This window comes from Tachypleus tridentatus, chromosome 13, assembly GCF_004210375.1.
Source record: "Tachypleus tridentatus isolate NWPU-2018 chromosome 13, ASM421037v1, whole genome shotgun sequence".
NCBI classification, from domain to species: Eukaryota; Metazoa; Arthropoda; class Merostomata; order Xiphosura; family Limulidae; genus Tachypleus; species Tachypleus tridentatus.
In genome coordinates, this window is record NC_134837.1 from 221922323 (window position 1) to 222161429 (window position 239107).

General features: G+C 33.3%; 3 protein-coding genes and 1 long non-coding RNA gene across 14 annotated transcripts; 2 read left to right on the forward strand and 2 right to left on the reverse strand.

Moving 5' to 3' along the window:
• Window positions 1-78207: 78207 nt before the first annotated feature.
• On the reverse strand, window positions 78208-153176 carry LOC143238212 (uncharacterized). Of its 5 annotated transcripts, XR_013020459.1 has the most exons (8): window positions 153039-153175; window positions 145888-148265; window positions 133283-133629; window positions 113583-113749; window positions 108326-108536; window positions 105994-106137; window positions 98780-98893; window positions 85492-85606 (listed from the first exon to the last, which is right to left on the reverse strand). XR_013020459.1 is itself a non-coding variant. In XM_076478243.1 (7 exons), the coding sequence occupies exons 2-7, from the start codon at window positions 148160-148162 to the stop codon at window positions 85445-85447; spliced, it is 3306 nt and encodes a 1101-aa protein (XP_076334358.1). In that variant the 5' UTR covers window positions 148163-148265; window positions 153039-153174; the 3' UTR covers window positions 78208-85444. The 5 variants fall into 5 exon arrangements, 4 of the variants coding, with proteins under 4 accessions (XP_076334358.1, XP_076334359.1, XP_076334360.1 ...); XM_076478243.1 differs by lacking the exon at window positions 98780-98893 and having other exon boundaries at window positions 78208-85606; window positions 153039-153174; XM_076478244.1 differs by lacking the exons at window positions 98780-98893; window positions 153039-153175 and adding an exon at window positions 149742-152799 and having other exon boundaries at window positions 78208-85606.
• On the forward strand, window positions 88134-101625 carry LOC143238214 (U-scoloptoxin(11)-Sm2a-like). 3 transcript variants are annotated; one of them, XM_076478252.1, is made up of 4 exons: window positions 88134-88317; window positions 90225-90413; window positions 92337-92549; window positions 101080-101625. In XM_076478252.1, the coding sequence occupies exons 1-4, from the start codon at window positions 88237-88239 to the stop codon at window positions 101263-101265; spliced, it is 669 nt and encodes a 222-aa protein (XP_076334367.1). In that variant the 5' UTR covers window positions 88134-88236; the 3' UTR covers window positions 101266-101625. The 3 variants fall into 3 exon arrangements, with proteins under 3 accessions (XP_076334367.1, XP_076334366.1, XP_076334368.1); XM_076478251.1 differs by having other exon boundaries at window positions 88140-88335; XM_076478253.1 differs by having other exon boundaries at window positions 88144-88335; window positions 99217-101625.
• LOC143238213 (enoyl-CoA delta isomerase 2-like) lies at window positions 153111-197740 on the forward strand. Of its 4 annotated transcripts, none has more exons than XM_076478247.1 (9): window positions 153111-153236; window positions 154797-154914; window positions 163046-163226; window positions 171774-171846; window positions 173463-173565; window positions 187883-188003; window positions 194192-194281; window positions 194831-194974; window positions 197545-197740. In XM_076478247.1, the coding sequence occupies exons 3-9, from the start codon at window positions 163077-163079 to the stop codon at window positions 197698-197700; spliced, it is 837 nt and encodes a 278-aa protein (XP_076334362.1). In that variant the 5' UTR covers window positions 153111-153236; window positions 154797-154914; window positions 163046-163076; the 3' UTR covers window positions 197701-197740. The 4 variants fall into 4 exon arrangements, with proteins under 4 accessions (XP_076334362.1, XP_076334363.1, XP_076334364.1 ...); XM_076478248.1 differs by lacking the exon at window positions 153111-153236 and adding an exon at window positions 153390-153569; XM_076478249.1 differs by lacking the exon at window positions 153111-153236 and adding an exon at window positions 153727-153874.
• A 5059-nt stretch (window positions 197741-202799) lies between these two features.
• On the reverse strand, window positions 202800-211017 carry LOC143238584 (uncharacterized). Of its 2 annotated transcripts, none has more exons than XR_013020655.1 (4): window positions 210909-211017; window positions 206788-206834; window positions 205118-205176; window positions 202800-203111 (listed from the first exon to the last, which is right to left on the reverse strand). It is a non-coding gene; the product is annotated as an uncharacterized LOC143238584 (long non-coding RNA). The 2 variants fall into 2 exon arrangements; XR_013020656.1 differs by having other exon boundaries at window positions 202800-203312.
• Between the last annotated feature and the right edge of the window lie 28090 nt (window positions 211018-239107).

Genomic DNA, 239107 nt, shown 5'->3' on the forward strand with positions numbered 1-239107 from the left:
TGGCTTACAAGGGATTTCCATATCACCATTGACATTGCTTCTTGCATACAGTTACCACAGCAACAACCTTAATAAAACTTTTGCAATGACTTAAAACTAATTTTCCTAAAATAGACTGAAGCCAGTCTTGAATCGATTCGAGACTGGTCTCGAACGACTTTCAACCAATCAGAATACAGCAAATTAATAAAGATATTTATGAATTCATGTTCATGTGCTGATGGATTTAAACTTTCTGACAATCTTTGTCTAAATGTAGACCTAGAGTTAGGTATGTTTGACTATCTTATGATCGTTTTTCTTTATAACTACATATGATCCATGTTTTTTGTTTTTGTTTCTGTATTTTTCAGACTGCAAGATGAAACTTATTCATTTAAGTGGTGCACAAAAGAGAAAATTGGCAAAAAGAACCAATAAAAGGCTTTGGATTTAGTGGTCAAGACTGGAAATCTGACTAATTTTTTTTTAACTCAACTTACACAGCATGATGTTCCAAATCAAAACCTATCTCTACCATCAGAAGTCACTTATACTGCATCTGACTCTGACAAGATTCAAATTGAACCAAGCTCCACACCTATAAGTACCACTTTGTTCACTTCAAGGTAAGAACATCATGATGACGTTGAGGTGCCATAGGTTGGCTCCACTAGCACAACTCTCACAAACGATCTCACCTTGCCTTCCGATATCTCTAGTGTTAATGTTGATGCAAGTTGCTTCAGAAGACAGTCTGAAGTTGAAATAATTGCTGAAAATGAAAATCCACTGGACAATGGTAAAATGCTTCAGTGTATAAAAGATGAAGAAACTAAAGCAAAACATCCAGGGTTGTGGCTCGATTTCTCTGCTGAGGATGTGGCTTATTGGATTGTTTGTGGACCCACTGATTGTCAACACAACAATGGGCCATTTGGGAAATCTTGTCGGACTTTCAAGAGTGGTAAACCAACGAGATACTATTCGCAAAAACTTTTCTTTGGGGTAAAAGCCAATGGTGAGCAATATAAGAGAGTGGTTGTTGCATTCACCATCAGCAGGGTCAATTTACTGCTTTGTTTGTAAACTTTTTGCCCCTAAATTTTCCTCACGTTTTGTTGAAAGAGAAGGGTTCAGTGACTGATGAAATACTATTGTAATTGATGGTAATGAAAGAAGCACTACTCACCCAGACTATGCTAACATACTTAACACGCAGACAAGGCTTACTTAGGCTTGCGACAAGAATTGGAAAAACAAATTAAAGAAGAGTGCAATTACCGGGAACATGTCTTGGAGCGTGTAATAGTTGTTATTCATACGTTAACTGAACTTGGCCTGGCTTTCCGAGAAACAGATGAAAAATTTGATTCACTGCAGAATGGGAATTTTTTAGGGCTGCTTGAGCTCATAAGTCATTTTGAACCGTTTTTAGTAGAGCACATTTCGAAATATGGAAATTCTGGAAAAGGAAATCCTTTCTACTTTTCCAAAATCACCTGTGAAGAACTCATTGAACCATAGGTTCAGAAGGTCCATGTGTTCATTGTTGATGAAGTAAATTCTTCTGTTTATTTTAGCTTGTCAGTTGACTCGACGCCAGATTTATCACATATAGATCAATTAAGTGTTGTACATCGATACTTAAAATATTGGCAGCTTATTGAATCCTTTTTAACCTTTCTGGAACTAAAAAGCTATACCAGCGAGGAAATGGCAAACCAGGTATTACAGTACTTACGTGAAGTTCGCAAACTTAATTTTTCAAAATGTAGGGGTCAGTCTTACGACGACGCTGTTAACATGTCTGGGCGTTATAAGGGGATGCAGCAAAATATTTTAGAAGAAAATAAGTTTGCCATATATGTCCTGTGCAGTTTATTCACTAAATCTGGTTGGCCGAAGTGCTGTTGACTGCTGTCAAGTGACAGTTTGTTCTCTACAATACATTTGTTCTTTACATTTTCTTCAGCCTTAACCAGCCGGTGGAAATATTATTAAAGCTTATCTTGGAAATGAAAGTGTGTTAAAATCCCTCTCAGATACCAGATGGAAGGCAAATGCTATGACAACAACAGCAATTTTGAAGTCTTTCTTTAAGATTTTGGAAGCTTTAGAATGTATAGTTGAAGACCAGTCACAAAAGGGAAACACTAGAAGAGAAGAAGACAATATTACAATTAAGATGCAAGAACTATAATTTGTTTTTACTTTAATCATGTGGGATGAAATTTTGCAAAAGTTTCATAAAGCAAGTCAAGTTCTGCAAAATGTGAATGTGAACTTAAAAGCACATGCAGATCTGTACGGGTCATTAGCTGACCAACTATGCACTTTAAGGGATGACTAAAAGATTTGAAGCAGTTGCAAAGGGAATACTACCAGATGTTGATTACAATGCAGCTCAAACTCGCAAACGTGTCAGATAGAAGGTACTCAATTATGCAGACGCACAAGAAGTAGATCTGATACCAGAGATAAAGTTCGTATCACCACCTTCTACATAATTGTTGACAAACTAGAAACACAGATGAGAAGAAGAGGATAGGTATATAAAGAAACAGCAAACAGATTTTCTTTCCGATTCTTAGCAGGACCTGAGCTAGCCACCGAGCAAGTCAGACGTGCCAATATGCTATTCAGAACGAAACGTTCATCCTCGCCAGTCAGGCCGTTAGTGCCGCCTGTAATCGTCGACGGCTTACCGCCGAACCTCACGCCGTACCAAGTCGCCACGTTGATCGCCCGAGCCAAGCCTGGGGCAACCATCGAACCGTCCAGGACCCGTATTTTACGCCGGGGAGGAATCCTTATCCAACCAGCCACTACTGCAGACCAAACCTATCTGTGCCAGCCATGGAACACTGAATTTAAAGTAAGTTGTTCCCCTACGAAAAGTCCAGTCAATCTTTATTCTGTATTCCTCAGGGGCGTCGACCCATCAATTCAACCAGAAGAAATTAGACAAACCATAGAACCCCAAATACAAGCCAAGGTATACGCAGTTCATCGAATTTATTCTAAGAACAGTAATCATCCCACACACTTCATGAAGATAGTGACAACATCGAAGTACAGTGCCGACTGTATTTTACGAGATGGTTGCTATTATCATATATTTCATTTTAGAGCCGAACGCCCACATCGTCGACCACTCAAGAATGGTTCAAACCAAGCACCCAGATATCGCAAACAACCAACGGAAATCTTCCAACAGGAAAATACCAAAATACCGCCGAGTCCAGACCGTATTAGAAGAAACATGAAGACGGATTCAGACAACCCGACTCAGAAGAAGACAACACCCATTGTTAGCAACACGCCAAATTCCAGTAGTTCAAGAAAGAAAAAGGACAGTTCCTGCCAGACTTCAATCCTAGTTCCACAGAATTCAACAACCAGCCAGACTCAAACCATTACGAAGATAACCATCGACGCGACAGCACAAACTGAAAAACAATCTACCTCCACGCAGAAAACTCAAACCAAAATCTCGAGAAGAAACAAAGCATCACAGACCAGCGAAGAAAAACTCACCGAAGAACAGCCAGTAGTTCCACCACCAAGACCACGTTTTTCAGTTGCACCAATGGGCTTCAAGTGTGGAAACAAGTTCATGATGAAGTTACCACCCGATCTACAAGACTGCAGCTAACAGTTTCCACGTACACCATCAACGTGGTTCATCAGTTTTTTTTTTTCCCAGCTACTTCCGGGCACGGTCTGGGTAGATTATTCGGCGCCCAGGCCGTGAAAGTGGGTTTTCTCGGGGCACTCCCGTTTCCCCCCACAGCAAAATCTCTGGCATCGGACCTGTAGGTCCCAGCCTCATTCTGAAAAGGGCCGTTTTCCCAGTCAAGGGTATCTAATCAATTACAGTAAATTTTAAAAACCAATTCGCCAGCCGCCAGTGTACTCCATCCTCGAGCCAAGGTCTGGCTCACTTCACTTTCGCTGCTTTCGTCCAGTTCTCCCGTCCTTCCTCTCACTCACAAATACACAACTCCATTTTTTGAAATGTTAAAAACAAAGTAAAAATTCCACGGATATCTTAAAACATTTCTCATGTAAGGGGACGAAGAGGAACTACAAAGTTCCTGAACACCCCAGTTGGGGAGAGAACTCTTCTGATTTCTCTCTCTCTAAACTGAACCCCTGCCACGTTAGTTTAGTTTTAGTTTTTTATTTTCTTTCCGGAGTTTCAAGGTCGCCGTCAAGCAGAGCAGACGTGCAAGTCAAGAACTGCGAGACAAGTACATTGAAGACTAGGTATTCGTTGAAGTGCATAAAGTTTTACTCAAAAAGGTTAGCCCTTAGTCCTTATCAGGACTAGTAAAACAAGATGAAGCGAAGGAAGATAGCAACACGATCCAACGGAAAAGCCCTTTCGAACGAGGAGATAATGGAAAACAACACAAGCATTCAACCCCACAGATTTCACCACAAACTTGCTAGCAATGCTGATAGAATTGAGTGATCTCCCCTCATTCGAATCGAGGCACGAGTCACTCAAGGCTGTTTGCAGCTTTGCAAGTCATTATTTTAACCTTCCTCACCTCAAACCACACCATCTTTCACTCAAAATTCACGCAAGGGAAATAAAACAACACAATGATACAACACATTAAAATCTTACACATCAACTGCCAAGGAAATCTCAAAGACAAAAGGATAGAAATATACAACATAAACAAACATATAAACGCCAACATAATCATCGTTTCAGAAACACTTTGCACAGAGAAACAAAACACCACAATCCCCGGATTCATCACACACAGCATACCTCACTCAGATAACAACAGAGGTATAATAACTTACTTTAGTACGAAAATATCGCATTTAATCTCGATAGAAGATTCCTTTAAATCTGACATTAATGAGACCATTTTTTGTAATATACACTTTAACAACCGGCTAACTATTCCGATTCTAGCCATATATTGCTCACCAACCAAAGATATCGACATTAACTTCCTTTAAAAATGTGTTAATCGTAAACCCAAACCAATTATTATTGGAGATTTTAATTCACCGCACACAGAATTAAGGGGTAACAGAAACACACGCAGAGGATCGTGCATAAAAATTTTTATCTCTAGCAATAAAATGCATTTAATTAATGACAATACACCTACACACTTCTCAGCCGCTAACGGCTCATACGATGTACTCGATTTCATCATCGCACCCAAGGACATGGTTAACAGAATATCTAACTTTAAAGTGCATGATGAAATCACCAGTGACCACTTCCCCATGTCATGTATGATTCACTCGCGCCACCCTGCTGTGGCGTACGTGACTCCTTCCGCATACACCTACACTGAAACAGACTGGCTCACTTTTAAAGCCTCTCTGGACTCATACCTACCCCATCCAATCGAACATGTAAATAACAAAACAGAACTAGACAACTATGTTGATCAAAATTACAGAAGCCATAAAGAAAGCCATTAAAAACACAATTCCTAAATCAAAAAGAAAACAATCACTTATTCAATGGACTCTAATACCAGAAATTCACGCATTAATAATCAAACGCAGACAATTAAGACGAACACACTACATCACACGCGATCCACACATTAAAACAGAAATCAATAGAACAAATACAAAAAATTAAACAAGAAATTAAAAAAGTCAGAGAAAACAATTGGCATAACTTCTGTAAAAACTTAGAAAAAACCAAGAACAATCCAAAAGAATTCTGGAAAAAATTCAAGAGTATTGCTTCTGACAAAAACACAAATCACATGCTACAACATATCACACACAACAATAAAATCGCAAGGACCGACGAAGAGAAAGCTGACTTATTAGCTGACTATTACAAATCCTCTTTTAGCGATTTAAACTCAGTAGATTTCGACACACAACACCAACACCATGTCAACAACTACATAAATACAAACAAAGCTTCATTCTCACCAGGATTCCCCGGCGAGACACTAGAAGCATACTCAAATTCAATCAATAGAAAAATAACCATAACCGAACTAAAGATTAATATCAAAAACTTGAAGAACACTTCCCCCGGACATGACCAAATACCAAATATTATTCTGAAAAAAAGTTCCACTCTCCTACTACAACACCTCACAAACATCATGAACATTTCACTAGCGACCGGGTATTACCCTGACACGTGGAAAAAAGCCATCATAACAACGATCCCCAAGAAACAAACTAACAGAACAAATCCAGATAATTACCGCCCCATCAGTCTGTTAAGCTGCCTTGGCAAACTGATGGAGAGAATTATCTCCAACCATCTCCTCCATTTTTTGCGAATCAAACAACATCTTTCCAGAATCTCAAAATGCCTCCAGAAAAAATAGACAAACAACAGATCACCTCACACGACTCACCGAATCAATCTACAAAGCTTACAACAACAATCAAGTAACCATCGGGGTATTCCTAGATGTCAAAAAAGCATTCGACAGCGTTTGGCACAACGCCATCATATACAAACTAAATCACCTACAAATAAATCGCACGATAGTCAAATGGATTTCAAATTTCTTAACCAATAGAACAGCACAAGTAAAAGTCAATAAAACTATTTCCAAATTATTTAATATAACGGCAGGAGTGCCCCAAGGATCAGTCCTCTCTCCACTTCTATACATAATTTTCGTCAGTGACATACCTTTTCCAAATCTAACATACACACACAATTCACAATACGCAGACGACATCGCAATCTGGAGCACCTCCAGAAACCCAGTAATGGCCATGTCTCGCGTACAAGAATCACTAAACAACGTCTCAACATGGAGCAACAAGTGGAGGGTCGTGTTAAATCCAACAAAAACACAAGCAATCACCTTCTATAGAAAACTAAAGAAGCAAAGAAAAAATCTAAACAAAATAAAACTATCACTTGGAAACACAACCATTAACATGAGCAAAAACATCACATTCCTTGGCGTCACTTTCGACACAAAACTAACATGGAAAAAACACATAAACAATATACACTCATCAATCAGAAAAGGATTTCATATCTAAAGACTATAACTGGTAAACAATCGAAATGCGCACCGAACACCATTATACAAATATACAAGGCTTACATCCGTCCACTAATAGAGTACGGATGTCAAGTAACATACAATATGTCAAACAACACACTCCAGAAAATCCAAGTGCAACAAAATAGAATATTAAAATCCGCATTCAGCCTACCATCATTTACGCCAACAAATTATCTACACCAAATTAGTAATTTACCAACTATAAGAGATAGAATAACAGAACTTTCTCTCAAATATTATCTAAAAGCAGAAAATAGAAACAAACTAACGGCATCACTACACAAATTATCATGTGCACCAACAAAATACATATCACCTTACAACATATTTCAAGAATCACAATCCACTCAACAAAGAATCTAAATAAATAAAATCCATGTTATTAACATGAATTCCTTTTTTCAGGTACAGGGCACACGACAGGCAAAACTTTCGCCGCCTGTCGTGTGAAAGTGGGTTTTCTCGGGGCACTCCCGTTTCCCCCCACATCAAAATCTTTAGGCATTGGATTCCTAGATCCCAGCCCAGGCAACTCTTTTGCCAGACCCTGAATCGTGCCGTTTGATTTGATCTGGATTTGAATGAATTATATTCATGTTCACATCTGCCCAACTTCTTCCTTTCGGGACATGTCCCGGCCTTTCTTTCCACTGCTGCCTTTGCCTCCACCCAAAACAACATTTAGAGAGACATCCTCCACCCAAAAAGTCAAGAATAATAACAATAATTTATTAAATAAAATAATAATAAAAAAATACTACCACTTAATCTTAATAACAATCCACGAAAGGAGACGAAGAGGAACCACAACGTTCCTGAACACCCCGGTTGGAGAGAGAACTCTTCTGATTTCTCTCTCTCTAAACTGAACCCCTGCCACGTTAGTTTAGTTAGTTTATTTTCTTTCCCAAGTGATGAGCCAAATGATATCACTTCATCTGCTGAAACTGAAAGGTACTTTAAGTGTTCCCAAAAGCTAACTGATGCTTACCCAGAGGACTTGGAAACTAACCTCTTTGCCGAGCTTCAGTAGTTTCACTCATGTGCACCATAAGTTTAGTGCAACAAAAACTGTAAAAAACATTTTCAGTTATTCTGAATTGTATAAAACAATTTCGGAAGACAAAATTGAGCGTCAGTTTCCAAACATAGACATTGCATTGCGTATATTTTTATCATTAATGGTCAACAATTGCACAGATGAGCGTTCATTTCCTCAACTTAAGGATATTAAAAGTCCTAACAAAACAACTATGCGACAAGACAGGCTGTATGCCTTCCTTGTTTTTGCTAAATATAGAAACAGATTTGTTACGCCAAATTAGTTTTCAGAACTTAATCAAAGACTATGAAATTAAAAAATCTAAAAGAAACCTATTTAAAATTTAAATAAATATTAAGGTATTAGTAAAAACTTTGTTTACAAGGTTTCACGTTCAGAGTGAGAAATTGTCAATTCAAAGTGAAACAAATATACAGTAAAAATAATTCTTTTTAATTATCATTAATCAAAGAAATGAATTCCCTCATCATTTCTAAATAAAAGACCTCAGTCATTGCTTGATTTTGATCCATACCCAATCTGTTAAATAAATAAATCATTTCAACTGATTGTTTCACACTATTAGCCTTCAATTTCACTGACTGTTTCAACACCGCTGATCTTCACTTTCATTAACTATTTTGACACTGTTGGTCTTCACTTTCATTTCTCTTTAAACACTATTGTTCTTCTGTTTCACTGTGTGTTTCAATACTAATGGTTTTCAATTTCACTCTGTTTCAACAGTGTAGTCTTAATTTTCAGTCTGCTTCAACAATGTTTATCTTCACTTTCACTATAATTTAACACTACTGATCTTCAATTTCACGGTATGTGTCAACAGTATTGGTCTTCACTAGCACTGTATGTTTCAACAGTGTACGTCTTCAACTATACTAACATTATCAACACTAATGGTCTTCGATTTCACTGACGGTTTACACAATATTGGTGTTCAGACTCAATGAGTTTCAACAGTGTTGGTCTTCACTTTCAATGATTATTTCAGTAGTATCGGTCTTCAATTTCACGGTCTGTTTCAACAATATTGGTCTTCACCTTCATTGACTGTTACAGAAGTGTCGATCTTCAATTTCACGGTCAGTTTCAGTAATACTGGTTTTCAGTTACAATGTCTGTTTTGAAACAGTGTTGGTCTTTAATTTGACTGTCTGTTTCAACAGTGTGCCTTCACTTTTACTCTCTTTTAAAATGGTCATCACTTTTCATACTTCATTGGAGTAAGTCATTAATTTCACGGACTGTTTCAGTAGTGTTGGTTTTGACTGAATGTTTGAACAGAGTAGGCCTTCAAGTTTACTCTCTGTTTCAACACTATTGGGCTTGAATTTCATTGACTGTTTTCACATTTTGGTCTTAACTTTAGCTTCTTTTTCAACACAATTGGTCTTGAATTCAACTGATTTTTCTCTCAATGTTAATCTTAACTTTCACTGACTGTTTCAACACTGCTGGTCTTCAAGTTCACTGTCTCTTTCAACACTATTTGTCATAAACTTCACTGTCTTTTTAAACACTATTGTTTTTCTGCTTCAACAGTGTTGATCTTTACTTTCACTATAATTTAACACTACTGGTCTTCAATTTCATTATATCTGTAAACAGTGTTGCTCTTCACTTGCAGTGCATGTTTCAAGAGTGTATGTCTTCCATTTTACTAACTTATTCAACACAATTGATCTTTGGTTGCACTGACGGTTTGCACAGTGTTGGTGTTCAATCGCAATGTGTTTCAACAGTGATGGTCTTCACTTTCAATGGTTGTTTCAGTAGTGTCGATCTTCAATTTAACGGTCTCTTTCAAACCTGTTCTTCACTTTCACTGAATGTTTCAATAGTGGAGATCGTCAATTTTACAGTCGATTTCAGCAGAGCTGGTTTTCAGTTTCAGTGTCTGCTTTTGAACAGTGTTGGTCTTTAACTTTACAGTGTTTTTCAAAAGTGTCTCTTTTAACACAACTGGTTTTCACTTTCAATGACTGTTTCAATAGAGTCAGTCATAAATTTCACGGTCCATTTGAACAGTGTTGTTCTTCACTTTCACTGAATATTTCAAGTGTAGGTTTTCAATTTCACTGTCCATTTCACAGGAATGGATCTTCACTTTCATTAACTGTTTTCACACTACTAGTATTCAATTTCGCTGGCTTTTTAACACTAATGTACTTAAATTTATCTCCCTGTTTCAACACTACTAGTCCACTTTCACTGACTGTTTAAACACTTGATGTTCAATTTCACTGTTTGCAAACTGTTGGTCTTCAACATTACTGTCTGTTTTAACACTATTGGTCTGCAGTGTGAATGGCTGTTTCAACATTGTTGGTCATGAAGTTTACTGTCTGTTTCAATATTGCCGATCTACAGTTTTACTTTTCGTTTGTACACAGTTGGTCTTTGACGTTCACTTCTATTTCAACATTGTTGGTCTTCAGTTTCGCTGACTCTTTAACACTTTTGGTCTTCACCTTCACTGTTTCAACACTGTTGGTCTTAACCTTCGCTGTTTTAACACCACTGGTTTGTAGTTTCACTGGCTATTTCAATGCGTTTGGTCTTAAGCTCTTGATCTTCACTTTCATTTCTGTTTAAACACTATTACCACTTTAGATTCACTGTTTTCACACTGTCGGTCATACCTTTCACTGTCTATTTCAACACTACTGGTTTTCACTTCCACAGTCTGTTTAAACACTGTAGGTATTCAATTTAGCTGACGTTCTAAATCTAGTGGACTTGAATTTTACTGACTGTTTCAACATTATTGGTCTAGAAATTCACTGTCTGTTGCCACAATCTTGGTTTTCACTTTAAGTTCCATTTGAAGACTGTTGGTGTTAACTTCCACTGTCTATTTCACACTACTGAACTTCACGTTCACAGGCTGTTTCAGCACTTTTGGCCTTTAAGTTTCCTGTCTGTTTCAACACTATTGATATTCACTTTCACTGACTGTTTTAACACAGTTGGTCTTCAACTTCACGGTCTGTTTTAACACTACTGGTCTGAGTTTCAATGGCTGTTTCAACACTGTTGGGTTTCACTTTCACATCTGTTTCAACGTTATTGGTCTTCAGTTTCACAAACTGTGTAAACACTGTCTTGAATTACACTTTCTGCTTCAACAATATGTGTCTTCAATTTCAATGTCTCTTTTAACACTTCGTGTTCAGTTTCACTGTCTGTTTTCATACTGTTGGTCATCACTTTCACTTCTGTTTCGACACTATTTTTCTCAAATTCCACTGACTCTGATCACATTGTTGGTCTTCACTTTCACTCTATGTTTACACTCTACTTGTCTTCACTTTCACTTGTGTTTCAACACTACTGGTCTAGAATTTCACTGACTCTTTTTACACTGTTGGTCTTCAGTTTCACAAACTGTTTCAACACTGTTGGTCTTCAATTTCACTGTCTCTTTCAACACTATTGGTGTTCAGTATCACTGACTGTTTTCACACTGTATGTCTTCATTTTTTCGGTCTGTTTCAACAATATTACTCTTCACTTTCATGGATTCTTCCAACACTGATGGTCTTCAATTTCACTGTGTGTTTCACTACTACTGGTTTTCAGTTATACAGTGTGTCTGCACTCTCTTGGTCCTATCTTTCATCCCTCTTTAAACATCATTGGTGTTCAGTTTCACTGATTGTTTCAACACTGTTGGCCTTCAAGTTTACTCTCCGATTCAACACTGTTGGCCTTCACGTTTTCTCTCTGTTTCAACACTATTGGTCGTCACTAACACTTCCATTTCAACGCTATTGGTGTTGACTTCCACTGACTATTTCCACACTGTTGGTCTTCACATTCATTGGCTGTTCAACACTGTTGGTTATCAAGGATATTGTCTTTTTAAACACGATTGGTCTTCACTTTCACTGACTGTTTCAACACTATTGGTCTTCACCTTCACTAACTGTTTCAACACTGTTGGTTTTCAACTTCACTGTTTTAACATTATTTGTCTTCACCTTCACTGACTGTTTCAACACTGTTTTAACACTAATTGTCTGGTGTTTCATTGGCTGTTTTAACACTCTTAGTATTCAATATCACTGTCTGTTTTAATAGTACTGGTTTTCAGTTTTACTGTCTGTTTAAACACTGTTGGTCTTCACTGTCACATCTGTTTCGACACTGTTGTACTTCAGTTTCACTGACTTTCTAAACACTATTGGTTTCCAAGTTCATTGTCTGTTCTAACACTTGATGTTTTTACTATAATTTAACACTACTGGTCTTCACTTTCACGGTACATGCCAACAGTTTTGGTATTCACTTGCACTGCATGTTTCAACAGTGTACGTCTTCCATTTTACTAACTTTATCAACACTACTGGTCTTCAGTTTCACTGACGGTTTGCACACTGTTGGTGTTCAGTCTCACTGTGTTTCAACAGTGTCGGTCTCCACTTTCAATGATTGTTGCACTAGTTTCGCTTTTCCATTTAACGGTCTGGTTCAAAACTGTTGGTCTTTCACTTTCAATGACAGTTTCAACAGTGTTGGTCTTCACTTTCAATTGTTGTTTCAGTCGTGTCGGTCTTTAATTTCACAGTTTGTTTTAAAATTTTTCTTCACTTTCACTGAATGTTCCAACAGTGGAGATCTTCAATTTCACAGTCAATGCTGGTTTTCAGTTTAGTGTCTCTTTTTGAACAGTGTTGGTTTTTAACTTCACTTTATTTTTCAACAGTGTCTTCTTTAACACAACTGGTTTTCCCTTTCAGTTACTTTACAATAGAGTAATTCATCAATTTCTAGGTCCATTTCAACAGTGTAGGTTTTCACTTTCACTGAATATTTCAACAGTGTAAGTCTTCAATTTTACTGTCTGTTTCGACGGTGTTAATCTTCACTTTCACTGACTACTTCAACACTGTAGGTCTTTTAATTTCACTCTCTGTTTCAACACTGTTGGTCTTCACTTTCACGTAATATTTCAAGAGTGTACGTCTTCAATTTCAATGTCTGTTTCTCAGGAGTGGACCTTCACATTCATTTATTGTTTCATCAGTGCTGACCTTCATTATAACTGATCGTTTTCACACTATTAGTCTTCAATTCAACTGTCTCTTTCAACACTGTGGATCTACACTTTCATTAACTGTTTTGACACTTGTTATTCACTTTAACTTCTGTTCAAACACTATCAGTCTTCGATTTTACTGTTTTCAAAGTGTTGGTCGTACCTTTCACTGTCTGTTTTAATACTACTGGTCTTCAGTTCAACTGTCTGTTTTAAAATTGTTAGTATTCAATTTTGTTGATTTTTTAACACTAATGGACTTAAATTTCACTCTCTGTTTCAGCAGTGTTTGTCTTCACTTTCACTCTCTATTTTCACAATACTGGTATTCAATTTCGCTGACTTTTTTAACACTAATGTACTTAAATTTAACTAACTGTTTCAAGACTACTAGTCTTCACTTTCACTGACTGTTGAAACACTTGATGTTCAATTTCACTGTTTTCAAACTGTTGGTCTTCAACATTACTGTCTGTTTTAACACTACTGGTCTGCAGTGTGAATGGCTGTTTCAACATTGTTGGTCATGAAATTTACTGTCTGTTTCAATATTGCTGGTCTAGAGTTTTACTTTTCGTTTGTACACTGTTGGTCTGCACATTCACTTCTGTTTCAACATTGTTGGTCTTCAGTTTCACTGACTCTAACACTTTTAGTCTTCATCTTCACTGTTTCAACACTGTTGGTCTTAAACTTCGCTGTTTTAACACCACTGGTTTGTAGTTTCACTGGCTGTTTCAATGCGTTTGGTCTTAAACTCTTGATCTTCAGTATCATTTCTGTTTATACACTATTAACACTTTAGATTCACTGTTTTCACACTGTCCGTCATACCTTTCACTGTCTATTTCAACACTACTGGTTTTCACTTCCACAGTCTGTTTAAATACTGTAGGTATTTAATTTAGCTGACGTTTTAAATCTAATGAACTTGAATTTCACTGACTATTTCAACATTATTGGTCTAGACATTCACTGTCTGTTGCCACAATCTTGGTTTTCACTTTAAGTTCCATTTGGAGACTGTTGATGTTAACTTCCACTGTCTGTTTTCACACTACTGGATTTCACGTTCACAGGCTGTTTCAGCACTTTTGGCCTTCAAGTTTCCTGTCTGTTTCAACACTATTGGTCTTCACTTTCCCTGACTGTTTTAACACTGTTGGTCTTCAACTTCACGGTCTGACTTAACACTACTGGTATGAGTTTCAATGGCTGTTTCAACACTGTTGGTTTTCAGTTTCACATCTGTTTCAACGTTATTGGTCTTAAGTTTCACTGACTGTGTAAACACTGTCTTGAATTACACTGTCTGCTTCAACAATATGTGTCTTCAATTTCAATGTCTCTTTTAACACTTCGTGTTCAGTTTCACTGTCTGTTTTCACACTGTTGGTCATCACTTTCACTTCTGTTTCGACACTATTTTTCTCAAATTCCACTGACTCTGATCACATTGTTGGTCTTCACTTTCACTCTATGTTTACACTCTACTTGTCTTCACTTTCACTTGTGTTTCAACACTACTGGTCTAGAATTTCACTGACTCTTTTTACACTGTTGGTCTTCAGTTTCACAAACTGTTTCAACACTGTTGGTCTTCAATTTCACTGTCTCTTTCAACACTATTGGTGTTCAGTATCACTGACTGTTTTCACACTGTATGTCTTCATTTTTTCGGTCTGTTTCAACAATATTACTCTTCACTTTCATGGATTCTTCCAACACTGATGGTCTTCAATTTCACTGTGTGTTTCACTACTACTGGTTTTCAGTTATACAGTGTGTCTGCACTCTCTTGGTCCTATCTTTCATCCCTCTTTAAACATCATTGGTGTTCAGTTTCACTGATTGTTTCAACACTGTTGGCCTTCAAGTTTACTCTCCGATTCAACACTGTTGGCCTTCACGTTTTCTCTCTGTTTCAACACTATTGGTCGTCACTAACACTTCCATTTCAACGCTATTGGTGTTGACTTCCACTGACTATTTCCACACTGTTGGTCTTCACATTCATTGGCTGTTCAACACTGTTGGTTATCAAGGATATTGTCTTTTTAAACACGATTGGTCTTCACTTTCACTGACTGTTTCAACACTATTGGTCTTCACCTTCACTAACTGTTTCAACACTGTTGGTTTTCAACTTCACTGTTTTAACATTATTTGTCTTCACCTTCACTGACTGTTTCAACACTGTTTTAACACTAATTGTCTGGTGTTTCACTGGCTGTTTTAACACTCTTAGTATTCAATATCACTGTCTGTTTTAATAGTACTGGTTTTCAGTTTTACTGTCTGTTTAAACACTGTTGGTCTTCACTGTCACATCTGTTTCGACACTGTTGTACTTCAGTTTCACTGACTTTCTAAACACTATTGGTTTCCAAGTTCATTGTCTGTTCTAACACTTGATGTTTTTACTATAATTTAACACTACTGGTCTTCACTTTCACGGTACATGCCAACAGTTTTGGTATTCACTTGCACTGCATGTTTCAACAGTGTACGTCTTCCATTTTACTAACTTTATCAACACTACTGGTCTTCAGTTTCACTGACGGTTTGCACACTGTTGGTGTTCAGTCTCACTGTGTTTCAACAGTGTCGGTCTCCACTTTCAATGATTGTTGCACTAGTTTCGCTTTTCCATTTAACGGTCTGGTTCAAAACTGTTGGTCTTTCACTTTCAATGACAGTTTCAACAGTGTTGGTCTTCACTTTCAATTGTTGTTTCAGTCGTGTCGGTCTTTAATTTCACAGTTTGTTTTAAAATTTTTCTTCACTTTCACTGAATGTTCCAACAGTGGAGATCTTCAATTTCACAGTCAATGCTGGTTTTCAGTTTAGTGTCTCTTTTTGAACAGTGTTGGTTTTTAACTTCACTTTATTTTTCAACAGTGTCTTCTTTAACACAACTGGTTTTCCCTTTCAGTTACTTTACAATAGAGTAATTCATCAATTTCTAGGTCCATTTCAACAGTGTAGGTTTTCACTTTCACTGAATATTTCAACAGTGTAAGTCTTCAATTTTACTGTCTGTTTCGACGGTGTTAATCTTCACTTTCACTGACTACTTCAACACTGTAGGTCTTTTAATTTCACTCTCTGTTTCAACACTGTTGGTCTTCACTTTCACGTAATATTTCAAGAGTGTACGTCTTCAATTTCAATGTCTGTTTCTCAGGAGTGGACCTTCACATTCATTTATTGTTTCATCAGTGCTGACCTTCATTATAACTGATCGTTTTCACACTATTAGTCTTCAATTCAACTGTCTCTTTCAACACTGTGGATCTACACTTTCATTAACTGTTTTGACACTTGTTATTCACTTTAACTTCTGTTCAAACACTATCAGTCTTCGATTTTACTGTTTTCAAAGTGTTGGTCGTACCTTTCACTGTCTGTTTTAATACTACTGGTCTTCAGTTCAACTGTCTGTTTTAAAATTGTTAGTATTCAATTTTGTTGATTTTTTAACACTAATGGACTTAAATTTCACTCTCTGTTTCAGCAGTGTTTGTCTTCACTTTCACTCTCTATTTTCACAATACTGGTATTCAATTTCGCTGACTTTTTAACACTAATGTACTTAAATTTAACTAACTGTTTCAAGACTACTAGTCTTCACTTTCACTGACTGTTGAAACACTTGATGTTCAATTTCACTGTTTTCAAACTGTTGGTCTTCAACATTACTGTCTGTTTTAACACTACTGGTCTGCAGTGTGAATGGCTGTTTCAACATTGTTGGTCATGAAATTTACTGTCTGTTTCAATATTGCTGGTCTAGAGTTTTACTTTTCGTTTGTACACTGTTGGTCTGCACATTCACTTCTGTTTCAACATTGTTGGTCTTCAGTTTCACTGACTCTAACACTTTTAGTCTTCATCTTCACTGTTTCAACACTGTTGGTCTTAAACTTCGCTGTTTTAACACCACTGGTTTGTAGTTTCACTGGCTGTTTCAATGCGTTTGGTCTTAAACTCTTGATCTTCAGTATCATTTCTGTTTATACACTATTAACACTTTAGATTCACTGTTTTCACACTGTCCGTCATACCTTTCACTGTCTATTTCAACACTACTGGTTTTCACTTCCACAGTCTGTTTAAATACTGTAGGTATTTAATTTAGCTGACGTTTTAAATCTAATGAACTTGAATTTCACTGACTATTTCAACATTATTGGTCTAGACATTCACTGTCTGTTGCCACAATCTTGGTTTTCACTTTAAGTTCCATTTGGAGACTGTTGATGTTAACTTCCACTGTCTGTTTTCACACTACTGGATTTCACGTTCACAGGCTGTTTCAGCACTTTTGGCCTTCAAGTTTCCTGTCTGTTTCAACACTATTGGTCTTCACTTTCCCTGACTGTTTTAACACTGTTGGTCTTCAACTTCACGGTCTGACTTAACACTACTGGTATGAGTTTCAATGGCTGTTTCAACACTGTTGGTTTTCAGTTTCACATCTGTTTCAACGTTATTGGTCTTAAGTTTCACTGACTGTGTAAACACTGTCTTGAATTACACTGTCTGCTTCAACAATATGTGTCTTCAATTTCAATGTCTCTTTTAACACTTCGTGTTCAGTTTCACTGTCTGTTTTCACACTGTTGGTCATCACTTTCACTTCTGTTTCGACACTATTTTTCTCAAATTCCACTGACTCGTATCACACTGTTGGTCTTCACTTTCACTCTATTTTGGTACTACTGGTTTTCAATTTTGCTGACTATTTAACACTAATGTACTTAAATTTCACCCCCTGTTTGAAATCTATTGGTCTTCACTTTCACTGACTGTTTCAACACTTGATGTTCAATTTTACTGTCTTTTTTCACACTATTGGTCTTCAACATCACTGTCTGTTTTAACACTACTGGTCTGCAGTTTCAATGGCTGTTTTAACACTGTTGGTCGTCAAGATTATTGTCTGTTTCAATAGTGCTGGTCTACAGTTCTACTGTTCGTTTGTACACTGTTGGTCTTCACTTTCACTTCTGTTTCAACAGTTTTAGTCTTTTGTTTCACGGACTCTTTAACACTGTTGCTCTTCACCTTCACTGTTTCAACACTTGGTCTTAAACTTCACTATTTTAACACTATTGGTCTGCAGTTTCACTCGCTGTTTAAACACTTTTGGTCTTAAATTCTTGATCTTCACTTTATCTTCTGTTTAAACACTATCAGTTTTCAGTTTCACTGTTTTCACACTGTCGGTCACACCTTTTGCTGTCTATTTCAATACTACTGGTCTTCATTTCCACTGTCTATTCAAACACTAGTTGTATCCAATTTCGCTGTCTTTTTTAACATTAATGAACCTAAATTTAAATCTGTGTTTCAACTACTGGTCTTCAGTTTCACTGACTCTTTCACCACTATTGGTGTGCGGTTTCACTGTCTGTTTTCACAATCTTGGTTTTCACTTTCAGTGACTGTTTAAACACTGTTCGTCTTCAACTTCACTCAAGACCAATAGTGTTTATTGGTCTGCAGTTTCAATGACTGTTTCAACGCTGTTGGTTTTCACTTTCTCTTCTGTTTCAACATTGTTGGTCTTCAGTTTCACTGACTCTAACACTGTTGGTCTTCAGTTTCTCTGATTCTTTAACACTGTCGGTCTTCAGTTTCATTGACTGTGTAAACACTGTTTGTCTTGAATTTCACTGTCGGCTTCAACACTATTGGTCTTCAATTTTAATGTCTCTTTTAACACTTGGTGAACAATTTTACTGTTTGTTTTCACACTGTTGGTCATCTCTTTCACTTCTGTTTGAACACTATTGGTCTCATATTCCACTGACTCTTCCCACACTGTTGGTTTTCAGTTTCACTTTCTATTGAAACACTGCTATTCCTCTGTTTCACTGTGTGTTTCAAATTTTATTGAACTTTGCAATAAAACTTTCAACTTGTTCTTCAATTTCAATCTGTTTCAACAGTGTAGTCTTAATTTTCAGTCTATTTCAACAGAGTTGATTTTCACTTTCATTATATTTTTACTCTACTGGTCTTCAATTTCAATGACTGTTTCAATAGTGTTGGTATTCTATTTCATGGTCTGTGTCAACAGTGTTGGTCTTCTTCACGCTCACTGAATGTTTCAAAACTGTACGTCTTCAATTTTACTGGCTTTATAAACACTATTGGTCTTGAGTTTCACTGACGGTTTGCACAGTGTTGGTGTTCAAAAATCACTGTTTCAATAGTGCTGGCTTTCACTTTCAGTTATTTTCAAAGCCGGTCTTTATCTGTTGTTGTGCAGATCCATTCTGTAATATCATTTAAGAGTAAAATAAAAAGATTGTAATAAGTAAAACAATAAGAAAATTGTACAAAAAACGATACGAGTAATTAGTATGTGAAAAATGAAAATTAGTTAACAAATACAATAATGAGATTTGGGATTAGTAGTTAAAATAATCAATAGATTGATTGTCTACTGGAGAAACTCGTCAGAGTTTACATGTTAACAAACATGAAAATCTAGATTGATTTTAATTCTTCTTTATGACATGCACTGAATGAACGTTACAAAACTAAAGAGTCTAAAATATTTCTAAGTAAAACTGTTACGATACATTTGGTATTATGTTTCACTTCAAGTTTAAAACTTGATACGTAGGTTGTGCACCCAACATCTGAAAGGTGCTCCCAAATCGGGGTAGGATTTTAAAAAAAGCGGTTAGAAAGATAGATTCAAAAACCAAAAGCACAGAGCAATACAGTGATAAGTAATTGCTTTTTTATAACTTCTAAGTTATGTTATAGTTCCAGATTAGTTTTAACAGCATATCATACGCATGGGATTTTTTCTGACTAACAACATCCGAATTTATCTTTATTCACGGCTTGTCCATATTTCACCAGTGAAGACGGTAAAGTCTGCTATATTCTAAAAGCGAACGCCATCTAGTAGTACGAATTAAAAATATTGGATTGTTCATGAAAATACTCAGAAAATTTGAGTAATTCATGGTTTTCGTTTATAAAAAAAAATAGTGAAGAAACAGGCCACGAAATTTAAAATATAAATATTCTTTGTAGGGATAACACTGATCTTGAGTTAGTACTTAAAGAAACCACACATATCAAACAACTTTAACCAACACCAAATATCATGTAGTCTTTATTAAAATAGACATTTTAAAATATGTACAGCATTTTTTATTGTCAGTAATTTATTTTATATGTATTTTAGTTTTGTTTCAACTATCGTTATTTCAGCAATATATTTTAGTTAGTTAGTTAGAAATTATGTACTTTTTTATTTTGCTTTGAATACTGAAGATGGAATCTGTAAAATATTGAAAACTTTATATCTGTCTCCTTCTGTTATATCAAAGTATTTCTTCATCTTTAACACAGCTATGCTATTAATCGTCAAACATCGTTTTCCTTCGATACACTGATTGCTAATGCCTTGATATGATCATATGTAAATTAATTGTTGCCTGTATGCTGTGACCCTGAAAAAATGGGGCATTAAAGTAAAAAAAAAGTCAACCTTGAAATTTGCTTTCTTTCAGAATGCAAACTCCGATAGATCATTCCAAAGTTTCTCCATTTTAGTGAACGAAACCAAACTTTGAAAAATTCGTTAACTTATCAGAGATGTCTAAAGAGACTGTTTGAATTTGGCTAAATGCTACACGAGGGTTATCTGCTATAGCCATCGGCAATTTAGCAGTGAAAGAAAAGAGGAAAGGAACCTAGTGATCACCACTTACCAACCACTGTTTTACAAGGAAATGATTGGATTGACCGCAACAGTATACCGCCCAGTCACGCGTCATAAAGGGAAAACATATTTGGTGGAGCAAACATTGGAAACAAAATTTCGAACGAAACATCGACAGAACAGACAAGTTACTGAAACAGTTCAATGTGTACTGTACTAAACTTAGAATAATTGTTAACAGCGTTGATTACACCGATGTACTAAACAAGTAGAATCAATGGAACGAAGACAAATTGCTCGACGTGAACATGTCCAAAATTTGAGACTGAATTGACTGACTAACAGCATTCAATCCTAGTTTCATCCTAGTGACCAGATTGTTAACCTACATAATTATAACATAAATAATCAGTGTAAATTAGTCCTACCTAAAATTATTTTAACTAAAATGACCACTTGATCAAAATATTGCTTATTCTTGTAAACTCTACCACATTACCAATGTTCCTTAATTGTCACCCAACATGAAAAAATGTTCCAAACACAGCTGAGATAACTCAGAAATAGGATGATGATACGACACCGAGTGAACCATCACAATATATTAAGTTGCTGTTGTGGGTTATATTATTATAATTAAGAAACTTTACTAAAATCACGAACAAAAAGCAAAGTTAATTAATAATACACCAACATAGTATAGGCTATGTATTAACAACTGTAGCATGATATAACATTGAAGATATATATTTTTGGTAAATCCAATATATAGAATTACGTCATATTTTTTAATCTTACGATAATATGGAGTTTATATCTATATCTATCTACCGAAACAATAAATACATTATGGCATATCTATCAAATGGCACCACAAACAGAAATATATCTAAAAATTTCCACTTTTGGTATTCTAGATTCAGACAATTATAAAATTAAATACGATACGTATAACATTCCTTTCTTTATCATAGGCCTGGCATGGCCAAGCGCGTAAGGCGTGCGACTCGTAATCTGAGGGTTGCGGGTTCGCGCTAAACATGCTCGCTCTCCCAGCCGTGGGGGCGTATAATGTGACGGTCAATCCTACTATTCGTTGGTAAAAGAGTAGCCCAAGAGTTGGCGGTGGGTGGTGATGACTAGCTGCCTTCCCTCTAGTCTTACACTGCAAAATTAGGGATGGCTAGCACAGATAGCCCTCGAGTAGCTTTGTGCGAAATTCCAAAACAAACAAACAAATTGTTTATCATAGATAGAATGTTAAGTACTCTCCTTGTGACAAGAACCCAGTTTTCACTAGGACTAAACCTGAAGGTTTGATTGTATCTTTAATGATGTAATTTATAATTTTAAGAAATGGAGTTTAAATGAAAAAAAAATGTTTTTTTCAATAAATGGTAGCACGTTTAACAGATAGAAAATGACCGTTTCTATCAACATGATCAGAACATTTTTACCATGCTGTACTTGCCGTAAAAAGCATTTTTTTTTCTTCGAAAATGTTCACTTTTTCTAAAATTTCCAACACGGCGCTATCTAAAACAGCCCAATGTTTGCTAACCCTAATTACTAAACCCCTCACAGGTTGTAGAGTAACGTGAATGTTTCATACATTTTGTTTAACTTTTGTTTTTCATTTCAGTAATTTAATTCAGGTTTATAGAATGATCTTATATTAATACATATTTAAATTATTTATACAAAACTTTATACCTATAAACTGTACTGGCCGAAATACCCATGAAATGCTAAGTGAGTTCGACTACAAAATTCTTTTTCTTCACGCAATTCGGTTCCTACTTTAATATCTTGTCTCCTTAGTTACCATACGCAAATATTCAATAATATTATGGTTCCATTTTATTGTTGTCTTTAAGAGTTTGTATTGGTTAAAGCGTAGCAATACTTGTCAATCAATTGTTGTAAATATGTGACGTAAGCGAAAGAGGGAAAATGAACACAGAAATACAAAACAGGTAAGTGTTGGATAGCAGTGGGAAAAGACAAAAGTTGAGTTACAAAAGACAATTTCTCCTTTAAACTTATTTAACATCTTGTACCTGGAGTATGAATAAAGGGTGGTTATTCGCGATTACGTGTATAACAGTTTGTTGGTATATATCTCAGAGCAAAAACGTTTGAGATGTGACAAGTCATACATGTCTGTAGATTTATATATGTGTGGTTATATATATATATGTATTATACAGTCGTATTATGTGAAATAGAAAAAACCACAAAATGTTTTATGGTTACATTAAAGTACACAAATATATGCTACTAAGAAACAAACACAAAGGACACACAATTTCCTACCAGTTTTAAAAACAAATTGTGAGATTTTGTGATACTCTAGAGTAAGTGTATCAAAAATATTTGTTTTCTGTTTGACGTTCCATGATTGTATAGGAAGTATTCTGTAAAAATCCACTCAACAATAACATACTGTTACGTCACATTTTAAAATGTAAATGGTAGTTATTAATTCCTAATAAGTTAGTGTTGAATATTCTGTTTGTTGTCTACATTATTCGTTCCTGTTCTTTCGTTATTTAAATAATGTTGAACTTTCACTTCGTCCGGAAGAAAAGGATACCATAAACAGTAGACAGAGATGAACGGACGGACAGACACCACTGTTCACGATGTATTTAAAACAAGTACTAAATAATGTTCTCTGTCCAATCACATTCAAATATTGTCTACAGCTGATTTCACAGATGGCCTTCATTGATTGTTGTTGAAATCGAATTCTGTAATGTTATAAAAAGGGTAAGATAAAAAGCCTGTAGAAAGTAAAACACTAAGAAAATTGTACGAAAAACGAAGCTTAAGTATTTAGTATGTCAAGAAATAATAATTAGTTAACAAATACAATAATAGGATTTGGGATTAGGAGTTATAAAACAATATGTAAATTGTCTGTTGTTAAAACACGTCCATAGGCTCTGGGATTAAGGGTTAAAAACAACAGGTAAATTTTATACTTGGGAATCTCGTCAGACTTCACATGTAAACAAACATGAAAGTCTGGATTGGTTTCTCACTTCTTTGTGACTTACACTGAATACATCTCACAAAATTATAAGGTTGTTGTTGTTTTTGGAATTTCGCACAAAGCTACTCGAGGGCTATCTGTGCTAGCCGTCCCTAATTTAGCAGTGTAAGACTAAAGGGAAGGCAGCTAGTCATCACCACCCACCGCCAACTCTTGGGCTACTCTTTTACCAACGAATAGTGGGATTGACCATAACATTATAACGCCCCCCACGGCTGGGAGGGCGAGCATGTTTGGCGCGAACCCGCGACCCTCAGATTACGAAGCGCATGCCTTAACGCGCTAGGTCATGCCGGGGTCAAATTATAAGGTCTAAATTATATCCGAGTAAAACTGTTCTTACAGATTTATAATTTTAATTTTATTTAAAGTTGTATGTTGTTTAGATGTATCAGTAAAGTAGTCAACCAGGAATGTACGTTGTTCAGATGTATCAGCAAAGTAATTTGTTTACTTTAATTTTGCGCAAAGCTCCTCGAGGGCTATTGCGCTAGCCGTCCCTAATTTTCCAGTGTAAGACTAGAGGGAAGGCAGCTAGTCATCACCATCCACCGCCAACTCCTGGGTTACCATTTTACCAACAAATAGTGGGATTGACCGTCACATTATAACTCCACCACGGCTAAAAGGGCGAGCATGTATGGCGCAACGAGTTTGCGAACCCGCGACCCTCAGAGTATGAGTCGCACGCCTTAACCCACCTGGCCATGCCGAGCCAATAGCAAAGTAGTATATCAGGCACGGGCGTAGATCCTGGGGGATGGGGGGATAAACCCCCTTCATTTTAGGTGGTGGGTATGGTCTCTTGAATTGTTTTATTGCATCACAGACCTACAAATTGTGTTTGTTCTTGTGATTCTCGTGTTATTACCAATTGAATTACATAATTAGGCCTAGATGTATGCTTTTTCAGTAGCCGAAATGTACATCTTTAATATAGGCGTGCTTTTACGCTTTTCGATTTAAGCGATAGTTCGTAAGTATGAGACAGTAGGCCTAAGTATGCATCCAAGGCTTGCAAGCGCTACCACAGAATCTACCTACGTTTTGTACGTAGTGTAAGATTAAGTAAAATTTTCATCACAACAGATTAAACAGAGCATGAAATTCGAAAATATTACTCCCAAGCGTAAACTCCTGTGATCTAGATCTGGCAGGCCATTTGTAGCTTGTAGCTGCATCAATCTTATGTGTATATTGTGCGGTTTTCCTACGCCATTTGTTCTTATGCATTAGGTCTAGCCGGTTTTATTGTCGAATGCCTTACTCTCCTTAACTGCTGACCATAGTGTACGTTTAGTGTATAATTAACGACAGACGCTCGGATCCAGACACTCCCTACATCACCCCCTCCGCTCCCTTTAGTCTGAGCCTCGATTTTACAACAGGGATCATTAGACCTGTGTTTGTGGCCCTCATTAATCCATGAAATTTCAGATTATCACCGCTCTCTAATAAAGTGCTGGTGCTTTATGATAAAATAACAATATATTCTCTTACCATAGATAGTAAAAATATTGTATTTTCTTGTATAATTAGAACACAAAAGGAGCGATTTCAACGGCCTGAAGCCTCTACTCGAATTGTATTGCTAGTTTTTGTTTAGGTGTTTTTATTTAACAGACGTGCTTATAGACATTATATCACAACGTTTTTGTCTTTTGATGAGCTTTAACAAGAATATAATATATTTGTGATTGTTTAAGTATTTTTCGAGAAACTTACAATTACTTGTGTTGTAATTAGCACACAGTATTGTCCCAAGGATGCCCAGGCGGTCAGTCGGCTCGGTAGTCACTGTGAGGTTCGCGCGTTCGATTTAAATACATTGTACAGTTCAGTCCTACTTCCATTCTGTTCTATTTTCTTTCGTTGTACGTTAGTGTTTTTCAATAAAGCTGTATTTTAGCCTGTTGAGTCATTTGGGAAACAGATTCCAATTATGACAAGCAAGCGTCTGAAACTTTCCGATATTAGACAGTTCTGCAAGCCAGTTACTAGTACCACAAGCGACAATGCAGATGCAGATAATCCAACAACCTCAAGCAAAGGAATAGAAACTTGCCATACAGAGGAAATACCATGTTCATCAGAGGACGAGTCTGAAAATGCTTGTGCAACTATTGCACATCATGAACCACCAGATAGTTGTGAAACAAGTTTGTGCAGCAATGAAAAATCTGATACTCCACAGATACAGTGTGGAAAGCCATATCATCCAGACGCACAACTAATACCACGACAGAAAGCAAAATCTCAAAATATCAACTTCCAGGGCAAGTGGTTTGATGAGTTCCCATGGCTGCACTTCGACAATCAGACTCAAAAAGTCATATGCTTTCATTGTGCCAAGGCGGAAAATAGAGGCCTGTAAAAAACAGGGAAATTGGAGAGGCCAGTGGAGTATACCTTCATATCCACCGTTTTTGCAACTGGAAAAAGGCAAAACAGAAATTCAACGAACATCAATCCTCCTCTAAGCACAGATTCGCTATATCTCCAGAAGGTTCACTTGATGTAACTCCAGCTACATGATGGAAAAAAGAAGCAGCAGGAAGAATGCAAAAGAAGTCTAGCTAAAATATTCAGGAGTTTACGTTTCTTACTGCGTTAAGGTTTAGCATTACGTGGACATACTCATACGGAGGGGAACTTCCTGCAGTTAATGAAGCTCCTGTAAGAGGATGATCCTGAGTTGACGGTCTAATACTGAGGAACATAGCACACGAAGTGCAGCAAAGTAAAATCTTTGCATTAATGGTTGATGACACTCAAGATGTTACAGGTACCGAACAGGAAGTAATATGTGTACGATATGTAGATAAGAAAACCTTAACGTCCATGAGACATTTCTTGGTTTGTACAGTGTTTCCAATACAACTGGTGAAACAATATCCTCCACTATATTTGATGTCTGACTATACTCAATTTACCACTGTCAGGATTAAAAGCACAAACTTATGATGGAGCCGCTAACATGAGTAGTGCGTACAGTGGATGCCAGGCAAAAATAAAAAAGAAGCAACCATCAGCTTTGTTTTTTCAATGCGGAGCACACAAGGCTAATTTAATAATGCAACATGCAATTGAAGCTTGTGAATGTGTTCGAGATTCTATCCAGTGGGTACATGAACTTGGTGTCTTGCTTCATAGGTCAGGCAAATACAAGACAACCTTTGAAAATATTGTATCGTCAGACAGCCACAATGGCCCAGTTAAATACATCCGCCCACTGTGTCCAACACGTTGGTTGTGCCACCTATCTGCAATTACATGTGCTAATGATAACTACAGTGACATTGTTGATTCTTTGTCTGAATTAGCAAATGAAAAATCAGATGTAGCAGTGAAAGCACGAGGTCTGCTGGATAGATTTGACAAAAGAAAGATAGTTTTAAGATTGTTGATGGCTCAGCATCCATTAGCTGCATTAGAGGAACTAAACTGTGCATTCCAAGCAAAATCAGCAACAGTACCTGGCATGATTGAAGCATCTGCAATGACAGTTGAGCAACTGCGGGTATTGCGAACAGAGGAAAATTACAACAATATATTTGATGAAGCTGAGAAAAAGGTAACTTCCCTAGATCTGGTGCCTATGGAACTACCACGCATTCGCAGACCCCCCAGAAGGATCACAGGTGATGGCTCAGCACACCATTCTGCAACAGCTAGAGATTACTACAGAAGCCAATATTTTGAATTTGTAGACACAGCCATAGAACATCTGGCCACTAGATTCAAAGCAGACAACAATGACTTGAGAACATGATCACATCTGGCAAGATTGACAACTCGGTTATAAACTTCTATCCAGAAATCTATGCACAACGGCTCGAGTTTCAGTTGCCCATGTTCAAAGGAACAACAAAAGCAGTATCTCTGAAAGGTGCGAAGGATGCTTACTGTAAAATGCATGAAACAAGCCAGCAGATGTTTAGTGAAGTGTTTCTTCTCATGAAAATTTTGCTTGTATGTCCACTATCCAGCTGCGAATGTGAACGCAGCTTTTCTGCATTAAGGTCAACTACGTCTCAGTACTGCCTCAACCATGTGGCAGTTTGTCACACTCACAAAGATGAGGTCGACAAGATAAATATAGAAGAGCTTATGAAAGAATTCATAAACAGGTCATCAGAAAGGAGGTCTACGTTTGGGTTTTGTTTGTTTGTTTGTTTTAGAATTTCGCACAAAGCTACTCGAGGGCTATCTGTGCTAGCCGTCCCTAATTTAGCAGTGTAAGACTAGAGGGAAGGCAGCTAGTCATCACCACCCACCGCCAACTCTTGGGCTACTCTTTTACCAACGAATAGTAGGATTGACCGTAACATTATAACGTCCTCACGGCTGAAAAGGCAAGCATGTTGGCGCGACCGGGATGCGAACTCGCGACCCTCAGATTATGAGTCGCACGCCTTAACACGCTTGGCCATGCCGGGCCCTACGTTTGGGAGCATGTAGACTAGAGGACTAAATAAATCTTACTTCAATGAAAAGTATGAATAATTATATGCTACATTGTATTGATGTGTAATTTTCAAGAGTTCGCAAAGACATTTTAATTATTTTTATCAAACCACATGAACAGTTTCTCAGTAGATGTAAACTTATCAAGGGTAATTACTAATTTTATTAATATTTGAAAACGTAATTCATGCAATGAAAATTATTAGTAACCTTGTCAAGTATAATGGCCATCGTTGATAGTGTGCAGGAATAAATTCATGTGGCAGTTAATTTGTGACACATTTGTCTTTATTCTATTAACATTTTGAAAACTGTTCACACTTCACTTATACAAACCTACATGGAAACCTTGAAGTATTGTGGCAACAAGATTACTCTGTGACTGCATGTTTACAGCTTTCAGGTTCACGTAATCAGAATTTATCAATTTCCAAATTGAATAGTGGTTGGAAAAATCATCCCCCCCCCAACGAGTGTAAAAAATCTACGCCCCTGATACCAGGCATCTTTGTTGTTCAGATGGCCAAGTAAAACAAAAAACTAGGCATGCACGTTGTACAGATCTAACAGTAAAGTAATCAAACAGACATGTATGTATTACAGATGTACCAGTATGCCTGGTCGCATGGTTTTGTGCCTCAAGTGGAAATTACGGTTTGCCCGCGAAAGCAGTTCAGGGTGTAAATTCAGCCCTTCTCCTAGGTATAGGTTAGCTAAAACTGGGGGATAAGGCTTTCTCGTTGTTTATGACGCTCCCATATACGGCACTGGAGACAGCAGTTTGCTCTTGTTTTGACAGTAAAATAAGCATGTTTTATTTCATCAATGGTTGAATAACTTTCCTTGTCTGTTTCTATATTTAATTAATTTAAACACTAAATATTAAAAGTGTGTCGACAAAAGAGTAACATGCGAGTACTTACCGTGAAGAACTTATACGTCAAAGAACTGCACGCGAGACCCTGCCCTAGAGTCTAGACTCTAGAGTAAGTGTATTAGATGGGTTTTGGTTTTCTATGTTTCATATTTCTATCGGAAATGTTCTGCTAAGAGCCACTCAACAATAATGTGTCACAGTTTCACATATGAATGACAGTGTTATTAATTTATAACAAGTTAGTGTACAATATCCTGTTTGTTATCAACATTATTCATACCTGTCCTACTGTTATCTATATAGTTAATGTTGAACATTGCCTTCGTCCGTAGATTTTCACACTCAACACAAGAAGTGACCGTCAAACAAAAGACAGATGAACGGATGGACAGACACCATGTAAAACAAGTAGTGCATAATGTTCTCTGTCCAGTCACATTCAAATATTGTCTACAGCTACTTTCAAAGTCGGTCTTCTTTTGTTCAGATCGAATTCTGCAGTATCATAAAATAGTAAGATAAAAAGTCTGTTGTAACTGAAGCACTAAGAAAAGTGTACGAAAAACAAGACATGAGTAAATTGTATGTTAAGTAATAAATAGTTAACAAATGCAACCATATGCTTTGGGACTTGGGAGTTAAAAATTAACAGGTAAATTGTGTACTGTTAGCAAACACATCCACAGGCTTTGGAATTAGGAATTAAAAACAATAGGTAAATTGTTCACTTTCAACAAACACATCCACAGGCTTTGGAATCAGGAGTTAAAAAACAATAGGCAAATTGTCTACTGGAGAAACTCGTCACGTTTACATGTTAACAAACATGAAAATCTGGATTGGTTTCATACTTCTTTGTGAGTTAAACTCACTAAATGTTACAAAATTATAAAGTATATCTGAGTAAAACTGTTCGTACATATTTTAATTATTTTTTACTTAAAGTTTAAAATTTGATATGCGTATGTGCATTCAAAGTTAGGAAGATGCTCACAAGTTGTGGACGATTAAAAAACAGGTGTGTTAAAAGATCAAAAGGTTAAAAAAGGTACAGAGCAATAGGTGATTGGTAAAGACTTTTTATAACTCACATATTATGTGTTAACTCCAGATTAGTTTTAACCCCATATCATACACACAAGATTTCTCCTGACTAAACACATTTGAATTTTTCTTTGTTCACGGCTTGTATATATGTTTATGCCTATGAAGACCATATGATCTGATATACTGACAAAACCAAACTCCATCTACTAGTAAGAGCTAATGAACATTTGGAACTTTCAAAGAAAATACAAAAAAGTTGTGTAACTCCTGTTCTTTCTTTTCTGCCTTTACTACTTTTTATAAATTCAAGTCTGAGATTCATCCTAACCCTTTGAGCCCTACAGAAATATTTGATAAGAACAACCACTGATGTAAATATTCAGGTTATATAGTCTGACAACACCATTGCTATTCTTAACTGAAATGACCACTTAATCGAAATGTTGGTTATTCTTGTCAACTCTATCAAGTTTAAAATTCTTATCAATGCGTCTTAATTGGTTACTATCCCACGTGAGGAAACATTCCAAAGATAACTGGTCCGGCATCGTCAGATGGTTAAGGCACTTGACTCATAATCTGAGGGATACAGATTCGAATTCCATCACACCAATCATACTCGTCCTTTCAGCCGTGGATTCGTCATAACGTGTCAGTCAATCCCACTATTCCTTTGTAAAAGAGTAGCCCAAGAGTTGGCAGCGAGTGGTAATTACTTATCTTACACTGCTAAATTAGGAATGGCTAGTGCAGATAGCCATCGTGTACCTTTGCAGGAATTCCAAAAAGAAACTAACAAAGATACATGAGAGAACTTAGAAACAAAACTGTCATAGACATTTGACTGATGACAACGGATAAACCAACAGAGTATATTAAGTTGTTACTGTAGTTATTATAAATATAATTATCAAATATTCACTCAAATCACGAACTAAAATATTTCACTTTTGGTATTCCAGATTCAGACAATTATTAAAATAAATGCGATACGTATAGCATTCCTTTGTTTATCACAGAACAGAATTTAAAGTACTCTTGTTATAACAAGAACCCATTTTTCACTGGGACTGAACTTGAGGGTTTGATTATATCTTTCATGATGTAATTTATAAATATAGTTTTAACAAATGTAATTTAAAAAACTCTTTTTCTCAGTAAACGGTACCACATTAGATAAAAATACAGTTTGTATCAGCACAATCCGAACACTTTTCCACTGTGGTACTTGATGTAAAAAGAATATTTTTTTCTTATAAGATATTCACATTTTCTAAATTTTCCAATTCGACGCTATCTACAACAGTCCAGTGTTTGCTAACCCCAATTACTAAGCTTCTCACAGGTTGTAAACTAAAGAGGAGCCCGGCATTGCCAGGTGGGTTAAGGAATTCGACTCGTAATCTGAGGGTAGCGGGTTCAAATCCCCGTCGCACCAAACATGTTCGTCCTTTGAGCTGTGGGGGCGTTATAATGTGACAGTCAAGCTCAGTATTCGTTGGTAAAATAGTAGCCCAAGAGTTGGCGGTGGGTGGTGATGACTAGCTGCCTTCCTTCTAGTCTTACACTGCTAAATTAAGAACAGCTAGCCCAAATAGCTATAGTGTAGCTTAGCGCGAAATTCAAAAAACAAACCTCCTCATGCAGACACTGTAAGTCATAAAGAAGACAGAAGTGTAGTGAGCTATGGGGAAGTTGATACATGTTTGGCACTGTGCCAAGGACGTTCAAAACTGTAGACAAACGGTTGTCGATAACAGAAAAAGAACTAAACTGGGCTGCTTTTATGTGGCGCAGTGGCAATCCCACACATAATACTACATAACGTATATATCTATAGCAAGCGTTTTTAGTATTGGTTTATAATATTGTTGTATTTAATATTTATTTGATATATATTCGGTTTAATTTCATATTGCTTTAGAAGGCTTATTAGTTTATTTTCATGTGAAAAGTTAGTTTAGAATTACTGTTAAATGTTTTATTAAGTTCCTGGGCTGGATGATTCTAACAGAAGCTTTTGTTGGTTAACACATTTCAACTGATAATACAATATATTCATATGAGCTAGTTAGCTTACACTTCATGTCAGATAATTAGTAAAGAAAATCCCAGACATAAGATTACTTCAAAAGGTAGAGAACCAAGCTTGTTTCACTCACCAACATAAGCTTACTTCAAAAGGTATAGAACCAAGCTTGTTTCACTCACCAACTTTTAAATCTCTCTTCATTTCCTTCATTATACTTATTCCATGCTCCATGCTCACATTCAAAAATGGCAGAGTAATCTTAAGACCACATGATTTTTTAACGTCGGTGCAATACCTTAATAAGATTGGAGTTTCGTAGGGCACATAATGACAAAAGGAAGAACTTGTAAGCTGTCATCAGAAAAAGTAATACACTCTCAAAGAAATTAGATTAATGTCGTAGTTGTATGACCAATGTGATTTTTACTCTTTCGATGTCTAGGCCACGCATTATCAAGTGGTTAAGGCGCTAGACTCACAGTTTGCGGGCAGTTGATTCAAATCCTTTTCCCACCAAACATGCTAGCCCTTTCAGCCTTGTGGGCATAAAAGTAGCGATCAGTCCCACTCTCCGTTGGCAAAAAAAACAAAAACTGTTCCCTATTAGTTAGAGGTGGGTGGTGACGACTACCTGCTTCCCCTCTAGTCTTACGCTGCTAAATTATGGACGGCTAGCGAAAATAGCTCTCGAGTAACTTTGCGTGAAATTCAAAAATTAAAACAAGCAGGATCATCTTGTGGTCCTATCGTAGAGATTTCAACTTCTATAGTAATATATGAGTGTAATTAAAATATTTTCAGTTATTAGGTTTTTCGTACTTTCATTGTGGCAACATATGGCCCACTAAGAGTTAAGTTTATAGTATTGAATTATCTCTTCTTTCTCTCTGTTTTAGTATCACCTGCCCGTGGGGTATTACAATAGGACACACTCCAACATCATCCTGAGGAAACTTTCTGAGGGATGCTCATCTAGGTTCCTCCACCAAGTCAATGTGAGATTCTCAATGAGATTCCTGTTATTATGTGTTTTTGGGTAAGATATCGTATCAAAGTTGATGTTTTCTTACACTGAAAATATATTTCCGATAGATACTTTAATCTACTCACACTTCCCATTTCTGGTGCTTCTTTTCTGTCAACTTTAAAGATTGTGTTGTACAGTAAATAGGAAGCCAGCTGCCAACTTTGACAGTAGAGTATGTTTCAGTGAAACGTTGTGCTTCCTTATTTACATGCTACAACGCAGATGAACCAAGTTGAAACGTAGCGTAAGTGAGAGTTTCAAGGCGAGTAGAACCAAAGATATTTTCGCAGACTGAAGGCTGCACTGAACAAGAATAGCTGTTATGTGAGAACAAAAAGATATTCTATCGAAAATACTATGAAACTAGATATTTTAGACTATGTACAATAATCTGGTATAATTTTCTATGTGAGAATAGTTTTAAATATTTTTCAAAACGATGCCTAACAAAACATTTTGCGAATCTTATTACACTGTCTTTCCAAAATAAAGTTTGTGCCAGCCAAGCAAATCTTTTCCAATATTTTGAATTCATCCAATTAATGTGACAGACAAACAGAAATCTCTTTTCTCCTTCGTCTCTTCTTATAGTTTCCATTAACACTTGAGCCAATAATTTCAAGTTATCTCAGCTAATTATGCTGAAGTATATTTGGTAGAAATCAATATTTAAATAACATCAGGACTAGTAACTTTATATCAAGTACAAAATATCTGAATAAAAATATTAATACCCAATTTGTTGAAAAATATATTGTGAAATAAGACATTTTTGTAAGTATAACATCAAATAAAATTAAATGATATTATATGTGTGTTATTTCTATAGTAAAGACATATCTGGCTATCTGTTGTATCCACTGAAAATAATTTAAAAACCCTGATTTTAACGTTGTAACTCTATACAATAAGTGCTGTATTATGTGGGGACTAAATTATATTAAAAGATAAAAATCATGGTACTTGTTATACGATGGTAACCAAATGCTAGGATTAAATGTGTTCAAATTATCTGTATGTAACTGGAACCTAATGTTGGTAAACATTTCTGATAGAATACCAAACAGAATTTTTCAAACAATCCGTATTAAAGTTCTCTATATCTCTGTGTGTAGTGTTCTAACAAATGATTTTAATGTCCTTAAACATAAAATTAATTGTTCATTAGACAAAATTCAATATGAATTTGAATGACTAGTATATTTTGCTGTTATTAATCAAACTTTCTAAATCTATATTCCTTACATAATTTCTTATCATAGAGAAACATTCATATCTCATAACGTAAAAACTTTAAGTTAAAGTAACAATTTAAATTACTTATATTATTAATTGTTTCTCTCAGACACAAACCTACTTATACCAACAACTAAAATAAGTAATGATTGAGTATTTCAGTCATGTTAATAACCACTCAACAATAACATACCGTTACGTCACATGTTGATATGTGAATGATAGTGTTATTAATTCATAACAAGTTAGTGTAGAATACCCTGTTTATTGTCAACATTATACGTACCTGTTCTACCATTATTTAAATAGTTCATGTTGAACTTTACCTTCATCCGTAGCTTTCCACACTCAACACGAGAAGTGGCCGTCATAAACAGGAGACAGATGAGCGGATGGACAGACGCCAAGATTCACAGTATATATTATACAAATAGTAAATAATGTTCTCTGTGCAATCTGGATTGGATTTCCTTTTTTCTTTGTGACTTAACACTAAATGGATGTCATAAAATTATAAATTACAAAGTATTTCTGAGTAAAAATGTACGTACAGATTTAGCATTATTTCTTGTTTGAAGTTTAATATTTAAAATAAATGTGTGCACTCTACATCTGAAAGTTACTCAGAAGTCGTGGTAATTGTTCAGATCAAATTCTGTAAATTCATGAAAAGATTATAGTAAGTAAACCACTAAGAAAATTGTACGAAATACGAGACATGAGTATTTAGTATGTGAAGAAATGATAATTAGTTAAGAAATATAATCATAGGATCTGAGATTGTTTGTTTTGAATTTCGCACAAAGCTATTCGAGGGCTATCTGTGCTAGCCGTCCCTAATTTAGCAGTGTAAGACTAGAGGGAAGGCAGCTAGTCATCACCACCCACCGCCAACTCTTGGGCTACTCTTTTACCATCGAATAGTGGGATTGCCCGTCACATTATAACGCCCCCCAGGTCTGAAAGGGCGAGCATGTTTGGCGCGACGGGGATGCGAACCCACGACCTTCAGATTATGAGGCGCACGCCTTAACAAGCTTGGCCATACCGGGCCTCTAGGATCTGACTGAAACTGATTGTATACATTTAGAATTATGTTTTACATAAAGTTTAAAATATGGTATGTGGGTGTGCACTCAACATGTGAAAGGTGCTCGCAAGTTGTGGTAGGATAAAATAAAAAAAGGTAAGTTAAAAAGACAGGTTAAAAAACAAAAAGCACAGAGCAATATGGTGATAGGTAGTTCCTTTTTAATAACTTACATGTTATGTTTCAGTTCCAGGTTAGTTTTAACCTCATATCATACACTTGGGATTTCTTCTGACTAAAGACATCCGAATTATCTTTGTTCATGGCTTGTCCATATTTTCACCCAAGAAGACTGCAGAGCCTGATGTATTGATAAAAGACGAACGCCATCTAGTAGTAAAAGCTAATAAAATATGGAATTGTTCATGAAAATACACATAAAGTTGAGTAACTCATGGTTTTCGTTTACACACCAACATAATGAAGAAATAGGACACGAACTATAAAATATCAATATTCTTTGTCGGGATAGCACTGATCTGGAATTAGTACTTAAAGAAACCATCCACATAAAACAACTTTAATCAACAACGAATATCATAATACCTTCATTAAAATTGTTACATTTAAAATATGTACAGCATGTTTTACTGTCAGTAATTTACTTTCTATGTATATTAGTTTTTATTAAATGATTGTTATTTCAGCAATGCATTTTAGTTATTTAGTTGGAAATAATGTATTAGTGTTTTTGTTTTTTTTTGCTTTAAACACTGAAGATGGAATCTATTTGCCATAAAATGTTGTTCTTTCTTCGCACCGTTAGGTTTCTATTTTAATATCTCGTTCCCTTAGTTACTGTATGCAAAAATTCGCTAATATTGTTGTCCCGTTTTATTGTTGTCTTTCACAGTTGGTATTGGTTGGAGGTGTAACTATACTGGTGAATCAATTTTGTAAAGAAATGACGTAAGCGAAATAGAATGAAAATGACAGAAATATAAAACTGACAAGTGAGGGATAACAGTAGGAAAAGTTAAAAGATGTTAAAAACAGTTATAAAAAATGAAAATTTATCCTTTAACCTTAGTCAAGAAGTTGTACATAGAGTGTAAATAAAGGGTCGTTCTCCACGCTCACGTGTATAACAGTTTGTTGGTGTAGATCTCAGAGCAACGAGTTTGAGATGTGAAAAGTTATACTGGTCATCTGAAGATTTATATATATATTTATATTACATGAAATATAAAAATAGAAAGAACCACAAAATGTTTTATGATTAGGTTAAAGTACACAATTAGATGCTGCTAAGAAACAAACATTTAAAGTTGAAAGGATACATAATTTACTAGCAGTCATAAAAAACAAACTGTAAAATTGTGTGATACTCTAGAGTAAGTGTGTTAAATGGGTTTTGGTTTTCTGTTTGATGTTTCACATTTGTACAAGAAGTGTTCTATTAAGAACCACTCATCGATAACAAACCGTTACGTCACATGTTGATAAGTGAATGATAGTGTTATTAATTCCTAACAAGTTAGTGTAGAATATCCTATTTGTTGTCAACATTATACATACCTGTTCTACCATTATTTAAATAGTTAACGTTGAACTTTACCTTAATCCGTAACTTTTCACATTCAACATGAGAAGTGGCCGTCATAAACAGGAGACTGATGAACGGATGCACAGACACCACGATTCACAGTATGTATAAAACAAGAATTACATAATGTCCTCTGTCCAATCACATTCAGATATTGACTATAGCTACTTTGAAAATCGGTCTTCATTGGTGATTGTTCAGTCTGTCAAGTAATAAAGATTTGTTAAGAAACACATCCATAGGCTTTAAGAGTCGGAATTAAAAATAAATACGCAAATTGTCTACTGTAAAAAACACATCCATATGCTTTGGGATTAGGGGTTAAAAATCAATAGGTTAATTGTCTACTGTTAACAAACACATCCATATGCTTTGTGATTAGACGTTAAAAATCAATAGGTTAATTGTCTACTGCTAACAAATACATCTATATTCTTTGGAATTAGGGGTTACAAATGAACAGGTAAATTGTCTACTGTTAACAAACACATCCATATGCTTTGGGATTAAGGGTGAAAAATCATTAGGTTAATTGTCTACTGCTGACAAACACATCCATAGGATTTGGGATTAGAAGTTAAAAATCAAGAGTAAATTGTCTACTGTGAAGAAACACATCCATATTCTTTGAGATTAGGGGGTAAAATTCAATAGGTTAATTGTCTACTGTTTACAAACATATCCATATTCTTTGGGGATTAGAGGTTAAAAATCAATAGTAAAGTGTCTAATGTTAACAAACACATCCATATTCTTTGGGATTACTGGTTAAAAATCAATAGGGTAATTGTCTACTGTTTACAAACATATCCATATTCTTTGAAATTATAGGTTAAAAATAAATAGGTTAATTGTCTACTGTTAACAAACACGTCCATATGCTTTGGGATTAGGGGTTAAAAATTAATAATAAGTTCTCTAGTGTTAATAAACACATCCATATGCTTTGGGATTAGGGGTTAAAAATCAACAGTAAGCTGTCTACTGTTAACAAACACATCCATATGGTTTGGGATTAAATGTTAAAAATGAATAAGTAAATTGTCTACTGTAGAATCTGGTCAAAGTTCACATGTAAACAAACATGAAAGTCAGGATGGATTTCATACTTCTTTGTGACTTACATTAAATACATGTTACAGAATTATAAATTTTGAGTAAAACTGTTCGTACAAATTTATAATTATTTTTACATAAAGTTTAAAATATGGTATGTGGGTGTGCACTCAACATCTGATAGATGCTCATAAGTCATGGTAGGATAAAAAAACTGAAGTAAAACGATAGGTTAAAAAAACGAAGAGCACAGAGAAATATGATGATAGGTAGTTGCTTCTTTATAACTCACAAATTATGTTTTAGTTCCAGTTGAGTTTTAACTCCATATCATGTACATGGGAATTCTTCTGACTAAAAAGACATCTGTATCCATCTTCGTTCATCGCTTCTCCATAATTTCACGTGTGAAGACTGTAATTGCTGTTGCACTGACAAAACCTATCACCATCTAGTAGTAAGATTTAATAGAATATGGTATTGTTCATGAAGATGCACGTAAAGTTGAGTAACTCATGGTTTTCGTTTACACACCAACATAGTGAAGAAACAGGACACGAACTACAAAATATCAATATTCTTTAATGGGATAACACTGATCTGGAATTAGTACTTAAAGAAACCATCCACCTGTAACAGCTTTAACCAACACCGAATATCATGTAGCCTTCATTAAAATTGTTCCATTTAAAATATGTGCAGCATGTTTTAGTCTTAGCAATTTACTTTCTAGGTATTTTAGTTTTGATTGAATTATCGTTGTTTAAGTAATGTATTTTAGTTATTCAGTTAGAAATAACCTTTTTCTTTTTTAATTTGCTTTAAAATAATGAAGATGGAATCTGTAGAATTCCGAAAACTTTATCTCTGTCCCTGCTGTTACATAAAACTGTTTCATCTCCAATTCTCCAATATAGTTATTCTATTAATCGTCATACATCGTTTTCCTTCGAGCATACCGATTGCTAATGCCCTAATATGACCATAGATAAATGAACTGTTACCTGTAAGTCGTGCCTCTGAAAAATGGTACTTAAAAAGTAGACCTTGACATTTGCTTTCTTTCAGAATGGAAGCTTCTACACGTTATTCCAAATTTTCTCCAGTTTAAAGAACCAAAAAAATTTTTTTTGTTAGCTTATCAAATTTATCTAAAGAGACTATTGATTTGTTTTAAATTTGGCACTAAGCTACCCTAGACGTCCGTAATTTAGCAGTGAAAGAATAGAGGCACCTAAAGATCACTACACACCAACCACTCATTCAGAAAAAAAAAAAAAAAGAATAGTGGGCGAGCATGATTGGTGGAACAAACGTTGGATCAAGTATTTCGAACGAAACATCGACAGAACAGACAACTTACTAAAAAAAGTTCAATGTGTACTGTACTTACCTTAAGATCGTTGTTAACATCGTTGATTACACAGATGTACTAAACAAGAGGAACCAATGGACTGCAGGCAAATTCCTCGCCGTGAACATGTCCAGATTTGAGGCTGAATTAATTGACTGATGGCGTTCATTCCTTGTATAATCCTAGCGACCTGATTGTTAACCTAAGTAATTGTTACATATATAATCAGTGTAAATCAGTTCTAGATAAAGGTCTTCATTTCTCTTTTTCACCACTTAAATTCAGAATATATAGTTTTAAGAAATTAAGTTTAACAGGAAAAACTTATTTCAATAAACCGAACCACATTTAATTGATAAAAAAATTACTGTTTGTATCAGCACAATCCGAACACTTTTCCTCTTCAGTACTTGATGTAAAAAGAATCTTTTTTTTTCTTAGAAAACCTTCACTTTTTCTAAAAGTTTTAAGAATGACGCTATCTAAAAACAGCTGTGTTCGCTAACACTAATCACTAAGCCTCTCGCAGGGTTAAGAGTAACGGAAATGATAGTTACTAATTGTCCAACTTTTGTTTCTCATTTCAAGAATTTAATTCTCGCCCTCCCAGCCGTGGGGCGTTATAATGTTACGATCAATCCCACTATTCGTTGGTAAAAGAGTAGCCCAAGAGTTGGAGGTGGGTGGTGATGACTAGCTGCCTTCCCTCTAGTCTTACACTGCTAAATTAGGGACGGCTAGCACAGATAGCCCTCGAGTAGCTTTGTGTGAAATTAAAAAAAAACAACAAACAAACAGAATTTAATTCGGATTTGTCGAATGACCTCATATGAATTTACAATTAAAATATTTATACAAAACTTTATACCTACAAATTGTACTGGTCGAAGTACCCGTGGAATATAAGGTGAGAAACTTTCGATCATAACTTTTTGGTTTTTCTTCCCACAGTTCGGTTTCCACTTTAATAACTTGTCGCCTTAGTTACTATAAGCAAATTTTCAATAATATTGTAATTCTGGTTTAATCTCGCTTTTCACAGTTTTTATTGGTTGGAGGTGTAACAATATTGGTGAATCAGTTGTAATGAAATGACAAAAGCGAGAGAGAGAAGGAAAATGGCAGAAATATAAAACTTATAAGTGAGGGTTAACAGTGGGGAAAGTCAGATGTTAAAAGTAATGTAATAAAAAAGAAAATTTATCTTTCAACTTTGTTAAGAAATTGTGTGTAAATAAAGGGTCGTTCTTCGCGATCACTTGTATAATAGTTTGTTGGTGAAGATCTCAGAGTAACAAGTTTCAGACGTGACAAGTCATATTTCTCATTTGTTGATTTATATATTTATATACATATATATATACAGGGTGGCCCGTAAGTCCCTTCCCATCCATATGTTATTATGTTATATTCAATTACGCATGTATTATAAATTGGAGGTAGCTGTTACCGCGGCATTTGGAACAATAACCGCTGCTATGTTGAGGAAAATGTCTCACAGAACATGGCGTCACATAATATTATGCAGCGAGAATGAGGGCCAGCACACAGATACACTGGATACATAAGATATATGGATGGGCAGGGACGTATGGGCTATCCTGTATATATATATATAATCTCTTTGTATTATACGAAATATCAAAATAGAGTGGACCACAAAATATTTTATGAGTAGATTGTTTTTAGCAGTATCTATTTATGTATTTTAAAGTTGAAAGGATACACAATTTACTATCCCTGATAAAAACAAATTGTAAGATTGTGTGTTACTCTAGAGAAGGGATGGGCAATTTATTTTTCATAGTGGCCACAACAACTGTGGCTAATGAAAACAACGTTTGCCACACTATTTAAAAAAAGATATTAGTTTAATCAAAATCATTGCATTTCAACTAACCTTCATTGTGAAAATTGATGGGGTTTCATCAACAAGTTTCGTGAAATGTGGCTTAATGTCTATGCTCAGTGAGTATCTTAGCTCTGCCTCTAAATTTATGTCAGTAAGCCGAGATCTGTATCCAGACTTGACAAAATCTAGCGTAGAAAATGTTGACTTACATACCCATGTCGATCCAAATGTGGAAAATATTTTTGAAATTGCTATCTTTAAATTTTCAAGACTCTCATTTGTCAGAATAGTAAGGCACATCTCTTTGATATAACATTTTTGTTCACCTTATGTGTTCTACACTTTGCAGGGTAAGCATCTCGTCTTGAAATCCACACTTATCCAAAGACAAAAAAAGATGAAATTTCCTAAGTCAAATTGAAATTGATCATGCAAAAATTCATATATCAATTCCAAATTTTTATGTGCGGAGAAACGTGATTCAAATTTTTGAGATAGAATTTTGATCTACTTCACACAGAGATCACCTTTAACATCAGAGAAATCGTAGCCCATACTATATTCTAGAAATCTATTCAAATTTGCAAAATGTGTCAAATCATTCTTTTGTAATTGTTCCGAAAGGAGGTTTAGCTTTAATAAAATTCATCAATAGACTGTGGTTGCTCGCTTATTATTTTACATCTTCCCTGAAGATTCGTATTCAAACTATTCAAGTTAACCACCATGTTGCACATAAAGTGCAAATCACACTGCCAGGACAAAGTTTCAATTTCAGAGAAATTTTCAATCTTACCTTTTCCAACAAGATGCTCTTTTGTTTGAGGAAATGAGGAAGTAAATCATTCCAAAACTTTTCTTCTACTTAACCATCTTACATTTGCTTTTCTTCAGAGACTCAACAAACTGTCGATGGATGAGAGAGCTTCCACTTCTAACATAATTCATAATTTTTACAACAATGTCCATCAAATTTTTCAATTCATCACTTTTAGACATCTGAGCACAAATTTTTGATGCAAAATGCAATGGAATGATGGCAGCGTGGACTTCACATTATTTTCAATTAAATGCTGCTTCAGAAGATAAATAGATCCTAATTTCGCCCCAATCATTGAGGGAGCAATGTCTGTTGTGACAGAAACCAATTTTTTATATCCAGATTGAATTTTTTTGATATTTCAAGAAATTTTTAAAGACGTTTTTTGTACATCTTCGATCACGTAATCTACAAAGGTCAAGCATTTCTTCCCTCACTTGAAGATCTGAAGTTATATATCGAACCCAAATATCAACTGTGCAGTGTTGTTAACATCTGTTGACTCATCTAGTGCTAAAGAAAAATAGGGAAAATGTAAACACTATGAATATTAGCCTAAATACTAGCTGGTCAAAATTTTAAGACCATACTGAAATGAAGCGTTAATCAGTAAACAGGTAACGAAATTTAGTCATTTGTGATCTCCTGTGTTACATTGGGAAAAAACATGGCAAAGGCTAAAAAGTTGACTGAGTTTGAACGTGGCAGAATTGTCATGCTGCAAAAGCAAAATCTCTCTCAATGTACCATCACTGGTGACATTGGGCGTAGTAAAATTGCTGTTGGAAATTTCTTTAAAACCTGAGGGGTACGGAACGAGAATTTCAAGTAGTCGGCCCAAGAAAATTTCGCCGTCGTTGAGCAGGAGGATTCGACTGGTTGTCCAGCAAGAAAATAGCCGATCGTCGAACCAGATTAAGGCCTTTACAGATGCAGAAATCAGCTCAAAAACAATAAGACGGCACCTACGAGAGAAAGGCTTTAAAAACCATAAACGTCTTCAAAGGCCACGCCTCCTTCCACACCATGAAACAGCTTGGTTAAACTTTGCTGAAAAGTGCCAAACATGGGACGTAGAAAAGTGGGCGAAGGTTTTGTTCTCTGATGAGAAAAAATTTAACCTGGATGGTCCAGATAGCTTCCAACATTACTGGCATGACAAGGATATCCCACCAAAGACATTTTCTACATGACACAGGGGAGGAGGTTCCATCATGATCTGGGGTGCTTTCTCCTTCCATGGAACAATGGAACTTCAGGTTATACTAGGGCGTTAAACAGCAGCTGGCTACATTGGCATGTTGGAGAGAGCATCCCTATTGACTGAAGGCCTTCACTTGTGTGAAAATGACTGGATCTTTCAACAGGACAACGCTGCAATCCACAATGCACAGGACAAAGGACTTTTTCATAGCTAATAACGTGATTCTTTTGGACCATCCAGCATGTTTGCCCAAACTGAACCCCATTGAAAATGTTTGGAAGTGGATGGCAAGAGAACTCTATAGAAATGGATGTCAATTCCAAACAGTGCATGATCTTCGTAAAGCCATCTTCACCACCTAGAATAACATTCCAGCCAGCCTTCTGCTAACTTTTATATCGACCATGCCAAAGCGAATGTTTGAATTATTCGCAATGACGACCATGCAACTCACTACTAAGACCTCTTGTTGGGCATTTCCTACCCTGTTTAGGACTTCTTTTTTGGTATCGTCTTAAACTTTTGACCAGCTAGTATTTAGGTTAATTTCATAGTGTTCACATTTTCCCTGTTAAATTCTAAAACAGGTTTTTAGTTTTATTTTCCCTTTTCTTATTTTCATCTTTCGAAGCTCTACTCAAATAAGTAGTTGAGTTTAACAATGCAAAATGCATATTTTTTTATGTTCATTGGCCTTAAGATTTTGGCCAGCAGTGTACATGTAATTCAAAAACATTCATTACAGAGGTTTACATATGTTGCCATGGCTCTACTATTCATTGTCGTTTTGTTTCCATGTTCTGATTGCTGGAAAAAGAGTAGTCGCGCTAAACATGCTCGCCCTCCCAGCCGTGGGGGCGTATAATGTGACGGTCAATCCCACTATTCGTTGGTAAAAGAGTAGCCCAAGAGTTGGCGGTGGGTGGTGATGACTAGCTGCCTTCCCTCTAGTCTTACACTGCTAAATTAGGGACGGCTAGCACAGATAGCCCTCGAGTAGCTTTGTGCGAAATTCCAAAAAACAAACAAACAAACAAACAAGCAAAAATACAACACACATCACAGTGTTAAGTCGCAATGAAAGCTTCCTAATTACTTAAACCAACAAGTTCCATTGTACATACTAAACACAAATTATCAGCTCATACTAACCCCTAATCTTGAGTATGTCTTGCATTACAGGTATTGACAACACAAACAATCAAACAAGCCTGAATAAAATATTGTATAATTAGTGAAATTTTATAATCTAGCCTCTATTACTGAGTCACAGAAACTGAAATGAGTATCATGATATTTAGGTCACTCAGTAGACATGTGGTATCTGAAGATGTAATTTCAACATCTTAGTGTTTGAAATTTCCTTTTTTAACTACTGTTTCAGTAAATAATATTCAAATCAACATAAGTCATTGATAAGTCAATGTGACAAACCTCATAATATAGTTTAACTTATTATAATTGCCAATTTCCAACCAAGTTAAACATGCAAAGTATAATAATACAATTACAACAATTGTTAATACACAAATCAATGAGTCACATGCAACCACAGCTGATATAAAATATTATAAAACTGGCCTTTAATAAGTGAAACTGTTTTCCTTTGTTCTAGAGCAGTGGTGCACAAAGTCCGGATCGCGACGAGTCGCCGAGTGGCCCACGATGTCCAACGGGAAAGTCAAACACAGAGAGTTCGCGCCTGCGCGAAGATTAAGTGCTATTGAAGAATATGCATTAAATTAGATACTGGATGGTTCCATATTTGTGTCGAGCAATAAAGAAAATTTAATAAGCAAATCTCGTTAATACATAGGCATTTAATCATTGGCGCAATGACGTAATATTTCCGTAATTACGAAATCTTACGTGTTCCAATTGTTTTTCGAGATTTACTTACAAGCTCTATTTTGATATTATTTCGTAACAAAAATGGCAGCTAATCGTAAAAGAAAAGTTGACAACGAAAACCGGCAGTTTCATGATGATTGGACTGCGCAATACTGTTTTGTTCAACAACAGAATAACGTGATTTGTCTGCTGTATCATTCAACAGTAGCAGTGGTGAAGGTATCCAATATAAAGCGTCATTATGAGTCGAAGTATAAAGATTTTCACAACGTTGTCAGTGAAGAACAAACAGCTCGAATTGAATCTCTGCGGCGATCGCTGAATCACCAACAGAACGTTTTCTCAAAGCAGTCAGCAGATTTAGGTGCAGCATGTGAGGTCAGTTACGATATTTTGTTGATGATAGCGAAATCTGGCCGACCGTTCACTGATGGTGATTTTGTCAAGCAATGTATGATTACTGCATCGGAAAAGTTGTGTCCGGAAGCAGTTCAAGCAGTTCGCAAGCTACAGACGGTGGCTTTGAATTGTATGACAGTTCAACGAAGAATTTCACACCTCTCAGCAAACGTGACAAGGCAGCTTACAAATAAAGCAGCCAACTTTGTCTACTTCTCTTTGGCAGCAGACGAGTCAACTGACATCAGTTCAACAGCGCAGCTACTAGTTTTTATTCGTGGTGTGTCGTAATCGTTTGATATCACAGAGGAACTAAACGGCATGGATTCCATAAAGGGTCAGACAACTGGGTCTGCTCTATTCGAGGAGACAGTGCGACTGTGTAGTAGTGTTTCATTGGATTTCACGAAACTAGTGAGTGTAACAACTGATGAAGCACGAGCCATGACAGGAGAAAGTAGCGGGCTGGTAGCATTGTTGATGGAGCATCGAGGAAAGCAGAACAAACAGTTGGTGAAGTTGCACTGTATTATACACCAAGAAAATCTGTGCAGTAAATAACTTGGTTTTCAGGCACTAATGGCATTAGTGACGAAAACCATTAATTTCATCAAATCACGAGAGCTCAATCACCGTCAGTATCGAAGTCTTCTTAAAGAAATTGATTCAGACTATGGTGACCTTGTGTATCACTGTGAAGTATGCTGGCTGAGTCAAGGGAAGATGCTCAGAAGATTCTGGGAGTTGATTGATGAGGTGACAGAATTCCTCAGAAGCAAGAACAAAGACACAGAAGAAATTTCCATGACTGATCCACCATGGCAAGCTGATTTGACTTTTCTGGTCGACATGACACAACACTTGAATGATCTGAATTTGAAGTTGCAAGGCAAAAAATCAGCTTGTCTGTCAGCTTGCAAATCACATCTCAGCTTTTAAGACAAAGTTGCAGTGGTTCCGGCAACAAGCAGCATCAGGTAACTTCGTGCACTTTCCCACTTTTCAGTCACAGCTACAGAAGAATCAGAACATTGACACACAAGTTTATGTTGGGAAGCTAGATCCCTTGATTCAATCCTTCAACTCATAGTTTCATGACTTTGACCAATGCAGATTGTTGATGAAACCTTTTTACTGATCTGTTCAGTGTGTCAGTGGATGACCTGTCAGCAGAATATCAGCTTGAACTTACTGATCTCCAGGCATCTGATGATCTGCATGCTATTTATTGAGAAAACAGTTTGCTTGACTTCTACAAAACGTTGCCTAATACATTTGCTAATCTGAAAGAGAATGCACTTGTCCACACAAGTATGTTTGGCAGCATGTACTGCTGTGAACAGGCTTTCTCACATATGAAACTGAACAAAAAACAACACTTGCAATCAGCTGACTGATGATCATCTGGAAGCAGTTTTGCATCTTTCAACACCAAACATCAAGCAGGACATTTCTACGCTCGTACATGACATACAGCACTATCCATCGCACTGACTTTGTGACATTTGACATATCATAACATTTCTTACAATAATGTGCAAACTCTTTGATGTAATCGTTATTTGTGTGTTCTTAAATGTGATGTCCATCTTGAGTGAAACAACTGTGGGATGATTTTAATCTTCACTTTTTTGTGGTTATGAGAAGTCTGTTTGTGGCCCCTGACTCAAAACGTTTGTGCACCACTGTTCTACAGGACTAGTATTTTGTAGAAAAGAATCACATTTCAGTTGTAATACATTACACATGTATGTATTATTATTAGTATTTACAAATATATCTTAAAATTTCAGCTACTTCTCTTAGAACACTGAACAGTAAAGAAATACAGAAAACAATGATCCCTCCTACTTACAAAATGTGTGCTCACTTGCCACAATTTCCTAAGCCTTGCCAAATCTTACAAGTGGAGTATGTAAACAAAATTTTATATACACATTTTGAAGTAAAGAATATTATAAGTTACTATATCAGTACCACTGTAAATAACTGTTCTTATTACTTAAACTGTATGTGTATCTTTAAAAAAATATTTTTCAAACACCATTCATCTTACCTTTCTCTGAATGTCTACAACAACAAAAATGGACTTACTCATGAAAACACTTTTCAAAAACCAAAAATCATGCAGGAGAAATTCTGAGCTTTCAATTGGTTATAAACACATCATAGAGTGAAGTAAGTAAATGTAAACAAGCATTCCCAAAGACAGAAAAAATGAACATACCTGCCTTGTTTGATTTTCCTGTAGAGCTAATGTACTTTTTTATAGATACTTAACTACTCTAATATAGACATTTCTCAATTATTATTACCCTCTATATACTCAAATACTCCCATCTACCCCTACATGTTTAATGTGAATCAGCTGTGCTGTAGTATGTAAACAATCATATAAATACCCTCTACCAACAGGAGTGTGGCATACCCTTCTCAGGCAACTACCTTTCCCTGGAGATTAGGTACCAACAACAAAAAACACTAAGTGGGAATGAAGGGTGGGAAGTGTAAAGAGAGGTAACTATTTATCGGAAACACATTTACTGCACAAGGAAATTATAATTTCCACATGATACCTTACCTCCACTAACATAAAGCTAGAATCAGATCCTGATCTGGTGTAACTTTGCCAAGATTAGTTCTTTTCAGATTCCATTTAAAGAAATCTCATAAACTGTATAAACATCTCTGTTCCAGGAGAATGATATGAAACTTGGACTTGATCTTGGACAACTGACCAGATAATATTTAAGCATCCAGATCAACCCCTCCAACCTGACCTGTAAAAAGGTGTAAACCTGGTATAGGAGGTGGAAGAGGTACTCCAACTGTGGTGTTGTCTATTTAGCCATCAAGTTCTATTTGAAGAAGGAAGAAAAGGGAAATAGGAGAATCCAGAGGCTCTCTGGCAAGTTCCTATTAATTATGTTTAATTCATAAAAAATGTCATGTTGGCCAGACCTTGGGGAATAATAGCTTCCAAAGACAAGTCCCCAAATGTGATGCAATCTTTCAAGCAGAATTGTTCTTTTTAAACTGATGGCTCTATGGATTGAAGATGAACTGGAAACAATTAAGGTAGGAGCTTAAAAAAACCTCACTATTAACCAAACATTGAGTTGAAGTCAAAGGAAGCATATCTTCTGTCAACAAACAGTTGAGTGTGCCAGGAGGCTACTGTCCATGATGGAGCAAGAGAATGTAATTTGTCCTTGTAATAATGTAACTGTACTTCCTGGGAGTGGAGCATCTATCAAAAACTCTGTCCACCCAACAGAAAAATGGACCTGACCCAGAAAATGAAAAACAAAATATCTTGTAATTGATACAGACTGAAGAAAAAAAGTGTGTAAATCTATAGTAAATTCATACACATCAAGAGGGTGTATCTACCCAACAAATCCAAACAACATAGGAGCTAAACAAAACTAATGGGCTACCATAAAAAACAAAAGAGAATGACCAACCTTTCAAAAACCCCTCAGAGAAATGATAGATCACATCAGACAAAATGAATATGTGAAGTAATATAGCTGGGTAATTAAAGATAGACAAAGATGGAAATACTCTGCATATGAAATATCTATGTCTGAAACCAAACTTGGATTAAAGAACCCAACTGTAAAGAATCTACAGAATTTGAATCTCAATGACAGACCAAAGTATGGGCATGTAAGATTACATGCATGGGAGAGGACATACAGTATTCAGGAAAAGGATGTATGTCATATAAAAATGAAAGTACAAAACGTAACAAACCTGTCATGTCTTCATCCTCTCATCTAACATTCCTTGATTAAGGAAGAAAAACTGATAGCCAGGAGAGCCCCCACACTGCAGGAATGACTATTTCACTGAGTACTAAATGTCCTTCTGTCAATAAAGGTCACCTGTGGATACAAAAAAGTGGTACCAGTATCAATATTAGTACCAGTTGAAGAAGTCATAAAATGCAAATTTATAACTGAATATGAAATGAGCATATAATATAAGATGAAAAATCTTGGTAAACAAAATAATTTCATGAAATAAATTCAACTCACATAACTGCTTTCAGACTTTGAAAGGTGGAAGTTAAATACCAAACACTAAGTTCAAAACTGTGAACAAAGTTAAGCAAAATTTAAAAACTCAAATAAGTCTGAACACTTGAGTGACAAATTAATGAGAAATTAGACTATAATTCAGGAAGTGCTACCTACATAAGTGGGTGTCACAGTCCTATCACTAGAAGGTTGTTGCATGATTCTTTACATGATACAGCACAGCACAACTATGTTGAGCACATGAACATAAGTGAGAGTATGGAGGATAGTGGAAAACAAAAAAGTTGAGCATATACAGATCAGTAATAATAAAGAAAAGTTTTTATGTGAGTAGAAGTATTGTACCGAAAGTTTTCATCACCATCATACTTCTCTATTTCTTAATATAAAAATAATGTGATTTTATGAACAAATACATGGTAAAGATAAACATGTTGTATATGTGAAGAATAAGTATTTACCCTTGTAACTAATTATTTATCAACAAATATAACATGAACTTTAATTAAACATTGACACAGTAAATTTTCAAAGCTTGGTTTTTTTTTCAGCCACTAACATTTTGTCTAGACTTTGATATTTTGTTTTTCATTAGTTAATATTGTGTGCAAAACCTGCAGCTTTTATAACATTGTTACAGAATCAATTTTTCATAGTTTTGGAGTTAGATTACTTATTAGATGATTTTTTATTTTGATGTTCAAGATGAGCAAAAATGCAAGTGCTACATCAGTATAAGTGAAGGCATTAATAATTGAAAACATGTAGTGTAGAGTTTATCATTTTTTTTTGTAAATATAAATTTTAAATGTGTATCATTAACTGTCATTTTCATGTAAATTACCATATTATAAACATAAATAAGGACAAAGCATTTGAAACCACTCATCACTACTCAAATAAGCTACAAGAAGTCTTTTATTATTGAAATTACTAGTGGTGTAGCAAAAGGTAAATTAAACCATGAAAATAATATAAATTTATCACCAATGCTAGTAAAGATATACTTGTAACCTTACAACATCTTGAATCTGTCTCTGTCCTGAGTAACAATTTCTCAGAGTTTGGATCTATAACTTTTAACAAAATTTGAAATATTCATGTGTTTACAAATGTTTAATGTAATCACTCCAGTAACATGTTTCAAGGGTAAATAATAAATGTAAAACATTACAAGATAATATTATATTCTCACAACAGATACAAATACCTGCAATATGCAATTAAAGAAGACAGTTGTCAGCTAGTGTTAATTAATAAACACATTAGTATCTTACTGGGTCCCATTCTTTAATATTGAAATCAATGTATCTTAAATATTCAGGATGGTGTGATAATTATCATGATAGTTTTAAATGAGTAAAAAATATCCTGTGAAAAATAAGAAAGCTCAATTGTACTTTATAAGAAATACAAGAAAATTTGTCACAACTACTTTATATAAAGGTAGAAATCTTAAATCATGATACAACCACTCCTTTTATTCATTTATCACCTTCAATATTTCTCTGTAAGACAATAAAAATATCAAATGTACCTCAAACCTCATAATGTGGTTTAACTTATTATAACTGCCATTTTCCAACTAAGTTAAACACCCATTTCCTTGAAAGATGTTTAATTATAACTTATGGATGTAATGATCACAAACTGTTGATGAAAGAAAGTTTACATATTATAAATGAAAGTTCAACTCTCAATATAAATTCAAACTCATTCCTCTTACATTTCCTTCTTTCTATATTGAAAGATTTTTGACACGGTTTATTGTATGTTTATATTGATATTTATAACACTGTTTATTGTATATTTATATTAATATTTATAACATTGTTTATTGTATTATTATATTAATATTTATACTAAAGATTGTTTAATTTATTAATTTTATTGATTTATTGAAGATGAAATATGTGTAATTCAAAACATTCATTACAGATGTTTACATATGTTGCCATGGCTCTACTATTCATTATCAGTTTTGTTGCCATGTTTTAAAAAATCAAGTTCTGATTGCTGGAGACAATATTTTTACACAAGATGAAAATGAACAAAAATACAACATACATCACAGTTTTAAGTCACAAGAAAAGCTTTCCAATTGTTCCACCAGCAAGTTCCACTGTACATACTAAACACAAATTATCAGCTCATAATAACCCCTCAACTTGAGTATATCTTGTACTGATGACACAAACACAGTCAAATAAGCCTTAATATAATATTGTGTAATAGGTAAACTTTTCTAATCTAACTTCTATTATCGAGTCACAGAAACTGAAATGAGTATCATGATATTTAGGTCACTCAGTAGACATGTAGTATCTGAAGATATAATTTCAAACACTTATTGTTTAAATTTCCTATTTTACTGACTGTTTTAGTAAACAATATTTAAATCAACATAAGCCATTGAAGTTTATAAAAAAAATGATAAGTCAATGTGACAAATCTCATAATATAGTTTAACTTATCATAATTATAAGTTTCCAATTAATTTAAACATCCAAAGTATAATAATACAAAGTGTTTAGTAGTTAATAACTAAGTTTCCACCTGAGTTAAACATCCAAAGTACAATAATACAAAGTGTTGAGTGGTTTACATTACAACAATTTTAAATACACAAATCAGTGAGTCACATGTAACCATAGTTGATATCAAATATTATAAAACTGACCTTTAATAAGTGCAACTGTTTTTCCTTTGTTCTAGAGGACAATCACATTTGAGTTCTAATACATTGCACATGTATATATATTATTACTATTTACAAATAAACCTTTAAATTTCAATTTCAGTTACTTGTCTTAAAACATAGAACAATAAATAAATAAATGTTGAAAACAATGATATTCTCAATTTACATAATTAGTACTCACATGTCACAATCTGCTAAGCCTTTTGAGTTGTGAAAGTGTAATATGTAAAACAAATTATTTCATGTCTATAATAGAAAATTGAGTTTACTGATGAAGATACTTTATAAAGACAGAAAAATCATGTTAGGGAAATTCTGAAGTTTTGATTGGTTATAAACATTTCATACAGTAAAGTAAGTACATGTAAACAAACATATTGAAAGACAGAAGAGATGGGCAGGACCAACTTATTTGATTTTTTAAATATATCTTGGAAAATATATAAAATAGGAGGTTCTTGTTTTATATTATACCTTTTTAATATTGGTAATTTGAAATTCTATTTCTTAAGGAACTATGGATTTTGCCTTTTAATATCACAAACATATAATTTAAGCCAAATAATCATTCAGTATGCTACACAACACACAAAAATCAATTTTTAGAAATCTGTTTTAATATTAACATTTAAAATATGTAAAGTTTTCAGTGTTCATGACAGTATAAGCCTGAAACATGTTTAGTTTATTTTGAAAATCTGATTTCAAGTACAACAAATAACTGTTTACAAGAAGATTTTCAAATGTATTTTATACAAATATCTTTAGTAGTATGTATCAATGTAAAGCTAAATTAAAATAATGTTACTTACAAATATAAATACTGTACCAAAAACAGTTCTAGAATACATTACATTTTATTTTATAATACTTGTACCAATGTACACACGCATGGTGAAGGATGTAACTGTACACACTAATTCAGTGTCAACTTTATAAGTCCTATCCATAGAAATAGTTATTTTTCTACAGCTTTTATGAACTATTATGAAAAAATAATTGTGTTTGTGGAATGAGTAACAAAAATATTTAGTTTAAGAAGTGTTACAGATTTTATAATAAATGTTTAGCATACTTAACTGATGATTCTCAACATACAGAACAGATACTGAAATAACAAACGCAAAGTTCTATAAGGTCAAAAACACCCTATAGCCCAAGCACTTTCAAAAGGTGAATATTCTCTCTTCAGGAGCAAACTGGGAATCAAAATTAGCTTTAGCATTGAGTCTGTGTTGTTATGATTCAAAGTTCTATAATAATAGTTTTAATGGTTGTTCAGTATTTTGCTAAAATTGTTACAGTTTATCCATATTTCTCTTGAAACCACATTAGTATGTAGAACTGTAAGTATCTGTTGCTTCTCTTTAATAAATGGTGTGCATATCAACCAAACAAAGAATTAACACTCCTAGATTCAACAATCAGACAACTACAGTAATAAGTAGAACTGTAAGTGTCTACTGTTTCTTTTAGGTGACATTTGTTCACATCATCTGAACAAAAAATTATCATACCTAGATTTATTAAACAAACAATAATACCAGTATGTAGAACTATAGGAATCTATTGGTTCTTCTTAATAAATTGTGTGTTTATCATCTGAACAAAGAATTAACATAACTAGATCCAACAATCAGAATTTTGTGAAAGAAAACTTCAAAGTTATTACTACTTCAGTTTCATAGCACTTGAATAATGTTATGTTATCAATTAGTTTATTTTGTACATTCTGTTATTAAACTAAAGTATTGTGTTTCCTATGATTAACCTTATTTTACATTATTTTTAAGATGCATGTATAAATTATCATGAAGATACTGAACCAACCTGACCTAACATGTGAACCTGACTAAATAGTACAGCTGTGATATATTTACTTCTGTGGTAGTGACAGTGATTTATTATAACATTTTGTTCTAATTTCACTGTAAAAACTGGTACTATCCATTTCTTTTAACTTTTCCTGTATACAAAACTATGTAATCAGTGTTAGCTGTAAATTAGTAATACGTGTGTTGCATTGATGAATCTAAAATGTATTGTTGAATGAATTCAATAAAGTTCTTTTTTGATGTCTTTTTATGATGTATTCAGTGTATTTTACAATAAGATTCTGATAACAAGCATATCAAACTGTAACAATGGAATAAAACCTTCTCAACTTAAAACCTCTGATTACATTTCTCAGAAATATAAAGTGTTAGTTAAACTTAAAATAGTAAACTGACTCTGGTTCCAAGTCTCGTTCTCAGATTTTACTCATTATTCATATCACATTGCAGTTAGTAGTGAGTATAAATATCAACTGACAATACTGTTCACAAAAAGTTATCATTTGACAACCCTACAGATCCAACTGTAGTATAGAGATGTTGGGATGCTTGAATACTAGTTTATATAATTGTTAACAGTACATAATAAATTACTTTTCATTTTATGATGTTAATAAAGACTACACACACACATGTGGGATCATTGCAAAACTATAAAGCTTACCTAACAATAAAAATTAGAGTGAATAATTTCAAATATGAAAGAAACTAAAGAATATCCAAAAAGTAGCATAAATGGACATAAACATTTACAAGAACATGTTTACAACTAGAGAAATTAACATTATCAGAAGTTAACATATATTGCAAAGTTGGGTATAGAATTCAGAAGTAATCATTATAAATCTCTACCTGAACAAGGTATGGCAATGTTAACCCAATGTGAACTTGTTTTTGTTACCATCCTGGACAGCTTTCTAGCATTTAAGCAAACAATAATGGATGCATAAACTCTTTATAATACTAGAGCTCTCAAGAAATATATTTTGTCCATAAAGTTTATACACTTACTTGTATACTCTCTGTATGCTTCACAGATGATATCACCTTGGGTAACTTGGAGGCCTCAGCCCTAACTTCAAATGTATCCTTCATTATGGCTAAAATAATTACTATTTCTGTTATCTTAATATTTAAGATACAGTAACACCCCTCATAAGCATTACCTTTCATAGCTAGATAATTTCTAAAATGCACACATATATACTTATTTACATGTATCTGTATTTTATAAACTATATCAGATATACACAACTGTTAATCATATCATTTACAGTAACAAATATTAAAAGTTGCTCACAAAATTCAAATAATGATGGTGATTTAGTTTGAAACTGCAAATTTTTCATAAATAAAACATATAATGTCAAATTTTCCAAAAGTATACATCTTTATCAAATGTTAAATATTTACAGTTAAATTATGTCAAACATGGATCATGTAGCATAACAGAAATAATGTTTTCTGCTCATTGTAACAATACTAATTGCACAGTTCCTTTATCCAGCTACATTCACCTATCAACATGTAAGATTTCCAGTGTCTACATGTACTAAAATCATGCTGATAAATTCATTTATTTGTTCAAACAAGTTTCTGTGTACTTCGCAAAACTAAAAATATTTATATCAAAGGATGTCGCATCAGCTCAAACAAACTGGAAACTGTAATTGGAAGTACAGTATATAAAAACTTATACACTTAACATTATCATAGTCTATCCTTCTCCATAAATAATCAAGAGTAAGACACAACTATCTGAATGACTCATCTTAAATGAAACCAGCCTGAAGAACTCAATTACTTTCTGGCATATTTTGTGTTATGAATCTTATAATATTGTACATCATTTGTTAATATAAAAGTGCATTTCATAACTAAATTTGAAAGTTTACAGTTTGAAGCATTACAGTAACTAACTCAGTTTATTTTAATAAATACCAGCAATACTTAACTGTGTCATTTTATTAAAGGAAAACAAGAAAAAAGTAAGATCACCAGACATTAAATAATCAAATATGAAGACAAAATGTGGGTGATGCATTTCCAGGGGGAATAATAAATGAAAAACATTCCAAGATATACTGTATTCTAACAGTAAAGTTCTAGTTATAACTACATTATATTGCTAATTTCTTCATGTGCAATATGTAAATATTACATACTTTACTTTTCTCTAGACTATGCGGACATCAAGTAGATGTTTGTTAGGTATGACCTTAAAAGTACCATATATGGATGTAAGAATAATTTTATAGTTATTGGTTATGAACAGGTGTCATACCAAAAACATGTGATTTTATTATCTGTAGAAAATTATATAGTTAAAGAAAAACTGTTGCATAACCAGATAAGAACCTGAAGTAAGTCAGGATATGTATAACTTAATAACTGGCTGGATAAAGACAGGATTATGTGTAATCTGATGGAAGCCTGGATTAAGACGGGATGATGGTATTTTGATGATAGGTTTGTATTATGAATTAATTTAAGCATTCAAGTCTAGAATAAAATATAAAAGAACGTATTTAACCCATTAACCACTAATTTACCCTCTAGGGGTACAGTTTCCCTCTGGCAGTTGAATGAGAGTATGTTATACACAGTGCACAACTCGCAAAAATTCTGCATGCATTTAAACAGCAATAGACAAAGAATTAACATTAATGGATTATGTTAAATATAAGAGAACTTATAAAAATAATGCAAACATGTACAGTCACTGGCTATATACTCAAATATCAGCAGAAGCCTTGAAAAGTAGAATTTAAAGGACTACAACAGAAATGAAATCAACCAGATACTATTTAGTATATATTAGTTACTAGTTATTTTATTTGCAGTAAAATAAAAAAAAGTTAAAATAAATTTAGATATTGGTGAGATTCAAGAGTAAATGTTTGTACAATGTTAACATTTTATGAAACTGACATAATGCACAACCTTTATAATGGTGACTTTTGACAAAAAAGAATAACTCATTATTTCTAAATGTGCATCACTGTATTCTAAAATGTATAATTAGTCTATCCACAACACCTTTCTTAATAGATTGTTTGGTCTTTCATATACTACTGATTTTTGTCACTGCTGGTAACAGTTTATAATCAAGACTTGGTTATGTTGAATTGTAGTTGGTTGATGATAATTGGATTGATCTTTTAGTGAAGCATCGAGGATGTTGCTTTCCTCTTTCCATGGGATTAGCAAGCTCTTGACACAAGCAGTTCATATGATGTTCTCAGGATGCATAGAGTTGCTCTTCAAGCACAAACACAAATCCTTTCCAACATTTCTATTTGTTTACCCTGAAGTTTTGTGAAAACTTGTACTTTGGAAGAGAAGTTTGAAATTTTACAGACCTGTCAAGGTTTCAACAACATATGTGCTTATACACAAACACACATAAAAAAAATACATTACATTATACAAAACTATGACACCTAACAATACAGCAGTCAAATACTTAATTATAACCACAAACAACTGCATTTGTTGATTTGTCCTTTAGCTGGCTGTGTCTGGCTTTCCTCATGCAAAATCATAAATATTGATAGAACTACAAAGCTACAACCAAACTATTACTAATGTCAAACATCAAATAGTAAATCAATAATGATTTAATAATGTCATATACATATATGTTACACAGTTGTACAAAATGTTGGTTGTCATAGAAATAATGAGAGAAAAGATAAATTTCTATAATTTGGTATCCCACTATTAACAGATACCCCATGTAATTACTTGCTTTGAGAGCACAACTTCTCCAATATGAAGTATAGGATCAGGGTGAATACCCTGTTGGCAACAAAAGTGCATGCAAATGGTTTTAGAGTTGTCCACTGTGGTCCACTTCATTAAACGATTGATGGTATTCTGTAGCTGGGGCTCAATATACCTTATGTTCAATTACTGACATGAGATGTAAAAGTCGTCAACATAAAGCCCGTTTGCAACAGTAAGAGGGAGTTGTTCAGTGATGGGATTAATCTTTATACTGAAAAGTGTGACATTCAAAACACAGCCCTGAGGGGCTCCAAGTTCCTGTAGAAAAGAGTAGGAAAGTGTCAAACCCATAAAACTTAGAATCTCCTGTTCATAAAAAAGTTTTAATAAAAATGGGTAAATAGCAAGTATCCCACATATATGGAGGTCTCGCAAAATGCCATATCTCCATGTTGTACCATAAGCCTTCTTGATGCCAAAGAATATTGATACAAGATGTTGTCATTTGAGAAAGGCTTCTCTAATTAACATTTTAAGTCAAATCAGATGGTTCACGGTGGAGTGCTGTCATCAGAACCCACACTGGGTGGTTGAAAGGAGGTTGTTTGATTTGAGGAACCAAACAAGACAAGCATTAACCATCCTCTCTAAGGTCTTACAGAGACATCTCTCTCATCAAAGCCAGTGGACGGCAGTTTGAAGGAGTCTTGGGATCCTTCTGAGGCTTAGAGAAAGATAGAACAATAGCCTGGCATCAGGAAAAACATTCTCCTGCTAGATCTGGTTAAAAACAATCAGAATAATAGCAAAAGAAACAGGAAATAGATGGCACAGCATTTCACAGTGTTCATCACCAAATCCAACTAATGTACTGCCAGACTGATGAAGGGGCCAGTTTGAGTTCCACCAGTGTAAATAGACGATTACAGCTATAGAGACAATCAATTCGAAAGGAAACAGGTGATCACTCTGTTTCAATCTTGATGGCTAAGATGGAGGAGAAAGAAGCAGAAGTGCTAGATACTCAGCAAAAGCTGTATCTGGAGTATCGACAATGCTCTGGGTATTAGCTACTTCCTGGCCTTGAGAGAGCAAGATCAAGAGTGGGGGATAGAATTATATTGCCCACTGCCCCTTCGAATCTTGGCCCATATGAATTTGAAACAGATGGTAGAAGATATGCTGGTTGTGAACTTAATTCAAGACTCCTTGTGGCTTCAACATCTTACCCACCAAAGATATGCCCTGACCCACTGGAAGGTGATGTGGTGCGAGAGCGTGGGATACCTAAGAAAAGTATTCCAGGCCTATTTTTGAGCCTTCTGTGCCATGTAGCAGGCAGGATTCCACCACAGATGGAAAATGTGTCAAGATTTCAGGAATACATTGAGCAGCTGCTTGTATAATACGGTCAGTTACTGCTGCCACACAGTCGTCTTTTGTGGGCTTACAGACATTGGCAGGATCAAGTTCTGCAAGAGCAGTGAAAAAGGACCAGTTTGCTTGATCCAGCTTCCACCACGGCACGTGGGTCGGGTGGCACTGACCATGGCCAGTCTCTCTCAAAATTTTAGGAAAATGATCACTGCCTCATGGATTAATGTCAACCCTCCATGAAAAATGGGAGAATAGTGAAGGGGAGCAGATTGAAAGATCAATAGCAGTAAAGGACTGACTAGGTGCATGAAAATAAGTAGAATAACCAGTAATGAAAAGAGAAAGGTTGTGATCCTAGAACATACACTCTATGGAGCAACCCCTCCTATCAATATCAGCACTTCTCCAGAGGAGATGATGTCCATTAAAGTCCCCAAGAATTAAAAAGGAAGACAGCAACTGTCAATGAGAGCATTCAGGTCTGATTCAGCATAGGTCTCTCCAGGCAAAAAGTAGAGAGAACAAAAATGATAGTACAACCCAAGGAAACATGGATGGCTACTGCCTCCAAGGGTGTGTTAAGTGGCAATGACAGGGTGGGCACATGTTGATAAAACAACAGTGCCTCCCCTCCATGCAATCGTCCATCACAAGGTCTGTCATTTCTGTACAAAGAAAACTGCCAAAAGGTGACTGTGCTGGCAGGTTTCAGAAATATTTATTCTAAGGAAAGACATACATGATGGTAGGAAGTTATCAGTGTTTTGGTGTCATCCAGATTAGAACGTAAACCTCAACAGTTCCATTGTATGAAGGTGGCTAATTTTATTTATGTGTAGGTGAGTTGGGTGAAGAGCCCTTTGTTCATGATCATGTCTTTTTCTATACTGTCTATCGACCTCAATGAATCCTGTCCTGGGTCGATTGGGCAGGTCTTTGCTGTTGAAAGAGGATTCCAGCGACTGAGAATGTGAATGTTTTGCATCTTGGGAAGGGAGAAGAAGATGTATCCAAAGAAATTCCTCTACCCAGAACCAAAGGAAATGGATCTTGGGATTTGCTGGAATGTATTTTAGGGACAAAGATGGGTGTTGAAGTTGATTCATCAATTTTTTTAACCATGGAAGTCTTTTGGAAGCACAAAGAGATCTGTCTGCACTCCTACTGTAGTAGTAGAATGAAGAACAGCAGAATACGTCTGAGATAAAGTGGTCGACAGCAACTTTCAAGCCTCAGGATAAGTAATGTTTTGAATCATTTTCAAATGCTGCACCTCTTTTTCTTCCAACCATTTAGCAGAAGAACGAAAGTAGGATGGGTGAGAGCCACTGCAACTGAAGCAATAAAGGTCTATTTCATACTCACAGGCATCTTGGTCCTTGCCACAACAACGAGCACACATCAAGGAACCACGACATGACATCTTTGAGTGATTGAACTGCTGACACTGGAAACGTCTGAGAGGGCTTGGAATGTATGGCTGTACCTGGCAATTAAGATAACCTGGCTTGATGGTGGCAGGTGGATGTGGTGATTTAAATGTCAGAATGAGGGCACTGGTCAGCATTGTAATTCCATCTTTGTCAGTGGAGATACGCCTCACTGCAGAAACTCCTTAGGTGGAGAAACTAGCAAGAATCTCCGACTTGGAGATGTTCTTCAAATCCCTCTCAACAATAACTCCTTGTGATGAGTTCAAAGTAGCATGAGGTGTAACCTCAGTAGGTATATTCCCCGATCACCTTTGAATGCAAGAAGAGTTCACTGTGTTGAGATGTGGATGTTTCCACCAATACATCACCAGATCAAAGCTTCTTTACTAACTTTGGAGAGCCAGCAAGTTCCTCTAGTCCATTCTGAATGAAAAAGGGAGACATTTTCCCTAAAGGTTTGTCTGAAAGAGAGTGTAGTATAAGCAAATGAGGTACAACAGGTGTCACAGATGTTGAAGATTGCTGCTCAGAATCTTCAAGGCATGGTTGTTTACCTATGGACTATTTTTCACTATTTTATTTAAGATTTTATTTAGAGGATCCATAATAAAAAAAGGAATATTTCAGTGCCCACTGACCCCACCCACCATGGAGCCCTACAAGGCGATGCACTGCAATGCCAAACAAGAACAGTGCAGCAACGCCAGGGTTTTGTGAGCACTATACCCATACACCAGCATCAGATAATGTCCACAACACCTGTTGAGAACATCCAACAATGGTAATTGGTTGACCCTAGCCCTAGTACATTAGAACCATCCAACTAACACAAGGGGGGCCACTCCAAGGCTGCCTGTCTACAGGAATTCAAGACCAAATTGGTATGTTAGGGTTGGACCCCTCAACCACCAGGATCCTTTCTGCCCCTTCACAGGTCCACACACATGGAAAACACATGGGTGGATGATTAAATCCCAGTGAAGGTAAACTGAAAGAACAGAACCTTCCCTGGGAGGTGCCCTCACCACATACAGGAATCCACACCAAGGGGTTTATGCTCTGATTGCTGGAAAAAAGTTTTATGTACGATGAAACTGAGCAAAAATACAACATACATCTCAGTGTTAAGTCACAATGAAAGTTTCCTAATTACTTAAACCAACAGGTTCCATTGTACATACTAAACACAAATTATCAGCTCATACTAACCCCTAATCTTGAGTATGTCTTGCATTACAGGTATTGACAACACAAACAATCAAACAAGCCTGAATAAAATATTGTATAATTAGTGAAATTTTATAATCTAGCCTCTATTACTGTGTCACAGAAACTGAAATGAGTATCATGATATTTTGGTCACTCAGTAGACATGTGGTATGTGAAGATGTAATTTCAACATCTCAGTGTTTGAAATTCCTTTTTTAACTACTGTTTTAGTGAATAATTATTATTATTTACAAATATATCTTAAAATTTCAGCTACTTCTCTTAGAACACTGAACAGTAAAGAAATACAGAAAACAATGATCCCTCCTACTTACAGAAAACAATGATCCCTCCTACTTACAAAATGTGTGCTCACTTGCCACAATTTCCTAAGCCTTGCCAAATCTTACAAGTGGAGTATGTAAACAATTTTATATACACATTGTGAAGTAAAGAATATTATAAGTTACTATATCAGTACCACTGTAAATAACTGTTCTTATTACTTAAACTGTATGTCTATCTTTAAAAAAATATTTTTCAAACACCATTCATCTTACCTTTCTCTGAATGTCTACAACAACAAAAATGGACTTACTCATGAATACACTTTTCAAAAACCAAAAAATCATGTAGAAGAAATTCTGAGCTTTTAATTGGTTATAAACATATCTTAGAGTGAAGTAAGTAAATGTAAACAAGCATTTCCAAAGGCAGAAGAGATGAACAAGACCACCTTGTTTGATTTTCCTGTAGAGCTAATGTACTTCTTATAGATACTTACCTACTCTAACATAAAAACTTTCTCAATTATTATTACCCTCTATATGCTCAAATGTTTCACTCACCACTAGTCTTAATACTCCCATCTACCCCTACATGTTTAATGTGAATCAGCTGTGCTGTAGTATGTAAACAATCATATAAATACCCTCTACCAACATGAGTGACATACCCTTCTCAGTCAACTACCTTTCCCTGGAGATTAGGTATCAATAACAAAAAACACTAAGTGGGAATGAAGGGTGGGAATAAAGCTAGAATCACATGTTTATCTGGTGTAACTTTGCCAAGATTAGTTCTTTTCAGATTCCATTTAAAGAAAGCTCATAAACTGTATAAACATCTCTGTTCCAGGAGAATGATATGAAACTTGGACAACTGACCAGATAATTTTCAAGCATCCAGATCAACCCCTCCAACCTGACCTGTAAAAAGGTGTAAACCTAGTCTAGGAGGTTGGAAGAGGTACTACAACTGTGGTGTTGTCTGTTTAGCCATCAAGTTCTGTTTGAAGAAGGAAGAAAAGGGAAATAGGAGAATCCAGAGGCTCTCTAGCAAGTTCCTATTAATTATGTTTAATTCATAAAAAATGTCATGTTGGCCAGACCTTGGGGAATAATAGCTTCCAAAGACAAGTCCCCAAATGTGATGCAATCTTTCAAGCAGAATTGTTCTTTTTAAACTGATGGCTCTATGGATTGAAGATGAACTGGAAACAATTAAGGTAGGAGCTTAAAAAAACCTCACTATTAACCAAACATTGAGTTGAAGTCAAAGGAAACATATCTTCTGTCAACAAACAGTTGAGTGTGCCAGGAGGCTACTGTCCATGATGGAGCTAGAGAATGTAATTTGTCCTTGTAATAATGTAACTGTACTTCCTGGGAGTGGAGCATCTATCAAAAACTCTGTCCACCCAACAGAAAAATGGACCTGACCCAGAAAATGAAAAACAAAATATCTTGTAATTGATACAGACTGAAGAAAAAAGTGTGTAAATCTATAGTAAATTCATACACGTCAAGAGGGTGTATCTACCCAACAAATCCAAACAACATAGGAGCTAAACAAAACTAATGGGCTACCATAAAAAACAAAAGAGAATGACCAACCTTTCAAAAACCCCTCAGAGAAATGATAGATCGCATCAGACAAAATGAATATGTGAAGTAACATAGATGGGTGATTAAAGATTAACAAAGATGGAAATACTCTGCATATGAAATATCTATGTCTAAAACCAAACTTGGATTAAAGAACCCAACTGTAAAGAATCTACAGAATTTGAATCTCAATGACAGACTAAAGTATGGGCATGTAAGATTACATGCATGGGAGAGGACATACAGTATTCAGCAAAAGGATGTATGTCATATAGAAATGAAAGTACAAAACGTAACAAGCCTGTCATGTCTTCATCCTCTAATCTAACATTCCTCGATTAAGGAAGAAAGACTGATAGCCAGGAGAACCCCACACTGCAGGAATGACTATTTCACTGAGTACTAAATGTCCTTCTGTCAATAAAGGTCACCTGTGGATACAAAAAAAGTGGTACCAGTATCAATATTAGTACCAGTTGAAGAAGTCATAAAATGCAAATTTATAACTGAATATGAAATGAGCATATAATATAAGATGAAAAATCTTGGTAAACAAAATAATTTCATGAAATAAATTCAACTCACATAACTGCTTTCAGACTTTGAAAGGTGGAAGTTAAATACCAAACACTAAGATCAAAACTGTGAACAAAGTTAAGCAAACTTTAAAAACTCAAATACGTCTGAACACTTGAGTGACAAATTAATGAGAAATTAGACTATAATTCAGGAAGTGCTACCTGCATAAGTGGGTGTCACAGTCCTATCACTAGAAGGTTGTTGCATGATTCTTTACATGATACAGCACAGCACAACCATGTTGAGCACATGAACATAAGTGAGAGTATGGAGGATAATGGAAAACAAAAATGTTGAGCATATACAGATCAGTAATAATAAAGAAAAGTTTTTATGTGAGTAGAAGTATTGTACCGAAAGTTTTCATCACCTTCACACTTCTCTATTTCTTAATATTAGGAAAATGACATGATTTCAATAACAAATACATGGTAAAGATACATATGTTACGTACGTGAAGAATAAATGTTCCCTCTTATAACTACAGTATTTTACACCTTGTAATACGCTATATTGTGGGATATGCACCTTAGTTTTGGAAAGATAATACTAAGAAAAAAATATTTTGACTCAGCAACCAACACCATGATGTAACCTTGACTTTTTTTCGTCTTACTGAGCAAATACAGTCAAATACATCATATTCTTCACAGTATATAGACAATATTAGTTAAATTGAATGTTTTGTGCTATTAAAAATACTTGTAATTGACAAGTAATGAGATTATGATCTGTATGAGAGGCTGATTTTGCAAGTAGACCCTAAGCTAACCTCTTGCTTTAACCCATCACTTTTGTCTTGGAAGATGCATGGTAATTTTAATGGAATTTTCAAGAAAAACGTGTGACTTACAAGGCATAAAATATGGTAATAATTTCTAAATAAATACAACATCAACTATAATTAAACATTGTCATAGTAAATTTTCATGCCTTGACTTTTTTAAGACATTAAGAATTTCTTGATGATGGGAAACCCAGCTGAAGTAAAAATGTATCTCAGAACAGCTGGTATGGGTATTAATTCTTTTACTAGTAAAGCAGAGAACAATGTTTCGACCTTCCTAACTCATCTTCAGGTTAACCTTTGCATTAACCTACACAAAAAAGTGAGAACATTGAAGTTTTACAGATAGGATTATCATTTTTAAAAGATAAATACAATTTCAATAACTTAACTTGAACCTGTCACATTAACTTAAAATTAATTAAAACATGAAGAAAGATAATGGTAGTTCATAATTTATTGTCACATCAATTAAATGTTATCATTAACATTTTATATTTGATTGTTTACATTTAACACAGACTTCATATTAGTTACAACATTTCAAAAAATGAACTCCAGAAAATGTTTATGTCCCCATCACACTGATATAACTATAGTAACTTATAATAACAAAAGGTTCATTCATTCCTTAGTATATAAACAAAGTACAATTAGTAAGACAGAGAATGTATGATGGTAACTTTTAATAAGTAGATTGAGTAACTATGATAATTTACATTTAGTATGTTTGTTGTTAAGCACAAAGTTTAATACACCATGAATAATTTGTAAACTGATGACAAGTACTGCAACCAGATTACTTTAGAATTACTACTTAGCCACTGGAGAGCATGTAATACAAAAAATATATGTGAATTTATATATAAATAAATTGAATATGAATGACCATTATTTAGAAGAACTGAGAATTACTGATAATTAATAATTAGTATGATTATACATCCTCAATCATTTATATTTAGTATAACAGAGTATGTATAATAACCTATATTTAGTATAATGATTTATATTTAGTATGACAGAGTATGTATAATAATCTATATTTAGTATAATGATTTTTACATTTTAGTATATATGTGTGTGTGTGACCAAAATATTGAATACAATGTTTGCACACTTGGAATATTCAAGATTCAGACAATTAGAAAAATAACTGTATTATGTGCAACAACCATTTCTTTATTACATAACACAATTTAAAATAAGAGTCCTCTCCTCACAATAAGAAAATAACTTTCACTTTTCAACAAGGTATTAATACTATGATTATTATTTACTAACACAAACTACTGTCCATAGAGTGTCATTTCTCTGCTTGTATTATATAATATGCAGTGCCAACAACAAATTTCTAACACAAAATTCCAATTTATTCAAAGTAATATAAATTGTTAACTGGCTAAAACAAACTCACAGCCACTTTAATAAATGTGAAGACATACATAAATATCAAAATTTGTATACTGGAAACCTTTCTGTAGTTATTATGTCAATTACTATTTCATATTATATTTATTCTTACACCTTTAAATCCACATACTTATCAATTTATTATATTTAAAGATATTCATATTATAATGATTTAATAATAACAATAGCTTACCACCTTAGTCATGTGGTCAATAACTCTTTCAAAAGTCTCTCTTAATTCTGAGAGTTTTTTAGCATTTCCTAAAAGCACTGAATAAATCACAATTCCAAATACAGTAATGATGTACAAGATGAATTAAATAATGTCAAAATAAGATTGGACAATAAAAAAGAAGCAGCTCATTTTTTATGAATAATGTGGAAAAAATATGTATACTAAATAATTACTTTTTAAAAATTATTTATTGATAAGTAGACTCTCAAGTTAATTTATAACCATATGTTTGTTCATATACATTTTGAACAATGTTCTAGTGTTTGTCCATTCCAGCAGACAATTTTGTAGTCATTTATTTGTTCAAACAAGTTTCTGTATACCTCATAAAACTAACAATATTTATACCAAAGGATATCACATTACCTCAAACAACATGGAGTATATAAACTTTTTATTCCTTATACACTTACCATTATTCTAGTCTAACCTTCTCCATTAATTATCCAGAGTGAGACACAGTTATCTGAACTCCTCTTCTTAGATGAAACCAGCCTGAAGGACTCGATTACTTTCTGGCATATTTTTGTTATAAACTGTATATAATACATCATTTGTTAACATACACGAGTCTTTCATAAATAAAGTTTAAATTTTACAGTGTGTAGCATTATCATAACTAACTCAGTTTATTTTAATCAATACTAGCAATACTTAACTCTATCATACAATTAAAGGAAAACAAGAAAAAAGTAAAGATCACCAGAACATTAAATAATCAAATATGGATTCAATATGTAGGTGATGTGTTTCCAAGGTGAGTAATAAATTAAAAACATTCCAGATACACTGTATTCTAACACAGATACAAACACCTACAATATGTACTTAACTATTACAATGCATCAATCTTTTACACAGTTAAGTTCTAGTTATAACTACATTATATTCATAACTTCTTCATGTGTAATATGTAAATACTACATACTTTACTTTTCTCTAGACTTTGTGGAGATCAAGTAGATGTTTGTTAGGTATAACTTTAAAAGTACCATACACGGATGTAAAGAATAATTTTACAGTTATTGGTTATGAAGAGGTATCATCATACCATAAACATGATTTTATTATCGGAAGAAAATTATACAAGGCACATTTTTTCTCTTTTTTATTTTATGTTGCATTTCACAGAATTTATCCTGCTTTTTATATAAACGTTTATTAGCTTATAACTTTTAAATAAATATATATTGCTGACCTTTGACCTTATCATATGGTTGTTTCCACTGTTCTAAGGCTTGAATAAAGTTGATTGACAAGATGACAGACCACAGACAGTTTCTTCTTGAGTAGAGAAAGAAATGAAAAGGATACTCAACTGAGTGTCCTAGAGACAAACAAGAAAGAATTATAAAATACAAGGACCTACTTACTTTGTATTTCCACATTTATGTATAAAGTTTATAAAACACTTTGATACTGTTCAAATAACTTCATTATCTCAATTAATTGATTCTAATAAAAAAGTCCATAATAGAAATTTTTCAGTTAAGAAAAAAACTGTTTACTTGGTTTGGTCTGGTAAAATGTCATGCCACATTGGCTGATATAGATTTACAATGGTTTTTATCTGATGCCAGAAAGCAAAAGGCAAGAGACAAGGCTCATAACAAACCTAATATCACTCTAGATGACTGCTGTAATATAAAGAAACACTGGATGTAGTTCTTGAACTCTACAGAAATTTTAAAATGCATTATATTTCTGATATCCTATTAGTAAAAATAGGACAATAAAATATTTTAAATTCAAAATATATACAAATTTTGTAGGTTTACAGAATAATAATAATGCACAAGATAAAAGCAGATACTGAAAGTAACACTTCCATAAGTCTATAGTCTAAAAATACTCTTTCCCAAAAAAACCAAAACAACAAAATAACTGGTAGTGCACATCCTCATATTACTTTGATACTGGTAAATATGAAAAAAAAAATCATTCTGCATATGGTTTGATAAAATTAAAGGGAATGGTTGTATTTTACCATTCATTTCAACCTTATGCTATCAAAACAGTTTATTTCAAACATTCAGAGAATATAAACTTTACATTTAAGTTCAACTTACATTTTTTAATTGGAAAAAAATTAGGTCAACTGATATCCAAAAAAAGTATATGGATAACAATACTTTAGAAAATGCATATACAACTGAGTGTACAGTTTGTAAAAACTGTTATACAGGTGAGACGTCCAGACAACATACAACTTTCTACTCATTATGTGAACATTTAAAATCTCAATCTCATGTTTGACAATACATGTCTAGGAAGAAACATTTGTTTTGAATCTTCTCAGGTAAAAATACTCAGCAGAAACGCCAAGATTAATAGATGAAAAATAAAAGAAGCGCTATTAATAATAATAAACATAACCGTATCATTAACAAATATAGGGTGTTTATTTATATCCATTTTAACTGCTCCCTTTTCTCTTGTATGTAGAACAAATTTCAGTAATTAGATTCAGGCATGAAAATTAATATACCTAAATTTCACAATTCATTGATAAATTACTTTATTGTTTTTAAATGCTTAATCACACGCTTGTAGATTACTATTGTCACATATAACCTCACGTTACTCTTTTCAAATTAAATTGTTAGCCTCAGTTCTTATATCCCATTTGATGATGCCAGATAAACATGGTGAAAGATTGTGAATAAAATAAACATAATTCTATCATTTAATACATGACCACATTCGTCCTTTGACATCAAGGTCCTCAATCTATATTGTTGCAGAGATCAGGTAACTGTTTACCTTTGACATTACCACATCTGAAACTAATGGGATAACGAATATCATATTCTCTATTAACCAATCACGCTATGATACTGATGAGATTATGCATATTATCCTCCATCTCAAATTAAGTGGTTCATTTTTCTTTGTAATAATAAAATAATGTATAGTACACATTTACACAGCAACCTTCCTATGTTCTGTGATGTTGATAGCACTGTTAACATTACACCGTTAACTCTTCATTCATTGATCATTCATTCACCACTCGATTCCATCAAGGAACATAAGGCCGCAATCACTTGCGGATTCTTAAACACTGCACCGAGCCGTCCCTAATTTAGTAGTGTAAGACTAGAGGGAAGGCAGCTAGTCATCACCACCCACCGCCAACTCTTGGGCTACTCTTTTACCAACGAATAGTGGGATTGTTCATACATTATAACGCCCCACGGCTGGGAGGACGAGCATATTTGGCGCGACGCGGGCGCGAACCCGCAACCCTCGAAATACGAGTCGCACGCCTTAACGCGCTTGGCCATGCCGGGCCTAACTCTTCATTATCAGAATATTATTGTATTTGTAGCATTGATTATCAAGTACACATTGTATACTTGTGGTACCATATGTTAACCGGTTAACCACTGCATTTGGTTAATTTGGTTTGACGGAAGTACAGCTCATATTCAGCAAAAGTGACTTTCCAGCATCCAAAGCAAGCACACGCATACTGTTTGTGATTGAAACAGAGATCATTGTTCATTACATTTCACACCGTGTCTAGTCTCTTTATTTACTGTGCACAAACTCAGAACTACTCTGGCATAAATATCCTAGATGAATCTCTTTTCTTCTTTGATCTATTTTGTCACTTATGATAAGAAAAATCAGTTCGAACTTGTTGGGTATACAAGACTATTTAATGTAAAGATTTTTTAACGTACCTGCGAGTTGTTTAGAATATACAGAGTGGCCCGTAAGTACCTACCCATCAATAAAACTTATGTATCCAGTGTATCTGTGTGCTGTCCCTCATTCTCGCTGCATAATATTATGCGACGCCATGTTCTGTGAGAAATTTTCGTCAACACAGCAGGGGTTATTGTTCCAAATGCCACGGTAACAGCTGTATTGGTGGATCCTTATTGAATCTTTCTCTAAATTTGCCAGTTATTGTATGCAGGGTGTCACCAGTGTTCTTGCGCTAATGTACCCACGTACTTGTCACCATACGCTCTTCAAGTGTAAATGGGCTTACATTGGCCATATTTCTCTGAAAAGAAAGAAACAAATTTATAATACATGCGTAATTGAATACAACATAATAACATATGGATGGGTTTGGGCTCACTGGCCACCCTGTATATACACTGCTGGCCAAAATCTTAAGGCCAATGAACATAACGAAAAAATATGCATTTTGCGTTGTTAGACTCAACCACTTATTTGAGTAGAGCTTTGAAAGACAAAAATAAGAAAATAAAAAATAAAAATAAAAACTTTTTTAGCATTTAATAGGGAAAATGTGAACACTACGAAATTAGCCTAAATACTAGCTGATCAAAAGTTTAAGACCATACTGAAATGAAGCGTTAATCGGAAAACACGTAACGAAATTTATTGTAGTTAATTGTGTTCAAGCATTAGCGTTGTCAACATCTCCCATTGACATCTCCTGTGTTACATTGGGTAAAAACATGGCAAAAGCTAAAAAGTTGACAGAGTTTGAACGTGGCAGAATTGTCGAGTTGCAAATTGTTTCTCTCAACGTGCCATCACTGATGAGATTGGGCGTAGTAAAACTTCTGTTGCAAATTTCTTAAAAGACCCTGAGGGATAGGGAACGAGAATTTCAAGTGGTCGGCCCAAGGAAATTTCGCCGGCGTTGAGCAGAAGGATTCGACGGGTTGTCCGGCAAGACACCAGCCGATTGTCGAACCAGATTAAGGCCCTTACAGACGCAGAATGCAGCTCAAGAACAATAAGATGACATCTACGAAAGAAATACTTTAAAAACCGTAAACGTCTTCAATGGCCACTCCTCCTTCCACACCACAAAACAGCTTGGTTAAACTTTGCTGAGAATCACCAAACATGGAAAGGAGAAAAGTGAACGAAGGTTTTGTTCTCTGATGAGAAAAAATGTCATCTGGATAGTCCAGATGACTTCCAACGTTACTGGCACAATAAGGATATCCCACCGGAGACATTTTCCACACGACACAGTGGAGGATGTTCCATTATGATCTGGGGTGATTTCTCATTTCATGGAACAATGGAGCTTCAGTTTATACAGTGGTGTCAAACAGTAGCTGGCTACATTGGCATATTGGAGAGAGCATCCTTATTGACTGAAGGCCCTCGCTTGTGTGAAAATGACTGGATCTTTCAACAGGACAATGCTGTAATCCACAATACCCGCAGGACAAAGGACTTTTTCATGGCGAATAGCGTGATTCTTTTGGGCCATCCAACGTGCTCACCCGAACTGAACCCCATTGAAAATGTTTGGGGGATAGATGGCAAGCTGGTATTTAAGCTAATTTCATAGTGTTCATATTTTCTTTATTAAATGCTAAAACGTTTTATTTTTATTTTCCCTTTTCTTATTTTCATCTTTCGAAGCTATACTTAAATGAGTGGTTGAGTCTAACAACACAAAATGCATTTTTTCTGTTCATTGACCTTAAGATTTTGGCCAGTAGTGTATATTTTTTCCGAAACAAGTGTATTGTGTGCTGTTTGTTTATTGTTTACATTCATCATCAAGAAGTCATATACACTTACTGCAGTTATTTGGAATATATCTACATATTATTTTAAAACAAATGTATTGTGTGCTCTCTGTTTATTGGTGAAATTAATCATCAAAAAGTCATAGTCACTTATTACGGTTGTTTGAAATATGTATATATATTTTAAAACAAGTATATTGTGTGCCCTCTGTTTATTGAGGCCTGGCATGGCCAAGCGCGTAAGGTGTGCGACTCGTAATCCGAGGGTCGCGGGTTCGCGCCCGCGTCGCGCTAAACATGCTCGCCCTCTCAGCCGTGGGGGCGTTAAAATGTGACTGTCAATCCCACTATTCGTTGGTAAAAGAGTAGCCCAAGAGTTGGCGGTGGGTGGTGATGACTAGCTGCCTTCCCTCTAGTCTTACACTGCTAAATTAGGGACGGCTAGCACAGATAGCCCTCGAGTAGCTTTGTGCGAAATTTCAAAAACAAAAACAAAAAAACAAACTGTTTATTGATGGCCAAGAAGGTGGGGAACAAAACAGAATTGCTAGATGTACAAGAAAGAGAAGTATACTTTCTAACTGCATTCTTTTCAGCGGCTCCCTGCCCATACTCGAAAGGTAAAACGTCAAAGCCAAAATGAATTTTGGATTAAGTTTATAACTAACATGTCACCTACCGCCAGTTCCAAAGTCAAATGGGAAAATATTTAGAAGGCCATTATCATTGTCCATGGTGGAGTCCTGACTGCCAAATGGCATGGAAGGCTCAAAAACTGGCCTGGAATGAACAAGTCGAGGTTTTAGGAATAAACTGGGTGCAGCTGCCTGGACAATACAGTCAGTCACTGCTACCATGTGGTCGTCTATTGAAGCCATACAGACGATGGCGGGATTAAGTTCTGAGAGAGCAGTGACAGATTGGTAGTTGGACTGGTTCAACTTCCACTGAGACACGCGGGTCGGGTGGCATTGACCACGGCTGATCTCCCTCAAAATTATAGATAAATTATCACTGCCCTGTGGGTCACTGTCAACCCTCCTAGAAAAGTGAATGGGAGAAGATAGAAAGACAAAAAGCAGTAAAAGACTGATGAGATGCATAAAAATAAGTATTAGAACCGCTGTTGAAGAGAGAAAGGTTGTGATTCGAGAGCATAACTCTACAGAACGACCCCTCCCATCAGTATCAGCACCATCCCACAGGGGATTATGTACATTGAAGTCTCTCAGGATTAAAAAGGTAGATGGCAACTGTTTAATGTATCAACAAGTTTCAAGTGTTTTCTTTAAGGAAAGACACAGGATGATAAGAATCAAAGTTTTAATGTCATCCACATTAGAAAGGAACCCATGATAGTTCCATTGTATCAATATGGCCATTTTTAGTTAGGTGGAGGATAACCGAGTGGAAAACACTGTTTTTGACCACTTTGTTTTTATTTATTAAAAGGTCTTTCGACTTCCATGGATTCTGACCTGAACTGAGTGAGCAGGTCTCTGTCAGTAGATGTAGATTCCAGGGACCGAGGGCGAGAATAAATAATCGTTCTATATTTCAGAGCCAAAGAAGATGGATCAGAGTATACACCAGAAGCCGTGACCCAAGCAGTCATTGGATGGAATGGTGGGAATAGACATGGGAGTAGACGTGGATTTGTCAACATCCTTATTCCAAGAGAGCAAAGGACTCATTCATTTTCAAATCATGTGCAATCCTGGATACGTGGAAAGATCTGTCTGCACTCCCATTCAAACAGTGGAAAGTAGTGCAGCAACATGTTTTCGAGATGGAGGTGGGACAACAAGTTCTGAGCCTTGGGGTAGAAAATGTTGTTAGCTATTTTCAAACACTGTACTTTTTTCACCTCCATCCACCTAGGGCAAAAACGAACGTAAGAGGGGAAGTACCACTACAATTAACAAAATGAAGGTTCAGTTTGCACTTGTGGGCATTATGATCTTTGCCACAACAACAAGCACATGTCAAAAAAATCAAGACATGATGTCTTCAAGTGACCAAACCACTGATACTGGAACATTTGAGAGGGTTGGGAATAATGACCATATCTTACAGTTCTGATAACCTGCCTTGATAGTGGCAGGTGGTAACATAAACGTCAAAATAAGTACATTGGTAGGCAGCATAATTTCATCCTTGCAAGTAGAGATACGCCTCACTGCATAAACGCATTTGGTGGAGAAACCAGTGAGGGCCTATGATTCGGGAATGTTCTCTGAATCCCTCTCAACAATAACTCCTCATGAGAATAGCATTGGGAGTAAACTCAATGGGTATATCCCCAGTCTTTGAATGCAAGAGGAGTTTGCTGTGTTTTGGGGTAGATGTTTTCACCAAGATGTCCCCAGAATGTAGCTTCTTGAGTGAATTAGGAGAGCCAGCAAACCACTCTAGTCTTTTCTGAATAAAAAGGGAGACACTTGCCCAAAGGATTTGTCTAATAAAGAACATAGTAAGAGAAAATGATAAACAGGTGTAGAAAAGGGTGAAGGCTGCTGCTCAGTGTCTTCAAGACGTGATTGTTTATCAATGAGCTGTTGTTTTATTATTTTATATTGACTTGGGAAATCCATAATAAAAGAAATACTCAGTGCTTTCTGATCCCACCTACCATCAGGACTTACTACAATACCAAATAAGTGAAGCCAGGGTTTCATGAGCACTATACCCAAACACCAGCATCAGAATCAATGTCCACAACACCTGTTGAGAACATCCAATACTACTGGTACTCAGTTGATCCTAGCCAACAGGACCAGCCAATTGGTCCTAGGGGCCACCTCAAAGCTGCCCATCTACAGAAATTCAAGTACAAAGTAGCATGTTGGGACTGAACTCCTCAACCAGCAGAATCTTCTCCTCCTCTTCAGGGATTGCCATGCATGGCAAACACATGAGTGGATGTTTAGATTCCAGAGGAGGTAAGCTAAAAGTACAAAACCTTCTTTGGGAAGTATCATCACCATGTACAGGAATCTACCTCAAGGGAGATTTTAAATTTAGGCATATAGAATGAGAAGAAAGGTGTTTGGAAGCTGTTCAACATGGTTTTCTTCACCAATTAGTCAAGGAACGTACTAGAAACAATGCTATTTTAGATTTTTTGTTACCCTCAAATATAGAAATGATCAAAAAGGTGGAAATTGGAGAACATCTGGGTGCAAGTGTTCATTGCTCTATTAAGTTCAATATTTTTCTGTATATGGAAACAAGGTATAATGTTTTGAATACAAATTTCAAAAAAGCAAATCTTGGAGGGAAGCAACAAGAACTATCTGTTGTGATTTGACAGCTGAGTTATTTGGAGAAACTGCTCAGATGTGGAGAACTTTTAAGGATAATTTTTTAAAAATATTCATGATAAACATATTTCTTATGGAAATAAATAATTAGCTCTAAGTAAAAAAAAAAACCCAGGTTGGCTCACAAAATGTATGAGAAAATTATAGAAAAACATTATAAATTTAAGAAATTTAAATTGACTGGTATGACAGGATATTTAGAATATTATAAAAGATCAAGAAATTTGGTGAAACAGGAAATCAGGACTTTATAAAGGATATATGAGAAAAGGTTGGATGAAAATGTAAAAATTAACAGTAAGAATATCTATAAATAAGTTAAGGGTAAACAAAATGTAGGATGGGGCTAAATACCTTGATGGATGATAAAGGAAGGCTTGCATATCTGATGATTATGAGATGGCTGGGTTATTACATTTTGCTAAAGAAAATTTAAGCAGAATTCCACAACTTGAACACTTGAGAGATGGAAACGTATTTAATAAGATAACTGCATTAATTCTCAGCTGGTTAAGAAAAAAATTTGAAAGTTAATAAAACAATAAGGCTCCTGGCCCAGATAAAATTTTCTAAAAGGTTTTCAAGGAAGTTAATGATTGGATATGTGAGCTACTTACTGCTATTTATTTCCAGTCCTTGAATAGTGGGAAGGTACCAGAAGATTAGAAGTTAGTTGATGCAACTCCGTTTTTTCAAGAAAGGTGATAAAAATTGTCTTGGTAATTATGGACCCATTAGCCTTACATCAGTTGTGGAAAAGGTTTTGGAAAGTTTGATAAAAGATGCTTTGGAAAGTCACTTAATAAAGTTTAGAATTTTATTGGATAATTAGCATGGTTTCACTAAGAGTATATCTTGCCTTACAAAAATGTTAACGTTCTTTGAAAAGATAACTGTTTATGTAAATGAAGGTAAAAGTGTTGACTTGGTGTATCTGGATTTTCAGAAAGCATTTGACAAGGTGCCATATAAAAAGGCTTTTAAAAAACTTATTTCCATGTGGAAGATAAGTTAGGAAATTGGATAGAAGAGTGGCTGGATGGAAGAAAACAGAGGGTTGTTATAAATGGAGTTCAGTCTAGCTGGAGTAATGTCACAAGTAAGTTGCCTCAGGGGTAAGTCTTAGGTCCTTTGCTGTTTTTGATTTGCATCAACGACACAGATGAAAGAATGGTAAATACATTACTTAAATTTGTATATGATATTAAGGTCTCTAGTGTTGGTGGTTGTGAAGACGCTGCTGATTTGGAAAAAAGATTTAGGTCATTTAGAAAGTTGGGCAAATAAATGGCAAATGGGTTTTAATTATAATATATGCAAAATAATGCATTTGGGTCATCATAATTTAAATTATAAATAAAATCTGGATGGCAATAACCTTAAGAGTGTTATGAATAAAAGGGATCTTGGTGTAACAGTCAAGGTCTCCAAAACCATCCAAGCAATGTGCTGTTGCTAGTGGTAGGACAAATAAAATTTTAGGTTTCATTTACAGAAATATTGAATACAGGTCTAAAATAGGTTAAAATTTAATTTTCTAAATCACTGATTAAACAACATTTGGAATATTGTGGTTAGTTTTAGGCTCCATACCTTAGGAAAGGCATTGAATTGTTGGAAAAAAGTTCAGAGCAGGGTTACTAAAATGGCACATGGGATGGAGGAGTTGTTATATATAGAGAGATTAAGACCCTTAAAATTGTTTTCTCTTGAGAAAAAAAAAGAGTTGGGGGGATCTAACTAAGGTGTTTATGACTTCATAGGGAGTTGATAGTATTTATGCATCAAATTTTTTCATATTTAACAGTGAAAATAGTAGGACTAGAGGACACAAGTATAAATTTTAGCAGAGTAGGAGTTATATTTATTTTTATAACAGGGTGGTTGACCTTTGGATGTTGTGGAGAGTGTAAATTTTAGAGAGTTTAAGAGAAAGCTCGATAAGTATATGAATAAAGGTTAGCATTAAAATTTTTTTCTAAATTTTTAAGTTTTAGTTTAGTTCAGAGGATGGAAATCTAAGATGAACCAATAGGTTCCATGTTGTCCAAAAATAATATTCTATTGCTAATAGTAACAAACAACTCCATTGTCCATTAACTGTAAAGATATTCAGTTTTATGTCTGTGGTAATACTGAATCTTACTTTCCAATATTAGAACATTCATTATCTGCATCTGGTACTGATGGCTTGGCTCTTCCTTGGAGATTTGAATATTGTTCATTAAAATAAAATATATATAAGATGAAATTTATATCTTGATGCAGATGTTAGTTTAGAAATAAACAAACAAAGAGACAAACAATGAACCTAAAATAAATATGGCTGTAGGAATTTGTTTTAGTGCAAAGTTACACAATAGGTTATGTGCACTACCTCTGTCCATCATGGTGAAATCAGTGACAAATAAAGAGACAAAGACAAAATGGAAAACATTTTTCTTTTTACCAGACACAATATCAAGTCCAAGCTACTTTATTGGAAGTTTACTAATACACTTGTATATTCTTAAAATGAGCCCTGCAGGCAACCACATTTTTATTATACTAAATAAGAAATGTCATTTCTGAAATGATTTCTTCATTCCAACATGATAAAAACCACTGAGAGTTTAAGTCCATGAGATTATGTAAACAAAACCACCAGAGCCTAAGCATAATAAAATGATAATTACAAATTTACATTCCTGATAATACAGTTTGGTAAATTATGAAAGCATAAATCATAATTTTGTTGACAAATGCAATATAACCAAAGAATCACAAAAATATATAATACACAAACAATAAAAAAATAACTAAACTTTAAATGGCATTGCAAGATGGATGAAATATCAACAATAGTGTCTAAACAAAATTTTCAATATTTAAACTTTACACTTAACAGATGATCATTTGACTCTGAAACTAACACTAATGTACTTCTAAAATAATGATAGGAAAGTAGTACAAAACTTTGCAGTTTAATACAACTAAAAAAATTTGATAGTTACTGAAAATATGTTTACATAAAATTCTTGTTTACCCAAGAAAACAAATAAAAGAATAGAGTTCCCTTTGCCTCCGACATTATGAATTCTCACCTGTTGAAGTTATGTGCTTTTCAAGAAAATACCAGCCATACAAAACTGTCCATTTTATATCAATTGTTATGGATAGTATTATCATCATACAATTTACTGTCTGTTCCTGCTTCTAAAGCTTCTTGTGTTGTTTCAATTCTGCCATACATGTATAAATTGTTTCCTCATTCAAAATTTTAATGCATTAATACTAAGTACATCTTACATATATTTCAAAAAATAAATATATTGAGGAACATTATGTATCAGCATTGTTAATCTAAAGTTTGTGACTTCTTACAAAAAAAAATATTCTGGATATATTACTTACTGCAGTGATCTAACTAAATTTATAGTTATTTCTTGTAAATTAGACACTAACCTTAATTTGCATAAGAAATTAAAATACATATTTTAATTTTACAATAAAGTATTGGTAATATTATACATACCACTAAACAACTTGGTTTGTGTTCCAAATATAAAAGGCAAAATGTCTATTTTCTTAAGATCTCACTGTTTTGAAGCTATTTTCAAAATTATTTACCTATTCAGAAACATTTGTTAAAAAATCAATGCAATAAATAAAACAAAAGTTACAACTTCAGTAAATATGGCTTTGATACTTGATTATCTTGCAATTATGATATGATATAGTATTATGTTGGATCAATAGATGGAGATGTGAAAACAGGCTTTTAACAGATGTCTTGCATATTTAGCAATTTAAAAATAAGTTCCAATAGACCTGAAAAACATAGAGTTCTTTCATTGTTTGTCATTTGAAGGTTCACTTTATTCCCCATAAAGATGCAACAAATGAAAGTGATACAACAATTCAATATTATAGTTACAGCCATACTGAGTTGTTATTCTCAAATAATTTAAATTACTCTTGGCTCACATGCTCAGACTGAAAAAACAAAAGGCTATATACAAACAGAAGAAAAATAAAGATCTTGAAAACCTTTCACACATATTATACACAAAAGAAATATTTACATTTTAAACAAAGATGAAAAGATTTTACTGCTATCCATCACAATAAACATCAATGACATGCAGATTTAATATCAAATTAAACTCAACTTTTTCCTTCTTCAATCAAACAGTTATATGTTTTCACATGAGCTGATTCTTGGGCAGATATGAATGGTTTAGCTACTTAGAACTATCACATTCAATTACAAAATTTATAGTAATTCACAACTTGTTGGAAAGATACTACTAATAATAAACCTAAATATAAACAATTTACATAGAGCTGTTTCATCACTCTAACTTTTCTACTGTTGTGTCATTGAAATTAGATTACTATTACATATTTTAGTGTAGTATGAGTTACATTATGCATTCTATTGTATTAAGGCTTATTTTTAAATACTTAAACCTGCATTTTAATAACTATGATGTTGTTCTGACATCAGCTCCATACTCTTGAAATATACTTGATAAAATAAAGTTTAAACGTTTTGAAATAATTTATTTCAAATATGTTTTTGCTTTATTTACTTGATAAAATTCTGAAAAAAACAAAACACTTTTCATGCCTGAAACAAGTCTTCAGTTAATTAGATTCCAGAAGTCTAATTTAATAAACAAACATGTACCATATTGTTTTCTGCAAATGTCTTGTTTGGCTTGGAACGAAGGATGAAATTTCAGTAAGGAACAATGCTAATACAATGCACAAGAACAACCATTTATCAAGGTTCCAAGTAATTTATACATACACCCACCTTATAATCACCCATGAACAAAATGTATATTATTTTCCTTTTTATATTTAATTATTATAAACATTAAACTAAATAATGGAAGACAGTTGTGAGATTCAATATTATATGTTACTTTTAATCATGTCCAAGAGTCATCTGACTTTTTTCACATAACATGTTAACCCTAGTTTTAATGCAAATCTGTATAGAGGTCAACTCCTCTAATCAAATCTTGAAGTTCCTTCAGCTGAACATTTCAGTTTCTAAGCCAAAATTTCAGTGAAACGTATTTTGCAACTAAAAAAATAACCTGGTAGCTGCAAAAAGGAATTAAAAAAAGGTGGAAAAATAAAGATGTAGAATCTATGTAGGGCAACCTACATTGCTGAATGTGCTTTATCTTTTATTTATTTTGATATAAAAAAAACTAACTTGCATGTGAAAATACCAATGAAACAATATGATAGAAAAAAGAATATGACTTTAACAGGTAAACACCTCAACAACTTCAACATCAAGTTTCATATTTCAATTTTTACATTAAATATGTTTACATTAAAGCATCTAAAACAACTAAAACATTAAAATATAATTTGCTGTTGTAGTAGTGTTCTAACTTTAAAATGTTCTTTAATTTACAACTTTATTTATGCTAGGTACTTCTAAGAGCTAAAGCAAACACCACAATCCTCATTATGCTTGTTTATTTCAAACACAAATTTTACTAAATTGTTTTATTCAAACACCAAAATCCCATAGTGTTTTTGTTGGAAGTACAGAAGCCCCCAAAAGGTTTCATCAAGTTTGTTTTTTTTCTTAGCTTATTGGGTTATTGTATATGTGTGTCTATATAAATCTGCCAACTGGTTAATATTAATTATTGTTCTTTTGATACAGATATATACTTTTTTTGCTATATCCATTCACTTTGGAAAACATAGCTAATTGAAAAAGAAACATGTTAGCTACTACATAATGTTGATAGCTTTACTCAAACTAAATATTCTTAATAAGACAATATAAGTGCATATTTTAATATTCTCCAAAAAACATACTGAGACATGACTGACAAATCCAACAACACAGTATTGTATCAACTCTTCCAAGAGTGTTATTTTAACATTACATAAAAGATAACAGTATAGATGAAAACATAACTGTTAGATATAATTCACTTAACTGGTGTGTTTCTGCTGCTCAGTTCAAAAGAATTATACTAGATACTAAATAGTCAATTGATCCTAAAAGGTAACAATAATTTCAACTTAAATTTTCACTTCCACCTTCCAGATTAAGTTAATATATTTATCAGTTATGAACAAGGATAATTACACTATCAAAACCAATTATTTACATATTTTAACTTAAAAGCAATTTTTTAATATTCCTAAAAATTATGTTAATATTTGAAAAAAAAACTTAATCTTTTTGCACTAACTGAAACATGTTATATGCCAGTGGTGTTCATGTGCTATGAAAATAAATAGAATTTTATTTCAATAAACAATATTGTTTATGAATTTGACAGCTTATACTTGATTAGTAACAAAAGTCACTGAAGAGGGTTGAAAAATTGTCAACTGAGCACACCTGAAACACTGACAATTAAACTCAGTCCAAACATTATTAATTCATCAAAGTTGAAACATCATCATTACTTATGTCACCTTTAAAGATGACTCATTAGTTGTATCTCATATTTCTCCTGATAAACAAATCATGCCCTAAAAAATCAAATGATTATACACAAGTTTTATTACTTTAATATTTCTGAAATACTGATATCAGGTTTGAAAAAATTTTTTATATTCATAAATTATAAATTTTACTTCTGCAAGAATTCAAAAGGACACTTTTCAGTTGGAATGAACTTTCCTTCTAGAGCAACTCAAAAGGATGTTTTTCATTGGATCTAACATTCTTTCTGCAACAACTAAAATGGATGTTTTTTAGCTGGAATAAACTTTTCTTATATAACAACTCAAATAAAAGCTTTTAAGCTTTCAGTTAGATCCAACTGTCTATCAACCGTTTTTCTTTTTTGTACAGATAAGTTCCATCATGCACATTTCAAATTTTAGAAAAACTTTGGTTAGGTTTGACATATTTTTTTTATTTTGGATCAAAATAAAGGATGCTAGGCAGTCTAGAAGGACTTAAAAAATAAAAAAAATATAATACTTAGAACAAAAAATTCTGACTAACAAAACTTCAGCAGACTTATACACAAAAATAGAGGGCAGACAACCACTCTACTCAGTTTATATGCAGATTAAGCCACAGTCTGACAAAACTTACATGAATCAGAAGAGTAAAATCTGATATATTTTACAAAAAAAATATTCAAGTTGATAAAATTACAAATAGATGGAAATGACTTCCACAGATTCTGACAAAATGATACTGATAGTGGAAGAATACAAATTTCTAGACAGTGAAAAATTCTACCATTAATATTTACAACCATGGACTTCATTGTTATGGGTCAATTTCATATCTTTCCCCTGAATGGCCAGTTTTAGATAATATACATAAAACAATAACCCTTTGCAGGCTACTTGTAAACCAGTGGGATATATTAAAATTAAACCAGATTCTACTTTACTGTAGGATATATGGCAAACACTGTCAACATATTGTGACATTAAAAAGTAGACATGCTCACTATATTAGTTCACATATCTACATTCTATGTAATAAATCTAATGGTCATTATATTAACTAGAATAACTTTCTGCACAGTTCTGGACCTTTCACTTAAGATATGAAAAATTACAGCAACACTGTATTGGGTAATATCTAAAAATACCTTAATGTTCAAAGATACTGAACACATGGTACATAGATCACAGGTGTGAGGCAGTGAAAAGTTTTTTCAGAATAAACATAATACTAGAATAAAACATTCAGTCACACAGATGATTTTACATGATATATTAATCTGACATAATATTTCACTCATTTCTAAAAATGCTGCAGAATAAAAAGAAGAGATATTTTTCACCTCAATCTTATAACTAAAAGAAACTATGACAAATTTTTTTATGACTCAAAGAATATTCACAAATATTTTATTAATCAAAATAATCAAAGCAAATGACTGATTTTTTAAATACTTGGTATTATAATACAAGTTTTTTCAAATATTGAAAACAGTTCAGTTTACACGTAATGAGTAAGACTAAAATGAAGCATTTACAACTTTATGTGTGTAGCACAGAAAATATAAAATTTTTTTTATAACTCTATAAAATAAAAAGCCCTTTTTATTTTAGCTATTTCATGAAAGCTATATGTAAAAGTAATTGAAGTAAATAAAAATACAATTTCTTTGTACTGTTACATAACTCAAAACACTTGATGTTAAAAATAGTAATGTTATAACATCCTAATAACATTGTTTTTTTCAGCATCATGAGGTTACTAAAAAAAACAAAACTATTTTCAGCCAATGATCTGTATGACAAAGTTGGGTTGAAGTTTGTTGTTTAATTTAATTAGCTTTAAAGATGTAGTTCATATGTAATGGTACACTTTACTGCTCCAAATGTTACAGCCTGTAGCTCTATTATAACATCACAAAATCACCAAGTAGTTATTTTTATGAATCAACTTGTTAACTTTTAAAGATGACTTTTTTTTCATTTCTGAAAACTATGATAATGAAATATAAAAAAAAAGTGTTGATATATTACAAAATTTAGAATGTAAGACATTATTGGACATTCTGATATTTTTACTTCTTAACCTGAGCTTCAAGCAGTAAATCTAGCAGAGTGAAATTGCTTATTTCATTTCAGAAAATTAATATTCTATTATTTGCAAAGGTAGTTTCATTAGTTTACAATAATAAAATGCTTTTTATTTCAATTGTAAATAAGGCTTTAGTTAAGTCTATGGTAGCAGATTAAACCATGTTTAACTGTGTCAAAGAATGAGATACTTCTAACAAATATTACTTTTCTGCTTCAAGGTGTCATGAGATCAGAAAAGATTATTTCTTTTTTCATAGCTTAAGCAAGAAACCACATAGTACTGCATACATAAACACCAAAGTACTATATTAATATCGCAGCAAAGTAAAATGGAATACAATAACACATTCTAATAAAAACTAAATAATGGTAAGTACAAATTTACATTTCTTTTTAAGGATATGGAATATTATATAAATGTATACATATAACTGTTGTTTAATAATATACTGAAAGGACTGTTATCTTTAATAATTCAAAAGATGTCTATCTTCAGCAGGCTTGTTAGTTTTGTACACAAATAATTATTTTTCTTGTATGTAAATTACATAAAACTTAAATATCCACATCAAATTACATGCAATATACACAAAACTCTTGATAACTAGTGTTAAGTAATTCATGAACATATGTTGGTTTTGTTCACAATACAAAATGCTTATTGTATACATAAGCATTATACAGGTAAACTTCAATGCACTATCACATTAACATACCTTATACAATTAGTTTAGAGCCAACAGCTAAGAAAATAGCACTGAAAGTTTTGGCCATATCTATTATATGACTAAATGCTTTTGCTTTAATGTTTTGATTTTAAGGTTTTAAAATTTAGTTAAAAAAAATGGAGAAATCAAGTGTAAGAACAAAAGTTCATTTTAGAGCAACATACTCCAACACTTTCACAAATATTACAGGTACAAATTGTTTATAACTGCTTCACTCTTGTTTAGCTTGGAGACTTGAAAACATCAGTTTTTGGACTATAGATAATTGCTGTTACTGTATTTATGGTAATGTTTATTAATTTTTTCTATTGTTAGCAATGAGAAATTAATGTTTAAATAAAAATTTAAATTATGATGGCCTTTAATGAAAACTACACATAACATGTTAAGGAAATCTTCAACGTATTCAGTTACACTTCCCATAACATCTGACTCTCTATAGCTTCTTTTATAGCCTGTTGACAAAGAGGGGTTAACCACTGCTTAGGCAAAATGTAGGCTTCATTATCCAGCGTTACTTTCAGTTTCTCCCATAAATGGCAGCGCATCATGGCTTTGGTTGCTTCCATTACCTAAGAAGATAAAAGAACTTCCTGTTAGTTAATACTTTCCTAGCAGTAGTCCACAGTGTGATACACAATTACTGTATCACAGAAATGTCTGGAATTATGCAGTCACATTCTCTTTATAATTCTCTCATTTTGTTTAAGCAGTATTTTATAATATGTTATATAATACAGACAGAAGAAGACACAATTAAAATTTCAAAGATTCAGTTGTACAGAATAAAATGGAAATTTTAATAAGTGTTATTTATCTTGTGACATTAAAGAAAAGTTAGTAATTTTATTTTCTCAATAACATGTCTTTAGCTTAACCCTCAAAACAATTAGTTTGTTTTCATACCATGCCTTAGTGGCAGTGAACTTCACATATGTCATTACATTGAGTTATTTTATGTTTTAACCAGTTTTGACACTCAATGGGAAAAAGAAAAAAACAAAAAACTCACTAGAAAAAATATATGAAATCACTGACTTTTCATGCAAAAAATTGATAAAAAAAGGAGAGACTTTTGCTTAGTGGGATTTATTGTAATATTGATTGTACCTTTGATTACATGTTTTTATGTAACTCGTATATTACATTTCCTGCAACTAACAAAGAAACAAATCCACAAATAGTTTAAAAGAAATGTGTTTAAAAAGTAAATTAGATTCATGTGCAGAGTCTTCAGGATTTTAATTCCATGGTAATAATTCTTTAATAATATTAAGCATAACTAGATATACAGCAAATCTTGAAGCTAACTTTTCTTGGCCACTGGCAAAAGCTTGTAGTTACCTGTGAAAGTGCCAGCCACAACAGTTTACAAAAACCAAAATGCGAGAAATACAGTTTATGAGAAGCGTGCTCTTAGCAGGTATAATTAGCAAATTGATGCACGTTTTCAGAAAACATCACATTTTCAGTTCTGTATATATGAATAGACTATTAAAGTATACCATCTATATTTGTAATAATAATAACCATATCCTAATATGAAAAAAATGAAATATAAAGAAAACTAATATACAGCTGTTTTTACTTCTTATTCCAAGCTTTGGAATTCAAATAAAAATGCACTGAAATGATACACAAAAAAAGTAAAGTAAAAGCTTTTTGATAAATTTTCCATGAATGGTTTTTCTATAAATGTTGTGCTAGTAGCCAACTTTTGTTTATGAAATTTGGCTTTTCTTTACAACTGATATAAATATTCATAATGTCCTAGGAGTATCCACTAAAAAAATGCCAGTGTTCCTAGATTATTTCTGAGTAAAATCTAGAAAACACTGGCTTTATGCCAGCTAGCCACAGCTTATTTCAAGTCATGGAACCTTGATGATTTATACTACACACTAGAACCACTGGCTTTATGCCAACTAGCCACTGCTAATTTCAAGAACTGACATATATAATTAGTTTTTGTTTGTTTCTCTCTATAAAAAAAACATACATTAACTACATTTCAAATAAATAATCAAACATTAGGTAAATCATCTCACAGACTCAGAAAAAAGGTTCAGTAGTTATCTAAAATCTAATTCACATTAAAATTAACTCAATGAAATCAGTTTAAAGTAGTTAACTCAAACCTCATATTTTATATCTCACTCTATGACAAATAACTTTGCTTTACAGAATTATTCAGTACAAAAGCATTTCTTTCCATAATTATTTTTAAACATTCTGAATAATTTAGAAATAGCTTTTGTGTAGTAGCATTTGAACAAAACATTTCCTAAAAATTCACTTTGTTTCCATTAAATCTAAATGCTTCCAAATAATATTTATACACATTGGTTGTCATTTGCATTAGTGAAAAAAAAAAAAATCATGTATCTTTTAAAGATTAAGCATCTCTAAAGATGTAGTTTCAGTTATGGTACTATGAAATATGCACTTTCATAGTTCAAACGAGAAAACAAATGATGGATAAAAATAACACGTCACTTCAAAAACTGAATATTAATACTTTTACAACATTAATAACTCTGAATAACTGTTTATAAATATGAAAAAGAAACAAAACTCACTTTTCAGCATACATAATAGCTAAGTTTTTTGTTTTTTTAATTTATAGGTGAATCACAAATTTTACTGAAAATATTCTTGTATATTTCAACATAAGAACTTGTACCTCCATAAACAATATATATTTGAAAGGGTGACTTTTGTTCTAATTTCCTGTGTGATGCATTTGCAAAACATCACAGTCCAAAAAATATATATATTTCAATAACAATTAGTTTTTTAAACAAACTTTCTATATTCATGTGTCACAGTTTGCCTGATATTGATCTTGTACATAACACAAATCTTCAGCTTGACCTAAAGGTTCATGTGCTTTTTATTATGTCAAATAAATACAGAGACAAACACTTTTCTCTCATAGTTTTCAGTATCTTTTACAATCACTCATGCATTACTCTGAGTTCTCTACATATACTGTAAATGAATGGCTTCCTACATAATTAAAGGACCTTTACTCCCTACACATGTATACTGTACATCTGGTTTGCTTCAACAAAATTACAGAGAGCAAAATATATTCTTACCCGCCTCTTCCTCCCACCCAAGATACTGAAATAATAGTTCAGTCCACTCTAAATAAACAGTAAGCAGCCATTTTACACAAGTCATATTTCAAAAGTTTCAGATGAAACCTTACACAGATTTTGTTATTCTGACTTATTTTATTTACTGCTTAGTGAGAGGAACATCCAACCAGGAGTCTTATGTAAGCTATGGAAATGGGGTAAGCTAATTCTATGAAATAACCATTGCCATTAAAAGAGTTTATTTTAACCAATTTCAAAAAAAATTATATTATCCACAAATTAAAATCAACCATTTTAACTTCAATTTTTGGTAAACAATTTATTCATATCAAAGAGATAACACATTAAAAAACTGACTTAATACATAGCTATGTATAATGTAAGATAAAAGTTAAAAAAGATACACAAAATGTACAAAACTTTGGTTAGTTTAAATGTATTTAGTGGGTTTCTTATCATCATGAATTACTTGGTTAGTTTAATTCTTTAAACACTTGTACAGTTGGGAGAAAACAAAATAAGAACAATTTATTTATAAAAGAAGGTTTTGAGAGAAACTACAACCAAAAATTATGCTTTGTTTCTTAGGACTGAATAAAACAAGTTAGAAATAAAGAGTAACATTTTCTAATTTTCAACAGTTAAATGTTACATATTTTAGTCAATTGTACAACACTACATTTGTTAGCTAGTGCATAAAATCAAACAACACTTAAAACAAAATTATTTGGAAAACTAAAACTGGGAAGAAAAAGAAATAATGGGTATTAAAAGTCAAAAATCCATAAGTTAAAATGTTCATCACTTCAATCATAATAACTGACACAATTAATTACATGCAACTTCAATAATGTAATAGTTACTAAAACTAAAAATTAAATGACATTACACATATATTTTGGAACTACCATTAAACAAGAAAAATTCTCAAAAGGATTTTCTATTTCATCATTAACAGCCTGAAGGGAAGACTTGATAAATGTTTAACGAACAAAGGCTGGCTTTGAGTTTTTTCTTTATTTATACTTTTTTCAATAGTATATTTTAGTGGACGGGATAGTACAGTAGGACCATCATGTCTCTTGTCCTTACACTTTCTGTTACGATAAGTTATAATGTAAAGTTTAATATAAAGTTTGTAAAATCTTTCAAAAAGCCTTACCTGGTAATAATAAAGTCAATTCAATAAGAAAGTGCTGGTTAGAAATATTAACACCAGCTTTCTTAAATACCCAAACTTTTTATGGTTTTAGTTACATTTTCTCATAAAAAGCCTTGTGCACTGACTGTAGTTTCATAGAACTTATTCCAGTTAGCCTACAAAATGATAAAACAAGTTTCTCTATAGTTGTGAAGTCATTAAAAGATATCTTAGAAATACATACCTGAGCTTTTCATGATTTTAGTTGTAAAGAAGTTTCTCTGCAATCATCAGATGTAAAAATTACACTAAAAATAACACAAACCAATTTCACAAGTTAATATTTAGTTAGCAGTCCCTTGGATTTCAGTACTACTTCACATAAATGTGGTATGCTTTTAGTAAGATTGTGTAGATATTCCTGAGTTAATGACTGCCATCCTTCATTGAGTACTTCAAAATGTTTATCTTCCATGTTTGGATTATGATCTTTCATTAATTGGATTGATATCCAGTGGTTGACCTAGCCATTCTATAACATCAATTCTCTTATTTCAAAGATATCTTTTAATGACTTCACAATTGTAGAGAAACTTGTTTGATAATTCTGTAGGATAACTGGAATAAGATCAATGAAACTAGAGTTGGTGCACAAGGATTTTTGTGAGAAAATGTAACTAAAATCATAAAAAGTTTGGGTATTTAAGAAAGCCAGTGTTAAAATTAAGATTTGAGATCATACTTGACCAGATCTCATTGAATGTTCTAAAAACATATAGTTTTACATATTTTTCTGTTATCTAATAAGAGATATAAAAAATTAACATTTTCAAGGGGGACCACTTATTTTTGTCCATCCCCTGTATACATGGTCTGCATATTATCATATAGCACTTTGAAAAATGTGTGTATTTAAAAGATATTTTCTGTTTATAACGTGCCCAGGCAACATCTGAAAGGAGCCTTCCCGTGTGTGAAAATCCCAACAGAGCATGTAATGTGCTGCATAAACGGTTCTGGCTCTCACCATTGGCTATTCGGCTCTGTAAATGCCCTGATAGGTCAGAGTGTCCAATAACATGGAGTGAAGGTGATGACCAAACTGTGTATATAAATAGAAGAGCCCAACTAAAGGTATGAATGAACACCTGATAATACATTTTAAGTTTTGTAATATTTTCAAGATTAAACCAAATTATCTGCTCTCCATAAAAACTAAATGTTTGAGAATTTAATATATGGAAGAAAAACAGGGATACTAATGTATTCCATGTAAAATGAGACAGACAAGATATGATGCTTAAGTCAGTATAAATATAAACAACTTTATTTCACTATAAAAACACTAAGGCAACAGGCTTATTGACTAATGTTCAAACAATTACAAAGTATATAACAGAATTAACTAATGAAACAAAATAACTGTCTTTAAATCAGTAATATATGTGATGACTTTGCTTAGTTAAAACAGCATATGATCAGCAGACACAGAAATGCTCAGATAACTTCTTAGCAAATTTTAACACTCTCAGATCATAAACAGGACTCTTCCCTCAAAGGCTGAAGCAAATCTCACTTGAGACTGCCAAAATTGCAATCACAATAGACACTCACTCTGCAGCTGATACATCAGAAAATGACCACCAGAATGCAGAAACATTTATGATTTGTATGATAGTCAGAGAGTAGTCCAGGTAGGCAATTCTATAAAATATTAGATCACTTCTTTGACTAAACAGTCAACAGAAAGTAGGCTGAATTACCTCAATTAAACATAGGATGTTCCAGATTAGAGCATGGAAAAATTGAAAAGCTTTGTAGGTAAAAAATATATGCTTGGAGAGAATGATATGTAATATTTATACACTAAAGTTCTAACACTGTAATGAACCACTTAAATAAGTTACAGTAGATTTTTCAGTTAAACAACATTATTCAAATTACAACCACCCTTTTCTTAAAATTTCTTATCTTTGTATATGATTACATCTAAATAAAATTATTGCAGACGTATTACAAATTTATACTGTTACATATATTACTAAAACCCAGAGCTCAGCAGCACAGAGCAATGCAAGCCATTCATTAAACATTTAAATCTATGCCACAGATATATCCTATAAACATAAGTGTTCTCTTAAACTACTACTTTTCCAGTGTAGTATTAAATGATATTTATGGTTGCTTTCCTCCATGGTTGTAGTAATACATTTAATAGAAAGTCACTTACTTGTTTCTATAATCACATAATTGGATAAAACACTTCTAAGTATTCAAGTTCCTTAACAGAAAAACTGGATATAACATCATCAATCAGTTAACAAGAAAATGTTACTGAATCAGTACTTCACAAAATATCATAAAATGCCACCACTACTGGCAAAACGAGACTAGCAAGCCAATAATATGGTTAATTCATATTTCAAGCAGACAACTTTCAAACCCCTGGTCACATCTCAAACTATACTCTGAAAAGTTATATTTACAGTGATAACTGTAGCAGCTGTTGTATATGTACATGTACCATTATAATTTATGTTATCATAGTTAGGAAAAAACGTTACCATTTACATTTTTTTGTTTAAAAAGAACTAAAATCCAAGCACAAAGTATATTTCTTTAATTTATTGTTTAGAGCACATTATATGTATACGCTAACTTAAAATACAAAAAAAAATATTGTTCTTCAAAATTTTAATATAGGTTAATGATGATAAACAAAAATGTGGAAATGATTTAGAAGAAATTAACTCTTAAATTTCTGCCAAAAAATAGTTTTGCAAATTTTTTAATGATTAGTAGTTCACTTACTCCCTATAAAAGTTCTATGGCTAGTGAGAACACAATTTGGTATAAAATACTCCCATGTCAGCCAAGTATGTTTGTTTGAGATTATAGTAATAGGAAAATTTAATGCTTTATCTTTTATGTACAAAACTGAGAGCATAAAAAAAGTGCAATTTTCTGAAAAAAAAAAATTAATTATGTGGATTGTCAAATGTCTTGTCCAAGCTTTATATATATATATATATATAGACTACACTTTTTTTTTCTCAGTTTTGTGGGAAAGTGGGTGAACAAGACAACTGTACAGAAAACAGCTTGGCATTGGTGACTGAGAGAGTTAGAGATTCAGCACAAATAATCAGCCATAACGTAGAGGTACACTGCCACTGCTCAAAGGAACACTACTATGATCGTCTCAACTTCAATGTCACCCTGGCACCACAAGAAAGAAGAATAGAACGCCAGTACTACAGGTGCATCCCAGTAAGTACATAAAAAGTTGATTAAAGTTAAGTGTTAATGTTTCTCATTGAGATGAGAATTTTTTACACAACATTTGAACTGATCTTTTGGTCAAATTTTGGGCTTCTATGCTTGGATAAATTTGTGTTAAATATTTTAAAGTAGATCATATCTATGAATAAAATTTCAATTTAAATTCCTGAAAACAGCAGATATCATCAGTGCATTAAAGAACTTTATGGAAGTAATCAGATTTTAGCAAACCTATTCCTAGGCAGAAAAAATACAATAGTATTTTTATTTTATTTTTGAAAGTGTTTTTTAGAGACAGAAAAAAGGTTTTTAACTTATTCTTAAATACATTATTGCTTTATGAATCTTTATATTTTTAATTAAACAGAATTAGCTTGAAAAAATGAAATGGATAAACATAAATGCTAATTTGTATTGTGTTATTATTAAACAAATACCTATAATGTAATGCCTTATCAGGAAAAACATAAATTATATCCAGAAAAGCTATGACAATAAATCTTAAAACTTTTTTAATGTTTTTTTTTAAATTATTTAAAATAAAAGTATATACAAGCTGACATTTTTTAATTAGAAATATTTAAATATTTGTTAGCAAATGGTAATTCATTTCAATATGGCTCCCATTTGTATTTCCCATATTATTTTTTTTTAAGTCAGACTCACATTACACTGTTACCAGCATCTTCTCTAGTAACTTTATAGGTAAGAAACATAGGCAAGTGAGATGCAGAAAAGTAAGTTCAAATAAATCTTTAAATCTAATTTTTATACGGAAACAATAATTTGAAATACGTACCTTTTATATATTTTCACAGTTAAAATATTCAAGTTATAAAGACAGAAAGGCATGAAGAAAATGTTATATTTGCATGTAGGAGTGAAATTCTCAACAAATATGTGCCATACTCAAACATGCATGTAATAACAGATTTTTCTCATATCTGTAATTTATAATACAATTTACTAAAACCAAAAGAAAATACACAGAACCATTGATCTGACAAATAAATATATACATTAAACAGACAACTATATTAAAAATATATACATACAAATAAATATATACATTAAACAGACAACTATATTAAAAATTTCATAACTGTAAATTTACCTCCTTTTTTTTATTCTTCCTGTTCTTTAGAATGATAAAAAGACATTAAATACACTAATATCATGGATGGATGCCAACCTGCCAATAAAATGTACCATTTTGATTGGCTCATCATATAAATCACAGCCAGATGAGACTACTTGATTAATTTAATAATGATTGATATCAAAACTGCTAAATAATTTCTCATGATCTTTTACCAACAAGGACTAATGATGTTTAGTTACTGGTTCATTTGAAAAATTCTGTTGAATATTTAGATTTTCCAAGTCACATGCTTTCCGACAACACAATGAATGGTATGTGAGTTGAATGAAAAACAAATCAATAAGTACCAGTATAGAGTACAAGCATTATGTAAGTCCTGGTACTGATTACCAATTACCAAAGTTATGAGAATAATCACCACCTAATTCTTAAGAGAATTATCAAAATGTTAAGACTCAGCAAGACCTGAACTTGTTGGAGCTGAAGAAAACCTCAAACATAGTAATCTAGAAAAACTTGCCAATATGAGTTCAGGAAGAACTCACTTATAAAAGGAAAGTGGAGTCACATGTATAAAAATAAAGTAGCAATTAGAGCCAAAATCATGCTCATTCAAATACCTTGGTTAGAACAACAGATATCACATGCTAAGAAAATTACATTCTAAATTACATTTTCAACTTTGAAAAAAATCTTCTGTGAATATAACTATAAAGTTAATAAAGATGTATTATTGTAGAACGAGAGGAGGTCTCAAATGTTAGCATTTGCATACACTGAAGATGTATTTCTGATAGATATTTACTCCCTCCCACCTCATAACAGCTTTTCCTGACAAATAGCATGCCCTCCTTATGTGCAAACTTTTGCTTACTACTAGCCTTACATTTCTATCTACATCCAGGTGTCTGCAAATTTGACAGCTGCTTTGTAACATGCAAATTAGTATGTGATAATCCTCCACTAATAGGAGTGCAACACATCCTCCTAGCAAAGCCAATTCCTTCTATACTATTGAACTTAATTTTCACTTCAGATTAGGCAAAAAGCAAGAAACATAAGTAAGGAGGATAGATGGGAAATGCTCTGCTTGCGTTGTCAATGAATATGTCCTTAACTGAGTGGAAAAAGAACCACATCCAAAAGAAACTTGAATGCACCAGATGGTGTACAGTAGGTAGGGTAAGGCAGACTGTAATCATTGGATAAACTTCAGTCCAAAACCGGGCAGCACCAGGAATGAATCCTCTGGACCACAGTAAAAAACCAGGCAGCACCAAGAATAAATCCTCTGGTCCACAGTAGGAGTAGGGTCCCTACTGTTTTCATCTCAGACACAGGAATTAGAAGGGAAAGAGGGTTTTTCATTTCTAACACCAAGTTCAGTATATGCATACATGCAAATGCACTATACTACTACCTGGAAATTGGACAGCTGAACATTGATAAGTACATGTGGCATTGGAAATGTATCATTCATTTTACAGTAAGAGGAGGGTCCCAGCTCAAACACATGAGGACTTAGGATGGCTAGTCAAACTCCAACCAACATCAGCACACCCAGGAACCAATATTAGGGCAGCAGCATGAAGGAGAGTTCCATGGTAGGATGATAGTGCATGCCATTTAAGCTGGCAGAACACCACCACCCTACTCTTAAGTGAATGGGATTGAGCACAATCAGGAGATGCCTCCCTGGTCCACCACAACAGCAGCTAAGAGCTGGTAAGTGGTAAGAACTCCTAATCTCCAAAGAATACAGTGAGAGAAAGGGCAGTGGAGAGTTTGAAGGAACATAAGAGTGAAAAAGGTGCAATGGGTGATTGCAGAACCATATTTTAAAAAGCAGGCAAAACCCAAAGTATGCAACCAAGAACAGAGGGATGGGCTCTATTCCCTTTATCACTTTAATAATGATAGTCCATCAGTGGTATGGTCATGGATAAATTTATGATGCAATATACTTGAATGATGAATATAGTAGTAGATTTGCAGATTTTGGTAGCTAATACAACTCCTATCTAAAACTACACTACTTAGAAACAAAGTTTCAAGAGGTGGTAGTGAGGGAGTTCCCCAGCCAAATAGTATAACACAGGCATCACTTGCCATACAGCAGAATCCTATGTAAAGCATAGGGCCACTGTAATAGAAACAAATAAATGAAAACTTACTCTCTAAATGTTGAAGTATATAGTATGGCATAGGGCAGTAATGAGTACCCAGAGAAAAAGGATATGACCAAATTTATAGAATTTATGAAACAAATGTATGGTGTAGTCAAGCTGCTAGCTTGGTAGACCTCTACATACACACAGTGGAAAAGAGTAACCAGAGATAAGAAAAGACAATGCACTGGGAGAAAACAATGAAAATAGGATGGGTAACTGAAGTCAAGTAAGAATAAGCAAACAGAATGAGTTGGCAAATCAAAAGGGTAAAGGTCACAAGTGAAAGCAGGTTTCCAATGGAAAAGAAGGAGGTAACTGTAACTGAAGTAAAACATGGGACAATGAAAGAAGAATGCCAGCCATGGTGATGTCCCTGTACAGCCATCCAAAAAAATGACGTTTAGAGAGGTAAGGAGACTGAAAATGGAATACAAGGGATCCCAAATAAGATTTCATAGATTATGCAATTTTCACTGAAGGTCATGCAAGGGGACATGACCCAAGGAAAGGAGGGCTTCCATGGAACCCCTAGTACTCAAAAGTAATTGGACATCATTAAGAGTGAATGAAGGAGAGGATTCAGAACCATCAGTTCCACCAAATGCAACCAAAAAGGAGAAAAGCTGTGCCTGACTAAAGTAGCACTAAAAGAAAACCCTGAGTAGGATGAGGTATTGGGTCAGGGCAAAAAGAACTAATCCAATTAAACAAGCCAACTTACATGTGTGGATTTCCCCAAACAAAAAAAGCATATGAATATGAGATGCCTGAAGAGATAAAATCAAAGATAGCCAACCATCCAGTTGGTGAAGAAAACTACAAACTATATGAACACTGAGAATGAGCAAAGTTCATGACCACTTCACTAAAAGATAGGGAGTCAAAGTCAGAACCAATGGTAAAGTGCAGAAAAGATTTGATACCACCAAGGACAAGAATAAGAGTGATGTTTGGATAGATTCATGTTGATCATCCAAACTCTTGGAGTATAAACACACCAAAAGGTGTAAAGAACAAAAAAACAAAAAAACTCTATTGCAGAATGAATAAGGTCAATGGAAACAATCCAGTTGTAGAATAATTACAGGATGTCAAAGCTGCTGTAATAATTAATTACAAACAACTGGGAATAGTATCCCAGATAAAGTAACTGACTAGCAACTTAACATCCTAACTGAGAAGAACTCCTACTGATTCCGACAGATGCTAGAGAGAGAGAGAAAAAGACAAAAGGTTTGAGAGTCCAGGAAAAAGAATGCAGAGTTATGAATGTAATTGGCTTATGAACTAAACTGCATGGACCCTGAAATCTGTATAGGAAGGGTAAATTAACAATCAGAGAATATTAAGTCAAAGAATGGTTGACAAAAAATGTGGGACCATTTAAAAGCTCAGCCCTTGACTTACAGCAAAAGAGATAAGTGGCAAAAGGCCATCCAAAATGTCATTATTTAAATCACATATACCAGGAAGTGGAATATCTGGCCCTGGTACAAGAGACATATCAGGCTGAATGATATGATTCAATTCATAGCTAAAGAAGGCTGAAACCACCTCACTAAAATACCATGGCCAGAATCCATAGAAACGGAAGATTTTGTACAGTGGCAAATATTGTAAAAGAAATAGTAATTGAAACACTAGGAACTTAAATATTCTACCGAAGTGTGCTAAAACAAGAAGTGAAAATTGGATTCTACAGTATAGAGTGATTCAGCTGCACACCAAAAATTTGAACATATAGAGGGCATTAGTTGTCACAAAAAGCCATTATGTGAGATGAGGTAAGTTATCATACTGCAATTCAGGTATCATTTAAAATCACATAAATGTGCCTTCAATATTTACATTCCAAGGAACCAAAGAAAGAGTATTTTAACTTCAGGTGAATTTGCAACACTTATTACTCACTAATTTTGTGTTTTTTCACTTGGTACATATGATACAATTTAATAAAAATACTACACAGTCCTTCTCAGAATACTGAGCTGAACCATGATCCCTCTCAAGATAGCTACTGAAAACATGGTATTTGAACACATAACAGTAGAAAGTATAGAAAGTTTAACAGTATTTAAAACAAGCATTCATTTTTTATACATATGTGTAGTGACAGAAGAATTACTTGAATAATGCATATTAAGATACTTTATTATTGTACATGATAACATGGATGTGAGCAACAAATGAAACTTTTAGCTGGTTCTGGAGACTACCCAAGCCACTAGAAATCAGTTGGGCTTACATACTCTCTAATACATTCTAGATCATTTTATTGCACTAAATATTCACCTTATTTACTTCTGTGATAAACAGTAAGCCCTGAAACTTTGCCACTTTAACTCGTGTTCTAATTATCAAAATTATGGACCAGTTAATATATAAACCAGTAATTTCATGAAATAGTTAAACAGACATTAGTTACAAGTATTTATAATTGCAATTATTAAGCCAGTTTAATACAAACTAGTAATTTCATGAAATAATGAGGCATTATTTGTACAAGAAGTTTCCACTAGGGCAAATTATTGACCAAAGACTTACAAATTACATTTTTTTTAAAGGTAGATATGGATTATAAATATTCATTGATGAACCTCTGTCTATCCTACAGCGCTTTCAACTCTAAAAAAAACTGAGGCATGCTGGAATTTGAATTCATTGAGAAAATAATTTTTTTCAGTAAATTCTGGCTAATAAAAAGGCATGACAATGTAACGATAAATAATACATTAAATTTTAGACACAAAGGTTGTTGATTTTTTTTCTTTTAATGTTATGAAAATTATTGAAAATAATATATGACTTGAAATTAATTTGAAATATTCCTCACTATTTCATAAAATTTAAATGAAATAAAACACTAATTTTAGATTTTTTTTTAATGACAAGCTTTTGACTTAACATGACATATACTGAAATTTAGTTTAGTGGACAAAACTCACTGATGTAGATACACAAATATAAAGGATAATGTTTCAAAAGTCTTCTGCCTCTCATCTTCAGGTCAGTGTATATATGGTTGATGGATAACATGCCACCCACAGTCCACCAAAATACTATAAAAACAAACAACATTATACTCACACTGACCCAAAGATGAAAAGCACAAGACTTTCAAAACATCATCATTTATACTTGCATTTCTACAACAAGGAATTGTCATCCATTCAACTAAATCTCATCATGAATACTGTGCCTAGACAGTCTATAAAAGAATGACATATGCTAAACATTAATATATTTAGATCTAGAAAACCTGTTTTGTAATATGTTGCCAGATTCTTTGAATCATTGTAAAATGATAACTTATGAGATGTATACAAGATAACTTTTAAGACTGAAAATAATTTTAGAATCTTTAACCTTTTTTCCCCACCAGATTTAAACAAATTGTGTGGATGGCTAGTTTGAAAACAGAAATGGCAGAAATTCACCAAATGACAGTTTCATCTCTGTGATATTGTTAAAACTACTTGTTTGGCCTACATATCACTGGAAGTCAAAAGAATGACTAATCAGGAAAATAAACAGATTTAATAAAATCAAATGCTCATATGATTCAGAATGGCATTTATATGTATCCTTTCTGTAATGGTAGCACATATTTCAGTATTTACAAATATGTAAATAACAAATCCATGATAAGGTTAATAGTTTATGCTTTTGGTAAAATATTAGTCTTAAAAAGAAAAGAATTGTACTTTTCTAGCTTTTAATACTGCAGAATCTCTCACCAGCTTTTCTAAGTTGCTATGACATGCTCAATGAAGATCAACCAAATATCCTTTCTCAAATAGGTTTTGATAGAATTAGCTCTGAGAAGCTAGATGTACATTTTCCATGAACAACTGTGATTGGTAATACAAAAAATCTTAGTGCAATAAACATACTTGTAAAGCAAGGAAGAATTTTGTTTCTTGACAAATATTAAGACAGCATTCACAACACTCATACAATGTACTTTTCTCAGTTATTCTCACTTTATTTTTTCATTCTTCTCTCTCTCTCTTGCAAATTTTGTTTTTTTCCTTGTTTACTTTGCCTAACTGGTCAAGTTGGCTTTAAGCTTAATTGTTTTAGAACAGTTTTTCTATTTTAATTTAGTTAAGAGTTTAAATATGTTCATCCTACAGCTTAAATGATATGCTTTGATACTGTATCCCCTTTTATCTCTCTCATATTTCTGTTATTGCAGAAACTGAAGCCATTCTTTATTAAGTAAAACTTAAAAATTATACTAAAAATTTCATAATTTCTAAAAACAATTCCTGCATTATGAATCTTTGGAAATAATTTACACAATATGAGTTTGAGCTATTATCAAATTAAAGATGTAACAAGAAATCCTACTTCTACTGACCCAGTCTTATACACTATTATTCCTTTTCTTTTGAAACATGTTTCAGTCACTTATCTTTCCTCCCAATTCTTGGTTACAATTATATGGCTTATACTGAGGTGAATATTATTCTGACCTCCTGGCAAAAAAGAAAAAAACCAGTACACTGTTCAATACAAAATAAAAGTGTATGAACTACAAAAAAATATGAACATATATATAATCATTTTATTTACCAAGTCTTCCAGTTCATCTGTAAGTTTTAGAGATCAAAACTCAAGTTACAAAATTATTAAGTTCAACAGTGTTTAAAGACCTGCGAGGTAGATATCAGTTCAACAGAAAAAGAACCAGGCTCATAAGCAAGTTAGTATAGGAAGTAAAAGAAGAACACTAGATAGTGCAAATGAACTATCGTACTAAATATATTGGCTTAAATCAAATGGCATGTGGAAATACTGATTTTGTAAAGGAAAAATCAGATTTGTTGAGTTTAAATCAATATGTCATGATGAACACTATAAAAGAAAAGATCAACTCAAATATGCTTGAAGAAACACTAAACAGTGATGCAAGATATACGTGAAAAACTTTAGGAAAGTTATATATAGAAAAATTATACATAAAGTTCAATGAAACAATCTCCACTTCTTCAAAAGTTATAAACTATGCATGAACAAAACTAGTAATAAAAAAGCAAGTTTTGGTCATCAAGTTTTGAAAGGAAAAAATAATTTTATAGAAATATGTATTTTCAAATGCAAGATACACACTAAGCATATAAAGCAAGAAAAGTGTTGCTTTATGTGATTCAACTTTTCAATTGTGTCAGTAAATGCAAAAAAAAACAACACAGAAATATACATTATGTCTCATTGATGGGTCTCTCTCTTTCCTTTACAGCTAGAAAAATGTGGAAGATGGGATTTTTGCGGCCACATAACAACGGTACGATATGAGACCTACCATGTTTGTACGTGCCCAGTAAATCATATTTGTGTCATGGTGAATCGACAAAAAATTCATGCCATGGAACCTCTTTTTGATGGCCTGGCTTACAGAGGGCTCTGTACACCTTACAACTCATAAATAATACTTTATATTCATTTTGTTGAATTCTGTAGACATTTACGTGCAGCATCTTACATGTTACTTTTACAGCCAATTGCAACAGAAAGTCAATTATCAAGATCTTAATGACACTTCTGAGAAGTTGTTGAATAATAACCATAGTATTTCTTATGAGAATATATTTTAAGCAATCTAAATATAATGAAAATAGTTTAATATGTTACTTTAACAAACTTTTGAGTCACCATAAAATATTAAATAAATAAAATATAACAAAGTTCTTTAGTATTTATGTAATGGTATTTATCTGTAGAAACTAACCTGAACATTAGACATGTATTGTATATACTATTAAACATTCAGAATAAGTCTAAACAATCCTGCAGTTCAAGTCAATAACTTATTTTGTGAATGAACATTTGCAAAAAAATTAAATTCCTATTTGCACATTTGACACTATAACCAAATTAATTAATGTATGTTCATGTGGCAGAATCAAACCATTATAAGCATAACTGCCAGTTGTGAAATGACAGTATGCAAGATCACATTACATAGCAAAACCCGTGCCAAGACCAAACAATAAATTGTGGTTCTGAGTAACACTAGCTCTCCTCTCCCTGTTATGCATCATGAGTAATGCCAGATCTCCTCCTTCCAGATATAATGAGTAACATCAGCTCTCCTATTATCAGTTACCATAATGAGTAATATCAGCTCTCCTCCTCCCAGCTACTATAATGAGTAATGTCGGCTCTCCTCCTTCCAGCTGTCATAATGAGTAATGTCAGCTCTCCTCCTCCCAACTGCCATAATGAGTAATGTCGGCTCTCCTCCTTCCAGCTGTCATAATGAGTAATGTCAGCTCTCCTCCTCCCAGCTGCCATAATGAGTAATGTTAGCTCTCCTCCTTTAAGCTACCATAATGAATAATGTCATATCACTATCTCCCAACTATCATGATCAGTAAAGCAATTCTCCTTCTCCCAGTTATGATGAATGTGGATTTTACTGCTTAACATTAGTTTATGTGTTTTCACAAATGAAGTGAAAAAAAATCTGAGTACTAAATGTAATTGGAAAGCTAAATAGCCTCAATTGTTTTTTCAGAATGATAGTATAAGGGTGTGTATGTACATCAAGAAACCACACCATCTGATTGATAAACTTTCTTTCATATTACACTCACAGCCAAAATGTTAAATTTTAATACTGTATCTTTTTTAACTCACATTCCTGCTGATGTAGTGACTGAAACAATGCTTTGTTATATATAACTTACTCTGATTTATCACATATGAATGAAATATACAAATTTCCATAATAAAACACCATTTCTCTCTCCAAGATTAATTTTTAAATCAACTTATTAAATTCCAATTTTCTGTTGTTTTTCTCTATTTTAATTCTGCAATTGACAAGCAAACTAAATTCAAGATGTCTATCATGATGTTAAAACACTTTTATGTCAGAATTTTGTTGAGAAAAACTTTCTGTACCATTCTACATTAGGTTATTTTGTGAAACTGTCAGCTACATACAACACTTTAAGGTATAATACAATATATTTAAAGAAACAGATGATGCCAATTGTTCTTTTCCCTATGTAACATGGTTGTGATGACATTTCTTAATTTTGAATATTAAATCCAAAACATTTTGTCTATGTGTACTTTTTACAAATTTATATCAACATAAGTTCTGTAGAAGTGCCAGTTTTGTTTTAACTTTTAAACAAAAATACTAGGTTTAGATATCTTATAATGATTTTAGTATAATACATTTTTATCAATAAATTCACTTTGTTTACTCAGGGGAAACCAGATTATACTACGTCCAGCAAGCCCATTACAAATAGTTTCCCTGTATTAAGTATTTTTCTGTACATGTATTTTAAATATAGCTTTTCCATATTTATAAGTTCTCATAAAATACAAGAATTTTTCTAAAATACTTTGTATGCTTAAAATAAAAATAACATAAATATAAAATAATAACAAAACTGAAAAATTGACTACATTATTATTGTATCATTTTCTATCATTTGATAATTAACAACAAAGAATCATTATAATGTAACAAATAAAGCTATCACATGTTATACATAAAAGCAAAAACATATCACATATTAGAAGGAGAAAAGTAATATGTGAATGAATAAATTTAGAAGAATTAATAAATATACTTAGTGTAAAAAACATATTTTGTCAGTTATTAATTTGTATAATTTTTAACCATATGAACTTCTACTCTGTTTTATTATTTCTGAAGTCAGTCTGGTGATGTTTTACACTTGTATAATAACATTCTTTAAATTTGTACATATGCATTTTTTCTCAACAATTGGAATACAACTTTGATCCATTAAATCAAAATAAAACAATGCTAATGCTTAGATCAAGTAGTTGTAATACATGCACACAAGATTTTATCATTTTATTATATTATTTGTTTTCTTGAACAGTCAGTACTATTAAAAACTTTCAGGGATCTTCTCTGAAAGGCATATCAACCAACATATTGTTAAGTTGTACTTTAATTAATGTTTTTCTTAACAAAAATTACTTTGGCTGTGTTAATTATGACACACAATATATTTAACAGTTGCAAAAGATCAACAAACATCTTCATTGTTTTCACATGCTTCATGCAGTATCACTATTTTTAATATATATAGAATCACAGGTGAGATTGAAGGATAAGTAGAATACATTTATTCATCTTTTTATAAAGAAAATAAAATTAAAAACAAAAACAACTTTGCAAACTTTTACTTTAAGCATGTAAAACTGAGAGAGAGAGAAGGTCTGGGATAATCTAGAACCAAATGCAGATGGACTGAAAATATTAAAGGAATAAGTTTTTGTAAGTAATTTATAGCAGCTCATTCCCTGCACATGTCAAGACATAAAGATTTCCCATCATTGTAAGAATCAATAAGATTGATTACAGAGTATAATGTACAAGACAACATATAAGGAACCAATCAAAAAACAAATCCCATTGATCGGATAGTTTGTCTCAATTATTTTTATATGTAAAGCAGTAGTGTCCTTACCTAGTACCCTAAAATTTTAGTTTTAAAATATGTTCATTCAATTTATTTTATGTTATTATTTTATAATTTCAGACTAAAAATATGACTGGCAATGTTAACAAGATAACCTTTTTTAATATGCCAACAAGATATGACAAGTGTTAATCTTGTTTACAGCAGTAATGATAAACTACAAGAATGCCAAAAATTAATACCTTCTTAATTCAAATGAAGTATTAGTCTAGTTATAGTGTAATATTAAACATGCATTATTACTAAATGTAATGTCTTTCCACCTAAGATGTTCTACATCCCGAAATGTATTTAGTTTATATGTAAAGAAAAAGTAAACTGCTGTAACATACCTTTACAAATTTACATACTTCCAGGAAGAAAACTATAATTACTTTTCACAAAAACATTCAACAGCAACCTCCTAAAACATTCTCCTTGGATTTACACTAACCTAAAGCACAGATAGACTTCGAGTAGCTTTACGCAAAATTAAAAAAAACAAACAAACAAACACTGACATAAAAAACAACTTTGGCAACTCATGGATCAATGGAAAATTCTCATTCCCAGACCTGTGATCAGGTTTGACATGTAGTACACAATTATAAAGATACATGTATATTTATTTTAATTTAATTGTTTGAGGAATAATGAATTTGCAAAGCTTGGGTCTACTAAAAAAAAACAACTTAATCTGGCAACCTTCAATTTCTGTTTTTCTTAACCACACCATATTTTAAAACATATTTCTAAACTACTTATGCATCAATTTGTCTGAAGGTCTACAATTCTGTTGATTAGAGTCCCTTATAGCACATTAATCATACAAAAAATTTTAAAGAAAAAATCACTAATTAACATACTTAGTTGCTGTTGAGGTCATTTTTTCTACACAGAAAATGAGTGGTTTCATCCACTTTTTATACATGTGCTGTAACAAGTAAAAACTTAAATTATCCAATTTAATGCAGTATGTTAACCCTGGTAATGAACAATACAAGTTGGAAATTTAAAAAATTAAAACTAACCAAAGTCATAACTGCTATGCAAAATGGTATGTATTAATTTGAAATATTTCATACAAATGTATTAATTATCAGGAATACTAATGAAAGGCTGGAAACATAAATCATCGCTGTACTTGTGGACAGGTATTTTTATCAGAATTCTATTGACTACATTTGCTTAATAAATTCACATTTCAGAACAACTGCATATTTAATTGGTAATATTGTCAAATACTGTAACTGTTTAAGCACCTTCTGCAAGTAGGATTTAACTTTCTAGAATTTAAGAACAGAAACTTAACTTTTGTGCACTATATGGTTAAATGTGATTTTAATCAATTTGGCTGATATAAGTTCCAGTAAAAATAAGAAACAGAACTAAACTGCAGATCTTGTATACAGAATACACCAATGCATTTTTTTCTTGGTCTTTAATTAAATAACTAGTAAAAAATGTTAAATGCAAATACATCACATATTTATTGTCTGATTGATGCACCAATCTTAACCCACTGGATAAACATGTTATGTGTCTTCAAATATTTATCTTACTATAGCTTCCTCTGCTGTCCATTTATTTACACTTAATTCAATAACCAGTAAACACTGATATTTTAAAAACAAATCAAGAAGTTTAACAACTAACTCCATTCTATTCCCTAGAAAATATATTAGAAAAACAATTACTTGAGAGTGATTGGCAGCCATAGCTTGGACATGAGGTATAGCTTCTTCCATTAATCTTGTTGGCCAAATGACTTCCGATACTAGCCCAAAAGATTGAGCCTGAAGAGCTGTAGCCCTACAACCCCGTAAAAGCATATCTGATGCCTAGAAAATAATATTTTCTCACACACTGATGTCTATATTGTTAAATATTTATGTATATATATACTTGAAACATTTAAAAAATAAACCTAAGGTTATATTATTGTTTCTTAATAGACTTATGTAACTTCTGTTTTTTTAGTATAAATGCTTTTTGTAAATTTCATAATATTATATAAGCTCATGTGAAGCAATAGAGCAATAGAAAGTTTCAGTGTATTTAAAAAGATAATCTAACTATTATAAAAACTTTATTTTTTGTTTTCTATTGATTTCTGTTTCATTTACAATATCACGTATTAGTGTATTTAATAAAGTGTCTTATAATGCAGCCCCTTCTATGATATAAAAAGGTATACTTTTGCCTTCAGTGAAACAAACATTTTAAAAACATAAATAAACATTATTTTAATATTTGATTACAAACATTAACAAAAAGCTCTGTTAATTTTATCAATATAAATTTACCATGTAGTTAATGTCACAATCACTTTCAAGTTGACTTTATTCAGCAACTGTTGCTTAAGACAAATTAAGCGGGACATTAATAACTACAAAAGATTCATAAGATTGAGAATTGGATCTATAGAGTTTTGCTCTCCTATTCCATTTAAATGTAAATTTTAGGGTGAAGTCCAAGGTGAAACTGGGAATCTATACAACCACATGTGATTAAAAACAAATACTGAATACCATTATGTAACAACAAAAGAACAAAAGTTAATGCATTTAAATTTGTATGTTTTGTCAATGATATAGCCAAAGAAATAAAAATTCAGTAAAGGGAAAAAACCAACACAATGTACCAAAATTTAAACTGCATGCTGGTTAAAGAATACAAAGGCATTAACCTCATACTGTAGTAATTGTGGTGATACTTTTAATACATCCTTATTTTGAAAAAAAAAGTTCAAGAACTGCAACTGTTCAAACAAACCATTATAATTTCATCATTAATCTTGGTAAGCACTTTAAGTAGGTGTCTTGAAAAATTCAGTATGAGATTCTTGTACTGCTTATTAGTAGAATGAACTAGTAGCAAGCAAGAAATAGAACCTTAAATGCTACTTTCACAAAACTCTCAAACAAAATCCATTATATATTAATTAAAAGGAACAATAAAAAACGTTTCAATATTGATTTTATTTGTATTTTTTAAGCATAAAAAGCATTTATGCCTGTCCAGTTTAGGTGTTTTTAAACAACACAAATCTGTTTCTTGTGTTGCATTAATAGCATTTCAGTGACTATCACAGACTCAGTTCTACCAGATTATTTGTATTAACTGTAAGATCTCTTGGTATCAACTTGTGACAGACAAAGAAAACCTAGAAAATAGTTTACACACTATTTATGAATTGGTTGAGTGTTGTAAATTCTATCATAATTATGTATAGTGACAACAATCGTGTAAACTATTTTTTACTTACCAATGTCTTGGTGATTTTACAGTTCACCACCATTAGGACAAATGACAGCAGATATTTCTTTTATGATTTAAACATACATTCGTAATAATCATTGTTGTTAATTGCAATAATGGTGATGAGTTGTAAAGTTAATAAAACAATAAAATATAATAATATAGTTACCTATGTGAATCGTGTCAATATGAATTATTATGAAATAATATTTTCAAACCTCTCATTTGAAATCAGTAATGGATTATTTACGGAAAATGTGAAAAAGATATCACCACTTAAATGTTACTTAGTGTGGCCTAATTATCAAAAGTATTAGACCTTTAATTAAAATAAAGTATAGAACAAGGTTTCAACCTTCACAGGTCATCTCCAGATTAACAAAGAAGATGTTAACCTGAAGTTGATCTAAGGAGGTTGAAACATTGTTATGTACTTTATTTTAATTAAAGTCTTAATATCCATACTAGTTGTCTTGAGAATACATTTTTACCTCAAGTGAGTTTCTCATCATCATGAAAGTATTAGACATCATACTTGTGGAGAACAGTGAGCTTCCTTAACTAAATTTACTTGAAAAACCTATGGTGCACTACTATGTAGGCTAGAGACAACTAAACAGGGTTAAGATGTTAAAATAAATGGGGCTCATGGATTCCAGAAATTACATTCTATATCACATCACATGATGGCCACTAAGGTAACATATAAAGAAAAGCCCATTATACTAAGTCTAACTTCACAGGACACAAAATTATACAGGTACTTACCACAGTTGATCCTACTACCTGAGGCAAAGTTAAGGTGGCTGCTCCTTCTGGAACATAGCCAAGTTTACAGTAAGGCATATAGAAAACAGCTTTGTCACTGGCAAACACAACATCACAATATGTTAAAAGAGTAACTCCAAGGCCTACAGTAAGTCCATTCACTGCTGCTACTAGTGGCTTTGGAAAACATGCTAATGTAAACAGTAGATCTCTGTAAAAAAAAAAAAACACCAGGAGAAATAATGAATACTTATATTTTATTAAAATAATAAGACTTAGTGATGGTACTTAAAAAATTGCAACACTCTGACCATACAGTGAATTATGTGATTACACATAAATAATCAGCCAACTGTATTCTTTGAAATATCAAATATTTTACGACACACGACAGTATTTCCCAACACAGAAAATATCACTAAAAGTTTTGAAAGAAAGCCTGTGAGACATACCAAAAAAATACAACATAAATATTACAGTTTAAGATTGAAAAAATAGTAAAGGTTCTGAGACAACACAGCAAGGAAAAAACATCAATAAAAAATATTTCTATAACTTAGTAAGGTACTATAGTAAATTTCATGAATATTAAAAATTTGTATCCTTTCAGTTAAAATATCTTAAAGTCAGTAGCTGTCATATGATTCAACACATAGTATGTTGCTTTCTATGATGACTAAAAACATATTTGAGTAACAATATATCTCAAGACAGCTGATATGGGTATTAAAACTTAACTATGCTCAACTGATAAACTTAATGATGAAATCAACAAAATAAAAAACACTTCATCAACATCAACAAATTTTCTCCAAAAACCACTGAAAAATTATACACACCCCATCCAGATCAATAACAAGGTCAACAAAAAGCAAACAATAAATCCCAATAAACAACAAACTACAAACCTTTACACTGCTGCATACCATATGTTTATGACATCAGTGAAAAATTAACCAACATTTGGAAAAAACTTATAACAAAACACAACATTCCAGTAAACACCACAAATTTATTCAAAAACTTGGCACAAAACTACAGTCCATACCATGTAAAAACTACACTGAAAAACACAACACCAACATAATTTATAAAATACAATGCAACAACTTCTATATTGGAAAAACAATCAGAAAAATGGAAACCAGATCCAAAGAACACAAAAACACACCTTCACACGTTTTGAACACTGCAAATCAAATAAACACAACATAACCATAGAAGACACTCATATACTAAGTAGGGAAACAAATATAAACAAATGCAAAATCAAAGAAGCCCTACTTATACAGCAACTAAAACCAAAATTAAACTAATATAAAGGAACACTTTTATACCTGTACTAATTAATAACCAAACATATACTGCAATGCCCCCTGCAATCCCATATCTGTTTACACTCTTGTCCCTAAGACATATGCCTGGCAACAGTCAGTTACAAACTCTCTTTGTTAACTTGAGAATGACCTAGGAAGGTCAAAATATTGTTCTCTACTTTATTTTAATAAATATTTTAATGCCTATACCAGCTGTCTTGAGATACAGAGGGTTATAGGGCTTTTTTGAACCTATGTGTGTGATGGATTTACTATTATATATTCATTTAAATACTGATGTTTTTTTCAGTTAAATATATACATAGAAATGTATGTAACTGATATTGTTAAATGTGTAATGCAAAATTCCTGCCTATTCACTAAATCTGTAGAAGATTCTTGAATGTAAGAATAAAAACTTTACAATACGTGTATGTAAATATTAGTAATTGCCAGTGATGTTGCTGTGGTTGAAATTTCTAGAAGCTTGCCTAACAATTATAAAATGTAGCCATTGCAACACAGAGAGAGTTAGTTTATATTGTTGGTTTACTACAGTTGGTCTGCTATAAACCTCAGAAGCTATGATTGTGATAAATGCTTATTAATCAGGAAATTATAGATATTCAACCAGGAACATTTAAAGATTTCAACAATTACAAGTTGTTTAATTTTAGCAGATTAACATCAGACATGTTAGTATTTTTAAGAAGATGTTATATAATTTCAGCAGTGAAAAATTAATGTGTGATCAGTGAAGAGCTAGCAAGCTTCCTATTAAAGAATCACACCTATATTAACTCAGTATTAATTTGCTCATTGTGAACCATGAATAAAATATCTAGCTCCAGACAAAATATAAGACTCAATATTGTTTGTAAAAGTTTTGTACATAAATATTATTTGTAATAACCATTATTATAAACTGTATTACTGTTTGTGTATGAAGATATATTCGTATCAAGAAAGAAAACTGTGTATAACAAACTTGTTCGAAAACATAATAATTTTGATACATTTCTACATTTTAATTAACTTCTAAACTTAAATTATACCTTAGCTCAGATTCAGGCTACTTGAAATCGTAATATGTAATGTAATAAATTGGAAGCTCATTCAGGATAAATTATAATATGCAACATGTTTTTCTGACATTATTAAAATAGCAGCTGACTAGATGAAATTATAAGAATACCTTCTAGATTTGCCACATGTCAAAGTTTCTAGTATGCTAGCCTAATAAGTATAGCCTGACATTGATTGTATCATAAATTTATGTTGTTTTATGTATGCACTATTGTATTTCTGGTTTATCAAGAATATTCCACAGGTTTTCCCTTACTATAAATGATAACATTATTCTGCTAATCAGTCATTTTATATTATTCTGCCTCTTAGCATGAATTTTTTTGCTGTAATTGGTTAAGAACACATTAGATGGTATGAATCAATTTAACCATTTCCAAGAAAGCCAGTTAATAAAGCACATCACTGTTGCCTGGTTGTAAAAGCTATTGACATGAACATTTGGCATTACAGTAGAACTTTGCAGATGCCAGATTTTCTACAGCATAGTTAAAACACACATATTAATTAAGCCTAATATAAACAATTTGCTCAAACCTGTTAAATGAACAGGAACATATCTTATGGTATAAGATTTCAATTACTCACAGATGAAGAAATGGAGTCTCATATCACAAGAAAAGCACAATAAGAGTACTCAAAACATAATAAATGGAGCTATAAAAGTATTAATGAAATATTGCACTGTATGGAGGATGACTGTGAATGACAGTGTTGGAAATCTTGTCAGCATTCTTGACAGACTTCACGCTTAGGTTAAAAAGGTGCATTTTTTTATATACTTACTGTAATTTGAAAACAAACAAAGGTAGAATCCTTTTTGCAAATAAATATTCAATCATAAATTTATTGAAATAATGAAGCCCAATCCTTGATTAAGATAAACAGCAAAAATGCTCCCCTATATGCAAGTGATTATTAATCATAGTATATATGCCTCACTGAAACAAATTTAGAAAAAATTTGATATTTTCTAAAAGCGGATTTTATTCTGGGAAGTACTGCATGGGAAAAATGCTTGGATTCTGCTCTTTAGTTATATGTAATTCATTTCATCAAAATGATTCAATGAACGAAACTCAAAATTTTCAGAAGTATTACCAACATAAACTATAATATTTTTATGGATTGAAAGTGGCACCACCTATTGAAAAATACTTTTTTTTTTAAGAATTACAGTTTCCCAGTACTACATTTAAAAGGTACATGAATAAAGACATAATCAAACCCCCAGATAAAGCCTTACTGAAAACTGATATTCTTGTTGTGAGGAGAGTACTTTTATTTAAAATTGTGTTCTGTGATAAAAAAACAAATGGTTGTTGTACATATCACAGTTATTTTCCTAATTTTCTGAATCTTGAATACCCAAAGCATGAAATTTATTTATTGACTTTTTGTTTGTGATGCCATTCAGTAGATGGTGTCACATATTTATTACTTCAAATACATATACAGATGCTATGTCTATTTTGGTTATAATACTTTTATGAAAAATAATTTTACTGTCTATACAATGATCCAATGCCTTTATAGCCATGTTGCCAGCAGTGGCATGTATAGGTGAATAGGCTTAGAAGTTAAAATTGCAATCTCTGAAACACAGAAGGTTGCATTTACAACCAAATTCTAAATACAATGAGGTTCCACCTGTAATATTTATTGTTTATCTACTACTGGCTGGTAATTACTATTTCAATCTGTACTTAAGCTTTTTAAGGGAACATCAAATTTCTATAAGAAAAGCTAGATTTGAGGGGCAATTATAACATTGATTATACTAAAATTATTATTTTTTTAAATTACTAGTAGTTAATAATACTTATTAATAAAAATGGATATTCCCTTTGAAACTATGTGACCTCATGGAAATTAGTTGACACAATTGTTTTGGTTTTGAGTTATCACATAATACAAAAAGCAGCAGCAGAAAGAACAATAAGAAATATAAACTTTTTGCTATGATATTTACAGACATTCCTAGAACTTTTGACCCAGCTATTACATATATGTTGTTATAAAAGGAAGGACCATAAAGTTCTCATGACCTACTGAGGAGATTTAAAATACCTTTTTGATAAACAATTCAAGCCAGTCCTACAAAGGTAGTGCTACTGCTTGCCTGATATATATTATGTGACAGCACTAATTTCAATATTGGCTTAATTAGAAAAGCAGTGTTTTTAGATTAACAATTAGGTTGTAAAATTCATAGTCACCTTATAATTGTGACTGATCACAGGTACCTTGCCCCTACTCTAAACTTGCACATTCCTGATGTACTGCTAACATCCAACTATGCACACACATCAGACTTTGCTCTCAAGGTCATCATTAATTCTTGCAACTAATCCACCTGCAGACTATTCAGTTATAGTATTAATTTTGCAGATGATAAAATGGTTATTATAACATTCAATTTTTTTTTCTCTTTCCATAGTTTCTGAAAGTGGGATTGCCCTTATATTCAAGATTGCCATATAACTGGGTATGGAAATCTGATTTTAGTAAAACTAAAACACAAGAGGACAAGGATAAACTAAAGCAATTATTAAGTGGTGATTTTGAGCAATAGATCATTTGTTTCCCTCATAACCTGTAAATAACTGTTTGGTATTGAATGGGACATTGTCATAAAAATGAATTTTTCTAAATTTCTCATCAAAAGACAAATTAAATGTTGAGGTAGTAATGGCTTTAGCCCATTATATTAGTCCTGGTCCTTCATTGATATACATTATTTCATTGTAAAATGCTAATAATTAAAATGTGATGTCTTTTCTAGCTCATTTGACAAATGCAAGAAATTTCAAACATCTATTTAAATTTAATCAGAGAAAGCAAATTCCACTTACTTCACAGCAAGGGCTAGTTCCTCAGCTATTTGCTTCTTCTGAAGACCCACAAGAACAGCAAGATCTATGCCAGAGCAGAAAATACTTCCATAGCTATTTATAAGAAGCACTTTACAGCCTGGATCTTTTCGTGCTGCAACTACTGCTTCTTTCAATTCACGGAGACACTGAATAGAAAAAATATGCCATTACACCTTTCAAAAACTAATTTAATTTTAGAAGATTTCATTTAACAAATGTGAATGACAACAGATTTGCTTGAGGATGCTCATTTGTACTACAGGTTGTGAGAAAATACAGCATATTATTATGATCAGTTTCTATCATTGTACTGAATATGTTTTGAAGTAATTCTCATAAGTTGGTTCAGCTATCTTCATATACTCCTGTGTTCCATTATTTAAAAATTGCATATTAATAAACTATTAACCATTAGTTATACCTACATTTATATCATACCAATGAAAGAAATTCAATACATATCATCAAACTGCATTTTAGCTTATTTTTGAATTAAATATCAAATGGGATCAATTAAAACTTCTAATACATTAAAAGACACAACATGTTAATGACCTCTCACCTATAAATAATACACAGTGAATTATATTTTACAGCAACAGATATTTGTGATAAGGACACTCACATTTTAATATAAATTCAACAATTTTTTTTTCTAACACTACTACTATTACTGGTACTTCAATGAACAGTGATTGCTGCCTATGCATCATAGCATTATTATTACTATTGATTTTCTGGGTTCATTAACATAATAGTTTTATGGGTAGTTAATGTAAATATTATTTCACTGTTACTGGTTTTACTACAAATAATGTTACAATCACATTTACCATCTTTGAAAAATTGTTTAATAAGGTTATTTTGTCATGTCACACAGAATCCTGTAAGTACATTCCATAAACCATTTAATTAAATTTACTTTAAATTTTCAGTGAAAGAAAGCTCAAAAATAACATCCTGAAAAGGTCAACTTACAAGATATAGAAAGGTTAAAACTACTGTGCTGAATATATATCAATCCATCAAAAAATGGTAAATTAGATTCATGATCATCCTCTATTGTATGTATTGTTTTTGGGTGCTTACTATACACTAAAAATTCTACAAGCCAGGCATTCATATTTGAAAATGCAAGGCATGTGTTAAGTTTTAGGGTTATGATTACACGACATGTTTGAATTGTAAGAAAACCTATTAAGCATTTCTTATAAATAAACTTAAACTGAAACAGTCAGTTACTCAACAATTAAAAATTATTTTGTTCTAATGTTACAAATTTTATCAACTGACATAGTTTATAGATTGATACTGTATCACAAAAAAGAAGTTAGAAATATGCACTGATTTATGTCAGTGTAACTGAAATCAGTTAATAAACACAAGTCACATATACACTGCTAAAATGGACAAGAAATGGTTAAACTTACAGGACTGAATTAACCATACAAAATATGAAATTTAGCTGAAAGTTATGTAGTATGTATATGAAGAACATGAAATTGTACCTGGTAGTCTAATATCAAACTTGGTTAACATACAGTATGACACTAGTCATTAAATTTTAACTTTGTTAAATTCAAGTTCATGAAAAAATTTATCAATTTTACATTAAACAGTTAGTAAGTGAGTGAAAATTATTTCAATTACAAAGTAGATTCTGAAATATAGTAAATGTAGTTCTTAACTTCTGCAAAGAACATAACAATTAATGACTAAAATAAATAAGTCTAAACATTCAGACTGATGACTTAATATTAAGGTTTAAAGGAATACTAGATAATACATTACCTTATCACAATTACTTCACTAATTAACCTACTACTTATTCTCTAACAGTACTGATGTTATTTTCCTACACTGAAAATATTTTCCCAAAATGTTCTTACCTTCTCTCACATTCAGTGCTGCTCTAAATATGCAATAAATGTTTTTCACATGCCACAAGTCTTGAAGTCCCACATATCCCACAATCAACATACTTCAACTGCAGTTAAAATGTAAATCATCATGCAAAACACCCTCCTGACATGTGATTCCCTCTTTTTGATTCTACTGACCTATTACTTCAAACTTCGAGATTAGGCAGAAAAAAAAGCATTAGTTTTCAGTGAAATATATTTTCATTCTAGGAAAACAATAATTTCTTAATTGGTACATAACCTCTACTTATTTGTATAGCTAGAATCCCACACTGAATAGGCAGAGGGACTGGTATGAAGGATAGAAATAAGTATCATTTGAAAAAATCTGAACTATGCTCATGAAACATCTCCTGTTGTGAGAGGAACACATTTGAAAGACTGCAGCATTTCTGTACAAGGTATACTCTGCACCCCGTGTGGAAACAGATGTCACATACATGGACAGAAAGTGGGAGAAGAAAAATTAAAAAGGAAAGAAAACTGGGTAGGTTCAAATCCAAACCACAATAGACTAAAGTCTATCAATTAAATCAATTGTATCAATTAAACCTAAAGCCACTTATGGAAATTCTTTATGTTGGATGATGGGTGGTAGTCAAATGAAGTGAGAAAACTCCTGGCTGCTTGCAATATCACTATCCACAGTGAACAAGATTAAATTCTGACAAAACCAACCTATAAAATAAAGGAAAACTAAGGATCAACAAAGTAATAAGTATAGTTAATTAATTATACTGTTTTTAGATTCTTATTTATCATGATTAGAACACATTATTTCATTTGATTTGTAACTTTACTGTTGTCATTATTTTTTTACTATAGCTCCAGTAACTTCTCTTGAGATCTGACCATACTAGAGGATTTTAGTTACTTTTGAAATCCATATCCTAAGCTAACAATGAAGAAAAATCTTTGCAATTGAGCTACTGAAACATAAAGAAACAAAAAAAAAAAAAAACTGATGTAGTAAATGCTCTAACCAATACTGTTATTGAAATAAACATTAATTACAGAATCATGCAACAGGACAGAACACACATTATAAGTGATAAGATTCAATAACTCCAACAATAATAATGACTTAGAAAAGGAGGCAAAAATAAATATGATGATTAAGTTTTAAATTTTTATGATCAAAATTAACTTAAAACTTCTGAAATATTGAAAGCCTTTAATTGTTGAGTTTGAACTCATGTATTACTAATACATGTGGCTAAACATTTCCAAAGGTTTTTAAACATTGCATAGCATGTGTCAATAACCATAAGTTTCCAACCCCACACATTCTACATTATATTAGTTCTGGTTTTTCACCATAAATTAGATTTTATTTGAATTTGCAGTCACACTGAAACATCTATTGTATGAAGGTTAGAATGAAGGTATTTCAAATATAAATACTCATTTGAAATTAATTTTAATTTTATGAAACATAAAAGTATAATCAGGTAGTTTTACCTGTGAAATATTGAAAGCCAGGATATCCACATTCTGAAGGAAGTAAGAACAGACAAACATTAAAAGAAACTGAAATATAAAACTAGAAGTTAAAGAGCAGGAAGATCATAATCTAGACTAGAATAAATATGTAGGTAAGCAGAGTAGGAGTAGAATCCAAAACTAGAAAATAATTTGGAGAACTGAATTCAAAGGAGAATGAGTGAAGTAAATCAGTCTTATGAAAAAAAACTGGACTGAAATGACTGAATCACACAACCAGCTAAATAGGTGGATACTCAGACAAAATTGAAGAAAGATGCAAGAAATCCCAAGGATGGACTAAAAAGCATGAAGACAGAGAAATGAGAACACAAAAAAAGAAATAAAAAATATCTAAATGTGAATAAAAATATAGATGATCCCTAGCCTGGGTGTGAACATGGAAATGGAAAAGGTGCACAGGAAGGCATTATCAATTTCCAGCTTGCACACTTTGTCCACTTCCAAAGAGCATTAACTACTAATGGAGATCTAATGGTATTTTGTATAGGACAAATGACAAATCATCCACCAGAGAAACAAAATGCTTTGCATGAACCTAATTATCCAGAGAAGGGAAATCATATAAAATCAGAGAAATGGATAAAACAAAACATACCTGAGAAACCATGTTTAAAAAAAACTAGCAAAATTCTTGTTGACCCAAAGAGGTTTAGTATGTTTGGGAAGAATAAGGGCAACATAGGAGAAGCAGATTCACTCATATAATTAGCAAGTTGATGGTGGATGAGAGCTAATAAGTCCATAGACAAAATACCTCACCTGTAGCCTGTGTGGGTGTCCCATTTGAAGGTATTACCTTCAATATGGTAACTTGTACTCAGAATTCATTGTGTAACAATGATTAAAGAAACACAACCATTTCATGAAAAAACAAAAATTGAAAACTTGAAAAAATAAGTAATCAGAAAATTCATGAACTTTGGAAAAAAGAACAACAATGAAATCCACTTCAGAATGAATAGAACAAAATAAAAGTTAATGAAAAACAAGATTGAAGAGAATAACAAAAAATGACTTGACAATGAATAATGCCACATGAGATACAACAGAAGAATTTCTTTACTTCTTCACAGTTTCTTAGATATTCTAAAATGGGTTGATTATTATTCATTATTTAAAATATGTTTCTTATTATTAACACTTAAATTTTTGATTTTATCAAATAAAATAGTAAGTAATTTATTTAATAAAATGGCCAACTGTTTAATAATTGTTCTTTCTGAACTAGAAATGAATCTAAATTTAATCAGGCATTTATGGAGTTTAGGAATAACATACAGAGAAGGTAAATCCAAGAAAGAATTTGGTTTAGAATGAAACTTTTATAAGGTTCAATAAAATTATTAATTACAATATATTTAGATTTGTTAATAAGTTTAAATGTTTGTGTACTATTAATTTCTTTTATTGTAATTAATGCATAAATTTTTTTTATAAATAAAATCAAAATTACAGTTAGCTTTAACTATAACATATTTTTTCTTGCAATTCTTGAATCTTATTTTTCATTGATGAAATGATAAATCTATATGATATTTCTCTAATTTTATACAGGATAACTTCAATTTTTTTTACATTTTTAAGTAAATAAAACTTCCATTCCACCCATTAATTGGTAGTGGTTGGACGTTATACTAGTTGGTTTAGTCATTAAAACAACTTGGCACTACTTTTATGCAGATGAACACATTATTGCATATAAAGGCTTAGTTAGAGTCTGAAAACTTGTAGTTACAGTGGACGTAATGAGTGGTGATTGGAAGTTATACTAGTTAGTTCATATAACTGGTTGGAACCCTTTATACTCGCATAATTTGTCTACTGGGTTACTAATTAGTATCTTACCACTATAATGAGGGCTGGAATGCCAACTTCAGGAGGTAAGTTGATCTTATTTACCTCCAAGCTGTAGTACCTTATTATTGTTACCTCTTTTTCCTTTTCTTCTTTACTTTGAAAAGCAATCAACTACCCACAACTGTCTGCAGATAGTGGAGGGTGACATAAATGTTAAACATTGTGGGTTTAAACACCCACAGTTCACTCTCTTAATTTATATCACTTTTACTTATTTTATTATTTAATTATTATTAACATTATTCATAAATTTCTTCATATGAAACTGGCAGTCAGAGATTAAGACTAATAGATGGTGTACTTCTTCCCTAAAATGAATCCTTTTGATTTGTGCAGTTTTTAACTTTCATTTGGACTAACTTTTGTTTATTGGAAAATATCATTAGTCAGAGCTTTGAATTTGCCATTTTTAATGTAGTCCTTCCTTATGATTTTATTTTACTTGACTGTCGAGTATTAATATTCTACACAAACACATATACACTATTTCCAATATGCACATTTAGACTACAGCACGCTTCACCCTCAGCTGCATATTTAAAACTTTTATTCTTATAATTTCCATATGAGAAAGAATTTGAATTAATATGAACAAAAAATTTTAAGTCTGAAAACTATAGTTTAAAGAAATACTAAAGACTTTTAGTCTGAAAAATGTGTGTGTATTACATATAATGTATTATAACACAAGTATTTGAATTGAATCAATATAAGTATAATAGAACCATCCATTGTATTTCTATGTAGCTACTTTGCAGAGTGTGAATGGATCTTCACCAAAATTGAGGATGGAGGTTACTGGATCCATAGTGAGATACATACAAATTTTCAGTTTTGCATTTTGCAGTTTTTATGGGCATTTTTTAATCACTATTTTACTATTTTGAACACATTGATAGGTCTTCGGCATATTTGGCATGGAGAACTGTTGGATCCAAGTGGCAATACGTGTGAAGTTGAGGTTTAATATTTTGTGTTTTTTAGTGTTCACTGGCATTTTTGCATTGGTTTTACAATGAATTTACATAAGTTATGTCCAGGGGACAGGTATTTCACCTAGTTTGAAACATTGCTAGAGCTTTAAATTATCTAGGATACTTTAACTTTTAATAAATAAAAATATCCACATGCATTAATAGACCTTTGTGCCAAATAGTGATAAACTCAAAACAAATACACATATACAATCAATAAAAGAAAAGAGAGGTCAGTATAAATTAAACTTCCATACGTTATGAAATGTCAAACATTTTAGAATAGCTTGCATAAGCTTATATATTATTTTAAAATGTTCTAATCACTGTATGTTCCATAGATAAAGAGCTGTGTATAAGCTTACATTCAAATAGCTGTGTGAGTAATAAATACATATGTATGAATGTACAGTTCACACACTGCACATGTATGTACAAGAGATATACAAGTGTGGAAATTTTCTACAATATTTGAAACACTGCAGTTTCTGTACAGATGTAAAGGAATACATTGTACACTCAAAAACAGCTAAACAGAAGGGGAGGAAGGTCAAATTTCACATCACTAAAGCACACATTATTTAGGAAAAAATAAGGTTGAGTGTTTCCAAACATCTCGGACTTTTTCAACAAAATGAGCATTTTTTTGGAAATAATAGATATACTGAATACTTGTTCTCTTCAAAGAAAGTTCACATTGCTTCTATTATTTAACATTATTTTGACTTTTTTAGAAATTATCAGAAGCGAAAAAATAAGGTTGAGTGTTTCCAAACATCTCGGACTTTTTCAGCAAAATGAGAATTTTTTTGGAAATAATAGATATAATGAATACTTGTTCTCTTCAAAGAAAGTTCACATTGCTTCTATTATTTAACATTATTTTGACCTTTTTATAAATTATCAGAAGCGACCCATCAGGTGAGATTTTAACAAGGAGAAAAATATTTACTGTACGAAAGACAATGAAAATATTATTAAAAATATATCTAAAAATTGAAAAATATAAAACTTGCAATAAAACACAATAAAAATCATAATTACAAATTTGTACATCTACAAGATATGATGTACAATAAGATATCCAGGAATTGGGAATCTTTGGGAAGTCTTTTTCAATAAGTTCTATCTTACTTAAGGTTGTTTAACTTTCAGCTAAGTGATTGGAAAAATCATGAGCATGAGTCTATATTATAAAAGAAACTGAATATTAAATTCTGTATCATACAATTTGTTCCAAGAAAAAATAACCAAGTTGAAATGTGGGAATGACCTTATACAGGTACTGAAGGTGCAGTTGACATTCTGTGTGTTGACTGTACATATAGTATGGAGGAACTTGAACACTTTTTGCAAGTATGTGCTCATAGCTATCATTATTTTGTTCTTTGGTATGATTTCCTTAATCCACCAATACCAGACATTTACAAATGTGTTAAAAGTTTTATATTCAGTTTGCATCATGTAAAATTTGAATCTCCAGTTTCTTCTATTCAACAACCTAAGTTAATCAAGTCAGAATCAGAAATCAAACTTATGCAACATTTAACAGAAACAGCATATGAATTAGTGACTTAATTAATGAGATCATCACATCCTGAAGTAACTGAAACTCAGCTGTTTGCCAAGATAAACTTTGAGCATAGAATACAGGGAGCAGAACGACTAGCTTATTCATCTGTTGTGGCCGGATGATCTTATGCTAATATTATTCACTATATTACAAAAAACTGAAGGATATTACCAGGGGAAATGTTACTAATGAATGCAGGTTGTGAATACCACTGTTACGCAAGAGACCTGACTCGGTCATGGCTAAATTAGTGGAAAGTTTACCTGTACCCAGTGAGATCTTTATGAAGCAGTTTTAACAATTCACAAAAAACTAACTGGTTTGTGTTATAAAATTCCCACTCTTCATAAGTTGTTTCACACTATGTACCAGCTGATGGGAACAAAACTTCAAGAACTGGGTCTTGTTTTAGAAAAATTGTGGAAAATTGAACTTGCATCAAATGTATCCTGTAGTTTCTGTTTACATTATGTCAATCACTACCTTGGAATGGATGCAATGACACTAGAATTATTTCAAGAATAGTGAAATTCAAGCCTGGTATGGTTATCATTGTTGAACCAGGAATTTATATGACACCAGAGAACTGTTAAGTGCCAGCTCAGTTTCAAGGAATGGGCATTAGGATTGAAGATGATGTTTTGATCACAGATGTAGGACCTGAAATACTAACTTCATGTTATCCCAAAACTATAACTGATATTGAGAAGATTTCTGGAATTAGGAAACTTTTTTTTATATATTCACTTTATATTAGCTCTTAGAATGCATCTGCAAGTCTATATTATAATTCAATTATGTTGTGAAATATGAAGATATCATGTTTTCTAGCTGCTTTAATGATATAACTATTAAAAAATATCAATTATTTAATTTCCATGCTTGAGACAACCAGTAAATAGTGGACAGAAACTGGATGATGCTGGTGGATGCTTTCTGCTATTAAAGTTGTCTCCCTGACAGGTGAGACACTCACAAGTAAAGACTGTAATCCATGAAGCAAGGTATCTTTAGGTATGGAAAAGTTACTCATTACACTGACAACAGCTTGCAATGCCCATGGTTGTGCAAAGCTGTAAAATGAGCCACCATGAATAGCATATTGCTCTGTTGTCCTGGTCAAGGGATCAGCTGCTCATCAGAGTACTGCAGTCCCTATTAGTGGCTTTTACCTGGACCAAAGGACATTAACAGCACCTGTTACAGGACCTTGTAAGCAAAGACAAATGAACAATGCCACTGATTTTCAAGGCCCTGATTAGGTACTAAACAGTTCATCCTAAGGTTAGATGGTCCAGTCTTTGACACTGTGAATCACCTGGTTAAGGAAGCAACACAACCACTACTAATTGACCCAGAGGAGAATCAGGCAATCAATCCATTTGAGTCCAAGGTTTGGAAGATGATTGACACCAAGATACTAACTGCTGATGCAAATGAATTATACCAACTTCAGCAATAACTTCTGCAAATCAGGAGAATATCCTGATTGGTGAATTCACTGATGAACTTCCCAGTAAACTTATATAGCAACATCTTGGAGAAATGTATATCACTCTCATAGAAGCTGAGCCCATCTTAACATGCCATGAAGCAGTAACTTATAAAGAGCTATTGGAGAGGTAAGAAAAACATACATTGGCAGCTCTAATAGCAATTCCTTAGGAGGATGGTTCAATTGATATACTTTCACCATAGTAGGCTAAGCCCAATCAGAGGGTTAAGAACCAGCCACCTCTATAAGAAAGAAATGCAAGACAAATATAATGGTCTTCAGTGAGTGGACAGGTCTTTGGTGGTCCTTTTACAGGATAATGCTGCAGCAAGGTATTTCCACAAGATATATGATGCATCACAAAGAACCAGACAACAAGGTCTGCCCATGGGATGCATACAACATTTACAACTAATGCCTCTACCTGGGTATCATCCAAGATAGGAAAAGTAAAGCATCTTGTGGACTTCTGAAACACTAACAAACGACCTGCCCATAGTTTGCAGCACACCAAAGGTATCAACCCAACCCAAAAAGCCAGAATTTTGCCAAGCAGCAAAGTATGCAAGAATATCTATACCAACTCAGATAATCAGGTTCAGATTTTATTAGTAAGAAGTAAATGCAGTGGCAAATGATTCAGAAAACTGACACACAGATTCAGCCCAGAAACAGTGAACTTCTTGAAGGTATGCACTGAGATACAACAGTACCTCCAAGTGCACAAGTGGTGATTCTTTTCTTGGTTTAAAACAGACAAGGACTAATGTGTCACTGGTGTTAAAATGATTATACAATATATTCATGAAATAAATCATTTTCTATCTAAAAAACCAGCAGCATTAAATTTGAGAGCGATCTGCTCAGCCATGGAGGAAGTCTTAGTGTTGTTTCATTAATATGGACAATTGGTTATCTAGAACAGCAGTAGGTGTGATGAGCAAAGTGAAAGTAGCCACACTAGTAATAATGCTAGGGCTGAATTTGTAGTAATGCACTAAGTAGGAGCGATTGTGAGGCTGCCAATACACTTGAGAATGTTGGGTTATATTTGTAACTTAAATTTTTAACAAATGCAGCAAAAGCAACTCGGTGATTTGTTGAGTAAATATTCTAATGTGTTGGTGGGATCATATGATTACTGGGTCAAAAAATGGTGATTTGGAACAATATAAAAAGGCACAGCAACATCCATATTGACTACCAAGAAGCATTACGGAGTTCACATGTATTGAAGTACAACAGGTGCTGCATGATGGAGAGTCATACAGCTTTTGTGAAGTGCTTTGCCTTTTCAGTAATGATTAATAGGAAAAAAAAGGAAGATACCACAAGGTGTATCTTTCAAAGGTGAATGCAGTAACTTGAATGGACACCTTTCCTTTATTTTGAACAAACTAATGTTTAGAAACACCAAAAGACTCCTGTTGGTTTAACATCTGGGATTGGGCATCTGTATCTTGGCAGATTGATCTGAATGACAACAACACAGTTAAGACTGCTTTCTCTGCAAGGCATGGTCTATATGAATTCCACATTCTAGCAGTCAATCTGTGTGATACACCAGCTAATTTCAAGGAGCTTACATTCAAGGGACTAAAATGATATATTTTTTTAGTGTTTGACTAAGCATTTGAACTAGTGTCAAAGAACCTTAAATAATATTCTTACAGGTATATATGACAGGCTTGAAACTAATTGGTTTCAATTGACTAATTGTCAACTAATTGACAAAAAAAGTCAACTTTCCTGATTTCACATCATACTACTAACTATTTGTGGCTAACTTCTCAAAGATAAAAGTACCATTTCTGGCTTTTTGAATGAGCCATGGACTTTGAACAGGCATTCTTATCCCTAAAGCATAGTTTACTGGATGCATCATTGCTGGCCTGTCTGTATCATGATTGCTCATTTCTCTTGGATACTGATGTCAGTGACAACAGAGTCAGAGGTGTTATCACAGTTCCAGGATAGAAGAGAATATGTAATTGTGTATGCCACTCATATGTTCATAACTACTAAATGCAGAAATTTATAACAAAGAAAAACTGCTTCCTAAAGTTACCTTTGTAAGATACTAATGACACTGTATGAAACAAGGTTCTCTTTCCAAGTAAATCATGTTTCATTAAAGTGGTTAGTAGACTATGAAAATATGGAAGGCATGATAGCATGCTAGAAAACAGTACGAGAAGAATATGGCTTTGTCATAGTTCACTTCATTGACAAATTACTCATGGATTTTGATGCCAGTGACAACAAATTTGGAGCAATATTACCATAACTGGAGGATGGAGTACACATAATCACATACATTAGTCATAACTTCATGGCTCCCAAATGCAGATATGTATAACAAAAAGTTTCTTTCTATGGTTACCTTTATAAAGCACTAATGAAACTACTTCTATGGTTGGAGGTTCACTTTCCAGTTAGTTCATGCTTTGCTAAAGTGGTAAGTAAACTTTACAATTCTAGAAGGCATGATAACTTAGAACATTCCATGAACATAGCTTGGTCATAGGCCATCATCTAGGACTATAACATGGAAACATGGATAGAATATCTTGCCACATGAGAAAAAATTGTACAATCATGAAACATTCTGGCTTTAAACACCATGTAAAAGTTAAATCCATAACTATTATGACCACAAAGAAAGTTAACTGTGAAGTAAACACTTCATGAATGGATGGATACCAAAGTTAATGCTTCTTGTGTCAGGAACAACTAGAGGTCCTGCCTTAGAAAGGACATTCCTTGCTATCCAACATGGTCAAGCCCCACCTGTATTCTAGTAGAGAGAACTGTAACATGGATGTAAATAGCCTGTGGCACCTTTATGAACAGTTATTAGTGCAACAATATGTGTTGAAGTGTGGCATTCTGACAGTGCTATACTTTTGTTACCAGAGATCTGCAGCATGACTTTGCACAACATAAAGAATAGAGGGCACCAAAGTGTAACCTACAGTTGTGCTAACATCAAAAGGTATTTCTTCTTTTTTTCTGAATGTGAGTGAGTTATGATGTTTAGTGCTGGTGTTAACACTGTATGGTGTGTGGGTCCTAGAGAAAAACCCATTCAAAACAGGATAAACTGTAACAGGAAACTGATGAGATGTCAATACAGAAGATAATTCTGGAGACTGCAAGAGGTCATCACTACACACACACATACACACAAATTGTCATTAATTATGAAGAGGTATGAAGCTTATTCACTAATCATTACACTGGCAAAAACTATTGCTGGTATGTTAGCTGAAAATTGACCAGCATGATATGGAGTACCAAAAGAAATTGAAATGGACTATCGAATAAACTTCACCATCCAACTATTCAATTAGTTGTGTAAAGTGTTAATGTGGTGAAAACTTGCATCTTACCTTATCATCCATAATGCATGGTGTGACAAAATAGGTAATACAAGCTACCAAACAAATACTTGTGAATTTTATTAATTCCAAAAAGCAATTAGGACAAAAACTTGCCACACTTGATGATGGCATATAGAGGAACAGAATAAAGAACAGTAGGTTGTCGCTGACGTTTCATGTTTAGATGGCAAGTGTAACTGCCTGTGGATGTGATATATAATCCTTAATCATAGGAAGAAGTTTCCCAGTGTTTCCAAGAAAATACAGTGGTCAGGATAAAAAATGATGGATACAAACAAACTTCACCACAACCAAGGATGACAGCAGGATGACAAGAAGTGCTGCGACTGGATGATGAAATTAGAGATGATCCAATGCACCAGTTGCATTGTGGTTGTCATATTTGCCAGCAGGGTTGGTTCTTACCTGACATTCCAACATACCATTCTTTTAATGCATGAGCTGGCAGAAGCAAGGTCTGCAAAAGCACATGGAAAACATCAGTAAGATGAGTTCATGCAACACAGTTTAGCCTACAGTATACTAGCTTGACTAGTAGTTTACAGAGGAAAGTGATGAGTCAGTGAAAAATTGAAAGCACAATGTAAACACCATGTTGTATAGTTATTGCTTAATCTTCAAAGCAAAGACAACAGACAGTAAAAAGAGGGACCATAAATTGGGGTTGCATTTACATCAGAAAATTTGGCAGTACTGGGAATTTATCTCTAGGTCTGTGAAAGGAGGAGGGCACTAGTCAAACACATGTTGAGGAAAACTTATGCAGCTAGATCATTTCCAATCAACACCTTAACAAATGGGAACTTAAATCTAGAGGTTGGAAAGAAGGAGAAATGTCTTAGCTGGTGGGTCAAACTGCAATATTTACAGATATGGCAGAGTGCTACAACCAACATCTGGTAGTATCAGGTCTGTGGTAAAAAGAGCATCATACCTTTGACACCAGCAAAATGTCATCACCCTACTCTGAAACAGAATTGTATCATGTACACTCAGGAAAATAGGCTGCTAGGAACTGGTAAGTTGCAAGGACTCTCATACTCTACGAGAAGAAGGGGAAAGTCTGGAAGACTGCAGCACCAAAGACAGTGCAATGGGTAACTACAATACTCTATTTTAAAAATCAGAACTACCACACTGATGGAGTTAATCAACCAACACCTGGCAACATCCAGAATTTTATAACAGGCCTGTGGCAGGAAGATCTTCAATGCCACATAGTATCAGAGATAAGCAGTAATCTCTGTTTGCTTTACCCATTTATATCCATGAGTGTGCAATCTAGAGCAAACACATTTATGAAGCAAAATACCACAAGATATGACTACGATTGGTCCCAGAGAACATCCCATTTCTATGGTGTATATAACATGAATGTGTGACAGACAATGATTTGTCATACATGAATTCTTGATATAAATGCATACTTTACATCAATCAGCATATAGTCATCTAGCATAGTCACAGGACAGACAGTGCAGATTTGAAACTAAGTATATATGGTCAGTAATCATTTGCCATACAGTGGAATTTATAACTGATTCTATATAGGAAAAGAAACTGAGTACTTACCAGTCACTATAAAACAAAGATATCAAAATGATGAGTGGAGGTAAGTAGAAACCCACAGAGCATGAAATGGCCATGTGATGAAAGGAGTGAGATGTAAAGGTACACAGTGTAGTCCAAATACAGTTACGACAGAAATTGTTTGTACCCTTGCGCCCCGAGTCGTCTATTGCTCATAACTTAAAAAGTACCATGATTAGGCTAATAATTATAATATATTATAAATATTACACTAACACACATCTACATAAATTTTTATTAAATTAAACAACAAATAAACTGTTTATAAACAAATAACCAAAAATAGGTGGAGCAGAAAGTATTTGTACAGTTCAGAACGTGTGAAAAAACTGATATTCCCATAAACATTTTGTTTAGTTTGACAAATAAACAACATTATACCATTCTAGAACTAGATATCGGGTTCATAATTATTGGAATTTTGCCAGCAAAAAATGTACTTCTGGCAATTTAGCACTTTCTCCGTCATTATCTGCTTGGTCATCATGGCGAACAGGAAACAAGTGTCCAGTGATTTAAAAAACCGAATTATTGTAAAATACAAGTCTCGTGTGTCTCTTTCCAGTATTGCTACACAACTTAACATGCCAAAATCTACTGTTTAAAGCATAATTGCCAAGTTTAAGCTTACAGGATCAACTGCTAACCTTCCTCGTTCTGGACGCCCCACCAAAATTCCAGAGAGAACCAACAGGAAGGTTCTCAGAGAAGTTAGTAGAAACTCTCATTTAACATGTAACGACATACAAAAACTGGTAAGAGAAACTGGGGTTGAAGTAAACACCTCTACAGTTACGAAAATGTTACGCTCTTCTGGGTTCAAAGCATGCCGTCCTCGAAGAACTCCATATTTAAAGCCTGTTCATTTAGAAGCACGATTGAGGATTGCAAAAAAGCATATAGATAAACCCTGTACCTATTGGAAGAGTATTCTTTGGTCAGACGAGACTAAAATCGAGCTTTTTGGCCACAATGATGTTTGCTATATTTTCTGTAAGAAGGGGGAACGAAATCTTCCAAAGAACACCGTCCCTATAGTTAAACACGGAGGTGGCTCGATCATGTTGTGGGGTTCCTTCAGCTCTTCTGGTGTAGGCAGCCTTCACCACATCAACGGAATCATAAAAAAAGAAGAGTACATTGATATATTGGGCACTTATATCAGGAATGATGTTCGGAACTTGCGGCTTGGGCGTCGTTGGATCTTTCAGCACAACAATGACCCTAAGCACACATTGAAATATGTGCAATCCTGGTTGCAGAGGAACCATATAAGTGTTCTGGAGTGGCCATTGCAGTCACCCGATCTCAACCCAATTGAAAATGTTTGGCACGAGTTGAAGACCAGGGTTCATCAGCATCATCTGAAAAACTTGAAGAGTTGGAGGCCTTCTGTAAAGAAGAATGGAAGAAAATACCAGTCGAATACTGTCAAACAATCATGGAGGGCTATGAAGAGAGATTTTGCCAAGTAATTCACCTGAAAGGCTACACACCTGACCATTAAAGTAGATACATGAACACTTTCTGCCCCTCCTATGTTTGGTTATATGTTTATAAACAGTTTATTTGTTGTTCAATTTACATAAACCTTTATGTAGATGTGTGTTAGTATAATACTTATAATATACTACACTTTCATTATCTTAATCATGATATTTTTTAAGTTATGAGGAAAAAACTACTCACAACACAGGGGTACGAACACTTTCTGTCGTAACTGTACCTGTCCTGATGATGCCCTCCACAAGAATTTGGAAATGGACAGTCAAGGACATGGTCAAGTGATGGAACTGATGGAAAAAACAAAAAAAATGGTGACAACCATTTTGAAGAAAGGGAAGAAAATGACAACCAAAGAATCCAACCCATAACAGTAATGGAAGAAATGTCATGTAAAATGGTAGGATTCCAATGAATAAGCAATTGGACATGGGAGCCATGGAAGGGAGCATTGCATGTCATATACCATCTCAGAGCTCTGACCAGGCAAAGTAGGTAATTAAGGCTCTAAATAGTTACAAAGTTTGGAGATGGAGGAAAGTGAAGGAAAACACAGTGATTGCCAATTGCAGAAACAACAGAACAACAGCAATCACATGCCAACAACAACAACAACAGAAACAAGAACTTAAATGAAAGTTGAGCCAGACAATAAAGGTTCAAATGGAAGACAAATAAGAATGAGAAAGAAGTTCCAATCCAGGAGAAAAGCAGGGCAAGGAGAATGAGCAATGGTGAATGAATAGAATAACATAGACAGGACAAAAGTGTGGAACACAGCAGTAAATATGATTAACTGAAATGTGAAAGACAAAGCTGACCTGTAACATGCAACAGAGGAAATAGAGAGGCTAATCCTGAAGCCAACTGAAAATGGACAGTAAATGATCAAAATTGGTAAGCATCCCATTTATGCTGATAAATGGCCAATGATGGTGGTTGAACTGGATGGGAAATCAAAGAGAATACATGCATGGAAATTTTGGATCATATGGTATGAAGACAAACAAAAGCCACATGTGAATATAGAGTGTAGGTGGGGAATGATGACACACACTAGTGTATGGCTGGAACAGAAGCATGGAAACAAAGTGAGAGAAACAGGTAATGACACCAACACCTTTCATAGAAGAGAAAATCATAACTGTGCTTGTCAGTACAGTGCCACCAATTTAACTTGGCAAGGAGTGGTTAGAACTACTCAAAGAACATCAGAAAAAAAGCTGAATAGGAAGCTAAGCATATTGGTAACAATCATACCATTTCTTGCTGAGAGCATCAACTGTATTCACCTGCAAATGAGATGATAAATATGTGACCAAAAATTGGGAAGTTGTGTGTTGGGAAAAGATGTAAATGTGTCCAAATTGTGGACACCATTACAAGCACACCAGTAGAAATATTATGGGTTGGGATAACTGATCCACAGCCAGAATATGATACATTAGAAAAGGTAGTTTGGTAGCTGGGCCTAATAAGGTAGATTCAAATTTTGTAAACAAAGGTACCTTGACCATATGCCACCACGTTTGTTAATAAAGGACACTGTCGTTGAGTTATCCAAGTGGATCTTCCCTACTTGTTCCAGAATAGATAGCAGAAAGTGAATGACAGCTTGCTGAACAGCAAGAAGCTTCAAAATATTAATATGGAGAGAGGATACAGTAAAAGTCCATGATCCCAAAATGTCTTAACAGTTGAAATATGTTCCCCAACTGGAAAGAGAAGCATCCATAAAGTTTTGACAAGCCCAATGATATAAAGGAAGAGAAACCCCTGTGGTAGTATTGATTTGCTCCAGCCACCAGGCAAAGTCCATCAGTAATGGAGAGGGAAGAATAAGAGTAGCATTCAAGGGATCCTGAACAAAGTTTCACTGTTTGATTAAGGCCTAATGAAGATGTTGGTAAGCTGGAAAAATGAACTAGAATTGGAGAAAAATGGAAAATTAAGCACAACTCCATAATGAACTTGGAAACAATAATAAAGCAGTTCAGAGACAACAAACTGATCACTGGGTGCCAGTTTCCTGTATTTTGGGGAATGAAAAAGAGAAAATTCTCCTTGTTTGATAGGACTTCTGAGAATTAAATCCCAAATTGCCTCCAAGTAAAGCTGGTATGAAATGAAATGAGATCCTACAGAGCAGGGCTGATTGAATGGCAACACAATGAGGAAGATACAAAGCGGAGAGTCAGAGCTTCGGAAACAATCTTTGAATACCATGAATCAACTGTACATGATCTCTGAATGTTGGCAAAGAGAAAAAATCTGTTCTTTACTAGTCTTGACCTGAATACTGAGTCACCAACAACAAATGCTGAACAACTAATGATCATGCAATACAGATGGATGAAAGGTTGGGAGAGGCATAGGGTTAGAAGGTCGGGAGTTAACCACTGAGACAGGAACAGGTGGGTTGGACAAATCCACACTAAGAAATAAAGAGATTCCAAATATTGGGAGTCTAAATACAGGTATTTTGCAATATGAAAATAAAAAGCATGATCCTCCAATATATTGACCCCCAACTGTTACTCCCAAAACAACAAACATGAAATACAATATTCAGTGAAGAAGGAAAACCAGATATTAACCCAAAGATTCATCCCCAAGGAAGACAAATGTAAACAATAGGAAACAGGAGACAAACAAAAATCAAACAAACCAAGAAAAGAAGGATACCTGGAAAAGTCCCCTGATATAACATGTGACTGAGAACAATATTCAGGATGGGAAAAAGGGTGCCCAAATCCTCATGCTACCCATCAGATGTACTAGGCAATGCTATGAGACAGTTTTCTACAGATCATTGACCAATAACTGTGGAACTGACCTGACAGATGTGGTCAGTAAATCTGATGGTGCAGTAACAACAGTGGTAGTTGTAACTACTTGAAACTTTGAGTGTATATTAACAAAGCATAAACTCAAACAAACTGAACAAAAATGTACTAAATGAAAATCACAAGCACAAAACAAATTTCTTAATAGTAAGACTGCCAATTGAGAAGTAATTAATAAGTGCATTATTAGACAGGATGCTCATTATGATAGGAGTGGTGTTATACTCTTATTGGTGTAGGGTTGCTGCATGATCCTTTGCATGTAGATATGTAGGAAGAAGTGGAAATTACAAAGCTAGCAGCAAGCAAACATTTGCACTGATAGGGAACAAGAGCAGAACTAACTGAGAAAGCTTTCTGTGAGTGGAGGTAAGATATCATATAAGAATTAACTAGCTGTTTAGTTATACAACTGGATGGCTTGAAACCATTAATATGGATCAATGTAAAGACAAACCATCATTACATTCAGACACAATATTTCAGTATGATTACACATATTCCAATAATAATGCTGAAAACAAACACTGTTATAGTTGTCTTCTTTATGTATTCAACAAATGTGAAAATGATCATCATATCTCTAGCTACATAATATTAAACCTAAAATATAATAGAAAGTATACTAAAATAAATGTTTGATTAGTACAAATTGGTCAATTAATTGTTAGAAAAGAGCCATAATTAAACAAGTTTTATAATATTATCAATTTCAAATATAGTTAGATAAAACAGAAAATTATTTACAAAGAATAATACAACCCATGCATGCAGGTTGAAAAGAATAATTAATATATCAATAATGAATAGGAAAATTACCAATGAACCCCTTTATCCAAAATGTTAAATGGATTCTGCTGTCTGCTTTATATTTCTTTTTCTGTATATAGGCTTTTTTGTTGTTACTTTTATAGTTGAAAAACACGAAAGACACAGCTGTGCACCTATACTTTCAGATTCTTATACACACATGAATATACAAGTTGTTCATTACTAAACTAAAACTTACCTCCAGGTTTAAGGCATTTTTCCGTATTGTGTTTGGCACAAGAATTATTTGGATGTAGTTATGATGTTTCTTTACAGCAATCTCTCTGTATCGAAAGGCACACTCAGTCTGTCTTTTACTGAGTCTTAAATTATCTTCATCTAAAGATTTTTTCCTTTTTGAAATTTTCTCCTCTTCAATAGAATCAACAATAGATTCTTGAACTTCACGAAGCATAGAGATAGGATTTCCTGTGGAATGGGTAAGGTAACCAGAAACTGTGGGAACTCCATGTTTGCAGCTGATTTTTTCTAAATCATTCCATGCACTGTGAATTTTTTTATATATATCTGCTTTAAGACAGGTTTCTGGAAAAAAATCACAAAATATAGCAACAATTATAGCATCTAATGCAAAATACAGCATAACACACCTAAAATACATAGGGTTTTCATTATCTTTAAAAATAGGTTGGTGATATTACTAATATAGATGAGTAACCCTGTCAGTGAGATGGAGCTGAGGTTGAAGGTCCAACATCATACCCCGACTTAATCCCACTAGATAGTTAGAGGCATATTCCCCTGAAGATTTTTAAAATCAGGAATATTGTAAACATCATTTCTTGCATTTTCAGGCCTCTTTTCAAATAATACTACTAACAGACATTACAGCATAAAAAATAACAAATATATAAAGTCACTTTATATGCACCAGAAGTTTTGTTTTATACAAATATAACTTAATCAGGAACAGTAACATTGTGTTTCATTATATATATATTGAGGAGCAGCAAGCAAATAGACAGCATGTACCTAAAGCTGGTTAGCCAACAGGAATATGTGTGTATGTTATACTTTCTATGCTTCTTCCTTGCCTAATAGCATTATAAGTGTTCAAAATTACTTAAAAACAGTTTTTAAGGCAATTAAATAGTAAAAGAAGTTATAATTAAAGTGATTCTGATGAATAAGTCCTTCAAACATAAAACAAGCTAGTAGAAATAAATACAAAACCACAGTGGCCTGGTAAGCAAATAATAATTAGCTGAAGTGAGCTAGTGATTTATCTGGCATCTAATTAAAACCCTGTGTATATCAATTAAATAATAACCTAAGGTATTATAAAATGTATACTATGATAATTTGGTTTACAATAAAACATGTTAAATTTTAAAAGATTCAAAATAAATAAACAAACATGCAACCAAAAGTTTGAAATGTGTGACAAAATAAGAGAAATTAATATTACACATCTATTTGCATACATTGTGTAAAATGTATGTGTAGTAAAATGTAGTTTTATATAACATGCACAATTCTACAACTGTATTAACATAATAGAAAAAACTGAAACACATGATGAATAAAAAGTAGGTTCTTACACAGCCTATGTACATAAAAAGTGAAAACCACACATATCTAAACATAAGGAATTACTATGAATTAGAAAATTTACATTTATGTACAGGCAACAATAATTTACTGTAATATTGTGAAATGTACATCTAACTATGCCACTAGAAATAAGATTTCAATTTAATCATGAAATACATGTATGCAATTTAATTGATCACAAGTATTAAACAAGTAAGAATAAAAAATGAATGCATGTTTTGGTGTTATTTTTATAGCAAAGCCACATTATACTATCTGCTGTGGCCACTGAAGGAAATCAACCACTGATTTTATTTCTGTAAATCTAAAGGTTTATTGTTGTCCTACAGGGGTACAAATGATAAAGTAATGCCAAAGTAATTATTCACATTTATTACTCACATGCAATTGCACAAAATGTTGCTAATAAGTGATTAATTTTTGAGATTACAGCATAATACAAAAGTATGGTATAAATAATAATGATGCAGATGAAACTACTTAAAATAATGATGTAAATGTTTTAGATGACAAAAATTGTAAAAACTGGAAAATCATTTCAAATTTCTAAAATTCATATGTTTATAAGTTTACATGCAAATGAATGTAGGAACTGATTACAACCTTATCAAAATTATTTGGAAAATTAAATGCCTAATAAATCATGTACAAATACACAAAAATTATGTTTATATAAACACACACACATGTCTGAACTGTCATGATTTACTTTCTTTTGCATAAACAAGTTTAAATTTCCCTAGTAATTATTCAAATTCTGGAACTCTAGATTATTCCTGCCATTATACATTTATTATTTTGTTTGTAATTCTTCTGAATAATTGTAAAGTTAATTCAAATAAAATAATATAATAAATAACCAACATTAAAAACAAACAAACAAACAATATATTATTTTTATCATAAAATCTGACTTGTAAATTGCTTATATAAAATCGATAACATTTAAATTCACTTACTAATTCTAGTTCACAATAAAACAAGTTGTTGTTTATAAATAAAATGATGATATAAATAACTTCTTGATCATTACTATGTCTGTTGTATCCTATCTGGCCTGATAAACCCTGACATCATGTGAAAGACATGAATATGGCAGATATAGTGTGGTTGATATATTACTACATATTCTTCTTTGCTTTCACATGAAGTGAAGGTGGAAATGACCAAAGCAGAGAAACTTTCCCTTATTGGAAATAGGAAGGCTCACTTGTCATTCTTACCTTATTTTCAAAATGTCAATGAGAAACACAACATGATCCAGATAGTCAAAGATAAACTTAACCATTTTATTACACTGACATTCAATAAACTTATGACCTTATATAATCTAGACTCATTTTGAAAAGAACACTTCCAACACTAAACTAAACACATTCAGCATAGTATATGGGGAAAATAAGTTTGATAATGATGTTCACATCCAATAGTTGAAGTTTCCTGGAGGGTATGTCAAACTGATAATGTAATGAAGCCTACTTCTTCATGCATAATTGAGGTAACATGACATGAAAATCACATAAACATCTTCACACAAGTGCTCAGAAAAAATGATCCCCAAAAACTCTTGTACCTGCAGCTAATGCATTCTAAAGTGACCCCAGATGATACAGTGGAAATAATAAAAGCAAATATGGTTATTCAAGTAACCATACAAAATAAATGAATCACAATGATAAAAATATCTGAAACAATATCACTCACACAGGTGCACAGCACAATAGACCAACCACACATGTATACAAATAATTTGACTCATCATTTATTCAGCTTAAATGGCTCCACTAATTGGGCACTATACCAAATTATGAAGCAGAAATAATTTCACAGACCAGGGCTTGAGCCTTGCACCCACAGACCACAGTAAAAGGTCCTCTTACAATTGATGAAAATTTATATAATGGACAGCAACTGCCCATAGTGGAAACACAAGTGTAGAGGATGACATTTCAAAAGTCTCCACAACAGGCAGTTGCCATCCATTCTACACAGTTTCATCATGAATACTCTGCCTAAACAATCTATCAAAGAATATCCTTTTACAATTATTTTATCTTTATGCTCAAAGAGATACAGACCTGACCAGTACAATACGAAAAAAGTCTATGTAATGACATAAAAACACAACTGGCAACTCTTTAGTCTGAACACAAGAAATAGCAACCCCAAAGGTAAGTGTATCAAACATCAAATAAAGTAAGCAGCAATAAGTATGAATTTTAAGATTGAAACTATAGGTTATAAGTGGCTAAGGTTTCAGCTTCATATTAAGACAAAAGTTATAGTTTGTTTCAACAGCAAATTTATTTATATCTTGTCTCAGAATTTTGCTCTTAATACTTCTTTCTGGTGCATCACTCTGAACCTTCATATTTCTAACAGATACTTACCTTCAACTGCAGTAACAGATATTCCCTTTTTCATTGCTTTCAAGTCCACAAATTTTTGCTCATCACTAGCTTTCAACCTCCCACCTAATTCCAGGTTTATATCACATGGTTCAGCTGCACTTAAGCATGAAACATTTCTCCACCAAGTGTGCAACAAAGCTTTCTATTGCAGCTGACTCCCTCCATGCTGTCAAATCCAACCTTCACTTTGAGATTAAACATAAAAAATGACACCAGAAGTGGGGAGCAGAATTAAGTATCTATCTGAAATATATTTTCAGTATAGGAAAATATTAACTTCCAATATAATTACTGACCTTATCTTATATATACATATATAGTTAAAGCTAGAATCTTACACTGAGCAGGTTGACGGAACATTGTAAAATTACCTAGATGATCACCATTTGAATACAGCAATGGAGTGAGCCCTCTCTATGGAGAGGAGTACATCATATCTGAACCAGATGTACTCTTTGTTCATGGGGAGCCAACAGGATTGGTATCACAATCAAATAAGATAACAATTCCAAATTGGTGAGGAAGAGGAATACGTTTAGGCTGACTAGGGTGCATCAAACCATAGGTAGAAAGTCAACTGCAGTCATGATCATTGCATAAGAAGAAACTTGATCAGTCCAATAGAGGAGGGCAGTTCTCAACCATTCACCCTAAATCTAGAATGAAAAAGGAAAAGAAGCCTCTGTTCCAAAACCTAAACCATTATGTGTGCAAATCTAGCACAACTTGTAGCAACAAATCCCAGAAAGTTGGAAATGCAATGTGGAGGGTCAGTTTCAGTCTAAAATCAATTGACAGTTACCTGAGAAACAATAACATCCATGCAGTGGTAGGAGGAAGGGTTACCAATCAGAGGAGCAAACCACAAAAACACATGGTAAAATTCAGTCCAGATAGGCAGCATCTGAAATAAAACATCAGACTCACGATAGGAGGATAGTCATGCCTTCAACACAGGAAAAATGCCACCACCCTACTCTCAACTGAGTATAACTATGCACATTTAAGGGATTTTATCCATGATTCAAAAATTTTAGTGGCTGGGAGCTGAGAAGTGTTAAGGACTCCCATACTCTACTGGAAGAAGCAAGAGAAAAAAAATGTGTTAGAGAATCTGTAGGAACACATCACTGGAAAAAATGCAGCAGATGACCACAAAACACTATTTTGAAGAACATATTGTTCCCAACTTTAGCAATCTAAGGAATATTAGAGATGAGAAGTAATCTCTTTCTGCTTCTTTTATGATACTTCATGAATGTATGGTCCAGTACGAAACATACTTTTGATGCAATGTGCTGCAAGTAAGAACTTGCAAGTAGTCTTGTGGAACACCTCATTTCAACAGTAAGTGTGATATGTATCATAAATTTCATGGCATAAATTTTGGATATCAGTATACCTGGGCAGGCACTACTCACAACAGAGTGGGACTTATATCATGTGAAGTAGGGTCCTGAAAAAAAAACAACAAAACAATTTACTCAGAGTTGTACTCATATACAGAGAATACTTACTGGGAAAGATGATATTTGGCTTAGCAATATGATGGTGAAAGTACCCTGACAAAAAGGTGTGGGAAGAAGTCAACATGGCAGCATAATTTCCCCCAAAGAATGACTGAAATAAGAAGCCAAGGACATTAGGATGTGATGAATCTGATGTGGCAAAACACAGAACAATTGATGAAGGGTGTTGTACTTACAATATAATACTGTGAAGCACAGATTGGGCACAAGATAATCCTGGTAAGAGCAGGAGGAAATATGGGATATGAAAAAAAAAAAAAAAGGGTAAAGGCAAAATCTCCTTTGAGGACAGACAATGTTTTGGGAAGGAAAGAATGGCCCAAGATATAATACGACATAGGTTTTGTGGTAAAAGATGTAGTGAATGTTAATTGATGGTAAACAAGTCCAGCTGATGATGCCCACAAGTCAAAAGGAGAAAAAATACACCTTCAAAGAATGGTGATGTATGAAACATGAGGCTAGCAGTTTGAAGGAAGAAAGTGAAACAGCATGGAGAATAATATTTATATTCTAGTCTGGCAAATGAGTGGTATGACAAAGATGATGGAGATGCAAAAGTGAAATAAAATAGAAATAACTGGAGAGGATAACTCACAGCAAAACCAAAAGGTATATGGCAGGGCTCCCTTAAAGCCCATAATGGTTTAAATGGACAGAATGACAGAGCTATCTGATACAACCATGTAAAAAAAATCAGGTATCTTAAGAAGGGAAGAATGCATGCATGATGGTCCAATAACAAAACACTCTCAATTCATGTTGATACAGATACAGATGAGAAATGGACAGAGTGACAAAACAGGGATGCTAAACTTGGGTATAGTGCCCTTCACATGAGATTGGAAAAAAGACACATGAAGCCAGAGAGAAAGTGCTAAAAGTACCCTCTTAACTAAAATCTCCATGGCTCCCAAACAAAGAGGAGAAAGCTTGGCTCAATTGAAATGTAGTTTGAAGAAACACCTTTGGAAAAAGAAAATATTAGATGAGGTGGATAATCCAACTAACTCAAGCAGCTTCTCTGATGAGAAGTTGGATAAGCATTGAAGATTCTATGAAGAAAGGAGCCAAAAGAAGCCAGACATCCATATAAAGAGAGAAAGAGGTCAAGAAAATGTAGGAATCAAACAAATGACCAGACCACCTGCCAGAAAGCTTAGGGTGCTAATGCCAGCCTGAAAGGAAGAACTCAGAACTGATAAACATGATACTCATGGACAAAACATAGAAAACAACATAAAGTCCAAAAAATTGGGATGTTAAGTGTTGGAAACATTGAATTTTGTCATCCACAATCATGAAAGAAAAGGCCTGTCTAAAAGATGGGTAGGATTCCATAGTGAACTGAGGAACATCAAGGAAGTAATTCAGATGGGAGAGATCAAAATCAAGATGCCATCATCCAATCTTCTTGGGAATGAAAAAGTCAGGAATAGATTCCTGGAAGCAAAGGAGATACTTGTTTGATGGCACTATTAATGAGAAGATCTTCAACAGTTTCTGTGAGATGCTGGTGTAAAATGGGATCCTGAGGAGAGATTGAAACTAGGACAGGACATAACATGAAAGGTGGTAGTATAAAGAGAGAAGAGTCCTTTAAACAAAACCCAAATGGCCCAGAGGTTTACTGAACAATGATATGTTAAGTGCATGAGCCTCTGCAGTATGTAGGAGGGGGTCATGTAAAACATTCAGCAGGAACCCTAATATCAGGCAAAGGGGTAGGAAAATCAAAAATTCAGAAGTAGGAAGTGCAGTTAATAAGGAAGAGGTGGAGTAAATGACACAATTGACAAAGACAAAACCCAACATTCTTGTGATATCAAGTCTAAAAAATGGTGACTGAGATCTGGTGCTTCAATAGGCTGAGAACGTACCTGCACAGCAAAGGAAGAAGGGGAATGTTGTCCAAATCTGCATTATCTTAATCTAAGCCCTCACACAAAATTGCTAATAAATTGGGAAATCACTCGGTTTACATGAAAAGGTTATCTTCTATGAACTGCAGATGACACTGTTGCATCTGCAGCCATTGTCACAACTTGATAAATGCCAGTAGCCATTGTAGTCATAACAGTAAACTGTGAATTCAGAAATACTGATTGACTACAGATAATTGAGTAAAAAATATAATTCACAATGAGATTAGAAAATGTAACTCAGCAGTAGATTATAAATAATACTTTGGATGTATTGAAATTGCACTAAAGAAAAAAATGTTTGAAATCAAGCACTACACTTAAGACTGTCATGTTAAATTGAGAATTGAAGAATAGAAGTCAGCTGCAACAGGAGGATTTGTTGCACTACCATTGATGGAGAACTGTTGGATGCTAATTTGAATGTTTAAATGTAGTTGAATAACAGAGTATACATGAGGAGGAATTAGGTGGGAGTTTCAAAGCTAATGGATAGCAAATACTTGCACACTAGAGAGCAGTCACGTCGAGAATAGCTGTAACTCTGAAAGAAGGTGAATAACTGTGTGAGAATAAGACAGTCACCAATGCTTCTTAATTGTTACAACTCTTAACTGAAAAAGTTGTTTAATATTGTCAAAGCTGAGCAACAAGATATATTGCTCTTTGTAAATTATTACACATATTCACTTTGTAAATTATTTCAAACTAAGCTTAGTATGACTTCTACATAACTTTTGCATAATAGTCTGTTTCTCAATGGCCTGATAAGCTCTGGAACTGAATTTGGTGATTTCATGGTTAAAGGGATTCAAGAAGGTCCTTAAGTAACAGATGGCATAGCAATAGTGGTAGTGGGTGAAGACTATGCAATTTTTCCTTTTCTTTATCTAACAGTTGATGGCATTCCACACTGAAATTCTGGAGCTGATGAAGAAAGAAGTATGGTTGTCTTTATCTCTGCATTTAATAATTCATTTTCCAGAAGCATTACTCTCTAAATGATGTTCTTTTCCATTAAATTGATTTTGTTATCACAGCCTTTCCATACTTCTTAAATTTTGCAGTAACCTCTCCGTGCATCCTCCATTTGTTTCACCAATCTCATCTTCAATCACATTTATTTTAATTCTTCATGTAACAAGTCTCTTGCTTCTAATTTTCTGTCTGTTTCTTCTGATCCTGTTTTAGCAATTTCATCATACCATGCAACAATTTGTTCTCACTATTTGACTTTATAGTAGAAATCTTCAACAGTTGAAGTTTAGTCAAAGTTTTATTTTATTTTTCACCAAAATATTTCACTTCTGACACAGTGTTGTAATATATTTCTTTCACTGGCATATTCTTTTAAATCATCTAATGAAAATAATTCAAAGACCAATTCATGTGATGACAGTAAGTTACTTTATTTCCTCTTTTAACATTCCTACAAACTTAAACACTTATACAATTCTGTAAATTGCTACAAGCCTACATCAGAAACATTAATAAATGGTAAACAAATAAATTTACTTGCACAAAGTAATTGTGATAGTTAACATACAAATTGATTGAACTTCTTATCTTGAAAAATTCTAAACATATCACAACTGTTCCATATTTATAATATTGCTTTCCAGATACTAGAAAAAAAATTGAAATTAAATCAATAGAATTTTCTAGGCATTCTACATGCTCTAGCTAATAAATTACAGCACTTAAAATATAACTTATAAAAATGTAATATCAATTTTGCAGACAATACATAGGTGTATAATTGTTACTACAACAAACTACAAAAATCATCCCTGAGTTAGTTAGTCCTTTCATAAAACATCAACACTAAAACACAGGTGTAAAATTAACACAAATACAAAAAGACTAACAGAATTTATGTTTAGTTAACAAATAAATAACAGAGTATGGACCAGATGACAAACTTCAGAATAATACATTCAAAGAAAAAATTTTAACAGAAATGTAAAACACAGTATACTATAAATTAAAGTTGTGGTTTGTAATTTTTCAGGTAGATGATATATTTAAATAGATTTTTGATCGATTTTCTTCCCACTCCATGCTGAATTCAGTTGTCTAATTTTGGTGCTCTGCAGTGGAATTATTTTACTTTCCCCTAGTTCAAATAATTTATTACTAAAACACATACTGTTGTCTAGAAAAGCATTTATGTACAGTTTAAACTACTGATGTATTAACCCTTTTGCTATGAGCTCAGCATAATATTCAAGAGTTTCTTAACACATTTGCACACATTAATTATTTGGTCTATAATGTTTGTTGTAGCATGTGTATCTTCACAAAATTTTGTACACTTTTAGTAAAGATTACAAGTATTTTGTATACAAAAAGATATTTTTAATGAAATAAATTTACTAAAGATTTGTTTGTCAAAATAGAGTCTGTTGCATTACTAGGCTGAGTGCAAAGTGATTTCATGTTATAATTAAAAAAAAACTATTCTTCATCCCAAAAATCTCAAATATTATTTGCATAATTTCTAAAACCTCCTAAATACATTTCAAATATTTAATTCCAATAAGATGTTATATTTTATGCTATTTTCTATACCCTAACTAGTTAGGGTCTGTCACTTGACCATCCTCATAACCATTATAAAAAAATGAAGAAATAAATACAAATGATGCTTTTTTTGTGCTACAAATTATAATAAGAAAATTCAAATTTTTACTCAAAGTAGCTTAAGTCTCATAATGCTATATATATTTACAAATACATCCATTACATTGGCCTTTCAGTCATGCCTACCTAACATTAGATAGCTTGCACTGATGTGGTGCACATGAACTCATCTTATGTATCCATTAATATAAAACACCTTTAGTTTTCCCCATCTTGACTGTGTTTCAGTGGATCAGTATTTTGTAATATAGAGTTACATCTCAATTATTATGCATTACATACATGTATATAGATTATTACTATTTAGAAATAAAGTATTAAACTTATTTTTCTTAAAATATTGAAAAATAAATCAAGAAGTAAAGCAAACAATTATCTCTTCTAGCTGTGTTCTTTGTACTCAATTGTTGCCAGGCATAAATAGCTAAGTCGTAAAGTTTCACATGTGGAAAATGTCAAAAAAAATTTACTTTTGGGTTTTGTATATACAGTTGAATAACCAAAAAATCATAAATAACTACACTGATATTTCATTAAACTTAGTGGCTACAATGTATGTAGATTTTAAAAATATGAAACTTCAAGCAGACTAAAGACACAACCTATCTCTTTGAAAGTTTGGATTGAAAGAATGTGGAAACCTTTAAACAGAATAAAATGACTGAGAAAACCATTCTGAAGCCATTCTAAGCTGTCGATTGGTTATTCACGTCATATACTGAAGTAAGAATATGTAAGTGACCACTTCAAAAAATGTAAAGAGTTGAATGGGGCCACCATGTTTGATTCCGTACACAAGCTATATCTCAGCAAAATAAAAAAATATTAGGTTCTTAGTTTATATTCTAGTTTGTCAATATCAGTAATTTAGGTTTCTAACATGTATGAAACTATAGACTTAGAATTTTGACATCACAAACATGTAATTTTAAACAGTGCTGCAATCAATATAAAACACCTCATTAAAATATATATATTTAGAAGTTTATATGTTTAAAAATAGCTAGTATGGGTAGAGAAAGCACTAGTAGAAGAGTGAACATTTCAACCTTCTTTAGCCATTGTCAGGCTCGCAAACGATGACTGAAGAAGGTCGAAATGTTGTTTGCTCCTCTACTAGTGCTTTCTCTACCCACACCAACCGTTTTTAAATATATAATTTTCTCTACAAGGAGGTTTTCTAATCATCATAGAATATTTAGATGTGTTCTTTTAGTATTTATTTTTAAATTAAGAGATTAACTCACATATAATTTTGAAGTTTGAAATATAATAGATTTAATTTGATTCCAAACTTATTGACATATATTTATAAAATAGTGGTTAATAACATTTTGAATGAAACTCAACAAACACGATGATATGACCTTTGACCTATGACCAGTCAAGAAAAGGTTAAATGGTATCACAATCTAAATCCAAAGAATTTGAAAGAAATATTATCAATATTAACTAATTTAACCAAGTTATTAGTTTCCAAGCTTTATTTACATTATTCCACTCTTCCTCTTTTTCTAATTTATAACAGTTTCTGAATGTCAAATTTATTAAAATATGAAAAATTAAATAGTGTCCATTTCACATTAAAATGTTAATACTATTACTGTATAGTGTTTGAATTACTGAATTACCATCATTTGCTAGTGGGCTCAACTTTAAACTCAGTTGGTAGAGCACTTGCTTTATGTGTGTTTTGAGTTCAGCTCTGATCCATAATATTTGAGGGACAAAATGGAACTCCTTGGCCCATATTGGCTGTCCCATTCATTTTATGAAACACCATCTGTCTATACCCAACCAACTCCCCCACTACTCAACAAACTATCTTTTGGACTCTTCCTGTCTTTGACTAGTGTTCATGTATTGTATAATATTTTCAACCATATCCCTATCAATACTAAAAGCAAGGTCTAAAATATTAACACTAGAAATAAACAATCACATAACACCAAAATGTTATTATTTAATTAAACACTAAATGTTTTGCTTTACATCTTCTTTAGGGCATTCACTAAAAGGAAAACCAAAACTGGCAGTACAAACCTTTGTACTGCTGAATGTCTAATTAAGTGATAAAATTTTGATGTTATAAGGTTGTTTGTCTAGTATTAATGTCTTCAACATACCAATATGCACCACAGCAATTAACTAAGTCTAAAATATCATTTTTTCTACTTGAACCATATGAACACAATGTCCAATAATCTTGAAAATTTCTTCATCGTCACAAAATAAAAACTGAAGTTTTGATAAACACAGTATATGTACATGAACAGGACACCTCATTTAATTAGCAGAAAATTTAATTCATCTTTTTAACATCCTTATTAGAAGGCCTGTACAAAATACCTCTGAGTAACATTTTCTCTTTTCTGTCAGTCATTTCAAATGAAACCTTCTTTAGCCTAAAGTATACCTGGGCACTGCACATACACAATAGTAAAATTTCTTTCTCTTAGGAGAACATAATAGAAAATCCTAATGGTAATTTTTTGCAAAAAACTTACATGATCTATATTATTTTTCAAAAATTTACCATGAGGAAAGCATACTCAATAGGTCTCTTTTCACGTACTGCATCTCTCCAGGATGTTTTGAACTTCTTTGCTTTGCACTGACAAGGATATGTGTTAGCAGATAGAAATGTTGTCAAAACTTCATGGAAAAATGCAATTCATTAATAATGCCTTTCAGGAATAAAATCTTGTACATAACACATTTTACCTTGCTGTGACACACATAGGGTTTTGAGGAAACTGCTGGGTCCTTCCCCTCCATCTTGGTTTGCATGTAGATGAGCTCTATCCAGAGGATGAAGTGCAACTCTAAGTAGTGATCCTTTCTCTTTAGCTACTTCTGTTAATGCATGTCGGTCATCCTTCTTTTGTTTCAATCTTGAAATCCTTTTCTTTTTTCCATGTTTGGAACCACACTCACTGCTTTTAAGGCTTGTAGGTTTAGCACTAAGTTTCTTATGAAGAGAAGTATCTGTCTTATATGTTTTATTACTTGGACTCATCATATAATTCAATGTTTGATCATTGTAACATTTTTCTTTCTGAGCATTACCTACTGTTGCTTGATTTATGATTTTTTTCTCAGAAATCTTCCCTTTACTTTCTCTAGTGATTTTTTGCTTCAAACATTTTGACACATTCTTGCCAGAAAAATCTTTTATATTTTTTAATTCTGATACTTTAAAAACTGAAATATTTTCAGCATTTTTTATTTCTTTTAATTGTTTTTCTTTTTTTGATTTTGATTTTTTTTTATTGAATCCTTTTATTTCATTTTTTCTATCAAATGTTGTTTGATTTTTACTCGCTTTTTGTTTGACAGGAGTTAGAGTTTTCATAAAACTGGATTTATTTCTGTTCAAGAAAGACATTGGATGTTTATGATGAGAAATTGTACATAGGTGGCAGTCTCTACAGAATGAATTAGTATTTTTATGTTTCAAGAGGTGCTGCTTTTTCTGAGTTCTACTATCACTCTGAATTATCCTCTGTCTTGATGGCTGAACCCGTTTGAACAATGAACTACCTGCAGGAGTAGAATACCTATTATGTACTTTTAGTTCGGTACCAGATAGCCTCCCTGATCTACGAATGATGCTACGTTTCATAACAATACCAGTGGGACTCCAGTCTTGAGCCCAAGGAATTTCTCGAAGAGATTCATAGAGTTTTTCAAGCTCACTTCCTTTGCTTCTTTTCCGAAAAGATTTAACATCTGCAAGCTGAGATACATCAGAACACACAGATGAACTATCATCTAATAAATAAGAACTTTCTGACTCAGTTTTTACATGATTTTGAATGGTAACTGAGGAAAAAACAGTTGAACAGTCTCCTCCAGAAATATCTGGTGTCTGACAACTAGATATCTTATCTTTTAAGTTTTTTCTGAGCATATTTACTGAAAACTTTTGATCACATGTATTTCCCACACATGACATAGACTGTTTGAATGAAAAATCATCATTTTCTTCAGCTAATTTCTTTTGTATTTTAGAAACAACTCCTTCCACTAATACATCACCATTATTTAACAAAGAAACAGAACTGTTATTATTGACAGAGGAACAGATACTTTCTCTTTCTATGTTATCACTAGGTGATACATTACCATGCAGTTCATTTACACTACCTTCTACTCTCTCTTTCTTTACTCCATCCATTGAAAACTCTGAAAAATCATCAGAGGAAATATGATAATTTTGTACTTGTGAACAGTACTTTTTCTCACTTTTAATGACATCTTTCACAGATATTACTTCATTCCTTTTAGAAGATGAAATTATTAAATTCTCTGATGTTTTTCTTACAGTAGGACCTAAAGACAAACTATTTTCTTGAATTATTTTTACTACAATTGGTAAATTTGATTCTTTGACATTTTCATAAAGTAAATTGCCTTCTTCATCTTTATTTTCATTTGTTTCTTCTAAGCAATCATCACTACCCATACATGAAGCAACAGATTGTTCACTTTCTGTCTCTATGCCACAAATATCTTGTGACAAAACAATGATTTCTGGCTTACCTGAAGTTCTTTTTGTGTCTGTCTGTGAGTAACTAAGTGAATTGTACATGTCTTTTATTTCATTTCTATTGTTATTGCCCACTAAGTTAGATTTTGTCACTGAATAAGGATGGTCATTCTGAACAATATGAAATGAATGGCCTCCAAAATATTCATCATTTTGCAGTATATTTTTACAAAGTTTTACACTCTTCTCATTTAAAAATTTTTTGGATACAAAGTCTGAAGAACAAGTGTTTTCACTGTTATCAGACTCTTTTGACATGCTTATATCTCCCCTCTCTGAACACTCCATTTGTGCAAACAGCTCCCGAAATTCTTCTGCTTCTTTCAGTTCTTCTGTAACTTCTCTTATAAGAATTTCTATCTCATCATCAACTTTAATAACTGTTTTTTTTGCTATTGGTACAAGCTTTGATAGCATTCCCTGTTGACTTCCTTTTCTTGTCTTCATGACAGTCCTTCAACAGGATGTACAAAAAGACATGGATGAGTTACATACAGGTAGTCGACATATTTCATTCTGTTGCTTTGTTGAATTCCACTGATGTATAGGTCTATAAAAATACAGTAGAAAAACAAACAAGTTAATGTATAACATACTGCTTTGATTAGAGTACATAAGATACATTGATGGTCAACTATTCCAGTTTACAAGTATTCACTCTTACTAATAATATAAAATGAAAAAAGAAAATTAGCACCCTTCAGCCCTATATATTTACAGGCATCCTTTTCTGTGCATATTACAAGATTTTACTTAGTTATGTTCAAAATTTAGTTAAGCAATTTTACTATCAATATATGCCAATGAAATTAGCATCAAAATTTACATTATTGTTCAAAGGTTTATATTATCTATATCTAACTTCCTTTATTTCAAAAGAAAGTTTAAAGAAAAGTTCTTGTTGTTTTGTTACATGATGAACAAGTTAATAAAATCTTAACTTTTCATCTATTAACTTGAATATCCTTCATGTATATTATACTTCCACTTATAGACAGAAACTAGGTTAATTGCTCTCTTTCTGCATTCTTCTTTCAAGCTCCTCAGGGCATGCTTGTAGAAATATATTTCTTGGAACTCGTGACAGATGCCATGCCAACTTTCTACCTGTAAGAGTTGTGATTTCCCAACCAATTATACCTAGTTCAGCTAAATGTTTACAACAAATAAAAAAGTGCATTTTAAAATATGATCTTCCAGTAGTCATTTTAAAATTGTGAAAAAGAATTTCAAACAGATTGGCATTGTTGCTGTTTTTGTCATCTCTAGCACCTCAACATTATTTTTCATCTAGAAATATGTTAGGTACATAGACAGTTGAATTGTATTTAGAACTTAGTTTTATACTTTACAAAATTATGTATTATGTATGTTTCACGATGCATATTTGAAAGGTTTAATAATTTTTTTTCACTTAACCCAATACCACCTTAGTTCACAAAAATTAGTATAATATGAGTTTCACCACATTCTGTTAGCAAAGTTTCCATGCCCACAATACCATAATACTGGCTAGGGATGCCCTATAACATATTTAACAACAGATAAAAAAAATGCTTAAGGATAGGATAGAAAAATAAAATACTAAAAATACCCTTGGGAAAACATAAAGACATGGAATTAATATAACCAAATGAAGATGTTCTAAGATTATTTGGCTGAATATTAGTATGAACTTTTTCCTCTGTCTTAATTTTAAACATTTTTTTTGCACTATACTATAATTTAAGTTGGTGATCATAGCTACAGTTAGTAATATTGTCTTAAAAACTTTTGATATTCATTTAAAAGGTTGTAGGGGTTATGCAAATAAAATATGAAAACTATAAAATGGAAAAAGAAGTATTTTTATAATAATTTTACTTTGTTGGTTATATAATATGCTAATTAGACATACTCCAATAACCTTATAGTAAATGAAATTTATGTTGAAGTATACCTAGATGGGCATCATTTGCCACAAAGTGGGATTTAAGCAAAGAGAAAAGGATCACTATAATGAAAAGAAATTAAAAGAAAAACTTACTATTTCAGAGTCCAAAGGAGGTTTAGAGGATGGTGATGTGAAGCAATTTATAGCCAGATAAGGAGTTGACCAATAGATACAAAAGGTTACAAAAGTGTGAGACATGGTCCACATGCCAGCCTGTATAATTTCTTCCAGTGGGTAACAGAAGTGGGCAGCAGACAAGAGGATAGAATGACAAATCTGTTTGGAGAAAACTTAGAAATAACAGCTAACGTATCTGTTCCAAGATTCAAACCACTTAGTACATGACAAGCAAGAAGCCAAAATTGATTAGACTAGACCCATAAATAGAGATCCCACATTTAAAGCTAACTGAATGTGAATAAGTGCTCCTTTGTTAAATGATGTCAAAGATTAAATAGACCAATATCATAGGCAGGAAATGATCCAAGGCCTGACATATTGCAATAAATTTGAATAAGTTGATGTGAAAAGAAGATTCAAGCATTATTGAATGACCTGTGATCTCCTAAGAATCTATATATCATCTTCATTCCATAAGAAAAGTGTCTGTAACTGATGCAAATAAAAAAAAAAGCAGCCAAGATGTTCTCTCTGTTATTGGCAACAGGCAAAGTCTACTTCAGGGAGGGGGAGAGAAAAATGATGGAATCTAAGGGATCCCAAACAAGATTCCATTTATTCCACAACACCCACTGAAAATTATGCATGTGTACATGACCCTAGGGTATAAGGGCTTCCATGAATTCTCAGGTCTCCAAACAAGCAGATTTGGTTTGGGAAACCAAGAGTTCAACTGACCTCAAACAAAAAGAAGACTGAGCTCTGCTGAGAAAGTAGCCCTAAATGGATTAGATACTATGTGAGGTTGAGATAGGTCTTCTGCAGCTTGACTAACCATCCCACACAAGCAGTCTCCTGTCAGAGGAAATGTGTACGGGTGAGACAGACTTATTGAGATGGAGTTAAAAGTAGTCAGTTATTCATATTGTGATAGAACCACAAACCATGGTAATGATGATGGCAGGCAAAAGCACTAAATGCATGGCAAAAAGAGAGAAAATGCTAAAAGTTGATCTTCATAAATAAAATAAAGGTAATGTCTCATGGCTGGAGAGATAGGGATATGAAGATATGCATCTGAGAAGTTGGCCTTCATCATCCAGAGAAGCAAAGTGAATACCCATCGAAATGTGAGGAAAGTTCATGATGGACTAAGGAAGTCAGAAAAGTGGTTGAGGTTATACAAGTCAATAACCTGACAGCAATTCCCAGTATTTTGGGAATCACAAACTGCTAGAAAAAGAATCTCAGAGAAGGAAACCATATTTGTTTCATAATGTTCTTGTGCAGGAGTTATCAAATTGCTTCTGAGATATACTTCATGAAAGGGGATCCAGTGGAGGAAAAAAGGAAATGAGTGTTGAACAGGGGGAGGGAATGAAGGGAAAGACATTCTGATAGAATGTGAAGAACCTAGCAACCTGTTATGGATTCACACAACAGATTAACAAAGTTGGCCAACTATGCCAGAACCTATTGGATCATCACTGACACAAATGGTACCAAAAAACATGGTGATAAGTAATTTGGAGGCTCATTGATGAAACTTGGGGAAAAGGCACTGGTAGTAGGGATGAAGCAGGGGAGTCAGACATGAAAATTGAAGCATGAGAAGGCTGGGAGTGTTGTCATGTGACCTCCACCCTACACATTAATATATTAATATATTAACACAGATTGGTGCAAAAATGAATCCAAATTGGGATATCTTAAATAGGAAGCAGGGAGATGTACATGTGAAAAGAGAGCATCCCAATCAAGAAGATCTCAACAACAAAAGAGCCATGTATGAAGAGATATGGTAAAGAAAGATAAGAATACCAAAGTGAAAAAGGAAAGGGTAGGAGTATCCACCAAAAGCTCTTTGAGAATGGTGGAGAGCCTTGGAAAGAAGGTGAATGGAAGAAAACTAGCAGAGGGCAGTGGTTAATGTGATCCAAAGAGATAAAAACTGGGCTGAAGAAAATCTTAATACAATCTCTGGGTCCTATCCTGAATCAAAAACTCCAAAATCTGAGTCCAAATAATAGAAATTTCTATTTATGATAAGTCAATGAAAAAGATTACCTTTATACTACAGATAAGAGAACACTGAAATATCAGTTAAAATAAAAGTTCTCTTATCTGGACAACAAGCTCCCAATGAACGTAATTTTCTTGTTTATATCTAGAAACTCTTCAGGATGACAAATATTGCTAAAATCTTCATTTGTAAAGAGGTTTTAAAAAAAACAGTAACAAAGCTATCTCATAATAAATGGTATCTAATGATTTTAGTGCATTCTGCTAAGTTAAATGAATTCCAATTTTAAATGAAGAAACACAAGTCATACATCATTCTATTACTTTAGTCGTTCTTATTTTTGTACAAACAAAACAGTATTACAAAATCTAACAAATATACCACAAATTGCTATTAACATTTAATAACTATTAAAGAAGCAAATGAATTAATATTAAGAAGGAACAAAAAAAATTATATGATAGCTCTATAAAATATTCAAGAACCTAAAATAGAGAGAGTGTAGCAGAAAGTCAGTGCTTTTCAACAATTAGATATGACAGAGTAACTGGTGATAATAATTTTACAAATGAGGAAGGTGATGCTGATATTAGCAATTGCAACTGCATGTAATACCCATACAAATAAATAACACTTTATTGAGAGAAAAAAACGCAAGTTTAAAAGTTTTTGAGTCCACTTAACTAAACATTACTGAATGAAATATTCTAAAGTCACTTGACCAATATTACTATATTTATTGTAAATATTGTGAAGGACTACAAGTATTTAATATTAATTATAATACTTCATACTTCTTGATAACTAAAAAGAAACTGGGTGAAGGAATAGCTATTGACATTAGTCATAACAAATAATTAAACTAAAGAAAGTGTTTACTCTGGTACAAACGTTTTAATGTAGGCCCATATAACATACAAATTGCACTAACTTAGAGCAAAGTAACATAATATTAAGCCGCAATTATAACCATTTCACGCTTTTACATGCAATTGATGCTACACTGTGTACTCACTGTATACAGCTTTATTGGTATAGCATTGCAATTAATAATGACAACTTACAAGTCTGTAGCATAAACCAACATTATCAATATATTCAGCACTGTTACACATAATAAATTTTGTAGTGTAATTCAAGGAATGGAAGGAGGTTATTGTGATTCGTAAAAGTTAAAATAAAATTATATTTAACAATTTTAATAATGCAAAATTATTATTTCTAATTATTAAAATAAAAATATTTACCCTCAATAGAAATGTATTCGTCCTTGTTTTCTCTCTAATCATCAAATTGACAAAAGAAGATAAAATACATATCGACATTATCGCCACCTTCTGGCAAACATCGAAACTCCAAAGTGCTTTTTATAGAAATGGTTTATGTCACAAAGGCTGTTCAACTGTAGTAGATTGTACTACTGTTAGTAAAAGATAAGTTGTGAGGTACTTATATTTAACCTACTCATGTAACAGATATTTATTGTAAGATTTTGAAGGTCATTCAGTAGATACAGTATTAACTCACTTTGACCTTTTTTATTTTATTCAGTATTCCTAAATCCACAAATATAGACATCTAAATCTATAATACGAATAGGATAAAATAGTGTTTGCCATTCATTGTTATGCGAGATATTAAAGTCGCTCCAGTTTAATCAATTTACCAAGTCAGTAACAACGTAAGTGATAATTTACACTATAAACACGCATTTTCCTTACATTCAGAGAGTATGAGAGGAAATGAAAATGATTATGATCTTTGCGCTAATAAAAGAGGTGAGACCGTCTACCTTCTATTTCTTGGTGCAAAAGTCACACTAGTTTCTTCATATTTTTATTGAGAGACTAACTATGAAGCTAGCTTTTTATCGTTTTAGTAAAAATATTCTTAGATTATGATACCGTATATATCATCAATCGCAAATATAAGTATTGTGTCAAGTTTAACGTCTAAGCTGCTAATTTGGTTTGTCATGGAAAACAGCTGAGAAAATAAGGAATCTGAATCTGGTCTTATAATTCTACTCTTTCCATAATGATGTTAGTACTGTTAGCCACCTACAAAAGTATTTTTTCCACATGTCAGTATCCTTTGTTAAATATGGAGTTCAAAATTCAGGCTTCAAGTGAAGCCTAATAGTGATTTATACAATTAGATATAATTGTTATAACGTTTTTTGACCTGTAATAAATGTGATAATTAAGCTAATACTGATTATACTACAAGTAACACTAACACAGTAACAGACCATTGCTTCAATGGCTTGAGTAACTTAGCCACTACAATGCCAAAATCCCCTTTTTCAGTAATATGATTAAGATTACTAATTAGTGGGTTTCATCTGTATTAAATATGTGATCCAAATTATGGTATTCCTTATGTATTACCATGCAATTACTGTAAAGTCATTTTCCAAATTCTTAATTCCTCAACATCTTCATTGCAGTTTAAAATGTCTGTGTATTTAATGTTATCAACAAACTTGATCAACTTAGTTCTGTTAGTGGTATAATGCTAAAAACACAAAGAGCAAAGATCCAAGCAATGATAAGGACCCATTGTCAGTAGATATTACTGATAATAAGTTGTTAGTAGTAACAATACCATATAACTATAATGCTATAGTATTTTTTTATTTTTCTCACTATATTGTGACTGTCAATTCAGCTGATATTCATATATTAAGTCTGTAATAATTTTTTCAGAGTGAAACCTACTTATAGATATTTATTTGTATCATGTCATTCTTAAACTGAAATATTACACTCACAGTATATATTATGAATATTAAAGAGAAAATTATGAATATTAAATATATATGAAAATCTTGAACTTTAACCAGTAATTGTATTTATGGATAATTTAACAATAAAGAGGACATATGATATGATAAACAAATGAATTTGCTACTTTTTCTTTTCAGGAGAACAACAATATACTTTAATCAAATATTTTTTGAATGTCATTTCACAGTTCTGTTTTTTGATTTTTTAATCTCTTAGTGCCAAGGTGTATAGGAACCTAAACAGTGAGTTTGCAAATGTAAAAGAAAAATTAAACACACTGAAAGAAAATCCTGGTAATGAGGTCAAACTCCAACTATACAGTTTGAACAAACAGGTTAGTGTATCATACCAATGTGGTTTTAAGTCCATTTTACCTTGACATATAGTAACATATATTAATTTAGGTATCTATAAAAGAAATTTTATACATATACACATTAGTGTATAATTACATATATTTGACTGAAATGTACCCTCTTTGAGCAGACCATTTGTTTTCTGCCTCTGCTATAACTGTGATGGCACATTTAATTCAGAATAATATGAAAAACAGGTGGAAATAAAGTTAGTATAAGTGTTCGCATTTTGCACATATGTTAGCAATAGTTTAGTAAGTTAAAATGTGTATATGTATCCTAAAATTCCAAGTCAGGAAAAATAATACATTTGAGTGACTGCTTAGTGCCAGTAAAACTAAAAGTCTTGACATTACCTGCTGAATCCTAATTCAACATAACATAGAGACAATAAGGGAATATTTGGCTCTTCAAGTTTATCCTTGCATACATACACCTGAGAAAAGGGTGGGTACAACTACAGGAGAATCGACCACTAGGACTGTTTCTGATGATGGAATGATTATCTTGTAGTGGTGAGTTAATGTCTGTCATTTTATCTTGAGAAAAGAATGAAAGTGATGATATTTTTAAGTTTACAAGATTATCTACAGTATCCATAGGATAAGGTGCTGTGATTTCTTTGTTTTATAATATTTTGAAGATAATAGTATGAGAGTACACAAGTTTAAGATTTGGAAAGCACAAGCTAGGTTCAAGTGAAAATAGTTGTATTTTTATAATAGGGTGATTGGTTTACTGAATGAATTGATTTTGGCAGTAGAAAGTCAGTATGCTGCAAGATTTTAAGAGAGGAATTGATTGTTGACTTCCTAAAAAATAAAAGATTAAATTTCTACTTTTCTTAAGAGCAGATATTTAAGGACAACTACCAAGATGATACCTCACTTCTTTATGCAAAATAAGTTAATCCTTCATGCATCAGCATATGAGATTTGAATCCCACTAAGCTTGAGCAAATTCCAACCAAATTTCATTTTGTTAACTTGAACTGCAATAGCTCATAATAACTTTATCATGCAATGATAGTTCTTCATCAATAAGAGGACAATATGTGCAGTTACTCTTTGTAAACATTCTTGCTGAAAACAACTTCATTTGTTTCTTGCCATTGTCTCAAAGTGATGTTTTTGAAACTATTTTTTTCAATTACATGACATTTATGACAATTAATGAAACAGATTTCATTTGAGTTCAACTGGTTTCTTTCATCACAATAGAAAAATATTTTGTTTTTGTTTTTTCTTGTTTTACTGCTTACCTATTATTAATTTGCAAGTGATAGTAACTTCTACTTTGTCCAGTAATGGTGACAATGTTACCAACTTGGAATCTGTGGCTACTGGAGGATGTAACAGCCATCATTTAATGTGTTATGGGTTCTCTTGTGCACATTGGGTCTTCTTTTCCTGGTCATTTGGCTGATGTTCCTTCTCTGCAGTTTGAACAACACGACCAAGATGATAAAGATTGTTTTGACTGGCTTTCTCCTTCACCAGATTTTGCTGTAGGTGCTGATTTATCTGTAGAAGAAAATATTTAATCTTTTGATTTCTTTCTTAACATGATTTTGTGTGTATGTTTTTCTATTTCTTCAGTGTCTTTCAGTTCCACTTGTTCTTTACTTCACAAAATCCATTTTCAAGAAAATTCTACCTTTCCTCCTTTGCCTTATGTTGGTGTTCATACATACTCATTTTTGAACATCTGTGCATTTGTACCCATGTGCTTCATTTTCCTTGTCTTCTGACTCTTTTGTTCTAGCATACAATGATTCTTCATTCACTGTCCTTGATTCCCAATATTAGTATCTTTTACCTGCTTATAGGCAAACCCTTTAACTTCTTTTTCTCTATCTAGTGCCCTGTTCTCACTTTTTTCTTTTTGTCACAACCCTTCTAAGTTATCTCTCTGTCCCTTCACCTAATTTTCTGAGGCACTTCATCATATTTTAGAATGGTTTTCTGGAAAGGTTTTCCCCTCTTTACCACTTTATCCTATACTACTAATTATACTTTATCATTCCTTACTTTTTTCTTCTACTGTTAAGACCTGTTGGATCAGGATACACTCATAACTAATGTTTTCTTGTCTCACTTTTATCTCTGCAATATTTGTTGAGGTTTTTTCTAGAGGTCTTTGAGGGTGTGCCTGATCCTGTGGAGGCCCTGACCTGGCATCAATTCTTGTTTTCTCATCTTTTTCAACTTCACCCATTTATTCCTGTTTCTATGCCTGCTCCATTCACACACCCATTCTCATTCAAGCTTTCTTTTCATCTTTCTACTTTAAGGTTATTTCTTGGCTTGTTGGAAACTACCCTGTCAGTTCTGGCCCAATGGTCACCTGTTTGTCTTGCTTTGCCAACATTTTGTCTCCATTTTCAACCTGTAGAGAGTTCTTCAGATTCTAATTCATGATCTATTTCCCCATTTCTCTTTTTTCCACCTTCACCTTTTGTATTTTTTTTCCCTTCTCTCTCTGACCATGTTTGTCATTTCATAAATGCCATCAAGAGGGGTATTACTCCTAGATATTACTGTAGTCTTTTTGTGGTCCACAAAAAACTGTAGACCAGAATTCAGTTATTAACTATCATCTCTTAATTACTTCATAGTCATATCATGTTTCTGAATGGAGGGTTTCTTTTCTCTTCAATGATTCTATTTACTCAGTCTTTGGATGACCAGTTTTTATGATTACCCTGTCTTCCTGAGATTTTGTACATTTCTTCTATGATCATAGAATCTTCCAGTTTTGTGCTCTTACTTTTGGCATTGTATCTGGTTCTTACATCTTCAGTTGAATCATGGTAACATTTGCTTACCAAATTCATGGACTGGAGCTGAATTTTCATTATTATATTGCCACTTGACTTTTCTTTGCCACTTTTATCACACCTACCTTCTTCTGCAGGAGGCTGCTCAGCTGGACTGACAAATAAAGTGTTACAAATCTTTTTCTCATGCCTACCTTAGAGCTGTTACAACTATATGTTTTTCAACTTTTATCTCAGTCAGATTTAGCCTTTGCAACTTTTCCTTCAAGCAATGTAATTTCTTGTCAATGTCTGCACTTGTCAATGGCTTGACTTTGGGTGTATGTGCTCCAGAATCAACACACTTAAACGTCTCACAGTATGCTGGGCATTTTCTTCCTTCTTCTCACGGATCAGTTGGTCATGATCCACTTTGACAGTTCTATGACTGTTTTTTATTTCAATCATTAAAGGAGCACACATTCCAGGATTCTGCTTTCATGTACCTGTTACATCTCATACCTTGTCATGTGTCACAGGTTCTGAATCTGGTGGCAGCTTGCCTCTCTCACCCAAACTATATTATATCCATGGAGTAATCTTTCCACTCTCAGGCTTTTTATTGGTTTTCTTTTAGTTCAGCATGCTTCTCTTTGATGCTTTCTCTACCTCTATCACTGCCAAATTTCCAATCTTTTGCTCTCCAGTTCCTCACCCTTTAGTCTTGGTAATCATTGTTCTTGGCCAAAACTGGGTTAATCTTTTTTCTGTATGCTTATCATCCTATCCATCTTCTCAGTTGTTTTTTTGTCTTGATATATGATGCTCAATGTCGGGTCCTTTTTATGGCCCATCTTTGGCCTGCTCAACCTTGGTTTCTTTTGCTTGTCAGTTGACATTCAAACATTCACTTCCTTTGCCTCTATGTTTTTCTCCATCCTTACATGGCTTTTTTTCACCCAGTGGTGTTGTCCATTTATTTTCTTATATGGCATTTGTCTGATCTAATGCCTTCCTAGTCAGGATCTTTGATGGTGTAGCCTTTCATCCTGTTCTGGTTGCCCTTATCAACAGAAGTAAGCAATTTTTTTTTTTGGCATAAGTACATGTACAACTACATTTTTTGCAGTCCTGTCTCATACCTCCATTTTTTACTCATTACTGTAGGGTTTTCCTTACCCTGTCCATACTCTTTTGATCAATTCTTTTCAGATATATTGGCCACCTCTGCATCCCGTACTTCCATACTGGGACATTAATGTAGAATTCCATTCCATTGCCTTTCTTGTTTGAGCCTGTTGACTTGTAGTCTTTGTTTCCCCTGTCTCTTATAGCATATTTTTTCCCTCTTGAAGTACAAGTTGCACTGGTCAGATATATTCACAATAGCCACCTTTTGCACACTGTATCATGTAATACATCTTCTTTATACAGATTGTTCCCTCCTTCACATGACATGAGCAGCTTGTGAAGGTTACTTCTTTTTGCCCATTTCTCTTCCTGCTGTTTCTCGTTTTACCCCTAACCTGATAAATATAGATTTCTATATCTAGTGTGTGCACTCCATTGTCATACTGCCTGTATGGCTTCTTTCAAGGGTTCCCATTTCTGGCTATTTATTCCATTGCAACCCTCTTCCTATTTGAATTGTTCTCCCTTTATCCATACCAGTTGGGTTCATTGTTTCATCCAGTTGGCTTTTTCATATTATCCTTGTCTTCTTCACTGTTCTTCTGTGTTATCTCACATCAAATATGCCACCTCTCCTTTTACCTTACTTCTCATCTCGGTTGGCTTTTAGAGAAGATTCTGCAAGTGGATATGTTGACATTCATCTCCCATTATCTTCATCACATCACAGCTTCTGCATCCTTAGTGTATCATTTACTGTATGAGCCAGTACTTCAGATTTCAGTGCAGCTATGACACGGGGAGTCTTTATTAACACCTTGACTTGGAATATCTCTCATGGTATTGATCACTAAGATCTACTTTACTCTTGTTTTTGTTGTATTCAAAGCAATGGTGGGTTTCAGGTTTTTCTCATGGTAATTCTGCATTTCACAAATTCACCATTGTGCACTATACCAAGTATGCATACATCTTTTTATCCTTCCACTTTACAGTCATGATCTTTCCATGATAATAAGTTTGCATTTTGCCCTTTTTGAGTTTAGCAATCTTCAGTTGCTGTGGCACGAATTTTCTGTTCAATCTCACAGTTCCAATGGCATAGTATTTGCAGCAATTAGTTGATCAAAGATCGTAGGACTGTTGTGAAAATTGTTTATATGAACATGAGAGCCTGTTCCCAATAGTGGCTGCATCAATAACATCATGATGTAATCAGCATGAGGCATATCAGAAACTATTGTCTCAGAGTTAGTATCATTTCTGGTGTAAACAATAAAATCCCATATATATAGTCACTTCTGGCTTGACTGACAGACCCACTTCTGGCACATGGAACCAGGATGGGTACTTTCATCATATCAAGGTGCTCTTTTGGCTGCCCATTGGACATGTCCCAATTTTTATCCCTCACAGTGGATTATATCATTATGATTCATTCCAAGAACTACAAGATTGTTTCTTACATCAAATGCCAAAGTGTACCTGATCCAGGAGTCTTTGAACCCATTCTCAATGAGTTTATCTGATTTTGTAATACATGCCAGACACTGTTGTGGACTGTCTCTCTTGACCAGACCAAATTCAACTTTGAGAATGGTCTCTAGCCCATCTGGTTTTTTATTGGGTCCACTCTCAGTTGGGCATACTCCCTCATTGATGCCTTTGTCATCTCTCTCAACTCCAAACTTTTATAATTTTGTCTCCTGTCCCTAAGCCCTAGCTGTCATTGTTGTCAGTCAGGACTGGTTTCACTTGTTTTTCTTTTTTTATCCACTACTACATCTTCTACCTCAGGTCCTTGATTTGGGACACACTTTGCTGGGCCTCTTAATAGTGCATCTTGGACCAGCACAGCCATGTTTCCTCCTCTTCTCAGCTGAAAACCATATCCTCTTTTCCCCAGCCCAAAATACCTTCTTTCTTGATTCAACTCCACATGTAACTATTTTATCAAATAATATACTTCCTCCATCTTTGTTTCAGATTTGTCCAGTCCATCAAGCCAGATTCTCTGATTGTGTAGTCTTTCTCTTTAATGTTACTCTTCTACCTTGTCTTTGTATCAATGCAAATGACATTTTTTTTTATGTGGGTCCATCCTCCACCAACTTCCTTCTGCATGTCCTGCTATAAGCCATCTTCTACATTTTCTACCCAGTTTTTTTTTTATCACAGCTTATATATTTTTCGTTGTGGGTTGATGCTTACAGGTTCTTCTATATTTCTTCCCATTCAATTCATCATTCTGTTCATTCTTTCACTACTCATCAGGCTGTGTTGTCCCCTGAAAGCTACAAACTCACTCCAATCATTGTTTTTCCATCTACTCACCATCCATAGATGGGTGAATACATTTACTTTTTTTTTACAGTCTCTTTCTTTTGTTCATGTAATCCTGCTATGTTGCTGGTTGTGTCTTCCAGCACATACTTAACCAAAAGTTACATTGCATCAGAATACCAGAGCACCCAACTCATCTTCTTTTCTTCTACATACTATTATTTCAGACTGTATCTTTTACAGACTATCATGGAAAAAGTCAGCACAATAGAAATGTGTTCTGCTCACTTCTCTGACTAACACTTGTTTGTTGTAAATATAGGGTTTTATGGTAGCGCATTGCACTGTGTCCAGTAAAAGACCTTTCTGGTCTAAAGGACTGGTAGGGACCTGGGTCTCCCCATCACAAATCCTCCACTCTTTTTTCATTCAGTATAACACTGAAGACCATTGTTACTAATCAGTTTCTAGCTGTTGGAATTGTGAACCAGGGAGAACTCTCACCTATTAGAATCAGGTGCTGGAGCAATATACAATTTAGTACCAATACAGTGGGAAGTGGGGCAGTGGTAATACCATCAGCTTAGTTCTGGTAATTCCTTGTATAAATAACATATGCCACTTTTTCCCTCAGCTTGTGTCCATTTAATAGAGTTCAGGTGAACACACACATTATGGTTCTGTGCTATCTTCTTGCAGACAAGAACGTGTTCAGTAGAGTTCAATATATTACTGTACCCTCCTCCTGCAACTAGTGTCTGTTTTAGTAGAGTTGAGGTGAACACTTACTATATGTAACCATAATACGTCTTTTGTGCCCTCCTTCTATAATCTCTTCATCCAGTTGAGGTGAGCATACATGATAAGCCACACCAACCACACTACACATGATTTTATTTTACTCCTCTCTGTGACACATGGAGCTCATATGCCTCTTCCTTATCATCTGGGTGAAGAGTACACCCTGGACTAGATGAGATCCTTTCTTCTGTGGGCATGCTCTTGTGGGGCTTCTGCTCTTGGGTTTCACACTCCATGGACTTCCTTTAGGCACTTTGTAAAGGGAACTCATTTAGGTGAGAGTTGCACAGGCCTCTCCACTACTTCAGTGTGGTATTCTAGTTAAACTGGATGTGCAGGTGAGTAGTTATCTCAGAAGGTAGCATCTTCCTTACCTAAAAATATATTTCTCACAGATACTTCTGCACACATTCCCACCCATCCTCCTTGCTTCCAATGCACCTTTATTTCCTTGCCATTTGCAAAGAATGAAAATTTGTGAGTTCATATGCACAGTGAGAGTTATTGCACATGGAAGCATGTTGTCCTCCTGTTCTTGGAGGGCCTTTGCCTTATGGTGATATAATCATGCAGAGGTGCACTTCATATAAAATCATATGAAATTAGATGGGAATTGACTAAAGAATTGTAACAAGCAAATTACTAAGGTAGATGAACAGGGATCATAGTTAAACTGTGTGAAGAGGTATCTATGAGAAGTACATTTTCAGATTAGGAAAATGCTAGCATAATTTGTAATTTATGTTCAATATTAACTTTGGTTTAGTATTAGCATCGTGAACAGTTACATACTTATAAACTTTAAAATTACTCACATATATGAAGCTCATCTTTCATACTTATTGTTTATTGAATAATCTCTTTTCCTTGGGAACTTTATACATATGTGTGTGTGTGAATGCGTGTATGTGTACACACACACACACACACACACACACAAGTACAATGCACTTTTTCAGAAATCACATTTCAGAACAATGGTGTGTTGAATACTATGAAGTTTATCTTTGTAGTCATATCACTATCAAATAATAATATTTATTGGCCACTAAAAGACTGATCTCATTTTATTAAGTATTGAAACAAAAAATAGACATTGAATTTGGCTTTTTTTATTTATACCGGGATGATGCCAGAAAAGAATACATAAAGACCAAAGCAAACCTGATGGCAAAAGAAGATCACATGTCAACTGGTAGTGAGAGACAAAGTGTATCTAACTCAGGCCAGTATGATGGCCTATTAGTGTCAGTATGCAGTGGAATAACTACAATAAAGTTCAACCGTCCAATGAAGAAAAATGCTTTGACTGCTCAGGTATTTATTTTTATTTCATTTAGATTTTTTTTGTTTAGTTCAATAAATAGGAATAATATATGAATAAATTCAAGGATCTATTATTATCTTTTACTTTCTTTATAATTGGTAAATATCTCTTCCCCTTAATCAAATTCAAGAAAATTAAGCTTCAACTACATATACACCTTTATAAGAAGTATCAGAAGTGAATTCTTCCACTGTAAAATGAAAATAAATACTTTACACAAATTTTTATCAGTTGTACATTGTAAAACGTTTGCTTATTTTGTTCCCCTGATTTTCCTGGCATTGTCTGGTGAGATAAGAGAACTGAGACTAACAGAAATTAATTTAAAAAAGGAATCACTATGTCTATTACAATACTAATCTACAAGCATGCAAATAAGGAATTGCAAACTTAAAAAATAACTTATCAATGAACTATCAAATTTAGGAGTATATGAATAAAGCTTTTAAGGTTGAGTCTACGTATTGAAATTTGTCCTGTATACAAGAGTGAAGAAAACAGTTCAAATAGATACAACTTTTTTTTAGGTAAAATATGAAATGTTTTTAACATCAATCTTATAATCTCTGACCATTTCTAATCAGATTTTTTTATACCATGAAAGGGAAATTTTTGGAAGAATTATATGTTCTATTTGTGGGTTATTTTCAAAGGAAAAAATTATTTTATTAACAACAAACTGAAATTTAAGGTTGTCATTTTCTTTTCTTAAACCATCAGTGTTGGAACTAATAATTTTATTTGTATAAATAGCACCTTTTAATATTCCTAACTTTTGGTTTTAGTCATGAAGGGAATTTCAAGGAAGATAAAGTTCATTGTCAGTGTTTTTACAAAATGCAGAGGTTAGAAATCCAATGTTTGTCTTCTTCATCAAGAATATTTGAAAATAACAATTTACCATCAACTTTCTCTATATATTCCTAAATTTAACATTTCATTGGTAAATTACATTATTAAGTTGGCATTTGCTTAATCATATTTTTGTAGGTTGGTATTGTTATAGATTCTCAGGATTCCTTTTTTAAAATCAATTTCTGTTTGCCTCACTTTTTATATTCTGCCTGATGATGCCAGGTGAAACCTTGTGAACAAAATAAAAGTTTTACTATGCACAACTGATAAAAATTTGTGTGAATTTTCAAAAACAGTTCCTTCTAATAATTAATGAAAATACTGACTGTGTTATTCCTTCTTGAGACTTGGAACCTCATGAGAAAAGGATACATTTTCAGTTAATTCATTTTTATTTTTTTTATTTTTTTCAGGATTATGCTTTCCAAGTATGTACAGGATTTAACAAGTTAAGCTTACTCATATTATTGGGAAAATCTAGTGTGAAATATGTAGAGTTGTGAGCAAAAATGCTGAAACATGTACTGTGTAATAATGTGATGAAGTTTGAAGTTCTGCTTTTCTTTATAATTGAAATATCAAACAGTTATTTATACTTTATTTTATGATTTTTGAATAACTCTTGCTATGTTAATATTCCACGACTTCTCAAAAATTTGACTTCTGATAGAAAAACCAAAATGCTTAAAGTATATTGGTTTTAAAATTAAACAGTTGTCTTTATTTTTATAGAATAAACAATTTTTGCTTGTATTTTGCATAAAATTCTTTAGCTCAAAAAATTTTTTTATAATAATTTAAATGATTTTAATCTACTTTTCATTTTTTCATCCTGTGAGTCATGAGGGAGCACATCTAGATTTTATGTTTATACTGGCCTCTCAACCATTTTAGTGTGGGATTCTAGGTATTTTGGGTGTGGAAGTGTGATAGCATCTTGGAAGTTAACATTTTCATGTAAAGATGATGTATTTTTGATAGTTATTTCTGTATGCTTTCCTACCTGTCTTTCCTACCTCTGGTGTGCTTCTTGCCCCATCTATGAATGAAGTTAATTCAAATGCAAATTCTTAGGATGCTATTAAACAAGTGGTTTGTTTCATCGTATTATTGGTGGAGAGTTATTGTTACATAATGGTAACATGTGTAAGGGTGATTTGCTAAGGCACAATTCACAATAAACACATTTTTTAGGTAGAAGTTAGCTCATGACACATCTCATATGCAGTTGTGTAAAGGAGCCATGCTCTTCTGTGTGAAGAAGTGGGTATCTATTGTAAATACCATTTAGGTGAGGAAAACATTAGCTTTGCCATTTTATATTACTATAACAAATGTTTTTGCTATGGACTCGGCCAGTTTGACTGAATTATTGACCACAAAGTAATCATCATAATTTTCATAATATAGCTTTTAATATGTTTTAGGTATCTCCATGAAATTTTGCAGTCTTTAAGTCAACATTATATTGCAAATGAGTGTAAACTAATATTCCTGCTAAAGTTAAAAATAATTTTTTAATCTGAAATTCCAATACAGTACACTACCTCTTCTCATATAAATAGCTATTCTCATTCAGTACTGCCCTCTATATGCAAAAAAATTTTTTTTGCATGCCACAAGCCTTGAACTCCCATGTAACTTACAATCAACTGATTCAAATGTATCTTGCATGTAAATCATCATGAGGTAAACCTCCATCAATAACAATTCAACACATTTGAGGCACATAACTCCTTCTACCAAATTATCACTTCTAATTGGATAGTACTTGAGCCAGTATTTTTTTTTTTGGTGTCTTTGAATTTCTTCAACTTTGTATATTTTTGTTATTATCCTGAACTGTATTTTTTCTTTTTCAGTAGTTAACAACCTTACAGATAACGTATTTTTCAATTTTTAATTTTTTTTTTTATCTGACAATTGTATTTGAATATCATTTTTGCACAATGAATCGTGAAGTTCAGGTTATCATTTCAGAGATCATACTTTCTACTATCACATTCATACAGACTACAGTGGAAGGGACCCGTGTATGGATTTGTTGGTTATCATTTGCTGTGAGATTGATCATTACATAAATCAACTTGCTTCTCCTGATCTTGCCTCTATTCCTCCTGAATCTGCAAACCTGTTTGGGTCAATGGGGATTTTGACAGCCTTTTTGTGCCATCTGCATTTTCTTTATCTTCTTATGTTCCTACTTTAGAATCAGCTAGACTTACTATGGATTTTTAGATATGATTTCTCAGGTAGGTTCTATTTTATCCATTTTCCCAATTTTTTGTGGTCTCTGTCCTTCTCTATTACATGATATATCTTCCTCTGAGTTTTGTTTTCTCCCTTCCTCAGATATTAAGATTTGTGAGGAGCATATTGTTTCACAGATGGGTGAGGGTTCCAACATGCTATGTCCTCCACTGGTTGTTTGCCTTGGCCTACCATCAGGTTGAATGTCTATTTCTCAATTCTCAACAGTTAGAATCAATTTTGTCCATGTAGGGGATATACCCTGATTATCTTACCTTATTAGCTCTTCCATGGTACTTGTCTACTATCCACTTCCTTTCCAAGAAAATACACAGAGATTATGAGGGTTTTTCAATGGATTATCTCTTATTGGTTACCTTCATGTTAGCACATTTGTCTTCTTTGGCTCTAGCTTTACACACACAGTTTCTCTGTTGTTGGATCTCCTGGGGAGTGATGCAGCCTTTTCCCAAGTTTATTTACTGCTTTCTTTTCTTCATGAGTTATGTATGGCCCTTTTTATTCAGTAGAAGATTTTTAGTAGTATTTCTGAAACTTTGGAATCCCTTGTGGAGTTGGTAGAACAGCAAACTATCCTTTTTCTTTGGTGTCTTGTTTGCAACATTCCAAGGCTATTACTGTTTCCCAACCAACTTCTCTTGAGCTCTTATCTGTTCCTCCTCCCAGAGATTTGTCATCTTGCTTTGTTCAATACAGATGTACACATCACCAACAGTACTTGTGATTTTTCAATTTTGTTCCTCTTTGACAACTTTTCACCACAGAGATCTTTGGGTTATTTAGATTTAATCCAAGGGACTTGACATCTAATTTCTCTCCCCTCTTCTGTTATCGCAGATACCAATTACCTCAGGATTCTATCATTATTAAGTGTCTGTTGGAGGCAGTACAAGATTTTCTCTCCCAGCAGGTTATCCTTCTCCAGATTTTTATTCCAGGTTGTTTGTATCACCCATGAAAACCAGAAACTAATTGTCCGTAATAAAGTTGTGTCATCTTAATTAATTTTTCATTCTGCTCTAATTTACCATGGAGTCTTTTCTTGCCCTCAGGAGGGTTTTTTTCCTGTGTTTTTGAATGACCAAGATTGATGTTTTGAATCCTTACCTGCACATCCAGATATCTCACCAGTTGAGACGCTAACATTAATTTTTTTCATCACATGCTAGTTTACTTCTCTCTCTCTTTTCTTTTTTTTGAGTATGTTATCTATCGGATGGTCAAGACATTCAGCCAACTTTTATGTGCTTGAGTGTTGGACTTCCATTATTACATGGATGATTGATTTCTGTTAACTTGTTTTAAACATGGGTCCAACAATTATATTCATTTACTGCTCCTGAAGGCAGCTTATGTGAACTGGTTGATCAAATTGGAGAGTTCTTTCCTATACTTCTTCATTATCTTGTCCATTTGAGTGTTTTTACAACACTCATTTCAGATGAGCCCAGCCGTCTCCTCTTTAACTTGGTTTGATGGAGATTTCAGTTATCCATATTATTGTTGCTCCCTCTCTTACAGTATGTGAGGTTCTCTCACTTTTGGGGATGTGATCTTCCATGGAAGTCCTTATCCCCTTGGGGCAAGCACATGTACAGTCTCTTCAGTGGACCATACGCAACCAATACAGTATTTTGTGGAATCATTAAAAGTTCCTATATCCCTTCCTCCTGCCCTTATAAACAAGTTACATTGACAGTTGGACAAGGCTCACATGTTAGCAGATGTTCTGCTTCTTTTGCCTTTGTCCAGATTAACATATCTTCACAGATGCTTTGCTTCAGGGCTGGAGGGCATGGGCCAATCTGCAGGATGCTTCAGGTCAGTGATCAGTGATCCTGAAGGTAAATTTCTTTTTCTTGCTAATTCTTCTTCCATTCATTCTCCCCCCTCTTTTCCTTGATCATATCCAGATAGGCTACTATGTCCTGTTCATGCACTTTGTTGGTATGTTGTTCATTCCTGCCTATTTATTCCTTGACACACATCTTCATCATCAGGTCATTGTATTCCACCTTTCTTTAGACTTTGGTGACACTGTAACTATTGTTACACGAGGAGAGGTTCCTGCCACTTGGTTTTAAGTGAAATAGTTTACATTACAGAGGCATCTTCACGATACTGATCATCAAATTCCCAGGTTTCCAGATCAGTCAATCAATTTCTCACATTGCTTTCACTTGTCCCATTCATTGATTGTGGGATACGAGATTTCCTCTGGTCTGCTGAATATGAGATGAATATGGTGTGATCCTTTTACGTACCCCCACCAGGTGGGTGGGTTTTGGATTGTACTTGATTTGCTGTTTTAGAAACTTTTTTTTTCCTAGCCCCACAATATCAACCCCATGGAATACTGGAATGTTATAGTGTGGTTTGTATTTCTATCTTACCATCGTTTTTTCCTGTAGGTATGTGCTCCTTCTTTGTTTTCTGCCCATGTCTGGTACATTTTATCCGAAACTGGTAGAAAAGTATGCTTGTTGTAGATGTGAAGCAGTCTTCCTTGTGATATTCTCTCCTGTTTATGGTGTTCTTCAGATGCTTTCATGTAATGTTACTTAATTATTCCCTTGTACTGGCCTCTCCATCTATGTAATGAGGGATTTTTGCTACTTATGTGAAAGAAGGCAACATACCATATTTAAAATTGTAATTTTCCTGTACTGAAGGTATATATCTAATAGGTACTACCTCCTCACACTTCTCACCCTTCCTCATCACTGAAAACTGGTGTTTCCATTTTCTGTCAAAATTCGAAGTGATTGTTTGGTAGAATTGAATAGAGAGTTGCATGCATCAAGAAAGTGTGTCCTGCTCTTATTGGTGTAGGGTTCTTGCATGATGATTTACAGCAACATGCATTTGAATCAGCTGATTGTAAAGTACATGAAAGCCTAAGGCTTGTGGCATGCAAAGAAAAACTTTTGCATGTAGAGGGAATATCTAGATGAGAATACTTGTATACATGAGAAGAGATAAGTACCTATGAGAAATAAATTTTCAGTAATGTATGTAAATTCTAAAACTTCCTAAATAAATATTAGACTTTTATTTTAAGAGACTTTATATTTTATTTTCTCTACCCTGACTCTGTATGCACAAGGTCAATTTGATTGATGTCATATCCACTATAAAAAAAAAATGAAATCTAAATTTCTCGTTTTTTTTTATTTCTAGAATGCCTGCAAATTGCATAGGAAACTACAGTTTATTATCCTAAATAACTTTGGTAAATAAATTAAAGAAGAGGAAAGACTTAATAATTAAGTGCCACAATTTTCAAACTATGGAAGATTTAGGATTTTAAAAATATTTCTTTACTGTATTAAAAATCAAAAACCTAACACAGTATTATATTTTTATGTGAATTATGTTTGAATACAATGGTTAGGGTAATTAAACTTGGAACATGACTCAAAAAGACACAAAGTAGTGCATGTAATTGAATTAGCTCATGTCTTTGATTGTGTTTAGTATGTTCCAAAGTAAAACTTCAGACAAAAATTTGTAAATGTGAAATATATCCTACAGAAAAGTGATATATATCAGTGTGTCAACTTTTTAATATTTTCTTTTTTTTACATTCAGGTCAAATGTTGTGTAGATTCATTTTTTGAATGAAATATGTATTTTCCTTAGATAATATGCGATGCTCAGATTTTAAAGGACATATGACTTGCCTTCATGGTATTGTACACTTTAAAAATGCCTGTGATTTACTGTTGATAAAAATCATTAACCTTAACAGGCAATAACAGTAAAGTTGTGTTTGGCAAAAGAAACACAACTACCACTTTTTCAAAGCCCATTCTCTTGGCTGTGGTCACTGTCTAACAGTAACAATGCTCTCTATTCAAGACTATTTTCTACATAATGATGCTCTACAACAGGAATAAAATGGTACACAAACCAGTCAGTAAACACATCTGTCATAACCCACCATCATGCCCAAAGTTCAACAAAAATGATTGAGGATTTGCTATAAAATTTTTATCAATGCTATAAGTGCAGTTACCAGTTTGTATTTCATTCTTTTAATTTGCATGCCTAATCGTTTTTTTTTGCATACCTAAGATGTTTTTAATTAGATATTAATTACCAGTATTTTCCAACTTCAAGAACTTACACACATACAGTGCATTAACTACAGCAAAATGAAATGCATATGAGCTAGAAATAAGAAACTATGCAGTGCTAAATGTTTAAGTATCATTTTGTTAAAATACATAGTTTGAAATAGTTGAACTATTAATGCCTTTTATTCTTTAAATTGTCCATTTTCATTTCTGTTAACCATTCACAATATATTGTACTGTTTTAAGCATCTGTAAAGTACACAGTGTATAATGAATATATGTATGGTGTTTTAATGTCTTTTCCTCACACAGTTATCTTACCTTTATAAGGGATTTTAGGAATAACAACATTGGTGCCATAGAATTATTTTTGTGAATTAGTCAGCTGTACAAGCCATTTAAAATGATAAAAAAATGTGAAATGCAATCTGTCATTCAGTTTACACTTGTCACTAAGTTATACTGGTTTCAGAGATTTCCACCCTCTTGTCCAACCCAAGAGAAGAGAAAATCAACAGAATTAAGATTAGGTTTCACTTAGTGATAAGAGATGAAATTGCCTGAAACCAGTGTAACTCACTGACAAGTTGGTAATTTATTAGATTAGGCTTCAAATGTATCTATTAATGTGCAATGAAGTTCTTTGCAGAGAAAAGAAGAAATATTATTTCCAATAAAACTAAATTTTTAATTTATTGATTCATTATGTGACTGACATAACCAATAATTTTAAACCTGCACTTATATTCACTTATCATTTAACTTCATATCAGGTTTTACCTTTCAAATCTTATGCCAGAACTTAGCAAAAAACTCTCACTTCTACACACAGAATTAAAACTGTACAAAATTACTGTTTTAAATTTTGAAAGCTTGGAGAAATGTGTGTTTTTTGACCAAAGATAAATTTTTAGGGCATCTCTTATATGAAAACTGAAATCGATTAAATTCAAAAATTGTGACAACTGTTTTCAGTTTTAAATTAACTATAAGATTTATGCTGACATTGGATTAATGTTAGGGGAGCAGTGATTCCCTTGATAAATAGTATAGAAAAGCATAGCAGTTCATTTACTGAATAAAAACATAATGAATAAATTTATCATACATACAGTTATGATGACCCTCAGAGTTGAATTCATCACTTCTGAAATTGCAAATTTGTGAAATTAATGCAAAAAATTATCCAGTTTTAGAGATTTAACTTACAACTCCTGGATCACATAACTAAACTCTTCATGTCTAAAGGCAGTTCCAACTATGTCCATGTATCTTGACCATTTTAAAATGTCTATGTTTATAATATAAAATAATTTTTTAAAATTCTTTTAGATGTATAAAGACATCATTCAGATCCTATCGGACTCTGCTAAAGATTCAAATTCAATGATAACATTGTTTACAGGTAGGTTAGGTGTGTGCATCATTATAAATTAGAAAGCTAAGAACTTGAAAACAAATAATTTAATAATTAAATCCAAGAGAGGTTGCTTATGATTAAAATGATTGAGCAATATTTAATATTTATGTGGTGTTAATGGTTATTACATAGTGTTCAGAATTGTATTATATTATAACAGTTGTACGTGACAATAAATATCATATTTAGGATTTTTATTAATTGCTATGAACTTTTGTTATTTCAATATTTAAAAAATGGAGCAATTACATCATAAAAATTTCTGATATGACATAGAAAAGTAGCAAGAAAACTGTATGTATCTCAGAATGGCTGGTATGGATATTAACACTTCTATTGATAAGAAAAGAACAACATTTCAACCTTTTTAGGTCATCTTCTGGTTATGAAAGAGAGAGTTTGCAAGTGCTGAATTGATTGCCTTACACCCACCACTATACTGGTACATGTATGTTGATGGTACAATTGTTGGATTCACATCTACAGAACACACCCTTAGTTTTTATAATCACGTTAACTCGATACACCCCAACATTAAATTCACCTGTGAACAGGAAAAACTAACCAAATAGCATTTCTTAATCTCAAGGTCACTAGAACTGATACACAATTCAAAACAGAAATCCACAGAAAAATCACCCCTACTGGATTATACATTCCCTGGGACTCAGCACATGAAACAAAACAAAAATTCAACATATTAAGAAACCAAATAAACACAATTACAAAACTCTGCTCACCTGATAAAATTAATGATGAAATCAACAAAATAAAACAACACTTCATGAACATCAACAAATTTCTCAAAAAAACTTTAGAAAAAATTATACACACACAGCCAGACCAACAACAAACAAATAACAATAAATCTCAAGATACAACAATCTACAAAATCTTATACTGCTGCATACCATATGTTTCAGACATCTGCAAAAAAAAAATGAACATTTGGAAAAAAACTTAAAACACAACATTCCATTAAACACCAAATTTATTCAAAAATCTGGTACAAAACTAAAGTCCACACTATGTAAAAATTACACTGACAAACACAACACCAACATAATTTATAAAATACAATGCAACAACTGCCACGACTTCTATATTGGAGAAACAAGCAGAAAAATGGAAACTAGGTTCAAAGAACACAAAAAAACACCTTCACATGTTTCTGAACACTGCAAGTCAAATAAATACAACAAAACCATAGAAGACACCCAGGTACATGCAAAATCAAAGAAGCCCTACTTATATAGCAACTAAAACAAAATTAAACCAATATAAAAGAACACCTTTTTACCTATATTAATTAATAACTAAACATCCAACTGCAATGCCCCCTACAATCCCATACCCGTTTATACTCTCGTCTCTAAGACACGTCTGGCAACAGTCACTTCCAAACTCTCTCTTTTTTTAACCTGAAGATGACCTATGATCTAGGAAGGTCGAAATGTTGTTCTCTCCTTATCAGTAAAAGTGTTAATACCCATACAAGCCAATCTTGTACAATCTGAAATACGTTTTTATTTCAAGTGGATTTCTCATCATCAAGGACTAGCAAGAAAACTATACTTTAAGAAATATCTTCTATATTTCAGGTTCTGGTGACTCTTATTGTAGTGGTAATGATTTAGGAAACTTTATTTTACCCTCTAATGCTGATATTGCTCAGCTAGCCAAAAATGCCAGTGCCTTACTGAGGTGAGTAAAAAAAAAGTTCAAAAAGTCAGTAGTAGTAGATTTAGCAATATTGGAAGATGTATTATGAAAATAAAGGGGGTATATATAAATTTGTTAAATAACAGACTAAATACTTCTTGTTTTGTTGCATTCAAACCATAATTTGTTTTACTGTTTTCTATTATTCCAACTGTGAAGTAATTAAGATGTTGCTACCATTATTTTTTAAATTAATTCATGTTTGTTCAGCTCTGGTCATCTATGCCCTGGTGGTTAAAAGAGTTGCCTCATAATTTGAGAATCTTTGATTTGATTCCTTTTGTCACCAAATTTGTTTTCTGTTAGCTATAAAAGACTGTTTAATGTAGCTCATAGTATTAATTAATTTATTTTGTGTGTGTAATCTATTGATGTTGAAGCTATGGAGATTCTCAGAATGCCTAAATGATAGATGTATAAATAGCTGCAACCAGCTGGAGCTATTTACAAAGATAATGTTGGTAAAAAACGAAAATGAGTGACTGGCACCATGAATGTTACTGGCAGAAGAAACAGAACCAAGAAAACATGTCAGATTCACCACAAGAAGAAATTGCAATTTATGTGATTGATCAGTGCACAACTAATGGTCAGCTGAATCTAGCAAATGGATGAACACTGTCAGTTGTGATCAGAACATGTCAAATTCATATATTAAGAGGTGCTAACAAATCATAATGTGCCAGTATGTGAAAGTTATGTTGGGGACAAGAAAGTGAAGGTTCTGCAAGACACTGTATGTAGTATTGCAGCAGTGATAACCAGTCTAGTGTCTGATTTAGTGCCAAGTACTAAAAACTTGAATGAAGTTTAGAAGGAAGATTCTGTGATGGAGAGGAAACCACACCCAAAAACAGTCAGAAACACTTCTATAACAAGAAGGCCAAGAGTCAATATTTCAAAATTAGACAGAAAATATTAGTTCTTCTACCCGCAGCCAACAATAAATTCACTTTGTAGTGGAAGGGACCTTTCACAGTGCAGGAAGTAGTTCATTTAATGCACTACAAAAGTGAAAATTGATGGACATGGCAGATGTGGCTGTCATAAAAGTAGCATCTGAAGTCAATAATTTTGATACAGAAGATAAAGACCTACTAGGCTTAAGAACACTGGTTGGAGTTGAGACGTAAGTGAAGAACTGACTGGTCAGAAGAAGAAAGAGGAATAAAACGTACTGTATCTCTATACATATAGATTAGTATGTACATATCTTAAACAACATGAAATCAAGATGAGAACAAAGGGTCTTGTTAGGATAAAGTCGTATTGGAGGCACTATGTGAGAAGAGACCAATAAAGGAACTAAAAGTATTAGTGTAGACTATATGAGAAGACTTAATATATGATCTGAAAACAGTCTATATATATAGTGGAAAAAAAGTGTAAATATTTATCTTGAAGAGGGGCTTATTTTCAAATGTAAAAGATTGTTTAGTGTAAGTAATATTCTTAATTAATTAATTTTGTATTTGTAATTCATTGATGTTGAGGCTATGGAAATTTTGTAGAAGGCCCAAGTGATGGACATGTAAATATCTGCAATCAGACAAGCTGTAACAGAATAAGTTTCTCTGCAGTTGTTAAGTCATTAAAATATATTTCAGAAATAAGAAGATTGATGTTATGGAATGGCCAGGTTAATCACCTGATATAAATCCAATTGAAAATCAAAGAAAGGTGGCAGTCAGTCACTCAGGAATAGCTGTACAAACTCATTGAAAGCATGCCATGTCTATGTGAAGCAATACTGAAATCCAAGGGAGTGCTGATTAAATATTAACTTGTGAAATTGATTTGTGTTATTTTGAGTTTTATTTTTACATTTGAATATTGCAGAGAAACTTGTTTGATCATCTTATAGGCTAATTGGAATCAGAAGATCTAAGAAACTATGGAAAGTGCACAACAGTTTTTATGAGAATAAGTAACTAATATCATAAAAAGCTCAGATATTTACAAAAGCCAATGTTAAAATTATAATTTGTGATCTTATTTGAACATCTCATTGAGTGAGCTCTAGAAACATATAGTTTTACATGTTTCTGTTATCTTATAAAAGATATCACAAATTAACATTTTCAAGGATAGCCACTTTTTTTTTGTCCACCCTCTTATATCAAATGAAACATTAGTTTTTGTTTTCATTACATGATAGAAAATATATTATTTATCAAGTAGTAGTCATGTGGCTAATGAACAAAGGTCAGTAAGAGTAAGGTAAACAAGAATTTTACATTAACTGTAATGTAGCAGACTTGTATCAAAATTAAAAATGTATCTCAGAATGGCTGGTATGGGTATTAACACCTTTATTGATAAGTAGAGAATAATGTTTTGACCTTTATAGGTCATCTTCTGAGATAAATTGTTATATCAAGTGGGTTTCTTATCATCAAGGAGTATGAAGTTAATCTTAGCAATCCAGTATTTATAATTCTGCATATATCAGTTTGTGTTATTTGTACATATAAAATGTAATCAAGCTGTCAACTTATAAGAGGAATTTACCCCTCAGATACAATTGAAGAATATAGTCCAAAACACAAGTACGCCTTCAAGAAGTTAGACAATGTATAGTTCTTAGTATGTTATATTTTTAAAGTTATATTCAAACAATAAATATATGAGTTGTAGATTTAAAATAGAAAGTAATAACTGAGAATTGACAATTTCATGCATGTTTACTTAACTTTCTGTATTATTATATAAGGTGCATGAATGGATAACTTTTGTTTACTGGTGGTTAAGCTTGGTGACATACAGAATCCATTCATCATTGTCGTAGTTAAAGTATAGTGAATATATAACGTATTTTGATTGTAGAGTATGTTCTATAATGATAGACAGTAGACATTATTAATTTATATGTGAAAGACTATCTTTTATCTTACAAATTGAGAACTTGAAATGTTTTGTCAAGGATTGTTTTTATTGTTATCAAAGCTGTTTTACAGATTTGTTTGTTCTTAGTATTTTCAAGGGTATGATACATGCACAATATGTTTGCTAAATCTTAGATAAATTCATCTTTCTCTATAATATCCCAGAAAGATTCATTGATAGGACCTGATAAATTTGACTGTTACTCTTTGATTAAATGTATACTGAACAATAAATACATTTACCTACTCCTTTAAATGCAGATCTCAAATATAGCCACACATGCTCACCATGATTTAATGTTACAATAATGACAAGTTTATCTAAGATCATAGATTTTACTTGCTTCACACTATTTTTTTTCAGTGCATATAAAGTAGGGTACACTTGTTCAGCATGTACATTGATTAATTCTGATTATTCAATTTATTTTCATTATTAATTGTAGTTTTTAAGTAAGTGCCAAAATGTCATATCTGTGTGCATAAATTCTGCAATTCTGAACATGATAAAATAGAGTACTTTATTAAGTGTTAAATCAGTGTTATAATAATCACATTGATGCATAAGATAGAGGGGATGTTATTGATAAACACAACATGAATACATGATTCCATCCTTTAAAAATTAAAGTATTCAGTTTTGTTCTGTACAGCTACACTAATGTATGAGATCAACTGTTTAAGTTTCTCCCATTGTTTTTTAAGAAAAGTTGTACCTTCTTTGGTTGGATATAGTTTTTTTCTATAGTCCTTGAACTGTCAGATATGAATATTCAAATTATTTTCGTAATTTGACAGAGTGATATAACGTTTGTTCCCAACAAGATAGGCATAAGATGAATCAGGTGCTTCTTCATGTAGTATAATAGCAGAAGAACCTAACTGCTGAATTTTATCTTTTTTGTCATTTCTTTAATATCAGCAGCACTTCTTTTTTTTCCAATAAACAAAACTATAATATGATATATAATTAATAAAACACAGCAGTTATTTATTAATATAATGAGCATGGCTGAAAACAAACATTACTGTGCCAAAAAAACACAGAAAATAGATTTATAAATAAAAAAATGCACATTATGATATACTTACTTTAAAGGTTGTTTTTCATTCTTTCATTCATGCAATAGAACTGCATCTGTGTGGTTATTTGTGATAAAAGGGGCAGCATATTTATATTTGAAAAGTGACCAAGAATAGTCTGTTTGCATTAGACAAATATTAACTCTCTTAGCACAGGCTAATTTAATTGGGATCAACTATTTAACTCTAAGTCTTTCACAAAAAATAAATCATATTTTAAGTGAAGTATTTTTAATAAAACAATGTTTTGTCCATGATATACTGAGTATTTATTTTGAGTAGTCTTAAAAATCTTAGATTTTCTTTGTGTAATCCCTAAAACCTTTCAAATACATTTTAAGCATTTTTTTCACTAAAACTTTATATTTTATTTGTTATTTTCTCTACCCTATCTCAAAATTGGATTGGTCGATTTGGCCAACCTCATAATTACTCAAATAAATCTAAATTACACATTTTTACTTTCTAGAATAACTTCAAATTGTAATATGAAACTACATTACTTAGGATTAAGGAATATTTGTTTATAATTAAATTTTATAGTACTGTTACTCTTTGAACTGTATCTAACTGCTTTTCAGACTTTTTAAGTTGTAAGTCACTTATGGAATGTGTAGCTCATGCTACTCTATTGAATTACATTACCCATGAATTACTATGAGTTGTTTGCATGTGTGTGCCTCATGAAATATTTGTATTATTACTTATTTTACCTAATCTAATTTTTAACTGACCCAAAAAGATCCCTATTTTAACACTTTAGTTACTTCTAAAATAGATAAATAAATAACACATGGAAAACAAAAAAATAAAATACTTGTTTAATTTTTTTTCTTGCTGTCAGTTGTCAAGGAAATGTAAGCCTGCTATTTTATATTAATGATAGTAATACACTGATTAATGTTTATTCAATTAAATAATACACCAACAAGCATAGACAAATAAAACTTGTATACTTTTAAAATGTAGTTTATTAGCTAAGATTTTATTCTATCCTAGTTGGTATAACATAAACAAAAAGTTGTTTAATAAAACTGAATGTAAGACACTAAAACTTTGTGTCATTTACAGTAAAGGATGTTGATGGTGATGGGGTTAATTAGGTTGCCTCAACATCAGTTTGATTAATAACCCATTATGTTCTTTCCATAATTGCTGCAAGTTATTGTAGGCTAGACAGAAATATTAGATGGGCCATATTTTGCCCACTCCTGAGCTAAAAGGAGGCCTATTATAAATTAAATTTAACTAAACTCAATTAATTTAACAGCAGGGTGCCTGAGGGCTTAGTGTTAGGAACTTTCCTGTTTTTGATTTACATCAGTGATATAAATTAAGGAGTGATCAATTGCTTAATTAAATTAGTTTAGGACATTAAAGTTTGGGTGTTGTTGGCTATGAGAAGGATGCTGCTATTTTACAAAAGGATTTAAATTATTTGGTAAGTTGGGAAGATAAATGGCAGATAGCATTTAATTATAATAAATGTATGGTAATGCATGTGGGATATTACAATTTGAATTGTGAGTATAATTTAAATGGAAATAACCTTAGCAGTTTTATGGAAGAACAAAAATATCTTGGTGTTCTTATTGATCATTTTTGTAAGATATCCAAGCAATGTGTTTTTGCTAGTGGCAAGCATACAGGATTTTAGGCTTTAAGTACAGAAACATTGAATGCAAGTCTAAAGAATTTATAATGTCATTGGTGAGGCCACATTTAGAGTGTTGTGTTCATCCCAGAAAGAACACTGAATTGTTGGAAAGGGCTCAGAGTTACTAGTATGACACCCCATATGGAATGGTTATCATATGAAGATGGGTTAAGATCTTTGAACTTGTTTTGTCTTGAAGAACTAAAAGTTAGAGGAGTTCAGATTCTTAAGAGAATTGATGTTGATGCATCACATTTTTTCCTATTTGATGTTAAGAATGGTAAGATTTGGTGACCCAGACGTAAATTTGTACAAGGAAAAAGGCATATTTATTTTTCTAACAGGTGATTGGCCTCCATAACCTACTCGACAGAGGTACCTTTGGGTGGTTTTTTTCCATTCTTCTCTCAACTGAGTTAGAACTCCCCTCCTTTGTCTTGGAGTTGTGGCATGTATGACTTTCCACTTTCCTTTTTCTACCTGTGCAAAGGTTCTTTTGCTTTTGAAAACTCTGGCTTCCCTGGAATCCCTCCTCCTTCTGGGGATTTACTCTTTTATTTCCTATAGTGGCCCTTGCAGACACAATTTTTTTTTCTTCAAGTCCATTATTCTTCTTTGTTATTTTCAACTCAAGGAATTGTCGTGGTGACTGGATCTTGCCTGTACTACTTCCTGCATTCATATACCATTTTTCAATCCAGACCTCTCCCATCTTTAGTACTTTCTCCTCTGACTGAGATTTGTTTTCAGAGGTAGGAAGGACTTTTGACATTAGGACACTAAACAGGCATCCCTTTCACATCACTGTGCCTGGCCTTCCTCCAAGAGGATCATTTGGTCATGTTTTACTTATACTGACCTAAGAAAGTCTTCCTAAGTTCATAGATAGAACTTTAGTGAAAATACTTTGTAAAAAATCAGTTTGTAATGTTTACTAAAAGCCTGCCAAATTATGTGTAGATACAATTAGTATATTCAATTATAGTATGTATAATTTCATTGTTATATGATATCTGCAAGGATGGTCAAAGTGACCAATCCCATATACATTTGATTTTAATTATGTAGTGCCCCTGAATTTTTCTTATTACTTTGATAATACATGAATAACCATGAACCTTTTTGTACCCCCCAAAATGTACACTACCATTACCATATACTCTCAAATATGAGATTTGGTAAAGATTTGATGGCATTGAGAAAAACATATTCAGGATATAAAAAACATATTATATCAGTCCATCCATTAGACATTAGTGTCAGTAAATCTGCTATAGCTGTTTTTCTCTTGATAAGAATTCACTTATTAGTAATCTTCTCCAAAAAGAAATATGAGACACAGTATCATGATAGAAATACAAAATAGGTCTTAGTTCATCAAAAGCTTCTTCCAAAAATGTATGTATCATCAGTGAAACTGATTTGGTAGTTTCATGACTTGGCCAGCATTTTCAGTAAGAGGCCTTAGCCATTACAGGTGTAAGAGAGGACATTGTGCTCCAACCCTAAGAAAACTTGCATAGCTTTGCAGCTACATTGATGCTATCCCTTCTTTATATACCATATTATTTTGAATTTAAGATGTACTTTTTCACATTTTTCTGAACTGAAAATTAGGGTGCATCTTAAATTCAAGGTATTATTTTTCACTCTTCAAAAGTCTTGAAAACAATTTTCCTTGAACAACAGAGATTTTAAAAAAATTATGCGTTAACAAACAGATTAGACTATATTTTAAAAAGAAGTTAACTTAAAAAGAATTAAAAAATGTACAAAATGTCAAATTTGCTAATGTCAGCACCTCTAGTGGTCAGTTATTTTGTGCACTGAACAGATTGGGAATTGTGCAGCAGGTAAAAAGTATTCAGTGAGCGAGACAAAAGTACATTGTTGGCTTGGTATGAAAACCAAGTTGTTTTCTTCCAAGAAAAGTACAAAGTGATTTTCTCGTTCAAGAAGAGGAAGGCATCCTGAAATTGGTGCTGCTGTTTTAACTTATTTTAGAGAGTTGTGAAATAAAGGACTGCTTGTAACAAGAAAAGTCTTAATGATAAAGCAAAAGAATGTGCAAGAAATAGTGCCATTTCTTTCAAGGCTAGTTGTGGCTGGTGTGAGAAATTTATGAAAAGAGAAGGTTTATCATTATGGCAAAGGACAACAATTAGTCAAAAATTGCCATCAGATGACATTCTTTAGGACAATAGTGAAACAAGCAATGAAGAAGCTTCTTCTTCAAAATATAACAGTGAGTCAGAAGAAATGTCAAAGTAACATTCTGATTAAATAAAGAAACATTAATGTGTTGAAAAGTTTAAATTTACTGTATATGTTATATATTTTTATCATATTTCATTTTAAATACATTATTTACATTTTTGATTTGTTAATAAACTTTTTAAACATATGTACATATTCTAATTATTATCCAACTATTTTTTTCTGAAAATTCCCTTTTAAAAGTGGGGTGCATCTTAAATTCAAAGTAATACAGTGTTTAGGATGATGAAGTATCCTGATGAGAGGAGTGTTTTTTTTTTAGTATCACCAATTGGTCCAGTTTTGTACATGGCTCATTGGCTCCTCTGTATTCTCTGATGAATCTTGACTTTTTTTTTTTTTACTCTGATCCTGCAATTTACTCCAACTGTGCTTCATCACTTCTTTCAGTTATTGCCATCTTTCTGCATAAATGCTCACATTTTGGTGAACCACTGCTCCATATGAATCTTCAGTTCCTTCCTTTTATTTAGTGTTTGTCTTCTGGTATCTTGTATTTCAGGCTCTGCCTGTTTGAATTTTACATTTTTAGAATTGAAATAAATGTCAAACACACACTTACTTCTGAAACATATTTCCACCATCCTCCTCATAAATGGGAGATATGTGATTTTCTTCATAACTGTAACTACAAAAATTGAATTGTGGCTGAAAAGCAGACCTTGTGTATCTGTCCTCTTGATCCTGATATAGTAAGTAATTTGGGAGTTTAAAAAGTGTAGAACTCAGTTACCTGACATGTGGACTGCAAGCTATCAGAGGCATTCAACACTTCAATCACATGGTTACTGAAAACATGAGAGCAACTTGACAAAGAAAGATTTATATGTAAAGACAAGCTGTTTTACATATTTATTTTTCTCTACAAGTGGGTTTTCTCGACATCACTGATTGACAAAGAAAGGCTTTCAGTTAAAATGTAAAATTCTAAACTGGTGCCTTTCTGACAAAATTACACTTATTGAGGTTCAAAGCTAGTGCTCCCTATCATCAGAACTGATTGCAAATGCTCATTGGATAAGGCTGATATGTAACTAGATTTTATATAGTTCATCTTTGAAAATGTCTTTTCACAGAAACAGGTAGTATCAAAAACAGAAATGAATCCACGAGCAAAATTTTTTTAAATGAACATACTGATTACTTGGAAGGCATTTATAGAACTCTATCAGTGTTCCTTCTTTGTATTTATCTTTTAACATGTTGTTGGATTGCAGATCAATCACTTCCACTTGAACTTCAGGTGGCAGTTTATCAGTAACACAATCATATTTTGTTTTGGAAGATCCTAATTTCTGTTGCACTCACATCTAGATCAGAAAAATGCTCCTTGAACTGTATTTTCATGTTAGGACCTGCATGGGAATGGGGATCCTGCTTCTTGCTTGAATAATTCACAATGTGGATAGTGTGTAAAGCAACTCAGAATTAGTTTTTGCCAAAATGTTTTCACCTTGATGTACATATTGCAGATAAGAGCAGTTTAGTCTTGTAGCTTAAGATTGAATTCATTCAGGTACATGGTCAAGGCTACAGAAAAACTCATTTCCAAAGCCATTCACTGTTTGTGGGTAATAGTTGAGGGCAGTTATTTTCATGTAAGAAAATTTCAATCACAGTTCTAAGCTCAAAACATTACAACATAACCTTCCCACAGCTAAGCCATCAAACTGAAGTGTGGTAGGGTAAGTTGGGATATGTTGAGTCCATGAGAACATATGAAGTTCATTATTGAAACTACAGATTCTATAGCACATGACAGATCTAGATGGAAAAGCACATGAACTCTTTGGCCTTGTATTTTTGCTGAGACACAATATTGCTTCCAATGTCCTTGACTCTACAAGTAACTGTATTTGCCAAAAGGTTAATAGTCTAAAATATGTTTACTTTTCTGAGCACATTTCTTTGGCTGTTTTAGTCATACATAATTTAATTGGCTTACCATTGGTAAATGGTTTTCCTCGCTTGGCTTACAGGTATGCCACTTGGAAACTTGCTCTTGTTGCAGTTTCATTCTCAGCTTTCTTCCTTTTGTATATAAACTGTTGTGATGATAATTTATGTTTCGAGGTTTCGAATTTGTCAGAACGTAGCTTTCCTGTGAACTGAGAATAGTTTGAGTGCTTGGTTTGGCAATATCTTCAAAGGTTATATTCTTTTAGTACTGCAACAGTCTCGCAGTTACTCTTTGTTACATGATTCAATAACGAAGTAGTCCACAGTCCACTGTTCTTTAAAAACACGACGTTTAGAGTCAACTTTTCACTTCTTCCCTTGTTATGATATAATAATTAGGAATAGCTGTGAACTCAAACATAAAGTAAACAGCAGTATTCACTGAGACACACTGAGGTACGTGGGGCAGGCGTGGGAAGAAACACTGCTTCAGGGTACTGGGATTGATAAGTGAGATGATGCAATATAAAGTAATGTGACATTTTCCAGCCAATAGTAAAATGTTTCACCCCTAGATTTACTGTTGTTCAGTTATGTTTTGTTTATCTTTATATCATGAAAAATGATAATGATGTCATCATATCATTTTATTACTTTAATTAACTGTTAACGGGCTGTATCACAACTAGATTGATTTTTGCCCAGTGTGTTATATTTTTGGTTCTTATAATATTAAAAAAATTATATTATTACTTTAATACTGTTAGTGGGCCAGATAAACCAAAGTCATTGATTGGATGCAGCCTGTGGGCTGTAGTTTCGATATCCCTGGGCAAATGCATGGAGGGATGGCACTGCTGGTTGACAAACAGGTGTCCACCCTGACAATACAATTCAATATACCCTTGGATCTGGTGCAATCTGTGTTTCCTTGGGTCGTACCATCACTGTTTATTGTCTCTACCAGTCTCCTGAAGAGACTTATAATCAGGCAGACCTTGATGCTCTCTTTGAACAGTTACCATCTTCCTTTTTAATTCTTGGAGACTTTAATGGACACAATCTCCTCTAGGGTGGTGTTGATATTGATGGGACAGGTTGTTCTGTTAAGTGTATGCTCTTAGATCACAATCTTTCTCTCTTTAATACTGGTTCTTATACTTATTTTCATGCAGCTAGTCAGTATTTTACTTTGATCTCTCTCTCTGCTCTCCTTCACTCTTCTCTCACCATTCATTTTGAAAGAGATTTGCTTGGTGGAAGTTGGACCAACCAACTGGTTCTTTTTTAATACTCTCTCAGAACTTGATCCTGTTGTCATCTCTCTGCCATCAATAGACAACTGCTCATTCTGTTCCTAATACCTTGACATGTTCTTGGTGATGTCCCTGCCTGTGAGGAGGAGGTACAGGGTAAAGGAAGCTAAAAAAAAAAGGGCCTGAGGTATCCATTTTGAACCAAATTGCTTTCCAGAGGACCCATACCAGTGCATGGCAGGTTAGACATCAAAGCCAATAGAAATCTTGGATTATGTTCACAGCTAGCATCTTTTCTATCACTGGTTTCAAAATCCTATGGAAAAAGATTTGGAAGGTCAGTGAGAAGTATATTTCACATCCCCTTTCCATCTTGCTCTCCAGTGGCTAAAAAGTTGCTGATGTCCAAACTATCACCAGTACTCTAGGTGAGAGTTTTTCTTGTGCATCTAGCACTTCTGTTTCTTCCCCTGTTTTCTTGGCCATCAAATTTAGAGCAAAGTAGATCAACTACTTCCTTTTGGGCTTATCATCTCTCTGATTTTAATCACCCCTTTTCACTGGTGGAACTCAAGCTTGCCCCTCATTAGTCTGGTAGTACATTGGTCAGACCTAATGATATTCACTATGAGATGCTGCATAATCTCTCTCCCATCTGTCTTGCAATTCTTCTGGTTGCTCTTAACCATATTTGGCAGGAAATGTTTTTCCTGATACTTGGTGTTGGGCTACTTTCCTCCTTTTCTGTAAGCCTGGGAAGGATCCCTTTTAACTATTCTCCAAGCACTATGACTATGTGTCTCTGTATGGTCCTTAAGATAATGGTTAATACTCATCTTGTTTGGTTCCTCGAATTAAACAACCTTTTCTCTCCTACCCAAAGTGAGTTTAGCCAACAGTGCTCCTGCTCCACCATTGACCACCTTATTTGACTTGAAATGGCAATCATGGAAGCCTTCCTCAAAAGTGAACATTTTGTTTCTGTTTTCTTTTATCTTGAGTAAGCTTACAATACTACATGGAGGTATCAGTTTTTGCAGGACCTCTACCCCTATGAGTTACATCGCCCTTTACCAACTTCCACCTCTTGGGCAGTCATTCAATGTTCCATTCTCAGGATCTGTTGTGCCCTCATTTACTCCAAACTGGACTATGGGTCTCTGGTTCTGCTAGAACATCAGCCTTGAAAGTGTTGGACCCCATTCACCATCTAGGGATTCAGCTCTACCCAGAGGCTTTCAGCACTTCTCCAGTCCAGAGTTTGTACACTGAGTCTCATGAACCCCCTTATTACCTTTTGCTATTTGCAACTTTATTTTCAGTATATCATTAAGCATTCCATTTGGGTTGTCTTCCTTCCTCAATGGGCTATGTTGCTACATGTTATAATTTATCTTGTATGAGTCTCCGATTTATTATGTTACGTACGTTAATGTATTACTATTTCAAATAATAAGAATTTTAATTTCAGCTTAGTAGTTAATAACATGCTAATATTTATTAAATTTATGTTATTTGCCAAATATATTTTAATTTACAAACAAAATGATAGTTCATATACAAGAGTTTTACAAACTATACTGACTCTTATATCCAGTCCATAACTAAATATTTTATCAATGAGTCAGGTCCACAATGAACAAATTAATTCTGAATTGATATTGTTATGTCTATCCTAAACTAACACTGTCTTTATCTTGGTTGACATTACACCTGGTAGAAGTTAACTCCTTCCAGCAAAGATATTTAATGTCTTTGTAGAAATGCTAACACCCAAAGTAATTCACTAAAACTCAACAGTTTGCAATCTATAACAGTCCTGGTCAAATTCTGTAGTTTTTTTCCGATTAATAGATGTTATTTATAATTATAGCTTCCCAGGACTATAGCATACTTGTTGTAGCTTTCTAATAATATTTTTGCCCTTTCTCTCGACTAGTTGCTTTCTATCCAGATTATGTGAGATTAGAACCATCACCAAAGCTGATGACAATACTGTCAAACACTAGCATTACCTACTTATCTAGTACATTGTTGATTCTTACCCACAAGAATGTTCTACAGATTATACTATTTACACTGACTCTATTAGCTTTCTACTGGTCATGGAATCGCTTAGCATTAGTTCTCACCTTGTTCTCATTGATATTCAAAATTGACTGGCCAATTTTTCTTTATCCTCTATCTGTATCCAGTTTTTCTATCCCTTATTTGGACTATGATCCTGTATGAAAAGCTCTGCTTCACAGCAGTTGGCATTTAACTTGGAGTGAATAACAGTGTAACAAGCTTCTCCATATCAAACCTTCTGTTGTTCTCTGGCCATCTTGTTTTTGTAAGGATCAGGAGGAAGAGGTTGTCATAACTAGGCTATACATTGGTCACAGTTTTTAACTCATTTTATTTTAACCAGGACTGATTCCCCTATGTGTGTCCTTTCTGTCATTCAAGTAACAATCACCCCCATTTTCCTGTCATGCCATCATTAGGACTGTGAGCTATACCACCATTTTAGACACATTTCTTCTAAAATTTACCCAAATTGTGGGCATTGTTTCATCTTAACTATTTATTTTTACAATAAATTTACTTTTACATTTTTTACTAATTGTTTGGTGCAGATAACCTAGTTTCTTTGTGCCATTAAATGCCAACCAACCACTTGTAACCCCCCTGAGCATACATTTCTATACAATCACTAAAATCATTTTCTAGATGGATTTTTACATTTTGTGCTAATGTGACTGAAATTTTAAGCATACATTTAGTATATCTAATTCCATGTATTATGTAGGTTAATTAAAATATTTAAATGAGAATACCACAATGATTAATATGCTATACTGATAATTAGCACAGTAGAAGAGTCTAAAATTGGCTTTAATGTTGCTTGATTTGTTGTTCCACCTATGAGGGCATGAAATTTTGACTTTTTGGAACTATTTCGTACTTGTTATTCTTTAAAAATTTATGCGTTTGGCTTGTGTTAGAGCTTTTTGCAGAATAATCAAAGTGCCAATTCAAACTGAGTAGTGTAAACATTTTGACCTTTACTAATGGGTTTTATGGTATCTGTAGTTATCAAACAAAAAAAGAATGTTTAGCTTTGCTTTAATTTGCTGTTACTACACTTAATATTTGACTTCACATGTTTAACTTCAGTATTACTGAAGCTTTTGGACATAAAAAATATGTTTAATGTTTAAAATTTTGTTTCATAATTAATTTTATCTCCTATACAGAAACTTTGTAGATGCCTTCATAGATTTCCCCAAGCCATTAGTTGCTGCTGTAAATGGACCTGCAACTGGCATATCTGTGACATTACTTGGACTGTTTGATGTGGTATATGCTTCGGACAAGGTATAATCAACATAATATTTTTATAATGGTATTAATTTGTTGCCAAATGTGTATTATTGTAATAAAAGGGAAATTTGACTAGAACCAGATTAAGATTTAAATACTGTGTGGTAAGTATACAAACTAAACCATTTTTTGAATAGCAAATTACATTTAGAATTATATGTACTAAAAGAAAATGTACTCAAGTCATCATTCATCCCACTTTTTATTTTATCAAAAGTAAATTTAACTTATGAACTTTTGCTATGTTATACTAAAATTCTTATTATCTATACATATTTAGAAAAATTAATGTTCAGTAGACTTATTGAAATATTTTATGCAATATGAATCTTTTATTGAATATACAAGTTAAAATACCCCAAAATAATGCGAGCAATAAATAATATTAATATAAAATTACCTCTTTAATGGGCATGATTTTAATAGTAAGTTGTTTTTTTTTCTTTTTTGAAGCTGTTATTTGGTTTTTCAATTGCAGTATTTTAGTATTTCAGAAAAATTATTACAAACACTAGCTGGGGTGCCTGTACCCTGGACAGAAGTTATGTAAATTCATAATTAATGAAAGGTTATCTTAGGATATGAACATGCATAAAAACAGCAAAACACAAAATGTGAAATTGTAAATTTGCATGTATCTTCTCATGGACCCAACAAACCTTCATGCTAAATTTGGTGAAGGTCCATCAGGAGCAAAGTAGTGGTGAAAATAAAACCCTGTGAAACAGTCATAAAAACTGCTAAATGCAAAACTGAAAATTTGTGTGTATCTCTTCATGGACCTAATGAACCTCAACACCAATTTTGATGTAGATCCATCCACATCATGTGAAGTACTTATATAGACATACAACAGAAAGTACTATTATAATTATAAAGATGGTGCCACTGCATTAGATCCATGTGTGATATATTAACGACATCATATCTGCACCTGAGAATGGAGAAAAATACAGTTCTCTGTGATGGAAAATGGAAGCAAAATGAGAAAATCATGACCCCTATTGCAAATCTACATGCACACAGGATAAAAATTTCGTAAAGTTGGAGGTTGCACATTGTGTAATAAAAATAGGTTTTCCAGTACTATATAAGCAAGAGTTCCATTATTACAAACATAAATGGTTTAGAATGGTGCTTCACATTCTTTTGTTACTTAACAAATTGTTAAAATTTTTGTAACACATTTATTGACCATAAAGAGTGTATAAGCCTATATGTTTTGTTTCCTAATTTAGCTTCTTTAAGAAATTTCAATTCAAGTAAAAGTTATGAGGATCACTTGTTTTATAATAAACTAAGGTGTAAACAAAATATTATTTCTGACATGTGTAAAACTTTTCATAAAAAGTGTGTATATCACAAGACTTTCTTCCTTTCTTGTTCAGACCACTAAAGGTATCACATCCATGAGCCACTGATAAATATTCTCTCTCTGTCTACCTAGTGATTGTCTTAATTGACTTTGTCCTTTTTTTTTTTCTTCTGGTTTTAGTTCAGCTAATGCTTATAATTGTAGCTACCATATTTCACCATTCCTTCCCACTTCACGTGTTGCCTTTGCTGTTTTCCTGTGTCCAAGTCTTCATTTTGGAGGAAGTGAAATTTATATGCACATTAACTAGTTTATTTGTTTTGTCATGTAAGGTCATTATTTGTTTTTTCATTACTGAGCACATTTCAGTTCCATTTGCACATAACTGTTGTTAGTGGAGTGTGTCATGCTTACTTTTTAATTTTATATAACATACATCCCAAATCAAGTCCTATTGGAAAGTGCAGTGATACTACGTTGCTTTTGTAGAACTTTCCTGCTTCATATCTTGTTTATTTCTGTACTCAGCCATATCTTGAGGAACAGTAATTGAATTAATATTGAAAATATGTTAAGCTGCCTTCTTAATTATGTTTATGGTTTCAGATTGCTCATTTTCCTTGAAACTGGAACATTTGTACTTTGGAGTCTAACATATATACTTTATTTGGGTAGGATAAAAGCAGAAATCCTGGTAACTGGAAAATGAGATAATTTGCATTATCTTCATTATGTTGCTGCTTCTCTTGAAGCTAGGGATCACCCAAGGTAGCAAAGATTTATAACTTCTGATCCTTATGATGGTATACTAGATTGACTGCAAGTCCCAAAACTCAACTCACCTTCACCCAAAAAATTCCATAAATAAATATGTTTTGCTGCTCATTTATTAGTGTACTGACTGGTTTCAAATTCTTCTCATTGTTAGCAACATTTTCAGATATTAATTTTTTGTCAATTGTTAATTAGAAGCTTTTATTTAGTAGCATTAACATATACTGTGCCATTGTTGTTGGGCTTAGGATTCTTGTAAAGTAGTTGTTCATAACTTGCTAGTAGTAAAATTTAAAAAAATAAATGGACAGCACTCATTTTACTTGTTTTCAAAATAATATGTATATTCAGAATCAGTTAAACATACGTGCAACAAATTCTTTACACTATAGAATATCATAGGCATATAATAAACAATATATAGTTCTCTTCTTGTCAAAAGGCCACTAAGGCCTATTCAGTTGACAAGCCTAACTATTTTTCCCTGTTACTATTGCCAAACTATCCAAGCATAGTTCACTTATGTTTCATTATGTTGTGTTGATTATATCCTATCCTTTTAAAGTCAGCTACTCCTTTTTTTTTTCATGTTTAGGCTTACTTCCAATAAATGTCCACTTTTTGTCAAAGTTTGCACAGCCAGGTTCAATTATTTTAGAACTATCTTTGGCAAAATAGACTATTCTTCTTATCTCTTTCAACATTGTTAGTCTCAGTCTATCATAGATCAACCATTAGGCTTATGTTAATTGTTAGGCCTTCTTTCTCTATTTGAATATCTTTTCTTTGTTTCTGATCTGCTCTGTCTTTATCTGTCTGCTGTTTTCTGCTAATCTTATACCATTTACTGTATACCCTTAACCTCAATAAGTTTCACACAACTTTCTATAATCTAGATGTCAATGATTTACAAACACAACTCTTAATGAGTTATGTAACTAAACTTGTTGTAACATTTACTTTAAATTAATCACTTTTAACTCTCTTGTTATAAACAAAAGTAAACAATCTTAAAATAACAACTTGCATAATACATTCATTAATAATATTTACAGTAAACAGTCTTTAATATCATGACAAGCATTTTTAATGCTTGTAGAACTGATCCTCAATGAATGTTTTTACTGTAAAGCACTCCCTTTGCTAGCATAAATATCTTTTGATTACTTATGAGATGTGTTTCTTCCACCACAGTTTTAGATTCCATTTAGTTATTTTGCTACATTTGTTCAAATAATAAAGTTTGTAAATAGCCTTAGCAAACAGGTTCAAGGTATGAGCTTGACATTCACAAGTGAATGTGAAGTGAGGATATTTCCCTTTAAGTGATGCCCATGGATATCTTTTATAATTGCCTTAATACATGACTGAAGCATATACCTTCTTTGACACACATACAGTCTATAGCATTGTTGCAGTATGTGTATCAGCATGAGGTTTGCTTTTAATTTATTTGCCTTGAGAAAAACTGGGGTTCAGGAATTGCAAACACAAAGATGAAGAGTTTCCTTCACTTAAAGTCTGTCCACTTGGTATCAATAATCTTGCTGAAGGCTGTTTTCCTTACAAGACTATGCCTCTATTTGTACATTTTGCCTAGAGGGAACTTGAGAGACAGAATCTTAATGAAAATTTAAAAGCAGGTCTTAATTCATAAAAAGCTGTCTTCCAGATTTTGTCCTCATTTAAACTTCTATGTACATCTTGAATTCACAGTTATTGCCATGTGTTTTACTGGTTCATTCTTTTCATAGGATGATATTACTTAATAAAGTTTATACTACATTTTAGACAGGAAGGCAAGAATAGCATTTGGTTGTCTGAGGAATGATCAGTCATTTGTGTCAATAGAGGCATGACTAATTGGTAAAACTGCATTAGATGATTGAGTATGAAAACTAAACTTTTGGTCCTTTATAAAATTCCTTTCTTCCTCATCCAGTACAGAAAGAGAAAGAAACAAAATTCATACTTAGTTTTTAGTAATTATGTGATCTATAACTTTTTTGTGTTGTATTCAGTTAGGACTTTACTCATTATTATTGTAGATACATATTTTAATCAAACTTGTATTAGTTTTTATACTTTAATGGGAAAAATATTGTGGTATGATGAGGAGAATAAAATACAATGTACCAGATAAAAATGAAAACCTCAATCTATATATAATTGAATAAAATAAAATAATTGTGATGTATATTATGAAGCAAGTCACATAAAATGCACACTTATATTCGAAATTAGCTTTTCAATCTTTTCAGTCACAGGTTCTGGAAATTGTTAAGTAAAAATGTACATGATATTCATTTCTTTTTAGGCCCGACATGGCCAGGTGGTTAAGGCACTTGATTCATAATCTGAGAGTCGCAGGTTTGAATCTCCATCACACCAAACATGCTCGCCCTTTCAGCCATAGGTGCATTATAATGTGACGGTCAATCCAACTATTTGTTGGTAAAATAGTAGCCCAAGAGTTGGCAATGGGTGGTGATGACTAGCTGCCTTCACTCCAGTCTTACACTGCTAAATTAGGGATGGCTTGCACAGATAGCCCTTGTGTAGCTTTGCTTGAAATTCAAAACAGACCATTTCTTTTTAAATAGTTAAAGTACTTTAATGAGGAAGGAAAGAATCATACAATTCAGAAGGGAAATTATATGATCCAAGTCTGGTTCAAATTTATCAATAGGAATAAGAGGTCTAGCTAAAATGTTTTAAATTATTTTAAGTATTCAAGATGAGAAATATCAAAGTTTAGCTTTTATACTGTATGTGTGAGGAATTTAATACTGCATCTCAAGTTAAAATTGGCTATATATCTTTTTTTTTTGTAATTTTATTAGCATACCTGTAGGAGTAAAACTTAAATTATTGCCAGAAAGTGGTATCCTTCCCTATTCTTTAACACGTTGGCTCCCATGTGACCCACCAGTGAGTTGTGCTCTTGTTTTCTTTTTTAAAGGGCTACTTGTTGGCTGGACACAAAGACTACATATACACTCTTCTTTAAAAAAGTAATTGTAAAATGACTAGTGGGACCCTGAAAAATATTGGCAAAATAGGCTCAGGGCCCAATGTGTTAAATTTGATTTGGTCTTTATATCTTCAAATATGTACTTGAAAACTAATTGCTAACAGCAATAACTAAGACTGTATTATACTTTTCTTAACTAAGGACAAGTATACTGTAGTTATTACATAACATTTCACACTTTTATCTTTGTCAGGTAGTCACAGAGCAACAACCAGGTAATTGTACTATGAAAGCACAAGGAAACATACAAATAGCAGTAAGCTGTGTCTACTTAAAGTTGAAATGTTAGTATATAATTGAAGCTGTCAGTATTTTTACTGGAAGAATCTGCATCTCAGTATATTAAGTTATTTTTGTTAAAAGTTAAGCAGACAGGTTAACATTAATGCTTGTTAAGTTTAAGTGATAAAAACATGGTAAACAGTATTTCTCAAAAGGTAAATTTTGTTGAGGATAAAAAGAATTTACAGATAATATATGTAGGAAGAATTTAGTCTGTAAAAATGAGAGGGCAAGTACTATCACTCTTACCCCTACTCTGTATTATGCCCTAACCTTATATTTTATAGCTAGCTGAAATAAATAAATATTTAAAAATCAAGTTTGACCAACAAAGAGGCCAGAAAAGTGCAATCAGAGAATCAAATGCTGCATGTTCCTTTGTGAGTCAATCAAAATTAAGATCGTTCACAAAGGGAATTTGTGGCATATCCATAGAATAAATATTGGTAATTATTTAAAATATTTATAAAATATTGGTAAATATTAAAATCAGTTAGCTTAACTACTACTACTATACTGAAGACCCAGTGTGTTTTGGTAACACTACATTCCAAGAGTGGCTTTTGTGTTGTGCCACTTAGCAACAAAAGTATAACCTAATATCATTGTTAGTTTATATACTAAGATATATATAATAAAATGTATAGACAATAAAACTGTAAAAATATCTGTTGAAAGTATTTTAACAGAAATGATTGGCAATAACTTTTGTAATTAAAAGCATTATTAACAACTGTCTATTAATTTCTTGTTGTTATTATTCATGTCTTTTAAAAGGCCACATTCCACACCCCTTTCAGTTTACTTGGTCAGTCTCCAGAAGGATGCTCATCATATTTATTTCCAAAAATTATGGGACCATCAAAAGTAAGTTCCTTGTTACTTCTACATGTTTTGTTTTGTATTTTTTATCATTTCTATATCTAATAGACCTTGCCTGGATGTTTAAAATTTAAGTTTCTTGTTCAAGTATGTAAGCACAGACAATTAAGTATATCCTACAGATTTATTATGAAAACAAATTCTATATTATTAGCATTATATTTGTGATTAAAGTCACATTGTACTGCATGTGTATTTTACTTACCTGTGACAGAAATTACACATGTAATGAGCAAAATAAGAGAAAGTGTGAAAACAAAAATATGCAACAAAAGATCTACATTCTTTCACAAGTTTTATTAGAAGCATTAAGCCTGATGGCTTTGAGTGCTTTGGCAGCTTTTGGCACTCAAATCATTAAGTTACTATGATTTTTTTTTAAATATATGAATGAAAAACATTTTATTTTAAGTTTAATTAAAATTATGTTAGAAACATCTATGTTTTATGAATGTCTTTCAATATAGGTCCTACTACTAGCAGAATCATAATCTGTAATGTATATTCAGTATTATTAAATTACTGTGCTTGCAGGCAAATGAAATGCTGCTGTTTAATCAAAAATTAACAGCATTTGAAGCAAAAGCCTGTGGATTAGTCAGCGAAGTATTTCCTGATGCAACATTTCAGGATGATGTTTCTCTTCGACTGAAAGGACTTGAAGACATGTCTTTTAATGTAGGTAGCTAGAGTTTATGTTTGGTTAAAAACTACTTTAACTTGGTAGTAAACATAGCACAACATACATTTTTATACTTGGTAATATTGAATAATACAGATATTGGAACAAAACATATTTCTGTAATGTAAAATGTGTGTAGTATTAAAGAGATAGCTGAAGGTGTTGAAATTTTTCTACATTCTTATGAAATCTGGTCTTTGTTGCTAAGTGAGGTTTTACAGTAAGTTTTCTATTAGTCTATCTGTCAGTAATAAGTTATCTTTCAGTCTGTTTCTATATGCCATTAACTGAAATTGCATTTACTGTGTTAATTAAATAATAATATTGTTATAAAAGTTAAATCCATGTTCAAATTCTTAGTTTCCAGTTTTATAAAGCTTAACAGAATACTTATATAACACTTGTTTAACTATAGCAGAAATAAGAGTGTGTTTATTTTTATTAATATAGTGATCTCTTACTGATAATTACCAACTGTGTCCTTTAAATGGAATGTTGTTAAACTTTTATACATAATTAAGTTTAATTGCATCTTATAAAAATGATCTTCTAGATTCTGTTTTGACATTGGATTATGGTTGTGTTCATTCTTATGGTCATGAGTATTCACTATAAACCAAACCTGTGTAAAAAAAAAAAAAGGCAATGCCAGTTTTAGACCACACGTAGAAGTTTGTACAACCCTTCAATGTACATGCACATCAACATCTAAGATTGAATCTAGGCAAATCAAGGGTGCAAAAATCCATTAGATCTACATTGGGGTCAAATGGGAATAATATGATTCTAGTTTTATTGGCCATCTTTCTCATAAGGTCAGCTGTTCGTTTGAGATTTTCGAATGAAAACTTGTCAATTTTACTTTAGATACTTAGTACCAGGCCTTTGTTATTTTATTGATGGTATCGGGAATTATGCACATTCTCATTACATTTGTATTTTGAGTAAGAGATTTTGGGATGAGGGTTTTGCTTCTGATTGAGGTGTGTTTTAGAACCTGTTGCTATCCTCAGTTTTTTGTTTTTCTTGCTTTCATTGAAACATTGAATACTTTCTTCTAGATCATTTAAAAAATTTATAATACAAGTGCCCTTCCTTAAAAGGCTGTGACTTATATCTTCAGTAACAAACCACTGGATTAATATTTACAAATTGCTCTTGTAACACATGATTAACCCTCTGTATTGCTTTGACCAGATATTGCTATGTTCCAAAGTAACACTTTGCCCACAAAATGCTGTTTCAAGTGGCTCATGGTAACAATGAACTGTAAATGCTTTGTACCGAACCAACATCTATGATGTTGTGTGCTTGAGGATTTTTGTGCATATACCACAAGAACTGCTTGCAGTGTTGTCACATAAAGCCAGTGTCAACAACATGACTGACACCTTGTTTTCAGATTTGAAGATGGTTCAAGATGCTTAAAAAGTTTGGGAATTTCTGACTTTGATTCTACTCATGAAAATAAAATGTGAGGTTATAAATGTGCATATGTTAAGTAGCTGTAGCTTTAGACCACTTTAAAATATTTCAACTAAACCTTACTTTATTAATAAATTTAATTTATAGGTGTTAAATGGGTTTGAAAAATTCATTTTTCTCAAAGATCAAGGTTTAGTTTTAAATATTTAAAACTTTATCTAATTGTTGCACTAACTTCCTAAGCTATTTTTATTAGAGTTGACTTACTCAATAAAGTATCCAAGAAATAAAGTTATTTCTTTCTTACATTGTAAAAAAATAAAGTTATCCTGTGGATATATGCCAAGAATCTCCCAAAGCTATAAAGACAAATTGATTTTGATGACTCTTTCCCTAAGTTTGATAGTGTTAAAATTTTGTTCCTAAATGCCCCTAAAAATCAAGATAAACCCCCAGTTGTAATTACATGCGATTGTATGATGGTCTTTAGCTCTAGTTACCTGTAATCAAATAACAGTCTGACATGTTAATAAAAAAACAAAATTATCCAAAGTAACTGTTCAAGTGGCACACAGATCAGTTATTTTGTTTTTTCTGTTTCAAAACCTGTGATCATGTAACAAACAAATGGGTTATCAAAATCACAGAATAAATAACATTATTTTATTGACAAAGCCATAAGTATCAGCTTTGAATAATAATCAGGATGACTTCACATATCAAGACAGGTCAATTTTTGAAAGGTTAAACTGCTATTTTGTTTAGTTGTTTTAAAAGTTTGGCAATCTGTGAGGCATAAAGATGTTTTACATTTTCAAGCATAAGTTGTGGGCTTTGGTTATATTTTAGTTGTACATTAATTTCAAAATAAAACATTGGACACTTACAAATGATCATACTATTTCTTTCACTTTTTGCCAAACTTCTTCAAATTACATGAAGAATAAATATTCACACTCTTATAATTGAGTTCTCACAACTTCCAGCTGTAAATAAAATATTTAGAAGAATTGTGAATTTATGTAACACTGCTTCTCAAATCAATAAAAAAGAAATTTAATATACTTTAAAGTAAAAATCTGTTTATTTGATATTAAGTGTAGTATAGGTTGCACTTAAGGTTTTGTCTTTATTTCACTAGTCAATGATATATGCCAAGAAGTTAACCCGTGACCTTGAAAGAGATCTTCTTCATGAAGTGAATAAAAATGAATGTGAGAGACTGGTAGAACGGTGGCAGTCCGAAGATTGTATTAAAGCAGTCATGGCTTTCTTTCAAAGAAGAGCAAAGCTGTAATTTTCATTTTGAAGATCATTAAACACTTTTTTTCTGGTGATTTTTCATCTGGCGTGTAGTTGCTATAAACATAAGTAGTTACAACCAAAATTTACAAACATTATATTGTTTTCAATCTTTAAGAATGATCCCTTGTTCTTGTTATGAGAAATGGAAACTGTATTTGTGTGTGTGTATATCAAGCTAAAATAATTCTTTTATACCAGCTGAAAAAAGATTCTTTGTTACCTTACTGACAGGGATGAGAATAGCTAATGAAAAAAAATATTTTGAAGATGCTGGGAGTCTAAAGGTCACAGAGAACTACATAACTTGTATTGATAAATGACAGTTAATAGAAGCACACCTCACTTCTTTTTAATACACATCAGAAAACAATAATCATGAACACTAAAGTACAGATTCACATACAGACCAAAAGAGAACTCCTTGAGACTTTCCTTGCTCTCCATAATAGCTTGTCTTTCCTACATCTTCTGAAGACGTTTTCTCAAGTAATGTTTTCTCTTACTTGATTTTCTTGTGGTACATGGTGCTTCCCTTATATTTTTGCAAAGTCAGCTATCCACCTTATCATGTATGTTCTTGTTTTGCCTGACAGAATCAAAGATATTTGTTTTCTTGTTCTGATACCATATTTTCTGGTCATGAAAATGAAGGTCTTAATATTCATTAGATTTGTCACCTTTAGTGGCAGAGGTTATATTTTCACCCCCGGGTGTGTTGACATGCTTTTCAGCAAGATTTCTCGAAAAGGGCTTAATGGATTTGGACAAAAGGTGGTATACATTTGGACTACAACCCCAATTAGTAGTAGTTAGTTTTTGTAGGCTCAAGAAAAAAAATCCTCATCTATTAATGTGGGAACTAATTTTTCACATTGTTTTTACTCTACAGTTAATTCAAAAATAATCAAATTTTGATAAAACTTGGTTGATATGTGTAGAATATTATTCCTTATTATTTGGCTAAAAAAATGGTCTGTGTCTGTTAATAATGGTGGACACATTTTGTATTTTGTGAGAATCTAATATAATCAGTCCTGCATGGCAGAGGTATGCATTCTACTGAGTGTCCCTAAAGTTTTACATGGTTTAGAAGCAATGACGCCAGTTAAAGTCTTAAAAAACATCCACTATAGGACTGTGGAAAAAAGAAGGATGCAGTAGGTAATTAGATTACAGTTGATGTTGCAGAGTCCAGTTATGCTTTTTCGATCTGTGCATCTTGACAATAGTTCTGCAATGTAATTACCATTCAAAAATGCTCCACTCCAAGACTGTCATGTCCAAAGTACACCTCTCCTTAGAGCATGCTGGAATAACACAAATACTGTTGTATTCTTCAGTTAAGGTATGACTGGAAGCCTTATCTTGGTAAATGCATAGTCTGTTGTCCTCATTACCAGATGGGGATTCTTCTTTAGTATGTTATTGTTGCCTGAGGCATATGGACAGCTTTTGTCAATGACCTTTTGTTCTTAGATTCTCATCTGTTACAAGACACTGCTGGGGTCCATCTTATTGCATTTCTCTTTCTGGATGGTCCTAGTGCCCAAAGTAGATCCATATTCCTTTGTTTTCCAATGTCAGCATGTATAAGGGATATCCTCATATTGAAAATCCTAATTACCTGGTCTAATCACACTGACAGAGCTTGTACAATTTCCATTTTTTGTTGTTTTGTCTATCTTGAGTGGTAATGTGCCAAATTGAAGTGAATAAGATATCTTACTTGAACAGAAAGTGACAGAGTGGTATAGTGATTAAAGAATCATTAAGTGAAACACAGTCTAAATTAGGAACACAGAAATAATACTTACTTGCATTGCAAAACTGCTCCAAGAAGGTGTATCAAATGGTTGTAGCTGCATCTCTGATGAAGAGAATTACTTCAGCACTAAAAGTGACAAATGGTTCAAGGGTTTATGGTGGATTAATTCTGATGGTAGTATGGGCTAAAAATTTGGTTGCTTGTACATAAATCGTAGTGTTTGATTAAAGTGGTGGTTACAAATTCACAGAAACCTCAAAATATTCCAATTACGAAGTGTGATTCAAATCCATGTTCATTGAATATTATTGTTAAGTGAATTGTATTTACACAGTATAGATAAATAAAAGCAAATATTTATAAAAAAAAAAAAGATAGATGGTTAACTGGTAAGTTTTCTGTCCTCTGTTCATGTAGAAAAAGTGCATGACCTAGAATACCACCATTGTCCTTATGTTGAATACACACACATTATAACATAAAACCCAATGATGATTAAGAAACCACTCGAGCACTGTGAACTTTACTCTAAATATGAAAGAATTTATGAAACTTAAGTCTTGCATTATTGGATCATTTAAAATCATTTGAAAATCACAAGCCAAATGCCTGGCCTGACATATGAATGGGGAACAGAACTTCTATGTGGCAATACAAGAGCCACCATCCATATCTAAGAGTTGGATAACTTTGGCTTTACAGATTTTCTGTTCAAGTTCATTTTTCAACTCCATGATTACACTGTAAGAGTCTATGTGATTGGATACCACATGAGAGCATGGTATTCCAATGTTATTGAATGAAAAATCAGTAACGGTTAGTAGACTTTTAATCTCAACCTTGGAAACTTCATTTGTTGATAAATGTTCCAGCACTATCTTATCCCTTTTGAGGAGAGTAATAACTATCAAGAATTACAAATACTTGTTCATCACTATTACTACAGTATTAATCAATGATAAGTGAAAAGAGACCAGTAAAGTACATCCTCAATTTATTTCCTAATCTAAAGTTCATATAAAATGCTGTTGTTAATTCCATTTTGGAATCTTGGCAACTCCAACAGGACAGGAGAGGGGTCAGTATTGATGGAAAAGAATGTTGTTCTCGGTAGCCCAAAATATGACCCAGAAATAAAATCACAGTATTTAGAAAAGATATAAAAACTATTTTTAAAATAAGAAAACGTTAATTAAAGTAATCTGAATTATTATCATTCATGGAATGAAATAACTTTATATCAGTTTATTCTATAAGTAATGTCTAAAAATTTAATACAGAAAGTGCATCATCATTTTTGTCTTTGTAGAAGGCTTTAATGACTAAAATGTGTAGTAGGACATGTATAACAATGTTCAAATAAAAGAAACTAACCCAACTCCACTTTTTCAGATTATTAATTAAGTAAACACTCATGAAAATGGATGTGTCTGAGGAGCACATTAGGCATATAATGCTTTATGAGTTTAAAAAAGGCAATAGTGCAGCAGAAACTACACAAAACATTCAAGGTATTTCTGGTGCAAAGTCTCTCAATAAAAGAAAATGTCGAAGGTGGTTTTAGAGATTCAGATCAGGTGACTACAACTTAAGTGATGTGCCACATTCAGGTCGTCCTGTTGAGTTTAATGATAACTTGCTGTTGGCTGCACCTGATGAAGATTGTGCTGTAACAGTTGAGGAACTAGCACAGAAGATTAATTCAGCCCATTCAACAGTTCACCATCATCTGTAACATCTTAGAAAAGTGTCAAAACTTAGAGAATGGGTCTCCCATGATTTGACAGAAGCCAGCCTTAGAGCAAGAGTGAAGATTTTCACTCTTGTGAATGTAACTCACCTTTTTGGACAGGTTAGTGACAGGAAATGGATATCTTATAAAAATGTTAAGTGCTGCAGACAATGGCTCAGTGTAAGTAAATTGGCTAAAGCACAGCTTAGGAAAGTATTTGTTAAGAATTTGGTGGGATATTGTTGATGTGATCCACTTTGAGTTGCTACCACTCAATTTAACAATTACATCAGACTTCTATTGTCAACAGTAAGAGCACTTGAATGTTGCACTGAAAGAAAAGAGGTGTGCTTTGATCAATCATAAAGGTGTTGTGTTACACCAAGATAATGCACGGCCCCATACAGCAAGGATCACATCTGCAAAGACTGAAGAGCTAGACTGAGAAAAACTTCCACATCCTCCTTATTCTCCAGACCTTGTCCCATCTGATATGTCATCTATTCCAAAATTTGCAGAACTATCTTGATGGAAAAGAGCTTGGAACACATCAAGATGTCAAAACTACTTTCTCAACATTCTTTTCCTCCAAACCCAAGGAATTTTATAGAAGTGGCTTTTCAGAGGCTTGTAAATTGTTGGCAGGAAGTAATTAATAATAATGGAACATGAAATATTGATTGAGTAACATTAAAAGCGTTTGAAATCCTTTCTCTTTTTCTGAACCTAAAATTGGACATTACTTAAGGGATGACCTGATATTAAAATATTTTGTACAAAAAGTATGATATTTGATATGGTGAACATGTATGTACATATACACACACACATATCATTTAGTTTTAATATAGTGGTATATACTAATCCAGTGTTATATGTTTCATACATATTTAAGAGGCTATGTGAACTTAAGTTGATTTTCCACCATAAACATCACTTGAAGTAACCTGAAGATAACATGGAACAGATAGCATAAACAGATCATACTTGATATGGCAGTGATTTACATAAACTTATGAAAATAACATTTTTCCATATTTTGGCTTCAATCTTTTTAAATAAGAATTTATAAAAACATTAATCACTATCTGCATCATTTATATAGAATATCTAAAACAGTAGGAATGCTTACCTGAAAAGCTTAAAAAGTATTCTAAAACAAAGTAAAACTAATATGTTGCTTCAACTAACATACCTCCAGATGTGTGTGTGTGTTGATCAGCAGAAATATTACTTCTGATGAACTTGTTTCTTCTGCTATGCTTTTAATTGCATTATTGTCAGTAAAAAGGAAGTGAATTGGCATAGTTGATTTTACGATTTTCCAAATGTAAACAGATGCAGAGTAAGTAATTGACCATGCATTAAGTCATCTTATCCATCTGTTTTTTTCTTTTGGCATGTTCTTCAAATATTATAATTCCCAGTTCACTATGTATCTACGTGTGTGTGAACTTAATGATATAGTTTTTAGAAAAAAAATTATGCAAATTTCATTAAACCAGTTTTGATAAATCTTAGTGAAGAAAAATGTTTATATTTCAAGCAAAAATTATCTAATGAAGATGGAAGATGGGAACAAGTTTGTGAAATAATTTAATAATTGACCAATTCACTAACACAAATTAATACACAGCATTAAATCTAAATGGGTTTACAGAATATATGCATATTATTACAAGTCAACATAGAATTCATTTATATAACTTTGCTATAATAATATAAAAAACTAGTTAATACTGATTATTACAGAGCTGCTTTGTAAATCAGGTTTTACATGTACAATTTGATGCTTTTAAAGTGTTTCAAAGATGTTTTTCTTTGCTTGATGAAGGACAAAGAGAGTAAGTTCCAAAGCCTTTTTGTAGTAATAGCCAATGTCTTCATCACTTAGTTTCCTCTTATGCTAGAAAACAAAAGTTTAATAAAAATGCTAGACTTTAATTATTGTCGTTGACTTGCACTGGCAAGGATTATATTTCAGATTGAAAAATCTAAACTTGTAAAAAAAATTTTAACAAATTTATGAGAATAAGAATTTAAAATTTTCTAAATGTGCAAGTGTTTGGGTCCTGCATACTACATCTCACCCTTCAGCATTGGAAATCTGTAGAATATAAAAAACATTTGTTTCATATTTTAAACAAAGGTATTATTTGTATTTTATTCACATATCTTCTACTCTCACAATAGACATGAGATCCTTGAACAAAGAACAGATATTTTATGTTTACATGTTACAGCAACTGGATATAAATATTTAATCTAGGATTCTTACGTATTTACTTTTGTATAAAGAGGATCAACTTCATCAACCTTAGAAGTATGAAACTATATATACTTTAACTACGACTGAACTAACTGTATTTTCTCAAATTTTGGCATGCTTTAGTAAAGCTTACAATCTGTCATACAAAAAAAGTTGATTTTTAATAAAGTAATTTTGCTGAAAGTGTGGCTATGAATTCAAGGAGTTTTTACTGAGTCAGTCTGAGTAAATGATGGTTTTCTTGCTAAGAATAAAAACACTCCTTTTATCTTTAATGGTTTTGTATAACTTCTATAATCTCCAAAATGATTACCTGTTATTTTTGATAAAACTTTGTATTTTATCTCTTATCTTCTCTACCCTAACACTAACTGAAGTTAAATCATCAATGTAATGTGAAATTTAAAGTTTAAAGCATGAACAGTACTTTCTTCTTTTCTGAATGAATCATTCTGCAACAAGATTTACATATTCTTTTATATTTTAAATTCTAATTTTTATTTTTTTTTCATTTTATTGTTGTATTGCCGTTACTTGTATTATCATCCTTCATCGAAACAGTAAATCACATTGAGAGCCTTTTAACCATCTGTTGTAAAAACTTTCAGCATAGTGTAACTCACATGATCTTTGGAGTTGCAAGTTGTAACTGTACCAGGCCTCACTTTTTCATTAAATTGTTCAAATATAACTTCGTGTAGCTTTCAAAGTTGCATTACAGAACACAAGCAAAAATATTACAAAACTTCTAAAATTTTATCTAGCTTGATAAGTAAGTTATAATTACATATTTAAAATCTGTAATCCCTTGAAACAAAGAACTATAATTAACAAAACTAAATACTTCTGCTAATTAGAGGTTTATGCAGGAAATCAAAATGACAGCTCCCTAAAATTTCTATATAGAAGAAAATGTATTTTCTATTGGTTGTAAACATTCCATTGGCCTTGTAAGAACTTTTAGCAAATAATATAAAAACACAGACAAGAAGGTTGGCTTCTGTTGTGTATGTTATAATTTTGTTGATATCACAAGAAATCAGGAAAGTATGAGGTTAAATTTCTTATTTCTATTTGTAAATTCATATAGTTAGTGTTTTATTGCAATGGGCACTCTGAAAGCCCACTTAGTAGCTCAACAGTAAGTCTGGAGACGTATGATGCTGCAGTTGGTACCTGTGGTGGGCAAAATGCAAATAGCTCTTTGTCTAACTTTGCACTTAACAACAAACAAACACTGAAATTTATAGTGGGAAAAATATGGCATCAGAAGGGAAATTTCAGAGCACAAATGCATCACACGATGCAGATAAGTGAAGACATATTTTTCTTAATACTTTCTTTTTAAATAAGAAATTAAAATTTAAATATTAAAAAAATTAAATTATAAAATAACATTTACTGACATAATTAAATAACTTTATTTTGAACGAAACTCTACAGTATTGTTACACTCACATTTTGATTCAGTTGTACAGAAAGTTATCAGCAGTATAAGCCAGTAAGTGGACTGAAAAGTTACAATCTGTCCCCCACTGGTTTAAAGATGGACAACTCTGATATATGGCATTAATTAACTGTTACAACTGATATTTTTTCTTTTATATAGTGCAAATGTTTCTGCAAAAGCTTGCAACACTTACTTGTTGGTAATGCAGTAATTTAGTACACATCACTGAACTTTTTGAAGGTAAACAGTATACTGCAAAATACAAAGTTTTACAATCATTATTTCAACACTTTAAAATATATATACATTTATAGAGAAATTATTAATTTATTAATAGAGTTAAGTAAACAAAATCAAAAGTAAGGACTGCATTAAAAAACAGCAAATCCAAACCTCTGACTAATTATATTAATTTGTTATAACCCAAAACAAGCTGAAACAAAAATAAAAAATGGTGTACCCTGGGATCCTTTTAATTAGTGCAATATAAAATGTATCTGAGGTTTTGGAGGTGTCGGTGGAAGTAGGACCCACATTGAGTTAAGGATACACCTTCTGTCAGTCTTAACCTCCATTTGCCACTCTCACGTAAAGAAATAAAGGAGTAGCTATAGAAATAAAAATTAGGACAGTGAGATGTGTGTGCTCAAACCCACAATGTCCCACATCTATATCACCCTTCACTGCTTACAGACAGTTGTGGAAAGGTGACTACTTTTCAAAGTAAAGAAGAAAAAAATTAATTAAAAAATAAGGTACTATCATTTGGGGGTAAGTTAAATAAACTTACTTCTTGAAGTTAGCATTCCAGCCCCCATTATGGTAGAAAGGCACTAATTGCTAGTCCAATAAACCTAAGGTACATTTTATATCCCACATTATAGCTTGTACCCTGCGATCATTTAAATTAGTTCAGTATTTTTTATTTATTTATTTGGGTTTTGGTATGTTTTGGTTATAACAAACATATATATTAGTAAAATTAAATAAATATATTTAAGTGAAGTTAAATTAGTAAACAAAATCATGAAGAGGGAGGGACTACATTAGAAACAGCAAATCCCAACCTCTGATTAATTATATTATAACCTTAACTTTTTATGCTAAAACAAAACACATTAAAGTTAAACAAAATACACTGCATTTTTTCAAAAAGATTCTAGAGTACAAGCTACAACGTGGGATTATAAAATGTATCCTAGGTTTTGGAGGTGAATAAAGAAGTAGGACCCACACTGCGATGGGAATACTTTGTCTATCAGTCTTAACCTCCAATTGGCTAGTCTCACATAAGAAATATGCACAATTAGACTAGAAATTAAGAGAACGAGATGTGGGTGCTCAATTGCACAACGTTCCACATCTATATCACCCTTCACAGCCTGCAGACAGTTGTGGGAAAATGACTGCTCTCTCAAGTTAGAATAAGAAAAAGATAAACATAAAAAGATAATAAGGTACTAATATTTTGGGGTAAATGAGATGAAACTTATCTCTTGAAGTTAGCATTCCTGCCCCCAGTATGGTAGAGGCACTAATTGATACAACATTGAACCACATCAGTACACTAAGTTTACTGTGACTGTTATATTTTTATATGTGGCTCAAGGTGTACATCTGCATAAAGTAGTGCCAAGTTATTAAATTACCTTATTTTTAACTAAAAATAATTATTAGTAATTTTAAGTAAAATTTCTCTTAGTTTTATTTCTTTAAAAATTATGGTTATAATATGTATATATATATAGTCTATTTTTAAATATTTACTGTTGTTTTTCAGATTCAACATGAAAAAGATAGATATGAAAAACTGTAAAGTATTAAAAAACAAATTGTAAAATAATTTTAATCATCTTCACTTACTTTCTATTTGTTCCATACTTCAGAAGCAATATTTCTTGTATTTATATCTACACATAAAAACAATACAATTTCAAGTTAAAATTACAGAACCCTGGAGTAGTATTCTTGTGTATTTAAATATGTATGTTTCATATACTAGTTTAGGCTTAGTAGGGCAATGCAACTGAGACCACTTACACCAAACTATGTACACAAGAAGGAAAACAAACGATATCTTATAAAAGTATTGTTACAAAAAAGCTTTTAAAATTATCAGAAAATAAATATAAGTTTTAAATACTCCCACAAAAAGTAAAGGCAGTGCCACATTTTGAAATGACACTCCATTTTAAAAGGCAAATGTAAAAAATATAGCTCAAAACACTGATACCCTTGAATATCAGTAGTGACAAATATGTACAATAATTAAAGGAGTGTCACAGTGCTCACATGTTCAGTTGGGCATTTAGAAATAAAAGATATTTACAAATTCTGGACACCCATTGTTTTACTATAGGTTTAACTGGAAAAGTTTTTCACTCAAATGTGCATGATATATTTGGGCCAAAATATTCAAAGGATTTGATGTTGGAGAGTATCAGTTGTACCAATATGATGTATGGTGAAAAAGATCTTAAAGTGACAAATGTTGTGTTTCCCAATAGATCCAATGATCCCTGGCATGCATTGGAGATTATCAAGGATTTATCTCCTAGTGCTGTAGCTATGTTTATAAATGGTTCTGCCCACTGTGCTGATATGTATCCATACTCTCCAAACTTCTTCGAACTCTTTGTGATGATTGTTCTGACACTTTTATAATGATAAAACTTAAGTTGGCTGAGTGTACTAACAAGATTTCAATAAAAGTATTCAATTCTAATGGTAATTTGTGTAAAACAGGCACATATAAGACAAAAATATTTTTCTTTTTTTTTAACTCTTTACCCTTTTATGTTATCAGAACCTCTCACACCACTTGAATGAATATACTGATCAAATTTAGGGTCTCAAATAACTTTCATACCCCATGCAGTGCCTTAACTACAGAGCAAGAAGCTGGTGTATGCTAGATGAGACAAGTTGAATAGCAGCACTCCACAAGTAAAACCTCGATAAAACAATGTTCAACACTAAGTATTAAGTTGTAATGCCATGGCCCAAAAAGGAGAGAGAATTGTCAGTACAGCAGAGAGTTCATGTAAAAGCTTTATGTAATGCTGGTTACCTTCTGTGATAAATTGCTGCATACTTACTCCCCAAACATTGCCAAGTACACACTAAATCATAAGATTGAGACAGGTAAATTTTAAAATGGGAGAGGATACATCTAAACCCAATGATACTGATGTTAAATATCTTCATTTATGCAGCCTTTGTGACAAAAGGAAGACTGCTACTGATCTCAAGCATGAGATAAATAACCATGTATCAAATGACATAAAAGCATCTAGATTTATATTATCAAAAAAGACTCAATAAGAAAGGAACACCTGGTCATGTAGCAAATAAAAAAACCCTTTAACTCAATCAACAAATATTGTCAGTAGACTGAAATTTGCTAAAAAGTACAAAAGCTGGACTGTTGATGATTGGAAAAAGGTGTTATGGATGGATGAGTACAGATTTGAAATATCTGGTTGAAAGTGCAGATTGTACCTCCAGTGGAAGAAAGGTAAAAAATACTTAGCTCAATGCATAACACCTATAACGAAGCATGGGGAAAACAGTGTGATGTTTTGGGAGTGTTTTTCTGTTGAAGCAACTGGAGATATTTGCAAAATCAATGAATGGATAAGCACAAGTACTGTCATGGTATATCCAGTGATTTGCATATTATTAGTAAAAGATTCTACTACCAAGAAGATAATGACCCAAACACTCATCCAACCCATGCATAAATTACTTAGCTGAGAAAAATCTGCTAGAGTCATTCAAATGATGCAAAGGCTTCCCCAGAGAACCCCAATCTCAACCCAATTCAGTAGATATGCAATTTGATAGATTTTTTGACGAATCAAAAACTACTTCCAAAGAAACTTTATGGGAGTGTATTAGAGACATTTGAAGTAAACTCCCAAAGAACACTCTTATTAAACATGTTGCAACAATGCCTCAAAGACTATCTGCAGTTATTAAAGGAAAGGAGGACACATAAAATACTAAATTTTTGCTGAATTTAAGCACTCCCACTAAGTTTATGTTGTACTAAATATGAAGATTATTAAATTTTTATGTTTCACCTGTGATTTACCTGCCATTATTCTTTGAAAGTAGCCTGATATTTAATTTTCAACTATATCTTAACACATTCTCACAATACAGTATGTACAGAAAACACCCACTGTGGTATTCAAGGTAGTTATTATTCCAACAATAGAGTAATATAACATCACTATATTTAACACATTATTTGACAAATATTCAATGTCTAGGTGAGAATAATGTAGTTTTTACTGTTACAATTAACTTTCTTTGTTACTATATATCAAATGAAATATATTATTTATTGTTTTATTTATATTCAAATGCTGAATAACAATGGAGCAGGCCAATTCTTAGGTTTGGATCATTGAGAGCTACATCACTAATGACCTTATGTCAGTAGGAGAGTATAATAGAGTAAAAATATACAAGTCCAATATTCTATAATTCATATATGTTTTAGTGTATGTTATTCCTAAATATCACTGCAGTGGCATAGTGAGGGTGTCTGGCACTCTGGGGCAAAACATAATTTGGTGCTCCCTAAAAAGTCCCAACTTCATACGCCCTTTACAATTTACTCTCTAACCGTACTTGGCAACCCTAACTATCATGCTTCTGTATCTCATCATATTGCCATGATTATCTGATCTTTGAAAGAGAGTCGAATAAGTAACAGTAACACACAGTACAGAAAAGCACTGAATCCGAAGGAAATGGATTTTGTGATGTGTTGGGGGTATTTTTTAAAATAAAATTAATTCTTCACTAAAGCAACTATTTTGTGTGAGCCTACTTTGTAATGGTTACTATAGCTTAATGCATTATCCAAAATAAAACACTGAGGTTAAGTTGGAAGTATTTAGGTAAACTTAATATTTGTGAATACTTGTTACATATGCCCCATTACATTCCTTGTACCTATAAATAAGTAAGGCCTTAACTGAAACTGGCAGGCAAACCAATAACTAGCCACATCAATATTTAGAACTGAGAATTAACAAATAGCTAGGTTAGACCATTCACAGTAGGTAGTTTCAGAATATCTGCTAGCCATCCCAAAAACTGACACAGTTCTTTATCTCTTATAAAACCTTCTATATACAATACTAAAGGTCTTATGAAAAAACAATAGAAATAGCTATGAGGAGCCATGGAATTAGTCATGAAAATAAATTAATGGTACCTGGTGGAAAAAAAATCAATGGGAAGTAATAACAAATATCTTGCCAGAAATATGGAAGTTATGGTTTATTTTTTTATGAATTTGAATCATTAGTAATTAAGATCTCTTGTTTGTATAATAGTATGTTGCATGTTATACCCTACATTAATATAAAAATGCATCACAACTCTCCTGACTTGTATTATTTCATGACAAACAAGTCTGATATAAAATCATTTGGATTGCCAAAAATCTGTCTACAGCTTGAAAAAGATGGCCTAAAATTGCTATGAGTTACAAGATGTCAGGGTATTTTAATCAATCTAACATTTAAAACCAAAGGATTTTCCTAAGCATAATTTTTCTGATGATATAATAATATTTGATGTTAGGCAGAACAAAAACATTTTAATAAGACTAAGTCATATAAGAACAGATAAAATCTGGGTAAATCTGTTTTTAATTGGGTTTTACTCAAGCCTGCTGCCCAGGAACAACTGCCCTCCCTACACCACTGATTTATTTCAAAGACCTTTGAACTATCAGTGAAAGTTGCACCCTAGGTAAATTTGAAGAGCGTAACCCAAGTTTCAAAATGGATGATGCTGATTTTTTTTTTTTTTTTCATATCTAAACAAATAAACCCTGAAAAAGACAGCCCATGTATAGATCTTGGTAAATTATATTTGTGAAGAGAAGTAATTTTAAACTACAAATATGGAAATTCTAGACTAAAACAGAAAGCTTGAGAATCTCAAAAACACACGTTTACCTTCCTGTATTGTTATGTATAGTAAATGAATAGATAAATTAATTTTTACTGACTGTTAAGCTTATTGAAGTAAAAATACGTTCTTCATTGTCAAACTTATGTACAGCTTTATTAAAGTGTATTCTGTAAAGGCAAACAATAAGTGTTTGTATTTATAAAATGTGAAAAAAAATCGTTTTTTTCTTGTAAACCCTAACTTTTATCATAAGAACTAAGAAAATTGAATATTTTGCCAAGAACATTGACAGATTTTTGTTCTTAAAAGCTTCAATATATGTTAATAGATGCTTCAGTCATGGGGGCACTCACCCCTTCCTGGAAAATGAGAAACATTTTTATCTCTATATTCATTCAGTATATGCATGTGAATCTTTTATTAAATTCGCAATTTAACACTACTTTGCCCTTCCCTGGAAAAATGTATTAAGATGCCCATAGTTTAACTACGTGCGATACCCGACATGTCTATAATTTGAATTATATATATTAATGATAGCACAGTTGATTAATGTGAAACATGTCAGTTTTAAGTTGTAGGGGTGAGGTAATGTAAAGGTCAATATCTGATGTTCAGTATGACAGGTGGGCAGTTAAATTAATTACACATTTTAACTGCATGATATGTTTGTAGTTTTCTAAAAGGAAGAAAGTTTCTTTGATCATATTAGGTTAAATCACTTTGGGAAATGACCCTTATGTTTATTTTACAGTGATTCATTCTATATGACTAATAATATGACAGAACAAGTGTATATATATTGCAGTTATGATTACATTGGGGTGTAAATTCTTGAAGTTTTTTAATACCTGTTTAATTATGCTTGGTATGTGTGTGATATTGGGCTATAATATAATATGAATTTTATATAATAAATACAAATAGAAACTTGTATTAGATATTCAAACGTACTTGTTAGAAACTTATATTCATGGTGTATTATTTATCGTAAAATTTTATTTTTTTGAATTACGCACAAAGCTACTCGAGGGCTATCTGTGCTAGCCGTCCCTAATTTTGCAGTGTAAGACTAGAGGGAAGGCAGCTAGTCATCACCACCCACCGCCAATTCTTGGGCTACTCTTTTATAAACGAATAGTGGGATTGACCGTAACATTATAATGCCCCCACGGCTGAAAGGGCGAACATGTTTGGCGCGACGGGGATGCGGACTCTCAGATTACGAGTCGCACGCCTTGACACGCTTGGCCATGCCGGGCCGTTTATCGTAAAAACTAAACTTGACTTGTATAGGTCAGTGTTTCATAAACTATATGTTTGTAGTTTTGTAAAGAGTATAGATATTATTAATTGGTCTTGAAGATTTATTAAATGCTTCAGCAGGAGTGAATACTTTTGTAAGGCACTGTATGTAGGTGAGATCATAGACTTAAGTATCACACATGGTTTACGAGTCGAACGCCTTAACACACTTGGCTATGCCGGGCCCACCAATATAAGATTGTTTGTTTGTTTTGGAATTTCGCACAAAGCTACTCGAGGGCTATCTGTGCTAGCCGTCCCTAATTTACCAGTGTAAGACTAGAGGGAAGGCAGCTAGTCATCACCACCCACCGCCAACTCTTGGGCTACTCTTTTACCAACGAATAGTGGGATTGACCGTAACATTATAACGCCCCCACAGCTGGGAGGGCGAGCATGTTTAGCGCGACGCGGGCGCGAACCCGCGACCCTCAGATTACGAGTCGCACGCCTTACGCGCTTGGCCATGCCGGGCCACCAATATAAGATGAATATAAGTTATATTTTCTGAGTGACCTTGTCTGACCTTTTGACACATTGTGATATGTCAGACACAGTTTAATTTTATTCAGTCGTGAATATAAGATGTTTTTATGATTAAGTATAAGAAACTCAGCAAAATATAAAATTTGTAACTAACGTTTTCTTTTATAAACTTGGCCCGGCATGGCCAGGTGTGTTAAGGCGTTCGACTCGTAATCTGAGGGTCGCGGGTTTGGTGCGACGGGGATGCGAACTCGCGACCCTCAGGTTACGAGTCGCATACCTTAACCCACCTGGCACGTCAGGCCCATTTGTTGTTGTTTTTAAAATCAAGCACAAAGCTACACAATGAGATATCTGTGCTCTACTCATAATGGGTATCGAAACCCGGTGAGTCTGCAGACATATTTATCTTTGAGTTAACAACAGTGGGAGATGTAATTAATGACCTGTCGTGTCCTTTACCGTTCATCTAATAGCATATTTTTATACGTAACTAGAAGATTTGTTACTATAATATGAAACATGATAAGCATTTTCAACAGCTTAATATATGTACGAGGGCTGTTCAAAAAATACGCGAACTGACGTCATAAAACAAAATGTACTTTATTTAGAAGTTACAGGTCTGGGACTCCTTCAAAGTACTCTCCTCCCCAACGCACACACTTATCCCTACGGTGTTTCCACTTGTTGAAACAGTCCTGGTACGCTTCTTTTGTAATGTCCTCCAGCTCCTTCGTCGCATTTGCCTTAATCTCGAGAATCGTCTCAAATCTTCTTCCTTTCAAGGGTCTTTTGAGTTTGGGGAACAAGAAAAAATCGCAAGGAGCAAGGTCAGGTGAGTAGGGGGGGGGGAAGAACATTGATCGAGTGTTTGGCCAAAAACTCACGAGTTCTGAGGCACAAATTTCGCAGCAACGCGGAGCATCTTCAATTTTTCGGTCAAAATCTCGTAACAAGATCCAACTGATATCCCAAACTCTTCAGCAAGCTCCCTGACAGTCAGACGTCGATTTGCCCGCACCAGGGTGTTGATTTCGTCGACGTGTGGGTCGTCAGTTGACGTGGAAGGACGTCCAGGACGCTCATCATCTTTAATGGACTGTCGACCATCTTTAAAACGTTCATGCCACTTGAAACATGCCGTACGCTTCATAGCAACATCACCGTAAGCCGTGTTAAGCAAAAGTTTCAGTCGCAGATTTTCCAAGTTTAACACAAAATTTCACAGCAAGTCGTTGCTCCTAAAGGTCATTCATTCTGAAATCCACCAAACGAAAAAATCGCACTTCACTTAAAACCGCGTAGCTAATACACAAATAAAGATATCTGCAATCGGGAAATGGCGTCGTAATCAGCTGATCTGTGCAAACCTAGCGACACCAAGCAGATTCCCCTGGAACCAACTGGAGCTGCGCAATTCAAACAGTCCGCGTATTTTTTAACAGATCTCGTATATATTGTGAAACTCATTACACATAGCTATAAAAATGCTTAAAAGTCGTGTTTAGCGTTAGTGAAGGCAAAAAGTTATTAAAATGAATGTATTATGCTGTTAGTATAGAGTGGGACCAGAATGTATAAATTGCCAAAAGTACTTTTTTGCCCACCTTCAATACTCTGCAACTCATATTTTTCAGATTTATTTCTCAGTATTAATTTAATTATCAAATACTTCGTATGAAGGAAGTCACTAGTTCGATTATTGTCTGATAATGAGTCCTAAAACTTATATTATAGATATTACAACAGTGACACTAATTGAAAACATTTCCTGTAGTAGGATAACCCATCTCTCTTTGCTTCACAGATTTTAAGAGGATTTCTCCAAAATTTCAACGTGTATCTTCTTAAAGCTAATAATTAACAAATTATCCAACACAATTTGGAATAATAAGAATGCATCTTAATGAAATCTATGTTTTAAATCAGACTTACTTTTTGATGTTGAAAATGTTAAAAAGTAACGTTACTATTACAGCAGAACTCCTGTATCTATGCAGAAATTAAATTGACGATTTTAAAAATCCAAGAACCATTCAATGTGAGTTACACAAGAAACTGCACTTGGACGTAGATATTATGTAAATATTATGCAAATATTGGTAAATAATGTTTTATATGGTGAAAAGGCAGTAATATTTTCACTACTGATCTAGTAGTATGTAAGTGCAATTGAATTGCTTGAAAATAAAAACGTCAAAAATAAAGTGTTTGAACATGTTTTTGTTTGACAGATTCTGTTCAGTTTTTACTGTGAAAATCTTCAACGATTCCCTCTTTTCTCTTTTCCACAGTCAATTGTTTACTGTTAGAAGACTAAAATTTCTTTCATTTTTAGTTTTTTTAAAGTTCTTTTGAACTGATGAAAAGAAATTTCACAATGTCAAACTCAAGTCTTATATTCTTATGTTTGAGATCTCCAAGTTCCAATTCAGTTTCTTCAGACTTTATCTTGTCATCTTTCTATGGCTTCTGTTTTCTGGACTTCTCCTGTTCTAAGTATGCCCTATATCCTTTAAGCAAAGGTAAGAATTTCTGTACTAACATTCACATTGAAAACAGCATTAGTATGTCTAATATGGCCACTTAATACTCTTCTAGGATTAATGAACACGCTTTTGTGGTTTTCTATAACAGCTTCTATATTTACACAAATGTCCTTTTTGACACTGGCCTACCCATAAAATAGGGAAAGAAGAGTTTTTCATACTTTCCAAAAACACAAGAAATTGTTTCTTGTTTAACAGGAAATGGAAATACAGAGTATCAAGTTTGTCCCACTCTCACTGAAACACACAAACTCTTGAACCAAGCGATTGTCGGGGTGCCACGAGAAAGTATTTGTACTGCCTCAGAATAGTGTCACAGTCTCTTTCTTCCAATTTGCGTGCATTTACTAGGTTTTTAAACAAGATAAAACATAACAGCACTAAATGATGCATTTAATACGTTCACTTCCGAATTCAAGTAGATCATGTTCTTTAACAAACTATAAACTGAGGGGGACTTCTGAATAATTTTCACAATAACATCCTTGTGAAATTCTGCATTGAAGTCTTTATCATTAATTTTTGAAGCCACACTTAAATCATTAAAGATTTTCTTTACAACAAAACCAGTATCAAATTCTGAAGGTTCCTTTAAAAATTGTTTTGTCTGTGTCTAGTCCAGGTTTTAATGTATTATGGTCTATTTGTGTTGTTCAGTCGTACTGAAGTAACAAATATTCTCAACACTCCCATCACAAAAAAGTATGCAGCCAAAAAAGGCAACACTGGTTTATCACCCTAGAATTATATGAGAAAATATTCCTCTAGCAACTAAGTGTAAAAACTGTGCATTGGGAAGGAAAAAGATGGAAATTAACAGATTAAAGAATACTGTCATATGATTTTAATTTTGGTGAAACAAACACAGCAAAGTACTTTTCTACAATACTTATTTTCTGCAGTCATCAGTACTTACAAAACTTTAATAAAAGTTCCCAGCATCTAGCCTCAGTTTTGAAGTCATCAGATCTGGTTGGAGATTTTTTGAAAAATAGTAGAAATTTGCCAGAGTTTCTTCGAATTTCTGGTTACATGCTTTACACTCATATCTAAAGGTATTGTGAACTGTATGTAAATCACAAGCTCCAACTTGCAGTAGGCGTCTTTTTCTTTGATTGAGTTTATAAGCTTCAGTTGATAATGTTTTTTGCATTTTCTAACAATGAATGGAGCCTTCAATGGATATTTACAATAAATTCTTAAAACTGAGATCTGTGACAACAGGAAACAACTTGTCAAACAGACCAGTGACAGAAGCATGTCATAAGAACTGTATGTTACACTGTTTTATCTTGAGGGACTTTTTGAAGATCTCACCAAACTAAAGAATATATCCGTCACGTTTCTGGACTTTCTGCTTTGGTATAGAAGTGAAATACGGTGTTTTGTCTTCCACACATAAAAACTTTTGGGAAATTTTATTATATGGGAAGATATTCTTGAAAAGTTCTGCGATTCTTTGATTTGATAAAATAAAGCATGAAAGTTAGTACTTCACAAAATCTATAAAACTTCCTATCTTAAAACATCTTTAGAAAAACAAACGACTCGATGCTCGAAATTGAACTGGTGGCAATCGCGGTAGTAGTTTGTATTTTTAAGATGGGTGGTTCCTGTTTAGTTTTTTTTTAAAAAGGTGCAGGTAATAATAATATTGTTGTTTGATTTTACCTTCAACATCATATTTTCTGCAAGTTTCTCACTTGTCATATGACTGCGCAAAGTTCTTTCTGCCACGTTGATGATATAAAATTAACTTTAATATGGTTTGCAACGTAATTTTTGAAGGTGTTAATCGTTTTGTATCATTCCCAGTAGTTTTGATTTGAAAATTGAACTGTTTTAAAATTACGCTGGCCTGGAGTTTTACTAACCTGCAGGAGGCTGAAAATAAAATTTAAATATCCGACACGAACAATATTCATTTGGTCAGTTTATATTGATATTTTAACATTATATTCAATACTCAAATATATTAAATTATTATCCAATATTGTTAACATTATAAAGTTATGGTGAAAAAATATTTTCTGGTGGAAAAATAGAAAACTATCTCTATCAGTGTTTGGAACCTGCAAGAAAGTATCTGTGTAACAAAACTAATATAATTTATTTGACCTACATATGAATAGTTTAAGAAAACCCCAAATTGTACTTTTCTTGCTGAAAAATTGAGCACAAGACAAAAATTCCAAAATTGTCTATATCTTTCTTTGGAATAGGTAAAGAGTATTTTGGTACCAAGTTAAATGCTGAAACAAGGCTATGTAGTTGACCAAAACCTCTGAAAGTATGCGTTTAATTAACTTTTTGACCGTCCAATAAATAAATTGACTAAAAATTGGCATATCCCACATTCTTGTACATATACATATACATGATGGGACATATAAAAGGTATCTTTGTACCAAATCTCGTGTTAGTTGTACAAAAATTCTTGTTTGTTTGAGTGTTTGCAGTTAAACGTAAAGCAACACAATTGGTTATCTCTGCTCTGCCTACCATGGGTATCAAAACATGGATTCTAGCATTTTAAGTCTGTAAACATAGTACTATGCTATTGGGGAACAGTGGACAAACTGCAGCAACGTAATTGTCAAAAACCTTAATACTAAGCTTTTTGTGGCTTCTTGACTCCTCTATAATTATCAAAATTGGCAAGTCTATCATTTTTGTTTGTTGATGTGTGGAACCAGTAAAAATATCTTTATATCAAATTAAATTCAAACTGGTCAAAATATGGCCATGTAATTGACCTAAAATTCCAAATTATGCTTTTGTTCTTAGCTCTGATCCCTAAAAAGACTCAAAATGGGCAAATACAGATTTTTATGTCAATGTGTTGAGCGTATTAAAATTAATTTTTGGGATAATTTTTGTCTTTTTTTGCTGTAAATATTATTGCAAGAAGCCTAAAATATACATTTTTGGGTAGTTTAAGTTTTTATCCTGTAAAATCCTTAAAATGCTTAAATCAAAGAAAATGGTCTGAATGTGTTAGACCAAGGAATAACCCTATCAAGTTTCTGGTCAATCTGCTAAGAAATGAAAGAATGGTGGTCGATTGAAAAGTGTTTGGAAGAAGAAGAAAGAATTGTTTTGTTTGTTTGTTTGTTTTGGAATTTCGCACAAAGCTACTCGAGGGCTATCTGTGCTAGCCGTCCCTAATTTAGAAGTGTAAGACTAGAGGGAAGGCAGCTAGTCATCACCACCCACCGCCAACTCTTGGGCTACTCTTTTACCAACGAATAGTGGGATTGACCGTCACATTATACACCCCCACGGCTGGGAGGGCGAGCATGTTTAGCGCGACGGGGGATTACGAGTCGCACGCCTTACGCGCTAGGCCATGCCGGGCCCCAAGAAGAAAGAAACAAAAGTAGAAGAAACTACAGAAAAACACTACGTATTACTGTAGAGACATAATTATTAGATAATGAATTAGCTGTATTGTAGGAGTTACACTCTATCTTCGTTATTTTTTACGAGTTTTCAAACTAAGTCTGCTATTGTTACTATTAGGCTTATTTTTGCTATATAATACAATGTATATGTATATATATTTAACAGTTTCTTAAATAAAATTACAATTAGACAAAAAAAATATCATCGAAGGGAAAAGAAAAATGAAATAGTTATATAAGCACAAATATTTTAGTTAACATATCAAACGAACAAATATTCAAGTTTAGATGAAGACCAGCTAGTAATTTTATAATCAAGTACACTGAAGCCGGAAAGATAAGAATCAAAGATCAACCAAATACACTTTCCAAAATATTATACAGATTAATATTTCATAACAGACAACAAAGGAAAACATATAATACAAGAGAAGAAATTTTAAAAGACTTTATTCATAGACATACTATCTGGTATCTATGGTTGTCAGTACTTAGACTGAGTGCGTAGTTTGTTGTGTTCTTAGCTATTTGTTCCCTTTCCCGTTCTTTATTTGCAGAGTAGACACGAAAGCCTTGACACTGACATCAATGGAATAATTATCATCACCATGATTTATATTACTCTACAACTTTCAGTGCAGCTTGCTTACCATAATACTGGACAGATCTCTGAATACATTTCTCTAGCAGAGCTTGTTGGACATCGTTCTCAGATGAGAATAGTTTTGCATCATCAGATTTTTCATACATGTCGTTTTCAATGATATTCATAAGACCATCTGTGTCTCCTGGGAATAACATGGTGCATATAATCTTTAATACGATCATACTTAACGTAAACCACCAAATGTTCTTTTCAAGAGCACTGAAACTTGTTTTGGAAAGTTTGATGTTCAATACCAGAGAACTGCTGAATTGAATAAACATTGTTCCCGTCCCCTGTTAAACTACTACAACAATTTCTTAAACGCTTTGCTTTCACACTTGAGTTCTTGAATGATTTGCGTCGTTTCATTGGTGTTATGAAATCCAAGGAATCCTCAGAAGGGTCGCTAGATATTTCATCTTCGTAACTCTCTAGTGGAATAATGTAATCAATACTTCTTTTTTTCATGCCTTTATTTTACTGTACAGTTGTTTTCTACCTTGATTTTCGTGCTATTTTGACCTCTTGGTTTAAATCATGGTATCCACACTGACATCTAGGGCATTTCCCATAAGTATCGCACATACGCACTTTGTACTTACAAGTCATTTTCTTCTTTTCCTGTATTAATTTTGCTTTTTAACATCCTTACCAAACAGTAAGCATAAAGCTCGTCGAAACGTCGAGTTGTTGTTTGTTATTTAACACACAGCTACACAAAGAGCTATCTGTGTTCTACCCACCACTGGTATCGAAACTCGGTTTCTAGCCGTATAGGTCGGCGGGCTTACCGCTGTGCCACTTGGGGACAGAAACATCGAGGATAGATGAAAGTGTGTTTGTGTGCGAGCTTTTATAGCAAAACCACATCATTCTATTTGCTGTGTTCAACGAAGGAATTGAACCCTAATTTTAGCATTATGTATCCGTGCACTTACAGCTCTCCCACCGGGGGACACACACGTATTAAATTTCGTATTGTTTTGTTACTAAAAATTAGTAAAGTGTGACAATTAGAAACTTCTTAGGTTGTATAAGTAAACTTAAATAATAAGCATATAATTTTCTATTTGAATAGGCCTGGCATGGCCAAGCGCGTAAGGCGTGCGACTCGTAATCTGAGGGTCGCGGGCTCGCGTCCGCGTCACGCTAAACATGCTCGCCCTCCCAGCCGTGGGGGCATATAATGTGACGGTCAATCCCACTATTCGTTAGTAAAAGAGTAGCCCAAGAGTTGGCGGTGGGTGGTGATGACTAGTTGCCTTCCCTCTAGTCTTACACTGCTAAATTAGGGACGGCTAGCACAGATAGCCCTCCAGTAGCTTTGTGCGAAATTCAAAAACAAACAAACAAACTATTTGAATAATGCACGCGAGCAGCTTGGACGTGATGTGATTCGATACTTTTTATTATAACTTGCACTATCCCGTCAGGTGATTTATTGCTATGTTATAGTAGTTAACTGGTTAGATACGGTTCAAAGAGCAGGAAAACAATAACATTTTATGAAAGAAATTGTGAAAAGGCAAGAAAACTGAAGATACAAGGATAGAAGCTTCAATTATTTTAGAAAAGTTAAAAGTATGTTTGAACTTTCGCTGCAGGTAGTGCCTCCTTATTTTTCGTCTGGATGCCGAGTACAACCATGAAGGCACCTCAGATGCTGATACATCATCAGTGATTGTCTACCAGATTTACTAGATGGTGTTCATTTCCTCTTCAAGTAGCCATTCCTAATTTAGCAGTGAAAGACTAGATGAATGGCAAATAGTTAACATCACCCACCCCCATCTCTTGTGCTACGTTTTCATCATTGAATAGTGTGATTGGTAACTATCACATTATAACACTCCCACAGATGAAAGAAAAAGCGTGTTTGATGACGGGGATTTAAGCTCACGATCCATAGATTGTGAATCGAGTCCCATAAACAGCAAGTCATGTCAGGTCACACTTAATATTAAGATAAAGAAAATAAATGCTGTATTTAAAATACAAGTGCTCTTAGTAAATTTAGAATAATAGTAAACGTTACTATGTGTAGACGAAGGTGGTAAAAGCCACACGCCGTTCACATAGAACAGGAACCAGCAATCCAAATAATCAAAGCCATTTTTATTTTTTAAAATTCGATGAAAACTCGAGATACTAAGAGCCGCAATGCATGTAACCCAATATTTCAGTAACTACACAGAAAGAGTGTTAATGAGCCTTATATGGCTCCGAAGAAGCAGGTTACCATCCTCTGAGGTAAAACAATAGTAACAAGAATAGTAATCACAGATAACAGAAATAATGGCAAAAAATATTATGTGGAGTTTAATTTGAAATTCTGTCCCTCATTGAATTTGAATAATAATACTTTACACAACTTAAGGTTTGGTTTGGAGTTTCGCACAAAGCTACTCGAGGGCTATCTGTGGTAGCCGTCCCTAAGTTAGCAGTGTAAGACAAAAGGGAAGGCAGCTAGTCATCACAACCCACCGCCAACTCTTGGGCTACTCTTTTACCAACGAATAGTGGGATTGACCGTCACATTATAACGCACCCACGGCTGGGAGGGCGAGCATGTTTAGAGCGACGCGAGCGCGAACCCGCGACCCTCGGATTACGAGTCGCACGCCTTACGCGCTCGGCCATGCCAGGCCACTACACAACTTAAAACCGAAATCTATATAATACACAGATCCATAAATCACCAAACTACATGAGCCAAGAGAAGGTATCAGGGGGGACCAGCCCCCCTGAAAAATCTAGTTATATTGATCGCATCACTTTTCAGCTTTTATGTACAATAAACTTGTTTTGTATAATTTATTAAAAATATAAAACTTCTCTAAACACTATTTGATCTAATTTATTTTAATAATTATTTTATTAAAATTGTAGATGAATTTCAGCTTTTTAATTTACTGCCCCCCATAAAATTTTACAGCTTTTACTGTAAATGAAATTAATTTTTAGAACAAATACGACGTTTCGATCATTGTTGCATCATTATCAAGCACATAAGTTTTTACAGTAAAGAACGTCTTCGTATTTAAATTAATATTAAAAATTCAACAATGTATTTAAATTCTAGAATTGTTTGTAGTTATTAATTCATCTAAATACCAATACATGTGAATTTTACAGATTATTTATGTATGGCTAAACAAAAACAACCAAAGATGAGCAAATATTTTAAAACTGTAGAATATTTTGTACAAAATGTTTACGTAAACTTAGGAATGTGTGATTTCTTCTGTAAATGTCAAGGCTCACGTTATAGTACTGTGACGTTCCATTCAGAAAAACGGAGTCCGGGATGGCCAAGCGGTTAAGATACTCGACACGTAATCTGAGGGGCGCGGGTTCGAATCCTCGACACAACAAATATGCTTGTCCTTTCAGTCGTAGGTGCGTTATAATGAGACGATCAATCCCACTAGTCGTTGACAAATGGGTAGCGCAAGAGTTGGCGATGGGTGGTGATGACTAGTTGTCTTCCTTCTAGTCTTACACTGCTAACTTGCAGATATCCCTAGTGTAACTTTGAGCGAAATTCAAAGCAACCAAGAAAAAACTGCTTTTACTTGTATGCTCGGGAAGGGAGTTTTTGGTATTCTTTTCACGTGATCTAGAAGTAACGTGACGTTTCAACCGTGTAAAAGACTTAACTATTACACTCATATTTTGTAAATGTTTCCTGGTTAGGTAGATTTTTTGTAATAATTTTAACAAGTGTTTAATTTTTATTCCAGGGATGAAAACGAAGCTAGATGTCACGTTAAGGTTTTATTTATGTGCTAGTTATTTCGAACTTTGTGACAGAAGTACGCTAATATTTGCTGTAATTAGGTTGTCATTGTTTTGTAGAGTGTTTGTTAAACGTCTCATGCTTGCAAGATAGAGAAAAATGTACTTTATTACAAAAAACAATGAAATCGACAAGTGTAATATTCTAAAAACATGTAAAATAGAAAAATTGAAACCAACCTTCCTAAAAAAGGTAACCCCCCAGCAGCATGTCAGCGGACTTCCAACGCTCATATCCGGGTTTCAATACCAGTGGTGGGCAGAGCACAGATAACTCGTTGTATAGCTTTGTGCTTAATTCAAAACAACAACAAATAAAAATGATAGTTAACCTTCAGCCCCATATAGTAAAGAAAAGTATCATAGAAATAGCCGAAATAAACTTTTTAAAACAAACTAGAATGAAAAAACAACAGAGAGCTGAAATTTCTTCGCAAAAATGAACTGGACCTCCGCGATATCCTTGTGTATTTAACTACCCCTGAGAATTACAACTTATTTTCATCATTAATACATATAAGTACCTGTTATAAAGACTTAACTATTAATCAAAATTTAGACAAAAAGCAAGAAAAATTTCGACTATCATCAAGCAAACAGAAGTAGACACAGTAATGAACAAAATAATCACCTTTGCGACATTTCACCTCAGTGAATCTCAAATCACAGCTCTAAAAAATGGATAAACTACGCAGTAATTCCTCTAGATTGAGGCATAGCTAGATAATTTAAACGCCTCGTATAATTATACGTAATAAGAAGTGTGATACAGGATACAGTGAGGTACAAGGATAGTATTTGTATAGACATAGGATGGTGAAAGAAACTAGTTAACTAACCCTATTAAAAATCGTTAAGCCTAGCTTCTATATTACTTCTTGTTTACTAATATTCCCTTGGATGAGACCATTAATATTTCATTGTTAATCTCTTTGCTAAAAACATTTTTCTTAATGGACTTTCTAAATCTGATTTCAAATCTATGTTTGAACTTTCTACCAAAGACTCTCCTTTCCTCTTTAACAAAACGCTTTATAAGCAGATAGATGACGCCGCTATGAGTCCCCATCTAGGTTCTACGCTTGTGAACATTTTCCTTTATCACCAGGAAACATTATACACAAAAACTCTTTTTCCATCCCTAAATAATACACAGTCCTCAAAAGATTTAAACCTATTTTAACTTAAATGTCTCATTTGTTCCACCTTTTAGTTCCTCGTCTTACATTCGTATAATCAAGTTTTTAATTCTTATGTATATATATATATATATTTATATATATGTATATGATGTTTCTGTAGTATTTACAAATATTGTTTGTTTAATTTGTATCTCTAGATTTCTGATGATAAAATTATGATAATTCCAAAATGTTTAATAAATGCTTCCTATTATCATGTTTGTGTTTTACTTTATCACTAAATTACGTTTTCCAAAAAAATGAGTAAGTTAATCATACTTTTTTTACATTTCTTAACCTTTTATATGTGGTCAACCTGAGTGCTAACACCGTCATCCTTTTGCAGTTTCACGTTTACATCTGATGGAGTTGCAACTGCCTTACACTCAGTCATTCCAAATTTCACCAGCATAGTTTGGATGTACTGTCTTTGATTTAACCATACATAGCCATTATTTTCATCCTGAACAACACTGAGTCCAAGGATGTAATGGAGCTTTCCAAGGTCTTTCATGCGGAATTTTTCCTTCAGTGCTTCCTTTATAGTGATTATTTCATCATCACTATCAGCAACCAAAATAATGTCATTCACATATACTGCAACTATTGCTAGATTTTCACCCTTCCGTATGTAAACACACGGATCTGCTGAACTCTGAACAAATTCCAGTTCCATCATCTGTTCATGAAATGATTTGTTCCAACAGCATGGTGACTGTTTTAATCCATACAGTGATTTTTTTCAGTTTACACGCAAGGTTTTCCTTCCTTGAAACAGTGTAGCCTTCCGGTTGTTCCACGTATATATCTTCATCCAGATTTCCATTCAGAAATGCAGTTATGACATCCGTCTGGTGAATTTTCAAGTTGTTCTGCACAGAAAATGCAATCAAGGAGCGAATTGATGCATAGCGCACCACTGGCGAGGTTTCCTCGTAATCCAGACCATAATCCACCAGCCTACTCTTGAAACTCTCTACATTTCCAGTATTTCCATACTTAACTTCGAACACCCACTTACAACCTATAGGTTTTCTTCCAGCTGGTAATTCCACCAGATCCCAGGTGTCATTTTCTTGTAAAGACTCAAATTCCAGATCTGTGGCTGACTTCCACTCCTTTGCATTGTCACTTGGCATTGCTCAACTTAATGTGCTTGGCTCTAACATACTACATAAGTTTGCAGTGTGACAAACTGATTCATTTGCTGCTGCCATATCAGCATACTCATCATATCCATAGCGGATGGGGTTTCTTGGTTCTTGCTGGTCATTCAGCTTTATCTTTAGCTTTAACTTCTGTTTATTGGTCCACTATCTGTTCACTTGATGAGATATACACATTTGTCACAGGCTCTTGACCAAATTCTGTTTCATTAAGGATAACATCTCGCCATTTGAAAATCTTCCTGGATTTTTCATCATACAGTCGATATCCCTTGGTGCAGTTATCATATCTAATGAAACGTACCTTCATAGACTTCATGTCTAATTTCTGTCTTGACACATCTGGCACATGTGCATATGCAATACATCCGAAAACTTTCATGTGTTATACATCTGGATTCTTCCCATACCGTCTCTCATATGGTGTACTACCATCCTTTATTGCAGATGTGAATACTCTGTTACCCACATGTGCTGTAATAGCTACAGCTTCCGCCCAGTACATTCTTGGTAACTTAGTATGTGACAGCATGCTTCTTTCTGATTTCAGAAGAGTTCTGCTCCTTCTCTTAGCAACACCATTTTGTTCTGAACAATATGCTACTGACATCTCATGATGAATGCCTCTTGACTTCAAATATTGCTGGAACTCAGTTGACGTAAATTCTCCACCATTATCTGTGTGAAGGGATTTTATGTGCTTTCCAGATTCGAGTACAACTTCTCAAATTCCTTGAATTTCTCAAAGACTTCTGACTTCTGTTTCAAGAAATACACTTTGTAGCATCTTGAGTAATCATCAATAAATGTAACAAAGTACATGCTACCTCCAATAGATGGAGTTTGCATAGGACCAGAGACATCATTGTGTACCAGTTGCAGTCTTCTCTTTGATCTGATTTCTCCCACTGACTTAAATGGCTTCCTGTGCATTTTACCTTCAGTGCATCCCTCACAGAAACAGGCTTCATCAGACTTCTGGAATTTGATTCCACTTACATTTCCACTCCTGACAAGCTTCTGCAACTGTGAAACACTGACATGCCCTAGTCGTTGATGCCATATATCCAAGTCATTCATGCTGCTATTTGAGGCCACTGAGGCATTCTCAATAATACTGGTCTTACAGTCCAGTTGGTATAGACCATCATCCTTTCTTGTACCCATGCCATGGAGTTGTCCTGATTTACCTCGGATGTAACAGCAGTTAACTCCAAACTGCACAATATTTCCTTTTTCAGTAACAGCTCCTACTGAAAATAGATTGTTAGTTAATTTTGGTACATGAAGAACATTCTGCATTGTGACATGCTTTGAATTACTGGCTTTAAATGTCATTTCTAGTTTACAGTTTCCAACCCCAAGAGCTTCAACAGTTCTTTCATCACCAATCCTAACTTGCTGAGGTGTGCTAAACTTGTGATAATTTGATAACATGTTCCTCTGGTGTGTCATATGCCTAGACACACCAGAATCCACCAACCATTTCCCATTTCCTATTCCTTTATCCTGGTTTGTTACAAAGGCAACACCATTGTTTCCATCAGTATAATCTTCCGCCACATTAATATCCACATTCTTAGCTTTGTGGACCATTTTTTTCAGTGTTGGACAATTGCGTTTTATATGTCCCTCTCTACCACACTTGTAACACTTGAAGCTGTTACCCCTTTTCTTTGTTTCTTGTGTTCCATGTGGTTTGAAGTTGCTGCGAGTGGCTAATGCAGTTGATGATGTTTCATTCGATGTGGTCTTTTTCTTCTTTTGTTCTTCATTAATTAGTGCCTGTTGCACAAATTCTAATGAGATATCATCAATTCTGGTTTCCAGAACTGTTACAATTGTATCATAGCTAGCTGGCAGACTACCAAGTAAGGTAACAATTTGATCCTTTTCTGCTATTTCCGCCCCAACCGCAGCAAGCTGATCCGTTAATTCCTTCATTTGTTTCAAATGTTTCTGGACCGTCATGCTTTCTTTCATCTCACATCGAAAATTAGCTAGTGTGTTCCTATCAAAGTGAGCACGCAGTACATTCCATGTTTCCTTAGGAGTTGTGCATGAGGTGACAAGATAGAGTTGTACATCTTGAATATTCAGAACAATTGTTGAAAATGTTCTTTCCCTTTTTTTGTTGAAATATACCCTTGTTTGATCATTGGATGTCTCTGCCAATACCTCTGTTTCAGTCACATGGCCCCATAGGCCTTTTCCTCTCAATAAATGTTCCATTTGAAATTTCCATGTGGCCCAATTATTTTCATCCAACTTATCAATTGATATTTTATCTTCCATTGTCAAACTATTTCAACTACAACTGTAATATTTCTTTCTTTGATTTAGGTCTATTTCTCCCTTTAAATGACTTGAGAAAACAGAGTGTCAATCAATATTTTACTCACAGTTTATCTTCATATTTCACAATGGCTTCCAGACAAACGAAACAAATCACCCAGCACTTGTGATAAAGTATCCATGTAAATCCTGTGCCATCCAACAAAAATTGTCATCCAAAACTGTTCTACAGTAATCCTCAGTATCTCCTGGATTACTTGTACTAACAATTTTAAAACAGTTTCATGTGTTTAAGCACTATTAGAGCATTCCTGGGCCCATAACCTGTTGATACGTGTTTATTCATTGAGAGCACATGTACAGAAAAAAAATGTTTTCCTACAGGTGCGGCCCGGCATGGCCTAGCGCGTAAGGCGTGCGACTCGTAATCCGAGGGTCGCGGGTTCGCGCCCGCGTCGCGCTAAACATGCTCGCCCTCCCAGCCGTGGGGGTGTATAATGTGACGGTCAATCCCACTATTCGTTGGTAAAAGAGTAGCCCAAGAGTTGGCGGTAGGTGGTGATGACTAGCTGCCTTCCCTCTAGTCTTGCACTGCTAAATTAGGGACGGCTAGCACAGATAGCCCTCGAGTAGCTTTGTGCGAAATTCCAAAACAAACAAACAAATCCTACAGGTGCAGCACTTATCTCAATATTCTTAACAGTCTTTATCCATATAACTACGCACTTGACAAAATATATCATTTCACTTACGTCTTTTTTACATTATTTCAATAGGCAGAATATTATTAAGTACCGTATTGCTTTAGTTACAGAATATTACATGGGACACCTGCTATTTCGCTTTTATAAGTCAAATAGACAACTATAAGCATTTATTATAACTAATAATTGACGTTACATACTTTGATTGTCCTGAAAAAGATGCTTATTTTGCCACACTTAAATATGATAATTGAATTATTTACTGGGTATCGATACATTTTCTGTACAACACTAATTTCAAGATTAAAATTTCTTTTTCAATGAACCTTGAAACTGTCTGACAACAAGACCACTGATTTCTAAAAATCTCGACAACTGTAGATGGAAACCCACTTACACAAACAGATACCTACACTTCCAATTGTATCATCCAACATCAAGAAAACATAGTACAATCTAATGCTTAAACAAAAGAGCAGAAAACACTTGGTTTAAGACATCCATTTAAATAGAATGCTAAAAGACTGTGACGTTTTAAACGGAATGGTTACACCTTCTCTTTTATCAAAAACTCTTTAAAGAAGACCATAACAGAGAAAAAAAAAAGATAAGGAAAAATTTACTACCACTAGCATTTGCATCTCCCACCTGGAAACGTTCAGTGAAAAACCTAAATGCAACATCATAAAATTCAACATAAACGTCCAAAAAAAAACTCGAAAACTCGAAAAGACACTGAGATACGTTTAGATGAAAAACAAACATAAACTTACAATTAAAAGCACAAAAATTTCACTTATGAAATTTCTGCAACAAAACATAAATTGTAGAAACGAGAAGAATACAAAAATAAAATAATATAAAGACATTACAAAACTTATGCAAACACACAATACAGTAACTGCAAAACACACCATGTCAACCAAAGAAAACTAGAATAATCGAAAAACAGAAATTTTCGAAGACAAAATTTATTTATTTATTTCATCGCCACGAAGGAGCTTGCGAGACAACCAGGAACACTTAAATGCTACTGAAAAGAGTGATGAAAGTACTAGACGGTACAGTAAGTATCGTATTACTTGAGTTTGTCTAAGTTTCCATTAGCATTAAAAAAAGATGGGGAGAGTTGTGAACCAGAATGGAAAATAGAGAAGGATAAAAGACTTGGGCTATCAGCAGTGGTAACTAGGTGGTCCATAAAAGGCAAAGGAGGCCAAAGCTATGACAAAATAGCGAGTTCTTGGATTAAAAGTTATAGCTCCGAAGATAAAAAACTGTGTTTGATTCTAACAGTAACTTTAGACAGAAACTGAAAGACGAGAAATAAAGAATCAATTTACATTAACGCAATAATGGATTAGAGGTGAGTAACCTGTGGCTACCATTGGTTGAAGTAGAGATAAAACAACAAATCGTAGCTTGCCCTTCACAATCCACCAGTTTATTATAAATAAGAAAAATATATTTTTAATTTAATTTAATTTTAAAAATGCAGTTTATTTTGCTTGTAATAAGAACCAAACTGTAACTGTATAACGTACTACTGAGTTACCTAGGTGGGAGAAGGCAAATATCACAACTACTTGAACCGAGTCAGAATTTAAATCAGTATTTGCTATTAAGGCTGAAAGTGTGAAACATTATCATTAAATTAGATATTTTGTAATTTCTGAAACAGAATACTACAGAATACTTATAGTTAACAGAAAATAGCAAACCTATTTTTAGAAATCAATAGTGCGTGTTGTGTGGGAGAGACACACAATAAAATGCATAGTAAAGTGATGTATAGGATATTTGTGATTTTCAGCGAAAATGGTGGATTTTGGTAGTATCTGACGCTGGTTTCATGCCTTTTAAATTTGTTTTATACAGATGTGTATGCAATTTAGAAATTCCGATCACATTCCCGCTTCCAAAGAACACAAATTATCCATGCCTAGTAATTAAATAGAAAATAATCGAAAACAAAAAACAGTTTTTAAAGAGAATAACACAGCCGTTAAAAATATATCGCACATGCATAAAGCTAGTAAACATAACTTAAAGGTAATTACAACAGACTTTGTAACAACATAATTCAATCTTTAATAATTAAATCAGATAACTGATAAAAGTAACTTCCAGTGATCTTTTTCAAATACTTTACACCTTAATACTAATAAGTGTTTAAAATTATTCATTTTATGACATATTTATATTCTAAACTTTCACGTTTTTATGACTGACAGCAGGGACTTGTGGTGATTTGTCCTGTTGGAGAAGCAGAAGCATAAAAGGTGGATTAAGAAATTAAAAAATATATATATACAGAATGACCGATACAGGGAAAATTAATTACTTGTAGTTATTAGTCATATTTAAGATTTAGTATATTTCGATTAAAGATAAAAACAAGACATATTCGACAACTTTATTTATATGTTAATTCCATCCTCCTTTCCTGTTGACTGAATAAACTTATTACATCTTCATAGAAACTATCAGTCTTTATTTCCTTAAAAAGCTTTTTATCAGTCGCGAATAACGTTAAACATGCAAGTATTTCTTGTCGTTGGGTATTTCTGGTGTAGCTGTATATTCTATTTAAGTGAGAGAATGAACGTTCAACTGATGACTGAAGGAGTCAAGATTAACTCATACAACATTGTAAGTTGCTGCAGGGCTGTATCTAACTTGGTATTTCGCAAACAATAAAGTAATTCATTCATTAGTTTTCCTTTCAAATCAGTGTCATCATATAAAACTCAAAGTTCACTTTTCAAATGATGAAAAATATTCTCCATAATTAACTTTCAATGATTTCAATGCTAATTCAGGAAATATTTTTTGTTCTATTCCAGTTTTTCAGTGTCAAGAAACTCAAGGAATGTTATGTTTTTCAAGCTTTGAAACCTAATTTCAATTTGACAGCAAATTACATCCAAAATTTCATAAAATAATTTTCTGTATGTTATTTTAATATGTTCTCCGGGACTATTCCTTATTCGCTTAGTAGAGGATTATAATCCATCGACTGCTACTCAACATTCATCACAATTGTCTCTCTATTTAGCAGAATAATCACCATTTCATTTACTTTATTCATACAATAGGATATGTCAAATATTCTATTCTGTAGAACATCAAATATATAATTTATATGAGAAAAATATTGGCAATTATATTTAACAAGAAATTGAACTCAAAATATCTGAGATTCGATGAAAGTGCTTGGGCATAGGTAAAGGTTCCAGTATCCCAGTTGCCAAACTTATCAAAAGTATTTTGAAATAACTCAACGAATTCTTCCTTGTATTCCAAGACAGTTTTAACAAGGTAGTGATTGTAATTCCAATGAGTCAAGGTCCCTTTCTGGGATCCTATCTTCAGTTCAGTACCTAAAAGGTGCACATGCTTTGTTGATTTCGCAAAAAAAACACTCGTTGATCTTCGTCATAAATTGCGACAGCAGTAAACTCAATCTATGTGTCATATAATGAACGAAAAGACTTTTGTATTCTTATTTCTTAACTTTTTTTTTTTAAGCCAATTCAGTTCACTGAGCAACACGCTTTCTCCATCATATGTTTGTGTAACAAAGTTTGACCCAGTATTTAATTCATCACTGAATTAAACGCTATCTTGCATGTACATTCGATCTGCACTAACATTTGTAAACCTCAGAAATCTATCGCAAATTTTATCATCTTCAGTCACATATTGCACAACACTAAAAAGCTGAGAAATGGTTCTTGCATCAGTAGATTAATTTAAGATAAGAACCACAAACGGAGAATTACTTATTTCTGTTTAATTTTATTCAACAATACTTCCCATATACAATTAATGAGGTCATTTTGGATTTTACTTGACAGGCCAGAAAAAAACAAATACTCGATTTCTTTAAATGGGGTTTCAATAACGGATCATATTTCTTGCATATATTTACCAAGTCCAAATAATTTCCACGGTTAGTAGACTCTAGTGAGTCATCATGACTTCTAAATGCTAGTTGTTGTTCACCCAAATATCAAACTACGTCGATTAATCTTTTTAAAATGTCTCTGTTTCTCTTTACCTTTTCATTGTGCATTCACACATTTATTTTATGTTGACTATTTAGTTGCAATTAAATCGGTGATTTTCCAAATCTAGCTAGGCCTAGAGTTGAAAATACATAACTGGATGAATTTTCATATCTTTTAATGCCCTTATGCATATTATTTAAAGTAATCAAATTCACTTGAGTTCCATGTCCCAAATTCACTGTTAAACAATAAATATGGACAGCGGAAAAGTTTCTTCAAGTTAAGACAAACAGTTAACCAAGATGTCCTGTTATATTAGTTTACATTGAATTTTCGAACGCACTGCTGTGTTCTTCCAGTCAGTCTCAGAGCTGGCATCAGTCTACCATTTCTGATGATGCTTTCTTTATCACTAAAATTCTTTGCACCAAACTTGTTCACTAATAAGATTTCTTTTTCTTCCTTTTTTTAGCAAAGTTACATTGGGCTCTCTGCTGAGCCCACCGAGGGGGAATTGAACCCCTGCCTTTATCGTTGTAAATCTGTAGACTTACCTCTGTACTAGCAAGGAGGGCAATAAGTTTTCAATGATACAATTACATTTTTTTCTATTATCTTTTGAATCCATATTCACATCTGAAGGGTGACATTTCACAAAAAAATTATGCATACAAGAAACAACAGTGTAATTTAATACAATGCCTGAAGCACATGCATATCACATGACATCAGAGAGGCAACAGACAGCCACAAGCGCGAGGTGCATGTCATGAAAAAACAAAAGTTTCCAATTATCGCAAGAAAAGCAATTATAATTTTTTATAATTATATTTGATTTGTTTATTGTACATTTGAAATTATAAAATAATGATTACGAAATGCTAACTTATTTATAAATTATTTATTTCGCTTAATTTTTAGTGATTTAAATAATTTAATATGTAGACTATAAAATGTCAGTAAGTTCCCATTTTGAGTGTAATTTGAAGTAAGATGAACTCTTAATTGTTTTCTTTATGCCATGAAAGAGGCCGATATGACATTCAAGATATGTTTTTAATACAAGCATGAATTTTATTTTTATTCAGAAAATTATTCATGTAAGAAACATTTTATAACTTAGAGAATGTATTATGTAAAAAAATGTTTTAGTGAGAAATAAGGCTCTTTCTAGTAGGGAAAAAGTTAAAATCAGCTCAATAAAGTGTTGTAATATAGATTCATCAGAACAGTGGTTTTGCCTGTACAAGGTGATTACTAATAATGTACGGTATAGTAGACTAATTCCGTATGAATCAATTGGAAGTTCACAACGTCATACGTAGCTCATACTTAAACCCCTCGGTATGGATTTTTGTACGTGGTGAGGGGATCTCCCAGAAAAGGTTCTGTTCATTCAGTTTACTTCATCTAGGATGTAAACATCCACATACGTGTTTGCCGTGCGTGATGACCAGTGAAGGAGAGGAGAGGATCCTGATGATTGAGGAGTTCAACCCTGGTGTTGCAATGGTGTCCTTGTTTGGCGCTGTAGTGCACCTTGCATAGGGATCCATTGTGGGTGGCGTCAGTGGGCACTGAAATGCAGAATCTTTGTTATAGATACCCCGCTTTCTGACAAAATAAATAAAAATGAAAAAAAAAATGAAAAGAAACAGATCATTGGAAAACAAACACGCATGGACGATTCTGTTGTAAGTCAAAATACAGCCAGATTCTTCACCTCGATTTCTGATTATCCATTCCTCATCTGAGAAATCCTTAGGGTAAATGTCTCCGTTTTTTGTTCAAAATGGATTAGAGGGACTTGATGGATCTTAAAAGTCAGTAAAGAAGTTGCGCTCTGGAGACATTGTGGTGAAAACATCTTCACCACAACATACCAAATTCCTCTTGAAATCAAAGGCCATTGAGGATATACCCATTGGGTCACTTCCCATGCAACTTTGAATTCTTTTAGAGAGGGATTTAACGAACATTCCTGATCGGAGTTCCTCGCTAGTTTCTCCAGCCAACGCGTTGCTGCAATGTGCCGAATCTTCACTCGTAAAGACGGAATTATTGACGCTACCAATGTTTTGATATTAACGGTTACATCATCACGTCCTCTTGCAACAGTCAAAGCAGGTTATCTGAACTGTGAGGTACAGCCTTACATTTCTAACCATCTCAGATGTTTCCAGTGTCAGCGGTTTGGTCATTCAAAAACATCATGTCATGGTTCTTTGGTCTTGCTCGTTGTGGTGGTAAAGACCACTACTCTGGCGAGTGCAACAACGAACCACACTGTGTTAACTGTAGTGGCCCACACCTTTCTTACTCTATTTCTTGCCCTAAATGGGTAGAAGAAAAAGAGGTGCAACACTTAAAGACTCGTAATAATATCACCGACCCAGAGGCTTGGAAATTATTGTCCCCCACTCCGCCTCAGACATATGCTGCTGCACTCTATTCCACTGCAACAGAATGATTGCAGACAGATCTTTCCGTGCTTCCAACAGAGTCGTTTACAAAACATCTTAAGAATCTTGTGTCCTCCATAATTAAAAAAGTTGATGCATCTATGTCGACTTCCATTTCTGTCCCTACTGCTTCTTCCACTGTCCAGTTCCACTTTCTTCAGGTTCAGATGTTTCCTCGGGTCCATCCTCTTCTGCAGCCCCGAAAACTAAATCGACCATTTGTTCACGCCTTCAGTCGTTGAAACTTTCGTCCAGGGCAGGATCCATGCAGGTTGATAGCTCTTCGCCCAATAATGAAAAAAAACAAAAAACGTGGTCGCAAACAGAAAATCTCCCCCTCTCCAACATTCTCCTCCACATAGATAAAAATGGCACTCTGATCCAGTGGAACTGTCGAGGTTTTCGATCAAATATGAATTACATTAAAGATTTGATTGACTTTTACTATCCCATGTGTCTCTCATTACAGGAAACGTTTCTGAAACCTGCTAATACAGTCACCCTTCGGCAGTTTTCCTTATACAGAAACGAAAGTTGTATGATGGACGAGTGCATGGCTGGATGACATAACTGATTGACCAGCATGTGCCCAACCTGTCTTTTTAACTTGATACAACCTTGGAGGCTGTAGCCATCCGCATTTCCTTGGGTCATATCATCACTATTTGTTCTCTCTACCTGACTCAGACCTTGATGTTCTCACTGAGCAGTTACCAATCCCCTTTTTACTATTGAGGGATTTTAATGGGCATAATCCCCTATGGAGTGGTGCTAGTATTGATAGGAAAGGTCGTGCTATAGAGCATATGCTCTTGGACCACAACCTATCTCTCTTCAATACTGGTTTTCATATTTATATTCATGCACCTAATCAGTATTTTACTGCTATAGATCTTTCTATTTGTTCCCCTTCACTTTTCACTTACTTTTCTTGGAGGGCCGACATTAATCCACGGAGTAGTGATCATTTTACTATTATTTTTAGAGAAACTGGCCGTAGCCGATGCCATCCGACCTGCGAGCCTCGATGGAAATTGGACCAGGCCAACTGGCCTTCTTTCACTGCTCTCTCAGAACTTGATCTTGTCATCGTGCATAAGTCATCGATAAATGACTGTGTGACAGCAGTAATTGACTGTATTGTACAGGCAGCTGGTCAGTGTATTCCTAAAACCTCGACACATTTTCCACAGTATTCTTGTCCTTGGTGGAATTCTGCCTGCCACATGACAAGAGAAGCTTATAAACAGGATATCTTTCGTAGGTATCTCACATTTTTAAACTGCATTGCATTTCAGTTGGCCCATGCACATGCTCAGCAGGTTAGACGTCAAAGCCAAAAAGAACATTGGATTAAATACACCTCTAGGATCTTTTCTACAGCAAGTTCCAAAGTCATATGGGACAAAATTGGAAGGGTTAGTGGCCATTGTACTTCTGCCCTCTTTTGATCTTGTTCTCTGATGGCTAAGAAGTTGCTGATGCCCAGAGCATTTCCAGTACTCTCAGCAAAAGCTTTTTTCATGCAACTAGCGCTTCTGCTTCATCCCTATCTTATTAGCCATCAAAACACTGCAGAACGATCGTCTCTTTCCTTTTGGGCTGATCGTCTCTATGACTATAATCGCCTCCTTACACTGGTGAAACTAACTTGCTCTTCATTGGTCTTGCAGTACATCACTCGGACCTAATGATATTCATTACGAGTTGTTGCACCATCTCCCTCCTTTCTCTCTTGCTGTTATTCTGGTTGTTTTTACCTGGATCTGGCAGGGAAATGTTTTCCCGATGCTTGGCATTATGGTATTGTACTCCCTTTTCTTAAACCTGGGAAGGATTCCAAGATTCCTTTTAACTACTGTCTAATTGCTTTGACGAGCTGTCTCTGTAAGATCTTAGAGAGGATGTTTGATGCTTATCTTGTTTGGTTTCTCAAATCAAACAACCTCCTTTCACCCACTCAGTGTTGGATCCAAATACAGCGCTTCACCATGGATCACCAGATTCGACTTGAAACATCAATCATTGAAGCCTTTTTCAAGCAACATTTTGTTTCTGTATTTTTTACCTTGAGAAAGCTTATGATACAACTTTCGGCATTTTCCCATTCTTTCCCATAGGAACTTGGAGTCCATCAGGGCTGTGTCGTGAGTGTCACACTTTTCATTACAAAGATTAATGTTATCAGTGGACAACTACCCCTACAATTGCAAATGGTTTCTTTGTCGATGACTTCCACATCTCTTGTCAGTCGTCAAACATGAGGTTTATTGAGCGGCAGCTACAGACTGCCCTCAGTCATTTACTGAAGCGGACCACAGAAAATGGTTTTAACTTTTCTCTCTCCAAAACTGTTTGCATGCACTTTTGCCATAAACGGAGTATTCACCCTGATCCTGAGCTCCGTATTCGTGATGTTTTGCTTACCGTGGTCTCTGAGGCAAAGTTCTTGTGGCGTATCTTTGACTGTAAGCTGACCTTTATTCCTTTATCAGGCAGCTACGTTTCAAGTGTACAAGGGCACTGACATATTCTCTGTGTTGTCTCTTCCAGGCCCACAAGCAAATGCCTCTATTAAGCAGATAGTATATAGTAGCCCATATAATGACTGAGTGACTAGCTGCTTTCTTTCTAATAAATCAACTCAAAATTACAGACGGTTACAGGCAAACAGTTTGCGCAAATATTTTCAAGACAATTTGAAAACTCAAGCACTATTTTCATTTATATATCACTATTTTTTGTACCAATCGCATAATGAACGTTACCTTCAAAATTCATATTTTTCTATTGTATAGCAATTTCATTTGTTCTACAACTCATTTTCAAAGTAATATTGCGGTATATCCAACGTGACATACACTGCTGGCCAAAATCTTAAGGCCAATAAATATAAAGAAAAAATACGCATTTTGCGTTTTTAGACTAAACCACTTATTTGAGTAGAGCTTTGAAAGATGAAAACAAGAAAAGGGTAAATAAAAATAAAAAACCTTTTGAGCATTTAATAGGGAAAATGTAAACACTATGAAATTAGCCTAAATACTACCTGGTGAAAAGTTTAAGACCATACCAAAAAGAAGTCCTAGACAGGGCAGGAAATGCCCAACAAGAGGTTTTAGAAGTGAGTTGCACGGCTGTCATTGCGAATAACTTCAAACATTTGCTTTGGTATGGTCGATATAAGCGTTTGCAGAAGGCTGGCTGGAATGTTATTTGAAATGGTGAAGATGGTTTCACGAAGATCATGCACTGTTTGGAATTGACGTCAATTCTGTCAATTGACGTCCTGCTGAAAGATCCAGTCATTTCCACACAAGCGAGAGCCTTCAATCAATAAGGATGCTCTCTCCAACATGCCAATGTAGCCAGCTGCTGTTTGATACCCCTGTATAACCTGAAGCTCCATTGTTCCATGGAAATAGAAAGCACCCAAGATCATGATGGAACCTCCTCTACTGTGTCGTGTAGAAAATGTCTCCGGTGAGATATCCTTATCATGCTGGTAACGTTGGAAGCCATCTGGACCATTCAGGTTAAATGTTTTCTTATGAGAGAACAAAATCTTCATCCACTTTTCTATGTCCCATGTTTGGTGCATCTCAGCAAAGTTTAACCGAGCTGTTTCGTGGTGTGGAAGGAGGCATGGCCTTTGAAGACGTTTACGGTTTTTTAAAGCCTTTCTTTCATAGATGCCATCTTATTGTTCTTGAGCTGCATTCTGCATCCGTAAGGGCCTTAATCTGGTTCTACGAACAGCTGGTGTCTTGTCAGACAACCTGTCGAATCCTCTTGCTCAATGCTGGCGAAATGTTCTTGGGCTGACCACTTGAAATTCTTGTTCCGTATCCCTCGGGGTCTTTTAATAAATTTGCAACAGCAGTTTTAATACGCCCAATCTCACCAGCAATGGCACGTTGAAAGAGAACTTGCTTTTGCAGCTCGACAATGGTGCCACGTTCAAACTCTGTCAACATTTTAGCCTTTGCCATGTTTTTACCCAATGTAACACAGGAGATGTTGACAATGCTAATGCTTGAACACAAATGACTAAATTTCATTATGTGTTTACCAATTAATGATTCATTTCAGTATGGTCTTAAACTTTTTACCAACTGGTATTTAGGCTAACTTCATAGTGTTCACATTTTCCCTATTAAATGCTAAAAATATAAAATTATAAAATGCTTTTCTTATTTTCATCTTTCGAAGCTCTACTCAAATAAGTGGT

Coding starts and splice junctions, on each gene's coding strand:
- LOC143238214 (XM_076478251.1), top strand. CDS start 88,237: ATGAAACCTTACACAGATTTTGTTATTCTGACTTATTTTATTTACTGC. Junction 88,336..90,224: donor ATGTAAGCTATGGAAATGGG/GTAAGCTAATTC, acceptor TAACGTGCCCAG/GCAACATCTGAAAGGAGCCT. Junction 92,550..101,079: donor AGTACTACAGGTGCATCCCA/GTAAGTACATAA, acceptor TTTCCTTTACAG/CTAGAAAAATGTGGAAGATG.
- LOC143238212 (XM_076478243.1), bottom strand. CDS start 148,162: ATGAAGACAAGAAAAGGAAGTCAACAGGGAATGCTATCAAAGCTTGTA. Junction 108,537..113,582: donor GAACTAGCCCTTGCTGTGAA/GTAAGTGGAATT, acceptor TTTTTTTTACAG/AGATCTACTGTTTACATTAG. Junction 85,607..105,993: donor TGGCTGCCAATCACTCTCAA/GTAATTGTTTTT, acceptor TTATCTTCTTAG/GTAATGGAAGCAACCAAAGC.
- LOC143238213 (XM_076478247.1), top strand. CDS start 163,077: ATGGCAAAAGAAGATCACATGTCAACTGGTAGTGAGAGACAAAGTGTA. Junction 173,566..187,882: donor AATGCCAGTGCCTTACTGAG/GTGAGTAAAAAA, acceptor TCTCCTATACAG/AAACTTTGTAGATGCCTTCA. Junction 194,282..194,830: donor AAATTATGGGACCATCAAAA/GTAAGTTCCTTG, acceptor CTGTGCTTGCAG/GCAAATGAAATGCTGCTGTT.